The 288,358-nt window shown below is 38.6% G+C and overlaps 5 protein-coding genes across 7 annotated transcripts; 3 read left to right on the plus strand and 2 right to left on the minus strand.

Moving 5' to 3' along the window:
• Positions 1-947: 947 nt before the first annotated feature.
• Positions 948-5,426, minus strand: LOC113057229 (calmodulin). The gene is made up of 6 exons (XM_026224462.1): positions 5,296-5,426; positions 4,388-4,418; positions 2,483-2,626; positions 2,284-2,390; positions 2,080-2,215; positions 948-1,920 (listed from the first exon to the last, which is right to left on the minus strand). Exons 1-6 carry the CDS (start codon positions 5,296-5,298, stop codon positions 1,892-1,894), a joined length of 450 nt encoding a protein of 149 aa, XP_026080247.1. The 5' UTR covers positions 5,299-5,426; the 3' UTR covers positions 948-1,891.
• A 25,082-nt stretch (positions 5,427-30,508) lies between these two features.
• Positions 30,509-33,029, plus strand: LOC113057230 (epithelial cell adhesion molecule-like). Of its 2 annotated transcripts, XM_026224464.1 has the most exons (10): positions 30,509-30,647; positions 30,769-30,843; positions 31,111-31,212; positions 31,478-31,736; positions 31,871-31,936; positions 32,023-32,086; positions 32,165-32,263; positions 32,346-32,543; positions 32,631-32,675; positions 32,772-33,029. In XM_026224464.1, the coding sequence occupies exons 2-10, from the start codon at positions 30,786-30,788 to the stop codon at positions 32,796-32,798; spliced, it is 918 nt and encodes a 305-aa protein (XP_026080249.1). In that variant the 5' UTR covers positions 30,509-30,647; positions 30,769-30,785; the 3' UTR covers positions 32,799-33,029. The 2 variants fall into 2 exon arrangements, with proteins under 2 accessions (XP_026080249.1, XP_026080248.1); XM_026224463.1 differs by having other exon boundaries at positions 30,511-30,843.
• Positions 33,030-35,523: 2,494 nt separating this feature from the next.
• On the minus strand, positions 35,524-67,064 carry LOC113057231 (pleckstrin homology domain-containing family H member 2-like). The gene is made up of 30 exons (XM_026224465.1): positions 66,910-67,064; positions 64,017-64,160; positions 53,629-53,691; positions 52,552-52,701; positions 52,388-52,471; positions 52,237-52,318; positions 51,837-52,040; positions 50,094-50,848; positions 49,933-50,008; positions 49,314-49,408; positions 48,957-49,128; positions 47,491-47,627; positions 47,294-47,407; positions 47,099-47,185; positions 46,823-46,981; positions 45,753-45,833; positions 45,517-45,669; positions 44,852-44,960; positions 42,986-43,098; positions 42,721-42,903; positions 42,525-42,622; positions 42,268-42,445; positions 40,836-40,991; positions 40,656-40,753; positions 40,428-40,569; positions 39,072-39,214; positions 38,859-38,988; positions 38,684-38,767; positions 38,459-38,596; positions 35,524-37,719 (listed from the first exon to the last, which is right to left on the minus strand). Exons 2-30 carry the CDS (start codon positions 64,134-64,136, stop codon positions 37,531-37,533), a joined length of 4,293 nt encoding a protein of 1,430 aa, XP_026080250.1. The 5' UTR covers positions 64,137-64,160; positions 66,910-67,064; the 3' UTR covers positions 35,524-37,530.
• A 159-nt stretch (positions 67,065-67,223) lies between these two features.
• Positions 67,224-159,151, plus strand: thada (THADA armadillo repeat containing). 2 transcript variants are annotated; one of them, XM_026224467.1, is made up of 38 exons: positions 67,224-67,339; positions 67,579-67,659; positions 67,729-67,835; positions 67,910-68,043; positions 68,173-68,321; positions 69,647-69,679; positions 69,773-69,821; positions 69,955-70,148; positions 70,257-70,351; positions 70,448-70,671; positions 71,869-72,572; positions 73,929-74,083; positions 74,192-74,347; positions 74,436-74,531; positions 75,905-76,028; positions 76,324-76,466; positions 76,539-76,770; positions 78,327-78,462; positions 78,562-78,698; positions 80,660-80,821; positions 81,128-81,297; positions 90,706-90,815; positions 93,989-94,121; positions 96,237-96,359; positions 96,449-96,571; positions 98,793-98,884; positions 105,311-105,400; positions 109,559-109,690; positions 118,211-118,379; positions 126,930-127,042; positions 131,900-131,982; positions 140,863-141,260; positions 143,642-143,766; positions 147,427-147,499; positions 148,491-148,650; positions 148,724-148,846; positions 157,500-157,669; positions 158,700-159,151. In XM_026224467.1, the coding sequence occupies exons 2-38, from the start codon at positions 67,587-67,589 to the stop codon at positions 159,003-159,005; spliced, it is 5,796 nt and encodes a 1,931-aa protein (XP_026080252.1). In that variant the 5' UTR covers positions 67,224-67,339; positions 67,579-67,586; the 3' UTR covers positions 159,006-159,151. The 2 variants fall into 2 exon arrangements, with proteins under 2 accessions (XP_026080252.1, XP_026080253.1); XM_026224468.1 differs by having other exon boundaries at positions 148,494-148,650.
• A 1,381-nt stretch (positions 159,152-160,532) lies between these two features.
• On the plus strand, positions 160,533-163,780 carry LOC113057234 (mRNA decay activator protein ZFP36L2-like). Its single transcript, XM_026224469.1, has 2 exons — positions 160,533-160,859; positions 161,000-163,780. Exons 1-2 carry the CDS (start codon positions 160,767-160,769, stop codon positions 162,092-162,094), a joined length of 1,188 nt encoding a protein of 395 aa, XP_026080254.1. The 5' UTR covers positions 160,533-160,766; the 3' UTR covers positions 162,095-163,780.
• The last annotated feature ends 124,578 nt before the right edge of the window (positions 163,781-288,358 follow it).

Raw genomic sequence — 288,358 nt, forward strand, 5'->3', positions numbered from 1 at the left:
TTATTATTTCCTTTATGTCAAAAATCATTTGGATAATAAGATCATGTTCCTACTGCAAATATATCAAACAAAATTTTTGATTAGTAATATGCATTGCTAAAAACTTAATTTAGACCACTTTAAAGACAATTTCCTCTTTTTTTTTGCTTTTTTTTTTTTGCACACTCAAGATTCCAGATTTTTTTCTTGACCAAATATCCTTTCTATCCTATCCTAATATTGTCCTATCATAACAAACCATACATCAGTGGAAATCTTATTTATTCATGTATAAATCTGTATTAATGAATTGACCCTTATGACTGGTTTTATGGTCCAGGGTCACATATGTGTCTGTTTCAATTTCTCATAAAGAATCATAAATCAAACGTTGTATGCAAGAGGCGTGCGATGCATGTGTTTGTAAGGGTTTGTCACACATGAATATCAGCAGAGAAGGCAGCTCTCTCCGGGAGTTAAGGGCAGAATGTTCCGCTCTGTTGCTAGGTGATCAAGAACCCGTTTCCAACAAGCAGCCCAGTGTTTACTGTTTGTCAGCGCGGTCTCTCGTACCAGTGCACTTCAACACTGACATACTGAGAATAACCAAGCCACGCTTCACGGCCTACTGCTGTTATTGTAATGAGCCCACGAAAAAATAAACACATAAAATCAGTGTAACATTCTCATACTTTTTGTCTGTATTGCCCAAAATGCTCCTCTAGTGGTAATCTAGAAAAGTCTTTATACCGAATGCATGCGTGATGCTTTAAAAGTGTCTAATAACTTCGCTATTATGGTGTATAACACTAGGTTTTTGGTACAGCATAAACACTCCAAACATACATAAAAACAACTACCCCCTGATAAACACTAAATAGTAAGCTTCTAAATAGTATGTAGTTATACTCAATGGAAAAACGACTGGCAACAATTGTCATTCCAGAGTACTTTAATGAGCTTTTTTCTTTTTTACATGGAGGCCTCACCCCAATCCTATCCTGTGAATACACAGTCTTTTGTCCAGCTGACTCAGAGACGCATTGAATAGTGATTTACAAATGAATCATTTCAACCATTACAATAAATATTGTAAACATCTCGGTTAACATAGTGGTTTCAAACCACTAAAATCAGCTCTGGGATGCATAACGATTAACATTAGAGATTTTAATTAGAGGGCTAGAAGACGCATCGCAAAACAAAGAAACTTTTCAGTATGGGTAAATAGTAAATTTTATTGGAAAACAAATATACAACTTGGAATGGACTATCTGAGGCAAGACAATGCCATTAAGTGGCTTAAAAAAAAAAAAAAAAACAGATACAAAGTAAAGAAAGCAAAAGAAAACTAGTGTGGATAAGTGAATAAGACATTAAAAAGCATTGTAAGATTCAAATAAGTTCTTGGTATAGAACAGCAGATACAAAAAGAGTTTATGTATGAGTATCTTGTAGATACACCCGTGTCTTTTTTTCTTTTCCGCAGTAGTGCAATGCTGAGAAATCTCATATATATATTATATACTTTGTCCATAGTCCATGCAGAGTTACTCCTCTACATTGATGCCATGCCAGCGTCGCTGCCAAGAGACAACCAGCTGGCAGGTCTCCACTCTTGCTACGCATGAGGAGGGCAGACAGACGTGACGTGAGGATTTTTTTTGCACGTCACAACCCCCTCTTCGTGGCAACAAGCACCTGATCGTGTAACCGCATCGCCACTCCAAAAAACACGATGACAGCAAAAGAAAGGGACATGAGGACTGAAGATCCTATGCAGTTTACATGCAGTTCCTTTGGACAGCCGGGACGAGGAAGGGGAGGGGACTTAACGTTTTACAGATAAATTAAACAAAACAAAAAAAAAAGGCAAATTATTTATAGAAGAGAGAGGATCTGTACAAGGCCTTCATTTCGCCGTCATCATCTGTACAAATTCTGTGGAGACAGAGAACGTGTTATGAGTAAAGTTAAAGATGAGTAAAGTTAAACCCTGACAAGTGACATTCTGAGTGGCATCCCGCCCACAGTGGAACCCTATTGACCCAAAACCATGTTTTGTTCTGCTTTTATTGAGAACAAGTAGTCATAACTCACCTTCGTAGTTAACCTGTCCGTCTCCATCAATGTCTGCTTCTCTGATCATCTCATCAACCTCTTCATCGGTCAGCTTCTCTCCGAGGTTGGTCATGACGTGACGCAGTTCAGCCGCACTGATGTAACCATTCCCATCCTAAAGCACAGGAAATCCAGGTCAGCGACTGCACGGGACTTTATATTCTGGAACGGGACGAGCTTTACCTTATCAAAGACACGGAACGCTTCTCTGATCTCCTCCTCGCTGTCTGTGTCCTTCATCTTCCTCGCCATCATGGTCAGGAACTCGGGGAAGTCTATCGTCCCATTTCCTGTGCAGAAGGCAGAATCATTTCATTAGACAGGCCCCAGCTTTTAACATTCAACACTTGGGTCGAGGATGGATGCGTGCAGCGGTCCTCACCATCAGCATCCACTTCATTGATCATGTCCTGCAGCTCGGCCTCTGTTGGATTCTGTCCGAGCGAGCGCATGACCGTCCCCAGCTCTTTGGTCGTGATGGTGCCATCGCCGTCCTTGTCAAACAGTGAGAAAGCCTCTTTGAATTCTGCGACGGGAGACAGAAATATGAAACAGGAGCTTGTATTAACAGAATCTCACACCAATAAACAAACACTGACAGAACACAAAGCCACACGGAGGAACCAGTGGGGCCAGTTCTGAAGAAGGGATGCCCTTCTTTACACATTCACTTCCAAAACAAGCGCTTTCAGATATTAATGCAAAAGAAGCCATCGAGCATTTAAAGTCAACATGAAACATACGGACTTTGTTTGCATTAACAAATGTTCCTGGTCTTAATGAACGATTCATCAATGCCTGATGTTCAAAAGAAAACAAGCGTTTTAGTTTTTTGGCTGACATCATGAATCCAAAAGGCTTCATTCTCAAATAACAGCCATTTTTACAATCAAACCAACAACATTCAGATGTATAATTGCGTTCGTTGAAATTCATGCTGCTGCACTAAGAAAACCGGTGTAATTTTGGAAGCCAACAGGCTGCAAACCAAGTTTCACATTGGCTTGAAAATATATAATAAGTGACGCAACTAGAGAGAACAACAGCAAAGTTGTCCATACTCGTAAAGAACAAAACTCTGCATACACGCCCGCATTGCTACAATAGTTTGTAATTATCAGTTTGTTACGCAAGGCACGTGTAGAAAGAACATGTGTGCCACCCAAACTAGAACAGGCTTGAATGACTAAAATGGAAAACAAAAGTCAGACATCAGTTCCTCTTAAGAAAAAAGGGTGACGTATCTATGTAAAAATGCCGCTGGCTGCTACAACAGCGAACCTTACCCTGCTTCTATGCTAACCATCGACTACAAGGCACGGTTTCTATTGAGATCCAGCACCCAGTTCCAATGGAGACCCGCTGAACCATATGGAGATCCAATGCTGTGAACCCCATTGAGCTGATACAGGATCTAAGCTTCTAGAGCAGCATGGAAACACTGCCGTGACCTCACACGATCTCCAGAGAAACACACTTCTGTGACTACGTCTCGATGGATAAACCATCATGACCTCACTGTCACTATAGTGACCGACCACAATGACCGAAACGCTTTCACAGCCTTTCTGTTTGAGGCTCTCAACGGTAATCGCAAAACCACGATTAAAACACGAGTCAAAAAACAAAAGCCGCAATGCATGTGTCCTGGAAGCGGGACGTTTTCACATCCATTTTCTTCCAAAGCGTTTAGAATGGATTGGATGGCCTTTGCATGCAACACCAGAAACACAAACCCCAAAACATTTCGGTTGTCATAAACGAGCACACTAGGGTTCAGAGAAAAAAAGCTTTCACAAATGCACAAAAAACTAAACACTTGGGCACTAAAGTTACCTAAAACTGCATTATGATGAGAGTAAGAACATCATGTCCCACTCATACAAGTCCATCATGATACTAGAGCCTGCAGTATCAGGTCATAAATGACTCAAACTGAACCAGCGGCTGGTGAAACCTTAACTTCACGTCAAAGCCACAGAGATGTTCAGTCCAACAGGGGACACACCCTTGCAGTCACTAACCCTCTCCAACAGAGAAGAGGGAGTGTTCATCGAAAACTACACCTAGCCCCGGGAATTACTCGTTCACTTCGTCTTAAACGCTGCTGTTACAGGCTTCCCACCACAACAACCGGTCCATTCATTCAGGCAATGTGTCTCGCCGGAGTCTCAAGGCTCGCCATAAAAGGAAATAAGATAAATCCACGGAGGGAGGGGGGCGGAGAAGAGGGGGAAAATCCACACCACCGGACCACGTGCAAGTGGACAGGACGGGGATGTCTTACCGGCAATCTGCTCTTCTGTCAACTGGTCAGCCTGCAACGGAGAAAAAGAGAAGACATGCACTGAAAACAAGGATGACACCTCATCTAGTAATTTACAAATCAGCTCATCAGAAAACACATACTGATCCACTATTAACTGTTACATTGGTGGCTTAAAACACAGAAATCAAGAAAGATCTGATTCTCTTCTGTTAAAAAGGAACAATTCACCCCCAAATATGACAGGAAGGACAGTCTCAGTCACCATTTGCTTTCATTTATGTGAGGGGAAAAAGGCAATGTAAGTAAACGTCGACTGAGACTTTTATTAGACCCTTACATCTCCTTTTGTGCTCCAAATTAGGAAGTCGATCAGTCTTATGGATTTGTAGCAAGGTGAGAGTCAATAAATGACCGTTTTTCATTTTGGGGTGAACTGTCCCTTTAAGACCAACTGCAGAAGGTGGCGCAGTCCTTCTCCGCTGCTCGTTAAAAGTATCTGTACTGCTCTATTCATTTAAAGACCGTTGAATTAAATGACCACAGAAGTCAAATGCTTTCCATATGAGTGTTTGATAACGAGCATATATTCAAACTTGAGCTAGTGCGAGAGAAATACGCCATATTTGCAGCTGACGCGCCTGTATTCGCGATCAATGAAGCTTTTCCGAGCTGTTGCTTTGAATTATTTCACGTTACAGTAAGAACTGAATATTTATCTTAGTTAACTGATGTTTACATAAAAAATAAATGTCCACGCCTACACAAAACCAAGGCAGAAGACTCCAGATCACTCCCATACAAGACAATTACATACAGACATTCTATATCAAGGAACTGTATGCTGACAGTAACTACTTTAGATATGCTGACTATAACAGCTGCATTTTTTCACTATATAAACAATGACGTTATAAGTTTTTACTCACCATCTCGCTGTTTTAACAGATGTATCTCCACACAGAACAACAGTCCGCAGCTGGCAAACAAACAGGATGCACTCAAACAGAGCTTGACGCGCCTTTAATGGTCGCCTTTAAACTCCTCCCCCTGCTTTCTCTCCATCCGCCAGCACACTTCCTTCCCTATCAGAAACGATCGTCAAAATGTCACTATTGTGGTGCTTAAACGTTCAGTACAGATTACCGTGGATTTTGTACGATAGCGACGTGTTCAAATCGCGAAGATGTGCTATATGCAGAGAGGTGGACCTGTTTTGAGTGGAACTAACTAACCGGCGGACTCATACATTCTGCTAAAATGTGATGCGGCAGCAGCAGTACTGTACTCTGATTGGTCCATTCGCAGCCGCAATGCGTCACTCGCTAAGATCCCAGTAGAACTGCATTCCCAGCTAGACTCACTCACTACACATCAGGGTCAGAAATTAATCAGGGCTCGTGGCAGGAATGCAAAGGAAGTTGGCAAATTTGATCAACTATTTAAAATATTATGTGCGGAAATCTATGATTTAATATTTTAGATAATGTAGTAATATTTTTTTCTAGGCATATCACATTTATTATTGGTTGAATGAACATAAATTATGATGCAATGAAAATTGGCTTGAAAATGTTGCCCATTAATGATGATAATTAAAAAGTGAATGTTTGACACCTCAAGTCATCCACATGGAAATAAAGTAACATTTAAGCATCACGTGATCTAAGACACATGTAAAGGTTTTATTATTATTTTTTTGATGATATAAAGCAATCAAGTTAAAATACTGTTAAAATTGAGCAAATGATTCACTACTATCATTTCAAGTGGCAAGCACTGTGGAAAAGCCTATTAAAGATAAAAAACATAACGGTCAACCGAATATTGTGAATATTGTGGTGAACTTGTCGTTATCAATGCAACTTGAAGAAAAATTTGCTAAATGTAGAGGCCGGGCATATAGTAGGCTATAAAGCATTTCATGTAATACTATTATGCCTTTAATGTAATCAATAAAATAAAACATGGTTGAACCGATCCTGCTCTGTTAAAAGGATTTGAACATTAGTTATGGAGTGCAATCCACTTTATTTCTTTATCAGATTGATTTGGCAAGGTTGGCCCACTGCAAGCTTTGCACACAGTCAGCCTACAATGTTTTATATGGCATTAAGAATAAAACATTTAGAAGTATTGGAAATTAAAAGCCCCCTTGACGATTCATTTCCCATAATACTAAGCTACATATAAATCAACTGAAGTATAATCAAACTCAGCTTGATTGCAATTAATCTGTATGGTTATGGAGATATAAAACATCTCACTGTATTAGATCTATAGCTCCTCGTAACAGGTTTGTGCAAGTGACTGACGGTGACTGATGTTTGTATGCTGTCGGCGCGCATGCAGTCGAGTGTAACATCAGCTGAGACAGTCTGATCTAGCGATACGTCAGATGTGGCATAAGGAGCAGCAGGTTTGTGGGCACACGTACAGTACAGACGCTAGGCCTGCTTGTGCTCACTGAATGCATGGAGTATCTGATGGCCTGCTTCTCTATGCTTGACTGCCTGGCTCTCTCTCTCTCTCCCACTGGCCACCTGTCCCTGGACCAAACCCAGGGAAGCTGCAGGTGGGAGAGAGTGGAAACTCCAGGGTCAGTTTGAGAGTAACCAGGCCTTGTAGCAAAACATGAGGTTTTTATCCATGTGATGAAATTCAGGGACTAGAGTTGTCCTTGACACCACTGACTTTCACTACATGGGCAAAAACAGTTGAAACATTCTTCAAAATATCCCCTTTTGTGTTCTGCAGTGGAAAGAAAGCCTACATGCGTAAGTTTTCCCAAACAACAATAGCTTTCTGCTTAAGTACCGAAGTACAATGCAGTGTCAGAGAAACTAACTAGCAAGTCATGACTATTTCCTTAAAACAGGAAGAAACTTTGTCATAGATTGTAATTGAAATCATGTTGGATAGAACGTAATGACATCAAGCAGGTTGTGGAGTGAAAACTTCTGCTAAACAATCCATTCAAAATCAAATTGATATCAAATTGTCTTGTCTTGATCCTTAGCTGGGATTGTGCCGAAGGCGTCTTCGTAGCTCATACACTGCTGTTAGATCCAACAGACTTCCAGAATCTTTGGCAATTTGTTTCCATGCGAGCAATCGATGGATAGGGTCTTGGCATTCACGTGTGTGAGACGATGCCTTTTAAAGTTGTCTTCAACTTGTTCCGCCCAGGGCTTCTTTGGTGCACAGCAGTGTACCTTCCATGTTGGTGGTTGTCAGCACCAGAGTAGTTTATATGGCAGCCAGGTGCTGTCCATCAGTCACACGTGGCCAAACCACTGCAAGTGTCTTTTCTGTATCACCTCCTCGATTGTGGATTGGTCACTTCATTGTTGTCATACAGTTTAGTTTCGAAGTCGGTCAAGCCGAGTTAACCCCAAGAGACATTGCATTTGAAAGTCCTCAGGTTTCTTGATTTCCTTCTTCAGAAGAGTCCAAATCTCTGATCCATAGATTAGAATTGGAATGATCAGGGTGCGGAAAAGACTAATCTCAGTCACGATCGTGATATTGACCTTGTTCCACAAGCACCATTTAAGCAATGCAAACACTGCTGTTGCTTGACTGATACGACATTGAACTTTGGCAATCTTCTGTGATTCATCTGCTTGGACAGAGTGAAGTAATGCATTCAATGACTGGCATAGCAATCTGAGATTCTTCCTCGTCTATGTTACCCAGATTTACAAGTGCTACAAATTGGTTTGTAGACAGTTGTTGCTCCGGATCCCGTAAGTTGAAGTTTAGATAAAGCCACAGATGAGATCTTACATATCATCAAATTACAATCATGGCATCTGAGGAATGTTTTGCACTTCTCCGTGTTTGCGGGTTTCCTTATAGCAAGTATGCACATGTGCATTCTTCAAAAACAGGTTTTAATTCTCTTAATATACTGAAAGATGTAGATTAAAATTGATTATTCATGAAATAAATTCTAGATTGTACATGTTAACTTGCTTACTTTGCTCAAGTGCATGATCTATTTAAGTTTTATAATCACAGGTTGAGACCTGTAGTTCCAACCACACAACTTTGTGATGCGAATGTTCATTAGAACTATGGATTTTGGAAACACCTAATTATTGAACTGTGTTGGTAATGATGGAGCTTATGTCCAAAGTTGGTCATAACTATGTTTTTGAGAAATGCATCTCTGGTTTGGAACAAACATAAATGCAATTGAAGCATGACAGAATTTTCATTTTTAGGTGCACTGTCCCTTTAAACAGACAACACTCTTCACAGATTGCATAATTAACATGAAATTACTGATTCTTAAATATAAGCAAACATTCATACACAAACAGGAAGCTTACAGTCCACACCCAGCCATACCCATAAACACACACAAACACACACATAGAGTACACAAGCACACCATTTAGCGATCTTTCTAAGTAACTGCTTCAGTGTCCACTTGGCACTTGCCACCGTCTCTGCTGCCTAATCCTAACACAGTGGCGTCTATTCATTCAAATCTGCTTTTCTACACTCGGATTGCAACTCATAGAGAAGATTATGCAACAAAGAATGGATAAACATCATAAAGGGCCTTGCTATATTAATCACAAGGAGAAGATAAGCTGGATTCAGAATGAGCATGAATGCACAGTCTTAAAGAAGAAACAAACATATTTGTAACAATGGCTAAATGTTAACATGTTCTAAGCCTTTCTGTGTATTATAGCTTTGAATGAGATCCTCTTGTTTAATATGAAGATGTTTTTTTCTTTCTTTTATTAGTGGCAGTTCTTCACCTACTCCAACATACTGGGGATTTGTTTCAGGTCAGAGTTTAATGTGAAAATAACCAAATGGATGTATATAATTTGTCCTTGAAATATTTTATTACCATAGCAAAGCACTATGTACTCTAGAATGATGTTATTAAACTGATTCCCGATGCTGATGCTGGTATTGTCTGGCCAGAGGAGAACGTAACACTATTTTGACACACTGTTACCCTTTTTTTTAATACTGTAATGCTGCTTTGACCCAATCTGCATTGTAAAAAGTGCTACATAAATAACAATGACTTGACTTGATTGGTCATTACAGAATTCCAACCCTTAAAGTGTGTTCCAACAACATTCATTTAGAAAACAGAATGGAAAATGTCTACATGCCTACTTTAATTTGTAATATATATGAATATATTTACCTGTCGCTCTGCACCAACACCTATTCTCTGTGACTTCTACAGATAAATGAATATTTTATTCAATTCATATGCTTTTGAGAGCAATATTGTCATGAAGGCACCATTGTGGGTGTTAAGAATCTCAGTCCCGTGCTATTTTGAGTTAATGTGGCAGTATGCTTCGAGCATGTTTGAACGTAAACCTGCTTGCATGACGTGTTTGCCCTACGATAGTTTTGGGTGGTGCTCGAGCGATGGTACCATACGTGGGCTGGAGTGTGAAGTCGTTTATCTATATTCTTCTCTAAATGTGTTGTTCTCTTGAAATGACTCACTGTTACATGTTTTTTTCGAGCACATTTATCAGCTTGGTGCTTGGCTCGTCTCATGTGAAGCATGCAGAAATGTGCCACTTCAAGGAAGGCAGGCCTTATCTGCCACAGAACATTCCAGATCTTTACAGAGCTCTCATGCTTTGAGCGTTTCTAGGCAAGACAAGGCAAGTCTACTCTACACAGGGTCAGGCACTCAAAATCATAGCAGGACACATCTTTACAGGAAGCAGAATGCATATTTGTCCTCTTAATGGAAAACGTTGAGAACCGCGAGGTGCGCTCGGGTTCGTCTTCATCAAGAGGATTGTGGGAGTGGATACTGAGGCCAGAGCAGGTGTTTGGGTTTAGATGTCCGCTTGTGTAACTGGAGGTTGTGTCGTCTTTAATTTATGAAGCCTGACAATGAGTTGGTTCATTGAGGCAAAAGTCGTTTGTTAATAGTGAAAATTGAATCTTAAAATAAACTGAATACTCTCCCATAATTTGTTCCTTTGTTTTAGTTCAATCATAGTCACAGCGTGCAGTGACTTAATTAAAACAAGGGAATAAATTAGTACAATGTAGCCACATATTTAGCTCCTACAAACTATTTGTAACAAGGAGGTACAATGATAGTATCAGATGCTAATAACATGGAACTAAATGATTAAAATATTGATATAGCATGGTTTCTATACACTCAATAGTACTATACAATATTTAAAAAATACAGAGCTCTGCATATGGCATTGATATATGCATTTGGCAAGATATTGACCATGAATTAAGAATTTGTTCCCATGATTTATGTATTTGTTTCCTTGTTTTAGGTATCCTGTGGATACTTTGTAATAATTCATTCCCTTGTTTTAGTGAAATCATGGCAGTGATTTACAGTAACTAAATTAAGATGAGGGGAAAAAAATACAATGTGGCTATTTATTTACCATTTACAAGTGTTGGTAGCAGATGGTCATACTATAGTATTTTTGATTTGTACCATATTAATACTTAAAATATTTGTGTAGCATGGTATTTACATGCTGCTCCAAGAGTGGTCCAATGTCTCAAAAATACAGAGCGCCACAGATGACATACAGGCGACGAAAACAAGATATTGTGTCCATGAATTCAGAATTTGTTCCTTTGATTTATTAATTTGTTCCTTCGGTTTAAGGTACATTGTGGCCACATTATACTAATTTGTTCCCTTGTTTTACTGAAATCATAGACAAGACTTAGAATAAATAAAAATGAGGGAATATATTAGTACAATGCAGCCATGTTTTGAATAAAATGAGGGGATGAATTACTACAATATGGCCATTTATTTAACTCTTACTTCTATGAGAACAGTTGTGGTATCATACAGTAACAACATTGTGACAAATAATTAAAATATCATTGTTTTAGTTAAATTATGGCCACAAATTAAAATACCTAAATTGAATCAAGAGCACAAATTAGCACAACGTAGCCACAATTTATGGTAATACCATGGTATTTAAGTTTTTATGCGCTATATCTCTTCTTGTTTAAACAGTAGAGCATAGCGCTGCAACGCCAAGGTCATGGGTTCGATTCCCAGGCAAAACAAGAACTGATCAATCTTGAATGCATCTGATCTTGAATGCAAAGTAACTTTGGATAAAGCACCTGCTAAATGCATAAATGTTCCTGTTTATTTAAAACAAGGAACAAAAACTACAAAATCACTACAACGTGACCATGACTGAACTAAAACAAAGGAACAAATTATTACAACACGCCTGTGAATGAATAAGTGGTGGGAAATTAATTCATAATTTGTGTCTACAATATCTATTTTCCCATGCTGGTCTTCGTACAAAAACAAATCATTTTATTATCGATCCTTATGTCTGCTGAGTTGTGAGAGAGTATTAAAACCAATAAGCTCTTGTGCATCAAATAATGGACAACTACAACTAGTTTCACCCTCGAGTCCGGTAAAGATTTACAGCCAGATGTTGTTGCATTCATGCAGTTTCTTAACTGCTCTGTTACACTTAGATTGAAACGCTGTACTCAGCATTACTCAGAGCCCAACTCTGGATTAAATTGTTGGCAAAAAGCAAGTCGAGGGCTTGCAGAAATGACGTAAAGGGGAGATAAGGCTGGAGCATGAAAGAGCTTAGTTCACATCCCAAAGTTTATAGTTTTATGGCTGGGAGATAAATGCTTGCAAAGTGCAGAGTCCAATAGCAGGACCATAAGAGCAACCAATAGCTCTTTCTTTTAAAAGAGTTTACTGCTTCAAGTCTGGCAAACAATCAAGATTTAACGAAGCATCACTTTTGATCCCCAGGTTGTATAATGTCATGCCATTAAACAATACAAACAGAAGGAGAGAATGGGTGTCAACAAGACTTATTGAGTCTTATCTGAATGGAAAAAAAGGGTTGTGAATAGAAGCCAGTTGTTTCCTGTTAACATACCTAAAGTTTAACATACCTAGTGACAGTCGCCTCCCAGGTTACACCTCTCCAGTTATATAATACAATGACAGACTGACATGTAAACGATTACATGCTCTCAAAGATACTGCTCTCATGACATGTGAGAAGCTCATGTTGTTTTCGTGGACTCTAAGACCCAAAGATTTCATTAAAGGCTCAAATATGATACTTGAAATTGAAGAACCAGGCAGATAACTCAAATAACTCACTTCAAGCAACCTCCAAGGAAACATATTATTTTTTCATTTTTTTTTAAAAATATAAAATACGAAATAAATGCAAATGATTTGAATTCACATGGGATTCTACTTTATTTTTTTCAAAGAACTGTTCACTGAAAGGGAACCAAAAATGGTTCTTCGGTCACAGTTCTATTGACTATGAGTCTTGCCTCAATAGACTGCTAATTTGCTGCTTATTAATAGTTAGTAAGGTAGATGTTACGTTTAGTTATTGGGTAGGATTGGGGATGTAGAATATAGTCATGTGCTTTATAATAAACAGCCGATATGTTAATATTAGGTATGTTAATAAGCAACTAGATAATAGTGAGATTTGGTGTTAATGGTTTATCTGTTGAATCGCTACAAAAAGTGCATACTACACAGAAAACAGTTATGAAAAGTGCATGTCTGCTTTTTGACACACACACACACACAAAAAAAAAAACTGTACTATGCATAAACATCCAGAATTCATTCCTAAAGCCAGGAGTGTTTTACCTGAAGAAACAAGAGTAGGAAACAGAAAAAAATTCAAGTAGAGACTGCAGTAGGTGAGGGGCTGTTGGGGGAAAACAATTGAAAGGTTTATGACAATTACTGCGTGGGAAAGAATGGCGATAAGAATGACTGAGAGAAGGGGCGGGGTTTAAAAGAAGGGAGAAATGAAAGTGTATGTGTGGCTGCTGGCCTGCCCTTGACCCCATCTCCCTTTGTGGGTCTTCCTCTGCAGTGCAGGCCTGCAAACAATTCTGATGATCTCATCTTTGCACACACACACACACACACACGCACGCACGCACACACACACACACACACACACACACACACACACACACACACACACACACACACACACACACACACACACACTCCATATGTACATAGAAGTGCAGGTGTCTGCCTGGTGCCTCTTGTGATTGACTGTCTGCTCTCCACATCACAGAAAGATGCTGCTGCTGCCACCCAGGGGTAAAAAGTACACAGTACACTTTTTTTAAAAAACACATATGTACAAAAAGTCTTAGGCTTAGACCATGCATATAAAATGCAATTTATTCCAAAGCTGAATTTTCAGCATTATTATTTCAGTCTTCAGTGTCACATGATCCCTTAAAATCTTTCTAATGATGTTGATTTATTGCTCAAGAAACATTTCTTATGATCATCAATGCTGAAAACAGTTGTGCTGCTAATATTTTTGTGGAAACCCTGCAATAGCAGATTGAAAGACATTTACGCAAAATATAATTTACTCAAATTGTTATAGTAGTAATACAATTTGTTATAAAAAATACTAATAAAATTAGTAGAAAAGAATGAAAAATATATGTATACTCATTAGTTAGTTAACTCATATTTTCAGATCCCACTTTATTCAGTAAAATCATGTTTCCTCACACACTCAGATTTTAAAAGGAAACATCCAGTAGACTATTTAAAAAAAATGTATTTTGTTTGAGAAAAGAGTGATAGAGCGTGTAGGAATAATATCATAATCATTGCTAAGTATTTTAAGTGTTTGAGTGGGTTTGATGGTGCCTTACAGTATGTTTGCTTCTATACAACATACATACATTCAATTGCTTTGATTTCAACAGGAACATTTTGACCAGAGATATAAATTCCATAAAAGATTCCATGCACAATGCCATATTTCACCACCAAACTAAAGGGAAAATGTATTACAGAACCGTTTTAGTGGTATTTCATAGCATTAATGCACATTTGACCACAATTCTTATTACTAAAATGCATCCACACCATTGAAATTTAACCATTTTTCCAGAAATACCTGCCACTAATGTTCAGATGTTCAGACGGTAGCTTTGTTTTTTAAGGTCAGTGCTACAGAAAGTGCTACTAATGCATGTCAACTGATAATTTTGCTGAAATCTGATGACAGCACTGCATATATACATTATTTGCTTTAAAAGAGTTAATAATTCAGCAGAGCTTGTTGCTCACAGATCGCTCCATGTTTGTTTTGCCTGTGTTCTTTCACTTTCACACATGACGTAAAAATCAGCAATCTCTGTTTAATATAAATAATATCACACAGTGATTTCCTTTTAAACACAATTGTACATTTGCACGGTTGCTGCATGAGACACACAGGGCCTGTGTTATCGATACCGCCGCTTCTGTTGAGGCATGAGGTTATCAAGGTTAAGCGGGCTGACGTGGGTGATGTAGTGGAGAGTGGGGTTGTCAAAGTTGAATGGAGGGTTGAACTAATCCTGAATGTACTTTGGCAGCAGATGAGGAATGCTTGAGCAGCAACAGCAGCAATTAATAGGTGTTGACACACTGGGCTGATTTTGAACACAAAGCCTCTTTTGATGTACATTCATCAAGGTCTAAAGAAAACAAGTGATACAAGTCTAAAGACACAGTGGAATTAGAGGTTAATATCGTAAATGCAATTTAATTGCAGTACCTAAATATAATTGACTAAATAGTGCTCCAAGAGGGCTGATATTCAGTACAACAGCACTGTTTGCTTTCTGTTTATAGGATGTCTGTGTTCCAGATAAACTGTCAGTCTGTGTGTTAGTGGTGGGGATGTTTCACTTAGTCTTACTGTCTTTATTAGAGCGTCCAAAAGGATTTGTTCATAAACAAGGGACATTCTTTTATGAGTGGGTCACTGAATCGTTCCCTGAAGGATGAATTTTAAAACACTTCATTTAGGAACAAAAGGAGTGATCTTCTTTTCGATTCATTCAATGATTTGTTCAAAAACACAGTTTTATTCAGGTACTAAATGTGTGATTTTCTTCACGAGTGACTCACTGAATCATTCATTTAGTGATTCATTCAAAAACACAGATTCATTGAAAAATAAAAATGTCTTATTTTCTTTATAAATAAGTCATTGATTCGTTCACTCAATATGGTCACAAATACTGATTCATCCAAGAAAATTTTCTATGAATGAGTCACTGAACAAATGTTATGATAATAATAACATTAATCCAGGGACAAAATGATGATACTTGATGACAGAGTCATTAAATCAGTAAAACAATACGGATTCATTGTGAAACAAAACTACTATCAGCTGCTCTACTATCATATGCAGCAGCTGGTTTTGTTTTGAATAGTTTTCAAAGAGTACAAAGAGTAAATCATAATAATAATAATAATAATAATAATTTCAGGTTCATTTTTGTGAAGCGCTCCTGTTCAAGACAAATGGCAGAAAGCACATCATGTTTGTTTTCTTTATTTTATAAAAGCACAATGTTTTATTGATATTGTGAATGCACACAAAAAAGTAGACCCTTCACAGTTACGAATAATGTATTACTCGAGCCTTACCTTTATGAGCAAAAATGACGACATATCCACTGAAAATGATCGCGCTGGCACTTTTATGACCTGCAAAGCGTCTCCACACAAACTATTATAAATACAGTGTGTACGGAAAATAAAAAAACACAGAATTGTTGACATTTTTGCTTTTTGCTTGCCAAATTCTGCCGTGTAAATAGCAAATCCGTCATGATTATGGCCAGAAAATGATATGAGTGATTTTAAAATGTTACAGTACTGTAAAAAAAAAATAAAAATAAAAAATAATAAAATATATATATATATATATATATATATATATATATTTCAACTACTGTCAGAGCTGATCCAACTGTACCCTTGGCACTGGTCTAGTGGTCTCTTTGCCAAGTAAAGACTGAACACAGCACCACTGGAAGGGTAAAATAGACAGCATGGAAAAAATCGAATCAATAATCAGGTGATACATGATTACAACTTATAAAATCTCAGCAGACTTCACAAGAAGAAATGATGTTTGCAATGGCTTTAACTAAATGTTGTTGCACCATGTCCTCAGTAAAGTACTGTTCACTGTATCCAGCCAGTAGGGGGCCCTCTGGATCATACACACATCTCTTTCTTGCATTTTGTTTGTTATACAGGACAGACTGAAAGACACGCCCCCTGCTGCCACCCCACCTAAGAGCTCTCAGATCCCTCACTTGTGCCATCTGTTCTGATGGAAGAGTCTCGAGGCTAAAAGCCAGGTCCTCCTGCGCCTGAACATGAGTGCAGGGACATGGTGCCAGTCCTAATGCCCATTCTTTAGGATCTGGCTCATAGAAGGCCCATACCTGGCACTGCCTCTGAGGATCTGAGCTGGCTTCAGAAGAGCATGACAGGTCATACCCCAGTTGCCCCAGTTTGCCTGTGTTACCCATGGCAGTATTGGGTCGATTACGTCCTCCTAGGCCAAACAGGTTGTCTGGTGGCTTTGGAATCTCAAGTTATTCTTGCCATCAGTGTAGCCTATAAGAGCGTTATGATCAGTCCTCTGTCCTGGACCCCAGTTCATGTCACTGTAGCGGAGCAGAGCAAATTAACGTAGTCCTATGCATGGAAGGTGCATGGAAGGTGTTGGTCTGTGGAGAACGTTAGGATGATTATCATAAGACAAACAAACATTTAAAGCCCTTTAAAACAGGACCTTCTTGCCAGGATAAAATAATTTTAACTATGAAATATCAACTCAAACCGTCTGTAGGTCTTATAAAGGAAGTGAATGGGAATCATAACTTTGAGAGTAATTGACTCCTAATTGAGATTGTAGATAAAGTGTCAATGGTCCATTTGAGAGATAGGTGATGGTGATGCACTTATAAGTCTTTGATTCAGAAAGAAGCAGAAGAAGATGACTTGCACGCTGGCTGTGTCGAGGACGTGCTCAGGACAGTTTGGACATTGCGGTGAATCAGAGGTAAAAAAAAAAACTTTATAAATACTGTTCAGTTTCCTGCACAGACTGATTGTTTTGTGTCTTTACACATCAGTGTATCGTCATGGGTTTAATTTGGTTTTGTTTGTGTATGTTTTTTGACTCTAAAAACACTTCCATTATATGACTGTCAGACTGCAACAGTTTGAGTAAAAAATCATCACTGTGTGAGTCACTTACATCTTGGATGCCCTAAAGTCTCAGCAAACTCAGCAAACTTCACAAGAAGAAATGATATTTGTAATGGCTTTACCTATATATTGTTGCATCTTGTCCTCAGTAAAGTACTGTTCACTGTATCCAGCCAGCAGGATCATACACACATCTCAGAGTCACTTACATCTTGGATGCCCTGGGGGTAAGCAGATAAACATCTTTTTTTTTCATTTTTGGGTGAACTATCACTTTAAGAACCCCATGGTTTGTGTAGTTTTTCTTGAAAACAAGAATGCATCCTGCACAAACTGCCTCTTAATCATTGCTAAAAAACCATTCCCAGGATTTTTCTGACAATAAAAAATCTTTCCTCAACAAGCCATGCTATTTGTGTATCATTCGTCATCCATGTACGCAGTACAAATAGTGTACAATATATAGTACATTATTTATTGCAATGCTAACCTGGCATTGCGGTTTTCCATCCAAGGTCAGCATTGTCTCAGAACGCAGCCAGCATGGGATGGCCCTCATTACCATTGAAACCCTCTGGGAATGGAGAAGGGAGCAACAGTTTATCATTCTCACTGACCGACTGGAACTGAATCCAAGCCATTATCTGAAAACTGTTCATATATCATGAAACTGTTAACCTTTAAAATGTGAACTGAGGTAAGCCTAACTGTAGGTAGCCACTGTGTTTCCTATAACAGCTATGTATGGTATATTAGTTCATTTCAGGTATATTACGCTGCTCACCATTATATTGTTATTAAAACATGAACAGTTAATTGCGCATGCTTACAAACAGCTGCTTATTTTGCCCATATATTATTTACAGTAATATATATTTTGCCCATAAATGGAAAGCCTGCAGGAGAAATGATGTATGGAGATTTCCACCCAACACAGCATCACCAGCTTCCTTTCCAAATGGATACAGGTCACTTTCTGTGAAAATATTTAAAAATGCATCCCATGGGGTCAAAGGTTTGGCTGGTTTTCATGGGCATTTAGCCACTGCTGACTACACCATCTGGTCAAAAAACAAACATTGACCTGTACACAATATAACAGGTGGGCATTCTCTGCCTGGAAAATAAGTTTAAGGTAAGTTTCAGTTCATTAAGTTTAAGATATAACAGGAATCTCAAGTCATGTGAGTGTGCATCATTTACTTTGCACCAAAGTATATTAGTGCCAAAGTGCCAAAAATGAGAGAGAGATACCAAGAGACAGAGAGAGAATGAGAAAAAATATGTTTTTAATACCCCACCCATTGGCAGCAGCTGTGGGCAGTGGGTATCTCTTGTAAAGGAGACACAGCTGTAAGATCCTATGAAATTGGTTCATATTATGTTGCCCATAACACAAGTCAGGAGAGACACATTCATTCCGGTCTACGCATCCATCCATTCCATGCCCACTTCTGGCTGAGGCATCCCATCCATTGCTACTCTGGCACTGAAACCCACCTGTGGAGTTGTAGCATGTGGCAGCCGGATGGCATCCACCCCTATTGGACTGGCATTCATCTAGATCCACACAAAGAGACTCTTGTGCAATAAGACCTGGTGCACATAAGATCCAGGGGTATTGGTGCATTGGCTTGATTTGTGCCAAAGTAAGGGTGATTTGAAACACTCATCAATGTATTTACAGTATGTTCCATTTCCAGTGTAACTTAAACCACTCTGGCATGTATTAGAGCCCAATGTATGTCAGCATGGGGTGGTAGCTAGAGTTATTCGCACATTAATTATTTTTGATGCAGGTACCATTTTCCTCATGATGTCCTGGTGGACAAATGCACTGGTACGATCCAGGTTTATTGATGCATACCTGATCGGGATTGCAAATTCTGTCCAAAAGGCATTCATTTATATCTGTACATCTTTCGGCCCAGAGCTTCGAAACCAGTGGCGCATGGACACTGAAAAGACCTTGCTGTATTTACACATAGAGGGTTGGCAGTGCAGGGACTGGCAGACATTCATCAATGTCTTGACACTCGCTTCTGTTGAGATGTAACCCAAGTTGCAGTTACATTCATAAGACCTAGGGATACTGGCACGTCAAGTCAAGTTAAGTCTGCTTTATTGTCAATTGTTCCACATTGTTGTACAGTACATACATACATTGTAAGAATTGAAATTGAGTTACTCTCAGACCCATGGTGCATACAGATAACACTGTAGAGCCTTAAAATACAGATAAATACAGATAAAATCTAAAATGTAACATTCAACTATACAAATAAGGGAATGTAATAAATAAAAATAATAAAAATAAAAATAAAGTTAAATAAAGCAGTGCAAGGCACATGGCAGAGTACAAAACAATGAATTGAACAAATAGTGCAGATAAAGATTGTAGCGCAAAAAAAACAAAAACAAAACCTTATTCAGTCTGATTAAAGTGACAACGGGCTCAAGAGCAGTTCTTTTATTTAACTGACTGATGAAGTGGTAGAATGACATCAGTTCCATGCTGAATGAGGTAGTGAGCAGACCAAGGCTGCACAAAGTGACTGGTGCATGTTATCATATGTTAGTGGGGGGTGAGTGGAAGGACCTGGGGATGTGGAATCGGGGGGTTCATAGTTCCGTGGTGCCTGGGGCAGAAGAGGGATGGGTGGGCAAGTTCTGGAGCAAGTTCAGCATCCTGACAGCCTGATGTGTGAAACTGTACTTCAATCTGCTGGTCCTGGCCTGGAGACTCTGCAGTCTCATCCCTGATGGCAGCAGACTGAAGAAGCTGTGTGACGGATGTGTGGGATCACCTGTGATGCAGAGGGCTTTTTGAGTGAGACAGTTTCCGTAAATTTCCTGGAGGGAGGGGATAGAGACACCAATGATCTTCTCAGCTGCTCTCACTATGTGTTGCAGAGTCTTCCTGCAGGACGCCTTGTATGCGCCATACCACACATTGATGCAGCTCATCAGGATGCTCTCAATGGTGCCTCTGTAGAAGGTGTACGTGATGGAACACAGGTGACTGCCGATTGTGTGCACACACTATGCAAACGTGCTGCAGTTATTGACTCCAGATTCACATTCATTCACATTTAACGCAATAAGATAAGATTGAAACAATACTACATTCTCTGGCTAACTGAACCCAGGAACACATTTGTAAATATAAATGTGGTTTTATAAATGCAATTGTATTGCACATACCTATGCATTCTGTTCCACCAAAGCCCCTTTCTCACTGCCATTCCGGCAAATACACAGGTAAAGTGTTCCTGCAATTGTTCCCGGGTCGCTAGATTTTGCACTTTCACACTGCCAGTGATGACCCGGTATGTGTGCGTGCTTTCACACACAACCCTTGAAGATCCCTTAACGACACGTGACATCAGCGTGTGACGTGTAATGTACGAGTTGACAACGTAAGGCACTGTTCTCTGCTTCATTACAGTTTGCAAATATGTTTTAGTCGCGAACATTGATCTTCCTTCAAAACAGCCGGTAAAAGAGTCACGCGATAACATGCGTCATCACTTCGACACGGAATTAGATCTGGCTTTTGTTCACACAGCGCTCGTACCAGGTCAAACCCCGCAATGTTACTAGGTCCCCGACCCGGTTTCAATGCGGTAATCAATCCCGGGACGTGGTTGCTTTCACACAGAAGGCGACCTGGCAATGTTCCAGAAATATTGCGTGTCCGACGTGCAGTGTGAAAGGGGCTTAAGAGTGTAACCCACTTTGCAAATGCAATCAAAGGATCCTGGATTATTGACTCATTGTGACTCTTTCTTTGGGCACACATTCTCTTCACATTCATTTATTTCTGAGCAAGTGAGTCCATCCCCTTTGAATCCCACATCACACACACGCTGATACTCTGATGGTGAAGGATGACACAGTCCATGTGGATGGCAGGCAGGATCACATTCACAACTAGGGAAAACACAAGTGTTGTTGTATGCCACTGTGCTATTCAGACGAGAACAGATATATGCTTCGGGGTAATTGAAACACACAGAGATGTCTGGACAAGTATTATTTGAAAGGGCACATTCATCCACATCTGTACAGGTAGAGCCATCTCCTCTAAAGCCCTGGGGAAATATGCACAAAAAGTCACCAAGATAATTGTAGCAGTTGGCATATACAGGTCCTTCTAAAAAAATTAGCACATTGTGATAAAGTTCATTATTTTCCATAATGTAATGATAAAAATTAAACTTTCATATATTATAGATTCATTGCACACCAACTGAAATATTTCAGGTCTTTTATTGTTTTAATACTGATGATTTTGGCATACTGCTCATGAAAACTCAAAATTCCTATCTCAAAAAAAATTAGCATATCATGAAAATGTTCTCTAAACGAGATATTAACCTAATCATCTGAATCAACTAATTAACTCTAAACACCTACAAAAGATTCCTGAGGCTGGTTCATTACTCCAAACCGCAATCATGGGTAAGACTGCCGACCTGACTGCTGTCCAGAAGGCCATCATTGACACCCTCAAGTGAGAGGATAAGACACAGAAAGAAATTTCTGAACGAATAGGCTGTTCCCAGAGTGCTGTATCAAGGCACCTCAGTGGGAAGTCTGTGGGAAGGAAAAAGTGTGGCAAAAAACGCTGCACAACGAGAGGAGGTGACCGGACCCTGAGGAAGATTGTGGAGAAGGACCGATTCCAGACCTTGGGGGACCTGCAGAAGCAGTGGACTGAGTCTGGAGTAGAAACATCCAGAGCCACCGTGCAAAGGTGTGTGCAGGAAATGGGAACAGAGAAGCAGCACTGGACTGTTGCTCAGTGGTCCAAAGTACTTTTTTCGGATGAAAGCAAATTTTGCATGTCATTCGGAAATCAAGGTGCCAGAGTCTGGAGGAAGACTGGGGAGAAGGAAATGCCAAAATGCCTGAAGTCCAGTGTCAAGTACCCACCGTCAGTGATGGTCTGGGGTGCCATGTCAGCTGCTGGTGTTGGTCCACTGTGTTTTATCAAGGGCAGGTTCAATGCAGCTAGTTATCAGGAGATTTTGGAGCACTTCATGCTTCCATCTACTGAAAAGCTTTATGGAGATGAAGATTTCGTTTTTCAGCACGACCTGGCACCTGCTCATAGTGCCAAAACCACTGGTAAATGGTTTACTGACCATGGTATTACTTTGCTCAATTGGCCTGCCAACAGTTGGAGTGCAATGAATCTAAAATATATGAAAGTTTAATTTTTATCATTACATTATGGAAAATAATGAACTTTATCACAATATGCTAATTTTTTTGTGTGGACCTGTAGATGGCACATACCCTCAAATGAACATTAATTTATAACCTCACATGTAATGCCATTTCCTGAGAAGCTATGACTGCAGGCACATGAAAAGGAGCCTGCTAAATTCAAAAATGTGGCATTGTGTTGACAAGGTTTCTGCTGTTCACATTCATCAATAGCAGTCTGAATTATCAGAGATTCGACTGGGGCCTCTTTTACCCTGGCATGAATATGACCCTTCCATATTTGAGCCCTGCTCATTGATGCCACAAGCCTTTTCAGGTAGCTGGCATTCATCTGTGTCCTGGCAGGTGGTACGACTGACTAGCTGAAAGCCTGAGGGGCAAACGCAAGCGAAAGACTCCTTGCTTTTGACATATGAAGCACTGTTTCTGCAGTCACCGTTATCAACAAAACACTCATTTACATCTGTGCACTGCTATACACCATCCCCTACGTAGTCCACACTTGCAATTGTATTTCCCTGGTACATTAATGCAATGTGCATTAACATGGCACAGCTTTGTTTTACTCACTCATCCACATCCTCGCATAATAACCCATCACCTTCGAAACCAGCTACACATGCGCAGATGAATGAACCAGGTGAGTTTTCACAAGAGGCGTAAGCACTGCAATGTCCTGTGGCACATTCATCCACATACATACACTGGGTTTGACTAAAGCTGTAGCCTGGACCACAATCACAAAAGAATGAACCTGCCGTGTTGACACAGGGAGTGTTTGCTGGGCAAATTTTATTGGTGGCACATTCGTTGATGTCAGTACACTTTCTACCTGTCCCCAGGAACCCTGGGCAGCAAGAGCATTGATAGCTTCCTAGCGAATTGGTACATATTGTGTTGGGGTCACAGTTGTTCTTTCTGTCGCACTCATTTATGTCTACGCATTGCCAAGCCATTCCCCACAAATCCATCAAGACAAGTACAATGATATGAGCCTTGAAAATTTGTACAATCAGCAAATGTGCTGGAGATATTGATTTCACACTCATCAATGTCCTCACATGTCTTTTGTAGCCACTGTTGCAGAGGCAGGTGTAGGTTCCTGGCAGGTTCTTGCAACCTTTATACCCAAAAAAGCAGATCACACACTAGGAGTCTCTGAGCACGCATCAATGTCTAGGCAGAGATAATTTCCATTGCCTCTGTAGCCAGCATTGTATGTGCACACATAGGAGCCAGGGTTGTTGGTGCAAGTGGCAATGCAGTGGCAGATTCCCGGTCTTGTGCATTTATTATCATCAGTGCACTGAAATCCATTTCCAGTGAAACCAGACTTGCAACTACAGTCTCTTCCTCCATTGCTGTTGGTGCAAAGTGCATTAACATGGCTTCCACCATTATTAGTTTGACATTCATTGATATCTTGGCATTGGAAACCATCACCAAAATAACCATTTTGCCATGAACAGCTGTAACTGCCCAGAGTGTTACTGCAGACTGATTTTGCATGACAGCTGTGTAGACCAGTTCTGCACTCATCAATGTCCTGGCACTTCACTCCAGAGCACCTGTACCCCATTCGGCACATGCAAAGTAACATATTCTCACATGTTTTAAAGCAATCTGCATTTGCATGGCATAAGCTTCCTGCAGCTGCACATTCAATGAGATCTGCAGCTGTATAGACAGAATGGATAAGAGGTGGGTAAGTCTGGCAAAAAGTGACTGCATTCTGTACTGTGAGTTGATTAAAACAGAGGACTCTGATCTTGACCATGTTTCTCACCTGCAAATGTGTGCCTGAGCATAAAACACAGGCAAAGCAGATACAGCAGCAGACTCCTGCAAGTGAAAAGTCAACAAATATGAAGACAGTCAACAAAAATCATCACTAAAGCTGGTGTTTCAGTAGTTGATTTTCTGTGTAGGCCTAACGTAAAGAATTTTTTTTGGATTATGACTCCCTAAATGGGAAGACAACGTCTTGGTGTGAGTAATAGGTGAATTCCCAGTCCTATATGGATGTATATATTTACATCTATGGAGTTGCATGAACCAGTTTACAGAGGGATTGTGATTACTTTATTCTAAGCCTCAATTCATGAGCCCAAAAAACCTTTGACATACAGTTTGGATTTGTGTTACAACTAAAATTACCCATTAAAGCAAACTTGGGATAATTGTTGCCATATAATGAGGACATTGCTATATATATATATATATATATATATATATATATATATATATGTTTTTTTTTCTTTTTCCCCTGTTCTCTTTGCATCACAATCCTTTTTTCCACAGATATAAATACAACTTTTTTCATGCTCATCAATTCTTAAAATTTCCCCTTAACTTTCATGAACATTGTTTCAGTATGAAATTTGCCAGTTGCCCTGACCAAGGTTGTTTTACAGAACAGAAAACAGCACCGTGCACAGCAACATAAGTAGCTACTGTGTGGCCAAAAGTCTGCCACAGTTTTAAAAAAAATTGAAATAATGTTTCAGCATCACAAATACTTTGCTGTTTTTTTCTGGTGGAATATGTTGAACTACTTATGTAGTTAATCTTACAAAGGAAATATCAAAATATTTGTCCTGTTTCTGTTCAGTTAAGCATAATTTTAATAAACTACTGTAAATTTCAAAAATACAGATGAGCTTTACTAAACCATGTTTTTTAATTTTATTTTTGGTGAGAACAGTTAAATATGAAGCTGCTGCCAACAAAGAAACTGATACAGATTCAACATCAATTATGTGTAATATTAATAATAAAATACATTTTATGTTGCCATAGCTATTTATTCAGGAATAGTGCGAAAAAAAATAAAACTTAAATTAAAGTTGAATAAATAAGAGGATCAACCACATATTTTCATTCAAACACAATGAGGAAAGAACAAAACAATGTGTGACATCTAAAAATGTTTTTATGAAGAAGAGTGTGATAAACATTAATAAAATGGGTTTTATAATCATAAGCCTAAGTGAGTTTTAAGATCCATAAAGGTTCTGGCACATTAAAAACTTATGTTAGAGCCTAAAATAAAACGAACAACAAAACAAGCATTAATCCAGACATGCTACTGCTGTTAGTGATACTGCAGAGAATTTGCATCAGTTTCTATGTTTTCGTTGTATCTGTCAAGAAGGGTGTGTCCATTTGATAAATTGCTCAGTGGTGACGAGGCTGTTTTTCTCATGAGGTCATAATTCTGTGGGTTAATTCATGACCAAGATTTTCGACGGAGTCCAAAAGGTTCCCAAAGAAGCTTCCAGTTTTGTTTCAAATATAAACATCTATAGCATTCTATCAAAATGGCCTGCTTGTAAAATGCAAGCAGGCCATGAAATTCTGTCCGAACTTGTTCACCTTTTTTTCCGTTGCTTTCTGAGAAACACGTTCAGGGACAGAGTGTTAATGTCTATTTGAATGACTTCACCTATAATACACAATGAGCACGTTTAGAGAAAGAAAGAAAAAAAAAACGTGACATTTGCCAAGTATTGAAGCCAATTCTCGGAATTGGTGCCCTGCATTTAACCTATCCAAGTGTACACACACAGCAGTGAGTAGGAAACACACACACACACACACACACACACACACACACACACACAGCAATAGAGGGTTCAGTACTTTGCTCAAGGGCACTTCAGCCATGGGCACAGAGTGTGGAAGAGCACTGTTCATTCACACCCCTCACCTACAACTCCTGCCAGCAGCCTAGACTCAATCCTGCAACCTTCAGATTAAAAGTCCAACTCTCTAGGCAATCAACCTGTGGCACTGCTGAGACGTTATTGAAGCCCAGGTTGCTTTGATAGTGGTCTCTAGCTCCTCTGAATTGTTTGTCAGATGTTACTTATCTTCCTTTTCACAACTTGGATGTGGTTTTGACACTGTGGGCAGGTGCTAAAGTCCTGCAGCAAAATGAAATCAGCATCTCCATAAAGCTTGTCAGGACTCAGCAGATGAAGGCACAAAGTGCTGCAAAATCTCCTGGTAGATGGTGGCATTGACTTTGGACTTGATAAAACACAATGGACCAACACCAGCAGATGTCACAGCACCCAAATCATCTCCGACTTCAGAAACTTCACACTTGACCTATGATTCTGTGCCTCTCCAGGCTTCTTACAGACTCCAGACCTTGATTAGATGAAATTATAAATTTACTTTCATCTGAAAAGAGGACTGTGGACCACTGAGCAACAGTCCAGCTCTTTTTCTCCTTACCCCAGGTGAAATGCTTCAGACGTTTTTTCTGTTTCAGGAGTGGCTTGGTTCTAGGAACGGGACAGCTGTAGCCCTTTTCCTGAAGACGTCTGAGTGTGGTGACTCTTGATGCACTGACTCCAGCTTTAGTCCACTCCTTGTGAAGCTCTCCAAAGTTCTTGAATCTGCTTTTCCTGACAATCTTCCAAAGGCTGTGGTCATCCCTGTTGCTTGTGTACTTTTCCCTAGGATGCTTTTTCCTTCCAGTCAACTATAAATTGATCTTGATACAGCACTCTGTGAACAATCCAGCCCTTTCAGCAATGACCCTCTTTGTAATCATCAGAATTAAAACAAAACCTCTTGAAACATTTTAGTTTGTGTGCAATGAATCTCGAATATAAAAAAGTTAGCTTTTTTAAACAAAAAATAAAGACCTTTTCCATGGTATTCAAATTTTTTGAGATGCACCTGTACTCAGATTTCACATGGAATGTAAACTCAACTAACTTTCAGCTTATTGAAGTGCACATGTGTGATAAGTGCCAGGAACGCATCATTAGTGCAGATTTAAGCACATCTAAACCGAGCAAACATCTTGCAGTAAATAAAAAAAGGAAATATATCACAAAATACTTCTTCATGACTCAGAAAATTATACAAATGTGTTCGCAACTCATGCAGCAGAAGTAGAAGTGGTCTAAATACTACGATAATAACTGCATGAAAGGATAATAGAGGCTACGAGCTGTAAGTTTCCCGACATGTATCAAGCTTAATTTAACATCACAACTGACAAATGTATGGAATACTCTGAGTCAGATACGCAAATATTATATATTGACGTCACTACAAGGAAATAACCTGATTTATTAATGAGTTCATGTAATCCTAGCTTACTTTGTCAGGTTACTGATATGCATGTCAAAGGGGAAACCTGGTTATTGAAATAAGCTGATATTTGTGAGTTATCAGCTTACTGGTGTGCACGTGAACGTGCTCAATGTCATATTACTGAGTATTGTATGTGTCTCTGTTATTATGATTGCCATTCTATCAAATATCTTCTTTTGACAGACATTGTAGTGGCATGGCCTATATATTTATGTTGATAATACATATGTGTAAACAGTAATGGAAATCTAAGAGGTGTAACAAGTGTTCCTTTTTTTTTTTTGTTTTTTTTTTTTTTGCAGTGTGTGGCTCAAAATGTCATGTTATTCCCACATGTATCATCTTTTCCCAAATTATGCAAATTAAGAAATGGCCATTTTAGCTGTTGTGTTCGAATTTATTGTGGTAATCAAATAAAAACAGTATCACATGCCAACATCCACCCCAACCCTAATTTAATTTTAGCCATTTTAATTTAAAATGGTAAGCAGATAGAAAACATTCTAATTCAAACAAAAATAGGAAAACAAAAGCATAAAGCATCCCAACAATTATAAAAGATACACACAGGGCCGGATTAACCATACGGGCAACTTTGCAAATGCCCAGGGGCCCAAGACCTCTAAAGGGCCCAGGGCAGCAAGGGCACGAGCAAAATACTGTATCTGGTAATCTCCCGCTTTATATTAAACGAACTGTCAACACGGGCTTTTGCGCTGCACAGAGAGACGCTGCGCTGCCTATGACTTTGAACGTGAGTTGAGAGCGGTTGAGAGTCACTCTCATGCGGACTGACCAATGAGGAGAGGGCCTCAAGTTAAGACCCTCTCCTCATTGGTCAGTCCGTATGAGGCGGGTCAAATGAAAAAAATCTGAAATGGAGAAGCTAAGTGGGAGCGCAAAGCGGAAATTAAAAAAGGAAAGGACATCAGAAATGTAGAAAATTTAAAGTATATACCTAAAATAGGTAATTTCTTCACTCCTGTTAATGTTGCCGACAGATCTGTTAAGTCAGCTTCCGTCAAAGACGAGGACAACTCAGCTAGCCAGGACTTTTTTATACCGCCAGCTTACGTTTACAGCTCCGAGAGCGAAGAGCATTTCAAATTAAAACATGCACTTCGTCATTATTTAGGACTAAAAATGTGTGTTTTGCCAGATTATGTAGCATTTATTTTTGTCTTGTCTTCTTCAGAGAAATTGACAGATTTCTAAATGTTTATGTAGCACTAAAATGTTTAACTAGTTAATTGTGCTGTGATATGTTGTTGTTCTATTTTAAAACAAGTTAAAATGAGTTTAGGATAAAATGTTTATGAGCAGATAATCGTGATACTGCATTTTATTTATTTATTTTTTTCCTTGAGGTGCCAGCTTCATTAAAATGCTGTAAATTGTTGTGGAGGGATAACTGGCAGATTGTTTGTGTTGGACTAATAACTTGATTGCCTTGTTGAATTCTGAGGAAACAGGGTCACCCTGTCAGGGTGATTTCTGCTTAAAATGAGCTGAGAACCAAATTGTTTCTTGATGTGTTGTCTGTGGTCTTCTGTTATAGTTCTATCAATTCAATACATTTCTATTGGGAATAAATGTTGTTAAATAAACAATGGTTTGAAAGTGGATGCTTATTTATTCATTTTTGTGAAAATGGAGGATATTTTCCTCCCTCTCAATGTAGTGGGTCAATTTTACCAGATTATACAGATGCTGATGTGTTTTGTTTTCATAGCATCATATGTGAGTGAATGTCTTTGATAGGGGACATAGTAGTGCATTTGTAGTTCTATGAGCATTTAAATATTTGCAAATCAAAATACACCTGCTGACATTTAGAATTTGAAGTATTGAGTATATTTACTGTTCATTACAGTAATACATTCTGTATATGACCATATTATGGTGATCCTGGGGTCGTGATGATGGGGTCCTTGAATATTGTTGCCCAGGGTACAACAAAGTGTTAATCTGGCCCTGGATACACAACAGGCATGTTATTCACTTTCACAAATGTCTATAGGCTACACTTCAAAGCCCCATATGGTCAGACTCAGACATGATATTTATTGTTTTATTTTTAACTTGTAAACTAAAAGCTTTTATGTTTATTGCATATCAGACAGAAGAAGAGAAGATACTGTCATTTAAAATGTACTACCAATGATCAAATGGGATAAAAGCTACATTTAAATTACTTTATTTCCTTAAAACGCTTTGTTGTTTTGTATTATTTTAGCATAGTCTTATAAGTTCAGGTTTTTTTCTTTAAAGCTTTTATTCTTTATTCCTTAATAAGGCTTTTAGCATTTTATTGTATTTTTCTTTCCTTAACATTTTCTTCAATATTTACAACATCTACAATATTATTATGCATAAGACTATTTTAATCACTATTATGCATGAAATGCAAGTAGTATTATAGAAATTATAGAAATAGGCTGTTAGGCCTATATAAACTTGCCAAGTCCTAAATCTAATCTCGTTTCTAGTCTTTGTCATATACCTTGCAGCAAATAAGGTAGTTTCACCTGGCACCGAGTTTGCACCGAAAATCTTTACATTTCCAAAATCTTTTCCGACAGTTTTCCGTTCTTCCTCGATGCATCAAGTGGACATACATGGTCATGCGCGGAAAAAGAGGTGAGGTGTTTTAGAGTTAACTCCGCCCATTTGCACCTGACACCACGTGACTCAAACAGTTACAGACAATTTGACACCTGTTTCTCGTTTAGATCAACGTTGGCCAGGGAAGAGAGAGGATATCTGTGGGATCTATTCGTTATTAAACTAATAAATACTAAAAAAACGGAATAACTCTCTCTGGTTGGATTTCTAGGTTTTCTTAAAGCTTCGGTAAGAAGACGTGCACGTTTTGTTGTTTAGGCGCTGGTTGAATTGCGCGCAGGTTCTGGAGATTAACGCACGCATCGGTTCCTCGAGCGAGTGATTTATAACGAAACCGTTTTTTCCCCAGTTCTCTCTAAAACCAAGATGAAGTTTTTAGTCGCCTTGTTTGTTGCTGTGTTAGTGGAAGCGGTCGCCTCAGATTGTAAGTAAAAACTATTTTAACCGAAGTTAAAACAATATTTACGTGTAAATTGTTCAAAAGTAAACTAAATCGATTTAAACTGTGACAAACCGTTTAATCCTAGTCGATAATTTGATACTTGGGAGGCAAACAATACAATATGATTCAGGGTTTGGTATAGTCTTCTGTGAGGGTGGGGGAGCTTTATTTGGACTAGGTCATGCTGTTCAGCTTCAACCGAATAAAGTTTTAGTGGTTTAAAAAAAAAAAGGTTTCCCCCCCCAACAGGTTCTTGTACCAATATGAAATGGGCCACATGTGACGGAGACCCATGCCAGTGCACTCTTCAATTCAATAAGACAACCAAGCAACCGATTGATTGCACAAAATGTGAGTTACTTTTATGTTTGCTTTTTAAATTTGATCAATTGTTTTATTCGTAACTCTTGGCTCCCTTACTAAAATGTTATTCCAACTGTTTTTTTCTAAACTCCAAGCTGGTTTTCTAGCTTGTCTCCCAGTCTGGTTTTAGGGGAGTTTTGGTAATTCGACCTAAACTGGCTGAGTTTCAGATTTCTGAGCTCATAACAACAAACCAGGTGCTTTGTTCATCCTATCCAGTGTAGTGAACGTCTTCAATTCTCCCTACCCACAGTGATTCCCAAGTGTTTCCTCATGAAAGCGGAGATGTTTCTCGTCAGAAACAACAAGTCTGGAAAATTAATCGGTGGGAAGCCGGTAGAAACGGCTTTTGTGGACAATGATGGCATCTATGACCCAGACTGTGAGAATGATGGAAAGTTCAAGGCAGTCCAGTGTAACGGCACTGATGTGTGCTGGTGCGTCAACAGTGCCGGTGTGCGCAGAAGTGACAAGGGAGACAAGAACATCAAGTGTGAGCCCGTGGAGACCTAGTGAGTGCACTTGTTGTCAGCAGGATGTTCTTCTGATGGACACACCTAGCTTGAAGTGTGGCTAGAATAGCACTGCTGTTTGTGGAAGGAAGCAAGACTTGTAAATCCTGACAATGCCATGTTTTCTTCTCTAGTTGGGTTCGTCTGGAACTGAAGCATAAAGATGTGGCTGCGCCAGACGATGTTAACAAATGGAAGACGTATGTTACAATTGATTTCTAGGGTCCTGCTGGAACATGTGTAGCACAGATGTCTTGTTTTGCTGATGTTTCTCTATATTTTGCAGTGGGATTGAAAATGCATTACAGGAACGTTACAAGTTGGATAAGAAACTTTTGTCTGACGTTCAGGTAAGCATTTACCATTGTTATCCAACCACTTCATGATTGTGGTATACTGCCTATCAAAACCCGCTTTCTCTTTTCCAGTATGACCAAGCTGGCCGTCTCCTTGTCGTGGATGTGAAAAAGCCTATTGGATCCAGTGATCCAGACCTGTCCCTCATGACTTACTACATGGAGAAGGATGTGGGTCTCATTATGATTTCTCCGTTGTAATGCCTGATTTTTATATTCTGTAACTTGTGTGCAAAAATCCATGTCGTCACAGGTCAAAGTTCTGCCCCTCTTTCAAAACGGTCAACCATTTGAAGTCAGTGTTGAGGGATCCAAGGTGTCCATGGAGAACATCCTGGTGTACTATGTAGATGAAGTGGCACCCACCTTCACTATGCAGAAGCTGACTGGTGGGGTCATTGCTGTCATTGTGGTGGTCAGCCTGATTGTGATTGGTGGACTTCTGGTTATTGTAAGTGCCATTTATTTTTGGGGTTTCATTTAAGTTGGTGTGTGCTTGTCTTAACTGTTTCTCCCCTTGTGTATTTTTTTTTTTTAGTTCTTCGTCGCACGGCGACAGAAGGCCCAGTACAGCAAAGCACCGGTTGGTTAATTTACTTGTGTATGATCCAAACCGTGTGGTTCTTTCCCAAAAAAGGGGAGCTTCTGTGTTTTGACACATTTCCTTCTTTTCTCGCAGCCCAGAGAGATGGAGACCTTGTCTTAAAGCTACTGATGACGTCTGACACTGGGAGGTGCCTCGTGCTGAAGCATATACCTGCTCTACGTTTGCGTGTGACGTTTATTAGAAACTAAGTGTCTGTAACACGCGGAGTACAGTTTGATTTTTAATTGCTACACTTTGCTATTTAATGAGGGCTTATTTTCAATTTGATCAATGTTTTAACACTGTACAGTTTGTGACTTGTAAGTTTTAATAAAAAATTGTTAAACTTTTTTTTTCATGAAAGTCTTTAATATTCTGGGATGTGGCAGCTGAACTAGTTGTATGGTAGTCTTGATAAATCAATCCTTTCATGTATAGAGATGTATTGGTGTTAAATGAAAAGGATTATCCTAGCACAAAACAATTCCTAGCTTCTGTTTGCAAACACATGACTTGTCCTTTTCAGCCCAGGGCAAGCAGTTGAGCTGCACATATTCTCTGCCTTAGATTTTCCATAATTCAAATCTGATGGGAGCTTTGTTTTAATAGGACTAGTTTTAGTGTGACAACACTTGTCAACATTTAAGTGATGCAGTGTCTGCATTGACAAACTACTTCATGTGAACGTGAGAATTCTGGCTTTTGATTACAGGTAAAAAAAAAAAAAAAAATATATGCAGTAAATGATAAATGCTTCCACTAAAAACGGGTATGATTATGACAGCAAAATAACATGCTAGTTTGCATTATGCAGCATAACAGATTGGTTTTGTACAGTTAATAGTGGAAGCTTTGGGTAATGTAAGTTACAAATTGTGGCATGTGCATTATGCACTTTATCTTTTTTTTTTTTTTTTTTACTTCTAAAGCTTGTGTTTGAAGATACAGGGCCTGTAGGGTCTAATGATAGACCCCTGAAACCTGTGCATTTTTACAAACCTTTTTTGTTCTTCCAAAATGTGAAACAAAAAGGCTGTTCATTAACCCATAGCTGCTGACCATCCAAGTGCACAGAAAGACTAATAATTAAACCTATGTGAGATTGTTTTGAAATAGAGTTCAGACCTGTTCCTGAAGTTTCGGGCAATAAAGTTAATATATCATTGTGTTATGACTAATGCAGAGGTCTGACTAACAAAGACTGCCAACTCCTGTCATGAACCAGGAAGCTACAGTATGTTTTTACTCAAATTCTGTTTGAGTCTGTCAGGTTTTAACAGGCACATTAATTAATGACCAACGTATTTGTATTGAAAAGCTTTCCCACACTTGCTAATGGTACAAGTTACAATGTGTACAGCAAACACTCTGCCAAATGTTGAAAATATTCATTTTGTGTGACCTAATGACATTTGTCAAGCTTTTAAAGTGGCATAAGTCAACATTAAATCAGACTTCTTTCTTTTTCCAAGAGAAATCTCCAAACAATAGCACGGCTTTCATCTAGTTGCCCAGTTTATTTCCCAGAGGAGCCTTGAACGTTTGTTTCTCAGACTCGTAGAGACGGGGTTAAGTGGACCACACATTGCCCTCCCCCATCTGCAATTTGGAAGTCACACAGACTCGGTCTCTGTGTTTCCATGGCAGAAAAGGAGGGATTAAATGACAAAAGCCTATCAGATGAGTGTGGGTCACAGAGGAGGGACATTTTCACAAGGGTGGCTCACAGTCACCTGTTTCAGTTCACAGTCAACAGTGCTTATAAATGATTTAATAGCAGTAGGCTACACTCCCACAATACCTTTTAAACAAGTCAGTGTTTGGGTTTAGAATATATAAGTCATCATTTTAAGTAGTTTTGAAATTTAAGTTGTTTATGTAGATCACTAGATACTCTGCATTCATGCTGTAATAATAATATGTGTCCGGGCTGGTAAACACAAAAGGTAGAGAATGACTAAACTTGGTAGATTACAAAGGGTGAATGGCTCCACGTAACATACCAATGTAATCGATTTAATAGAGGTTAATCAGAGTAATGATGTGAGGCAGTCTGCCAGCAGAACAAAAAGAAATGTTCCTATAAAAGCAACTCTTGCCAAATGGGAGGTTATGAGATGTGGAGGATATCCGGTGTTTCATTTCAATGGATTACTGGGGAAATATCCATAAGTGAAGCAACTGAGGCAACACAACATAGTCATCTGAGTGATATGTCAATGAGTTTCATCATCAGAATACTGATGGCAAGAAACCAAACAATCATTCACATCCTGCACAGTTTACCCCCCCCCCCCCCCCAGTCTCTTATTGTTGAATAAATGATATAACATGGCATACACAGTCATAATTTGCCAAACTGTAGCTGTGTTGAATTGATGAGAAGTATATTTATTATAGGTAAACTGCTATTTAAGACGTTTAAACTGATCCAAAAGTGACATACAGGATATTAATAATGTTGAAAATAATGAAATGATTCCAATTGAAATAAATGCCTTTCAATTTAAATTTCTATTCTTCAAAGAATCATGCTTTGAAGCAGCATTAAATGTTTCCTGATCAGCAAATCAGCATTTTAGAATAATTTCATAAGGATCTTGACACTGAAGACTGAAAATTCAGCTTTGCATCACCGGAATAAATTATGTGTTAAAATGATTAAAAATAGAAAACTTCTATTCCATTTAATTTTGTAATAATATTTGACAATATTACCGCTTTTGATTAAATAAATGCAGCCTTGGTGAGCATAAGAGATTAATGACTCCAAACTTTTGAAAAGAAGAGTATTAACATAAACATAAAGATTTTTTTCTTTTTAAGTAAGGACATTTATTTAAAGCTGCATAATAGGTAATTATAGAAAAAAACACTTTAGAAATAAATAAATACAATTTGCTATGACATTATCTGTCACGGTGTCACATGTTCAATGATGTATAATGCGTCGCCATTCCAAAACAACACAACACAAAACAAAACATTCCAGTTTCTTTTTCCTGCAGTGAATCTTTTTATGAATCTCACACCCCATATTCATTACACCAGTACAATATGTCTTCTCAAAAACACCTCAGACACCCTACAGTATATGACTCCATGTTGGCTTTCAAAGACCACACGTATTTTTTGTAATGCACTTCCTGTTTTATCATAATCTGTGCATTCCTTCTACATGCTTTAACATGCTAACGTGAGATGAGATTTAATATAATGACGGAAGGAAATTTAGTGTTTTGCGTTTCTGTATTTCTTGTAGGATTGGGCGATTTTTCTGATTTTATTTTTTTTAAGTATTTTTCTTGTATTATTTCTGAATATATATAATATGTATTAGACACGTTTCTACAAGATGTAGTTTATGCATCTTTTCTACAAAGACATTTAAAGGTGCTGTATGTAAGTTTTTGACTCTAAGAAAGCATAAAAATACTATATGTTTGCAGATATTTAAGAAACATGCTAAGTTAAATGTGCGTTCAGGGCCAGAATGTCTGTCTTTGTTATGTTTTGTGAAACCCGTCCACTGCCAGTTTACCCAATTGTTTTTCAGCACCCGGGGTTGCCATTTGATAGAAATTACAAATTACAAATTTCATTTCATTCAACGCCAAGTACACGTTCCTGTTTGTGTCGTCAATCTGGCAACCTGCACATGCATCAAGTCTGAGGAGGAGGGGCCGGGTGAAAAAAACCCTCTCCAATATTTTGTACATTTGGACTGCAATACTTAGTTTAACCACTCAGTGTCAATCATACATACAGCACCTTCAAGTTATTTGATTAACATTTACATCATGTTGTCAGCTTCATGTGTGGTGCACTTGGAATAGAATTTTCTTTAACAAGAGGGTTTATAAAGAACAAGATACTTGAATCATGTTGCAGTTACATTTTCAATTTGACTAGTACAAATTGTAAAAAAAATTTAGAAGTGGTCAAATGTTCTGAATAATTGAATTTATTCTTGCCATATTTTCTTAAAAAAAAAAAAAGAAAAAAGATTGTTGGTAAAGCCAGAAAAATAAACTCCACTAAAATTAAAGTAGTCGGGTGAAAGAAAAGTGAATACAGCTCTGGCCATATTTCATTCCTAACTCAAATTATTATTATTATTATTATTCTTTTTTGGCTTAGGGAAAACTTAAGATCCTTTGAAATTTTCTTGACATTTATGCACATTCCAACCAAAACATTGCATTACCATAATTCATGGATCAAATTAAAAGACACCAATACAGTACAAACCTCTGTCTACTTGTAAAAGTCAGCATAAATTAATAAATTACACAGTTTTGTACAGCATTGTTGCTTTTTGAACACACACACACACACACACATACATACAATACATATGAGAACTGAGAATGTGCATTATAAAAACAATTTCAAAACATACAATGTCTGGACAAAACATGTTAATGACTATTTGGTGGAAAATGCCATAAAAATATGACACAGTGCAAACAAACAAAAACAAAAGTAGTACACTGCTATTTGCAAAGTACTATTTGTTTTGATTATGTTTTGGGGTGGAACATGACCTGGACGTTCATGAGAAATTTGAGAACTACTGTCAGTCATGTCGCACCTGCTCTGGGTGTGTGTTCACTGCTGTGTGTGTGTGCACTTTGGATGGGTTAAATGCAGAGCACAAATTCCGAGTATGGGTCACCATACTTGGCCACAATCACTTTCACTTTTTCACTTATTAGATCCCTGTGATGTGAAGTGGTGTATTGTAAATATGGTTTTGGACACTAGCCAGGGATTCTGAACTGGGATCAATTAGTGAACTAGGGAATGATCTGAGTTATTTCCTAATTGAACACCAACACATGGTGTATACTTAAAGCAGGGTGGGTGCTTTGCTGGGTCTGCAGGCGGCTGGAGGAGACTTGCTCCTCGATTCCTTGCTCTTCTTCATCTCTCCAGGTAGAGCCAGCAGCAGAGCCGGGGCGGACAGGTGGTGCGCTGTAGCTTTTCGTTGTTGTGTGCAGTTAATGTAGCTGGCTATAAGCAACGTCACGTCTCGAACCTAAACAACACAAGAATGCAGAGAAGTCTCGCTATTCATAGATTTCATGTGACGTCACAATAACCTAAACCTTTTCAACCTAAACTTTGACGAGCAATACTCTGTAAACAAACAGATGAGGAAGAGGAGGATGAAGGTCCAGCGCATACAAGGAGGAAGTTTTGTAGTTTTAGTTTCCACATTCTTCTTTTTATGAATGCAACTGAATGTAATTACGTCAAGGATGTAAGCGTGAAGAGGATTTGTTTGTATTACTGCTATTATAATTCTATAGAAGATCGTTCTTTTCAAATAATCTCAATTAACTAAATATATAAGGTAGTTGCAGTATTTTTTTATAATGTTAATGATAAATATAAATATATTTATGATGTGAACAGATGTGCTGCTTAACATCTTTCAGAAACCATGATATATATGTTTTATATGTTTTTCAGGATTCTTAAAGGGATGCTCCACTCAAAAATTGAAGTCGAGTCGTCAAGTCGAGGGTGAGTAAATGATAACAGAATTTTCATTTTCGGGCGAACTAGACCTGTAATTAAAAAGAAAGTCTAATCGATTGTAATGTGTCTTTGCTGCGTGAAAGTATTAATTTCTTACCGGCCCCAGACTTTAAACAGTAGTGTAAAACCTGAATATTTCATACCATTTTCACACTTATTACAACTGTCCTAACAGTTGGCATTTCCACAACAACAAAAACAAAAAGACTCATTTAAGAGAGCTAAATACCTACCTTTGACAGGGCCATGGCAAACAGATGCTTCTCTGCAGACTTCTCTTTGGATGTGTTTGTGCCAGAACTCAGCATGAAGTCCTGACCGCACGCTCCGAAGGTCACGATGCTTTTATAAGGGTAGGACGCAAGGACTTTCTAGACAACAAGTGGACAAAACTCAACTTAGCTCTTCACTAACAACATGAAGTGATTTGGCAATAATGTGAAACTGTGTTCGCTTACTACAGAGCTGAACTCTAGCATGCTGACTCCATCTTCATGTACCGCCAGCCAAACATGCACGTTCTTCTGTGATGGAGTCACGGACTGCAGGGAGAAAGAAATTATGCCCCAGGATTTACACTATTTTGAGTATTTGAACTGCACACATCGCCTTTAGCCTTAGAGGGACACTCACCTCAGCCTCAAATAGCTTGGCTCCAAAAAATGACCACTTGCGAGCCACGGTTAGATAAATTCGTATGCACTCTGATGAACTCCGACCCCTCAGAGATGCCCACCGGGCAGAGAGCCTCTGCAGCAACTGCCTGAGAAAATGTGTGTTTCAGTGCATACGAGGGCCAAACAGATTCTTCATGTTCATATTTGAGATAATGTCATGCACTGATACCTCATCTGTTCCTCAGTGCAGGAGTGTCGGTAGTGCTTCGGGTAGAAGCGCTCCAGAACCTGTTTCAGGGTCTGGTTAGATTTGGTCTGTGCAGCTCCTGAAGCACCTGGACTAAATGGACGCTCAAAGTCCCCAAACTCCACCTGTATAACACAAAATTGTATATATATATATATATATATATATATATATATATATATATAAGATATTATCTTTACTTAAGTAAAGGAAGTGTTTCTTTGGAAGGAGACATTATTTCTCTTACATTTAAGCACATTTCTTCTCAAATTATCATTACTGTAATGTGCAATTACACATTATAATTGCCATTACCATCTGTTAACAATTTGGTGGAGTATTTATTTATATGTCTTTGAATTACAAATTGTACAACAAATACTACTTTAATGTATAAATACTATTCATTTTATTGTTATATTTTATGGCATATAAAGATTAATAGTAATGATTTCTTTTGCATTATGGAAATTAAAATCATGTAGAAGTACAGACACACACACACATAAGTAATAATGCACAGGAGTTTCATTATGCTGTCATGGTTTATTTTCTGCTATTTTTCAGAAATGTCTTGTTTTTGTATAGATTGCATTGTTTTACAAAATTTCCAAATATAAAAATTCCATTCAACAATAATTATTATGCTTTAAACTATGATGGTCTAAACAAAATATGTTGTTTCATAATGTATCATGTGTAAATGATTTATATATTTGTTACACAAATTACTTTTTTTTTTTTTAAGTGGTTTTGAATTGACCCGGAAACTGTTAAAATAATAATAAAAAATTAATGGTACCTAAAATTGAGCTTGTTTTCTTCAGAGAGGCTGTAAGCTATTTATTGTAGACTGGAGTTGGATGGCAATCATACAGAATACACAGATTATGGTTCTAAAAGGATACTGTTAATATATTATGTTAGTATTTGCGCTTCTGACATTAACATTCAGTATATTAATTCAGAATTCATTAAAAAAAACTAGTTCATAACAATCATATCTTTGTGAATCAGATTGTGCCAGCTGCATTGCATGTTTGTTGATGCATGCAACCAACAAGGACAACAGAAAAATCTCTGAAGCCTCTACAACAGCCCTAGAGACATAGGATCCCCTCACAACTTTTAGCAAATGAAAAAAATAGCCAATCAGATTTTCTCCATTTGCGTTTGCTGAGATTGGGTTGGTCGATATGTCTTTGGAGGCGTGGTTTCAGACAGTGGGTGTGATTTTAAATGTAGTGAGCTGATAATTCATTGACAAAGAGAGGTCAGATATAACTTGAACAGGTTTGTTGAGACACATTAAATGTTCTCAGGAGCAGCACTGTGTACCTGAGCAAGCAGGGCGGCCATTTCTAAAGCAAGCTCTTTGTTGACAGGGAAGTGTCCAGCTGTAATTTCCAAATTAGTTTGGTACGCCAGAAGCAAACGCTCTCTCTCGGTCTCCCCTCTCATCTGCTGGGAGAAGTATAACCTAGGGGGAGCAAACTAGTGGTTAGTCACAAATTATGGCCTTTTGGAAATAGACATTTAGTTAATGTTTAAGAATCCGTACTCTACCGGTTCTTATAAGTGAGTTTCACCGTCCTGGCGTTCTCGGATTTGCCTGTGTGCTGCTCCTTCGAGGCCTGCTCCCATTTTGAAATAATGTCACAGATCTGAGGACACAGCACTTTTTTTAAAGATAAAGACACAAAGTACAGTTTCCCAAATAACAGGGTGTTCTTGTGTGAGTCTGACCTTTAGGTTTCCCTGAAGGCAGTGCTCAAGGTCTTTGCCCGTGGGGTCATCAGAATAAAGGCTGAAACCAGACTGAGCAGTTTTCCTCATGCCTGTGTCCTGGTTCAGCCGACTCTGAAACTCCTCCACTGTGGTTGAAGCATCAAAACTAACAACCTAACACACAGACAGAGAGATGGTCAATTTCCTGTTGTGTCCTGTTGACTTTTGACCAATGCATTTCCATGACTTTTCCAGTTTTTCATGGTTATTGGATCAGGATTTAATAATTTTACAGAGCGGTGTGGATGAGTTAGCTTTTCTTCTCTCTTAAAGGTGCTGTATGTATGTTTGACACCGAGTGGTTGAACTAGGTATTGCAGTCCAAATTCAAAATATTGGAGAGTTTTTTTAATCACCTGGTCCCTCCTCCTTAGACTTGATGCAAACGCAGGTTGCCAGAATGACAACACAAACAGGAACAAGCGCACTTGATGATGAATGAAATTAAATACGCTGTGTTTTCCTCCAACTGGCAACCCCAGGGTGCTGAAATACAGTTGGGTAAACTGGTAGTGGGCGGGTTTCACAAACCAAAACAAAGACCGACATTTCAGCCCGAAAACGCACATTTTTTTAAGTGATAATAACTCACTGTAGCATTGTTTTTCAGATAAACAAGTATGTTAATTTAGCATGTTTCTCAAATATTTGCAAACATATTATGGTAATGCTTTTACCATAAAAATTACATACAGCACCTTTAAAGAAATTAATACTTACAGTATATTTAACATATTAAGCATATCACACACACACACACATATTAATCATATTAAACTGATTTCTGAAAAATCATGTTACATTAAAGTAATGATCCTGGAAATTCAGCGCTGCCATTACAGCAATAACTTACATTTTAAAATGTATTCAAACAGAAAAAAAGTTATTTTGAATTGCAATGATACTTCACAGTATTGCAGTCTTTACTGTAATATTTTTTTTAGGATTTGTTGAGAGCCGAGCATAACAAAAAAAAATACTATAATTCATTCTCATTCAAATTAAAATTCAATGATACGTTTAACATGACCATGGGATTTTTGTTTTAGTTTTTTAGAAGAATCTTCATGCAGCTTTTTTCTATACATTTGACAGATATTGAAAAGCAACTAGCAAATAATCAGTTTTTGCATTGGGTATCAAACCCATCGTGCTTTTCCATTCAAGCTACCGAAAAATGATTCACAGTGACTACACTGGGATACAAAATGCACAATAAACAGTATTTTATAATATTAATTAATGGTTTTGAAAACTACTTTTATCATGCTTTCATAGTGTTTTTTTCTTCTTTTCTTTTCACTCCATAATTAAAAAAAAGAGCAGTATGAAGATGTAGAACAGATTGCTATTTCTAAATGAACTGTTGTTTTATCATGAGGCTGTGGACCTGGTAGGTGTTGTTAAGGAAGTGTACAGGGACGCTGAAAGGCAGAGAGTGATGATAAGGGTTCCTGAGTAAGATGGACAGGATCTCGGTTCGTGACGATCGGGCCTGGCGATCCCCCTTCTGCTGCGTCCACTCCAGTGAGCGCTGACAGTAAATGGCATACTTCCCTTCTTCCGTCCTGGGAAGAAAGCAGGGACTAAGTAACTGAGAGGATGTGCTTCCAGGATGCCTAAGAGTTAGTTTCTGTTTTGATTTACCTGGAATCTCCATGCCTTTTGAGATGAACCTGCAAAAACCGAAGAATAGGAGGTGTGGGCAGGAAAAGACCGACACACAGAGCCAGGAACTGCCATCCCTGTGTTACAGAACATGGAAACAAGTCAAGACATCTCCTGAGGAGAAACACAAAACAAAAGCAATCCCTCCCTCTAGTGTTGAGTGTTCAGATCTGACCTGCAGGGTTCCCGGCGGCGGTCCGTACGGCTGCGTCCTCTGTGTCTGTTTGATAAGCTGGCAGTAGATCTCGTTCTGCAGCTCTGGATGGGTGAGACACACTTGCAGAGCGCACTGGGCGAGACTCACGTGATAATCTATGGCTGGAGTGTCAATGGCCACGTTAATGAAGAGCTGACACGTCTGTAAAAAAGAGAAAAGGAGTGTTTCTCCCTCTCTTTTATGGGCTGTTTCCTCCAAATGTGTATTGAATGAAGAGTTTAACCTTAAAGAGCTTGATGGCTTCGGTTTGCAGAGCTTGTGAAGGAAGGGTGGTGAGTGGAGACGACAGTCCTTCATTAGTAAAGCAGAGAGTCGGGTGTCTCCAGAGCAGAGACCCTGAGAAACAACGGCACAAACACTGTTTTTATGTAGCTACAGTTTAAACAAGCTGAGAATAAACTGAATTTATGATTAAATGTTTGCCATGCTTATATTTAATCTAATATGTCAAATCAGTCTCAGCCTCAAGAAGCACACCCATACACCACAGTCCTGTTTTTACCACCGCACAAATGATTTGAGGAGCTCCCGCTGGCCCAAAGCAACTGAATAAACCACTTAGTTACTGCATTTTGTTTTTTTTTACATTACAGTCTTGTTGGCTTATAGAAAATGTAACCACATGAAAATGAAAACAGGAAAGAAATACACTTAAACTTAGTTCTTACTAGAATAGTTCACACAAAAATTACAATTCTGTCATTAAATGATCCCCTCATGTTGTTTAAAACCTGTAAGACAGCAAGGGAACCGTCACGTTCAAGGCCCAGAAAGGTAGTAAAGACATGGCTAAAATAGTCCATGTGTCATCAGTGTTATAACTGTCATGTTATGAAGCCACGATAGACTTTTTGTGTACAAAGAAAACTAAAAGAATTACTTTTTCCAACAGTTTCTTCTGTTTCGTGTTCAGGAGAGTATCATGACACATACGTGTGTGGCTCTGACTTAAAACACACATGCGCTATGGAACGGTCCTGAACGTGCGTCGAATTCGGACAAAGAAGAGAAGAAATTGTTGGATAAAGTTATTATTTGCTCATGAAAAGTATTCTCGTGGCTTCTTAACATGACGGTTGAACCACTGATGTCACATGGACTATTTTAACCATGTCTTTACTACCTTTCTGGTTCTTAAACATGGTAGTTGCCTATTGCAGGGTCAGAAAAATATCTTAATTTGTGTTCTTAAGATGAACAAAGGTCTAAGGGGTTTGGAAAGACATGAAGGTGAGTAATTAATGACAGAATTTTTAGGTGAACTATCTCTTTAATCTATTTGGCTCCAAGACCCCCAAATATTTATTACAATATTTGAAGGCCAAGCAAGAGCTGAATGCTCTTCAGGATTCCCATGCTTTTTTAACGTTTCCAGTTGTTCATTTTTTTACTGAATAAAGATTAAAGGTGCTGTAGGGAACTTTTGTTAAAAAATATTTTTTACATATTTGTTAAACCTGTCATTATGTCCTGACAGTAGAATATGAGACAGATGATCTGTGAAAAAATCAAGCTCCTCTGGCTCCTCCCAGTGTCCTATTGCCATTTGCAGAAACTCCATCGCTCCCGGTAAGAAAACAACCAATCAGAGCTGCGGTCCGTAACTTTGTTTGTGTTCAAAATGTAGAAAAATGTATATAATAAGCGAGTACACCATGAATCCATTTTCCAAACCGTGTTTTTAGCTTGTCCTGAATCACTAGGGTGCACCTATAATAAGTGTTTATATTCGGACTATTTTAGATTGCTTCGGGGGTACCGCGGTGGAGTAACCCAGTACCGCTGTGATTCTTCATAGACATAAACAGAGAGAAGTAGTTCCGGCTACAATGTTCTTCCACAAGACGCAAGCAGCTCTGTTTATTAACCGCTAGAGCGTCAAAAGTTACCTAACGCAGCTTTAAGAGGAACAATCCTGAATAATGTTTTTTATAGCAATTTCTACTCCAAATATTTTAGAGCGTAACATAACTAAACGGTATATCCATGATACACTGGGATTATTTTCCCATGGCTGGTGGTCTGTCTTCCCCTTCTACTTTCCACCACAGTTAAATATATGAAATGAATGCAGATATGAGACTTTTACCTGGATCTCCCTCTACGCTGAGCAGTTTACCAAGCAGCTGCTCGAACTCAGTCCCCACCGGCTCCACGGCGCGGCCCGCGGCCACAGACAGATGGTACAGCCAGGCCGTCTACACAGCATCATCATCAACCACACACACATTTAGGATCACCTTTGACTATATTCCTTTTCTGTGCTATGATGAAATTAGATCCTTTGTTAAACAGTACACATACTAAAATTAGGAGTACTATGTAAATCATTTACATTAAGGTAATATAAATAAATGCAAATGCAATGAAATGGTTTCAGACAGTTAATTGCTTGTAATTTATAATTAAACAAAAGTCATTAAAGTTTAAATTTCATAATTATTTTATTATTTTATTTGTGTTCATTTCTTTTGAAAAGCATGTTGTGTTTAATTTGTTCATAAACATATTAAAATGACACATTTTTTATGATAGAGTTACAATTTACAGTGAACTTACAAAGGAGACGTTTTAAAAGTGTATTTAATTTGGTCATGAAAATGTACTCACATTTTTACTGAATTTATTTTACATTGTAAGTACGGTTTTTAAAAATATACACATTCTGCACAATGAAGTGCACTTCTTTTTCACAAGGGATGTGCAACAGTTATTAGTGGCTCTATTTCAACTAAATTCATTAGACTTGCCTACCTTCTCATGAGGCGAGTCGATGAGCAGGTATGTGGGGTCCTGATTCACTGACTGAATGGAGAGTGTGTACTGAGCGGAGACTTCAGCTGCGTCACATGACTTCTGCACTTCCTCTACACGAGCCTCCCACAGTTTGATCTGACCCAGAGGAAACTGGGTGAGGAAATACAACATCAGTGCATGGACACATACAGAAGTCCTGTGCAGAATGACTGATATTTCATGAGACAGAAGACCTTGTCCTCTTGATTTCTGAAGTAGTAGAGAGTCTTCCCAAACAGCGCACACCACACATGCTTAGAGTAGCCATGCTTCACCTTCAAGAGTCAGAGACAAACATTTTATCAAGCTACAGCTTGCTATGCTATACCTGGGTTATGATTTCACACTTTGACCTCTCAAGGTTTTTTTTTATATACCAGTTTACATACTTTACATTATTTCCATAACTAAATAAAAAAAGAAAACAATTTTTTACAATTGTGAGTTTATATCTATATATTAACTCACACTTGCGAGAAAATAACTCAGAATTGCGAGTTTGTGAGTTATTTTCTCAAAATTGCAAGATATGAACTTGCAATTCTGAAAAAAATAAATAAATCTGAATTGTGAGCTAAAAAGTCGCAATTATCTTGTTTTATTTTTTATTAAGTGGTGTAAACAGGCTTCCACATTACAGAGATTTACCGGAAAAAAAATGTAAATATTATTTTTTTAACAAGTTGACCATATGTTATCACTGTACAAACCTGTTTTTGAATTGAAAGTAGAACATTTTAGTAGAACAACAACAGATTTTATTTTAAATAATTTAATATTATTTAAATAATATTAAGCAAGCGCAAGTTTGGGTGTTCGAATCCCCGGGAACACATGTTAGGTAAAAATTGTTCGCTTGCACTGTAAGTCACTTTGGATAAAAGTGTCTGCTAAATGCATACATTTAATTTAATTTAATATTTAGTATTATAGGCCATTCTTTCCAGTAATAATACAGTACACACAGTAAGCCATTATGAAAAGCATAATCCATAAAACAGCAGCAATGAAAAATGATTATCAAACAATTATTTTGGACAACAGAAAATAAATAAAAATAAAAAATGAGACTGGAGTAATGATGCTGAAAATTCAGCTCTGCATCCCAGAAATAAATTACATTTGAAAGCATATTCAAACAGAAAACAGCTATTTTTAATTATAGTTTTATTTCACAATATTACTGCTTTACTGTAATGCATCCTTGGTGAAAAAGAAATGTGCAAACTTTTGAACAGGTGCATGTTTAAAAAATCTAGTATACCTTTGTGAGATGTCCTTTCATAGCGGGCCGTGTGTCAGGGTGAGTGTAGAGCGGACTTGCAGCTTTGATCCTCAGGACGCTCTGCAGGACCCTCAGCCACTCCTCCAGCAGGTTTGGGGAGTCTGCCTTCAGATTACACACACTCTTACCCGTCACCACCTGAAGGGACACATCATCAGCGTGGACGCACGTGAAATAATCTGAGCTGAATGTGCAAACTCTCTCACACACACACACACACACACACACACACACACACACACACACACACTGTACCTGAAGCATCTGTTTGCCATCACCACGTGCTATGGTGCTGCATGCATTCAGCTCAATCTGACCTTGGGGTTTACGGATCACGTCACTCTATGAAACAAAATCAAAGATCCATAAGAAATGTAGGAAATAGTGGAAGAATGAATGAAATAAGGATTAAAACAGAACAACCATAATAAATGAGTCATTTAAACTGACTGGTGATTTGTAGTAGAGAAGCTCCCCGTCCTTCAGAACAAACCAGTGTCTCTTCCACGTTTTCTTCCACGTCTTGACCATCTTGAGCAGGTACCCAGACTTCTCCATAGACTCCTGGAACATGACACATTCTCATTTGGTCTGGGATATGTGTGTGTGTGTGTATGTATGTGTGTGTGTGTGTACACAGGTCTTACAGTCTTGCCGTTGTCCGTGCTGGAAGAGCAGGTCTTTGGGTGTTTGTTTTCAGGTTCAGAGCACTCCGTGTCAGTGGAGTAAGCATCAGGAGGGATGGCGTAGTCACTCTCAGAAGTCATAGAAGACAGCGACACAGCTGAGAAAAACACAGCACATTGAGTGACTGGGGGGAGGGGGGAGGGCTCCAGGAAATCCATTAGATTGTTCCCAAATTCTGTTTGTTCCATTTGAATATCCCTTTGAATTAACAGGTTAGTTTAATGAGCAAAAACGTGGTTAATTTACAAATCTTTAACTATTTAATCTTTAGAAATGAAATCATTTTCAAACAAAAATAAGGGTTACTCGTTAAAAACTAAAACTATGCAGTATACAAAAGAAAAATCTTACATGAAAGTTTTTTACTGAAATAAAATATACTAAAACAATAAACTTATTTTATTTCAGCTAGTTGTCGAGGCAAAATTTCTCATTTTTATCTAGTTGAACTTGAAGCACTAAAACTACAAGTAAAAAAAAAATTAATAAAAACTTTATAGACATTTAAAATGAATAAAATGGGAAAACACACGCACATAAAATTACTAAAATAACCCCCCCCCCCCTCAAAATATTATTATAAATATTATATACTCTCAATAATACTAAAACAACACGGATGAAAATATTTTTTGTGCTATTTTACAGAGATTTTCTTTTATTTTCTTTATTTTAATGCAATATTTACATAACTGAAGAATATTTGAAGGCTTATATGCCAATGTTTTAATGCATTATTTACATAATTATTAATAGCATAAATAATGAGCTAATATTATTTAGTTACAGGAATAGTTAACCCAAAAATGAAAATGTGATGTTTATCTTCTTACCCCTAATGCAACCAAGATGTAGGTGACTTTGTTTCTTCAGTAAAACACAAATCAAGATTTTTAACTCAAACTATTGCACTCTATCAGTCTTATAATGTAAGTGGATGGGAATCATTGCTAAAACATAAAAAAAAAAAAAAAAAAAAAAAATTTTTATTGAATCAGAGATTAAAAAAACAATATAAATACTGTTCAGTTTCTTGCACGGACCGATCGTTTTGTGTCTTTACACACCAATGTATCGTCACGAGGCGCAGGGTTTAATTTGGTTTCGTTTGTGTATATTATTTTTTGCTTTATTGTATGTTTTAGCCGTGATTCCCATCCACTAACATTATAAGACTGATAAACTGCAACGGTTTGAGTTAAAAATCTCAGTTTGTGTTCTACTGAAGAAACAAAGTCACCTGCATCTTAGATGCCCTGGGGGTAAGCAGATAAACATCACATTTTAATTTTGGGTGAACTATCCCTTTAATATTTTTATCTTCATATCAAAACAAAATACTTACAATTGTTTTTGCTATGCTACCAAAATTGGCATAGAGAATTGTGTAATTTTACTAGTTTCGTTACAATGAAAACACTTGTACCTCTCTTAAGTGAGCGGGGGCTTTCATGGCTACTGCTCTTGTGTGTCTCGGATCCAGAGGTCTGGGAGTGTTCCTCCTCTCCAGAGTTACACTGACACTCCTCCGAACTCTCCTCCTCCTCAGAACTAGATGACTCCTCCGAGAACTCACTGTTGCTTAACAAAGTCGCTTTCTATGAGAGTAAAAACACACATGGCATTCATGAAAACATCATTCAAATATTCCTTCTATTACTAATAGAAATGCTGACTCATATGCAAATAAACGGTCATTTAAGATTAATAGTTTTGCCAGTGAACGCTGCTGAGCATCATGGTCTGATGACACACAGACATGTAAAAACACACGGGTTCCTACCCCTTTGTGTGTGGCAAAGACAGGTGCGCTTGTGTTCCTGTAGATGAGGGATGTGTAGAGCATGTGGGCGGGGCATGAGGATGCGTGGGAGGAGTCTGGAAGAAGAGGATTGGACATTTTCACTAGCTGTGAGTAAATGCACAGTATGATTTAAGCAAGTAGAAATGTGTTTGAGTACTTTGTTGGTCCTGGAACGATATTTACATTTCTATGCAATCATTGTCCAAACTCAATCCCATAACCATAAACTAAAACTATAGCTCCTAAAATCAAGAGGATTAGAGTTAGGAATTAGGTTTATTATAAAATAATAAAGGTAAAATATACACAGTTCAAATTAAATTCATACCTGAATAATGTAATTTCATATTTTAATTTCAATTTCAGAATTTAATTTATGCAAATTGTAAAATTAATAAAAAAAATTTTTTTTTTGCATTTTGGTAAGAGGCATCTTAAAACATATAGGCACAATGCACAAATGATTTGCTGTATTCAAAATAGGATTGCTTTTTCTTACATTTTCAATAAATATAAACTAACTCTATTTATTAATTAAGGGTAGCTGGACTGAGATTATGTGCAAATGTACAAACAACAACAACAAAAAACAGCACACCTTTATTAGCTACATCTGCACACGATGTCTCTGACAGACGGATTCCAGATTTTGCCACAGCATATATTCTGCTCTCCTGCAGATATCATGAAACCACAGGTTTACCACATGAACCAGAATGACTAATTACTATTTGTTGTACTATTTGTGGCATGACTCACCCAAGAGGGCAGTCTGTGCAGCGGAGGGGTCGGAGGTTTACTCCCGGGCACGGTTTCTGGTTCCTCGGGTGGCACTTCGGCATGCTCTCGTTCTCCTGTCTCCATCTTTTTCTCCTGGTCCATGTCTGTTTCCTGAGGACGTAGAGGACGTAGCATGCTGAATGCGTTTCGTGTCCGCCCATGGGCAGCTTCACTGTACAGCGGAGGCTGACTCAGATGCTTTTTAGCCAATGCCAAACTAACATTAAACACATTTGGATTGCGCAGTCGGGGCTGTTTGGGGGAGGCTGGGGTGTCTTGGGAGTCCTGCGATGGGGTGGGCCGCTTTGGTGTGAGAGCTGGAGTTAATATGGGGCTGGGGGTGTTTGTCTCACTGGAGGATGACGAGGAATCAAGACATTGTGACTGGAAGCGTTTATTCAGCTCATCTGAGGATCCATCCTCAGTGTCCACCTTCTCGCTGTCTTTTTTTGAAGCGTTATTGGTGCCAGGAAGGCAAAGTCTGGAGCACTCCACGCGCTGCATGTCATCATCGAACAGCGAGCTGCTGTCGTCTGAGGCTGTGTGGTAGGTCTCACTCACGGGGCGACTGAAACGCAGACCTCCAAATAGACTCCTCTCCCCTTCAGAGGCAGCACTGGACAGGATCGAGGAGACACCACAGGTGCTGTCCCGCTCATCCTCGTCCTCTGATCCTGTCTCAGGGCAACGAGCAACACACTCTGTTTCTGGACAGTCTTCTTTCATCCTAGAATCTGGATCAGACCAAACACACAGACTGCGTGAATATGTGAATACATGTAGTAAGGACTTGATACATTAAAAGCATTAAGACTTCTCGGAGTTTAAAGTCAAATGTTGATAACTGGATCAATTGATTCATTCATTTGAATGAATCAGATTCAAGACGAATGACTCATTTGAGTGGTTCATTTAGTGAGTTAAAATGCATTCATCATAATGAACGCCATACAAAAGTCAGTTCTTCTGAAACAAATTTCTCTTTCTAGATATATGTTGGTGGTATTGATAAAGTAATGCAATTAGTGGATCAAAATGATAGCTATTCATTTGAAGTTGACACACACACACACACAAACACACAATATTATATACTATATGCAACTGCTAAAAGGTTTGGGTTTGGTACGTTTTTTTAAAGATGCTTACCAAGGCTGCACTTATTTTATCAAAAAATATTGTGAAATATTATTACAATTTGAAGTAATGTTTTCTATTTATAATATATTTTAAAATGCAATTTATTCCTGTGATGCAAAGCTGAATTTTCAGCATCACTACTCCAGTTTTCAGTGTCACATGATCCTTCAGAAATCATTCTAAAGCCCTATTCGCACGGGATTAGTATTACCTTGTTTGATTTAGGGGTGCGTGATAAATATCGTCCGATAATTAATGCGCGTCTTGTTAGTAAAGCCGGTTCTCTAAGCTAGGATAAGTGAAGCCTGTGATTTTACTCCAATTTACTGACTTCTCTCCTGGATTTGATGTCAAAGCTTTGCGTAACATTAAATATCACTAACAGAAGATTGTTCCTTACCGCATGGCTATTTTTTGTAACAATGTAGAAGTTTTTACTCTCAATTTTGATTTATTTAACATGTCCTTGCTGTATAATAGTTTGAATTTCTCCCCAGCCTTGTTGCATCCTAGTCAGACTCAACAGATTATGAACTGATACATTTAGTCAAACAGCTACAGATAACATTTCAGTCTTCTGACCAGTAGAGGTTCTCCTGCAGTCTGTGTGTGAGGGCTCACGATCTGGCAGGGTGCTGATGCTCTTCTGGGACGGCTCTGGGCCCGTCAGTACCTGAGGGCTCTTCCCTCTGATTTGAAAACAGCCAAAAGTCAGACTGCTGAGCCGCTGGGCCTCACCCGCACTGGGCTGCACTTGGCCCCCAGAACCCAAAGCCAGCTCCATGGCTAAAACACAACACAAAAGCATGACACTTAATAGCTCCTTTCCATCACTGGACATATGATGAAAAATTGCTTTGACAAGCCTAACACTGGACATACTGTACTGCAGAACTAGCAGGAATAATGTGGTAGGATGCTATTTTGATAACACAGTAGCCATGGGTTAACCTGATATGTATGTGAATACATGCATGAATACCTTGCAGTCGTGTTCTCAGGTCTTGTATCTCTGCCTCCTGCTGTTGGTTGATCTCTCTCAGAGAGGCATTCTCTATATCAAACTACAAGAGTCTAACATTTACACACCATTTATTCTACAACAAACACATCTACAAAAAGCATGGACCTACTTCGTTCAGCTTCCTCATGACCCATTCCTTGATCTTGGCTGCTTTTTCTTCAACTGTCTTGGCATCTTGGATTCGGTTCTGTTTCTGAAGGTGTAATGTAATGGATTTAAATAGGACTCTATGATGCAAACCTGATGGTTTTGGAGACTGGAGCTGGGACTGACCTGTTCCTCCAGCTGTTGCTTGAGCGTGGCAATAAACTCGTCTTTCTCCCGCAGTAGCTTTTGGAGATTTTGAAAGCGCCTGAACAGTGGCAGCTCTGAATCACTCGACTGGATATCTGATGTCTTTAGACGCTCTTCCATCCATTGCACCTGAAACACACACATTATTAGTAAAGGTCATATTATTATATAAAAAAAAAATCTAATATTACAGGGGTTGGACAAAATAATGAAATAATGTGAACTCCCATTATTATGGGTGTTAATATAAATTGTGGAACAGATTACAGTGAAAACTTATGGTTCTGTTGTGTCTCCTGCCTCCTACTTAGACATGACACTCTCGCCGGGTTGCCAGATTGAGAACACGCTACAGGAATGACCGCAATGGAAGATGACAACCCTTACACACTGTAAGCTGATGAACCGATTTACCGGTGTTTTAATATTAGACATCTTTTTAGATGGATCTCGAGTAGAATCTGTGATCTCGCTGCAACACGTTGTGTTTTCCACCACCTGGCAACCTGGCGAGTCTTAATACTATTGGGCAAATTGGCAGTGGGCGGAATCACACAGACCCAAACAAAAACAGACATGGAACCGCATTCCAAAACAGAATAACTGTAGCATGTTACCTAAATATTTGCAAACATATTTTGGTATTTTAATGCCTTAGTGCAGTCAGAAAATGTACATATGGCACCTTTAATAAAGGAATAGTGCCAATATCCAAGGTGTTCATATTATTTTGTCCAACCCCTGTGAATGAGTAATATAAATTATAATATAGTTTTTTTATTATTATCCTTTAAATGTAGTCACCTGACCATATTACTCCCAATAAAACATAATAATAATAATATTGCAAGATGATGAAAACTTTGACCAACCATAATAAAAGTATGGAAAAAAAATATTTACATATACATTTGTTACATTACAATAGTATTAATTGTAGCAAAATAATCAAGCCATTTAGGTAAAGAATCATAACTTTAATAAATCATTGTCAGAGCAAATTCTTAACATTCCTAATATGGATGAATTTTTTAAGAGAGTGTTATTAATATTTACCTGCTGGTTGGCCTCATATGCCCTCCGCTCTGCTTCCAGTACCTGTGTCTCCAGCTGCTGCATCTGAGAGAGAAATGAATGGGCAAATGAGCCATGCATGTGCATCAATATGTATATGTCAGGGTTTTGGCAAGGAGGAACTCAGGTGCAGACAGGGATTCTCAAACAAAGGGTTTATTACAAAAAGGGGAAAACAAAACCCACGAGGGGGAAAACAACAGCTAGGGCAGGAACTAAACAACTTAACAGGGCAGGATTGATAAGACAAACAAACTCTTGACACTAACTACAAACACTCACGGTAATACAAGGACTTCAGAGGGTACAGCACAATCTCACACACAATCACATAAGTAGAACACATCTGAGAAACACAATGAACCGACGCAGGACAGAGCACACTAGGAGATCTAAATAGGGGGAACAATTAAGACACGACAGGTGTTACAGATGGGACAATCACGACACGACTAGGATAACAAGGGGGGCGGGGCAAGGGAACGAGACAACACAAGCACATGGCCCAAAGACAAGGCCATGCGCTTGTACACAAAACACGGGTCTGTCATGATCCTGCCTCAAGACTAGGAAAAATCAAGGACACGAGGGCAGAATCATGACAGAACCCCTCCCTTAAGGAGCGGCTTCCAGACGCTCCTCAAGGGAACGTCAAACACGGGACACGACTGACATGACAGACTGGGACACAGACACAAACCAACAGGACATGACAAATAACAACAAAGGCAAACATGAGTACACAACGGCAGGGTTGGGGTGACAAATCAAAAAAAAACAGGGAAGGGGAGGGGGCGGGACCACAAAGTTCATGGGGGACAGACCAGGGCGGGTGGGTGGGGTAGGAATCCTAGGAGGACAGGACGAAGGCTGACGACGGGGGGTACGGGCAGGTCTGGGTGGTGAGGGGCGGGGAGGGTTCTCGGGATAACTGACAGGAGCAGACACAGGACGCGGGGCAACACTTACGGGACGCGGGGCAACATCAACAGGACGAGGGGCGACTACATCTACAGGACGAGGGGCGACTACATCTACAGGACGAGGGGCGACTACATCTACAGGGCACGGGGAGACAACATCTACAGGGCACGGGGAGACGACAGGACACGGGGATACAACATCTACTGGACACGGGGCCACATCAACAGGACACGGGGCCACATCAACAGGACACGGGGCGACAACGGCTGGACACTTAGGACTTCTGGGGACAGGGTCAGGGGACAAAACAGGACTGACGGGGACTTCCAAAATTTGGACAAGACGGGACAAATAATCAGAAAAAGCTTTAGCAGCTAGGATAATAGGCAGCTCCTTATGGGATGAGACCGACTGTACAAGAGTCTTTGCTGCAGAGTCGGCCGCGGCTCTCTCCTCCGCTCTCACGACTGCAGCTCTCTTCTTTGCCGGCTCGGGCACGCTCACCGTTGCTGGCTCGGGCACGCTCACCGCTGCTGGCTCGGGCACGCCCACCGCTGCTGGCTCGGGCACGCCCACCGCTGCTGGCTCGGGCACGCCCACCGCTGCTGGCTCGGGCACGCCAGCGCTCACCGCTGCTGGCACGGGCACGCCAGCTCTCTCCGCTGCTGGCACGGGCACGCCAGCGCTCACCGCTGCTGGCACGGGCACGCTCACCGCTGCTGGCTCGGGAGGAGACAGGGTCACAGGACCGGCAGGACCCTTCTTCTTCCTCTTCCTCCTCGGGCGCGGTGCAGAGGCTACAGCTGGGTCAGAGGCGGGTTGGGGGAGTTTGGTCTCGGACAGGGCAGACTCGGACGCCGAAGACTCTTAAGTTGACTCCCATGAAAACCTTCTCCCTCGTTTCATGGGGAGACTGCTGGCTGTGGAGGGCACCTCAGGACTCTGGGAGGGGCTTGCCTGATCCCCCAGGACACGACCCTCAGGGATCGTTGGCAGCTGGGTAGGTGGAGGGGACCTCTGTGGCTCCTCCTGGGAGATGCTTTCCCACAGCCGGGCATAATTACGGAGGATCCATTCCCCCTCAGGCGAGTATGGGAGGGTGACCCCCTTCCTGTCGGTGGGGGATGACGTCCAGCACAGCCTCCGGAACTCCGCCTGACGCTGAAGCTCAGAGGCCCTCCTGCCTGCTGAGTTCCTTGGGGGTCGGTTCATTCTGTCAGGGTTTTGGCAAGGAGGAACTCAGGTGCAGACAGGGATTCTCAAACAAAGGGTTTATTACAAAAAGGGGAAAACAAAACCCACGAGGGGGAAAACAACAGCTAGGGCAGGAACTAAACAACTTAACAGGGCAGGATTGATAAGACAAACAAACTCTTGACACTAACTACAAACACTCACGGTAATACAAGGACTTCAGAGGGTACAGCACAATCTCACACACAATCACATAAGTAGAACACATCTGAGAAACACAATGAACCGACGCAGGACAGAGCACACTAGGAGATCTAAATAGGGGGAACAATTAAGACACGACAGGTGTTACAGATGGGACAATCACGACACGACTAGGATAACAAGGGGGGCGGGGCAAGGGAACGAGACAACACAAGCACATGGCCCAAAGACAAGGCCATGCGCTTGTACACAAAACACGGGTCTGTCATGATCCTGCCTCAAGACTAGGAAAAATCAAGGACACGAGGGCAGAATCATGACAGTATAAACATGAGAATTATTAAAAAGTCTACATCCAAATTTTCCTCATGCATAACATTTTCCAAGCATCACAGGGAAGAATAAACCAGCTGGTTTTGTAAACAAATATCCTTCTTTTTTAAAGCATGTATTCTTCTCATAGCATGGACAGAATATCCATTTGCAAATCAGTTTTACCATAGTGTATGCAATGCTTTTTTACTGTTCATGTCATTCCTTTAAGCCTTTTATTTTATGATGATTTTTAATAAAGCTAATTAAACCATTCAAAATGAGTGAGATTTGCATACACCAAACATTCTGGTGTTAAATTGCTTGATCGGTGTTATGCGCTTGTTTCTGCTTTGGCAGGAGCTCCATCAGTAACCTGTTTCTATTCATACAGTTCCCAAAAAAGAGCAGACAGAAAAAGAGCGCTGCACTCATATTTTCCACTGAACACCATACAAAAGTGTTTTTATGCATCTGTGTGTGCATGCGACCCAATGATATTCTGATCTAACAGCCTCTTTTTCTTTGCAAGCCTCCATCATTAAAGATGTTTAATATGTTCCAACACACAAAAGCACTTTTGACAATTGACTAATGTTAATGGTGCATCAGTCAGATCTTGATGCATGACATATTTTACTGATTCGCAGGTGAAAGTCTAAAAGAAATTTCAAAGACTCAGGCTAATTTTGCTTGATAAAAGTCTATTGATGCTCAAGGTTTAGTAAGCCAACGCCTACCGGACTAAACCAAAGGGTGTTTCCACCAAAACACTGATGATCAGAAATACATCACACACTCATTATCTCTGTTGTCCACACACAGTCACCATCCCAACAGACTATTCATGCATACAGCTTAATGTGGAACTAACTATATATATGTGTTTATACAACCACACACACACACACACACTGTACACACACACTGTACACAAGGGTACACTGTACACACCCAACCCCATCTGTGGTCAAGCTGGTCCACCACTGCCCAAAAGTGTAATATAGAGAATAAAAAATAGCAGGGTAATTACAGACTGTTCTGAGAACAGCTGCACAAACCTAGATAGACTCTGAATGGTTCAGCCACAGGTTAGTGCTAGTGCTGTTTTCTAAAGGCCATCATTAAACCTGTCTTGCTGAAGACTTGGTGCTTGAATCGCCAATGAACACCTATGTGCTTAGTGGCCGTTTGATGCATCTGATTGCCTGGCACTACTTTCACTGACATTAAAACTTTTTTGAAAGAAATTAATGCTTTTATTCAACAAATATGCATTACACCAATCAAAAGGTACAGACATTTATAATGTGTTTTTTTTTTAAATACATTTCAAATAAACGCTGAGCAGTAAATCAGGATACTAGCATGTGACACTGAAGACTGATTGTAATGATGCTGAAAATTCAGCTTTGCATCACAGGCATAAATTGCATTTAATTGCACTTAAACAACAACAAAAACAGACAGACAAACACACACACACACACACACACACACACACCTAAACCATAAAAACCCTAAACTTTTGATAACTTCAGGTTGTCTGGGTAAATGACATTGTGATTAAAAGTTGTGAAAACGTTTTGTAAAAAAGATTTGGTACTCTGACACTTCAAACTATTCAGTACACAACTGAGCGGTCTAAACGATTCAGAATGAATCACAAACTGATTCAGTGATTTTGCTTACTTATTTTGACATTTATAAATGATAGAGCATGCTAGTCTTAATTTGTGGCCACAATATCTAGTTTTTCTTCCACATGTCATCTGCAGGGGTCCATACCAAAGCACATTGTTCTGTTTGACCAGGAGATGGTGCTCTGGGAGGACAACGGAGTGATTCGAAGCAACAGTGACCAGCATCATTCATTTTCAAAGATATGTGACCATTGACCACAAAACCAGTCATAAGGGTCAGTTATTTTACATTGAAATGTACACATTATCTGAAAGCTGAACGAATATGCTTTCCATTGATGTATAGTTTGTGAGGATCAGACAATATTAGTCCAAGCTACAACCATTTGAATATCTGAGGGTGCAAAAAAAAAAAAAAAATCTGAGAAAATCACCTTTAAAGTTTTCCAAATGAAGTTCTTAGCAATGCATATTATTTATAAAAAAAAAAAAAAAATGAAGTTTTTATATATTATGGTGGTACATTTACAAAAAAAAATCGTCATGGTACATAGGGGTGTCCCCGACTAAAGATTTTAATAGTCTAATCGGAATTTTCGAATCTTGCTGATATTCGACTGATGGTCGAATCATATGTTTGAGTCAAAATACATTGAGTCAATTCAGACATTCAACAGCCATAATTACTGATGTTAACAACACACAGGGAAAATGTTTAACAAATGCCTCGCGGATACAATTAGGGTACATAATGTTTTTTGTGTTTTGATTAAAAGATAGTTAACACTATATGTCAGCAAAACCCTAACAATTCACAATTTTTACAATAAGGCTCTCATTAAAGTAAGCCTATATGTGTCACGGTTTACGCTGCCAGAAGAAACACAGATAAATGAAATAAGGCTTTTAATATATCCAACAAATGGAGCACGGAAGTAGACACACGTAAATAGCCAGTGAGCATCAAGTAGACCCAACAAAACAGAACTGAAAGGACAAGGCATATGTACCTGGGATAATGGGGAAACACAGGTGGATGGGATCACTAAATTAACAGGGACATGGAACACATGAGGAATAGAATAGACACTTGGGAACTAATCAAACCAAACACGAAGACAAGACAGAAACTGGGTCACAGGGGCAAAAACACACTAAATGAGTCCAGGTATGTGACAGTACTCCCCCCTCCCGGTAGGTGCGTCCTCGCACCGTAGAAACAACCAAGGGAGGCGTGGGTGGGAACTTGGGAGGAGGTTCCGGTGGAGGACAGACTCCCAGGAGGGGGCCAGCAGACAGGGACAACGGAGGAAGGAGCCAGGGAGGAGACAGGAGCAGGAGGAGCCAGATGGTCCACCAGAGACCAGCCAGGATGGAGATCCAAGGTGGAGTCGACGGCGGGAGGAGCCATGGTGAAGGAGGGGTCGACGACACCAGGGGGCCGACAGGCGGAGACTGCACCGGTGGGTGAGGAGCCCAAGATGGAGCAGCACAGCCACAGAGCCAGGGTGACGTTGAGGGTCCGGAGGGCCTAGGTGGAGCAGAAGGCTCAGGCGACCAAGGCGGAGGCGGGGTCCTAGCAGACCGCTGTGGAGCCGGAGCGACCGAGGTGGAACCGGAGGGAAGGAGGAGCCTGACAGATGGAGTGACGAGGTGGAACCAGAGGAGTGGAGTCCCGAGGTGGCGGATGGTCGACGACTGACCAAGGTGGAGCCGGAGGGACGAGGGAGCCCGGTGGAGCAGGTGGGATGCCAGGCCACGGTGGAGACGAGGGAGCTAAGAGCCAAGGCGGAGCCGCTGGGTCGGAGGACCGAGGAGGAGTCCAGGGCTCGGAGGCGGAGACAGGGCCTTAACGCGCCAAGGCGGAGCTGGAGACTGGCAGTCCAGCGGCGAACCATTGCACCAGATGGTGCGGACTGAGGGTGAGCTGCGGGACTGACTGGCACCAGCAGGGATGACGAGGAACTGGCTGGTCTAGGAGGAGGAGGAGGAGGAGAGAGAGGAAGGATGGAAGGAAAGGCAAGAGGATCAGGGCTGGACGGAACCAGCGGAAGTGGAGCAGAGGGACCGGCAGGTCCTGGAGGAGGTGGGAGAGGGAGGCCGGGAGGGAACACAGGAGATACAGAAGATTCAGAGCTGGGCGAAACCAGCGGACACACAGAAGACTCAGGGCTGGGCGGAACCAGCGGAGAAACCGAAAACTCAGGGCTGGGCGGAACCAGCGGAGAAACCGAAAACTCAGGGCTGGGCGGAACCAGTGGAGAAACAGAAAACTCAGGGCTGGGCGGAACCAGCGGAACTGGAGCAGAGGAAATGACTGGAGGAGGTAGGAGTGGGAGACTGAGAGGGTAAACCGGGGAGTCAGGGCTGGACGGAACCAGCAGAGAAACAGGAAAATTAGGGATTACCTCCATAGACCAGTCCATCAGATCCAGAACTTGCTCCATATGATCTTCAGAGGCTGCATACAGCTCACCCTCAGTCGCAGGAGTGTGGGCAGGGCTTTCCTCCACGCCCTCGATCTCCACTAGGACTCACACGATGCACGGTATTGCCGGCTCACACACCTGGTCAGTCACGCTCTCGAGATCCTGTTCCCTGTCAGTGGATGGCTCAGGCTCTGCGGCTGCGGTGGGCTCTGGCTCCGTGCAGCGTGATGGTGGCTGGCTGGTCTCTGGGTCGGGAGTGGGGCTGGGTCCACGAATGCGGCGAATTCCTCCCGAGGACCATCTTCGGGCGACAACGCTCTGCACTTGGAGTTCAGGCTGGTGTTGTAGAAGGTGCAGAGCGCGTCGTCCGGGTAGCTGGTGGCATTAGCTAATAGAAGAAACCGTCTGGTATGGTGCTCGAGAGAACGTCCTTCCTGCTTCAGCAGGAGGATGAGGAATTCGGGGCGATAGAGGGAATCCATAGAAACTACAAAAAGAGGGAGGGAAAAACACGCATTTTTATACTTTCTTTTTTAGGTCGGGTCTTCTGTCACGGTTTACGCTGCCAGAAGAAACACGGAGCAGAGGATAAGTGAAATAAGGCTTTTAATATATCCAACAAATGGAGCACGGAGGTAGACACACGTAAATAGCCAGTAAGCATCAAGTAGACCTGTAGTTCCTGCTCTTGCTGCGCGGCTAAGAGTTATCACCGTAGTACTACATTGAAGTGCTTGACTCAAAACCAAATGCATCCAAAACCAAATGTTTTGAACTCACTTTTACCCTACCTGTTCGAAAAAATCCAGTCTCTGCCTGTGTCAGTTTGAGTCTTGGTGAAGTTTAAATCCCTGCTGCCAAGATGCTCCTCTGTCGGTCACAGATTATGGAACGTGAAACATAAATCTATAGAGGTGGTTGGATTTATTCACGCACTTTAAAATATAAATTTGAAGCTTCTTTCTTTTCTGGTTCTTATTCTCGGCTTTATCATAATAGGCTGCATATTAACTTATTGGGAGAAAACTAGTAGTTCTATGTGAAATGAGACATTTTGTCACGCTGTCAGTCTCTGTTTTCCTGGTTGTTCCCTAGTGAGCTCATTTCTCCTTAGGCACTTCACCATAGGCACTTTAATTCCTCTAGTCTGGTCCTGTCTTCACAGTAATTGCACTCCAATTAAATCGCACAGGTGCTGCAATCCTTTGTCATTAGTCTCCCTATATATTGCTGTCCTTCTCTGTTGTCTGTATGGAGTCCTTACCCTATGTGTATCGATGTTTCTCGTCTACCGAGACTTCTCCTTACCTTCTCGTTTTTCCGAGTTCCCGTTTCATCCGGTTCCCTATTTTGTTTTGTTGGTCTCCCAAGACTGTTTATTTTGTATTTCCCTTTTTTGTACAATAAACCATACCTGCAATTGGATCCACCCTCTCCTTGCGTTTGTCCCAACACACGATCGTCACACATTTGAGCTCCCCCATAGTCAAAATGGCATAATAACACCCCATGAATATTTGAATCGAAGGAACAAATCGTCAACTATTTGGGGTCACCCCTAATGGAACATTGTTTGGCATAAAATAAAATTGATAATTTTGATCCATGCAATGTATTTTTGCAAATATCCCCTTGCTACTTAAGACTGAAACAAGCCACAGAGACTGCTGATAATAATGCGACAAAGCTAAATAGAGCTCAACTTTATGTTAATGAGTGGTGACGTGGTGGTGACAGCCACCGGGAGTGCTGTAAACCAAAACAAATCAAAAGCCTTCAAGGATGCTTCCATCAGTTTGCACATTTCCATCAACAGCTCTTTGAATCTTCTACAATCCCCTCTCTTCGCTGCTCCATATACTCCTGGCTACACTCAGTCTTCCATTCCTTGCATTCCATCCTCTGCCTTCTGTGGCCGGCCCGCCCTGCACCCCTCATCCAGCCTCCCTCCACAGTCCAGCTCACAAAGCCTGTCTGTGTGACAGGCTTCACTACACCACGGCTCCAAATTCCCCAGCGTCCCCAAGCCTCTGATCCACACTGCACTCATCTGTGTCCTGCAGCAGCACACTGTATACTACACCAGAAGCTCGCGTTTTTCCATTCTAGTAGAATCTAATAAGAGTGCTAACAGATTCCTGATTCACACAAGGTGCTCTCAGTGTGAGAAAGTTCATGTGCATTTGACTGCACTTGAAACTTGGCCATATTTTTACCGTAATGGTTTAAAAGAAAGGTTTGCATCTGTTCATAAGCAGGGTGTAGCTTCTTTGCATGATGAGCAAATGCTGTCCAAGTCTGGCTGTTTCATTTTCGTAAACTTCACCAAACAGGATGTAAACCAGGGGAGAAAATGACCTACATTTCTCCCAACAAACCACACTTGGATTAGCATATATGTGTTTGTTTGTGTACGTATTTAGCATGCTAACTTCCTGTATAACACAAGGACAGGCATTTCCTCCCTTGGGAGTCTCAGTGATTAAAACAGTTCGTCTGTCTCTCTCCATCTCATTTTACTCCCTCTCTTTCCCTTTCACTCTTATACGTTCTGTCCCATCCTACAAGACGTGTAAAACTATAAAAACATTTTTTAAATGATAGTTTGAGACAACCCACTGATTAGGAGAGATAGAGTCCACTGTCCCAAATCAGATATGTTTCTTAGGGAATGGTGGCCTGAATCTGTACATGAAGCAATATAAAAATATGCAATTACAATAATATCTTTTGACAGATAAACAGGCTAAATATTTGTACAACACTTAGTTCCAAGATATAAGTAAGGAGTCAACTCTGAATCGCTTAAACGAGTCGTTATAGATTTCAAATCTTTTGCCCATCTCTATGTACATCACTAGGAACACTTTGCATAATATCCCCGTTTGGGGATCTCTGAGAATTGAGGTAATTTTAAAATGATATTTTGACAAAATGACAATGTTTTTTAAACTTGGATGTATTTAAACCTATTGTACAGGACTTATAAACAGTGATAGGAAGCTTAGAATTTTCATCTTACTTGCTCTTTAATGATAGAATTTCCATTTTTGGATAAACTATCCCTTTAAAACTGGAAGAGGTTCAATTACAAAATGCTTTAGGGCACCAATCATTAAAACTGCTCAAGAAAGAGCATCATCACAATAGCTGACTATACATTTCCTAAACTTGACCTCTCCCCAAGGGCAAGACATTTAAAGCACCCGGATACATCCTGAATCTGTAATTCAGAGAAGATTCTGCTATCCCAGAATGCAGCAGTCAGGATCCCTGTGGTCAGGCGTCTGTTTATATTAACCTCTAATCTGCTCTCCCTCGAGATAGGCCAAAAAAATAGGCCATGGCACGCACACACACACACACTCTTTCGTGGAAATGAAAACCAAACATGGAAATGAGCAAATACTTTAATAGGTGGCTTCTTTGCCTTTCCTAGAATTCCCTTCGACTGAGTATCTTGGCAATATGAATACAGACGGGAATTAGCAGGGTGGTGACAGTTACCAACAAATCATATGCCTGTTCTGTTATTACTTTAATAAAAGATGGTTGAGTTTTACTTGCTCAGCATGTCTGATGTAATGGTTTTTAAAGCTTCGAGAGCAGCCCAGCAAGCCGAGCGAAGGGACTCAGGGACCGAGATGTAGTGCGTTTGACTGACCTTTTCTGCCGTGAGCTCTCGGATCACACTCATCTGTCCACGAAACTTGAAGAGCAGGGCCTCGAGGGCCATGCATTTCTCTTTCCACTCCCTGCCTGCGTTTCCATCGCCCTCCGCCATGCCGTCACCCCTCAGGCCCTGCCACTACATGAGGCACACAGAGCTTGTAGTAGAAGACCACTCAAGAAGATATACTATGAATCTGATGTGATATACAGCAAAAAACAATTATCTTGATATTTTTCAGCCTCTTCATAATATTTGATATACTGCATTTTCTGGACTATAAGTAGCACTTTTTTTCATAGTTTGGCTGGTCCTGCGCCTTATAGTCAGGTGAGACTTACTTATGAAAATTAATTTGACATGAACCAAGAGAAATGAACCAAGAGAAAACATTATCGTCTACAGCCGTGAGAGGGCGCTCTATGATGCTCAGTGCTACTGTAGTCTACACTGAAGACATAGAGCGCCCTCTCGTGGCTGTAGACGGTACAGTTTTCTCTTGGTTCTTAGTTCTAAATAAATGCGACTTATCGTCCAGTGCGACTTATATATATATTTTTTCCTCATCATGACGTATTTTTGGACTGATGCGACTTATACTCAGGAACGACTTATACCGTATTTTTCGGACTATAAGTCACACCTGAGTATAAGTCCAAAAATACGTCATGACGAGGAAAAAAAAACATATATAAGTCACACCGGACTATAAGTCACATTTATTTAGACCCAAGAACCAAGAGAAAACATTACCGTCTACAGCCGCGAGAGGGCACTCTATGCTGCTCAGTGTAGGCTACAGGAGACTTGAGCAGCATCTCTGGCAGCACAGAGCGCCCTCTCGTGGCTGTAGACGGTAACGTTCTCTGTTAGTTCATTTCTGTGGGTTCATGTCAAATTAATTTTGATAAATAAGTCGCACCTGACTATAAATCGCAGGACCAGCCAAACTATGAAAAAAGTGCGACTTATAGTCCGGAAAATATGGTAGTCCGAAAAATACGGTACATCTGTGCTATAAGGAACAATGCTTTTGACCAACCAGTCATATTTTAACATTGAAATGTGGTTAAGATAATATTTTTTTTTCAGCACTGAAAAACATTGTTCTAAATGTGGTAAAAAAAAAAAAAGTTGATCAAAAAACAACAATCAATGAATGTTTGTTGGCTTATGTTGAAAGGGAAGATGTTTAAACAATCAATCAATCAATGCTGTTTCCTTTTTACATGCATTGCATTTTTACTGAAACATTGTAATACAAGAAAAATGTCTCGGAAAAGTTGATGTGTGACCAACCTTCAAATGTAAAAAAAATATCGTTTTTTGTTTCAATAGTGAAAAAGCATAAGAGCAATATTGAAACAATGTTAAATGGTACTTAGAAATCAAACAAATACTTATATAAATACTTGAAATACCAATAAATCAACATTGAAATTAATTCACATATCAAAAAGATGTTGAAACAACATTGCAATATCAACATTGATTGAATTTGCAATATCAAAATACAATTCAGCAGTGATTAATCGTAGACCCATGATAAATACAGACTGACACCTCAAAATAATCATCATCAAGAGTTGCGAAATTAAATACTTTTAACATTCGGACAAAATAATCTGTCTCCTTTCCGCAAAAACATGCTTCTTGCAAAGTGTGGGTTTTCACAGCTTCCCATGTTTCACAGGACTCAGAATGACATTTGTTTGGACATGCACAGATGTAAATGAACAGTCACTATTCTGAATATGATGTTTATCTGATACAGAATTCTGATAAAGTGTATGCCAGCTGTCAATATTAACTGAAATTTTCATATAGCAGTATGGCATCTCAGATAAATTTGAACTTTAATCAGTTGGAAAGAAACTGTATTGGTTAGAAAAAAGAGAGGCAGCGAAGCATTCTTGGTCTCGAAGAGCAAAGGTAAGTATTTGAGGGCCAGGCAGGCAGAGCCCTGGACAAACTGACCACCACTACAAAAACAAACCCCATCCGCCAGCACTGATGCACCGTCATCACACTTTTCCATCAGAAAATTTTAACTATGAAAAACATGTGTGCACTGATGTAAAGCAGGTGGGGGAAAATGCAACAGCAATACAAAATATGTGTATAGAAATACAAACCTGATTCCAAAAATTGACTGTACAAATTGTGAGTAAAAAAGGAATGGAAGGATTTACAAATCTCATGAACTTATATTTTATTCACAATAGAATATAGATAATATCAGTTTAATCATTTGATATTTTATCTGTTGTATTCTGAATAAAATATTGAAATTTGAAACTTCCACATCATTGCATTCTGTTTTTATTCACAATTTGTACAGTGTCCCAACTTTTTTGGAATCGGATTTGTATGCGTTAATATATTACACATATGATCCTGGTTCTGGCTTTATTTAATGTTCTGTGAGTTTCACTACATAAAACAGATCAAATATACATTGATTCATCATAACATTATATATAATAAATAAATAAAAATTACCTAACCAAAATCGGTCTATCAGTTACTGTATATGTTAACTGTTAGCTGCAGCTAGTGACAGAATGATGACGCAATATAGTTTTATTCGTGAAAATTAATAGAAGAGAACAGGTTATAATTATTTAAAATTAACTGAATTTCTATTATATCAAATCAATAAATAGTGTATTTCAAACGTATTCAATACATATTAAGCTCTTAATTTTCAAAATTACTTTTTAAACAATCAACAGGGTACATAATACAGGCTACATTTATTTTTATAATCTATTTTCATCTAAATATCTAATATAGAACTTTCCTACTTGAATAAGTAGAAATAGAAACTTCAACACTTTAATATCATATTCCCTTTTTTGTTAATAGTTAAAGATTTTATCCTTACCCGGCAATCAGTATTACAGTGCTGAAGATTGAACTGGTTTCATACCATAATAAAAATAATATCCCGTCTTGTCGTAGTCGTTTTTGCACAAATAATGACCTAATTATGATACAAAGAGCGACCGTTTTCTAGCTCAAAGTTTTCACTCCAGTATCGTCCTGTGGAAGTGGGCGGGATAGAGGGCGTGTTTTTTAACAATCAAACTATTGTATGTGTGGTTGGAAAATGGTGATGTCAATTCTGATTGACTTTGTTGTGGACCAATCACGCATCAGAAGTATTCTGCGTGAACCAATCATCTTTGTGATGGGCGGTCTTCCGGCGCGACCCCGGAATCGACGCGTCACACGTGTATGATATGTTGCTGTGGAAATACTTATTTCTTCATGCAGCGTTGAACTTTGGTACCGCTAACTGTTTTGTAACAAAGGTATGACGATATATTTTCATGTTTCAGAATGTTTTGATCGTGTTGCAGAACGGTCTGTGTGTAGGGGAATGTAATAAACACAAACTGACTAGCACTGGATAACGCTAGGCTGAGCCAGAGCTCTTATAACTTCCTTAACTTGATATTCAGCACTTGTTGTATGATCGTTGTAAGTTATTATTTATGTAATAATTAATGTATGACACACATCTGCAGTTGCTGTTGTTGTTATGTCTCAGATCTAGTCATGGTTGTGAAGAAGAAAACACCTAAAGTGGAGGTTGTAGCTTTGGATGATGTCCAGCTGAAGAGCCTGACAGGTGAGTGACAGAAATCAACTTTTAGTGATTGCGCATGAGTTATCTGTAATGTTTCTTGCTTTCTTTCAGATTCCCTGTCTGTGGAGGGAGACAGTAGCTCCTCGGAGCTCGCTCGGGCTCTGAAGGACAGTTTATCATCCTCTGAGCCGCTTGAGCAGATCCAGCTCATCTCGAAGGTAGGTCTGCATCACACTCATCACTGAGTTATACTGAGTTATACTGAATGCACTGTTATTGTGTCTGTATACAGGCAGGCGTCCTGTTGGAGCGGTTGAGAGAGGATGAGTGCACTATAGGTCCTCTACTGCAGGCTTGCCTGAGCACACTAGCGTTCCTGTTCACCAAACTGCCAGCCAAGAACCCACTGAAGAGAGCCGTAGCCAGGTAACACATTTCTCTGGCACTGGCACTGGAAAATCAATAACTCAATTAAAAATGATTGACTTCTGTGTGCTTTGCTTGCATATATGTATCTATTTAACACATTGGCATCAAGCATTTCTTCTGTGTCAGTGCACTAGGTAGTGTCCCGGACTGGCTGCAGGAGCAGACGGTTGGATGTCTGTCTGAGAGCCTGTCGTCCTGTCTCTCCTCTGCAAGCACCGATCACTGCTCACACTTAACAGATAGCATCACTTCCTGCCTGGATGGATTTAAAATCGGTATGTTAAAGTGATGTCATTTTATAAGATTGGAATCAGTAAGTTGTTTTCATTTTATTTTTTAAGAAATGAATGCTTTTATTCAGCAAGGCTGCATCAAAATTGATACTAAGTGCAGTTATAATGCTGCAAAAGATTTCTTCTTTAGATAAAAATAAAAGTTGTGATTTTTAAACTTTCTATTTATCAAATAAAATCAATTAAAATCCAGAAAAATATTAGGCAGCACTAGAGCTGAAGATCTTTGTCCGAACCCGACGGGACCCGATAGGACCCAACAGGTTCGGGCTGAATTTATATCATCCTTCCGGTTTGCAAGGTGAACGAGCGGTCATGTGATGTGTTTCGATTAGCGCGAGAAAGATGCGAAAATGGATCCTGAGTAGGTGAAACGGAGGCTTGCCTCTGGCGATTTTGGTTTCACCAGCAACTAAAGCAGAGTCTAAGGTTTGGAAAAGTTTTGACCATGTTGATTATGAAAATAATGAGTGAATAATGACGCACCATCAGTGATCATGAACACGCTGAAGCCATCTACAGTGGATAAAATCATTTTCCTCCACAAAAACATGTAGACCTAGCCTAATCTCTGTGAGTAAAGGTTTTTCAAGTGATAACTAAATATTCACTGAGTCTTAAATGCATAATTTGGACTGAGTATTTACGCTAATATCGCCATTATTCTTTTATTAAATGTCAGCTGCTAGTGGCGAAGCAAATCCGGAGCCTTTATCTTAATTTCGTTATTTCCAAATACCCATCTTAATTTAATTTAATTTGTTATAAAAGACTCGTTTTTACTGGTGCGTTGGTCTATTCATAGGCTAAATGAGCCTATGCCTATTTAGAGTGCTGAAATGTTACAAGTTACAGAGAGGACTTATTTTATTTCTTTATTCTAACTTCCAAGTGGTCTAGTCTACGTTAGATATGAATGAATTATGTTAAAACATGTATAAATGACTCATTCTTGACAAAAGGCAAAAGAACTGTATGTGTGCTTACATTTGAATAATGTCGGTCTGTAAACGGGTTCGGGCTTCAGTCCTGTCGGGCCTTACAGCTCTAGGTAGCACAACCGTTTTCAACATTGATAGTATAGTAGTTTTGATTTTGAAGACTGGAGTAATGATGCTGAAAATTCAGCACTGCATCACAGGAATAAATTAAATTTGAAAGTATATTCAAATACAAAACAGTTGGTTTACTGTTGTTTTTTTCAGATTAAATTTTTTTTTTGTATATAATATCACAGATTTTTTTTCCAACCCCAAGCAGTATTATGTGAAGTGCAGTGTGTTTAAATTGTTCTGTTTGTTTCACAGGTGAGAAATGTGTTCACCGTTTGCTAACACAAGGTTAGTTTACAAGTTAAATCATTTCTATCTTAGGTTTTCTCCGCTTTTTTTGCTCATTCTGTCACTGATTTATTTATTTCTTAAATCTCCTAGTGCTCCAGTTCTTCCAAAGGACGTTCAGTTATTATGTGGAGCAGAACAGGTAAAGTTTTCCCTATTGTACTGTATAATCTGCTGTATGCATGGATGAAATCTTGTTCCTGTTACCCAGAATTCTTGAAGACTGTCTTTAGCGTGGTTTGTTGTTGTGTGCTGACGTTTGATCTGTTGTCCAGGGCTTTGTCCGGTCGTCACGTGGCCCAGGCTCAGCTGATGCAGTCGTGTCTGGCCGCGGTCAAGGCCTCAATGCTGGTGGTTCAGAGGTCTCAGGAACCCATCTCTACTTCAGTGCTTTCAGCTTCGGATGACTCGGATCTACATCAGGCTCTCAGTGGACTGCTCGGCTGCTATTCATGTATCTTGACTGATGGTAAGAGAAAAAACACCCATATATTCTTCACATGCAACTCCACATTGAGTGCTTTTGTATTTATTCCTGTTGATTTTTGTAGTATACTGAAGTTCTTTTCCCATTTAGAGGAGTTTATTCAGTCGGTCCAGAGCACTGCTGGGATGGCCGTTGTTTTGCTCATTAGATCTGTTATTGGCAGTGGAGATGATGTACCTGTCATAGTAAGTGTGAAGCAAGCAGCTTAATGTGTACTCCGTCTCATCTTGAGATGCATTCCTGGCTGTGGAAGTGCTGTTAAGTGTGAAGTGTGTTTCCAGGTTGCGGGTCTTCTGCAGTGTTCAGTGGATGCAGGCAGCATCGCCCCCCAGTGTCTGAGACAGAGCTGCGCAGGACTGTATGAGAGACGCAGGCCTGCAGCTGTGGCTCTGTATCTGAGTCATGGAGCTCTGGCGATGCTCAGCTGGAGAGGAAAGACTCTCGGTCCACAGGACGAGAAACTGCTGCTGCTCATACCTGAAGTGCTGCTGTCTCTAGATACGAGGTACTGAAGGATACCAACTGCATTCACACAAAGGACGTGCAAAGCTGCCGATTTGAACAGTTACGGGAACGAGGGATTTGTTTGCAAAATTAAATAACTGCCACTTGCTATAGCCTAAATAAATATTATTTACTTTCTGTTAATTTGGCAGCATGTTAAGCATATTATTGGCAGCATATAATTTTTTTTCTTCCCACAGTTATATGTATAAACTAGATCATTTTCTATTCAATTTTATATGCACTACTTTTCAAAAGTTTGAAATTTGAATTTTTTTTGTTTTAGAAAAAAATTATCTTATGCTCACCAAGGCTGCATTTATTTGATCAAAATTCTGAAAAGAAAAAAACTTATATTGTGAAGTATTTTACTTAAACTTAAAATAGCTGTTTATATATATTTTATAATGTAATTTATTTCTGTGATGCAAAGTTGAATTTTCAGAATCATTCAGTTTTCAGTTTCACATGATCCTTCAGAAATCATTCCAAAATGAATAAATGAACTCTTATTATCAGTTGTTATCAACTGTTAAAACAGTTGTGCCGCTTAATATTTGCTGTGGAAATTGTTACATTTTCTTTTTGAAAAATACTATTTGATGAATTAAAAAGTTCAAAAGGAAAGTATTTATTTAAATAGAAATCTTTATTTTAACATGAGGAATAACTTAACTGTCCCTTTTCAATTTAAATAATCTATGATGAAAAAATTGTAAATAATAAAATAATTTAAAAAGTAGTGTATATTCATTATGTAGTTGCTCCGAGTTCTCCACAATTATATTTCTGAAGTTGCATTACAGTAAATATTGTGAATATTTAAACAGCAAGCAAAAAAAAAAAAAAAACAGGAAATGAGAACCCCCCTGGAAAGACGAAATAAAATAAAATAAACATTTTAAAAACTCTAAAAACTTTTTCTATTAACCATTTTTTGTTAAAAGGACAAAATATGATTTTTTTTATTTTTTATTTTTCACTTCACATTTGTTTTGGGTAAAAAATTATGTTAGTAGAAAATGATGATTAATCTTGTAATTTCAGTTTTGAGAACCCAAAATGTAAGGGTAATAAAAAAATTTGCATCACTAAATTCACAATGTACTGCTGAGCTTTCTGAGCTCTCTGCTGAGTTTATTATGAAGTTAATCAGCCTGGACTCTGTCACCAATCTCTCTCTCTCTCTCTCTCTCAGAGTGAAGGAGTCCAGTACGGTGATGGTAGTTGCTCGGGTCTTGACACTTTGGAGTGGAGCTGCGCTTGACTGCGTCCAGGTGGACACATGTCCCCCTCTCCTTCGCTCGTCTCTAATCGGAGGCTCTTCTCTGATCGCACGCCTCCACCAGCACATCTACGCCCACTGGGAGCACCCCCTGGATGGGGTTCGACACCAGACGCGCTCCATGTTCCAGAACCTCCTCAAGCTACACCAGCACTGCAGTGACCACACGTCCGATCCCACCGGAGACCCTTACATCACCCAGCTCACCCAGGACCTTCTAGCACTGGAGTGGCATATGAAAGGAAAGTACGGCACACTGGGCTGCCTGGTGGAGCACTTGGGAGCAGAGTATTTACTCAGGCTTGATGGTGGACTGCCATCCAGGCTGCTGGGTCTGATGGGGGATCAGACGATGGCACCATACGCCAGCGACCTTCTGGAGAAGCTGTTTGTCAGCCATAAGGCCCAGTTGTGTGCACGGTTTATGGATGGGGACGCCTGGATAGATGGGTGGCATGAAGTTTGGGTGAGGCCTCTGCTGCAGGTACTGTGCACAGCCCGATTGGATCAAACCACTTATATCCTGGACTACTTCCTGCCCAAACTGCTACGCTGCAACCCCTCCAGCCTTAGCCACATGGTACAAGCCCTGCAGGAGATGCCAGCCTGCACTGAGGGTAAGAGTCTTGTGTGTGTACAGTACAGAAAGATTGGGCTCAGTAAGAGTTGACTTTTTATTTATTTAGTTTTTATTCAGCAAGGACATTAAACTGATCAAAGTGACAGTTTAGTGACGTAAAAGGCTTATACACACAACTTGATTTCTGAACTTATTGGTTTCGTTTTCTTTGTTTCTATGGATTGCTTGGTTTGTTACCGACATCTGGTGAAAATTTGTCAACGGCACCTTTAGAAATCTATTTACTGAGAAAAATGGTGTGTTCAATACTTACTCTACCTGCTGTGCATACATACATACAAACAAATATATGTAATATTGTGATTTATTACAACTTATTCAGCATTATTACTCCAGCCTTCAGTGTCACATGTAACATCCAGTCAATCACATGATCATTTAGAAATCATTCTAATATTCTGATTTATTATGAGTGTTGGAAACAGTTCTGCTGTCTCATATATTTGATGAATAAAAGGTTAAAAAGAACTGCATTTATAAAAAATAAAAATAAAAAATAAATTCTAATAATATATTTTCTTTACTATCACTTTTTATCAATTTAACACATCCTTGCTGAATAAAAGTATTGATTTTATAAAAAAAAAAAAAGAAAGATTACTGACCAGTAGTGTATATTGTTATTACAAAATATTTATATTTTAAAAACATAGCTTCTTTTTTTCTTTTTTTTTTTTTTTACTTTTCATCAAAGTATTCTAAAAAAGTCTCACATGTTCTGAAAAAATATTAAGCAGCAGAACTGTTTCCAACTTTGATAATGAATCATCATATTAGAATGATTTCTAAAGGATCATGTGATAATGATCCTAAAAATTCAGCTTTGCATCACAGAAATAAATGATAATTTAAAGTATAATACATTTAAAAACAATTATTTTAAATTGTAATAATATATCACAATATTAAATTTTTTTCTGTATTTTTGATCAAATAAATGCAAGCTTGATGAGCAGAAGAAACTTCTTTCAAAAACATTTAAAATAGTAATGTTTCCAAACTTTTGGTCTGTACTGTATATATATATATACCGTGATTCCTCAAATAAAAACCGGTAATCAAATAAATGATGGGCCTCTTATAGTGACCCGGGGCGTGGTCAACATGGACAAATAAAGGCCGGTCTTAAATAAAGGCTGGGGGAAAATTTTATTTGAGGAATAATATATATATATATATATATATATATATATATATATATATATATATATATATATATATATATATATATTTTTTATGAACAGTGTTATTGAATTTAAATGAGGATTTTGAGGCATTAGGGGTATTGTACAGAACTTACTGCTGTTTGTAAGTGCTAGTGTTTGTTCCTCAGGGTCAGCCGGCAGCAGAGGTGCGTTGGGGGCTCTGATGACGTGTCTGCGTGCCGCCCGGTCTCAGGGTGTTCTCAAGTCTGTGGAGGAGGAATTGTTTGGTGGCCTGGTGCCGCTCCCACTAATGCGACAGGCTCTGGTGCACAAACACGATCAGGTAAACGGGAACTACATTACATTTTACTATACCTTTAATAGATTTTAATGTCTGACTGTGTCAATTCTATAACACAAAGACAAATGAAGACTGTTTATATGAATTCAGGTGCGAATGGATGCTCTGGGTTTGGTATGTGAGAGCCATCGCAGCACAGAAACTCTGTCCAGACAGGAAATAGAGCTGATCCGCCACTTCCTGCCCTTTAACCTAAACAGTCAGTCACCAGGAGCCAGACAGCAGACTGTCAGTCTGTTAAAGAAGGTAGGAAGCAATGATAGCTTAAGGTTTGATTGGCCAGAAGATATTGGAGGTATGTTTTGATTGGTTCGTGTCTGTTTGGTGTTGTCAGCTCCTGTGTAGGGTGAAGGACAGTGCTCAGCTGCTGCAAAAGAAACTGGACCAACATCACAACCACAAAGACCAGCAAGTCCTCGACATGTACCAGGTATAACTGTGAAACTAACTGAGCTGTAAGAGACACTTTGTGGATAGGAGATTCATTGGTTCTAAATCAATGCATGCATTATTTCACTCAATAGACATTTTTGCTTTTGAAACTGAATAGATAACTGACCAAACCAAAAAAGTTGCATGGAAAATCTATCTGAAGGAGTGAGTTTAAAAATCTAAATGATGAGAAGTGCCAAGGAACATCATGAACCGAGAGATAAGAGTCTTCTGAATACACAGACATTGAGTGATGTGTTAAACACATGAAGCTATAAAACATTATGATAACAGAAGAAAAATGTGTTTTTCCATTAGCAGGAGTTCTTTTAGTTGTGATGAATACATTGCTCAGTCCCTCCAGGATTTTGTTGAATTTATTGCAAAATCAAGCAAACGCCTTAATTTTCGCAAAAGCTCATACATTTACGTAATTGTGGTAAAATTAAGTGAACAAAGGACAAAGTTCTTACTGACGTGGTCTGGCTCTTCATTAAACAAAAAGTTAAAGGTGGGGTAAGTGATTTCTGGTAGCCAGTGTTGATATTTCAAATCCCCAAAACAAACACGCCCCTAGTTTGAGAACTCCACCCCACACATGCGTACACAACCCATGCTACGATTATGGTGGTATCTGCTGTACTAAACATGTTATCTTACTTTTCGGACACACTTTGGGATCTGATGTTTGAAAGAGACAGTGGAGGAGGTTTAGACGCTCCAGGCTTATAGGGTGTCTCTTTATCATAGCTGAAGGGAACGACAATACGATTGCAGGCGAACAAACAAGCAAAAGCCAGCATATATTAGTTCTGTGAAACAAGGCAAAAGGCAAGCCTTCCTGCTCCTTGACTTCTCTCCAGCGCCTGAAAGCTGATCCGAAAATGTATACGGGTGCTCTCTCCTCCATTTCATGAGTAGACACGCCCCTGCTGCTGATTGTCTACAAGTTTGTTTTGCTACTCGGCCCGTACCAAAAAAATACATACCCCAACATTAATTGTAAGAAGTGTATAGTTTGGTTTTTACTTAGACCTGCGTTTGCCCCTCTCTTTATTTACACTACGTGCGTGAATCAGTGGGTGGGGTTAAACAGGCAGCGATGTAGAAGCAGGTGTTGATCATCTTCTGCAGAGGCCGTGTTTAGCCACACTGTTATGTCATAAAGTATAACTTTGCACAAGCTGTCGTTTTGGCAGATTGGCTTCAATATAAGCTGTTTTTAGAGAAACTAGACCGTTTTGAGTTCTGATGAAATTTACATGATGTTTTTATAGCACACCGTCCTCTTATATATCAAAAGATCAAGGGGATTCGGAATTCGCAGTTCATGACCCCTTTAAACTGAAAACCAGTTTTCTGTCTTATCAGGAGTTTCTGCGCTGGTTCTGTGAGACTCTGTTCCAGGTGTTTCACCCAGGAGCCTCGTTCTCCAGGTGTCTGATGGCTCTACACCTGCTGGGGCTGATCGCTGAGCATTTCACCTTTAACACTGGTATTTATATAACCTTTTCTTGCACAAGGATGTCACCTTAAGTGGTCGAATAAATATTGCCAAGATTAATAACATTGGTTAAAATATTTTTTCCCCTAATTATTTATAATAATTTTAGTACATATTATGTAAGTTGTTATCCATGTGTTTTTTACTACCTTTACATAGCATGGTATCATAAAAGCCTCTGTCACCTTTATATCAGCCGTCAGCCAACCTGCTCTCGAAGACATTCACTAGTCACCTCAGTGTACTTCAAATCATCTGTTCAACTCTTTTATAAAAATTTTTTCAGGCTGTGGTTTTGCTCTTGGAGACTCGGTGAGCTTTTCTCATGCTCAAGCTGTGCTGTGCTGTCTTGCAAGCAACTTTCTTGAAGTCAAACAGCTCGCTTGCAACCTGTTACAAAAACTGCCACCCGCAGCAGTGCGACTCCAGGTCAGTGTGAAAGTACAGACTACTACTGAGCGATGTTCAAGTGAATATGAATGCATGTCCTCCTCTGTGTAGGAGCCGGAGAGGCTGCAGTCTTTGCTTCAGGTCGCTCTGGACCTCAGCACCAGCACCAAACCCTTCGACAGCGTCACTGCCGCTCATCTTCTCAACCTGCTGCTGCACCAGCCGGCTCTGCAGGACGCGTTACTACGCTGTATCCAGAAACAGCACAGCCCTGTCCAGCCACCAGCACTGATCCAGTCCCAGACGTCTGAGTCTTCCAGTCTGGAGCAGAACACCCTGACAGGTACGCTTGCGTTAGATGACCATCACCCAAGATGGATGAAAATATTGTTTTATGATCCAGGCTGCCATCTGAATGATTGTAGGTTTAAGCAGGATATCAATTTTCAAGACTTTTCATAATTTCTATGATTTAATTTGCAAACTTTAAGATTGCAAATTGCATGTACAAGACTTCACTAGGAGCACTTTGCATAATAATCTCCGCCTACCGTCTTGAGAGAAACAGAACTCTGACCTGTCCCACCCCCCACACACACACACAGACGCTCTGGTTGGTGTGAGAGCATCATGTCGAGGAGACCGTTTGTTTTATTTTCAATGCCAAGAAGAATGAAGATCAGAAAAACCAATGGCTAAAATTTGTCATGTACAAACACGTCATTAAAATAAAGTGTAACTCCCTGAATACTCAACGAAGAGACATGAGAGAGATATCTATAGAAAGCTTGACATGTCTACTTTAAAACTAAACAAGTGCTGCCGAAAACAGATATTCTGTGATAAAGTAATCCATATGATGTCCGATTTTCACGTCTCCCTTCATTATATCTAATGTGACCACGCCCCCGCGCTGAATGCGCTATTCAGATTCAAACTGAAGCGCGCGGCTTGAATACACCCACACAGAAGAAAAAGCAGCGAGACTGTTCAAGTTTTTTATTTTACTGTTTGCTTCATGATGAGAGGAATAAGACATAATTCACCCCAAACAGATGCTAACGCATAGTTTACCGTGGAGGTGTGTCCAGAACAACCAATCCAAACTGGCTATGTTAGTTGACCAATCAGAACGCAGTATGCTACCGAAAGGTGGGGTTTAAGGAAACTGAATCTTTTGAACAGCTTTGCGCGAACCGTTTGGGGATCTCTGAGAATTGAGGTAATTTTAAAATGATATTTTGACAAAATGACAATGTTTTTTTAACTTTGGATGGATTTAAACCTAATGTACAGGACTTATAAACAGTGATAGGAAGCTTAGAATTTTCATCTTACTGGCTCTTTAAAGGGATAGTTCATCTAAAAAATAAAACTGGCATCAGTTACACACCTTCACATCTTTCCGAACCAATAAGACTTTCATTTATCTTTAAAACAAAAAGGTACAAGATATTTATAATGAAAAACCTGACAGATTTCTGTCACAAAATATAATTTTTTTAAAATTATATAATGAAAATAATATATAAATTTAGAATTTATCACTACTTCTGCTATTAGCAATAATAATAATATTAATGATTTTTAAAGAGCCAGTAAGATGAAAATTCTAAGCTTCCTATCACTAGTAATACAGGTAATTTTTGATTTCCCATCTGTGTGGCTCTTTAATATACAGTTAATAATTTATTTTGATTTAATAATTTTTTGTACAAAACAAAGATTCAAACACAAACTAAACATTGCCAATTTGCATTGTTTTCAATGAGTGGGAATGACCAGTGAGACTTTTGCGGTTATTTTGACTTTATACATGAATCAAAGTTAAATCGTGTGTATATGTCTGTATCTGAAGAACGTATGTCTAAATTAGAGAGCATATATGTGCTGTTTCAGTGGTGCGGTGGCTGATGGTGTGTCTGAAGGAAGAGGTTTTGAAGGCCGAGGCGTCTCTTCTGCAGGCCGCTGCTTCCTATCCTTTATACGGCAGAGTTCACTGCATCACTGCAGTCCTGCAGCAGCTCAACACTGGGTACATCTACACACACTTGACCTTTAATCGTCTCGTACAGAGGTGTTTGCGTTCCTTTAGTCTTCTGTGTGTGTGGTTGATATGTTTCTGTGTGTTTAGGTCACTTGCTCTGCTGTCTGAGTGGAGGGCTGTTGTGTCAGAGCTCATAGGCCTGTGCTACAGGATGTCTGATGTCGTGTCCCCTGTGGTTCAGAGCTCTTCCCCTGAGGGCCTCATTCCTATGGATACAGAGTCAGGTAAATGCATCTTACTCTGTCTTGACCCGCTGGCAGCGTTTCCAGCAATGCACTAGTGGACATTTTGTCTGTTGTCTGTCCCTTTATTTGCGCAAGGTAGCCTCTGTGATGTGTGACAGTAGAAATGCGTCAAATGATTGCTATTCTGTTTCTACTGTATAGATTGTGATTGCTACACGTGAGAGGGATGTGTTAAAGAACATATAGTGATCTTAAAAATGGAAAGCGGGACATGTCCCAAGAAAGTTAAGGCGAGGAAGAGCATCTTAGTTTGTGTTGTTGAGGAAAAAGCCAAGTTTTATGTTCAGTTGTCCAGCAATATCAGATCTTGGCACTTTCATGCATAATTTAGACGATGTGCGAGTTACAGGAGTATTTTACAACAACTTCAAGCACGGTTCGACCAATTAGCATTCAGAGGCAGAACTGTGCTATTCATCATGTTAGTCTTTTGTGATCGTGTTGGTTTATGTCTATCAAGTCTTAAACAAAAGAGAAAATAATTAAATTAGATGAGAATTACATTTTTATTTATTTATTTTACAAATAAAAAGTACCTCTCTTTGTAATCATTTAATTGGAAGAGGAGTTAAATTTTTTTGTCTCCTAATACAGTACCCGCCAATATATTATCTTAATATTTCAGTAAATGCGTTCATAAGAATTAAAATGATTAACAAAATGCTATAATAATGATAATAAGACTGGAATATTGTTTGTAAATGTATAGTTGTAATGCACTGTAACATAATATAAAAAAATGCAATATTTGCAATACTGGTACGTTATGTCATAAATTGTCACTTTCAAACATTCAAAGCTACAGGATGTTTACATGTGAAATCCTCAAGCTTTTATTTTGGTGAAGCGCTATTATATTTGCTCTTTGCTAAATAACGTTGGCTGGTTTTTCCATGAAAATAGCCTAAGATGTAAACATGGCATTAAATAAAAATACTTCGGGTGACCATATGTGCCGTTCAATAATGCCTAAAATATCCAGGTTTTGGCTATTTGCACTGTGCAGGTTGATCATTTTGTAACATTCATAAGAGCAGAGCAGACTGCTCCCAATGCTTTCGAATCGCTTTCACGTGTTTGTTTGTTCACTTGAAGCATTGTGGCGCACTTAGTTTTTTTTGGATTTGTGCACAGCGACACTTCAAGTCAATCGAATGAACAAACACATGCGCATGTTTGCATCGCTTTGATCGTCCCCTCACACGCAGCCCCATGATTGGTCGATTATGTACAATACCTGCATATTATTGGTCAAACTGCTCTGGATGTTTTAGACATTATTAAAATCCTGGCCGGGACGTGCGCATATGGCCACCCTAAAAATACTACTACTACTACTACAATTGTTATGCAAATGTGAAAATAAAGTGAACAATAGCACATGTTCCTACATGCATGTTAGACGAATGTGAAATAGACTTGTGCCACTCTTCCCTCTAAAGCACATCGTGCACACTATATATAGTTATTTACTTCACAACGTATGCATGTGATCACACTAAACCATAATCGCAATTTGAACTTTATTTTGATTAATTGTGCAGAGTTAATTATTTCTGTGTTTGGGAGACTTTAGAGTATATATTTATTTATACTTGACAGCATATATTGTTTTATTTTTGTTTTATGAAGGTCACTTTAAATGGAATGCTAGCTATGAAATCAGCCATTTCCAACCCAGAATGCTATTAAACAAAATACATCATTAGAAAATTATTAGAAATGAAATTGGAATACAAATATTCACAATTTTCAGAAAAAAGGCAGTTTTCCAGTAATGCTGTTGGAAGTGTCTAGAAGTCTACAGGGTCATAACTATTTTAGCTCTATTCAATTTCAGTGTCGTGTTGTATGTGGTCAGGAGTCGGGACAGTATCTAGTTCCAATTTAGATCTGTCAGTTGCTTGTATATGATGATAATACATTTTTCTTCTCCACAGAGACCTCTGCTGGCCTCCAGAAGATCCTGCAGGAGATTCAACCTCGTGACACAAATGATTTCTTCACTAGTGCAAGAGAGCTGGACCCCAGTGAGAGCGACTGTGACAGTGAACGGAAAGAGCCGGAGAACACAGTTCATAAACCACAGTCCTGTAACCGCGGTACAAACACGATCGCCCTTCACTAAATACAGTTCAAGCACCTCTACCATAGCATCGGTATTAAAAAAAAACATATTTCAAACTCAAATTTCATTCATTGACATATCATAAATTCAGTAGTATTATGTCTAATATGAGTAACCACACTCATTTTTTACCATTCTACTTTAGTGAACCAACAGTTGATTTCAAACGAGGGCTGGGATCGCTGTAATACATGTTCTGTCCATGAGAGGCCAACATTTGATCAGCGTTTTGCGAGTGTTCATTTGGGTGTGTGTGTGTGTGTGTGTTTGTGTTGTCTAGGTGGTGGTGTTGATGGAGAGGCCTATCGAGTCACGGCTCAGATGGTGCTGGTGTGTTGCTGGAGGACCATGAAAGAGGTGTCGATGTTGCTGGGACATCTGTGTCAGAGCGTGCCGCTGTGCTGTCCTCTCACACACGCTGACGGCAGAGGAGTCGTCACAGAGGACCAGGTCAGACTCCGACACAGACACACACTCCACAGGTGTCACCTGATCTAGCATTCATTGTCTGACACACATGCACACGCTCATCTCAAAGAGACTGTGTCGATGGAAGCCACCGAGCCTCCCTCAAGCCAAGATCTCGGTTACATAAGTGAGTGAGATAGAATGGAGAACTGTACCTCATGCCGTTGAGTGGAGACTTTTTCCAGTAAGCTGATCTTTTTGAGCTCAGGGCCGAGAGATGAGACATCATGGTAATTGCTAATACAGGCTTAAATATGGTCTAGCGAACAGCCCCTGAAGAGGCGTCAGGAAATGTGATCACGGTGAATACAACTTCATCTGCCATAAAACTGAGCCTGGCGGCCATTAAAAAGAGAATGTCAAACGTATTTCCAGTACAGACTCAAAGACTCTAAACCCTGAAGAGTAGGCTTCCTTCTAAGGTAGCACCCTATCCACAATATGCCTTAACTTGAATGTGATAATGATAATAACTTTAAGGGGTAGTTCACCCAGAAATTGTAATTCCACTTGTTCCAAAAGTGCATAAGTTTCTTTTTTCAGTTGAACACACAAGTAAATATTTTGAAGAATGTTGGTAACTAAACAGTTGACCATAGCACATGACTTCCATCGTATTTTTTTCTGTATTATGGAAGTCAGTGGTTAATGTCATACAGTAAGGTCCATATTTGGACACTGACACAGTTTTCATAATTTAAGCTTTGTGTGTAATAAATAAATATAGACTGTAATCATTGAAAAAAAAAAAAAATCTAAAGACAATTATTTTTGTTCAGTAAAACCATTCAAGTAGAAGTTATATCATCATTTTAATAAAACATACAAAAGAAGTCAGATTCTATATACAGGTTCATAGGCAGAATTAAACTTTAGTGCATTTGTCCACTGTAGTGGATAGATATATATTTTCTGTTACAGAAAAAAAAAGATATAGAAAAATATTGATACAATCTGGATGAAAGTATTTCTGACATTCTATTTAGCTGAAAAATAGTTTTTTACCTGTCTAGATTAATGAGAATAAAAGGATTTAACACTTGAAGTACTTGGTGCATTTTTCCTTCGATTAAATTTTTTATTTTTTTTTACTCTCCTAGGGCTGGGCTTTAGGCTAATTTTTACATCATCATTCATATGTGAGCTGGGTCTCGGGCCTGTTTTAGTCTCCTCTTTAATTTCTTATTTAAGAAATCCATCAATTCGTGATGAAAACAATTTGACAGTGTTTAGTGTCCCGCAGCAGTATGGTGCGTGCCATCAGTGCAGCTGAAGAGTTCTGCATTCAGATGCATGCAATAGGCTAAAGCTTGCCGCAAAGTACCTGCAAAAGCAATTACTATGAATATGTTGGGGAAATAGTAAGGCGATATTAGAATTATTTACTAATAAACTAGTGTTTTCCGAGTTTGTGTCGCAAGGATGAAGTTACCAATCATGATTCATCATCTCCTCATTAGATCCGCCTTAAGATAGAAGTGCATCTTTACAGATTATGATTATAATGAAAGGTTTTGTTTTATTTCATTAAGTAGTCATTTAAAGGTTTCTATAGATATATTTTACATGTCTGTGAAGCATGTATTCGCTGACTTTCGATTTCATTTTTGTGAAGCGCTCCTGTTCAAGACGAGATGGCAGAAAGCGCATCATGTTTGTTTCTTTATTTTATAAAAGCACAACGTTTTGTTGAAATTGTAAATGCACGTGAAAGTAGAAGTAGACACTTTACATGATGTATTACTTTTGATGTATTACTCTTACCTTTATGAGTAAAAATGACAATGTATTTTAAGTTGTTTTCAATGAAAAAAATACGCAAATGATCGCGCTGGTGCCTCCATGTCCTGCAAAGTGAGCTTTAGCTTCCACTCTGCACAAACTATTGAATATAGCACACATTTATCTAGGTTTAATATTAAACATAATTATATGGTTGAACTGTTTTATATCTATACATTTTATTTTAGGAAAGTTGTAGTGATTTGAGAAGATAAAAATTGATCAAACATAGGCTATGATCATCTTAGGGGTGGGCGATATCTCGATATTTAAAATATATCGAGATATTTTTTAAACACGATATGGATTTTGACATGTCGTATATATCGATATATTGTTTATATTCTGATTCCGCCACTTTGCTTGTTTGCCTTCCCTGTGCTGTGCTCGCCCCCGCCTCCTTGCTTTTGTCCCCTCTCACCTCGCGTGTAGAGAACTAGTCAAAAAAAAAAAAGACAACTGGCTCCATTATATGGAGATACTTCAGTTTTAAGGCGTAGGGCCTTAAAACTGTTCGCAGGCAGATGTCTACTGTAGGGCCCAATGAAACGCGGACGGAATCGCGGAATCCAGTCATAAAAATGGAATTTACAGTTTAACGCGGAATGTCACGGAATTGGTCAAATTTTAAATGAATTAATCAAAAGTCGGTCATGCACTTACATCAAATCGCGAAATGGACTAATATCTGCAAATATTAACTCGGAAAAGTCTATTTAAATATGAATCCTGCATGTTCTGCGTGTCTGTGTCAACGAATGGAGCAGAAGCGCGTCTTCATTCATTAAACACGGAAGCTCGCATAACGCTCGCGCTGATTTCATTGTCTTTCCTCTCTCTAAATAAAGACGTGAACACATGAGGAACATCTCCAGAACTGCACTGAGAGTCACTTCATGAGCATCTGACCGTTTGATTTGAGTAAGACTAGCTCATATCACATCATAGACTGTGGTATCACATACACAGAACTGTAAAGGTAAACCCGTCAAAATAAAAGTATTTGACAGAAATCTATTACTGTTGTACAGCAGAATGTAGATAGCCCACTACTACTATTAAAATGAAACGAACATAATTTTATAAGGAATAATCACACATTTCTCCCATGTTTTATTTTTAATAGTAAATCCCCTTTGTTTACCAAAAAATAAAGTTTGCCTAATTTTAAATAATTAAAAGATAAATTTAATGAATGTTTTATGCCTTCATTTGATAATCAAAAAAATGTAAATACACAGAATTTCTGAAGGGAAAAAAACATTTCACATAAGGCTATTTTAAGAATTGTTTTTAAGTAATTAAGTTGTTTTCATGCATTTAAATAATTGCACATGCTAAAACACAGAATTAGGTAACAATAAAACATATGGTGAAGAAAAAAATAAAATGTTTCATAGGCCCCTTAACATGTAATATTTGCCATATTTGTTTTTGCAGTAGTTTTTTGGGGGTTATTTTTCCTGTAAAGATATCAAGATATATATCGTATATCGAGATATAGCAAAATATATTGAGATATATTTTTTGCTCCATATCGCCCAGCCCTAGATCATCTCACAGTCTACCCTGGCTTCTTGTATTTCATGAATAAACATTGCATCGCATGCAACATTTGCCATTGCATACAAAACATAAGTAATTTAATAGCTGAAACAGTAGTATAAGCTGTTTTGGGAGAAATGGGGGGGGAAAGACGGGCTCGGTTGGGTAATTCTGATAAACTGTCAGACACGGGCCGGGCTAGGGACTAAATTGTAGCATGATTATGCTCCATATGGTTCAAGACAGTGAAAATTACTAGCTTCCTGCGCTAAGGAGTGTAGATATTTTCCATCGGCAGTAGTTTAAACCACGTGAATATATATGTTGTCTCCAGCTGTGCCCTCTTAGCATAGCGCTTTCATTTCAGACCTGCCTGCTGTTTAATGGGCCGACTACCTTTCCTATCCTGCATTCTTTTCAAATGGCTTCCTTTTTCCCTGAAGAGCCGAACCACTTCACACAGAACTCATTCAGCAGCTTTTTACACCTGAGACACTGGCAGCATCTCTATCCTGTGAGCCAATACGATACATAAACATCAGCGTTTCCTACATCCTGGTATATGTTCAAAACCTCATGGGTGACTTGAAGCCACAAGCACTTAGAGTACAATGTAAACATGTGTTTGTAACGGTGTATGTTGAAAAGAGCTAAAAATCGCTTGATGTGTAAAGTGAAAATTCCCTCTCTCAGATGGGCTTGTCCTGAAACCTACTGCCCTTAAAGGAATAAATCGGCCAAAAATCATCTTTTACTCAATCTTGAGTTGTGACTAACACATAGGACTTTTGGAAAAGGAGGAAATATTAGTCAGATATTTTCCGTACAGTGAAAAATAATAGGAACAGATGCTGTTGAGCTTGAATGAATAGTTAATGTAACTTAATCTAAGTTTTTTTTTTCTATTTTCTTTTAGTTTTTAATTTATTTATTGGTTTTATAAAGTTTCATTTTATGTTTTTGTACTTTATCATCGTCTTTGTTTTCTACTTTTAGTTTTCTTATGTTAGAGTTGCCACAATTTGGTATCACTTAAAAATGAAAAATGTAGTGCTTTTACTATTTAGTAGCACTTCCATGTTTAATGGTTGTAGGTTTTTATAATATACAATGTATGAAATATGTGAATTATTTTGTGGACATTTTATTTTGGGTAGTTTTTGTATTTAGTGTAGTTTCAGTTAACAATTTATTTTCATTTCACAGTCTGAAGCCAAAATGTAAACCATTATTCGGGTAAAATCATAGGATTTTCTAACTGATGAAGTAAAAAAGCAAAAGTTCAAATACGATTTCAGAGGTACAGTAAAGGCTTTACAGACATTTTTAGTGAATAGCAGGTTAAATTTCAATTTCTTTCTCACACAAAACTAATGCATGACTTGAGAAGAATATATTGCGTACATGCTATGGACAGTGCGTGTCATTTTTGATCTCTGACTCTATTTTACGCGCTTTTGACCCAATATGATTCTAGGTTTCTTTTGTAGCACACTCTGTAGAGAGCAGATTGGAAGTTTTTCGGTTTAAGGGGCAGAAGGTTTAAACTCTTAAATTAGTTTTTGATGTCTTAAGCTAAGAGCATAGCTTCGGCCAAAACCAGACAGCTTGATCAAATGTTCCCACCGCTATAGTTTCCAAATCCAGAAATTAGCAAGGGAGTAAAGCAGACCTTGCAACATCTTTGCACATACAGAAAAATGAAGCAATAAATCATTCAAACTGTTACTTGATATCTGTGCGAAGGTTTCCGAATGGGAATCGGAGTCGGTCGGCGAGGTGCGATTGTTATTTTCACCGCTCTGTCCTGCTGCATGACCTCAGCGCTTTAACAGATGGAGTGGAGTTATTCAGTGATGTCACCATGGCATATTCGCGACTGTTATATAAAGGATGATCTAATGATGCTGCCGGGGTCCACATGGCTTGTGTTTGCGGTTTGTGTTCATGCCTCTACATCTTTTTCCAGACCGCATTTCTTCTGAGGGATCGGGCCGAGCGTGTGTTTATGACAGCGAAGGTTCTGTTTCCCAAACGTGTGTGTCCTGCATCCTGTTATGTCCTCCGTCTCTGTGGAAACGCGGCACATGTTTTCGGACTGCAGAGGAACCATGGCAACTGCAGTTAGTCACATCCCAGTGATGGATCATTTCTTGAGTTAGGAGTAAACAGCTTCTCGGTAGGGGATCGTTGTGGTACCCGGAGGAGTCATACTCTGGTCATTTGAATATAATATCTGACAGTTTCTGTTGCGTAGGTCGCCTTTTGAAAATAAAGTCCTGTTCATTTGTTTCAAGATCATGATTGGCTAGACGGATAGATGGGCTAATCTGGAGCTGAGAAAGCTGGGTCTGTCTGGCTCTCCCATAGCTTTGGTTAAGATGGGGGTCTCTCCGTCCTCTTTGGGCTGAGCTGAGAGAGTTTTGAGTAATTTGGATAATCTGAGGCCCTTATAAGCTTTAAGTGCTGCTGAAGCGCCTTGCTCGGTTTATAAGTTGGTTGCATTAGTTTGACTGTTCTGAGAGCTGATAGTGATTTGTAAATTAATACTTTTAGCACTTCTTTGCAATTTTTCATGGGTGCAATCCAGGTGTTTCAAAAGGGAGTCCACACGATTGGAAAATATTTCTTCATTCATGCTTCACAACAGGTTCACCAACTTTCTTGAACTGGTTTAAACTGTTTTTTTTTTTTTTTTTTTTTATAAACCATAACACTATTAAAATAAAATACTATACTAAAAAATATGCAAAGAAAAACTAACTTAACTAATCAGTCAAACTTATTTTTTTAAACTTTAAACTTATTTTTTTATTTTATTTATTATAAAAAAATTAAAGCTACAAGGAATTAAAAACAAAATAAATTAAAAATGACAATCACATAAAAATATTGAAACTTAAATTAAAATGCTGAAAAAATAAATAAAAAAATAAAAGCTTATTGAAAATATTTCAAATACTGTATTAGTATATCATTAACACTAAATAACACTGGTTTGAAATGACCTTTTTTTTGTAAGCTTTATACATCAATGCCCTGTTGAAGTGCCTTTATTTTCAAGGCACTTTTCTCCTTCATATAATCTTTATGTAAATACTGTTTTTCTCAACTGAAGACAGTGTGTTTGTCCAAAGACACTTGTCACTCGACTCTTGGTTTAGGTCTATGGTTCTCAATTGGATTTGCTATAAGATCCAGAGTTTATGTAGGACATCAGTTGGTGACTCAACAAAACTTGTACAAAAACCTGCTACTTTTTAGGAAATGAGGAACACCCTGTAGTTTCTAAATAATTAATCACGGTGTCATCAATGTTTACATATTGTCAGTATCAATACCATTTTACCACAAGCAAGCTTCAATGGGGTTGAGGTTTCTGACAGTTTATTGTAGCTATGGGTTTTTCCTGTTGTTTAGTACGTTTGACTTTTTTTCTTGAGTAGAACAAGGAAGATTTTCAGATGAAACAGTGGACTTTACTGATACATAAAATGCAAGTCAATGGCTGCTGGCACTCGAGAGCCCAAAAAAAAAAAAAAGAAGCATATAAAGGCAACACAAAATTAATAACCTTGTCTTCTGACACTAAACTGAGGTCCTTTGATGCAAAACTAACGGTCTGTGTCACTTTAAGACCATATTTTCTATGACCACCTAGTTAATGCTACTTAGACACTCTTCTCCATTCTTTAAATACATGAAACATTCAACCCCCCCCCCCCCCCATTTGTAAGTTGTGACCACAATTACTTGTTACTGGCTAATAATTTTCAACCTGTTAGTTCACTGCACTCTGCAAGTCTGCATCCATTCTTCAAACATTTGTAGATATTCTTCATCTGTGGTATCTGTTTGTATATTTCTCAATACCCATTTCACCAGAATATCCTAATCCACAGCAAGTTTGAGCTTTACTTGACTTGTGTTAACCCCTCTTAGTGCTAGACGTGCAGGAAAAGCTTCTATTTAGGTCACTGACCTGACGTGTAATTAGCCGGCTGTATTGGGAAATTTCTCTGCGCACGTGGAGCGTAAGCAAACTTTAGTGGCGGTGGTGTTGGTGGTGGCGGTGGGGGGTGTGGGTGAAATTGCAAAGAGGAAGTGATTAGCTAAATAAAGTCCTGCAGAAGCTGAAGCATTTGGAGGACGATGTAAATAGCTGCTCTGCTGCCATATGGACCTTAACCGCTGGCCGCCTGTGGAAGGAGCCGTTTGTTGAGTTCAGAGCCAGGCTGAACATCAGTCTGTTTTTCTAGGCATATTCATTAAAGGGGTAGTTCACCCAAAAATGAGTATTCTGTCATAAGTTACTCACCCTCGTGTCATTTCACAGATATTTTTGATGAATTCCTAGAGCTCTCTATCAGCAATGTCAAGCAAGCAAGCAAGCGCAAGGTTGTGGGTTCGATTCCCCGGGAACACATGATATGTAAAAATTGATAGCCTGAATGCACTGTAAGTCGCTTTGGATAAAAGCGTATGCTAAATGCATAAATTTAATTGTAATTTTAATTTAATCCATGTGACATCAGGGGCTCAACCATAATTTTACAGAGTTACGAGCATTGTTTGGATTGTTTACATGCGAGGAAAGTGCGTATACGCCGCGATACTCTCCAAAATGCCGCCAGAGATAATTGTATAACTAAAAATATTTTTGTAGCTTTGTAAAATTACGGTTTGAACCGTCACATGGATTATTTTAACAATCTAATTACTACGTTTCTGAGCCTTGATCATGGCGGGACCCTTGCTGTCTGTGGGAGGGACAGAGAGCTCTCGGATTTCATCTAAAAATTCTTTATTTGTGTTCCAAAAATGAACAAAGGTCTTACAGGTTTGAAATGACATGAGGGTGAATAAACAAAAAAAAAAAAAAAAAAATGAGGTAAATTTGATTTGAGGTTTCAAACCATTTTCATAATTTGAATTTAATTGGATAGTCCTTCCAAAATTCTAACACCGGTCATCATTTGCTCACCCTCATATCATTTAACGCTTTGTGGTGCATAAAAGGGGAGATTTTGAAGAATGATTCAGCTGTTCATACCATGCAAGTAAAAAAAAAAATATATATAAATAATAACATTTGAAAAATCCCCCAAATATTTTCAAATAAAATGAAAATAATTATTAAAAATCGAATTGAAATTGAAATCGATTCAAACACCCATGTGATCTAATTTCTAAATGACTACGATTCGCCCATGTCTAAAACTTTGAATAAAATCATTCAAGAACATTAAATTGTGAACTTTCTCTGTCAACTCAGGCTTGATCCTTGAACAGCCAATCATATGCCTTGAAACTGCGATTTCACTTCTTGCGAGAGTCACTACCAAAAATTAAAAGACTAAACAATAAAAATAATTTAAACACATTTATAAGATGAAACGATCGATCCATGATAGAGGGAAACTTAAAACATCATACAAAGTCATGTTTAAAGCTTTTGATTCTAAAACTTATTTAAACTGGATATTATCTAATTAATTCCTTACATTTATATAGCGCTTTTCTAGGCACTCAAAGCGCTTTACATAGACAGGGGGTATCTCCTCATCCACCACCAGTGTGCAGCATCCACCTGGATGATGCGACGGCAGCCATATTGCGCCAGAACGCCCACCACACACCAGCTTACTGGTGGAGAGGAGACAGAGTGATGAAGCCAATCAGCAGATATGGGGATTGTTAGGAGGCCATGATGGTCAGAGGCCAATGGGCAAATTTAGCCAGGATGCCGAGGTCACACCTCTACTCTTTTCGAAAGACATCCTGGGATTTTTAATGACCACAGAGAGTCAGGACCTCGGTTTAACGTCTCATCCGAAGGACGGTGCTCTATTCTAAATCAACATAATGTATGGTATAATAATATAAGTATTATTATTATTATTATTATTATTATTATAGACCTCAAAATAAATGCTCCATGTCTGGTTCAACATTTATACTTAAGGGTTCAAAAAACTTAGGCAGTATGTGCAAAATGATTTTAATGTGAGTGTCCAATTCCACAGGTCCATCGTGTTAACTCTGTGTCCATCTTTCTGTCAGGTGGAAGGTGTGGGGAAGTACTTTCGGGAGCAGCTGCTCCAGTCTCGTCACAGGGGGGCGTTTGAACTGGCCTACGTGGGTTTCGTTCGGCTCACGGAGATGCTCTGCAGGTGAGAGATCTAAGCCAATCAGTTTGCTCCATATCTCAGCGGCTCTATAATAATGATTAAAACACATGTCCAGACTCATCCGCTCGCTGCAGTCAAATAGGCCCCTTGTCATTACAAAATTCAAGATGTTTTCAACCCAAAGGCCTTAGTCAGAACAAGTGTGCATCTTTATTAATGAGGGAGTCATGAGGACTGCAGCACCAGAGCCCCTGATGTTGTGCTTGGCAATAATGCTTCCTACCTGAATGAGTCCAGTCCTCCTCTCAGCTGCTGGGCTGGAAACCAGCGCTGCTCCTGAAGGACAATCTTCAAATAATCAGGACGTTTGAAAACCGTTCACATCTGGAAACGTGAGATTTAATGAGTTTTGGAATGTGGACTCTGTGCAGAGGTTAAGGAAATGGATTTGCTCGCTGCCACGAGTGTGACATGAATGGGACATCAGATCGCTTCTGCTGCTGTAGAGCTACTGAGGGAGCATCTTTAATGATCTGACTCCATTCCTGCTCTCTGCTGAACTCTTCTGCTTTTAATCCACCTCTGCAGTTTCTACTTCGTTTTCATGAAACTCTTTTGAAATTTGAAAACAATCAATATCCAGTGTTATCATCATAAACTTATACTTATATCATATTAAACATGTTTTTGTTAATTGTTATAAAGCTAAAATTAAATGAATATTTATATAAAAAAGGTACTAAAATCAGGTTTTCGGGTTGTCCTAAAAGGTTGCAAAAAATCTTAAATTGAAGTAAAATAAATGTAATTATTCAATTCAAAAAGTAATAATGTTGCATGAATTGCAAAAAAAAAAAAATATATATATATATATATATATATATATATATATAATAATATTTATAATTTATCTATTTTTGTTTTCCGATACAAATATCTAATCATCCTTGCATCCAGATCCTCGAGATGCAAATGTAAAATTAAGTCTTAAAACTTAAAACAGATTTAAGAATGTTTATGCTTAAAACAACATAAATATATCAATGAAGTATGAAAACGTTTTTTTGGGGCAAATAATTATAATGAACTTCTTTTTTCATTTCATGTTGCTTCTCAAGCAAGCTTATCTTAAAAAACAAGACAAAAATACACCATAATAATTTTTCAGCAGAAATAGTTAAAATTTACTACCATATTCTTGTTCTTAGGAGCAGAGGTATTTAAAGGTTTTCTTTTTTCTTTTCTTTTTTTGTCTTAAAACATCTTTAAAAATCCTTACCTTAATAAAAGATGCAGAAAACCTACAAATTTGGAATAATATTGAAACCGAAATACTCCTAAATTGCAACGGTTTAAAAATATTTTAATACAAATAAAAATGACAAAAAAATAAAATAAATAATCAAACTGAAATAGGAAAAATAAAAACTAATTGGAAATAACACACAAATAACACTGGTCGTAGCTGTTGTCTAGTCTGTTAGGAGTGATAAATACAGTTGTGTTTGTACAAAGCATATACAATAACAGCAGAGACCCGCTAACATTATCAAGACTTACAAATGAAATTAGTGAGTTTGGTTAATGTTTGCTCTATAAATATCAACACAACCAGTTGTTTCTTCATTTACATCCATCCGACTTGAGACAAGCTCCACACGTTAATCGCAATGTTGGTGCTGCCAAACTGTCTCCGGTTATAAGAAATGGTGGAAAGTAGTTGTCTTGTGTGCTTTTAAGTGCTCGGGCAAAGACACACATTGAACTAGACTAAACTGGATCGTTATTGGACTGCGTATCTGAGAATAAAAGAAAAGTGGGCACTACATACCATAATGAAGCCAGACCTGTTCGTAAAGGTTTTTTTCTTTTTCTTTTTTTAATCCGTGTGTAGTACCGACTAGCCTTTGAGATTTTGTGCTTAAGTGGGTGGCTTTTTTTTTTACTCTCTTTTGCATTTTTCTAGCATCCCTAATTATAAAAAAAACGGCATGCAAACAAATGCTCAAACCTGAGATGGCAAACATTGAGGAAGTGTTTGCAGTTGTGTCCGAATGGGGTCTCAGAAGTGCTTCTGGAGGGAAAGCATTGCTGTGTGATTACACGGCTCCACTGGCAGCCACTAAACCTGTTACGAGGTGTTGACGCCTGCCTTTTAAAGCTTTCCCCTTGTGTTTGGTGGAGTGTATTACTGAGCGAGGTGTGTGTGGTTTAGATTGTTTGATCTGACCTGTTCGGTCCAGTGCGTCTGGTATAAGTTTATACATTTCATAACGAGAGCCTGGCATTTTTCTCCTCTCACAAAGAGGTCGTCTTGGGCAGCTCCTGCTATGTGTTTGTGTGTGTATTCAAGCAAGTTTACAGGGAAATTACAGTGCTTGCTTAGCCAAGCATCTCTATTATCATTGCTAATACTGGAATGGGGTTTTGAATAAACTTGACAAACATAAAAGTTTAATCGTTGTTGTGTAACTCCTTCTGAACTGTTTGTGCTACGAACATGAAGGATTGCTTCAATAGCGTGGCTTACAGAGATTGCTTTTATTATGGCATTCTCCTGTAGCATTTGCTAGGTTTGGGTTATTTAATGCTTTTGGTAAGAAGTTTATTTTTCTCACCGAGGCTGCTTTTATTTGACCAAAAATGCAGTAAAAAATTGTGTAATTTTATTTCCATTTCAAATAACTGTTTTCTATATGAATATATTTTTAAATGTAATTTATTCCCGTGACGCAAAGCTGAATTTTCAGCAGCATTACTCCAGTCTCCAGTGTCACGTGATCCTTCAGAAATGATTTTAATAAGCTGATCTGCTGCTCAAGAATATATCTAATTATTATCAAACCGTTGTGCAGCTTAATATTGTTGTTGGAAGCTGCGATGATTTCACAACGACTGTTTATAAAAACTGATGTTTATCTTCGCAGCTTTTCCTCTGTAGTGTAACTTGGCTCTAGTCTGACATTTTCCCCGAATGAGTGTTTAAATTCAATTAATTTTATAGTCTGTGCTTTGAGATCACATTTGGACGTGATTTAGATTTTTAGATCGCTTTGAAAACTGTGGATAATATCACATCAGAGAAAACATAAACAAAAAATGCCTGAGAGACACTGGGAACCACACAAACTTGGATACTATCAGTCCTGGGATAAAATGTCTTGTTCTGAATTCCACAACAAGGTCTTGTGTGTGTGTGTGTGTGTGTGTGTTAGGAGCGGGAGCGCTACGCTACAGCAGCTGCCAGCACACTGGCTGAAGGAGGTTCTTGAGGAAGTGAAATCCAGTGACCCGTCCTCGAAACTGTGTGCGACCCGCCGCAGTGCAGGAATACCCTTCTATATACAGGTTAGTAACTTGGGCCTCCTTTATGGACAGCACAGACCACTAGATCTCTTATCATCCCAGATGAATCATTCACACCTAAAGAAAATAGCACTTTCCTCTTGTATACATTTCTGAATTTAAAGATTACTAATTAGAAATCATCACTTCCTCTTCTAGTTTTAATGTAAAATAAACATGAATGAACACCTCATGCCTCATTCAGTCACTCAATCAGTGTTTCAATTGCGGAAAGATGTCATTAAAACAGCTTGTAAACAAAATGTCTTAGCATTTTATTTACTTGAGGCAAGTCATGAATGTCCACAACTTGTTAGTCCACTAGAGAAATGAAGTCACGAAATATTTGACTGTAACAAGTGAAGTAAAATATAGTGAGTATAGAGACATCTTACTTATTTAAATAAATCTTTTATGAAACATTTATGACAGCCCAAATTATTGTTTGACAGCCCAAATTATTGTTTCAACAACAAATACAAGTTGTAAAATGTAAAAGTTTAAGAACTGCATTGAGTGCAATATGCATGTTTGCATAGAATTTTTATTATAATGTTGATTTATTATAGTTAAAAATAAATTGTATACTAATTGAATATAAGTTTGGGCTCTGTTATCCTTCGTAGTATAAAAGGGCTCCCTAAAACTTGGCGCAGAAGCTGAGGTAGATTTTTATATATTGTTTATTTTAGTTTATGAAGTAGATTTATAGAACATTTGAATTATAATTTAATTTATTTACAGAAAGAGTTCAGAAATGTGTTCAGTAAACCATTGTTTAATTAAAAATAGGAAAATACAGTTTGTGTTTTTACCTCCTGCTGTACCGAAACCATACCCGAACCTTGGTGTCAAAACCGAGGTGCGTACCTAACCGTCATGTTTGTGTTCAATGGGGGGAAAAAAGTTGTAAATTCTCACTAGTGGCGTTTCTATCGATATGATCATGCACATCTAGTCAGTAAATCCGGTTCCATGATTACCGCTAAATCGACATCACCTGCTTTTAAATGGAGCGGAATTTGGCAAACAGAGCCGTTACCGTTGATCACTGACAAGCTACGCAATTTAACGTTCATTATCCCAGATGAATCACCTACGATAATAAACGCGATATTGCGTTGCTTGTCCGTGATCTGTGGCTCTGTCTATTAAACGCCGCTTCATTTAAAAGCAGGTGATGTCGATTTAGCGGTAATCACGGAACCGGATTTACTGACTAGATGTGCATGATCATATCGTTAGATAATTCGTCCAGCCCTAGTGGCTGTATACAAGTCACAGTATTAATAGGTAAATAGAGTATTTTACAGTGTATTTATAATGACAAATATATATAGAGTCACTTTAGTATAAGGACCAAATTTTCACTATTAACTAGTTGCTTGTTAGCATGCCTGGCTTTTTGGCTGTTTATTAGTGCTTATAAAACATTCTGCATGACTATATTGGACACGCTTTATTTCAAGGTCCAATTCTCGCTATTAACAAGCCATTAGCGATGACTTTTGCCTCACACTCCTAACTTAACTGTAAAATTCCCCACAACTGTATGTGATACATTAGTTGCATATTACCTCCAAAACAATCATACTTAAGTAATAACCTGACAATCTCGGAAGATTCCCACAGCCAGGAATCAGTTTCATTAGTGTTACTCGAACATCTGCGGATCGGTAATTGATTCCATATAGTTTTTATGACGGAGATCGTCCCTAGTGGACCGTCCTCTGAGAGGTCAGAACAGCTGAATGCTGAAGTCTAGGAAGAAAGGGGTTCGGATCTGAAGCGCAAGACAATGAGAGGGTTTTAGGGATGAATAAGACCGGGAGAGGATGGATAGTCTCAACACCTGGCATGAGCGCACATTCCTGCCGAATGTCCCGGAAAACATTCACACCCTTTGGCACGAGGACAAAAGAACAGAGGCCGTATTCGGTTCCACCCCCTGAGTCATTTTTCCTCTGTCATTCACTGTCCCTGTCTCAGAGGAATGTGCTTTCTGAAATAAAGCTTAAGGTTCACCTAAAATTGAAGCTTCTGTCATCATTTGCTCAGCCTCACGTCATTCCAAACCTTGTCAAATGTGTGATAACTTGCCTGTTAATCTTCTTGTAGGCTCTGCTGTCCTCCGAGCCCAAATCATCCAGCTGTGGACTCCTGAAGATGACCATGAGGTCTCTGACAGCATTGGCTATGCCCTCTAATGATGCAGACACTGAGAGCAGCTCTGTGCCACAGGTGGATACACACACACACTTCTTCTCTAAGAGGAAAATATTAGTAAAATCAGGCATGTTTAATGTGTCTTTGTTTTTATGTACGTACAGGTCCACGCTCTGAACATCCTGAGGGCTTTGTATCGAGACACACGTCTGGGGGAGAACATTGTGCCGTTTGTGTCCGATGGCATGCAAGCTGCTATCCTGGGTTTCACTTCTCCTGTATGGGCCGTGAGTATACCTTTTACTTTTTATACAATGTCTATGCAAGTTCCTTCAATAACATAACAATTATGGTTTTTCAGACATGGTTTGTCCACAGAATATTTATCTCAAAGTACCATCATGCCATGTTATTAGATATAGTGGTAACACATTAGTAAGGTATACATAATGTACAGTTTTAATAAATAATTCTAACCAAAATTAAAGGTTTGTTTGTTACACGTTTTAATTCATCATCATTTCTACAGGTGAAACCGTTAATATAACATTGTCTCAAAAGTAATTTTTAAATTGTTTCAAAAATGTAATTAATTTCAAATAAGTGTCGTTCTGACACTGAAGATTGGAGTAATGCCTGCTGAAAGATCAGCACAGGAATAATTTATTTTTTAAATTCAATACATTTGGACCCCACATTTTTGAAAGGTAGTGTATATACTCAAAAATGCCCACTGTTTAATATTATTATTAAATGGGTCATCGGACGCCGATTTTTCACAAGTTGATATGATTCTTTAGGGTCCTATGAAAAGTCTGTAACATACTTTGGTTAGAATTTCTCAATGGTAGTGTAAAACAACACCCTTTTTACCCTATCAAAAACAGTTGCAATATTGTTGCATGCCACTTTAAATGCTAATGAGCTCTGCTGGCCCCGCCCCTCTCTTCTGAGCTGCTCTCTGAGGGACTGTTTACCTTAACCACGCATTCGTCGTGAAACTTGCTAAATAGCATGTTATCCGGAAAGGCGAACCGTACATTCACATCTTCTGGAGGTCAAGCTGGACCACGAATGATTTGCGCGAACATAAACGCATTTAGATAGATCGAGGATCGCGCATTCTCTTCACAAACAAACGTAATCCACTTGTCTTCAGCGGCTCAGATGTCCGATGTTATTTTGTAAAAGGGACTTAAATTGTATATAATTCTCTCTCCAGTTTTCTCCGTCTCTTCATCCTTTCTCACACTCGTTTATTCACTGTTCTTCACATACATCCCCTGTCAGGCCATAGCTGTTGCTGAGGCACTGACAGGTTGATAATTAAAGTGAATGAGAACACTAGGGACAGGAGCGGACACACACACACACACACACACACACACACACACAGCTTTGCGGTAGTCCTGGCCGATTGCCCTCGATTGCTCTCTTTGATCACCTCAACATGGGCGACACGGCTCATACAGGTCACGCTGGTGACAACTCCAGGTCGCATTCCTGCGCTCTCCTCCCTCATACCTGTATATCTGCTTTACATGTCTTCCATACATCTCTCCTCACTTCATTTTCTTATCTGTTCATTCCTTTTGAGTACACCCCCCCCCCCCCCCACTCGTTCATTACTCTGGAGCTGTCAGAAGATCTGCTACTGTAGCGGTTTCCCTCTTTACTGCAGAGCTCCAGCCAGAAGTAGAGTACAGTAGGCCTAATCCTTCCCAGAATGCAGCAGTCAGGTAGTCACAGAGATCTCACACAGTCTTCTTGTAGTCTGTGAGGAATGTTTCTTAAGCTGACATCAAAATGTGATCAAAGTTATGAGGCAGTAACACTTTGAACATTACGTTTGGTGTGTTCAGCATTACTTTAGCCACATAAGATTTGGATTTGAAGGCATTTAACTGTTCCTGGAACAAGATGTCTTCAGACCCTGCAAATCCTGCATGACGTGGACTTTGTGAGTCTTGTACACCCTTGAGCTCCAAAACCAATTTTTGCATTGTAATCGTCTCGAGGGCCATCATCATGTGCTCTGACTCATGACTTTCTCATGTTAAAGAGCTCATATCATTATTTTTTTTTTTGTTACATTTTCCCAGTGGTCTATTTAAAGAAATAATCCACCCAAAAAATGAATGTTTTTCCTCTTTGCTCACCCCAAGTTGTTCCAAACATGTATGACTTCCTTTCTTCTGTGAAACATGGAGCTCATTGACTTCCATTGTATGAACACAAAACAACACTGACGCAATTCTCAAAAGGTTTTTTTAATGTGCCACAGAAGAAGTGACATAGCATCATACAGCATACAGCATCATACAGACCTGTTTGAGTAATTTTTTTGTTTTTTTAACTTTCCTGACATGTTTTAACCAACAAGCACCACTTTTTTAAGATTTGAAATGAAGTTAACCTCTATAATGTAATATTGTGCATGTTATGATTAATGTACATGGAGGGAAGGTTTGCTCTGATGTCAGTTTCTCCATGCTGTCCTCTTTTTAGGTGAGGAACTCCTCGACTCTCCTGTTCAGCACTCTGATCACGCGGATATTTGGGGTAAAGAAGGGAAAAGATGAGCACTCCAAAAAGAACAGGTGTGACTTCAGTAGTTCTATGTCCCTCTCCCAACTACACTGTAAAAAAACAGTAGTTGAGAGCACCCCGAAAATGAATGAATCATTTACTCACCTTCATGTTGTTTCAAACCTGTATGAGCTGCTTTCTTATGTTGAACATAAATTAAGATATTTTGAGGATTGCTGGTAAACAAACAGTTGGTGGCGCCCATTGACTTTCATAGTAGGAATAAAAATAGATAGATATTAATAGGGCACATTATTACGTAAAGCAATCTTATTTTGGCAGACCAATCCATTAAACAATTGAAGCTTGCTTATCATGTGTGAGTTAGTTGCCCAAAGCAAAAGGTCATAGTTGTTTCAATGCACCAACATAACTTTATAAAACTTGCCCTTTAAAATTAAAGAAACTTCACCAAAGCCATAACTACGTACCCTCATAATGAAACAAAACATTACTTTTTAAACAGAGCTTATTAAAAACACTAAACAGGTCAGCGCTGATAGCCTTGTATGGGCAGTGTGTCAACCTATAGTGCCTTTATACTGTCCTATAGTAATAATAATAATAAAAACACACACAAAAAAATGAAACGAAACCCTAAACAGGGCTCCAGACTGCGACCAAATGGTCACATTTTGTGACCATTTTTTCTGCCGGTGCGAGTAAATTTTGTGGCCGCTCACTCTAGCGCGACCATCAGCTCATGTTGCCATTTTTGTTGCATTTGAGAAACATCCAACTAAACAAAACTGAAACAAAATCCAGATACTCGTTTGAGCAGCTTTTGACCATGTCAAAAACAAAAAAAGTTGGGGCTCAGAACAGCTTTAGTCGGGAACCAAAGTTGATTTTGTGACACTGTTACAGCACAGCGCTGCGAGATCCAGAGAGAAGCCTTTGAATTCACTGCACAATGAATAAGGTTACTGCGAGATGAGAAAGATTCAGATTCTGCACAGAAATCTCGGTTATAAACCGATCAAACGGCTCTGACATAGAAAACCAGGAGCAGTAATGCTTACCGTAGCCATGGTGTTGTGGCAGAAATAGTGGAATGTTATTGCGTCATTCATTTCAGGGCTTGTACAGCCTTTTGGGAGAGAAATTCAAGCAATATGACTTACAAGCATTTCACATAACTGTTTCCAGCACTTTAAAAGCTCATAAATGATCTGATTTTAATGTTATTTTAAATGGGATGACCAAAATATACTTTGGTGAACAAACACTTATGTCAAATAAAAATACGTCAAATCACCGTTATAACTTGTAGATGTAAGCTGAAGAGTATTTATTGGCTTATTAGTAATTATTTTTTTTTTTTAATGTTTTGAAATGAAAAAATAAGTATAAAAACATATCAGATCATCAAGAAATCTGATTTTGTCCGAGTGTTGTTTTTTGTTTTTAAGTATGAAGTAAAAAACATCACAGAGTGCTTTGAAAAACAAAACCTTTCAATTTTGACTAAATCACACACTCGCTTGGTCAATTAGTCAAGTTGTTGGTCTGTTTCAAATAAGACTAGAAGAATAATGGTACATCTAGTAAGAGTACTATATATCTTTTCAACATAAAAATACATAATAAAATACATTTTGTAATGAACATGTAATATTATTAGTAACTGCATAGTAAATTTTATCATATACATACATTTTATCAAGTTGCTCATATTAAATGTCCTAAAGGTTTACTTTTAATATTTGAAATGTAATGCCCTCTTTTTTCCACAGTCTGTCTACTCTCAAAGTAGAGTTTTCTGGCAGAATGGAAGTTGCAGTTCTTAGTGTACTTGTCCTGTCATCCGTGACACAATGCCTTCACCGTGTGAAAATAATACCAAAATGCTATTGCAACCCATGACAGAACGTAATGTCATTCATTGGGAGTAGGAAAAATGTGGCTGTAACATTGAAAAAGGAGCCAGGTGGTTTGAGAGAAAAGGTTGTGAAGATGCATTCGTGATGTCAACAGAAAAGGAAGGGCGTTTCAGATGAAAAGCAGGTTTTAAGACTCGATGCAAGCATTCCATTAGAATGCATCGGCTTGCCACAGCTCACTTTAACCTGAATAGATTTTGAGGTGAGTTCTGTGTGATCCTGCTCTGTCAGGGGTTGTTCACAAGGGGGCACTGAAGTTCTGTGCTTTTCTCCTTCCAGTCCTCTATTCCAGTCATTAATCTCTGTCGAATGTTGGCCTACAGTGCATGGACACCTTCCAGCCCCTTAAATGTTCTGGATGTTCCTCCTAACTCCCTGATGGCCTTTGTTTGTTTGTGTTCTGCCTCTATCCTCATCCCACGTTTATCCACCCTCGCAAAGACTTACTCCTTTTGTTTCTGGTTTCAACTCTTGTACTGATCAAAACTCTTGACAGGCCTTGGAGCTGACGCACAGGGGTTAACGCGCTTCGACGCATGTTTATCTTTTCCGTAGTAGAGGGAATGCTAACAACATCTTGCCCAAGCACGCACAAACGTCGACACAATTCTTGCACACATTCACACCCTCTCCATTGCTCTCCGGTTGACCGTGACCTCTGATCCCTGGCCACCGCAGGATGGGGCGGGTGGGCCGTGATGGGACCTCCTGCTGCGGCGACGACTGCTCTGCATCAGCTCCCTAATCTCATCCAAACATGTGGAGCGCGAGCTGTTGCAAGAATGTCCTGATGCATTCTGGGATTGACTGCAGAGAGGTCACGGATGGAGTCAGGAATGACTAAACAGGAGTGGCACTGACCTCGTTGAAAAACAATAATGGCTCACTCATGAGATCATGGTTTGTTATGATTAATTGGTGCGCTGATTGGACTTAATTTGGAAAATCGAGCGGGCCGTAATGACACAATCCAGTATGTTGGACTACCTCACACTTCAAAGAGCCCATGTGATCCCAGGTCAGCTGACCGTGGCATTACCCTGGGATTTTCTAAAGGGACGCTGAATATTTAGAGGTCACTGAAACTCATTATAATCGCAATGAAATAACACTGACTCTTCGGTCTGGATATATTCCCCATAGTCAGGACCGTTTACTTTCTGCATAACCCTGCCGCCAGCTTGTCCGACATCACCATGTGTTTGTCTTTAGTTTTATGTGTTTTTATGGCAGGCATCTTCATCTTGCGGGTCACTCGGCTATTGCTTATTGTTGTTTTATTCAATTTCTCTTCCTGTGTGCAAGTGTTTTTGTGAGTCTTGTGATTTGTGCGCTGACATGTACTTGTCAAACATTTTGACAGGTCGTTCTCTGTTTTGACTTTTTGGGTCTTGTTGTTTACAATCTGTGTGTACTGTGGCTATGTTCTGAATAGCATACTACCTCACTATTTCTGCAGCATAGAATGGGTGTGCTGAATTTCTTTTTGCACGGAAGACTGACTGCATTCTCCAAAATGCAAGGTGCACCAATCTCACATACGTCTGCGCTATTTTTTGCTATGAATTCACGTGGCACTTTTCCACTGCGTGGTACGATTTGGCACGGCTTGACACTGTTTGGGTTTCCACTGCAGTTTAGTACTGCTTTAGAGTAGGCGGGATTATTCACATGTCGTTATTGTCGCACCACCTCTGCTGCCATAATCCTTCAGAAATCACTCTTATATTCACTTATATTTCGTATTATTATCACTGTTGAAAACAGTGCTGCTTTGAAAAGACTATTATCACTGTTTGAAAAGACTAGTTTATTTTCACAAATAATTAAAATGTGACTCATACACCACTTTTTTTGTGTGTGTACCTAAAACAATAAAGTTGTATAATCTTTCATTTGTTTATCGAACACACATTTGTTTATCAAATCTGAGTTTTAGTAGCTGTGAGTTCATTAATGTAAGTGGGGTTTGTTTGTGTTTCTTGGGTTGGATTGCTTTTCAAACATGTTTAATATTTCAATTTTAGTTTTTTTTTTGTTTTGCACAACTATAAAAAGTGAATTTATCTGCTTCTTGCCATTAAAACAATAATAACAGTCAACACGAAGCACTCAGAGTAATGTTTTCGTTGGTCTATTTGGACTAGATCAAAGGAGTCGAATCAGAGTTTGAAAAACGAATGATACACATCTTAGTTAAACACTGAAACGAAACCAAACAAAAGTCTTTAAACCATTGTATAAAACATATTTTGACAAAGTAATGACTTCAGTTGCACTCAAGTTTATAAACAAGTCCAGCATCTGATACCATCTTCTCGCATAGGTAATTTTGTTTGGACTGTTTAAACGCACTTTTTTTTCCCTCTCTTTTATTTTTGCAGTAACTTGTTTGACTGTTTTCCTACGCAAAGAAGATCGTTTGTTAGTTTGTGTTTGCTTGTGCTTATCAGAATATGATCTGAGAGTTTACTTGGACCTGAGACTTTTATTGGATGACCTCAGTCATCTAGTGAACAATACAGAGAAAATATGTTTGTTTCCTGTTCTCATGATCTGAATGTTATTTACGTTACACAAACAAATAAGCTGAAGAATTACTGTAGTGTGTTTGTGTGTGGTCTGTATTTGTGGTTCTGATGGCCCAATGCGACACACTCAAGCACATTACACGTAATATGCAAATTTATACATTCATTTGTGAATGTAAGTAATGACAATGGAGTGGTTAAAGATGGTGTGAGCTCGACAGGCTGCATTTATGGACATCTTGGAAGTGTTTTGCCTGGAAGACTCGAATCCATACTGAGGGTATGTAGGGTTGTGTTGAGCTTAGCTGTAACCACATCTGCCCACGTCAGAGCTTGTGTGTGTGTGTGTGTGTGTGTGTTGCTAGCATGCAGCATGTGGCCAGTCTGCAGATGTAGCTGACCCACCTTGTTACCATGACAGCGCCCTGGCCTAAGTTCAGACCAGACCGTGTGCATTAGCGGTTGAAACAGGATGTGGTGTGTTTATGTACGTGTGTATTTTACATAGCTGAAGTCACAACATGTGTGTTTGAAACATTGGCTCTGGAGCTAAAGTTAGCCTTGTATGGGCTGTTTCAGTTAGACATGAAGAGAAAAAATGTTTTATTAGATGGTCTATCTTAAACACAGAGGCTTAGCTAAATAAAGATATGTTTATGTGTGTCACACACACACACACATACACTTTCACTGTCTTTAACACATATGCGTTTGTCTCGAGTGAAATTCCCAGGGTTTATTCCAGCCGCGCTGCTTTCTAAGGAATAAACAAGCAGGGCCTGTGAGCCGCGTGTCCCTGCAGCGCTCCGTCAGAGGCTGCACTAATGAGAGCTTTATAGAGCTGTAAAGAGCGCAGACTTGAGGAAGTGGTTTACAAACCAGACCTTTAAAGGTTGCAGTCTCTTTCTCTCCTCTCCTCTCCTTGTGTGTGTGTCACTTAGGCTCTGTTCCAGAATCTAGTGAGCTGTCTACGTAGGCAGCATGTTCCTGACACAAAGGATGTTCCAAAAGGAAATACCTTCTTTTGGCAGAATTGCACCTATCCATAGCTGAGGAAACGATCCCATAATGCACGTGATGTGAAGTTACTCTTACAATAGTTTTTCGTTGTAATATAAAGCCTGATATGCAGTAGGTCAGAAAATTCACACTTTTGACTGAAATCTCAATGTATTTATTCTTGATGACTATATTTATACCAGACATTGTTATGACACACCTCTGCATGACTTGAACAACTGTTTTTAACTTGCACAAAGGTTTTACTCTTCTATAGTTCAGTGATGGTTCTGAATGTGTTGTGAGTCTTCTGTTGCTTTAGTAAGCAATGCAGCATTGATTAAAAGATAAACCGCACATCCTTGTTTCACTGTTGTTGTTGACATTGTGGTCAGGCAGACAGTTTGTTTCTTGCCTTCAGTTTAACGTAATTAACAACAGGTCAGAGAGGGCAAGCTTTCAGCTGAACTGCACACATGCATTTTAAACATTTTCATAATGCTCTTGATCCATCTATGTAAAAAAATGCACATTTTTGGAGGAGCAGGTTTTTCTAGCATATTTAATTCAACTTTTCTGGTAGTTATAATGATATGACCTATTTCAGGGCCAGAATTACACTTTAAAATCAATCAGAGCTACAATTAATTATGAGGATGCATATTTATGAAGATGCATATTAACACGCTTATAGCATGCAGATATTTCTGCCCTGTATTATTCATGTTAAAGTCAACCTTTCAGACTGAAGCTGCCATTTGGGTGTAATAACAGAACTTTGTTTTCAGCTACAAAAAAAATAAAAATACAGAGCTGTTAAACCCCATAAACTAAGAATAGGCTGTCTAGTCTGCAAAATACTGTTAAAACAAAAAGTCTCACTTATGATACTTATCAGCCAAACAGAAAAACTGATTACCAATTGATGCCAGATTAATGTCATTCATTCGTCATTTCTTATCTGATCTAATCTGCAATCCTACACACACTTTAACCTTCATTTCTCTCACTCTTCTCTTAACAGAATGACCGGCCGAGAGTTTTTCACTCGTTTTCCTGACCTCTATCCCTTCCTCCTCAGTCAGCTACAGGAAGCTGCTGACTCTGTGAACAGGTGAGCATTTCCCAACAAAAGGCCCCCCATAACATCACAGGACCCCGAAATGTGTATGCGATTTGCGTCGGATGTTGTTAAAGAGCTGAACGATCCCAGCGTTCGCTAAACGGACCCAGTTCTTCTTCTCACCCTTCTTTAATTTCTCCGAGGCCCTTGTTCAAGATCGTTTAAGTGCCCCATCAAGCCTCTTTAGACCAATTAAGCCTTTTTGACCACATTGATGGACAGATTCCTAGCTGAGATGGCTCGGATAAGTAAACCGCGTGTGGGAGTTTCGGCCATGTTGGCTCTAGACCTCGCTCTTCGGCGGCTGTGAAAACATGTTAAGTCTCTTATCTCCCTCAAATAATTTCTCCACAGACTGATGCGCCACTCTTCCAAATAGCACTCACGTTGTGCAAGAGGCCCTTGAGCCAATATTATCTTAATATGTATCAAATTATTTTAATGCGTTTTCAGTCTGCCGTTCTCTCCTTTTAGCTTAGAGTGGTCTGACTCTTTCCCACGGCCTAGTCTTTGCGTCCCGCTTGCCAAGCTAGGCTCTGCAACACTCGTATTTTATACCGCCTATAAATTATTTAGCATATAAATAAGGGTAGAAAGAAGTGTGAAGAGGTTTCCACCACCCACCTTTACCAAATATGAAAAGACCATCACGGGGTGTCTGGGGGGGGGGGCGTCATTTAGCGTGATTGAGAAGTTTTTCCTATTGAAGTTCAATCCAGAATGTTTCTTTTATCTGGAAAGTATATGTTTCTTTTATCTGGAAAGTATATGTTTCTTTTATCTGGAAAGTAGACTGTAAAGAGCATGTGGGAACGCTGGAATACGGTTCATCGCCCTCCTCGCAATTTGTAAACCGGTTTGCGATAGGAAGATTTCACGAGCACGGATGAAATCGTGATGAATGATTTGCCTCAGCTTGATGGGTTTCTAACAATTTTAAACGTTTAACATGGGAAATGAGTGCCGAGAGGGTTCGGTTGGACATGCACCAGAGATGAAATGAGATGAAAAGACCGGGGCAAGTAGAGCCAAGACTGAAAGTCGCTCTGCTAATCTCACATTCTCTTCCAGGCTTATCACCTCTTCACCCTCGCTGAACTTTTTCGCTCATTTTAACATCTTTTTCCATTCCTCTGGTTCATCATATTTCATTGGTTCGTTCTCGCACTCCCCTTCCAGCTTTTTATTGAATGTGCATGATGTTTAACACTTCAGTCTCCCTGGGCTTGGTGATGATCTCAAGTTCTTGGCTGTCCCACACTGTGCCTGACTGAAATCAGACTCTAAATGCATTATCCGGGCCCTGATTAGCAAAATAGCATTTCCTGCACTCTGGCCTGGGGTTTACTGGCTCCTGGGACCCCTCGGTGGTGGGGAGTTTGGCCATGTTTGATGTAATAATGACAAGCGTATCCACAGCTGGCAGCTGTGCCGTGGAAAGCGCATGGACTGCAGAGAACAGAACAGATTTTGGCCCTTTCACAGTAATAGAAAGATATGAGTAATTTACATCTGTGTGTTTTTCTGTCCATTTTTTTTTCATGTGTTTGCTCTGGCTTAAGTCTTGAGTTTCCACTGGACTGTCAGAGAAACATGTGCAGAAATGTAGTAAAAGAGAAAGGAAGTGAAGGGTCATTGGTTTAGTAATGGTGACCATGTGTACATGTGCTCATCTTGTCATTGTAACTGTTAGAAGCTGTATGTGTTTGGAATGGCTGGTTGCTAATTCTGAAACATCAGCTATAATATACAGGTAAGATAAATTATGTATGTTAGTAAGTGCAGTTAGTAAATGTTAGTTTAATAATTCGAGAAGTTACACTTGGGTAAGTTGTTTAGGTTAGCACTGTTGTATGCAAGTTAATGATGGACGTTTAAAGTTATAAAATCACATATAGTTCAGTAAGTAACTTATATTTGTGTATGGAGAAAGCCATTTTAAGCTATACTAGGTTAATAAGTTGGAGAAGTTATGAAGTCATATTTTGGTAAATTAGGTTAAGTTATTTATATATGTTAGTATGTGAAGAAAGTTATTTTCGTTAAATTAGACGGATGAAGTCACAGGTTTGTTCAGGTAGTTGCTTTAGTAAGTGGAGGAAGCTATGCTGGTAAAATAAGTAAGTTAATCTTAAAAGTCAAATAGAGGTAAATTAGGTTAATTCCATTAGTTATTTATATGAGTAAGTGATGGAAGTTAAGCAAATTTAACTTAGACAGATGAATTAGTCCCACGGGTTAGTTAGGTTAGTGGATTGAAGCTATGATAGTAAAATAAGATAATTTTTAAAGACACGTACAGATAAGTTAGGTTGATTGTATTAGTAAGTGATGGAAGTTACGCAAATTAAATTAGACAAATGATAAAGTTACACAGGTTAGTTCACTTAGGTTTGTAAGAGGATGAAGCTATGCTAGTTAAATGAGTAAGAGAAGTTATAAAGTCACATACAGGTAAGTTAGTTGGGTTAGTTAATTTTGTTATACGGTATATGTAGTAAGTGATAAATGTTATCCCAGTTTAGTAATTAGAGAAGATATGAAAACAAATCTAGATAAGTTAGTTTAAGGTTAGTTACATTGGTATGTAGAGGAAGTTATGTTAGCTAATGTGTTATACACGCTAAGTAATGTGTTATACACGCTAAGTAAGTTAAGAAGTTATGTAGTTACATACATATGGCTTATTTCTATTAGTTATGCGTGTTAGTAAGAGAAGGAAGCTATGGTAGTTTAGTAATTAGAGAAGTTATGAACAAATGTAAGCCAGGCTAGTTCAGTTAGTTTCTTACATTTAGTAAGTAAAGGAAGTCTAGTTGGAGTTGGAGACATTTATGAAGCCACATACAGGTAAGTTAGTTAGATTAGTTCAGTTAGTAATATACAGTAGCTTAGTGAGTGAATTAAGCTTTGCTAGTTTAAGCAAGTTATTTTCTGTTAGCAAAACCAATCTTTATTTGTGTTAGCCGTGGAAGTATCTTAAGTTTTGATAATTTAGTAGTTCACCTTAGTTGGTTACATTATTACATAAGACAAGGAAGTTAACTTGTTAGTTAAGGTAGTTACATAATAGAAGTGCAACTAAAAATTATTTTTTCTGTCGACTTATCTAACGATTATTTTTTCGATTAGTCGAGTAATCTAACGATTATTTTTATTACAATAAATAATTAATCTAATGTTATTTTTTAATTAGCTAATGAATCCTTTGGATAACTTTACAAAAAAAAATATAAGTACAACTTCTAATATAAAATTTCAACCTTTATTCATTTTCAACCTATGTGGTTGAAGCTTTTACTGTATAAAATAATAGAGGTAAAGAAAATTATTTTACTATGGTAAATATGAGCTTATGCTAGCGTTTATAATTAAACCACAGTAGCCATAAATTTACAGTTGTCTGAGACTTCATGAAATGTTCTTTAGCATCACAAACCATAAAATGTAGTCAGGGTTCTGCTATGGTTTAGCATGGTTTCCAGAGATCTGGAGCTGATTCTGGGTAGCTCGGTGGTCTGTGACTGTTGTCTCGCCACGCCCTGTCTTTTAAGGGGCAGTTCATAAATCACGTCTTTTGTGGGCTCAAGTTCATTATCTCCAATGTATGTGGTCTCATAATGGAAGCGACGCGTACGCGGTACGAAACGCTCGTTTTTCCAAGCGCGTCCGCACTGCATCGAGTTAAGAACATCTCAACTTTTCAGAATGCCGCAAGTGCAAGAATATCAGACCTGAAACAGGAAGTTGGTCACCAGATCACGCGGTAACTTAACCAGTTAAACCGTAACACCGGAGAGTGCCAAGATGTTTTCCTCTGAGGTGCTCGTGCATCGCAGTTGTGCTGCCGTGGTACACCATATCGGTTTTGCAAAGGGAACAAAGGGCCATTCTATTTGTCCTCTGTTTAAAGTATTCCCGTACTTTTGATGACAGTGGTCTCTGTTTTTGTGATAGAATGCAACTTTCTCCATTCGCAGTATGCCATTATGCGAGAAGTAAACAAACAGTTTGACGCTTCGACGCATTTCACGCATGACGACGTATTTTTGTAGTCGACGTAATCGATCGCGTCGTTGCAGCACTATTACATAAGTCAAGTATTTTAGGTGAGTAAATGTAATGTATTTCCCTTTGTCTCTCTTTCAGTGATTCAGGGCAGGTGAAGCTGCACCCCAGTCTTTTCTTGTTGCTATTGGTTTTGGGTCGTCTCTACCCATCTCCTATGGATGGTTCATCATCTCCTCTGGGATTAGCTCCCTTTATGCCCTTAATCATCAGGTAGGTTTAGACATTTAAATCATCTTTAAGTGCAATGCTGACCCAAAGATGAGCTGCACTGAATGTTTTAGTTTTGTGTTTTTCTATCTGTCAACTCTGCTCAGCTCTACTCAACAGCTACTGTTGCTGTTCCCATTTACACATTTTTTTCATTGTTTAGACAGTGGAGAAAAATATTTTTTGGAACACATTCTACAAGTACCTGTAGAGGCATCCAAACATAGAGTGAAGGATATGTCACGGTTGTGATGCCATAGCTAGGAGTAATCCTTTCCACTCCTGTTTATGTGTCACAGAACACTGTGTTCCTCCAGCCGGGGAGCAATAGATCTATTCTGATGAAAGAAACAATAGCAGGATGGTGTTTGTTTTGGATCAAAATAAGGGTGGAGAGGTCTTGCTCTCACTGCTGCTTCTGATAACAGCTCCTGACTTTGCATGCTGGCTGACACCATTTGAAATCTCATTGTATGTTGAATACTTTTTGCAATTTCATCAGTTTTCAGGTAAAGCTATAAAATAAGATGAAGGCTCTGTTGCAAAACCCTTTGAGCTGCCATCATAGGTGCATTCCAAAGCCTAAAGGGTTTTCTAAAAAGTTGGCCCATGCACTCCAAAAATGACAAAGAAAACCAAACGCAAAATAAAAAATCCACTGCTTTACTGAAAAAACGTTAGCGTTTTTAGTGGCCTCTTTTTGCGTTTGATTGTCTGGATTTTATTATTTTATATTTTTTATCTACATGCCTTTTTGGAGGTGCAATGAGTTTTTGGTTACTCTTAATAAAAAATAAAAAATAAATAAGCAGTTTGTGCCTCTCATTTTCATTCCAAGATGGCCAACAAGTCAGTTTGTAGTTTATAAACAGTTACAATTCCTTCAGTAACCAGATTTGTTTATTAAATATTTCCTTGTCAGTCATAAAAATATCCTTTGTACCTAATTTATGTGTATTTAAGGAAATCTGAGTATTTTGCTGTTAGCTTAGCAACATGCTAATGCGATACTCTTTAAATCGATTGCGATTCAAGTCCCATGGGTTACTACCTATGTTGTGTGTTCCAGTTAGGCACCTGCATGTGTAGATCGTAGACGCCAAGGCTATTGGATGATTTATTTTTATTTTTTAATAAGAGCAAGACCTTCTATGTAGCATTGAAAAAATAAAAATGTATGCTATATAAATGGGTCGTTCATAAATTTTCATGCATGAGCACATTAACTTGTGGTCGCCCGTGTTTACAAATCAACACCTGTTTAATATTAATAACGGCTTAGTGGAGTTGTTGTTACTCTAATTAACATGCAAAGTGTTTACCATATCACAACACAGAGGTTTCTTTCAGTGCTTCCTGTCAAAAATGTTGACCATTAAGTGTAAAAATGATTATCCTCGCCATCTGCTGTTTAGATTGATGTGAGGGTATAGTTGTTGTAAGCTTAGTCTTGATTTGAACTGTTATGAAGAACAACATCTTGTGGAAGAGAACTTCTGCTGAAACTGATGGTCCAGATAGTGACCCACTTCTGATCAGAACGGTGAGCTCAGCACGTTAGATAACAGTTACATGAGCATGTTTGGGCTTCTCGCTTCTGCAACAACTTTCTTTAGCTGTCTTTATATTTTAGCATGGAGTGTTCATTTGTTTTTGTTTGTTTTTAGTTCCTTGATAAGGAATCAAAATAATAAGTGCAATTAATTGACATAAATGATGTGTATATATATATATATATATATATATATATGGTTGGATATATGCATAAAAAGCATATATATATATGACAAAAGTAAATATATTTTTTTGTTTTTTTTATGAATCTTTACTTATATTTTATGAAGGTTTTTTTTAAGCCACTGAGTAACAATAAACAAAAGCAAATCCTAAATGTGAAGTTTCATATTGTTAAGAAAATAAATAAAATTAATATATATATATATATATTATATATATATATATATATATATATATATATATATATATATATATATATATATAAAAGGTAATGACATTTTAATTGTAATTTATGTTTTGCTTAGTTTTCAAAGTAAAATACATTTTACAAATCTTGAATGGTTTATTCATAGATATCATTAATTTATTAATTTATTTTTGTTGTTGTTTGTTTTTGTGGGGGTCAGGGTCATAAAATCTATTTAGAAAAAATAATGATAGATTTTTTTTCTGCATGCTTATTACATGTTATCCAAATTGCCTTTTCAAAAATGATATTTAACTTCTGTATCAGTTTTTATAATGATAAAAGATTTAGCTAAACAGCTTACAGTTTTTTTTTTTTTTCAAGAATTGACCAATTCTAATAAGATTTTATGATATCAGGACACTTGCAACACCCAGATATTTATGACCTTATGGCTTTAACACTGTTATACATATATTTAATTGCATTTTGAAAGCCCTGGATCATTGTTTGGGTGTCAGGGCCTGTATAATATCATAATTGTGTTATGAGCCCATGTGTGTGCTACAGACATCTGGAGTGGGGCAGAGGTGTGGAGGGGCTGGAGAAAGGGTTCAAGGCCTCATGTCTGGAACACTGATAACACAGAACAGAGAGAAACAGATCAAGCTCACGACTCTCATGCACTCTGAGTGATCAGTGCCACCATAAAAAAAAAAACTGACTAAAAACACATGGCCACATATCAGCAAATGTCTCAGCCCTTCTGACTCAAACGCAAGACCGTCTGATCATCCTCCCTCTCTTCAGTTAAACCATGTCACATTATGGATGGATTTTCCTAATAGTCAAGGAATGACAGGAGAGTCAGACCTTCGGATTAATAGAAGGATCCAAGTCAACAGAGTTCTGCCTTTCTCAGTTCAGGGACGCAAGGGTTAAGAGATTGGAGGATTGGGGTCTGCCTGCTTCTTGTCAGTGGAGGTATGTAGGCCCATTCACCCAAATGAAGCCCACATGTAGAAGATGTTAAATATAGCTTGGTTTTGGCTTCCACGGCCCGCTCCTCTCCCTTAGGCATGTATTTGTGAGCGTCTGGGTGTCCGGTGTTGATCCGGCTTCTCTTTACAACAACACAAGATTTCAGCAAAGCATTCGAGGAATCTGAGTTGGTAATTATTGTGCTGGTTGACATACGAGACAACCCATGATTAGTTACCTGAGCAGACTGTGATTTCATTCCACAATCAGTGTTGAATTCTTCTTGTGGAGTTGTTTTCATAAGATTAGGCCCACAGTGTTGCCTTCGCAGTTATAAATCCTAGAGATCTGATCTATTTGCTGGTCACACTGTGAATTTGTATTGTGTACATAAGCCTTCAAAGCCTCGTCTTCGTGTCAGAGTAGATCTGTTAAGCTCCACTCTGTGAAATATTTGAGAAATAAGGCTTTGTTGGGATTTACCACAACAAGCTCTTTTCTGTTATCCAGACTCTAAGAAAACATGAGTGCATTTAAATTCGCCCGAATCTTGCACTCGTGAAAATTCATTCGTTAATATTATCACACACTAGACAAACATGGGTTTACACTATGTGCATGAGAGCCGGGACAGGAAACCCTGACGATTTCCCATCAGAAATATTTTTCAGAAAAATATTATACAAAGGAGGCGTTACATTGATTCTCCTAACATTACTTTTTGCCACGGTGTGTTATTTTAGATTTTTTAATAGCTTTAATTTTAGTTTTTCCAAACTTTTAAGCCAGATAAACATGTTAAGTGAGGGAAAACTTCATTTTTATCCACAAGGAATTGGATTGGGTTGTGAGAAATAGGCATTGCATATCAAATTGTTGTTGAATTTAACCAAGTTGGTGGCTGAGAAATTTTGAGAAATCCCGATTCTACTTCTTCTTTTTGTCCTCCTTTCAAATCTTTTTATTGACTTTATGTATAGTGATGAATCAATTTTGAAAACAAGACAAGTGTGTCTTGCTAGCATGATGGTAATCTTATTTCCTTGCTGTAGCTGCCATTTCTGGTCTTGAGGAAATGCCCAACACGGTTTGGGGTCTCCATCGATGTTGAGGGCTTACATTAGTGTGTCAAATACCCTTGACTCCGTCAGCCACAGGCATGTCCAGAACATATGTAAGTGGTTGGTTTGAAACTGTTTACATCTATAGTAGAGTATGCCTTGTAGATGAGCTGTACAAGTCCAGAAAGTCACACCACTGGTCATTCAAGATGGAAATTTCTAGATCATATTCCAGTAGGACACAGTGAATCTCCATTTATGGTTCTAATTATGATTTTATGCTGTTGATGTGTCTGTTGAGTGAACTTTATTTACAGGGCTGAGAAAATCAAGAACCACATCCTAGTACAGATTAGGAACATTAGTTTTGAAGAGGGCCATTGAGTCAAATGCGGGATCGGGGAAATCTCTGTATGGTCAGACCATTGGTTCAGCCAATTATGAATGCATAGGGTGACAATGAATTTATTAAGAATTAACTGTGGTTACAGTTATTCATGAGTTTGTGCAACACATTATAAGGTGCATTACCAGTAGGGGTGCGCGATAAATATCGTCCGATAATTAATGCGCATCTCGTCAGTAAAGCCGGTTCTCTAATCAACGGTAAATTCCATCAGGTGCGTGACTTCACATAGAGCAGCTGTTACTACACAGAGCCGTTGTTAACTGACAAGCTGCGCAAATAAACGCTGATAATGAACGTGGATTTGCGCAGCTTGTCAGTTAACAACGGCTCTGTGTAGTAACAGCTGCTCTATGTGAAATCACGCACCTGATGGAATTTACCGCTGATTAGAAAACCGGCTTTACTGACGAGATGCGCATTAATTATCGGACGATATTTATCGCGCACCCCTAATTACCAGGAATAATTCATGGATCAAAACTACTTTTTTTATAATGCATTATATTATTCGTCAAATCTTGTGATCTTTTGATTTCATGTGGTGGACTTCAAACTTGTTTTAGGCAGATAGTCCAGCAACGTGCAGGTCGTAAAAAATCAAGTGTGTTTATACACTCGTGCGCTTTCTGGAGCGTGTGATGGAACTGTATGTACTCTCTCATTTCATTTCTCCAGTGCACCTCAAGAGCCAGACGAACTCGAATAAACAAGATGTGTTATGGTGCCCTCGCCAGGTGCTGTCCAACACCCCTCTCGGCCTGTTGTTTTCGAGCCATACTTAGATTAGGCTTGTTTGGTGCTTGCAGACTGTCGAGTCATACTTGGGGAAACTGTACCACCGTGCCTAATAAGAGCCAGATGGTCTTTGAGCCATAATGGCGGGTCGAGACTGAGAAAGCCCCCTGGAGATGACTCGCCTCAGACTGCTGTGTTTCTAAAATTACACCCTTCCAAATTGTCATTTCCTCTCAAAAGACTTTTAATGGGACATATTAGCACTGATAGTTAACATATGAGGCCAGAAAGGGGGAATAGTACAGACTTCGGCAGTCATTAGATCTAAATATGCGTTTCTGCCGATGTTTATGCATTTACTTGATTTACATTTAAAAGAGTTGTTCATCAAATCGCTATGAAGCATGGCATTTTAAAAGTCAAAACTATTGTGTGGCAATTATTACATTTCTTATTACTTTGCTTTACTACTTCCAGAGACGACAACAAATACTTTTTCTAAATAACAGTCTTAGTGTTGTGTTTCAGACTTGTTTGTAATTCCCACATTATGCTTAAAATATATATTTTTTTCCTGGATTTAATTTATATTTTTGTTACACCGTAACATGATTCAATATTTAATATATAAATATTTAACTGGTTTGCATTATTATTGTATCAGATTTTTTTTTTTTTTATCAGAGGTTTTATGCATGTATAGTTCCAGTTTCACATGGAAAGTATTGAAAATGTGATATACAGCTTGTACACTATATTCAAAGTCTTTTGAAGTCTCATAAGTCCTGTAAATCTTGACATCCACCAGATCTTCTTGGCATTTCATGAGTTAGAAGTATGTAATGTCTGATTCCTGAACAAATTTTCCTTTGAATTGTAACACAAAACTTGATTAATTTAGATGATTTATTCTCAAATTTGATTGATCCAGTTTTAAATTGTCCAATGATCTAGCACTGACGGCTCACTGTAGTGGAAGATCATAAAGACTTGGAATGACATCAGTTTAAGGTAATGATACTATGTAAAGGAATTGTGAACACAAAAGGTTAGGCTGGTTTTGTGTGTGCTGTGTCTTTGCAGCCACAAACAGCCCTGCATCATGTGACAGGTCGCGTCTGTGGACTGTTGTCATGCTGTGACTGCTGAAGGCAACATGTATGCCATGTGGGTAAATGTGGATGTCTGCATGTCATTTTAATAACACTTAATATTAACCATGCTAACCATGACCTATCACTGGCCCCAGGCGGTACAGTGGGACACTGCTTTTTTCCCCCACATGACTTAATTTGGTCTCTGTCACTTTCAAAAATATGTATTTTGATTGTGAATATCCATTTGTCAGAATTAGTTTTTAGATGCACACTTTGACATTTTGAGGTCTGGCCACAAACCAAATTCTGTGCTTGATTATAAAAAAAAAAAAAAAAATGTCATTACAAAACCGCCATTATGTAAATATCTTTATCTAAATGTAGTCATTGAGCCTGTCCCTTGACTCCTGCAGTCTGGCTGCTTAAGAGCACATGGTCACAACAGGAAGCATGCAAGACGAGACAAAAAATGCCATAGCTCAAAGTCCTTTTTGTTCATTTTGTTCATTTACCCACTATAGGAGAGTACAGTAAACTAGCTTTTTAGCTGAAAAAGTCAAAATCATATACAGGCAACACAAAATTAATACCCGTGACTCTTGATGATATATTGAAGTCTTATGAAGCGAAACGGTCTGTCTGTGCAAGAAACTTAACCTTTATTTACAATTTCATTACCTGTAATTCATCGACAATGTCGAATACATTTTTCGAAGCACTATTGAAACTAAACATATCCCATTATTCATCATGCTAAGGAACTCCCATTCCCCAAAATTGTGGGAATTTGAGGAAAACATTAAGGATAAGTTAAGCGGTTATAAAACACAAACTGTTGGTTTAGAAAGAGGTGATTGACTATTCTAGCTCCAGTCCCAAACATTTGATGGATGTCGTCGATAGAAGAGCATGATATCCCATAGTCAGTGTTGTACATTGTTTCTTTCCCAGAAACAGTAGTTACATGTAACTTAAAGTTTAATTTGTTATGACATAGGCTTAATTCGCCTCCGCAGAAGTTGTTATTGTACAGATTAACATGACCCCTTTAGAATCCATATGACATTCATGGTTTGAGGTCAGCAGATCTCTGTTCTCTAGTTGTGGTTAGGTTTGGTAAAGAATGCGAATGTTAACACGAACTCATACCTCCATGCTCGCTTCCATCTGCTGTCAGCAGATCCCAATCACGGCTTTGCTTGTTTCTATCTGTTCATCTGTCAAACTTCAATTCATTTATCTACAAACATGATGTCTACATCATTTTTAGTTTTCCCAATCCCCTTCTTTTTGATGGATATTCCCTATTTCATGTCTCTGGAGCTTCTTGGGGGAGTTTGGAGAGGCTTCTTTGATTTAATGCTTGTAAAGTAGTCCTCTCAGTAATCAGGGGGGTGCTCTGAAAATGAAATCACCAAGATCCCATCTCCAAACCTACTAACAGTCCAAAAAAGTGCAGTGAACCTTCCTGGAAATCTATAAAATTATGTTTTACATAAAATATAAATATATGTACATAAAAGATAGTACTGGGAAAAGTTTAAAGGCACTTAAATGAATTTGGAGGCAGCTATACATTTCCCTGTGTATCCATTTCTTTCCTAAACAATAAAATAAATAAATTCAGTACAAATTTTTTGGGAAATAAATTAAATTAATATTTTGTTTCAGCAAGGATATATCAAGTGTGTAACACAGCTTTAAGTGAATGAAAACATCCTGCATTTTTTTTTTTTTTTAAAGTGCACCATGTATAAAGTTATTGTCTCTCAAGAGTCTTCTCTGAATCATTTAAACAAGTCATTTTTAAAACAAACCCCAAGCCATTCCATGTTAATACTTTTGGAGTGGTAAAAAAAGCTGTTTCCACTGTAACGTTGAACACACAGCAGCACTGCTGCTCACAAACACTGCTTTATCAGGCATTACAGGCATGATGAAATAGAAATGAGACCAATCGCACCAATCACCGCAGATTGAGAGTGATTTGGAAGAATGAATCATTGAGCAAATTAGTTTGGAGTCATTGAGCAAGTAAAAAAAAAAAAAAATATGCATAATATGAGACAATTAAAGTGTTTTTTGACCTTGCATGCATGTCAGCCTGTTGTTAGGGACTCTTAAAACCAAAATATGAACCTTTCATTTCCCATAATAGGGGCACTTTAAATGTTCACAGCTTTAATCTCAAGAAGAGAGTTTAATTCCAAAAATACTTTTCAGTCCTTCACCAGAACCCCCTCAGAACCATGCAGTTACTCTGTTCAAGAGATCACGAAGTGACTGAAATAAAAATTTTAACCGGTTGTCTTGTAGATGTGGTCGCTCTGCAGTGTACCGCACACGTGAAATGGCTGCAAGAGCCCTGGTTCCGTTTGTCCTGGTGACCCAAGTTCCCTCCACCATCCAGACTCTCCTGGAGGAGCTGCCTCAAGAACCAGGACCAGGACTCCAGCAAAACCACATCCATGGCACACTGCTTCAGGTTTGTGAATACCCCCTAGTCCATTAACTTAACGTGTTACATGACATATAAGATGTGTACAATAGTGTAAAGTTATGCAGAAACCTTTAAATGTGTTATTCTATTGTCATTCTATGAAAGATGACGACACCTGAAGAATCATTCCTGTTTGAAAAATTAAAGTGTAGAAATGTTTAGTCAGAAACATGCAGGGTATGTTTATGTATCACTGGTACACTAAGCAAATGATTGGGACAAGGAATGACACACACACAATTGTACTCCGAAGGGAAATTCAAGTGCTCAACAAGCATCAATTTAAAACCTAGAAGCCTAGATAAATGTACATAGCAATAGAGAGTTGTTGTAATTTTGACACTGAAGCAGGTTTCTGGATCTGAAACTGGAATAATTTGCTAGCATGTGTGTGTGAGACGGACATAACTGTAGACTGCTGGGATGAAGATGTGCTTGGGAAGGAAAGAGCTGGATTTGGAGTTCTTTCCTGTCATGGCGGTCATATATCTGCTCAAAGCTCCTGCAGATGTGGAGGGAATTAGACTGCGGTGGGGAATTGCTGAGATCTGCGTGAGAGATGTTGTGTGGGTGGTGCTTTGGTGACAAGTAATGGCAGATTATGCAGCATTTTATTTAGAAATGAGAGAAATTATTCAAGTCTTTGTGAAATACCTGCAACCTGATGCTTCAGTTTGTTCAAAAGCTAGAAAGATCAATATTTTCCTCATTTTATATGTTTATTTTATGCATAAAATGCATAAACATTTATTACACTGCTCTGTGAACTACTTAATTCTGATTGGTCAGGTGATATCACTTTTGAGTCCATAAGTTCGCCTACCAATGGTATGAGAGGAACAGCTTTCACTCTCAACCAAACTAACATTTCTAGCCAATAAGAATGTATTGCTCTTATTAACACGAGTAGCGCATAATAGTATCCAATTGTGCAGTCGCAGTCTTCAGGTCAATCATATATTCATGAAAAAGAAAATCAGTTTGAATAAAGCAAGCAATAACTTTGTCGTAGTATCCTTTCAAATGTTAAAGTTGCCACAATCACTGCCCTTCATTGCCCCCGAAAAAAAGTTCAGGCTCAGGATTTTTATTTTCCAAGTCAGTGAAGTCAGTTCTGTACTCTTGCTAGGAACAGTTTTTCATGGTGGAAGCTTGGTGTTTGTTTAGCTAAAAAAAATACTATAGTTCTATTTTAAAATGGTGTACAATTATTTAATTATGTCATCCTGGTATTGCATACTCAGTCTCTCGTTTTATACAAACGCAGCGGCTGCCATTTTGCTACGATTGTTTTTTGTTTTTTTTTCTCGCTGTAATGGATTATAAGATAACTAATAAATGGGTAAGATTTAAAAAACTGTTCAGCTTAAATATGTATTGCCTTAATTCTTCATGAGGTAAGGTAATAAGTGGTTTGACTGCACCGTTTCCCTTAAATTTCTGTCTAGTTTGAACTTGCTGCTTGCTCGCAACTGTTTTGTTGATGGAAGCTTTGCATTTAAACATTTCAGCTCAAAACAATATTTCGTGTCTAATTATTTTCTTATGTGGCAAGTAGCTCTGCGTCGGGGTCCTAAACATCCTGTTGGGGTTTATTCTGAAATAACAACCGGCTGGATGTACATTATCCCTTACACACACACACACACACACACACACACACAGTGATGCTTTAGATTCATAAATGCATTCAGTGAGGGTTTGAAAAATTTCCATAACAAAACCAATAGGAGCTTTATTAGAAAGTTGTAACGTCACTAGAAATATTCACTAAGTAAAGGTGTCACAATTTCTAGACATATGACAAAAAGAACAAATAAATAAAAAATCCCAGTTTCCCAGTGTTTTTGCCGTGTGTTGATCATAAAGCTCATTGTAGCAGTTCCTCAGGTGTTGAAATAGATTTGTTGCACCAGGTTCACATGTACTCCATCTGCAGTGAATATACTGTATGTGTACGAGGTGCAGAAGCAGCATGGACTCATTTCGCTTTCCCACAGGACGTTTTTGCAGTCTGCTCTTGATCCGCGGCTGTTAACTCCAAACACAACATTTATCCATTTATTTTTATTACAAATCCAAACGTTGTCCCTAAAAATGCTTTTTCAGCTTTGTGATTCTATTTTATCACAGTACAGTAATTCAATCTTTTATAGACATTTATATTTTAACTCAGTAAATATAACTTTGTTTTTCCTACCTCCGCGTGTGTCATCTATTATTGCCTTATCTAATAGTACACTTTTTCTTGTTTTAAAGCTTTATAAGATAATTACATGAGAGAGACTACAAATGAAAGGGAAATTGAGAGTGAAAGGTCTCTTATTTTCCTGTTTGACTTTGACTATGTTTTTCTATTTTCTGTGTCACAGTGGCTCTCTAGACTCTTTGAATATGGAAATTATGGATGTTAGTGTGTACAACCAGATCAGGAACCGATAACAGACTTATGATACATAATCTTGTTTGTGTGTGTGTGGAGCTGATGGTGTGAAGTATGTTTAGATCAGCTGGAGATAAAGTCATGATGCTTTCAGTGGAGAACTGCCCTCATTTTGCTATCTTATGCGAATACCTGAGTTGCATGCAGGAGTGGTGTACGTGTGCATCACAGCATCAGCTAAGAGATGACACTGCCAATGCATGCCTTTTGTTTTAAATCTGTGTTCCTTAATTCTTAAAGAAACCGTTCCACCAGAGAGTAAAATTCTATCATTATTTACTAGCCCTTATATAGTTCCAAACCCATAAGCATTAGGGCTGTCAAAAAAATAAAATAAAAAATGTAACTTCAATTATTCGTAAAAAAAAAAAAAAAAAAATCCACATTAAAGGTACAGGTGATAGGACCTGCCACTAGAGGACACACTATCAAAACAATAACAATCGCATGGTTTGATGACGCTAAGAAGGAGCGTGGAATGATGGGATTTGTTGTCTACAAACACAATAATTGGGCATACATAGCAAACGTGAGTTCAACGATTTGCGCGAGTAGATTACATGCAATTCAATGCAAAGACGCGATCAGACTATGAATCAGATGCATCCTCGCGCGGGTCTAGAGACACGATGCCCCAAATACTAATCTTGTTGATCGTTATAATAGCATACATTTTCTATAAAGATATTAATCAAAACAGCTCACCTGTTGAGTAAAAAACAAGAGAGGTCGGCATCTCTTTCTAGTTTGTCGCGAAGCTCTCTCCATCTAAAAAATGCAACACCGATATTGATCCTTGCACTTTCTCTCCTCTTATCCCAAACTCTTCTCTGGTCGTTCGGTTGGCCCATATGCTTACGTTTACAGGAGCTGTCCTTGTCGACAGAACCAGCAGAAGACGGTGAACAGTAATTATGTTCCATAAATAAGAAACACAATACACCATAAAACGTGCAAGAAGTAGTAAAAAAGGAACTACATGAAGCAAGCTAGTGGTTTGCTGCATGCTAGACAATACTTCCGCATTGCATTGTACCTTTTAATTAGAATATTAGGTCTGTGTCAGCAGTCAGGCAGCCGTATCAGTGGCCCACGAAATGCTGCGACAATGTAAGGATCATTGCATTTTAATGCTTTTGTTAGCCTATCCAGTTAACCCACTGGATGTTGCACTGCTACATTGTTCATTCAATATATTGCAAAAAACTATAGCATTGATGTGGAGAAGATGAGTTAATGTCAACTAAAAATGTTCTTAATTCTACTATATCTTATATTTTTAAATGAAGAGTGTACCCTACATTGTTGACTGGTTTTCGGTCCTTTGTATTAAACTATACATACATGCATGGTGCTGTTTTTTTTTTTTTCTTCTAATTGCTTAAGCAACTTTATTAATTATGGTTTATAAACATTATTTTAAACTATGCAGTTTAGATAGTCGTGTTATTTTATAAACCTTGAAGAAACGTGCATAATATTTTGCTCAATGTGCCCTCTTGTGGCCACAGGTATGTGTTACTCCGCAGCATTATTTACTTTATTTAAATTTTTGCAAATTTTGAACACAGAAAAGTTACATAGTGTTGCTTTAAATTTGAATATAATTTGAATTCGGATATTTAAGTAGAACATTCTAATTTAGTTTTTCAGTCATTTTGACAGCCCTAATAAGAATTAATGTTCATATTTAAAACGCAGTTCTTTTTAACGATACCGAAATGATTTCTGACCCTGATATATGTACTGAACCTGATATATATCCAAAAGAATCAATATTGAAGCGAACCAAATTGAATTGGTAATCAAATCGAATCGCAAGCTTGTGAATGAGAATCAAATCGAATCATGAAATTTGTGTCAAAACCCAGCCCTGCTAGATACGTCTCTGGAGTTTTGTTTCATCTGGCAAAAAATGTTCAATCACTTAGAAAAATAATATAATTTGAGGTTTTAATCAACTCTGTAGTACAAACAATCATCTCAGTAGTTCACAATTCATCCTTCTAACATTCCTTTGGACGTTACTGACCGTAAGCAAATGATACAGTGTGCTTTTGTTTAAACGGATATGGCAAGAGAAAGTGAAATACAAAAAAAAAAACCGAAAGAGCAGGGGTGGGAGGAAAACAGGTTGCAGATGTTGTTGTATCAGGTCTGAAGTAAAGCCTTTTTGTTCTTTGTTTGAATTGGATACCTATAAAAATAGCTTTACTGTATGTACACCTTCCTTAACACAACACCCACAACCCTCAATTTGCATTACAGAGTTCTGATACCAGGATGAAATGAAGAAGTGTGTCACCACAGTGTTTCAAAGAGCCATTTTGATTACAAAACCAGCTTTGCTGAGTAAACGCCTGAACCCTGCTGAGTTCACCTAAAAATCCCTGTTGACACAACTCGCTGGTTCCCTTTAGGAGCCGGCTAACGAGGGAACCAGATTGAGCAGCACTAACCTAACCTGACGCCTCGGCCCCTGCCCCGAGTGCTCTACAACACTGCTGCTTACCCACAATGCAACAGTTTCTTTTTAAAAATCCTGGGTAACATCCAAGTCCCACTGGGAAATTAATCCACTGTGTGTTTTGAAAACAGTAAATCAGATCAGCAGACAGACTCTGCTCAATGGGGGTCTTACACACCCACACTAGTGCACGCACATTTGAGTCTAAAGTACTGTGTGCTGCTTCAACTCATGACTGCGTCAATATATTTTCTGTTTTTGTTTGTCTGTGTGTGTGTGTGTGTGTGTGTGTGTGATTTTATTTATTTGTGAGAGCAGATAAAAGTCAGAGTGGTCCTTTGTTTATTTAAGGAATATCAACTATTTAAAGATCAGCTGTATTTTATTTTTGTGTTTTGTTTTTGTTTTGTGTGTGCTTTTGTTTTGTTTTGAGAACAGACAAATTATTTATTTTATATTCATGTTTTTTTTTCTGTCTGTTTGTTTTTATTTGCTTTGTTTTATAAATGGAGAACAGTTTTTCTTTTTCTTTTGTTTTACTTCAATCCATTGTTTTTCTTTTGTTATCGTTCTGTGTATTTTTCTTTTTTTTTTTTTTAAATGTAGAATTTAGATTATTATTATTATTATTATTATTATTATTATTATATTTATTTTTTTGTCAACAGCCAGATTAAGTGTTCGTGAATATAGACATATTGGTGAAACACTGTCATATTGTGCTGAGTTTCCAAGATTCCTCTCATTATAACAAAACTTGCTGAGATTGCGATGAACTAAAACAAGGAACAGCTTTTTCAGCTACATAGGCCTACGCGCTGCCAAGTTTCGGGAATGACACCAGCATATTAATGCAGAATTCACTCTTGAAAGAGCAATAGACAAAACAAAAAATCTACATGAAAATGTATGTGCATTGAGGCTAGAGCAAACTCACAAATTTATTTTAATTCTGGACCTGGATGAAACTCTGTTTGAGCAGTTGTCATTATAAGAAGCTCCTATTTAGGCGATCGCACTGAGTTTTATCTGGCAGTGCTTCAAAGATGGAAACATTTGCAGAATATTTGTTAATTTCCTTCTTGAAAATCTCTATACAGTTGAAGTACACCATATGCACGTGAGCTTTGTTGTCCTTCCAAAACTTAACCATGGTTTTACTGCAAATGATTACTATTGTTAAACCATGGTGACCACAAATTAACCATGGTTTTGCTACACTAACCATAGTTTAACCATGGTATTTGTAATAAAACTGTGGTTATGCTATTGGTAATCAATACACCAAGAAAAGCCTGGTTACTACACTTTTACTGTAGTAAAAGGCACCCACCGGCAGAAACATAAATCGGCATCTACGGACAGGGTGTTTGTGTAATGGTGCTTTTTTTCTTGTCTTATTATGAAGTAAGACTGTATTTCCCTGACTGCATCATAGTGGATGTATCTGCAAATTATTATATTAATTTTCCTTAATTTCTTTTTTTTTTTTTTTTTTTTTTTTTTGTACTTCGTTCAACCCACAAGTGAAATCTCATTGGTCTAAAATCCCACTCTGCATAACTGCATAGTAAACATTTTAAATGTGTACTAATTTGTATTACTTATTGCCTGATTTTTGTTTTCACTATTAACCAAACTATTTGTCACAAGAAACATCAGTGTCTCATCATCCCTTTTTAAAAAAAATGCCTTTCCTCCTTGTTGTGCATTGCTGCCAAAGGTCTGGTTTTAGTGACCGCTTCAATAGGCCTTGAAACACCCACTCATACAAGCTTTGTCTATGCTTTAAGGAAAATCCTGTAAAAAATGTCAAACTGATGAGACAAATAAGCTTAATTAGATTCAGATTGTGTCCAGGCTGTCCAAATCTACTCATAAAAGCATCCACCCACAGATTGGCTTTTAAAACGTTTCCACAGTCTTATTTAATGGCCGGCCCAAGGTCTTAGTGTGTCAAAGGTCAGTATTCAGCCAGAGTGCTGGGGGTTTTCTTGTGTGTGTTTCTTTTCTAAATATGTGCAAGGCTCTCTGTACATTTTACTGAATTATGGACCTCTACAGGGTGTTTATTTTTGCCTTCAACCACTGCCTTTGGTTTGTGGTCAGTCACAAGTTGTGTAGTTTGTCAATATAAATACACACACTTTCATCCGAGGGCACAGAAGAGGCCGGCCGTCATGGGCCTTCCCATTTTGGGCCTGGGTTGGATGTGTGAGATACAGGGTGTGGGCTGCTAGTGTCGGGGTGTCCTCAGCTGGAAGACCAGGCAAAGTATTTCATGGTCAAACTTGTTTTGCCCTGTGCCTCTCCTGCCTGAGGCATAATGAGTGGCTTCCACATTGCGGCTATAACCCAGTAAAGAGACTATTTCAGCCTGTTGTACACTCTCTAACCTTGCATTCATAGAGTTATCTTATATCAATTTACTTCATTTTATTTCCCTCTTTAGACTGTTTAAAATAGGCTCTCTCTTTTTGAGATTTCTGTCTCTTTTTGATTAAGAAAGATGAACTAATGAAGAATCTGATCCGTCTTTCTAGTTTCTCTTTCTGATTGCGGTGTCTGATCTCTGTCTGTGTGAGCCCTCTCTTTGACTCATCTGTCTGATCTGATTTCTCTCTTTAATGTCTCTATCTGATCCCTCTTCAATTTATATGTCCAGTCTCTGGTTTGTAGATCTGATCTCTCTCTCTCTTTAAAATCAATCAGATGTTTCTGTCTGATTTCTCAGAGTTATCTGTCTGATCTTTGTGATTTCTCTCTTTGATTTCTCTCCTTGATCTGACTTTGTCTGATCTATGTCTTGAATTCTCTGATCTCTCTCTGATTTATCGAAGTGATCTGATTTCTATATTTAAAATCTATGTCTGATCCCTTTCTTATCTATTTGTCTGATATCTGAAATCTGTTTATCAATCTGACATCTCTGTCTGATCTGTTATTTATCTCCCTGATTTCTCTCTTTGATCTCTGGTGCGACTCTGTTTGATCTATCTGCCTTTGATCTTTGTCTGATGTCTGATCTATCTTTGATTTATCTAATGGATCTGATTTCTATATTTAATCTCTATATCTAACCCCTCTCTTATTTTTGTCCATCTCTGATTTATGCGTCTGAAATCCCTCCATGATATTTCATGTTTCTGTCTGATCTATCTGATTTATTTATTTGGTCTGATCTCTTGTTATTTATCTGTCTGATTTCGGTCTTTGGTGTCTCTGTGTGATCCCTCACTCTTTCTCTGTTTTCCCTGATATCTCTGATTTAAATCTGATGATCACTTGATCTTTGATCTGTGGTCACAATTAAAAGAAAAAAGTAAATAACAGAGTACTTGGCAAGAATAATAGCAAAATTGTGATTAGTACATAGACTTTGTTTTCTGTCTCTGATCGGTCTAAAACTTTTCTGCCTAATCTTGGTTGGTTTCATATTAGTAGTTTGTTTGCACTGATCTCTCTGTATGCTTTTTATTTGTGATCTCTCTCTCTCTCTCTATCTCTCTCTCTCTATCTCTCTCTCTCTCTCTCTCTCTCTCTCTCTCTCTCTCAATCTCTGAACTCTCGATTTCTGTCTCTCCAGCTTATTTTCATAGTAAAAGGTGTGTCATCATCTTCACAGGTGCTGTCGCTGTTACGTTCCTACCTGGCGGACACACACAGACCCCAGTCAGGAAATGAGCAGGACTGTGACCTCTCCAGTGGCCTTTTTCCACATCTGTGGCTTGCCACAAGGTAGGCACTGTCATTCTGATACACTAACCACTACTGTCATTATTTGCATAAACACTCACCTAAAGGATTATTAGGAACACCTGTTCAATTTCTCATTAATGCAATTATCTAATCAACCAATCACATGGCGGTTGGTTCAATGCATTTAGGCGTGTGGTCATGGTCAAGACGATCTCCTGAACTCCAAACTGAATGTCAGAAAGGGAAAGAAAGGTGATTTAAGCAATTTTGAGCATGGCACGGTTGTTGGTGACAGACGGGCCGGTCTTAGTATTTCACAATCTGCTCAGTTACTGGGATTTTCACTCACAATAATTTCTAGTTTACAAAGAATGGTGTGAAAAGGGAAAAACATCCAGTATGTGGTAGTCCTGTGGGCGAAAATGCCTTGTTGATGCCAGAGGTCAGAGGAGAATGGGCTGACTGATTCAAGCTGATAGAAGAGCAACTTTGACTGAAATAACCATTTGTTACAACCGAGGTATGCAGCAAAGCATTTGTGAAGCCACCACACACACAACCTTGAGGCAGATGGGCTACAACAGCAGAAGACCCCACCGTGTACCACTCATCTCCACTACAAATAGGAAAAAGAGGCTACAATTTGCACGAGCTCACCAAAATTGGACAGTTGAAGACTGGAAAAATGTTCCCTGGTCTGATGAGTCTCATTTTCTGTTGAGACATTCAGATGGTAGAGTCAGAATTTGGCATAAACAGAATGAGAACATGGATCCATCATGCCTTGTTACCACTGTGCAGGCAGCTGGTGCTGGTGGTGTAATGGTGTGGGGGATGTTTTCTTGGCACACTTTAGGCCCCTTAGTTTCAATTAGTCATTGTTTAAATGCCACGGCCTACCTGAGCATTGTTTCTGACCATGTCCATCCCTTTATGATCACCATGTACCCATCCTCCGATGGCTACTTCCAGCAGGATAATGCACCATGTCACAAAGCTCGAATCATGACAATGAGTCCACAGTACTAAAATGGCCCCCACAGTCACCAGATCTCAACCCAATAGAGCATCTTTGGGATGTGGTGGAACGGGAGCTTCGTGCCCTGGATGTGCATCCCACAAATCTCCATCAACTGCAAGATGCTATCCTATCAATATGGGCCAACATTTCTAAAGAATGCTTTCAGCACCTTGTTGAATCAATGCTGCGTAGAATTAAGGCAGTTCTGAAGGCGAAAGGGGGTCAAACACAGTATGGTGTTCTTAATAATTCTTTAGGTGAGTCTATATCAGCAAATATAGTGTGCATGCCAGCATCACTTTGGTTAAGCATTTGCAAATAATATTATTTTACAAAAAAGATGGCTGCTCTGTTCGCACATCAGCTTACTGGTTTGTAAAGTGAGCTCTGTGTTCTGAGCTCCTGTTTCAAAGGCGGCTCTCTGCTCAGTGACCCAGCACACAGACAGCAGCGCTGCAGGACGAGTGTCACGGCTACGTGCCCTTTGACCACTCTCACTCATCCATACTGATGCTTTATAACAAACGCCCCACTGAGACAGAGGGGGAGAGTTTGGGAAAGTTAATGAAGGCGCACATGGCAGTGCATTCAGGATAGAATATTGTGCATGCTGAGCAAGATCTAGTGTATATGTCCTACTAGAAAAAGTATATGAAACAGCATGCAATGATTAATGTTTCAAACAATTGTATGCTACATTGTTTTAAGATGCTATAGGGTTATTATAGTTTCCAAAAACTAAAACCATAAAAAGTATGTACAATAAATGCTAATTGTAAAATAAATTAATAAAATAAATCAATGTAAATTAATGAATATATATATATATATATATATATATATATATATATATATATATATATATATATATATATATATATATATAATGTATGCATAAAAAGTAGCGAATAAAAATGACAAAAAACACACAACCAACTTTAACTAAAATGAAAATGAAAACTTACTCCAATGCACTTGTCCAATTACTCCATAACTAGCCAGTGTTCAAAACTATCGCCTTACTTTAGCCTGATCCACAACAGTTAATTTATAATAATGTTTTCTAATTTGAGTGGTTTGGGTAGGTTTTTGCGGGAACATCGAGCATGGCACCGCGTCATTACGTCACGTCTGTAAACGTAAAGTTGTTGTCTCGGCTACTAAGCTATCGCACGTGAGGATCCTGCAGGTGGCGGATTGTTCAATTATAGCCTATTCCCACAGCAGCTGGAATAATTAAATGTCAAAATAATTTTGTTGGCTGAGTGTAATCAAGAAAGTTTATATGAAACACCTGAATTAAATTCCAGTTTTAAATGTGCTTCTGATCACAGACAGCCTGGGTTTAAACAAGTCAAAGTATTTTAAAGACAACCAGTTCGAAGGAAGCATAGTTTGCTTTTTCGGTAAGGTTGGGTATAGTTTGAATTTCATTAATTTTGATTCTGATTCTGCTTGTCGATTCCAATTAGATAAAAAAATCCAACATAGTCAAACATTTAGATGTCAAACATGTATTCTTTTTTTATTTTTTTTTATTTTTTTTTACAAAGCTTTGTGTTGCAGCTGAATAACATTTTCAGGTACAGAAACTAATTAAAAGTTTAAAAACACTGCATAATTTGGTTTTCTTTTGTTGTTAACATTGAGAAGCAGCGTGTTTAGTAGGCTGTTGTCTCTTTAAGCTAAAATTTTGTACATGTGTTTTTCTTATGTTTTTTGATTACGAAGTAAGACAAAAACGGCTATGTTTATGAAGATATACTGATGTAGTTTTCTGTATATTGGTTGACAAAAATGAAAAGTCAGTTTTGGCTCAGAATAACCTATTCTACAGTTGGAAATACACAAACCGGGAACCCGCAGCGCAACCACCGACTGCTGCTCTCTGTGCACGCGCTTGTGCTGCACACAAACAGGGCACAAATTCTTTCTGTTCCTGGACTTATTAATCGTTTTTAATCAAATTGAAATGCAAATGGAGAATCGTTGAGCAGAATCGGAATGCATCCGTCTTATCGAATACCCGGTTCTAGGAAATTTGGAACCGGTTCTAAAATGGAAAAATTATTAGTATGAAATTCAAATGATGTGACAATTAGAGATTAGACTGTACAGAAACTGAAATCTACATGCTAATACACACTTTACTCATAGCCACACAATGCTGATGTCGTTAAAATTAATAATTTGAGAATGTTAAACAATAATAATTTGCAGGGTTTGATATGATATGAGCTAATCGATGGTTAGATTAAATTTTTCTCCTCAGTTGGTCAGAACAAAGCGTGGCGGACTTGTTACTTGTTCAGATGACAATATATGGTGAAAATGTTTATTTGGGTCATATATTCCAAGACGTAGGCTAGAATCTGTGATTACTAAGTACAGTGAATATCCACAGCGGTAGGGTGACTGACTTCACCCACGCTGGATCACAACCCACACATGGAATATAATTCTGCAAGAAACTGCAATTCCAGGTTTTCAAACATAGATGGCGACAACGAGGCAAAACTTACGGACTGCAGCTATAAAAAACAATGGTCCTAAATAATTAATTGTAGTTAATTATCATTTTAAATCCAGTTTTGTGTGAAATGACTGACCTTTTAACAGTCCAATCAAATGAGTCAAGGAGAAGAATGAAGTTGTTTCTAATTCATTCCTATTACTGTAAAGTAAATGTCAAGTTGAGTGGTTTGTATTTAGGGATACTGTGCTATTTTTGTATATTGCACAATTTGCAAATGTAGTCGAGAACATGTTCACACTGTGCATAGTATACGTACCCCATATGTCATTCCAAATTTCGGGAACATATAGAAAGTTGGAAAATTCCAGAGGAATTAGAGAAGATCTGAAGGTGGAGGGATAAAGATGATATGAGCGTTCCCAAACATTGGCCTAAATTTCCTCATTTTCTTCAGCTTTATAATTTGTTGAACTCTGAGCAATATTATGTGTTTTAAGTGCAACAGAGTGACACAAAAAGATGAAGCCAGACATTCAAAGAGAAGGAGAGCGTTTGTGTTATTAATATCTCAGTGATGAAATACTGACGTCAGCCCTGAACACTGGCACTTTTGTTCTCGCCCATGTCCACACACATATCCCCCCCCCCCCCACGTACGTAATTGATTTACTCTTCCACATACCCTCTCCTGTCTCTATCCACACACGTCCACCCTCTCCAACAACTGTTACCCCTGCAGTTGGTCGGAGATACAGGGCCCAGAATTCCCTTTGTGCCCATGGACAGCTCATGTGATGCTTTATCCTCAGCACCCACAGTCACTGTGGACTCTATTTTACTGCTCTCAACTGCAGGACAGAAATCAGTTATGATGACTATAATACAGTGACCCAAAAAAAAGTGTTTTTACACAAATTCCAAATAAATAAATGATTATTTTCTTTAATTTTGCAGAAGTAAAAAAGCAAAAAGCTCTTTGTTGTTACTGGATGCGACGCATGCTGCAAATGTTTGGTTAAGGGATAAAAACGTGAATCTGGCAACCCGTCTTTGACTATAAGCGATTCATAGGAACAAATAGAACCTGTGTTAAATGCACTGTTTGTTTGTTTTTTTTACTGAGATTGCATTTTTTTTAATGCATTGACATTGACAGCTAATTATTGACTGATACATTGGTGCATCTCTTATAATTTTTAATTGTATTGATACATTTTTCCCAGTAGAATTTCAATCAAAAATCCCACCTCAGTTTTTCTTTTTTCTCACACTTTGCTACACTTAAAATGTGTCATTTCTGTACAACCAATGGAGGAAATTCGCTGAAATACTATGACCTATATAATTATCATTAACGTAATATCTCTGTCTCTCTGTCTCTCTCACACACACAAATCAGGCAGAATCCATGTCTGGTGACACGTGGTGCATTTCTAGACCTTCTGGGCTGTCTTTGTGGTTGTCTTCCTGTTCCTGTATCAGGTAAGAGATTAAAAACAAACTGTAGTGACATAAACACCAGTGTTATGTGCTTGTTTCCAAATCTCTAACATCCAGTCTAGTTTTTATTCCAAGGGAATATGGTGTCTGCTTTGAGTGTGGGCTATTTTGAGTGTGCTGGAGGCCTGTGGGTCTTTGATATAAGAAAAACTGTCTCTGACAGATGGTACAATTGTGCCCGTGTGACCCAGTTAAATGGGGCGGCCCCTGCATGTTTGCGGGCCCCATGTGTCGCACACATGTGGGCATAGTGGCTGTGTTTATCACTTTAAGACAAGCATATTCTTACAGTCCCACCCGCCTGCCATCACTTACATAACAAACGGTGGGTGCACACACATACACACACACACACACACACACACACACACTTGTGCTGTTCAGAGATTTATTTATACACTCTGCCCTGTACTCTCAGTCTTAACACCCTCTTAATCTCTGTCTACCTTTCCTTTCGTTTCTCTTTACATAAATTTAACTCAATCTATCTCAATATTTCACAATCTGTCTGGCAGTGTTGCAGTGTTTTCCTGCCTCAGTTTAAGGAATCACACTAAATTAAAATTGTCAGCAAACTTTGTTAAAGTCTGTCAAAGTTGTATGACTTACTCTGTAACACAAAAAAAAAATGTCAGGCCAAATGTTCACACTTTTTCATACAGTGAAAGATGATAAAAAGGGGTTGTCAAGTTAAAAATGACGAAGAATACATTTATTAATTAATTATATTTATACAGTATTATATTTCTATTCCTCTATTCCAAGTTTCTGAAGTCATATGTCATGCACGAAACAATGCAATTAGTTTTATTGGCATCAGACAAAATGTAGGAGTTGAAATACAGCACTCAAGCAAACACTTTTTTTTTTTGCAGCGTGACTGACCCTGGTCAATGTTTGCTTTCATTGCATGGGAACATATTTCTGTGAAACATCTCCTTTTGTGTTGCATAAAAGAAAGTTAGTCATATGGTTCTGGCTGAATATTTTGTTTATTTATTGACTGATTGCTTGGAACTTTTCTTTTAAAAACAATCCTTTTCCTGTCATAAAATCTGAACATGTCCAGGTCACATTTTACACCTGAAAGACAAATTAAATGATATCATATTTTGGAATAATAAAATTAAATCTTTAAAAAGTAAGACAAAAGACAAATTAATGTTTAGATTAAAAAAAAAAAAAAGAATAATTAAATTAATTACTTAATAAACTTAAAAAAAAAAAATTCTGTCAGAGAATCACCTTTGAAAATAATGGGAAGTACAAAAAACTTAAAATAAATGTGGCTAATAAACATAATTTATTTAAAAAATCTAATAAAAATATTATTGTTTAAATAAAGAAGAATGAAATATACAAATCATAATTTTCATATAAAATATGTAAAACATATAAAATATTTTGGTAATACTTTTTCATAATGTACTCTTGTTACATTTATACCAATTATAAGCAACCAGCCTTAAACCAAACCCAACTTCTAACCCTAACACAGTTGTAAACAAGGTAAATGTTATTAATTAATTAATAGTACTCAGTACTTATTTGTGTAATTCCACACTAATGGACACCATAAAATAAAGTGTAAGCAATATCCGAACCCCCCGTTTTTATTTTAGGATAATATATGCGATTCATCTTTCCATAGTTTTTATTTCTTCTTCTGTCTGTTTATATCTTTCTCACTCAGCCAGTCACTCTCTCTTTCCTAAAGTGCACTCTTCACAGGTAACCTCAGTGAAGAAATGAACATTTTAATTTGTCACTAACACTTGAAGCTGGTCAGAAAGACAATCTGCTTTTTCATTCGTCTTGGAACTATTAAGTAGGAGTTGAAATTTTCTGGGCAGTTCTTGCATGCATTCCCATTCTGATGTACTCCTCACTGGAACAGGACAAGTGTGTGTGTGTGTGTGTGTGTGAGGCAGAGAGCTCTAAGTAGTTTGGCTCTGAGATTCTGAGCAGAGTTTGTGATGGGGGTTTTTACTGGCGATGTTTAGCTGGGCATGAGACGTACGGGTTTATGAGCCTGTGTGGATCAAACACTGTACCGCCTGAGAAATGCTCCCTTAACATACACCACCGCACAAGTTCTCTGATGGCCATTCAAACCATCATTTTTGCACAAGCGGTACTGTATTTCCCATATTTCTCTCTCTCAGGTGAATAAATCGTGGATACCGCGCACACACACTCTTAGCAGTAGGTGGTTGGCAGCGTAGGGATCACATCTGCTCTGCACGTTCCTCCCTCGTCTGGGTTTTGTTTTTCACAGTTTGGGTAATGATGGCAGGGCATGATGTAAAATCCATGTGTGCCTGCACGTTGCCGCATGTGTGTGTTTACTACTGTAGTGAGTACAGACGGCTCACTGTTTCCCTGCACCATAAACTCTAGCTGAACACTTAGAAACACAAAGATCACAACTGCTAGCGTGTCGTAAAGCTGCTTGGGCCGTGATACTGTATTTCACAGAATTATTGAGTGTTCAACCTTATATAAAGTGAGAAACTGTTATGAATAGCTTAAGGGAGTCGAAATGACCTCATCGTTTACTAGGGCTGTGTTGCAAATATCAGTGATTTTTAATTTAGATAAACTGATATGGGTTCTTAAATGTCAAAAGTCTTTTTGCATGTTCCGTGTGGAAAGCATTTTAGAAGAAACGTTCAAATTCTGGCAAAAATTCGAATTCAAATTTTGAAATTCTAAAACCAACCAATTTTATGGTTTTGATGCTTTTTAATGTGGAGTTACAGCTATATCATAGCTGCCTCTGTTTAAGTAGCAGCAATCATCTCTTCCCTTTTTACTACTATTTCTTTAAGAAAATAAACAAGAATGAACATCAGTAGGTGTGTTGAAAGAAACTATTATTTATTGCAATGTATCAAGTGCAACTCAATCAATAAAACCGCTTGTGTACAATGTCACGTACAGTGTAGGGTGTAGCGTGTTACTAAGTAACGCGTTACTGTAATTGAATTACTTATCGACTGAAAAACTAAAGTGAGGGATCACTGCTCATTTGTAGGTAACTTAATTAGTTACTTATTAAGCACTTGCGTTACATACAGTAAATAATTTCAACAGTTCTAAAATTAATATTGAATTTGAAATCTAAATTTACTGTCTAAAGATAAAATTGAATACAGCGTCTTTAACCCTCTGCATGCCAGCGCGTTTACTTTCAGTTTATCCTGATTCACAAAGAAACCTTAAATACTCGGATACAGATAAGACTAAAATTAATCAAATCTATAAGGGGCCTACTTTATTTGTTTACACTGGCAATACCAACAAAACATTGTGCTTTTGTGAAATAAACAAAACAAACAGGATGAACTTTCTGCCGTCTCGGTCTCCGTGAGCAACTTTCTACACGTAACAAACTGAGCGAATATTTGACACACAGACATGAGAAATGTGTCTATAGAAAGTTTGTCTACTTTTAAATGAACTAATTCAAATCAAAACAAATAGTTGCTGATTATGTAATCCGTATGAAACTAAAGCGAGGTACAGTCTTTCCCGTATCTGAGCTCATTATATGCAGTCGCCTGCGCGCAAACACCCTCATCTAGATAAAAAAAAAAAGAAACACAGATTTGTCTAATTTTCATAGTTGTTGAACGAAATCCTGCTATGAGGAATTTAAACATTTACACGGAACAGCGCAACCTGACACTGCTTTATTCAGCAGAGAAGATCAGTCATGTAAATGTAATTGCATTAGTTAACGTGTCATTTTTCCATAAACCTGTACTGATTGTAATAGTTAGGCTTTTCCTGAACATCTTTCCAAACTAAAATGTATAGTTTAACTTTTCTTAAGCTTTTTTTTTATTCATATGTTGTTATTCAGAGTATTTCTATTTATGTAAAAGAAGGTTCTTTTTTATATAAAAATATATAAGTATTACAGTTGTTTAAATGCTAAAAGGCTAAACTATTCTATGTTTGACTCAAATTGAAAGAATACTTTAATTTCTATTAAGGTTTATAGGGATTTTAAGATGTAGCCTAATTAGCGATTTGAATAATTAAGTTACTTTTCAGACAGAGTAATTAGTAAAATAACTTAAATAATATTGATGGTGTGATTTAGTAATTGTATTTAATAACTTTTTGAATAGTGTTATGCAAATGATGGGTTTGTATGATAAGCTAAAATTTGCATGAATATTCTTGAAAACATCTAATTCTGTGCAAAATTTAAAATGTTAAGTGTTCAGAACAGCGTGAGGGTGACTAAAACCCGTTTTTGGGTTAAATGTACTTTTAAAATGTATCTCTTTTTGCTGTTTTCATTTCTCTCCTTTTTTTTTTTTTTTGCTGAGATGTTTAAAAGAAAACTGCCTCTCCAGGTTCCGAGTGTTTTGCCAGTGTTTGATTTCACTGCCCTGGGCTTTATTTTCTATTGCCAGTGACTGTAATATTGCTATTTTTATGAGAGAGCAAAATTTGGTCATTGAGACTTGGTGGTCGTGGCATTGATGAAACCACAGCTTTCTCTGAGTCAAGCCGGGACGACGGCTGTGTTTGTGTGTAACGCTCTGAATGTCTCACTGGGCTGTTTAGGTTTTCATAAAGATTCCAGCACATCCCCAGAACTACTGTCTCCAAACTCACACACATGTTGTCTGCCATGGACTGTCCTGCTGAGAAATGCCTTTCATTTCCGAGATTAATCTTTACCGTGCTCCTCCGTCCCTCCAGAGGGCCAGAGATATTAATAAATGCCATAGCGAATAGTTCTTTCTGTCCACCGCACTCCCCATTTACTCTTGTTTCCACTTTCTTCCCCTCTTCTGTGTTTCTGCCTCTGCGTATGTTGGAGGAAAACAGAGATAGAGAGAGTTTAAAAGAGAAGTAAATCAGATTTGTTAACCCAAGTCTGTCTCATGACTGACTAGTTCTCGTCTGCCTCCCTCTGTTAATGATGTTTTTCTCCCAGTGTGTTGTTTTGTGGTAATGAGTACTTGGCTTGAGTTTAAAGACTTGAGAATGGTTACCATCGCTCCTTTTATGACCCGTTACGGTTTCGCTTTGACTTCATTTCACTTTTCTCTCGCTCTGAGTAATTGCGGCATTCTTGGTTTATTTATTGGAACCTGCAGGAGAGCCGTTCTGTGGAACTTGGCCTTCTGTATTGAGGGAAAATGTTTGTTAAAGTACTTTTTTTCTGTATGGTTTTAAACATCTAGCAGAAATCTGTAATAGTTGTTCTATTGTGTTATAGTTTTGTTTTACGTAATGTATGTGTGTGTGCGCTGTATTTATTATTTATATATAAAATGTATATATAAATATTAAATTATATGTAAATAATAAATGAAATATTTATGTGCATGTGTGTGTATTTATATTATAAATACACACACATGCACATAAATATTTAAGAGAAATGTTTTTTATATATTAAATATATTTATATATAATATGAATTCCATGAATATGAATATATACATGCAATTACAAATAAATATTTTTATAATATATACTGTATATGTGTGTTTTTATACAGTATATACATAATAAATATACACCGTACACTAGGGGTGTAATGGTACACAAAAATCACGGTTCGGTACGTACCTCTGTTTTAAAGCCACAATTTAGTTCATTTTCGGTACAGTAAGGGAAAGAAATGCAAACATTAAACTGCAAGTTGTTTATTACTGTAAACTTTTTTTTAAACAATTTGTTTACACGTTTTAGTAAAATATATAACGTTATATAATAAAAAAAAGAATAGGAAATAAAATACTGCTGCAAAGTTCTCCACTAAATAAAATACTCACAGTCTCAAACCAATATCATATAATAAAATATAATGAAAAATATAAATAGATAACTATAATTACAGTGCAGCATTACCAATCCGAGCTTGTAGGCCTGCAAATATTTAAAATATATACCGGTACATAACTTTTCCAAAGTGTAAAGTGCAGCATCAACAGTTTCAGTTTTTAGACCTGCTCAGATTTCGTTATAGCGTTGGCCCGATCGGAATTAATGGCAAAGGTCTGTTTAAATGCCAACGGCAGCTGCGTTTGAATTACGGCCATTTTTTTCCTAGTTGTATAGATGTTCACACTCGCATGATGCCTTTTGAAAACCATAGAATCAGCTGCAGGGTGGGATTTGCGCTGAACACAGAGACTTTCGCCACTTAACATGTTTGTGTGGAAACACGAAAATGTACCTATGTTCCGCGCACAAAATATTGCATTCGGTCATTCGGTGCACACATGAACCGTACCGAAAGCCTTGTACTGAAACGGTCCGGTACAAATCCATGTACCGCTACACCTCTACAGTACACACATACATTCACGGCCAAAAATATTGGCACCCTTGGTAAATATGATCAAAGAAGGCTTTCATCTGCATTGTTAATCCTTTTGAGCTTTTATTTAAAACATTCAGAAACATTTATCCTTTCATTGGATAATAAGAATTTAAAATGCGGGGGAAATATCATTATGAAATAAAGGTTTTTCTCAAATACTCATTGGACACAATTGTTGGCACCCCTAGAAATTATTATGTGTAAAATATGTGATTATAAAATAGAAATTATCCAGCCATGGCTTCCTGTTTCACAGAAATATAGAAAGAAGGAGAGCTTGAGTGGCTAAAGACTCTCCAAGGATCACAGCTGGAGAATGGCAGAAAATAGTTGAGTCTCGGGTTCAGAAAAGAAATTGTCAAACAGCACCTACATCACCACATGTTGTTTGGGAGGGTTACAAGAAATATTCTCCTAGCTCATTCAAAAACTAAAACATATTCAGTTATCAGACATGACTGGAACTTCAAATGGGGCTGGCTTCTATGGTCAGATGAAACAAAAAAATGAGCTTTTTAGCAGCAAACACTCAAAATGGGTTTGGTGAACACAGAGATAAAAAGTACCCCATGTGTACAATTAAATATACTGCTGTATTTTTGATGTAATGAGCCTATTTTTCTGCTGAAGTTCCTGGACATCTTGTTTAGACACATGGCATCTTTGATTCTATCAAATACCTACAGATAAAAGATCAGTAAATGACTGACTCTGTTAGAAATCTTATAATGGACCATTTGGGATGGGATCTTCCAACCGTACAGTAATCCAAACACAATCCTTTAAAAACAACACTGAAACGGGTCACTGAGCACAAGACCAAGCTTCTGCTATAGCCATTCCAGTCCTCTGACCTGAACCCTACGGAACATGAGAGGAGTGAACTGAAGAGGAGAAGCACCAACATGGAGCTGTGAATCTGAAGGGTCTGGAGTGATTCTGGATGAAGGAACGGTCTCTGATCTCTTGTCAGGTGTTCTCTAACCTCATCAGGGAATTTTGGAGAAAATTTAGACCTGTTAAACTGGCAAATGGAGGTTTCAAAAAGTATTGAATAAAAGGGTGCCGTTAATTGTGGCCAATGTATATTAGAGAAAAACATTTATTTCATAATGGCTTTCCGTCCCCTTTTAAATTCTTATTATCCAATGAAAGGCTACATTTTTTTTTTTTTTTTTTTTAATAAAAGATCAAAAGGATTACCAATGCAGATGACTTTTCACAGCCACCTTTGATCTTATTAACCAAGGGTGCCGATATTTTTGGCCATGACTGTATATATAATGTAAAAAAACTAAAACTTTTATTTTGATTGAGATTAGACAGCGCTAAAAGTATCACTTTCTACAAAATAGGAAGCAGCACAACGGTTTTAAAAAATTTATAACATTAAATGCTTCTTGAGCAGCAAATCAAATATTACATTGATTTCTGAAGGATCATGTGACACTTACGACTGAAAATTCAGTTTTTCATCACATGAATAAATTATATTTAAAATATTTGACATATAATTACAAAACACATACATGCATACAAAACCGTTATTGTAAATTGTAATTATTTATTACATTTGTTGATCAAAAATAATAGCAGCCTTGGTGAGCATAAGACATATGTGAGTATATGCAAGAATTTTAATGGAATGTTTAAAATTCTTATGGGTTAAGAGTAAAGCAAGAAAACAAAAACATGTGACTGTGACTGTGATCTGTATTTATGATAAATTCAAAGTCTGTTTCTTGGGTTGACATTGCTTTGGCGATGTCTGTGTCAGGGATCTGGTGAAGAGGTATTTTCCACATTAGATTAGATGTTCCAGTTCTCATCACTGCAAATGTTTGTCAACATCTCCACCCTGATTTTAAACATGCCTTCCCATCACCCCATCTTATAATAACGGGTCGGGGTCTGTGTGAACATGTCAACAATTGATGTCATTGAAACAGGTGTTGAGCAATGTCCATGCCCTAAAGAGACATGCAAGTACGCACACATACAGAATCCCTTCTCATACTTGGACACACTAGCTGCTTTAGGTCATTCTGAGCATGCTTTCAGAGGCGTACAAGAGCTCTTTTGATGCTCGGGTGTCAGGGTAAACAGGGCTGTCTTTTGCGGGGCCATCCCGCTCTCTGGTCCACTCCTTGTTGAATAATGTACAAGGTTGTATTTGTGGGAGTTTGGTTGGAGTATGGGCCTTTGGTTGGAAAAGTGGGCTTTATTTTAGCTTTCAGTAGAATATTGTCTTCATAATAATTCTATAATGGGAAAAGGAAGCTCTTGTAATTCCCAGGATGCTTTTCAGCAGTGATGTCATAGTGAATCTGAATCAATATTTAGCAGTGAAAGTTCAAAGTGTGATCATCTTTCACTAATATGCACCACTTGATGTAGTTCTCTCATTGCGTTGTACACTTTGATTAGTCAACTAATATAAATTATGCTTTCATTTTGTTTTGTTTTTGTCACTTGTAATGGGGTGCATTTGTTTTCTGCACTAGGGTCACAGCTGAAGAAACTGCGTGAGGAAACTCTGCAGATTCTTATGGCCTCTGAACTCGTGGCTCCTCAGGGGCCCGATGACATGAACCTCTCAGGCCCTGGAGCCGCACAGTATCTACAGAGTCTGGCTCACATAGCCGTGAGCGTCTGTGTGGAATCACCTCATCTGTGGGATTGTCCAGAGTCTGCCGGGTTTCAGAGAGACCTTCTGGAGCGACTGCTGCGGTGCCCGCACTATGAGGTTCGGCTGTTTGCCCTGGATCAGCTCCTCGGGAGACTTCAGAAGACAGAGGAAGAGTCTCAGCCTCATGGTCAGGAACCCTTGCCCTTTGACCTGAGTGTGTCTAGCCTGACCTCCCTGGCCCTTCGTGAGACTTACCCTGGGTGTCAAGCCAAGGTGAGCAAATCACGCTTTTGCATCGCAATACTGTACACAGCTTTATAAAACACTACAAAAACTAAAAATAAATTAATACAGCACAACAAAACTTGCAAAGTCTGCAACTTTACAGAACTTTAAACACTTTACAAAAACTAAACCACATCTCGCACTCTTCACAAAATTACTTGCATAGCTTCAACTTTAAACACTCTTCTAAGCCTAACAAAACACAATACAAAAGCTCCAGAAATATAAAGCTACAAAAATATCTCTCTGAAAAACACTACAAAAACCAAATGCTACAAAAAACACTGCCACAAACTATTTAACAAAACTTGAAACACTCTACAAAAGCACACTACAAAAAGTTAAACCACTTCACAAAATGATGTTACAACTACAAAACAATCTATTGAACTTTAAAGAACACAATTCAGACAATTTACAAATAACTGTGAAAACTTGATACAACTTCACAAAATGCAGTGCAAAAGTTTACAAAACGTTAAAATTAAAAATGCTCCACAAAACCCCAAAAGCCTTACAACAAACACTACAAAATATTTACAAAAAACAACACACACAAAAACTGTTTTTAAAATTGTGACTTAAAACTTTAAACACTCAAAACAAAACTTCACAAAATGATTTGCATCACAACTTCAATTAAGTTGTGATGCAAATACACTCAATTAAGCTTTAAATCACAAAAATAAATAAATAATTAAAATATATAATTTCAAGCTTAACAAAACAATACAAAAACAGTGACTTGGAATACTTCACAAAATGCAGTGCAACACTTTACAAAATATCAAACACTGAAAAACACCACAATCAACAACCTACAACTTTACATAAAAATTATAAAAACAGAAATGTGAGGCACTGAATTTGCTTTGGATGATATGAGTACTAGGAGAAAAATAATCTTTGCCGGTCTTAATGCAGGCCAGCAGCCAAAACCCTTGGATTTCTCCAAGTCGAAATTCACCGTAAGCCTGATCACAGATCCGGTCCTGAGATTAGTGAATTCAGCCGTCTAAATAACACATGGCTTCATATGGGGATTCTTTCTGATTAGCTGAATAAACATCTGCACTGTAAAAACCTGCTGGACAAGTGCTACTCACAGCTGTGTCTCTGAATGAAACCGGCTGAATGTCATTTAATTTCCATTCACAGACTCAATACACACAAACGCAGTTTCAGCTCAGAGCTTTAGCCCTGCAAAGTGAAATGGCAGGCGATTTCCTGTTTAGAAAAAGGGGTCGCGTTTCAATTCCTCATAAACACTCAACCAACCATCAATTACCCTGCTGTTTTGCCTTTTCTCTCATTAAGCTATGTTCAAGCTGACGGGAATCAGCTTTTCTGGAAGGACGTGTGTGTTTGTGTCTGGAGATGCATGTTTTTCTGTGTATCTGTTGCAGTGATTTTGGCTGACTGGGAGTGTGTGTGTTCTTAAAAGCTGTTTTATTGGCCAACTGTTAATGTTTAAAGTGCTGCCGTTAGGCTCTAGACTCTCGATATGGCCTGGTTTCCATGGTAAGTCTACTGTTCCACTAAACCATTCTGGGAAGTGATGAGGAAAGTTAGGATAATTTGCTCTGTGGGCTCAAATGGCGGCGCTAATAAGAAAATATACCTCAAACTGCAATTGCACTAAAGCCTAGTGCCTAAATCCATTCTAAAAAATATTCATTTTCGTCTTAAAACTAAATCCACATCGGTTACGTCATGCGCTTAAATATAATATAATGCACTGTAGTTTATAAGACTGAAATGGCCATTTAAAAAGATGGCTTAAATGCCCTTATTTAAGGCTCTTGTGCACTCCAGGAAATAATAATCAACCAAATAAGCTTAAATAATGTCAACAAACCGCTGTAAGGTACCTGGCCTGTCACGGGAAAGGAAAGGAAAGACGGTGGGGGTCTGAGGAGAAGAAAAACAAGTCTTCCGTTAACTCCCTCGCTCTGAGGGGGAAACCCGAGGGCCAGAGCTGAACCATATGTTTTATGTGCAGGGGGATGGAGGGATGGATGAATGGGGAGGGAGGAATGTTACTGACAGACAGGAGGGTGGAATAAGGGAATGTTCATATGGATGAAAGGAATATGGGTTAAGAGGTGTGGCTGGCTAATGAAAGCATTGAAAATATTCACAAAACATCCTGGACAGACTTCAGCACATTTTCTGTCTCATGCTCCTTGTGTATCATTAGTCAGGGTAGATGCCATATGTATTTAGATGTGAATGAAAACAAGGATGTGTAGGATAGATGTACAGTCTGTTATACTGTTGGAAAGCCTTTGATCGCTCACACGGTGCAACACTGAAAATTTGACTCAAACTAGCCTGAATAAAGTCTCCATTTTTCTGGTGTTCAACAGGTCTTGCAGGTTCTCGCTGTCCTCCCTCTTTCTTGGCTGCTGCCCTGGAGAGATGGGATGACGTCTTTGAGCTGTCTGGAGGTTCTAGAGCATCTCCTCACACTGCTGGAAACCTCTACACACAGGTGAGCCATGCTGATGAAACTATATCATCTGTTTTGTTTTGTTTTTTTCCATGGACTGTTGAATTATTCCAGAAAATGAGTTTTGTGAGCAACAAAAGTTTGATTCTTACATGTTTTCTTCATCATGATAATCTCTACAAATAAACACTGTATGAATTTTGAAGCATAAATACAATCGGCAAAAGTAAAAAGCTATACACTATAAACAAAACAAACTAGTGCTGCAACGACGCATTACATCTCGCGTAATGGCATACTGGGAATGGAGAAAGTTGCATTCTATCACAAAAACAGAGACCACTGTTATCAAAAGTATGGGAATACTTCAAACAGAGGCCAAATTAAATGGCCATTTGTTCCCTTTGAAAAATCGATATGGTGTACCACGGTAGCACAACTGCGATGCACGAGCACCTCAGAGGAAAACATCCTGGCCCTCTCAGGTGTTACGGTTTAAGTGGTTACCGTGTGATCTGGTGACCAACTCCCTGGTTCAGGTCTCTGCTGCTGATGTGACGGAACAAACTGATGTGATATTATTAAGTGTCTAATAAATGCAGACTTGCTCATTGCATGATTCTGATATTCTCGTAAAGATGACAAGTTATTGGTATGATCACCCGTAGCGGCTGAAGTAAGGATAAAATAAAAAATAAAGTAAGTCTGTGGTGGCGCGGGTTTCGAAAACGCGTTAGGGACTGTTCACATATCGCGCCTAAAAACGCTTGTAAAACGCTAGTCGCGCCGCTTCTTTCCAAAGTGCTCGGGCAATTGCGCCCCTGGGGCATCTGCCGTTGCTTAGCAACCATGACATGCTCTCTCCATGAAGATGCGGAAATTTCAGCAAAGGATGAATGGATTGGCAGCTCTAAAAATCGCTCGCAGTAGCTCTGCTACTAGATTTATTTCAAAATGGCAATCCATATACAGCTATGATCAGCAGTTCCTTCATCTTAGCTGAGCTTTCAGCGTTGTTACGGGAAAGGATGAAGCTGATTGGTTAGTTCTTGTCACATGACCCGCGGTGCGCTTGTGGCATTGTGAAAAGTTGAGATGTTTTTAACTCAATGCGGTGCAGACGTGCCTGTTTTCGTGACCGCGTCGATTCTAAAATGAGCTGCACATACCGCGCGCCTACATTGGAAATAATTAACTTGAGCGTGCAAAAGACGAGATTCTGTGAACGGCCCCTTAAAAGACAGCGTGCCACGAGACAACAGTCACAAACCACCGAGCTACCCAGAATCAGCTCCAGATCTCTGGAAACCATGCTAAACCATAGCATAACCCTGACTACATTTTATGGTTTGTGATGCTAAAGAACATTTCATGACGTCCCAGACAACTGTAAATTTGTGGCTACTGTGGTTTAATTATAAGGTTTAAAAATGTAGGGGATATTGTCAATGGTGCAGATATAGAAATCACAGCTTACTCCGAAGTCATTTTCAAACCAAGAAGCTTTCTGTTTGACAAAGTGGCGAATCCGTGTGACCAGGTTGAACCTGTTAAAAATCTGCATGGATAAACCTTTCAGTATTCCCAGGAGCTTGATTTCCCATTGGAAAAACTGGATTTCGCCTTTAAAATTTCATCAGACATGATGACCATTAATTTTCCATTCACATCCAGTTTTACACCAGATTTATAGGATTTATATTGTATACTAAATCGCACCAGCTCCCTAAAAACATAGCATGCTCTCAGCAGCTGTGGACCCAACAGACCTCTTCATTGTTGAGGCAGTGGTTTGAGGTGGTGAAGATCCCTCTTGGGAGGCGAGAGGTACTCTGTTTGAGCGGCTAGCGCTGTTAGCGGGAAGTGTAATGGCTTCAGATGTGGGCTCTGACTACAAAAGAAACCACACATACCTGTGGTCGCCAGCCGGCCCGTGTACATCAATCACCCTTTCATACCTACGGCAGAGCGGGAGAGAGATTGATTTACACATTAAAGGGTCACAGCTACCTGTGCTTTCAATTGAGAGAGTGATCGGATACCTTTACATAGGGCTATTCCCTATAATTTGTGGGTATGTACATGCTAGGAGGTTGTGTGCATGTCTTAATGTGTGTTTATGTGGCAGCAGGTGTAGTTGGACTGTTGTTTTTGGCTCCTAGGTGCCTGAAGGGGCCTCGGAATAACAGACACCTTCACATCCCAATGTGCACTGAACACAGTCCGTCGGTATTACATTACAAAGGCTCCCACTCCCTGCAACGCTCACACGCTTTCAATCTCTCCCATTAAGTTCAGTGTTGTGAAACGCTTCGTGGCGTATAGTTATTTGTACAGTGTGACATGATACATGTTTTTTTGTAGCAGTTGACCTGGATTAAGCAACACCGTAGTACTTACGGTTAGCTGTATGTGTCTGTGATTGTGTAACACACTTGGACACTTGCAGTGTTGTGTAATGGCACATTTGCGGAGTGTATTTTGGTAGCCATGTTCTGTTGGACAACACATGCTGGATTACACCTGTTCTTGAGATTGAGTTAGTAACACAGCCCCTGGATTCGGCCTGGGGGTCGTGTTCAAGTGTATGCCAGTGATCAGGGTTCAGATGGTCGTGGACAAATCTGGAAATTTACATTTTAAAATTAAAATGGTTATTTACAGAACTGGAAAGTTCCAGAGTGAAAGTAGATACAGTAGCTTTAAATAATAATAATAATCCTGAAAATGTCTGTTATGAATATGTATAAAATAATTAATTGGCTTCATATTTTGAATCATTGTACTAAAAATGCTAATATATTTCAGTTGGTTACAAATAAATAGCAAGTGTTACACTAAATAAAAAAAAAATGATTTTTTTTTTTCCTTGTAAAACATACTCAAATTATCTTTTATGATTTTTAATTTAGAACCTTGTAACGCTAGATTAGACTTTATTTACTAATTTGTTTATTCATTCATTCATTTTCTTATGTCTATGAAACTCAAATTGTAAAACTTGTGTATTAAATAAATTCAATGCACACAGGCTAAATTAGTTTAAGTCTTTGTTTTTTTTATTTGTGATGATTTTGCCTCACATTTAACAAAAACCGACCAATTCACTATCTCATCAAATTAGAAAATGGTGACATGCCAATCAGCTGATCAACTCAAAACACCTGCAAATGTTTCCGGAGACTTCAAAATGGTCTCTTAGTTTGGTTCACTAGGCTACACAATCATGGGGAAGACTGCTGATCTGACAGTTGTCTAGAAGACAATCATTGACACCTTTCACAAGGAAGGTAAGCCACAAACATCCATTGCCAAAGAAGCTGGTTGTTCACAGAGTGCTGTATCCAAGCATGTTAACAGAAAGTTGAGTGGAAGAAAAAAGTGCGGAAGGAAAAAGATGCACAACCAACAGAATACCACAGCCTTATGAGGATTGTCAAGAACAATCGATTCAAGAATTTGAAGTGAACTTCACAAGGAATGGACTGAGGCTGGGGTCAAGAAATACAGACGTGTCAAGGAATTTGGCGATAGTTGTCATATTCCTCTTGTTAAGCCACTTCTGAACCACAGACAATGTCAGAGGTGTCTTACCAGGGCCAAGGAGAAGAAGAACTGGACTGATTTGATGTACTGTATTTTTGTTCCTCACTTTCCCAGTTAATAAAGTGAAGTATGCAGATGTTGTTGTGTGTGTTTCAGCGTGGAGCTCTACTGTGCCGCTCTCTCCCTGACATCTCAGCTGGTGCTGCACCTGGCCGAGTCAACGCCGCAGGTAAGGAAGAAGAAAAGAAACAAGAGACCGAGGAAGAGAAAGAGTGTAGCATTGTGTTGGAAGTTTCCAGATAGACTTAAGCAAGTTAAACTGGACACTCTATCACTCTCTATCTAGACTGGAGCAGATTACAGATACTTAACCTTAAAACGGCTTAACATTCCGCCTCATCTCACGACAAATATGAAAATCCCTGGGAAAAAAGAAAGAGCATATGTGATTTAGCTTAACCACAGGCTCCGGAAGATTAACCTGTTTGATTTCTCGCAAGTTTTTAAGTGTTGTTAACATTGTTTGTAGTTTACTGAATTGTTTGTGAATGGTTGTTAGGCGATTAGCCGCTAGGTGTGATGAGAGGGAGGGAGTCTGAGCTTTATGCCTTCCAAAATATTTTTTTTGTAGTCGACTGTGTGATTTTAGTGACTACAGTTCAAAAGTTGTTGGTCTTTTTTTAAGGAACTAATACATTAGAATGATTTATTTTAATGTTAAATAAACACTGAAAAGAAAGAATATTCACATTTTCTACAGAAATACTAACCAGCACTACTATTTTAAGAATGCTTATGATAAGAAATGTTTCTTGAGCATGAAATCAGCATATTAGAATGATTTTTGATATGACACAGAAGACCGGAGAATCGCAGTAGTAAATTACATTTTATGTAATTTTACATTTTACGAATAACAAGTAAATAGCAGATAAATAGTCAAACTAATATAAAAAAATGGATTGTGCCAGTTGTGATTCGATTAATCACTTTCTGAAACACAAGCTGTTGTTGCTGTAAAAATAATAACATGCATTGTAGTATCTAATAATAGTCATTTTTTAACATAATATATAATACAATACAAACATACAGCACTGTTGTATATATCAACTTTCCGAGGCATTACGGTCTTATGCATCACTGGACCATGGTCTATCACCAGCGTAGTTTTTTCCCTGAGAGACTGCTGTTCTGTCAGTAATGTGTTTGTCTCACAGCAGGGTCTCAGTGAGGCTGCAGTGGTCTGTCTGAGCAGATGGGGGGCGCTGGTCACGCAGGGCTGCGCTGAGGATCAACCTGCAGAAGTCAAGCTCATGTCAGCAGAGGTGCTGGTGAAGGCCGTCCCCACCTTACTGACGGCTCCAGCCCTGCCTCTGGGTGAGTGGACGTCTGGACAAGAACACTATGCATGAATCGGACCTAAAGCTCACACTGTGTGTGTATTTTCCAGGTATCACACACACTGTGGCCCTCTGGAAGAGCCTGTTTACATTATTACAGGATGAAGATCAGGACGTCAGAGATGGAGCAGCTGACTTCACCTGCTACATACCAGCCCGTTTACACAACACAGGTACACACACACACACACACACTAAAAAAAACACTCTGGGTTCAGTGCTAGGGATTCCCAATATTTATTTTTACTCTTTTGCCAGCCAAACACTTTTGTCCTTAAATATTCACTTGAGGTGAATAATACTATATTTTAAGTATACTAATCCTATATTTCATTAATTTCACAAAACAATTACTTGTTGACCGTTGGCTGATGTTGGTTAATGGTCACATGAAATGCGGGTAAACAAATAAAATATGAATATTATAATATAAACTTTCTAGTATTTTAAGTATTTATTTTGGGTGGGTTTTATTTCAAAATTAGTTTATTAGCAAACAAACAAACATATTTTGTGTGTTAGGCTGAAACCAGTATGCTAAAATCACTTGCAAACCTGGTGTGTGCAAAGTCATATTCAGTATTTCATTTTCATGATTTGTATCTGATTTAATTAATTAGCTTATCATTATTAGCTTTCTTGAACTCATGAATCCCAGTTTAGGAAATCCTACTACAGATACTTGTTAAAAATATATACACACACACACACACATACATACACACACACACACACACACACACACACACACATATATATATATATATATATATATATATATATATATATATATATATATATATATATATATATAGTTACAGTAGTACAAAACAAGTACATGGTCAATAAACATTAAAATATACACATTTTATGAAATATAGGCACAAAACTTAAACTTTGTAAGTGTAAGCATAAAACTAGCATGGCAAAGTCACTTGCTACCCTTGTCTGTGCAAATAAAAAAAATTATAATTCAGTAAATAATCAGTATTTTATTTAATAAATAATCAAGTTTCCTGGCCATGTAAAACCAATCATACTAGAAAGGGACAGTTTGCATAAGCACAAGCTCACTCATTTTCAGGACTGACGTCTGTAACACATACCAAACGTTCCTCAAAGTAGTTTCACCACTTAAAGAATGATTTAGTTTAACAGCTCAAACAAAACAGATTTTGCATCTTCTAATCAATATGAGTACTTCAAAGAAAATGCAAGCTCCATATTTTTTAACACTTTCACTGAACCCAGAAGTTTGATTGAAATCAATGGAGACACGGCTATACAGGACAGATACTCACTCGGGCGATCAGATGAGCGAGGTGTTTCTGAGGGATGGGGGGAGGTCAGGTCAGTGTCGTTTACGAGCTCGTCTGACTGAGCGACAGAGGAGAGGCGGTGAACGGCAGCCCTGCGCCTTTGAAATGGAGGTGTGTGGGTCAACGATGCAGAGAGGAGCAGCACCTCTGTCCCATAAATCAGTCACATCAAAACCACATCATTACCACATTCTCTGACACGCTGATATCCTGCTTCACGGGGCAAGAAAAACAAGAGCAGGGCGGGGGAAGAGTGAGAGAAAACCTGGTCTCACAATTCTTCGTGCATTTTCTTGCTGCCAAACCCACAATAAGTTACTGGGTTTGGGAAGCTGACATGAAGTTTCAAGCAGTGACAGCTGCTGCAGTTTATCTAAATGAGATGTAAAATTGTTATGCATGCAGTTTCTATGTTCTCATATACATGGCTGGCTGGAATCCTTGACTCTGATTGGTCAGTCACTGCCTTCTGAAAAAATTTTTTGTACAATGATCGTTGAACTGTATAATTATTACATTGGGTGATAATTATTGTCTCAACTTTCATCAGCCAGTCATTATCACAAAATATTGGGCTTATTTTGTGTTTAGTGAATGGCTTGCAGCAAATGATCCCAAACAGCAATGGCATATTTGTTCTTTAAAAATGTATTTGTCACGCCACACAAGTGTATAACTTTATATTTTATAATTTTGCATATTTTATTTAGGCCTGTTGAATTAATGTGATAATTTGGTGCAGTTAAATTTGGAAAAAATAATGTATTTATTAATGCATTGTTATATTATATTATAATTTATTATTATTAATTTATTATAATAATTTATTTATTATTTTATATTACATTATAAAACACTGCTATCTGAATGTTTGGGGTCAATAAGGTTTTTTAGGGCACTTTAAATTGGTCAACAGTATAAACTTGTACATTGTTGCAAAAGTTTAATACATATAAAAAAATAATAAGTTAATTAGTTTACAAAAATATTTAAAATTATCTTTTCTCTTTTCAATAATGATAATAATAGGAAATATTTACAAATATATGCAGATCAGAAAATTCTAATTCAGCTTTCCATCACAGGAATAAATACCAATTTCAAATATTTTAAATTGTAATAATTTATCTCAATATTGTGGTTTTTACTGTATTTTTTATCAGATAAATGCAGCCTTAGTGAACATGAGAGACTATTTTCAAAAACATTAAATTAAAATTTTTCCAGCCCCAAACTTTTGAACCGTAACGTATATGTAAATTTTATCCTAAAATGTTGATGGTGAAAAAAATAGTTTACAGGTATGTTTCTAGTTTATATATATATATATATATATATATATATATATATATATATGAAGTAACTAACATGATCTCCCATGCACTGTAATCACATTTCTGGCTTTGTACTAGGCCCTCTTTCTTTTCGCCAACACAGTGAAGTCTTTGTGCAGTACACAAAACCGAATTCAGTTAGGTACTTTTATTCCTCCGCTATCTCAATACAAATTAGGTTGGAAATCAGAACCTCTGGCATCACTTGACAAGGCTTTTAGGAGGGTGAGAGGTACATCTGATAACAGCATTAAGACTGAATAGGGCCATATTCTCACGGGGGGAGCTGGGGAGTGTTCAAGCATTTCAAATGTAATTACTGTCCCGAATGCTCAGTGCTTTTTACTTGTGTTTGCAAGATTCTTTTTTTTTTTTTTTTGAGACTGGTTTGTCTTGGTTACAGAGACGAGTTTTGAACAAGTGTAAATATTTGGTGAGGAGTACTTGCTAAGGTGTTTCTTACTGGCCCAAGTCAAAAAAACTAAACAAAAAAACTCTTTAATATGCAAGTCTACAGCATTACTAAGGGACTTTTTTTTGCCCCTCTTTTTCCTCTGCCAGGCAAAAATTACATTTTGAAATGACTTCTAGTCAACAAAACGCGTGATTTGAGGCATTACTCATGTTAGAAGTTCAAACGGTGTGGGACGCATAGTTTATTGCTTAGGGTTAAAGGTTTGTTCGGATCCCTAAACCAAGAGCCATCAATTATGCTGCCTTGGTGTATTATTGTTGTCGTCATAATGTGAATCACCATAATAATGCTCCTTCTTGTTCCACTACCGAATCGTGTTTTTACTTGCCATATTTAAATATAAAGCATTATTACTGTTATTACATGTAAATTGCGAAGCTTTTTCCCCCATGTTATATCCAAGTACAACATCAATTCAACCCTTTTGAAAAACCTTAAACATTTGTTGCTTGCATTACTTTGGGCGGTATTGTTCTTGGCGCCTCTGGTTTCGTTTTGAGGATGTTCTCACCAGTCAGCTAATGTCCAACTCCAGTGCTGTGCGTGTAATGTCTTTAGCAGTAGATGCCCTGTAGTCATTCATGTAATGGATTACAAGACAAGGTCTGAAGTGATCCGTGGATCATCCATCCATTAAACCTGTAGTGTAGCTCAAAGGTGCTCAATCATTAAAGCAGAGCTCTTTGGCACTAATAGTTTAGGCATATTGGCCCCGTCATTCACTTTAGCTTGTACGTAGAGCTTAAACAGGTTCTGGAACTAAAATCCTGGTTTCTCCATGAATTAACGGATTTTTAATTATATAAGTCATAGAAACAGAATCTGTATTAGATCCATGGAAATTATTGGATTATTGAGTACTTTCTTTACTTAGTACCAAAGTTTATGGAAACACTTTAGAATAGGATAATAAACTCCTTATCCGCTGCTTATTTATAGCTAGTAAGGTAGTAACTTCAGGTTTGGGTTGTGTTGAAGAATCTAGAACCTAATTATGCAGAATAAGGCATTAATACGTGTCTAATAAGTACTAATAAACAGCCAATATGCTAGTTATATGCATGCTACAAAGCAGCTGGTTTGTAGTGAAAGCTGGACCTTAAAATAAAGTGTTACCAAGATGTTATCCAACTCTGAGATTTTTGGCCCTTACCAAATTTTATAAAACCCCATGAAGAAAATTAATAGGATAAATGTTTCCTAAACCAAGGCATCTGAAAAAATGGGCAGCCATTGTCTATTGACACAATTATGACAAATTTTATGATTCTGAGGTACCACAGAGGTTACAGAGTCTTTTTCCCATCAGTCTTAGGGTCATGTGACTGTGTGCCAGGCCTTTTAAGCAGCAGACACCTGGGTGATACTGTAACACTCCCCTTAGACAGGTTAGGCTGATGTAAGGGACACTAAAGAACTCTAGCAGACGTCTTAGTTTTGGCATAAATGTGTCAGATGATATCCGTCTCCAGTGCTTCACCTGATTCTACTGGCCTGCTGAATATCCAGGGCCATGATCATAAAAGTAAGCCGCACTGAAAATCAAATGTAGGTTTCAAGGTATGCATTTAATGGTATCTTGCTCTCCCAATGGGAGCTGACAGATTGAGGTTTTTTTTTTTTTTTCAGCTGATATCAGTTTAAGCTTATGTTTTTGAACAAAAAAGGAAAAAAAGGCAGTATAGTCAAACAGTATAATTTGAAATAATAGATCATAGAAATTGCACAAATATAATGGTATAATAATATACTTTAGTCTATCATGATTGTTACATTAATTAAAAACAAAGATTGTTGTCATTTAAATATATTGGAACTGATATACAATGGTATAAATACTATGAAAGAAGTTGATATTAACATTTATCGAATTGTCGGTCAGTCTAGTTTGTGTGTGCGAGAATGCTTGCATGTTTACGTGTGTTTGAGCCACCTCTAGTTCCTTGGTTCTCATATATCTCTGAAGGAAGTTAGAGCTGTAAAAGTGTGTGTGTTTTCGCACCTTGACACCACTTCAGCCCACACCAACACTTCCTGCCCGCAGACTTCTTGCACCTTGTTCTGGGTGTGGGTCCAAATATGCATGCATGTATGTCAGAGAGCGTGCAATGATGCACATGTGGTCATTCCCACATGCACTGAAATCTCAAGCCGCATACAAGCCCTGTGCCTTCGATTTAACATTTGATTTACCTTGATAAGTAAAACCGTGTATGTATACAGAATTAAAATTCCTCTATGTATTTCTTTCCAAACCTGTATGACTTTCTTCTGTGGAACACAAAAGGTTATCACAGGGCTTCCAAGGACTTGCCATTATGTGAGTAGTTTTATGGTGCTTTTTTAGTTCTTCTGGAGCTAAGCAACACTTTCATTATAGTAAGAAATGCAGTCAAGATATTCTTCAGAAAGTATTATTTTGTGTCCCACTGAAGAAAGTATGTCATCATACAGGTTTGGAACAACATGAGAGTGAGTAAATAATGACAGAATTCTATTTTTAGGTCTGTTTAGTCTAGTTTATTGGGATGAAATGGTCAAATACACTGACACCCTTGTTGCATCATGGGTAGGCTTGATAAAGAAGAATTTTGAGTCGTCTCATTTATCCAGGCCGTCTTCCTGCTTGCCCTCCCTCCCTCACGCCCGACACCCGACACTCGCCCAGCTGCGCTCACTCACATCCCAGATTTGCCACACACTAAAGCTCTTCTTGCTCTCATTATTCAGAAAGTTTTTTAATTAGTTCCAGTTCCACGACTCCCACAGATCGATTACGGGAATGAAACTTCCCTCCTCTTCCTTCTGGAATCTCTGCACAACTGTGTGCATCTAGACGCAAACCGGCTGGGCGAAGTGCCCCGAAACCCCTCGCAAACATTTCTGCTTGTCACATCTACAGCCAAGATCTAGAAGCTTCTTCACTTTAACTCAAAGGGATAGTTGAGCCAAAAGTCTGTTGTTATTATATACTCGTTTCAAACCCGTGTCATTTTTTTTTCTTCTGTGGGACGGAAAAGAAGATATTGAGGAATGTCGCAGTAGCTATGTTTCTATCACCATGTTTTTTTGCGCATTTTGAAGTATTTTATAAGATACAAGTGATTGAAACAGAAATTTCAAATAAGAATCACTTAATTTGCTAAAAACTAGTGATGTAATTATTAACCATGAGCCGGTTGAAATTGATTCTAATATGTGACAATTCAAATCGGTTGAGATGTTAAACAAATCGCGATTCAATTAGGGTAGGAGTTATTATGAATACCTGTCTTGAGGCGAACTTATTGTCTTTAGAAAAGTTTAGCTGGTATTTTGTCTTTTCATCTTGCCTCTGTATAATGCATGTTAAAGTTCATTAGTGCAACTTTGCTTTGTTTACAGCGAAAACCAAGGAAACGATTTAAGCGCCACGTGCTGGCAGGGAGCTTCATGCAGATATTTTTTATGTATGGTTACATTATAGTGTTATATTTCAATTTCACAAAGGGCAGTGTTAATTTATAATGTGTCTTACATTTTTTGTTAAAAAAAAAATTGTGAATCCAGTCGAATCGTGTAATCAAAATCAAGAAATGAATCGTGAGTTGTGAATCGTTACATTCCTAGGAAAAGGTTTTTACGCTCACTTGAGGTGGCTTTTGACTTATGCAAATAATGGGAGATGGAAACTTTATGCCGTATAAATTCCTCATTGCGCATCAAAAAAGTTATGCAACTTTGCGCTATGGGATGGCAAAACCTGACCCATCTAGTTCCACATTATCTGAAATGTTCTGTCTGTAATTAAAATATTACTGTATAATTTCCTCCCAGAACTGTCTTACATGACGGCTTTCTCAAACACCAATGACCGCCTTTGTTTCGTCTGCTCGCTCTGAGATGCAAGTTATTTATTATACTGAATATAAAAATTATATTCAGTGGCTTCTTATACTTAGTGATATATGCTAGTTTATCAGGAAATGACTCGTTGGATGGAAACAGTGCTTATTCGTAAATGTTTTATGCAAATTTCCAATTATGCGCACAATTTAAATTCACAACTTTGGATGGAAGCCCAACTAATGTGTTCATGTCCATGCAATACAAGCCACTGGTCACCAAAACAACTTGGTTACCACCATTTTCAAAATATCCAGAGAAGAAAAAAAAAAAAAACTTCAGCCAGGTTTGAAGAACAAGAACTTCAGTGGTGACAGAATTTTAGTTTTTGGGTAAACCATCCCATCAAGAGCAGCAAGCACAAGGACACCCTGCTGTGTACACAGTTAGAAACTTTATAAAAATACAGAAGTTGTAAAAGCACAACTTTGTACCTTATCTACCCATAAAAGGTCCATGTTAGTACCTTGGAGTAGTAATATGTACCCTTGAGGTGCTCGTTTTATCGATAGTTTTAGGCATAAAAAAGATACAAAGTTGTCCTTTTAAGGGTACTGCACAAGTGACAAGCAGAAGTCACAATTTTTTTATGATGGCATACATTTTCAGCCATTACATTTGGAATTTATACAGATGTGATATGTTATATGAATGTTCTGAAACACAAAAACAACACCGAAAACACTCGTTTACAGATGAAAATACAAAACATCCTGTTGAGTGAGCGCTTAAGAGATTGAGAAATCCTATTATTGAAGTGCTAAACCACAGAAAAGGGAATGGAAAGAGCTTGAGTTTCCTATTATTTCTTAATGTCTGGGTGCCGTTATTTGCTCGGGCTTGGATGGCGTCCAGCACGGGGATGAAAAGCACCTCTGATATCAGACTCTGGTAAAGCAAGAGCTGGGGCGTCCCAACGTATCGCACAGAGAAAGGACCAGGTCACCATCTGAGTCTACACAATGGACATCTTTCCATGTTCTTGTAACATCTGCCTGTGGCCTTCTACTTAAGTTTGCCTTGGAAAGCCGATCTGTGTAGAGATTGCTTTCCCAGAGTTTCTTTTGGGGGAGGGGTGAATGGTGCCTTTAAGGTGTTGCTCTGCTCTTGTTCTGTCTTTTGGTTTTGACTGGCAAATCCTGGCGACTTTTGAAGTCGCCTTAGTAATTTGCATGTCAGATTCTGGTTAGGAAGGAGGTGATGGAGGGAGACCAGAGTTCAAAACAAACTGCATCAGATCTCTCACGTTACTGCTTTGATGCATGAACAACTGGGGTCGTTAAAGCCAAAGGGAGGTCGATGGGCGTCAGTGTTGTTGTGTCTTCTTATGCGTAGATCTTTTCTCACTTCCCTTATCTCACGTCTAAATCTATTCTTAGACCCAACTTCCCGACCGTTGAGTCAAAAACAACCCATCTCGACTGCATGCGCGCGTGCATATGGCACGTTGTGGTTTCCATTGTGCGCGTTTTGCTTCTGAGTTATAGTTTTGTTTCTCTCAAATGGGTTCCATGCCAGGCGAAGATGGAAACGCGCTGTCTAGAGAACAAAAAGAGAGCGAGGCATCAATCTCAGGCTGTTGCCTTACATCCAACGCTCTGGCAAGTCTCAGATTGGGAGCAGATTGCATTGTGGCAAAGCACCACCTCTGTTGCCTGAACCCAGTAATGCCTTGGAGCCTCAGATTGACGTGGCTCATTAAATTGATCTATTTAAACTTTCCATACGTGTGTTCCAGAATCCTTCGTTTCACTGAACTCTGTTACATCAGGGAATATTGGTCAGATTTCTAAGTGTTCTACCGCATTTCTAGGTGTTTCCACGGGTGCCGTCTCTCCTCCGGTTGCCCTGGAGATGGGGGTGGGTCTTTTGTGCCAGCTGTTCCAGATGTGGGGCCAGGTGGCTGCTGGAATGGTGAGCCTGATTCAGTGGCTCCTGGGAGATGAACAATTGGACACAAGATGTGAAGAGTCACTGGACTTGGTAAGGAGAACTTTTGCTTCTTTCTTGTGTAACTTGTTTTTAATGTGTCACTGCTTTTGCTCGTGTTTGGGAGCTTTTTTAAACTTTGGCACTAAATTCGTCCCTCACTTGTTCTACAGCCACACATGACATCAGAATCATGACACAAAAATTTGGCAACTTGTTGCAAAGAGGTGTGCTATTACTTTTCAAAACTGTGAAATGTCTAAGTTTCGCACAGCGGGTGATAAAATTGTGTGGAAAACCCCATAGACTGACTTTGATGGACCTATAGCCACCTTGACTCTGGAAATATTTTCCCCATTCATTTTTCCATAGGAATTAAAAAAAAAGGCTTTGATGAGTTGCTATGAACCAAACCAACCAGTCACAAGGTGAATCAAAACATTGCAAACTTTGATTTGATGAAGCTAAAAATATAGTTAGAAATTGGATTCTTAACCGCTTCAATAAGGAAATGGCTAAAATCCCATAAAGCACTGAGAATGACAAACAAAACTATATATTTACTTTATTGCAAACTATTCTTTAATATACAAATACTGAAGTAGTTGGAGAGCATGTGGAGACTGCTTGCCCGGGATTCTCTGATCGGTGGAGATTTTTATGCATGGGAATCATGGGTAATGTAGTTTTTAAACCAGGAAACCCTCAATTCAATATGATTATTTTTAGAATAAGTTGAAATGAGGGACTGACAGCTTCTACAAAAGCATATACCACTTATTTACAACCTCACAAGTGATTCTGTCTTTAAAGGTTTATAAGTTACAGTTTAAAATCTATAAATGGGATTTTTAGTTCCAGAACCCAACTGTCTATTAAAATAGGCCACTATGCATTCACTTATTAACCCCCTAGAACACCCTACTGCATATCAAAGAACTAAAAATCACTCAAAAACACTTTAGCAACTGCATAGCAGTTCCTTGGAAGCACCCATTGTCTCCATTGTCAATGCTCTGCTCCCTCTGTCTTCAGAAAGTCTAGTTTAAATATGTAGGTTCTTCTTATTCTCTTCCTTTTCTAGGATGAGGAGTTCCTCTTTGAGAAGGGAGATCTGAACCTGTGGGCAGAGCCTTTGTTATGGGCACAGATGTTGCACAGACACCTCTCTGCCCTCATAAGTGTGACACATTCACCGGATGTAAGCATCACAGAACTGGACCGACTATCAGCCATCGCAAAGAGCAATGCCCTGGCGGCTCAGCGTTCGATGGACGCCCTCCCCGCACTGCCCCAGTTTTCAGCCACCATCGAGTATGCCAAGATATCGCTGCTGAAAGAGAGAACGTCACTCGCTCTGAATCTTCTAGATACACTTAGATCTTCTTAGATGACTGTGAAAGATCGAGAAAGTGAAAGGTTGACATGTATCACAAACCTATTTTAATCTCACAGTGGTTTTCCTGTTTAGGAGCCGAATTGCATGCAGGCATGACCACATACTTTTTTAAATTCAAATAAAGTTTATTACATTCATTCAGCTGTGGGATTACTTTTGTACAAGAATGTGTGTTTGCAATACTGAGAATGTGAGAGGTTTTTATTCTCCTCAGCTGTGTTTTCAATATCACACCTTGTGGTATTTGAGCAAGCTGTTGCATTTTTATCCATAGCTTAACTGTTTTTAGTTAAAGAAATAGTTTGGTTGCTCCTCCTGTGTATGTTATGCAATCTGAGCGAAACAGTCTGGTGTCCGTTTGCTAAGTAGACAGCTGGGCTGCCTTCAGGGGCTGTAGTAGCAATGTTCCCCCTTTACTGTAAAATGATGTAATGTTTTGGAATGTCAGCGGCCTATTCCTCTCTCTCTCACACACACACACACAGGGTGGGTAAAATAATACATACTGTTCTTTTCACCAGAACCAGATTTTTTTGTGTGTGTGTGTGTAAATGTGCTTCACTAAAACCATAAAAAGGGAATTGTAAAACAAGAATACTTGTGAAATATGCAATGGGAAAGTGGGAATGTGAAGTGAAATATATATTCTGCCTGTAGGTGGCACACAAGCCCTTTTCTTTTTTCAAAGATAGGCATTGAGACCGTTAGGGGGCAGTATTGTATCGTTTTTATTAGAGTTTGAGTTTCTTCAAGGATTAGATTTTAACTTTTTGTTGCAGCTTGTCAAAACATTTAGGTTCCACATGTCTATATTTTTTAAATTAATGATACAGTGCAAACAATAAGTGTGTGTGTGTGTGTGTGTGTGTGTATATATATATATATATATATATATATATATATATATATATATATATATATATATATATAACACATATGTATATATATAAACACATGTATATGTGTATTTATTATTAATGCATTTCTAGGCTAAAATGCACTTTTATTTATACAGGGAAAGATAAGCAGAGGAAAAGGTAACATGCAGATAAGTGTCAAAGTTTCTCATCCTGTGTATTAGATCTGGCACAACTTCAAAGCTTGGCCTCTCGGTCTCGATTATGCAATCGCACTTACCCACTAAACATTTCCTGATATCAGAGCGACCAGCTCGACCCGCATGAATCACACGCGCGTGCACGCACACGCACACTAGTCTGTGGATCAAACTCTTTGATCAAAGTTTTCCTAAAACCAAAATGTGTGAAAATACAATGTATTCGTATCTATATATTATTTTGAGACATTGGTTGACTTTTCTTGTTTTAGAAATGCATGTTGACTGCACTGAGTTCTTGTAAGTTGCTGGGTGTTGGAGAGCTGGTGTGAGTGAGAGCGCGCGCCGCAGGAGGGGTGCAGAAAGCGACCAATCAAATCCAGGGTCCCGGTGACACTCTGAGGCAGGGCGTAACTTTGAAGCAACTTTTGCAGTAAGTTCCTCCCTCTCCTCTTTACGCGCTGTCCTGAAGCTTATATGTGCGCGAGAGTAACGCAGACTCTTTACTGTTCTGGCTCGGCACTGCGCGGAGGGAGAAGACCAACAACAAAAGCACGCAACGAGGAACCCAGCTTTCCTTCTCTCTGAGTTTCAGAGCACATCTGAGACCAGCCTTTTCCGTATCTTTTGCACAAACTCTAAGCCAGGGGCAAACTAAAAGCCTTCGCATCCAAAGGCTCCAGGTCGGTCCTCAAATGAGAAATCATCTGCTACTGTCTTCTTCTGAAGAAACAGAAATGTCTGCGACTATCCTGTCCGCTTTCTACGACATCGACATGCTGTACAAGGTACTTTGCTGATTTAACAAACAAGCTTGCTTCTTATCTTTGCTGGGACTTTACAAAATTAATGCATGGCTGAAACGAGTGCATTAATAGTTTTGCAACTATGCATTGATTGTAACACTTTTTTTCTCCCCTCTGTACAGCAGGAGAAGAGCCTCAACATGAACGCCATACACATTAACAGCATGCTGGATAAGAAAGCAGTCGGGGCCCCGGTAACAACCTCCAGCAGCAGCGCCAACAACTGCAACTCGTACGCGTCAGGATTCTTCCGCAGAAACTCCACCAGCAACATGGAGTCCATGACAAACGGCAACAAGTACCCCGGCAGCTCCTACAGCAGCATGAAGGAGAACGCCATCATGAACAAGGAGAACAAGTTCCGCGACCGCGCCTACAGCGAGAACGCCCAGCAGCTGCAGCAGAAGCCGGGCTCGCAGATCAACTCCACCCGCTACAAGACGGAGCTCTGCAGGCCCTTCGAGGAAAACGGCGCTTGCAAGTACGGCGAGAAGTGCCAGTTCGCGCACGGCTACCACGAGCTGAGAAGCCTGTCCCGCCACCCCAAGTACAAAACCGAGCCCTGTCGCACTTTCCACACCATCGGCTTCTGCCCATACGGTCCGCGGTGCCACTTCATCCACAACGCCGACGAGCGCAGACCTGCGCCGAGCAACGCCAACAGCGTGCAGGGAGAATCCCCCAAGTCCGCCCGGGGAGAGCCGATGAGCGGCTACGGACAGCAGCAGCACCAGCACCGACCGAAACTCCACCACAGCCTCAGCTTCTCGGGTTTCTCCAGCCAGCACCACCACGGACTCGACTCGCCCCTTCTCGAGAGCCCCACGTCGCGCACTCCGCCTCCCTCCAGCGGCTCCTCCTGCGCCGCGAGCTTCTACGAAGACGCTCGGTGCCTCGGAAACAGTGCCTTCTCTTTCACCGGCCAAGACCTTAAAGCCCTGCTCGCGCCGCTGGCCGTGCACACGCACAACGGTTATTACGCAAACCTTCAGGTCAACATGGGCGACGGCCTCGGCCACTTGCAGTCCCTCCAGCGCCTGTCCGAGTCGCCGGTGTTCGACTCGCCCCCCAGCCCGCCTGACAGCATCTCTGACCGGGAGAGCTACGCCAGCGGCTCGCTCAGCTCCTCCGGAAGTCTCAGCGGCTCCGAGTCTCCCACTCTGGACGGCGGGAGGCGTTTGCCAATCTTCAGCAGGCTGTCGATTTCCGATGATTAATCTGCTTTTGTTGTTGTTGTAGTGGACTCGATAGCAGAGGAGTCTCCCGTTTAGATATGTAGTTAAGCAATAGACTTTTAAATATCGAGGGAGATGGATTTGTTTTTTTAGACGCTCGACATGGCATTAGTCTTGTTTGAACTGCTTTGAAGGCATTCCACCGGTGCAGTTTGTTGCATTCTCTTGGTCTTTTTGGACCACCTACTTTCCAGATTTTTGTACAAAAGACTTGTGAACGTGAAAGACAGAGCGGTTTCAGATTTTCCTTCATCCTTGCCAAGAATATGCCTTGACAAAAAGTATACTAGTTTTCAAAGTATGTGCATCCATTCCAAAAGTTATCCAGTTTCGCAGCGCCACCAAGTGGTTCTGCCGGTTTGTGCAGTTTGAAGCTCTCTCGTTTGGCTTGTTGGGAAATCACTGCTGATGGTTGAATATATCTATTTCTTCTTTTTTTTTTTTCTTTTTTTTTTTCGCTGATACGAGTGATTACATAGCAGTGCTTGACTGGCTATGAACTATTTAACTTATTTATTTTATCTTGTGAAAAGTATAGGCTACATTGTTAATTGTCCATACTGTATTTATCGAGTATGATGAAGCAATAGATCTATATTCTTTTATTATGTTTAAATTATGATCGCCATTATTAATCTACATAAAGTGGAGTGTATGTTCTTTTCACAGTAATATATATTTTTGTTTGGTCTCTTTTTGTAACTTCACTTTATTTTATTGTAAATGAGTTAAAAAAACAAAAAACAAAAAAAAAAACATCTTAATTTAAGAGATTGTATGTGATATTTATTTCATTAATTTTGTTTCCTTGTTTACGTTCATTAAAAAAAAAACAGTTTGTGTGATTTGCTGTTTGTTGGGATCTTACTTTTCAGAAGGGTTCTTTTTTTTTTTTTGTCATTTTGGAGAATCGTCAGACACGGTTTGTCTGTAGAATGTATAAACTGTGGTTGGCAGAGGACCGTCCGAACATTTACTAGCCTTAAATTTTCATAGAAATCATATTTCAAAGATCCCAAGTAAATCAATTAACCAAAAAGTATTTTTTTTTTATAAGTATATATATCTATACAATGCACGGCAGCCACGTGCATGAGAATGTAGCAGACCAGAGCCCCAGTGTATTACTGCCTAGTGCCTGTGGGGATTCACCATCTTACATTGCCTTATGATTAACCAAATAAAGTATTTTCATACATGTTATTGTTTTACAACAAAAGGAAATGAATGTAGTTTGCCATTTAAACTTCTTGGAAGGTTGTTACCACTTATCAAAGGAGAGAAATAGAGACTTAGAGCAACCGTTTGAGTTGTATTTTTTTCTATTACTCCCTATTCCTTGCATTGTTTTGCCTTCTTGTTTGTTCTCTTGCTTTCCTATGATACGGTAATGGTCTGAATCTTCCAAACTTGCTGGACGGGGAAGAGTTTGAACACATTTAGTTTGTACATAGTAGGTACAGGGGATTGGCACTATGTACCTTTTTTTGACTACTTTATCAGAAGTAAAGCTTTTTGAATGTAATAAAAAAAAAGACAAAAAGAACAGGATTTGTAACATATTTGTTTTTCGCGGAGTCAGTTCACTACAAATTGCGTGTGAGACTGTTAACTTTGTACTGTACATTTTTGTAGTTCTCCCAATAAAATAATTGTGGAAAAAAAAAAGTTTGGAATGTAGTTCGTGTGGTTTTCATTGAGAAAAAAATAAAAAATGAGCCATTATGCAACAAACTTATGCATTAGCTCTTAAAGTCACACACACAAGCCACCATCTATTCTTGTAGTTTTTCCCTGAAAACAATCTCGCTCTCGACTCACATGAACCCTGAGGGCTTCTGCATGCTGAGGTCGAGTCTAACCGCAGTGGTCTGCATTCTGTCTGCATGCTTAGCTGCCCGTCAAAGACGTTATAGGGGTAGTCCCAACCTGCTAGTTTTGTTTTCTGTGGCTTACTAAGACTGAGCTAATCTGTATGCAGTGTCAAAACTTGTTTGGTGCATATAAATGCATATTTCAAACAATGCGTGATTCATGACAGTTCGCTTGCTTTGGTTATTTGACAGTACTTGCATAACAAAGCCTTCCCTAAAATAAACAGAATAAAATGAGCGTTCACTCAAGAAAGGTTGAGAGCATTTAGCGCACTGCCATTCACGTATTGCTCACCATTCATAAATGACCATGATTCACATGTGGCTCAGACGTGTGCCTGTCGTACACAACAGATACTGCAGGGCACACAAGCAAACTTGACTCTGTTTAGTCATTCAAAGCCATTTTTGCCAGCGTTTTAAAGCACTTTGGTGACTATTTAAGCTATCACCACCACTGAAGTCACATATTAAATAATAAAGAACGATAACAGCAGGCAAATATTCATATAGCCCCATTCTATTTATTATAAAGTGTTTATCAAGACCCAAGGCAAGCAGCTCAGTGCCAAATGGGCCGTGATGTATTTCTTTTATGTGCTAACATTTGTCCGTCAGGGATGTGTTGTAAATCTGAACGCCGTGTCTTGTATGTGTGACTGCAAGCGCTCGAGTGTGCTATATGTTTGTGTGTCAGTGTGGTAAATGGCCCTGGAGCTCCTACAATGACAGGAAACGCTCAGACTTCTGATTATGGCAGGAAAGACCCGGTTCCTCACCGCCTCCCATTTCCAGCCTCTCTCCTGGCTTTGTCATCTTTATTGGTATCGTCGGTCAGGCCTTCTGAAAGTTTCTATTTGTGTTGCACTGTGTTTAACAGGAATTGCTGGGGAAGGAGGGGTGCCAGATTCATGAAACACTGCTGTCATGTCCAGTAAATAAAGGGGCTTACTGATATTCTATTTAAAGTTTTAGTTCTATCTATCTATCTATCTATCTATCTATCTATCTATCTATCTATCTATCTGTCCGTCTGTATCTGTCTGTCTCTCTGTCTGTCTGTTTCTATCTGTCTGTCTGTCTGTCGGTCTGCCTGTCTGTATCTGTCTGTCTGTCTGCCTGTCTGTATCTCTCTATCTATCTGTCTATCTGTCTGTCTGTCTGTCTGTCTGTCTGTATCTCTCTATCTGTCTGTCTGTCTGTATCTGTCTGTCTGTCTGTCTGTCTGTCTGCCTGTCTGTATCTCTCTATCTGTTTGTCTGTCTGTCTGTCTGTATCTCTCTATCTGTCTGTCTGTCTGCCTGCCTGTCTGTATCTCTCTGTCTGTCTGTCTGTATCTCTCTATCTGTCTGTCTGTCAGTCTGTCTGTATCTCTATCTGTCTGTCTGTCTGTCTGCCTGTCTGTATCTCTCTATCTGTCTGTCTGTCTGTATCTGTCTGTCTGTCTGTATCTCTCTATCTGTCTGTCTGTCTGTCTGCCTGTCTGTATCTCTCTATCTGTCTGTCTGTCTCTATCTATCTGTCTGTCTGTCTGTATCTCTCTATCTGTCTGTCTGTCTGTCTGCCTGTCTGTATCTCTCTATCTGTCTGTCTGTCTCTATCTATCTGTCTGTCTGTCTCTATCTGTCTGTCTGTCTGTCTGTCTCTATCTATCTGTCTGTCTGTCTGTCTGTCTCTATCTGTCTGTCTGTTTGTCTGTCTGTCTCTATCTATCTGTCTGTCTATCTGTCTGTCTGTCTCTATCTGTCTGTCTGTCTGTCTGTCTGTCTGTCTGTCTGTCTCTATCTATCTGTCTGTCTATCTGTCTGTCTGTCTGTCTGTCTCTATCTATCTATCTGTCTGTCTGTCTGTCTGTCTCTATCTATCTGTCTGTCTGTCTGTCTCTATCTATCTGTCTGTCTGTCTGTCTGTCCGTCTACGAGAAAAACTTCAAAGAAATCCAGCTGGCTCTGCATGAGAGATGCAGCTTTGGCTCTAACTCTAGAATATTTCACCAAATTGCAAATATTTACTCATGATGTGCGGAGGTCACTGTTTACAGGCCGACAGACGGTGGCCCGGCGGCGACAGTATCCATAAAGGGCAGGATAAGTCCAGTAGAGTGTGTTTCCCTGCTTGAGTCAGTTTCCTGACCCTGGACACATCCTCAGCTCAGTGAAGAGTGTCATATATTATATTACTGCTAATATCATTATAAGAGAACTTCCTAAATGGGTTGATCTGTGTTTACACGTTACTGCTGCTAACAATGGGTGATGCCCTTACGAAAAAAAAAAAAAATATATATATAGATATATATAGGCCTAATAAATACATTTCCATATATTAATAAATGTAATGCGTTATATTATATATTATATTTCCATATATTTGACACTAGTGCTTATATTTCTTTTCAGTATACAGCAATATATGCATCTACGAAATATAGCTATATATTGACACAAACACATACATTTAGAAAAGAAGACAAAATTAAATACTCATTGTTCTATCCTTTATTGAGTATGTATTGGAAATAGATGTTCCCATATAAATGTGAATGTATGGACACGCATACATACAGTACACACATTCATGGGATGACTTACTGCAGATTTCACTTTCAATCTTTTTTTTTTTTTTTTTGTCTCAAGTAAGACACTGTAAGAAATTCACGTTGCATGATATTATTGATTTTTATCTAAAAAGGGCGACAGCGCACCGCATTAAAATAAATGATATAAGCGGTTTTCATAACCGCTGGCCAATTTAAAAAACAAAACTAAAATTAAATCATCATTGAGAGCAGAGGGCCCCACGCAGCTTGCGTACTTTGTGTAAAGGGAGGATCGGCCCTGATACTGTGATGCTGTCTCCCATGTCTGCATTTGTGATCAGAGAAAGGACGAACAACAAGCGCTGCTCCACACTGCTCAAAACTCACGTTTGAATCATCACTGGCAAATTCTTTAAATATGTAAACGTACTTACAGGCTGTGAGTCAGAAGCGCCAGACTGTCCTTACAAAGTTGGAATTGGCCCACTTTATAGAAACAGCCTGTCTATGTACACAGCCTTCCCAGCAACAGTCCTCCATAAAATGTGCAGACAGTTGATCTGTCCTAACAGTGTTGTAAATACAACTTTTCTAGAGTGTCCTCTTCTGGAAGGTCAAACTAAGTAGTCTCAATTTCACAATGAAACACATAGTCTCCAAAAAAACAGTAAAAATACTGTAAAATATTACTACAATAAAAAAAAACACATCTATTTGAAAGGATATTTAAAATGCAATTTATTCCTGTGATGAAAGCTGAATTGCAGTCCAGTCTTCAGTGTCACATGATCCTTCAGAAATCACTCTAATGTGTTTTTGATGAATAGAAAGTTGGAAAGAACAGCTTTTATTTGGAAATAAAGATCTATTTGTAACACTTTAAAAAAAAAATATTTTTGTAACTTTTTAGCAAATGTGTTTATGTTGAATAAAAATATAAAATATTAAATTCTTAATAATATTAATAAATGCTGTGTATTATGGGTTTCAAAACAATATAAGGCAGCAAACAAATTTTCAACATTTTAATCAGAAATGTATCTTGAGCAGCAAATCAGCGTATGAGAGTGATTTCTGAAGGATCATGTGACACTGAAGACTGGAGGAACGATGCTGGAAATTCAGCTCTGCATCACAGGAAGAAACTGTATTTTAAATATGCATTCAAATAGTTTTTTTTTTTTTTTACTGTAGTAATAATAGTAATATTTTAACTGTTTTTGATTAGTTGAATAAATGAAACATTGGAGTTGTAGAACATTAGTAGATCAGGCTGGTGGTTATTCTGCTGGACACCTGTGTGAACGACACTATACATCCACTCAAAAACACCAGCTGATTAAAACTCATCTGTATTTGTTTGCTCTAGCCACTTGCTTTGATATTTCATTCAGTGGCATTTACTGAAATTACTTACAATACTGAATTTACAAATACTTTTTGGGACACTGTTTCTAAAGCATTTTGATGACTTAAAATAACATTTATATACAGTATAGACCAAAAGTTTGGACACACCTTCTCATTCAAAGAGTTTTCTTTATTTTCATGACTATGTAAATTGCAGAGTCACACTGAAGGCATCAAGGGCTATTTGACCAAGAAGGAGAGTGATGGGGTGCTGCTCCAGATGACCTGGCCTCCACAGTCACCGGACCTGAACCCATTTGAGATGGTTTAGGGGTGAGCTGGACCGCAGACAGAAGGCAAAAGGGCCAACAAGTGCTAAGCATCTCTCGGGGAACTCCTTCAAGACTGTTGAAGACCATTTCAGGTGACTACCTCTTGAAGCTCATCAAGAGTGTGCAAAGCAGTAATCAAAGCAAAAGATGGCTACTTTGAAGAACCTACAATATGACATATTTTCAGTTGCTTCACACTTTTTTGTTATGTATATAATTCCACATGTGTTCATTCATAATTTTGATGCCTTCAGTGTGAATCTACAATTTTCACAGTCATGAAAATAAAGAAAACTCTTTGAATGAGAAGGTGTGTCCAAACTTTTGGTCTGTACTTTTTATATATAAAATAAAAAAAATCATCCATTGAGCTTGACCCAGTAATTCCCCTCTACACCGGATCCCTCCCTTGTTGTTTGGCCAGGCTTCCCCAAGACTCTTCATTGTCTTTTTCATTGTCTCAAGTTTACATTTGCCGGTCAAGATGTTCCCTCTGAGGTCGAGACAAACAGACCCTGGACAACTGTAAATGGAGCTCCAAAATAGACCAAATCCGCAGTTCTGATCTAATTTGTTTTGAGGCAGTGCTGCTTGTGCTTTAAGACTGCAAGGAACTTTTATTTGTGCTTCGAATGGACAGTAAGAAAGATATGAGTATTTACTTAACTTGCAGTACTTTATTCTCACACAGAAACTAATAGCCTGCGTTACCTTATGGAGCGTGTGCGGTGGCTGTGAAGTATTACAGTGCATGTATTGTGTAGTTGTTTTGTTAGATTGGGTGGAGCTCAGCTTTGTGATAAGGAAGTACTCAAGCTGTAATAAAAGAGGTGACAAATGTGTGTTTGATCCTGAGAAATGTACTGTACAGTATGACATTCATGTATGAATCACAGTTACGTATTCGCTTAGTCACAGTTACAATTTCAGTGTTGTTTTCAGACACTAACTTCATTAAGTTTATTCTTTGGAGATTGTCAGGCAGAAATGTGTGCTTGGTCATATTGAATGTGCCCTTGTAGTATATTTCAAATCATAAAAGTACATAAAAAAACTGTACTTGCAGAAAACATGAACTAAATTTGTACTTAACAAGAGTAGACTTTCACAACTATGTTTCTGAACACTTAAAGTGATAGTTCCCTCAAAAATGAAAATTCTGTTATGATTTACTCACCCACATGTCATTCCAAAACTGTATGAGTTTCTTTCTTTTGTTCAGCACAAAAGAAGATATTTTGAAGAATGTTAGTAACCAAACAGCTGACGGTAGCCATTGACTTTTTTCCATATCATAGAATATTTTTCAAAATATCTTCTTTTGTGTTTAGCAAAAGGGAGAAAAATTACTTATGCAGGACGGGACAACTTGAAGGTGAGTAAATCTTGACAGAATTTTCATTTTTGGGTAAACCACGCCTCAAAGTACAGTTTTAAGAAGTAATTTTCAATGCACTTAATTGCAATTTAATCATTATAGATGTGAAATTACAAATATATTTTCAATAGAAATTACATTAAGGAAAATATTTGAGTTCAGGCAATACACTTAATGTATTTTAATATAAAATGAGATATAAAGATCTATTTAAGCCCTTAAACTATAATAAATTTTCACTTAATTGCAATTAACATGAATTTAAGTGTCTGAAAAAATTTCATTCAGTTTGCACTTAACTATATATTTTTAATATATTATTTAAAAGTATTACTTAAGTGTACTTTTCACAAAGGTAGTACTCTCAGCCAAACACATTTTACACAGTTTAAAAGATAACGTGTCCATTCCAGAGAATGTCCCAAAATCAGCACAAAAAAAAGAAAAGAAAAAGGAAAAAAAAGTTTAAGACTCTGTACGGCCAGGTGATCAGTGCAAATCTGATTTGAGTAACATTCGCTTATATAAACTATTTACAATATCAAAACAGTAAAGTTTACGGCCAGAAATGTGGAAAACATGCTTCAGTGTGGTGGTCTAATAGTTTGCAAGTAAACACACACTCCCGCTCTTTGCTCTGTATACACAAATTCAGTGGATCGTAAAAGTGGAAGCCTTATTTGAAGACGTTTAATTGGCACACACCCTCCAGAAATTTCTTGGCAATGTGACGTGGGTAACTGTACTCATTTGCGTTATTACTGAGTAAACATTTGGTTCGGCTCCCCAACAGAAACCCTTGAGATCTCTTGGTTTATGATGGAGGAGCGTCTGTCTGTGTGTGAATGAATATGTGTTTATGGACCACAAAGTAATTGCACAAAATCCTCCGAAGTGTTTATGTACCGTTACTGTAGCTACGCTGAAGGCGTGTGAGCTCGGCCGTTATCTGCTGTGTTACTGCTGACACTGGTTTGCAGCTGGCAAGAGCGTCACTCTGGAACATTTGTGAGAAAGAGCGACAAGGTCTTCAGGTTTCAAAGGGTCAGAGGTGAGCTCTTTACGGATATTAGGGGAAGTTGAGTCTGAGGGGAAAGTAGGGTGGAGGACACCGAAGCGGAAGGTGCGTGGTCACGTTGAGATTTCATATCGACCGCTTTTCAGACAAAGACACCGTTGATAAGGTCTCCAAGGGAAATGAGTGTTTGTGCATGTCAGGAAGTTTATTATCCCTCTCTTTTCACCTTTTCCCTCTTTCTTTCCCCACACAGGTTCTTCAGAATATTCTAATGTCTTATTTGTTTTTGAGATTGATGCTTTACAATCATTGACAAGTTGTTATAGTAATTATAAAGCACATATTAATGCATTATTTTGCATGACCATATTATAGATCCCTTTACCCTACCCCATACCTAAACATAACTACTACAACAGCCACCTTACTAACTAAACAGCAAATTAAGAGTTCACTGAAGGAAAACTGTGAGTACTGTATGCGTTCCATAATCTACAGTATTACCGTATTATTACTTAAAGGGGGGGTGAAATGCTATTTCATGCATACTGAGTTTTTTACACTGTTAAAGAGTTGGTTTCCCATGCTAAACATGGACAAAGTTTCCAAAAATACTCCTTCCGGTTTGTCACAAGTTTCGGAAAGTTTTTTTCGAGTATGGCTCTGTGTGACGTTAGATGGAGCGGAATTTCCTTATATGGGTCCTACGGCACTTCTGCCGGAAGAGCGCGCGCTCCCGTATAGCAGAGCACTGAAATGTCACAAAAGGAGTGTTTTTGGTTGCCAGGGCAAGACAACCCTGCACAGATTACCAAAAAAAAAAAAAAAAACAGCATTAAGGGACCAGTGGATGGAGTTTATTTTTACAGAGCATCAACGGAGTTGTGCAAGTGTTTTTATTTGTTCCCCTGCATTTCGAAGATGCTTGTTTTACAAACAAGGCCCAGTTTGACGCTGGATTTGCACATAGTTTATTTCTTAAGGATAATGCAATCCCAACGAAAAAGGGTCACGATCGTGTGTTGGAACCGCAGGCGGTGAGTAAAACTGCTTCAAATATCTCTGTGTTGTTAACTTAGCAATCGGCGCGTAAGCACATCAAGTAAACAACATGCGATGTTGTCATCAAACTGCACTTTCCACATGTACACCTTAAAAAAAAAACAAACAACAAAAAAAAAAAAGACGACATAAAGTGGAACTTAGTCATTTTCCAAACCCGCTAAGCAAATATATACAGTTTCAGTGCATACCACATAGAGACGTCGTTGCTGATGCTGCTCTTGTTAAATTTCAGCCTCTGGATCTGATTCTGGATCATAAATAAACGACTGAATCTGACTGTTAGCCATGGTTTGTTTTGGATGTTTTTTTCCTTCACAGTAATGTCACAGCTTCCAAACGCTCTCAACGCAAAAGCTTACGCACTCTAGTGATTTTTTAGCTCCGCCCACACGTCACGCCTCCGGGCGCTCGTGTTTTTCCGGGAAAAATCGGTACAGACTATCTTTCTCTTATGAATATAATAAAACTAAAGACTTTTTGGAGTTATGAAGGATGCAGTACTACTCTATAGGTACTCAAGATTAACAGGAGATTGAGTGAAAACGAGCATTTCACCCCCCTTTAATCAGTTAATCCAGTTTACAAAATTGTGAACATTTTTATGCTGCTCCTCACAGACAGCTATCATATGATGTTAGAAGCCTTTATATATTGCGCATGAATCATGATAATTATGATTGTGTCTTTTTGTTTTAAAGCTGCAGGTCTTAGTCCCAAAACTGTATGGAAAACAGCACTTGGGTGCCTTATTCAGAAACAATAAAACCATATAAGTCTGTAAAGATGGTGAGCAGATTTCTTTATTTTTTGTCTTCTTCACGTGCATACTGTACATCTACAAGTTGTTGTGAAATGACTGTGTAGTTCTAAAAAAAAAAATGCCCCATGCTTTTGAAGTGGGGGGTTGGGACGCTGCCCTCTGCCCGATATTGCCCTTGAGAGCCAAGATCAGACCCTTAAACAGACCCTGAGCCAAAGAGAGTTACACCACGAAAGGGATCCTATTGGAAGAATGTCTTTAAATAAACCATGTCCTATCTCCATGCACACTACACGCTCATGCTCACGCCCACTCAAACACGCCATAAATAAACTTCTATCAGCCGGTCCGCACACACACACCTCATGTACTGACACAGAATCAGCCCATAACTAATCCAGCTATCGTACACATGTCCTCGGACACACATGAAAAGCACAAACAGTCAATGTCAGCCTTGTATCTGTGCTATTTAGATTTGTTAAACATGCAGCAATAGCATAACAGGTCTATATCCTAATACGACATAAACAGAAAATAGCGATTTCATACTGTAAACAGCATGCATTCCTTACTGAGTTAAAAATAGCTCAGGTAAACATGTACTTATATGTGCTAACATTTATATTTTGGCTGTATGCACTCGGTTCATTGCATTCAGTTGTTGAGGCCTGTTCACATCAGCGCAAATGCTTGGTGCAAAACTTCCACTGTTCAGACCAATGGGTAAAAAATTCGAGATTTACTTTCTGATAGTAGGTGGCGTAGTAAGTTCTTGTATTTGCAATGGTAATTGCGCATACCGAAGACGTCACTCACCTCACTATTTTTGTTTGTTTGAATGTGTGTGGTACGAATTAAATCTAGACAATCTTCATCTGCCATGCTGGCCTTGTCATGAGTTGCGTCGCTTCACTGTCATTCATGGATCCTGTCCTGTGGCTTCGTGACGTAGTAAAGTCTACATTGATGTGCACTTCTCAACTTTTAGCCTACTTTGAATTTTGGACTCTTTTCACTTACACTTTTTCGCCTACTATATAACAAGGAAGCAAGCAACCTGGACACAGAGATATCTTGAAGGTAGTGTAGGCAATATCAGACAGGCTAGCATTAGCAAGCTAGTTTTGAAAGCATAAGACCCCACCCTCCCTGCAAAGCACTTCATCTGGCTTCAACAGGCCTTAAGCCATACTAAACTGAGGGTAATAAACATGCCCGTCAGTCTATAAAAATGCTGGCAATAAAGTCATTTATGAGTTCTAAAGTTTTTAGTTTTTGTTTTGTATATTAACATGCATAAGCTATAAGAAATACACACTGATCTCTCCAAAATCCCACTTTTCTGCTTTTCATATTCAAAATATTTGACAGGCAGAGAGAAGGTTACTCTTTTCTGATTGGCTAAATTTTTTTGATATATATTCTTAATCTAAAAAAAAAAAATAATAATCTCATTATTGGATTGTAAGGACATTTTTTTTTTTACAATAAATATTATTGATACTGTTTAGTGTAAAAGTTCAGGTCCCTTTTCCACATCGTGACATACATATGTACTTGGTTCTATTCCTCAGTTGTTAATTGGATTTTGGGATGTGGAAATTGCACTCAAAAATGATCGCAAGCTTGCAGGCGAAAAAAAAGGGGGGTGGGATTTAACTGGACTATATATGTATAAGACTTATACAGTACATGGATGAATCTTTCACAACAAGATCTATGGCCATTTTAGTTTCATGTCAACTTTAAGCAAAATCAGTTCAGAATTATGAAGCTGCCTGTTTACAGATTCTGTACCATCACACACACAGGTGTGTCATCTCACTACACCAATTTGATTGAGATCCGTCTGATAACGGGACATTTCCTGCATGCAGTTCCACAAAGAAAGCCTTACAACGCCTTTAGGAAAGCATATACAGGCAGGGATGTGGGTCACCTAAATATTGACAGTGTGGGTGTGCACAGAGCTATGCTATGCTAACTATAGTGCTGATTTATCACTGTTATGTGTGGCGTAGCATCCAAGTAACCCACTTTTAAATAGCAGTGGCTGTTCATTTCCCTCCCCGGTTTTCCCCGGTACTGTAGCTCATGCCATCGAGCAGAGCTCTATCCTGTAGCACTGTCATCAATGACTCCTTCACAGGTCACGTGACCCGGCAGGCCAGGCGATCTGTCTCATAGATCGTCTTTATGCGGAGACTGAGGCAGGTCATTCATGGAGAGGGACTGAGAGAGCTCTCTGCCATGTGTGTGTGTTTGTAAGCATCCTCCTCGCTCCTCAGGCCGAGCAAAGAGATCCTTCTACGTCTGCCAACAGTACACACACACTAAAACACACAAACGTCTGTTTCTCTCGCTCACTTGCTAGAAAGTAAATAAGTAAACACTGATTATACATATCTGTGCCCAATCGCTTTTTTTTTAAAAGGGCTCGTGATAGAGTCCTAATAGTGTGTGGTACACAGAAAAGTGGACCGAAACGCTCACCTGACCTTGACAGGCTTTTTTAGAACGCACCTCCTTTGTTTAACCAATAAACTCCACACAGAAACCAGAAAATAAAGCTTAATCGTTAACTAGAATTAGTCACTTACACAACAAGCGTTTAAGCAACATGACTGCCGCACATGTGCCGAGTCTATTTTCAATTGTGAGGTTAGGAAGCCCACTGACCTGAGTCCACAGATCTGGAAGTCATGCAAAAATCACGGTCAGTTAGGTTTTAACCTAATAAAGGAGCTTGCGTAAGATCCTAAATCCCTTTTCAGATAACCTAATTAAAAAGCCTGCAGCCCTTAATGAGGCAAAATGTTGCAACAAGCTGTTACACGCCAGTATATTTGGTTTTAGGGGGATCTGTAATCACCGTGCTTTATGCTTTTAGAGCTGGTTAAAGTCTTCTCGAGAGCAGATACTGCGATTGGGCTGTTTGTTTGTGGCTGTAAAACTGAGACGGTGATAAGGAAAGCTCACCTAGAGAGATTGTACGTAGTGTAAAGATTTATACTCAAGATTTTGAAGGCCTAATAAGCCTGAAGTTAAATGGAAACAGAAAATTATATTTTAGTCTATTAACTCTCAGGGTAGACTGTTAGGGTAGGTTTAAGGGTTAGTATAATAAGTTGGCATGCTTGTAAAGTTTCTCATAGTCAGTATGTTGTATGTTGTGGACCGAACAAATAAAGTGTTAGACGTTATTAAGAAGACAGTCTACTAATGCTCTAATGACTGCTAGTCGCCATGTAGTTACAAAGTTAGTAGTCTCGCGTAGCCAAACTTCAGGCTGAAGGCCTGGAATTCATGGCAGCTTTCATTGTCCAAGGCCCACCCATGAGGTCATTTGACTGACATGTCCAACAGCCAATCACAGTTCATTTAGAGCAATAGCTGAGGGGAAGACCAGTCATTTATTACGTTTTGATCTAGGCTATTGTATAAACATACATTTTGATAACACTTCGGTTTAAACTATTAACTGCTAACATGCATATTAGCTAGCATATTGGCTGTTTATAAGTGCTTCTAAAGCATGTAGAATACTATAGAATAGTAATCATTTAATGCTATGAAGACGATAGAATACCCAAGACATGTCACTCGTATAGTTTTAAAAATACATCAATCAGTATGGCCGCTCAATCGACAAAGCCCCGCCTTCTGAGCAAAAGAGCCAATCGCTAATCATGAGACAGGTGTTGTCAGATTTCATTGGTGATTTCAAATATAAAATTTCATCGTAAGCTTAGTCAACAGGTTTGAAGAATTTGATGCTTCCCCACTTCAAAAATGGCCGCCGGGACTTTGCTATTTATAAGCAGCAGATTAGGAGTTTATTGAGGAAAAAATTATAGTTAATAGTGAGAATTGGTCCCCAAACTAAAGTGTGACCAACATGTCAGCTAATTGAAAAATAATAGCTGTAATAAAATAAAATATTAAGATTAGAAAAAAACAAAACAATAAAAATGATTAAACCTAAATTAGAAATGTTGCCTTACCAACTTAATGAAATAGAAAAGTTTAATTTTAAATAAATGACTAATACCACTTAAAAAAATCTAATATTTTTAAAAAGAAGAAAAAAAACAAACTAATAAAAATGACAAAAGCACATCAAATGACTAAAAACCTAAAAATAAAAGATAATTCATAACCTTAATAAAACTAATACAAACTGCTAAAATAACACTGTACTTCAGTGGCACTTTTTGGATTTGACTGCTCGGCTGTTCGGCTAAACGAGATCCTACAGGTTTGGAAGGACATTTGGAGCACGAGTAACACAATCTAAACTTAAATCACATATCTAGAGAACTGTATGAAGTAATAATACTAAAACCCCCTCACCTTAAGCCTCTGTTCTCCTGCAGTGGTTTAGTTCAGAGTGAAACCAGAGCGCTGAGCGGAAATGAAATGTGGAGATTTGTCCCCCCGTACAGACCCCTCCAGCCTGGCGATAACTGTTTTCATAACTGTTTATTACTTGGTGACCCTGGGCCAAGCTCAGCGCTGCTGCCGTGTCTCAGATGACTTCCATTTTAAGGCTTTATCTTCTCGTTCCTGTCCGCTTTTCTTGCAGATGTGGTGTTCATGTGTGAGGTGCTGGGTAAACTGTTTATGAAAATGCCTCCGGTTTCAATTGAGGAAAAAAATATACGGGGTACTTTACGACTGGCAGTGTTTGGCGAGACTCTCTGTACTCTAATCCCAGATAGAAAGTCATATTCATAAAGCATGTTTTAACTAACCAGAACCTGAGGCACCATCTGTGACATAGGAAAAATGTCAGCTCTTACTTATATAGGTCTGCTTAGCAGAAGAATTGGTGTGTTCAAGTAATGTCAGAAAGTTCAACGCACATGAATACCAACATAATGTCGTAATTATGAGTAGGAAACTCATAAGTTTCCTTAAGCTTGAGTTTCAGAGTGAAACTTGATAGTTGATAATACCTATTGTGTGAGTTGTTGCTTGCCCACCTCATTCAACCTAGTTTCTGTCATTTCCTTCTGTCAATATGTGTGTCAGTATTGCTGAGCTGTCATCACACACTGACCTACATTCTGTACGTGGACAGCTGGGCTGGATGAGACATATGCTTCTGGGCTACTTACATTAACAGGAAGCATAGTGCACAATAAGCATGTACTCGTAAATGATGTAGGCTTTTATATGCAACAGGTTTCATTTGACACTGCATATATGAATAAGAGGTTTTGAATAGTTTTCGATAGTCATGCAACAAAAATGCATTGTAACCAATTTGCTTTTCAATATTTTAAAATATAATATAATATAATATAATATAATATAATATAATATAATATAATGATAAAACAATATAATATATCATATTATGAATTAATAAATGAATATCATTCAAAAGTTTGGGGTCAGTGGAATTTTTTTTTTTTAAGTTATTATTTAAGTTATTATTAAGTTATTATTTTGAAAGTAACAGTAAAGACATTTATAATGCTAAAATTAAAATACAATAATATAATATAAAACTCAATCTATATCTATTGAAATTTATAGTCATAAAAGGAAGAAAATGTATCATGATTGCCAGAATAAATAAATAAATGCATAAATGAAAAGGAAAATGAAACGGCATAACTGTTTTCGACACTGATGAACAGAAATGTTTCTTGAGCAGCAAATCATGATTTTAGAATGATGTTTGAAGGATCACGTGACAGTCTGGAGTAATGACTGCTAAATATTACAATATTATTGTTTTTACTGTATTTTGATCAAATAAATGCAGCTTGGTGACGCCACCGACCCCAGTCTTTTGAATGGTAGGGTATTTTGCATTGTAACATTATTTTCTTTTTGCAAAATGGAGTGATTTTGAGGCGAGCTATGACTGGGGGATATTCTAAAACAATGTTTCTGTGAGATTTATCTAAGTGTGAACTGAGAGCAGAAATGTCAGCGAGGGCTATTGGTGCACTATGTACTTTTGTTCTGTGTGAAATCGATGGATGAGCCCATTAACCACACCGTATTTGTACACATCCTGATGCTGGAGCCAGCATCATAATTAATAATAATAATAAGAAAGTTTTAAAAAGTTACTTTTAGGTTTTTGTTGATTCAAAGCCTTGGCCTTCTGAATTCATCCAATTGAATCTTCATTTTTCATGTTGTCTCAGAAAGTAAGGGGTTAAAATGTACACCATTGTCACGCAGAGGATGTTGCAAAACATGTACAATCTGAATCCCACTGTTCTGTTCCTGTACCACGAGCTCTGGAGAACAGCTTGTGTGTAACTCCTCATCACACAATGTTCAATGGAGGGATGTAAACAACAGCTGAACTCAAACCTGCTGCTGGAGTGTGTCGTCACACACGTTGAGGGCTTCTCCTTGTCCTGATTACAGACCTTCCCCGAATGCACGTGTCCAGATCCCGACGATGCATGGCAAATCAAGCCCTTCTCTGGAATCAGGCACCAACTGGGGCCAACAATTGTTCTTGGGTCTTATTTTGGCCGCTGTGAGCTCCATGCAGGAAGTATGTAGTATATGGCCAGAAAGAAGATAGAGACCTTGGCTCTAATCCTACATGGATTCATCCTGTTTATGCACAAAGACAAATCTTACAGGCTCTATTCCAACACACAGTGAGCTGCATTGCTGTCTGCTACCTATAAAGGCAGCATCTGGTCTCAAATGAACCCTTATAAGTGAACAACTTCCCAGGTAACCATATTTAGGTTATAAACAATCACCGAAATGTCCAGTTACTTGTTATTTAAAGGTTACAATTTTTTAAAATAGCATTCTACTAACTTTATTTTCACCCAGTATTAAACAATATTTTATTAGTTATTTTTTAATATTCTAATAATGTTAAAAGTCCAGTTTTCTTGTCATGATTAGAGCATTATTTAAAGGTTGGCATCTTATAGAACGTTCATCAAGGACACATAGCATCTTTATGGATTTCAGAGAAAACGTTTTCTCCCACGTTATGAGAACGTGTATCAAAAATGTATATTAATAGTGCTCCTCGTGTATAATGCATGGGAGACTAGACTCATTTTGGTTTGATGCAATTTGGCATTGGCTATGCCAGAACTGGGATACTTGAAAAAGTGTAAAACTATATTGAATGCAAATACTGAGTATAGTTTTCCTTTTTCCTTTTCTACCTTGAATTAAAGCTCAATGTACTGTTTATATGAACTTGTCTGAAAGATAATATCTTAAAAGGCATCACATAAGCTTCCTACTCTTTGGAATAGTCTTCATATTGAATACCGATGATGCTGCCTACATCTTTTGTTCTCCCCCTTGCTTTTCATTATTCGCTCTCTTATTCCTCAATAGTGTTTGGTTTTACTGGGTTATTTTCCTTCTTTGTTTCTTCATTGTGAGCATTCAGGTGTTTTGTGTCATGTTTTCTCCATTGGTTTCCTTCTTTCAGACCTGGAACAGACTGTACCTAACATCTGACACCTCAGTATGTGAGAGCAGACCTTTTACAATCGTCTAGTGTCTATATACACATACTGAACCAAAACCCCTCACATATCACGCACTAAGGATATTGGACATTAGGAAGGACTTGGTCTTGTATCTCAGAATCTTTTATTGTGCTATTTAGTGGCATGATAGTATAAGAGACTATAAAAGTCTTTACTTCATTGGGAATTGTGAATCATTTAGGACAGAGGTCGACCTTAATTGACTTATTTGTCTGGGCATTACCCTTGGAAATGCCCTTGGATGAGACACGCACACACACATATCCTGTCTTTAAATGTTGGTAAATGTTTTGCCTTGGAATAAAATGCCACGCTATTATAAGATGCAGTTTGAATGTGAATGTGAAGACTGGAAAGAAAAGGACATGGACTGTAATGAATATAAAAAGGGGAAAAGATTTAGTCATTGAGACTAATGTGTTGATCTGATGTATGGGGCTCATCAGAGTAAGACGAAGGGCTTGTTCTCAGCTGTTGTCAGTTAATCATTAGCCTCCAGTATTATTGTATGTCTGTGAGCTGTAATAAACTATCCCACACATATGCCAGTAAAATGCTGAATCACCCTTATAGACGCGATGGCACAGTTACAGCGGGGTTCGACATGGAGGGAATTATTTTCAATCACAGCTTTATAACACACCTACTCAATCTTTATTTAACATCCTCTCAAAAAACTTCAGGAGGTCCGTGCTGAGATCTTTTTAAACAGTATTGAAAAACTTCACATACAGTATGTGCTGAACATCTGTTGGCTGCTTTTTATTTGCAAACTCCTCTATTAAAACAAATATATATATATATATATATATATATATATATATATATATAGAGAGAGAGAGAGAGAGAGAGAGAGAGAGAGAGAGAGGAAGAGAGAGAGAGAGAGGTGCAATGGTGTTATATGATTATAGGCCAGAAGTGATCTTGAAGTTATCATTATCATGGTTAGGATTTTTTCATTTGGCGTTATTGCAGAAAACAAGATCTGTGACCAGCAAAACGTTATGATTGTTACATGGTTTGTCCATCAAGATAATCTCAACAAATAAACATAACTTTATGAATTTTATAGCCTGATTACACTGGAGGAATAAAAAGCTAAATGGAGCTCATAAACTTCGCCACATATGGCATCAGTGTCATCATCTTTAATAACTCTTGGTCACACTTTAATTTAGTCTCACTATTAATTATGTGTTTTGCCTCAATAAACTCCTAATTTGCTGTTTATTAATAATAAGGAAGTCATTACGTTTAGGTATGGGGTAGGGTTAAGGGGTCTAACATATGGTCATGCAGAATTAGACATTAATATGTGTTTTATAAGTGTTAATAAACAGTTAATATGCTATTAATGTGCATGCTAATAAACAACTATGGTGAGAACTGGTCCCCAAACTTAAATGAAAATTCTGGGATTAATTACTCACCCTCGTGCCGTTCAAAACTGGTAAGACCTTTATTCATCTTTGGAACACTTTTTATTTTTGAAGAAATCTTTCTGACCCTCTATTGACGGCAAGAGAACTGACACATTCACGGCCCAGAAAGGTAGTAAGGACACTGATTAAATATGTATTCATTAATTCATTCGCATTTCAATTTAAATGTAAAACATTTCCCCTGGAATATTAATTTAATTAATTTTAATTTAAATATTGCCATTTGATGGCTATAATAGATTCAAACTTTTTACGTTTGGAGTTCAAAACTAAAAAAGTACATTTAAGTGTAAATCCCCTAATCTTTTCCATACTATAGTAATTATCTTCCGTCATCACTCCACCACCCCAACTCCACCTCCATATGGAGAAATAATCAGGTCTGGGCTGTGGTTTAATGTTTAAATGTTTAATGCATGTGTTCTGACACATACAGGAGGCTCAGCTCCCTCCTTTAATGCAGTCTTCATTGTTTTATCATCTAGAAGGCAATAATCACTCATCTGAACACCCAGAGAAGTAACAGAACACCTCATCACGGCTGTAACACAAACAATGTGTGATGTTGAGTATTAAGTGGGTATTGTAACATTTCAAATTAGGCAATACTGTTTACTATTAACTAGTATTACTAGCATATTACTAGCATATTGTTTGTTTATTAGTAGTTGTAAAGCACATATTATTGTCTTATTCTTTATCCCTTAACTATACCTAATACCTAAAAATTATTAGTTTATTGAGGGAAAACTGTTAGTTAACAGTGAATATGTGTTCCTTAATCTAAAATAGTTGCTAACCCTAAATATGAACAATGGTAAAAGTAAGCAACAGAAAGCTAAAAGAGTTTACTTTCACCACTCTTAAGTCATGTGTTTAAAGTTGATCTGATTATATTCTTGGTAAATTCTTTCCACAATGAAGTGTATTACTAATCAAATGCCAGTAGTCCCATTGAATTCAGCAGAGGATGAACAAAACAACCGGATCTCGATCTTGTTTCTGAGTATTCATCACAGTCATACAATTCAAAGAAAGAAAAAGGGCCAAAAATATGTGTTCTGTCACGCTGAGGAGAGGGATGATGTATCATCCTCCGGTCACAGGAATTTGATAACGATTAAAGCTGCTCACCAGAAATAAAAAGGTTACTAGTAGAGCTTTCACTCTGTAACTCTGTTATCTCTTGATGTTTTATGTAGGCTGTCAAGTTGCCAAGTGCCTCGATTGTCTTTGTGAAGTTAGTGGGTTCATGCACTGTAAAAAATCTAATTAACAATATGTTGGAAGGGCAAAACTGTTTAAAAGTATCATAGAATGCAAAATAAAATCACTTTTATAAGCTGTTTGAACACGGTTATGTGGCTGCAGTGTGTAAAAACAACCATCATATAATGGTAAAAATCCACCCACTCATTTTTTTTGTATAATCCCAATGAATCATAAACAGTCTCTCCAAAACAAGTGGTTCCAGATTCTTCCTGTTGTGACGTCATACTCAGAAAAGTCCTGTCCAAAGTCTCTGCGCTATTAGCATACACATCATCATGAGTGAGAAGCAACAGTCCGCAATTACTTTTTATTGCTGTAACTGCTGGAGATACAATGTCAGCGCATAAGAGGCATTACAAGTGTTGTTATTTTTCGAGATGCACCAACAAACATAGGAGTCTCCATAGACTGCTGAGGACACGGTGGTTACATTTCATTTTTGAAAGGAAATATCCTGGAAAAGTCCTATATGTTTGTGCTGATCATTTTACTCCGGTCTGCCTGAAACTAGGGTCAGTTCAGTGCTGGGGTTGTGCAAAGGTTGCTTCCGAAAGAGGGAAACGATACCAACGCTTCGTGTGCAAACATGCAGACAAAATAAGCATCACACATAATATTTTGTTTTTCAAAAGAGCTTCTTAGCTCTCTATAAGGCTAAAGTTGCTAAAGCTACCATTGTTTCTGTCTGTTTTCACTGATTCTGTCTTCACATGCTACCAGAATGATCGTAAATAGGAATTTGGTAGTTAAAAATTGCATTTGGAAGCAATGTGAAGTTTGTAACAGTCACCACCAGTTAAACCAGAACACCAGTATGCCGGAGCATGAGCTCTTGAAGTTGTGCTCTCTTCTGAAAAGGGAGGTGGGAGCAGCAGCTCATTTGTATTTAAAGGGACAAACACAAAAACGATGTGTTTTAGCTCATACCCTAAAAGTGGCAATTTCAACAAATTATAAAAAAATTCATTTCATTTATTATTCTTTTTTAAACGAGCAAACTCCAAACGCCGTTTCTGTTCTCGTGAATGGTGCTTCGGAGAGGAGTTTGTCGTTGTGGGGGTGAATCACATCATTGCAAATGTAATGTTTGGCAACTAGGTAACTTTAAAGGGATAGTTCATCCAAAAATGGAAATTTACTGTTATTTTACTGACCCTCAGGGCATCCCAGATATTTGTGACTTTTTTTCTTCAGTAGAACAGTAAAGAAGATTTTAATCTGAAACCTTGGCAATTCATACACTTATTTGGTAACTAATTTTTGGTAAATTGGTCTTGTCTGTACATGTTTGTTTTTTTTATTCTTAAAAGCCAGCAGCCAGAGACATGCACTTTATGAATTGCCACAGACGGTGATGGTTTCACCTAAAAATCCCCTTTACTGTTCAATTGAAGAAAAAAGTTAACTAAATCTTCGATGGCCTAAAGGTGATTCAAGTAACAGCATATAAAAATGTTTGGGTGAACTATTCCTTTAAGCCAGGATGTTTAGTTGGTATGACAAATGTTATAAATGCAGAGTCTTATTAAATAAAGGCTATAATGTGTGTGTTTATAATTTTCTTAAACTCACTATAAAGCATAAAAACTAATTCCACAGCAATTTCTTATGATGCCTAAATAATAAATCTTATTTGAGTTAACATATGAAACACACTGAGTAAATGGTTAAACTTTAATTGACACAATTTGCTGTCGTTTTCTAAATGTTTGGCCAATTAAAAAATTTGGTTGAACGGTCTATAAAACTATTTCAGTAAAGGTTGAGCCAACTAAAAAAATAACAGTTCAGGCAACACTAAGAAGACAGAAATTGACTGAACGTAAAATTTCTGTGGAACTAGTTATAAAACAATCATTAGTTTTTAATGTTTTACTGTGTGTGTATGTGTGTGTGTGTGTGTGTGTGTGTGTGTGTGTGTGTGTGTGTGTGGAGGCAGTTTGTCTTGTCCACCTTGAAATTCTTCACACATCAATTAGCGCAGATACACACCACACCTTCACATACACACATAACACTCCATCTTCAGCAACTGTGGAGGACTCAGACACAAACAGCATGAGACAACAAACTTAGTGGAGCACAAACAGCGAGAGAGGCCTGTTTTAAGTGATTTATAGCTGACTGTAGACTTGTTTATGACTGTTTTATGACTAATTGGGTCAAGTCCCTTCTCTTGTTATATGATTAGTAAAATGTTGTATGACCACACACATCTATCTATCTATCTAAATAAATAAATAGCAAAGAGTGATAAGAAATGACAGGAAAAACTACAAGGTAAACATATAGTAACCATAAGATATAATAATAAAATATTGCAGCTTGTAGTAAAATACAATGGGAATGGATTTATAAAGGATGGTCTATGCCACGTATTAATTTACTCTGTCTAACTGTACTCTTCTAAACTGAGGTGAGCTGAGCTCCAGAAAAACAATTCTTCTACCAAGCAATATAGTGTATCAGTTAAGGGGGTGTGTTTTTGCTTTTCACAATGCTTTTTTATTTTTTATTATTTATTTTTTTTCTATGCAAACATGACCTACATGGATGTATTTGATGATTGTATCACGTCTTTCCTTTTTCAGCAAGTTGACAGGACATTTTAAGTCGGTTCAACTTTTCAAAAATGTGCTATGAGACCCTCTTCTTCCATTTTGGTGTGACATGTATTGGGTTTTACTGCTGCCAGGAAATTTGGTGTAGCATTTACATGATATATATATGAATATGGTTTTGCATGTTCAGCATGTTTAATCAGAATTGAAGGTGCGATCTGCAGTAGCAAAACATTTTAAGCAAAAATGCCACTGTCTATTGTCAATAGTGATGTTGGTCAAAGTGGTAAATTTGTGAGACCAACATGAACCCATGATCAATCTGCATTCAGAAATCTTTTGCCCTTATACAAGAAATTCCCAGTTGTGTTGATACCAATTTAAATGGCTGGATTTTGCCTTTAAAAAAATACCAAACAACAATTAATGTGACCATACCCTTAAACACTTAACTTGGCTTTTCATACATGAAATAGTATTTTTTTTTTTTTTTTTTACTGTAATCTTAAACCCTGGGTTAATGTTCTTTTTTTGCATATTTGCAGTGTCAGTGCCATTGATAAATCCGACGATGTATTATCAAGTCTTTTCCGAATGGATTTTCAGAGTTTTCTTTCACTATTCGACTGTTTTCCCCTCAAGCGCTGAAATGACTGTTTATACATAGCACAGTGTTTCTGTAACTATCTATAAACCCCACTTCTAAATTACAAGTGTGAAAAAAATGTTTCTGTACCAGGATTTAAAAGCAGTGTTTTGAGCAAAGATAATCAAGGGTTAAGCACAGCGTGAAAAGCCCTACTGATTTTCCCATTCATGTTTCAAAGGATACCATTGTCTTTGCCTGCGACAGTATATGTCCCTCAACATGCCATTACTATTGTAAATGTTTCAACTCAATGACTTATCATTCTCAAAAAAGAAAAAGAGAGGGATAATATATATACTATATACTTTTGGGGGTCTTATTTGTCATTGATAACTGACAGTATATAGGCCTAAAGTTTATATTTCCAGACTGTCAGACTGATCTATTTGCTATTTACTTAATAATCCAGTTGAAAGTATTTCTCACATTTTATATATTCACTGATATTCAATTCACATTGCAAACAATTGTGCAACAGTATAGAATCAGGGTAAGCAGACACACAAGCAAAACATGAAAATGAAAACAGGATGATGTAAAAGTGGAACACGTAACACTTTCTGTAAGACTGCTTAACCCATCAGCTTCCTGTATGCTGGGTGTGGTTGCATATGTGTGAGAGCTTTATTCTCAGGTGCATTAGAGTCAATTTACTTTTGCAGCACTGCACAGTCACAAGACAGTGGCCCGTCTCAGTAACACACACCCTTGCAAACACACAGACGGTAAATCAAACAAGCATGACGAACCACAGCAGAGATACCGCACCATTTGCTGATTCTGCTCCTTTGCACCTGTGACCAGGGCAGAGGCTTGCATGTCAGAATGATGTGGTTTGCGTGTGATACGGGCCGAGTGTGTCGTTAAAACTATGTAGCTTATGTCCTTGAAACTTTGGACATGGTCTCAGTCACAGACCAGCACCTTTGAAGTCTCTAATCGCTTTTATAGTGGGCGGACTGGCTAGAGGTATGAGTAAGAGTCTGTGAAAGTGTGAGACACCGTCTAGAGCGAGTGGCTAACATGCTACCAAAAGCAGTCTGGGTCATTTTTGAGTTTACCTTTCGTAGGTTTAGTCACGGTTTCATTTGGCCTGATGCAGACTCTCTCATGCTTTCCTGACACAATGATCTGTTCACACAAAAACCCATTAGCTGCGATAAATTCCAGGATTGGAGGACAGCATGTACCGTATATCAGCTGAAAAGGCATACGGTGCGTCTCAAATTTGGCTTGAACTATATACAGGCTTTGTGCTTATAAAGGATTTTGGTGACACATATGTTGGACAACATCAAGGTTTTATGGTTGATAAAAAAGAGGAAATGTTATTTTCTTCAGGGTGTGTGGTTATGTTAATGCGGTTGTTTGACTAACCTTTATTCTAATTCCCAGCCTCCTGTTTACGTATATATGTTTCACTAGTTCACGCTTACATATAATTAGCTGAGGTATGGTATGCGTATTTGGCGTGCTGTCCGGGGAAGGGCTCCGAGCTCGGGAATTGCCCGAAGCTAGAGTACCCCCCCTTCCCCGTATATTGTAAAGTGAACTTGAAGTGAGGAGATGGGGTGGAGGAGGGATGCTGATAAACCGTCAGTGGATAGAGGTAAGTCAGCGATATTTATACTGTGGGATTGATTACTTGATTGTGGTCCACCTGTGATGATTAGGCTAAGTATCTGACGCGCTCCTCCCGAATCTTCATAGATAATTACATTTCACTAGTTCACGCTTACATATAATTAGCTGAGGTATGGTATGCGTATTTGGCGTGCTGTCCGGGGAAGGGCTCCGAGCTCGGGAATTGCCCGAAGCTAGAGTACCCCCCAAAAAGGCAAATGTACAGGAGGACAGCCGCCAGTTTAAAGAATGCCCCCCAAAAAGCAGAGTACTGGCGGGGGCTGATTTGGTTTCTGAGAAGTTATCTCGTTGGCAGGCTGGAAGGACCTACGTACTCCGGAGGGAGCGACTTGGGCGTTGAGAGAGTAGGCCCTACCAGCTGCAGCTAGTGAACTACGTGGTTGTTGGCGCCCGGTCGGTAGGGCTCGGGCCGATGCTCAACTGGAGTTTTTTGGCGTTGGATCGGTGAGCCCTGCCGGCCGATGAGGAGGAGCGGCGTGGTTGTGGTGCCCGACCGGGAGGACCCGAGTTGCCTCGACCGGAATAGGTCACGGTGTCGGCGTACGGGCCCTACTGGCTGATAGCCCCTGCTATTCAGTGGGTGAAGGGCCTAACGCTGACCGAGAGGGCCCATGAAGCCTCCGACAGGAGATTGAGACTCAGGATGACGGACGTCTGGGTCCTCTCGGTTAGGCAGATAAAAAGCTTTTGGGCCAGCCGACAAGGAGGACTCTGGCAACATCCGAAGGGAGATCCCGACTCACGGCATCGGCTGGATGAGATTCACTTGCGGCTGGCAAGCATAGGCCCGTCCGGGAGACTCTCGCCAGACGTCTGAAGGGAGCGCACGCGACAGACGGGTAAGCCTCGGCGGACGGGGAGGGTTGGAAAGGAAAACCCGACTGGGAGGACTCTCGCAGCATCCGATGGGGCCTCAAACTCAGAACATCGAACGGGTAAGCCTCGCCAGACGGGGTTAAAAGATGTGAGAGTAGCTGAGGGTAGCTTTTTTTTTTTTTTTTTTTTTTTTTTTTTTTTTTTTTTTTTTTTTTTTTTTTTTTGCAGGATTTGGCGAGAGGACGAGACTCGTGGCGTCGGACGGTTAAGCCTCGCCTACCGTCAAATGGAAAGGTAAGTTGTGTGGCCGAGAGACTGTTGCCGACATTCGAAGGGAGCACACACATCGAACGGGTAAGCCTCGCCGACCGTAGGGTGGAAACGTAAAGCAAGTCTGACCAGGAGGCTCTCGCCAGCGTCCGAAGGGAGCACACGCATCGAACGGGTAAGCCTCGCTGACCATAGAAAAGGAAAAGGTAAGGTTGTCTAACCGGGAGGCTCTCGCCGGCGTCCGAAGGGAGCACGCGCATCGAACGGGTAAGCCTCTCCGGATGGCGGACAGAAAAGGTAACGATAGGTGGCCAGGAGGCTCTTGCCAGCGTCCGGCGGGGACAAACTGGGTGATCCTCGCAGGCCGTAGGTTTAGAAAAGGTAAGTTTGCGTGGTCGTTAGGCTGTCGTCGGCGTTTAAGGGAGTTTGCTACTCCTGGCAAGAGACGGTTTAGCCTTGGTGACCGTAGGGAGGAAAGAGAGTTATTGTGTGTTAGGTACTTGTAGCATTTAAGCAGCTTGCTTGTAGGTTAGTAACCTGAAACACACAGTAGGGTCGTGGTTGGCTGGCCAGGAGGCTGTCGCCGGCGTCCGATGGGAGCACTCACATCGGACGGGTAAGCCTCGCTGGCCAAGGGTGGAAAAGGTCAGTTTGTCTAGCCAGGAGGCTCGGACCGACGTCCGATAGGAGCTTAGCTCCAGGAATCGAACGGGTAAACCTCTCTGGCTGAAGGACGGAAAAGGTTGTCCGGCCGGGAGGCTCTTACCTTCGTCCGACAGGAGCTTAGCTCCCGGATAGAACGGTTAAGCCTCGCTGGCCAAAGGACGGAAAAGGTAAGGTTGTCTAGCCGGGAAGCTCTCGCCTACGTTCAATGGGAGCCTTAACTTTGGGCGGGTAAACTTCTCCGTACGAAAGACAGAAATGGAAAAGCAGGTAGCCGGGGGCTTTCACCTACGTCCGAAGGGAGTGTGAGCTCCTGGCAACGAACGGGTAAGCCTTGTTGGCCGCAGAATGGAAAAGGTGAGGTTGTCTGGCCGGGAGGCTCTCGTCGGCATCCGAAGGGAGCTTGTGCTCCTGTCATCGAAGAGAGAAGCCTCGCTGGTCATAGGATAGAAAAGGTTTAGGTTATTTGGCCGGGAGTGTGCGGCTGGAGTCGGCGGTATAATAGGATTTTTTTTTTTTTTTTTTTTTTTTTTTTTTTTTTTTTTTTTTTTTTTTTTTTTTTTTTTTTTTTTTTTTTTTTTTTTTTTATATATGGCCGATGAGGGTTTGGTGGGCTTTCTTAATGTGAAACTGATTTATTCTGATGTAGCTTTGGTATGCTTCTGAGGACCATCTTCCTAGAGTTTGGATTTGTTGGTTGGAGAGGCCTTTTTGTGCAGCTGAAGTTGCTGCCCCGATGCGGAATGAATGGGTGGAGAAATTGTTCGCTGGGATGCCTGATAATTGCAGGACGCATTTGAGGTGTTTTTGGAACCAGAAACGAGTGACTGGTTTTTTGGACTCGTCGGTGAATAGGGGTTCGTGTGGGGATTTTGCCTGGGAATTTCTAAGGTGTAAAAAAGCGAGGACAGATTGGTAAGGCTGGATTGGGGAGGGGAGATTGAAGATGTATATGAAATGGCCTTTGTTGGTTTGGTCTGTTTTGCTTTGTTTGATTAAATAAGCGATTGTTTCGTCATCTAGTATGGTTAGGTCTGACACGGTGGGGTTGATTTTAGGATTGAATTTGGAAGAGATCGTAAGCTCCGAGCACCTGAGAAAACCGAAAAAAGCAAGGATGAACATGGCGTCGAGCGTGCGGGCAATGCTGAGGGGTTGGTAATTTGTGCGGAGGGTGTGGATACATTTTGTGAGGATATCTAGCGTTATGGGTTTTCTGGTGTCTGGATGGGTGGGCTGGGATCGCTGGATCCCTTTGATTAGGAGGGAGGTTTGTGAATTATTTATTTCGGGTGAAGGAGCGCCGGTCATTAGTTTGTGAAAAAACTGGACTCCGCTCAGGTAGCTTTTAATAGATCCGACTTGGAGACCCTTGGAGCCGTTGAGGAACGAAATGAAAGAGGTGATGGAGAGTAGAGAAAAATCTGGGAAAGGGATGTTATAGGTGAGGTGAAATGACTTAAAGCACCTCCATGCAGTCACGTATGACTGGAGGGTTCTGGGAGAGACTGCTTGGAGAATATAGTCCAGTGATGCTTCGAGGAGTGGTTTTAGGGGGTGAGTTACGGAAATATTAATTCTGAATAGTGAGGAACCGGAGTGGGGAATTGGTCCGCCTCTGGAGCCAGCGTCCTGAATTTCTGAAACAGAAAACGAGACAGGGAGTCAGCGATTTGATTTTCTGTACCTGGGACGTGCTTTGCGCTAATTATGAATTGGTCGCATGCTGCGATCCATATAAGGCGTCTAAGGAGAGGCATGAGGGCGGGGGAGTGAGAACGGCCTTTGTTTATGCACTGAACTACGGCTTCGTTGTCGCAGTGCACTAAAATGCTTTTAGTTGTCCATTCATTGCCCCATAGGAAGGCTGCTACTACGAGGGGATAGAGCTCGAAAAGAGCTGAGGACTGGGTCGAGTCCTGCATCTGGGGGGGCCATGTGGACGCGAACCAACGGCCTTGGTAGAAACCTCCGAAACCAATTGAGGGAGCCGCGTCTGTAAACAGCTGCAAGTCGATGGGAGACGAGATTAAATTGTTGTAAAAAAAAGAAAGCCCGTTCCATTGTCTAAGGAACAGGATCCATAATTTAAGTTCGTCGCGGCATGCTTGGGTTAGGGGAATGAGGTCCTCGAGCGCGTGAACTGATGATGCGAGTGTTAGAAGGTGCGCGATGAATGGGCGTCCTTGTGGAATTATGCGCATGGCGAAATTTAAATGCCCGAGCAGGGAAAGAAGTTCGCGTTTAGAACAACAAGGGCTGTCGAGGAGGGTGGATGAGACGAGAATTATTCTATCAATCTTTTCCTTTGGCAGAGAGAGCTGAAATTTAGCTGAGTCGAGGTAGATGCCGAGGAACTCTATGGTTGTGGCAGGACCCATGGTTTTTTCCTGAGCGATGGGAATCCCGAGCTCGGAAAAGACTTTTTGGACGGTGAGGATATGGGCGGCTGGGATAGCCTTAGGCGATGAAATGACCAGGAAGTCATCTAAGAGATGGATAATATGTGGGATTGCGTAATTGTTGGAAAGGATCCAGCAAACGGCTTCTGATAGCATATCAAAAATTTTGGGGCTGCTTTTGCATCCGAAGGTTAACCGGACGGCGAAATAGTATTTCTCGAGCCATCGTATCCCGAACAGGTGCCAAAAATCCGGATGGATGGGCATCACTTTGAAAGCAGAAGTGATGTCTATTTTTGCTAACCAGGCTCCTCGGCCCGCGATTTTAATCAGTTCGACTGCCTGATCTATGTCTTGGTATTTGAGTGAAAATTCGTCGAGGGGTATCAAGCTATTGATGCTCGGGACTGTAGAATTATGCGGAGATGACAGGTCTACTATTAGGCGTTTCTTACCAGAAAATTTTCTCGTAGCCACTCCGATTGGGCTGACTCTGAACGTTTTGAAGGGGGGGGTATTGAAGGGCCCGATCATGAAGCCTGAATCGACTTCTTTTTTGATGAGGTTAGCTACTATATCGGGCTCTGCGAGGGCGGATTGGAGATTACGGCAGACGGTGTTTTGGGTAAGCTCGCAAACGACGCCCGGGTTAAAACCGTGTTTGAGACCAGACAGGAGATAATTAGTAAATTCTTTGTCGGGATGGTGTGCTAGTTCGATGGTCATGCGAAAAATATTCACAGGAGTCGATAGGTAATTTTTAGATTTTTTATTTACGGCTTTATGCACGGGGCAAACTATGCGTGCATGAGCACCGCCACAGAACTTGCAGGAGTGTAGATAGCGGCAATGCTGTCTGATGCATTTCCCGTTGTTGAAGGCGATACATAGCTGGGTGCTTTCTTCTCCTGGTTGGGCTAGGCGTGAGTTTGCTGCGGTAACTGATTTTGGGACATAGCTGGTGGATTTTGCCGGGGGAGTAAGAGAGTGTTGAGTTGCGTCCGGGTTTATTTGTGGGCAGGTTGTGGTGGAGTGAGCCACAGACCTGCAGATTGCGCACGAAATGCTCCTACAGCCTAGGAATACGCGACTGTGCAAGTCGGAGTCGATCGCTCCCCAGTAAGGGCACTGGTTCCACTGAGCTATTCGGATGGCACATTTAGCGGAAAAAAGCTTGTGGTAGGTGTAGAAGTGCCCCCCTCCGTAGGACAGCGCGAGTTCGGCTATTATAGACAGATAATCGTTTAGTTCGCGTCGCCTGTGGGGGAAGGCTGAGCAGATAATCTCGGTGTAGCGGTTGAATGCGATGGTGAATTCGGAGAAGGAGAGAAGTCGAGATGAAAGGGGATTTGAATTTTTTAGCGTGACTGAGAAGTCCCCGCAGTCTATTTGGCGGTTTGAATCGGATGTGGGCAGGAGAGAAAGGAGAGACGAGAGATCTACATCCGCACCTGCTAATATCTGTGCCCGAATGCTGTGGGTCACTTGGGGAGGTTCGAGGGCGACAGCGTTTGATGGGATGGGCATTGGAGTAGCAGTGAAGAGTGAATGGGGGGATTTCGCTTGGAGGAGGGTGGTGGCGACAACTGGGGGCGGAGCTGTGTTTGGCAGCGATTGCGGCCAAGCGCTTGCTTGAGCCGCGGGCCCGGAGTTTGAGGCCGCGGGTTGCGGGGCTGGGTTGGGCGGCCAGTATGGCCAGGCAGTTGCTTGGGCCGCGGGCCCGAAGCTGGGGTGGGCTAAAGTCGAGGCTGTGAAAGGCGGCCAGTTCGGCCAAGCGTTAGCGTGAGCGGCGGGCTCGGAGCTCGGTAGAGCGGGAGGCGGGGCATTGTGTGACAGCCAGTTCGACCAGGCGCTAGCTTGGACCGCGGGCGCGAAGCTGGAGGAAGCGGGAGGCGGCGCTGTATGTGGCGAACTGTTCGGCCAAGCGCTTGCCTGGGCTGCGGTGTTGGTATAGGAAGTTCCGTATGGAGGGGCTGCGATGGGTGGAGGAGGCGGCCAGGAGCCTCCTTGGGCTTCGGCGCCCTGAGCTGTTGGAATTGGAGCCGCGGACGGAGGCTGAGCTCCGGGCGACGTAGCGAGCGCCCTTGCGGTTGGAACCGGGGCGCGGCCTAGGCTTGCTGAAGGCCTCTTGCTACGGCTTGATGGCCGCTGCGAGCTAGGCCTAGCGGCGGAGGATGGTGGAGTGCTTTGAGGCGAATTCTGAGGTACTCCTTTCTTTTGCCGTTTCTTTGGTACGGGGGTAGACTGGGGAGAAATGTTATTATTTAGATTTTTTGTATACAAGTCATACAGTTCGGATTTGTTTAACTTGCTTGATGGTGTGATGTCGTTTTTGGACAGGGCCTGCCTCAGACTCGACACCGTCCATTTGTCGATTGGCGGAATCGTATGCCTGGCCGAGCGGTAGGAGGACGCAGGGGAGTCGGCCGCGGTTCTCGCCGGAGGCGGCGAAGGTAGGCCTAGGCGTCTTGGGAGGCGAGTAGCTGCTCGCGCCGTACCGCGCCCGCGGGTTGGAGCCTGGGGCTCGATTTGGTTGCCATGCCGGGAAGGGGTGGCTTTGGAGCCGGCTGGCTGCAGTGATGGGCCTGGGGAAGAGCTGGATGAGTCTTCTGACGAGGAATCTCGATTTTGGGACATGGTGCATGCGGACCAAAATGCTGATAAACCGTCAGTGGATAGAGGTAAGTCAGCGATATTTATACTGTGGGATTGATTACTTGATTGTGGTCCACCTGTGATGATTAGGCTAAGTATCTGACGCGCTCCTCCCGAATCTTCATAGATAATTACATGTAATGGGGGCTAATGTTGGTATTTCATCTGTTATACTGAAAAAAGACTAAAGTGACAAAACGCTGGCGCTGTCAACCTTTACAGTGCATACGTCAGTGCTGAGTCAAAACTGTCCTGCATTCATAATATCTGAATCTCAGAGAAATACCCCAGCTGGCCGCACATACACACACTAAACCTCCAGTAAACACTACTGCTTGCTCACCGTAATGTAAACATTCAGTTATTCCTTTGTTTACTTTCTGTGCAACACCATGAGATCATCAGTACATCGTGAGTGCATCAATAAATTTTCCAAATCACATGAGCAACGAGAACCGCACCTCGTGGCTATAGGTAGCGTATCATAACTTTTTTCAACCATTTGACTTGTCATCATTTTTTTTTTCTGTATTTATTGGCAGATTTCTCTCCAAAAGCAAACTAGAAAATATGTTAAGTCAGTACGGCGATGCAGAATATTTGCTTTATAAGTACTAATAAACAGCCAATATGTTAATGGCATGCTAGTAAACAACTAGTTAATAGTGAGAACAGGTAAGTGTTACCAAATATGGTTTATTAATACTGATATACAGCCAATGTGCTAGCTAACTAATTATTACTAAGAATTGGTTCTTTTACTGAAATTTAACCAACGCTCAAATGAAGGAATGTCACAATGACTATTGTGTGGGGGTAAATATGACACAGAGAATAACAAAACAACACGCAAGCACAGTGGGGGGCAAATACGTCAATTTGACATCATTTAAATGCCGCCTAGTCTAGTTTTCCCACAGCTAGACTTGACAGTCGCTGGTCAATACGTAGCCCATGTGTTTCGTGAAAAAACTTTTAACCCTGTCATGTCTGACTCATAGTGTCTCATGATGCACCCACTGGCAGTAAACCAACTCTTTCAGTTTCAGTCATTCACTGCTAATACTGCGATACCCTTCTCAGAAGAGGTTTGAATATGCAGTCGCTGCATATCAAACACGTGGACATCACGGAGGTGTTTTCAAAGAGACATCAGACTCCTGTTTCACCCACATACCATGTCAAATCACAACTGCTGATATAACTGGATGGAAATGTAAAAAATATTTTAACCAAAAAGTCCTACATTTAAAGTAAATGCCTCCTCTTCTTTCTAAATAACAATTTGTCAAGAAAGAAATCCCATCATGTATTAATATCTAAATTAGCCTTGTCATGCTAAGCTAATAATTTTTCACACTTATAACTATACAACTGGATTAGCACCACTGCTAACTTTTGATAATAAAGCCCTATTTTACAACAGGTTTATCATCCCAGGAAACAAATTTAGGTTATTAAAAACCATTGTGGGATCAGAAATGTTTCTAAAACAGTTCTTATTTTGATTAGAACGTTACTTAAAGGTTACAAAAACGTTTCTTGCAGTGTTCTGCTAACTTTATTTTCACATCAAACACTGTTATTTGAACGATCATTATTTTTATTTTTTTTCATTAAAACGTTTTCTTGTCATGATTTTAACGTTATTTAAAAGTTGCAAAAATGTTGCTTCGAATGTTCCAGTAGTCTACAAATAACATCATGAAGACGTTTTGAGAATGTTGTTCAGAATGTTTATGAGAAAACACTGTCTGAAGAACGTTTGTCCTAACATTCGGATAACTTTTATAAAACGTTAGTGAAAGTTGTAAGAACGCTAGCTGAGATAGCTTTTTGCTATGCTAACACCGAACTGCTGTGCCACAGATTTACAATGGGAAACTAGTATGTGTACTAAAATGTAATTATAGTGGTTTAGCAAACAGACAAAGAATAATAAACACAATGTTTGCGTTTTATTGAACTTTCTCAGGCTTTTCACATTTATTACACTCTAGCTGAGTATGAAATACTGCATACTGATACTGTTTACTTGTGCCTGATTAGTTATCTATTTGTTTTTGGGTTTTTTTGTGCAAATTTATACACATCCATAATGAATTCTAACAATAATAAGCATGCATGTAGCTCATCTTGAGATATTTCTGATGTTTGATGGCTTCCTGATCAGTTATTCAATCTCTTGTCTGTTAGATTACATGACATCTGCATGTTTGTTGACCCTAATGTATGAGTCTTAATTTTGAAAAAACACACACATTTCAGTCTGTCACTGTCTCTGAGAGCTTCCCAGAAGCTGTCTGTGACAATGAGGAAGCTTTGAAGATGTTGTGGTCACAGCAGACAGACAAGAGCATACAAAAACAAAGCCAAGAACATCTTTAGCCAAGGGCTAGACTGCACTGACTGCACACACTTTTATCTGCTCCTCCGACCGTGAAGAAGTAACTCAGAGCAGATACGAACACAAACAAATAGAAGTAATTTTCCTGTCAGCTCATAACTCACTCTGAGTCAGTCCTTTGAGAGATGGAACTGTTTTTGTACATGGAACGTTCTCAATCTCAGGTTGTGTAAAACAGGAAATAATTAAGATCTCACGTTACAGTAAACAGCAAGACATATTTTCCTCCATTTATTCACACTTAATTTCCATTATTGTGAACTGATGAACTGATAAAGTAATAGTGTGTGTTCTTTCCTCTGTAATCTGCATTTCAATGACTGTTCTGGTAGACTTTTGTCACTTTGACTTTATGAAACATTGTGGCAGCATTGTGTCTAAAACATGAAAATGTCCAGTTTTCTTCTCATGATTAGAATGTTATTATATTATTCTGCTAGCTTTATTTTCACCCAAAATGTAACGTTATTAATTAATTAAAACGTTTTTTTTTTATATATATTCTAAGTAAGTTAAATTGTCCGTTGTTCTTATCATAATTAAAACATTATTTCACGTTTTATGTCCAGAATTTACAATTGAAAAATCATTTCAGCTTCAAAGAAATATTCCTTATATGGGGCAAAATTGTTTAGTACAGCATGATGGAAATTATGTAAAAACAGCCATAATTTTCATAAAAAACAGTTTATGGATTGTTTTTTTACTCTGTAATGAGTTCTACAAATGTACTTCAAATTGATATATACTGTGTATATATATATATTAGGGGTGTAACGGTTCACAAAATTCACGGTTCGGTTTGATACGATACACTGATGTCACGGTTCGGTTCGGTTCGGTTCGATACGTTTTAGATACAGCAAAATGTAAAAACATCTCAACTTTTCAGAATGCCGCAAGCGCACCGCGGGTCATGTGACAAGAACCAACCAATCAGCTTCATCCTTTCCCGTAACAACGTTGAGAGCTCAGCCAAGATGAAGGATCAGCTGATCATAGTTGTATATGGATTGCAATTTTGAAATAAATTTAGTAGCAGAGCTACTGCAAGCGATTTTTAGAGCTGCAAATCCATTTATCCTTCGCTGAAATTTCCGCGTCTCATGGAGAGAGCACGTCATTGTTGCTTAGCAAAGACAGACGCCTTCATGAGCGCTTCTGCCCGAGCGCTTTGGAAAGGAGGAGAAAGACGCGCTTAGCGTTTTCCATGCGTTTTTAGGCACGATATGTGAACGGCCCCTAAGGCGCTCGCTCACTCAGCACGCGCTGAAGGCTCGTTGCAAAATGTCGAATGCATTTAACAGACCAGAAATATAAGATCCTAAAATAACCAACAGGTCTGGTGTTTGGGTTGGATTCCCTGTAAGCTATAGTGTCTAAATGCTGCAGGGATAGTTTGCTGCGTGCATGTTTCTCCTTTTTTTTCGTCTTTTCCCAGATAGTACTGACGCATATATCCCAGATATTCCCGCTGGTGTTTTTTTTTTTTTTGTATTCCCGTTGGTGTACCCTGTCATGTTGCAGATGCGACATACCGTTGTTTTTTTATCCACCACTCTCTTGCCATCACCATTATAGCTTAAAGGGAATCCAAAGTGCACCCAAACACCAGACCTGTTGGTTATTGGAGGATCTTCTCATTTCTAGTCTGTTAAACGCATTGGCTATTTTGCAACGAGCCTTCAGCGCGTACTGAGTGAGCGAGCGCCTGCTGAGTAGCCTAACATAAACATATAAGATGGTGTTTTTTTCTTCTTCGGGAGTGTCAGGGGCGTTGCCTGTTACGTTGTTTGGGTTATTGGGCTACCTTGTTGAACGCATATCATTATATTTCTCTCTCTCTTTTTTTTTTTTTTTTCAAATATAATTAAATACTCCAACGAACCGTTCGGTATACATAATGCGTACCGCGTACCGAACCGAAAGCGTCGTACCGAACGGTTCAATACGAATACGCGTATCGTTACACCCCTAATATATATATATATATATATATATATATATATATATATATATATATAAAAAGCAGAGGAATTATCAGTTTTTGGTTAAACACACACACTAGTGGAAGATTTATGTGTAATAACCACAAACACACAGACACACACACACACAGACACACATAACTTCACTGAACGCACTGCAGCTGCAAGGCATGCTGCAAATCTGAACCGATACCCACCACAGTCACGTGAGTAACTGGACATGATCAAAGCTCCAACAAATTCAGAAGAGAACAAAATGTTTTGCTCTCTATCACACCCCACAGCAGTTAAGGTCTGTTTAGGCAGTCAGAGTTTGAGTCCTTATTTATTTTTCAGGTTTTATTTGTTGATCCTCTCTTTCTTTTAACAGATGTGTTGTGAGTTCACCGTTGACTCATTTGGTCGCATGTGATCGCAATATTCTTGTGTGGCATTTTCCTGTGCATGATGAAAACAAGAGTGATGCTTGCCTTTGCCTACAGTGCTAATGTGATGGGATGGTTGCCAGGGTGTTGATGTGTGGTTGCTAAGTTGCACAAAGTAGTTTTAACCATGTTGCTAATCCTTTTCTGTAGTCTTCTAATGATGGATTCTTATTTGCCTAAATCACGTAACTATGACATTCTGGCTTCTCTATTTGGTTCAGATTTCTTCTGTCCATCTAAAAGTGTGACCACATTAGTTAACATTAGTTAAAAAACAAAGCACCAGAAATACTGAAAGAAAAAAAAAAAGAAAAGAAAAATGTAAATATGTATATCATCTTCAGAATGTCTTCCTTTATGTTGAGCAGAAGAAAGAAACTAATATAGGTTTGGAACAGAATGATGAACTATTCCTTTAAATCAATTCGATTTTTCACCCATTGCATCATCTGCCAGGGAAGCAACAATCATAATTCAGATCACTTAGAAAAGTGTGCAGGGTTTGAAGTACCATCCAGTTTGGATGTAACACTAAATGTGCTGGATGAGTTCAAACCCCTAACACGAAGTCAGCACCAGAACGATCGAAGGGACTTTTACAGATAAACCGAGATCCTCACAAGCATCCTGGCCCAAAGTGAGACAGGAAATGACACGGGAGAGACTCCTATCCATTCAGTCTGGTGGCCAGGGGCCAGGCCACAGCAGGCAGACGTGGGAAACAGGAGACAGGGTGATTGACAAGCACAAAAGGCCATAACATAACAGGTTTGGATTTTAAAGTGTGTGTGAGTGTGTGAAAGAGAGGAAAGGGTGAGGGAAAAAGTGCTTGTTGTGTCTGTCCTTGATTATGCATGGTTGTATAACCACTTATGTTGGTATGTGCATGTGGGGGGTGTAGAGTGTTTTTTTTTTATGCATGTCTCAATGCGGCTGAAGCATAGGTGTGTGTGTGTGTGTGTGTGTGTTATTGCTGACAGCAGTGCTCTGCTCTGATTGCTGGATGACTGCTAGGTGTTGACAGGTATCTGTTATATCATGACCCCAAAGCAAATGAGCATGATAGAACGGGTTGTGTGTGTTTTGTGAGTCTGCATGTGTGTGGTTGTGAGTGAGAGATCCGCTGGCAGTGGATGTTGGGTGAATATCTGCATTTGGGACGGGCTGGCAAGTCAGCGCAGTTCGGAAAAGCGCTTCATTCACATAAACACTATCCCATTAATGGAAAATTCCATTCAGAACATGACTTAACTGGGTTCAGGGATAAATTGTGGAAACGCGCAAAGAATATCGTTTGTGACTGGGATTTTTTCCCAATTGTTTTAGCTGTAGCATAACATTTTGTGGTACAATGTACTTTCTTTCAGTTCAGTCATTAAATAAAGTATAAGTCAAATATGTACACTTTATGAAGAAAATTTTAGTTGAACTTGCATTCTTCTATGTCTGATTCTTAAACGCTAAATTGTGAGTGTTGCCACCTACTGGACACACAATCATTTACATTTACAGTTATGCATTTGGCAGACACTTTTATCCAAAGCGACTTACAGTGCATTCAGGCTATAATTTTTTTTTTAATCAGTATGTTTACAAGCACAATTACAAGCACATGTTACAAATTCAGATGCATAAATGTACACAAGTCTACAAAAATTGAGCCGCACGTCTTTCTGATGACGACATATGCTTTATATTCGTTGTGCATGAGATATAAATGTAAGTGGACATTCTAGCTGGCAGGGGCTGTTTACACGAACTCCACCACAACCATTGTCTTTCTGAGCCAGACAAAATTTCAAAAGAAACCAAGGCAGTAATTGGGACTTGTTGCGCAACCACAACCATTTGACTCCACTATTTTCCCATCCCATTATTCTCCCTTTTTGCATATCAACCCATAGATGAATTTATTTTAAATGTGATACAAAGAAAATATTTGGAAAGTAGTATTTAATAGTGGGAATAAAGTGCCTAATGGGTATTTAATAGTTGATGTGATGTTTTGGGTTGATCAAACAGCACATTATATACCAGCTCATGTAACTCATACTGTTATTGTGCTCAAAACTGTGACTTCCTTCCTGGAACATGATTGTAATAAATATACCCAAATTATGTTGTTATTATTGCATACTGTTATAATGTACTACGATACATCAATGACCAAATAGCATCTTCCAGTATTTGCACTAAGTATAAATAGCATCTGATTTTTCACACTTCATGTAGCCTTTTTTTTTAATCTGTTATGAGTCTGTCCTTCTCTTTTTATATACAAGATGGGAAATGATGCAAAGACAGAACAACCTAATGACTCGTTAGTGTAACAGACCTTGGAAAAGCAATACTTTCGTTCTTGCTGGTCATGATATAAATTTGCAGAAGGGCTGACGAGTCGCTTAGCCACCAGCGGTCATTTTATTGCCTTTTTCGGCCCAACTTGTAATTCCATTGAAATGTATCATCCGCTTCTGAGAATTTAATGACAGAAGACAAACACACACACATGCTTTAAAGAAGCGTGAAGGCGGCTCTCCACACCAGTGTCTCCACCACCCTTACAGATTTGGCCTCTCATGATAAGTGATAGTCTCTAAATATAGACTGCTATCAAGGCCAGCGGCTATTTTCTTCTTCTAACGTAGGGTGCAGAATGGAGGCCGTATTTAAGAATGTTCTATCAGTAAACAGTTACTCTGCATTTCAGGATCAAATCAACAGATAATGCTGGTATCTGAAGTTTTATCAAGGTCAGTTGAAACTGTAAGAACAAAGGCTAACAGTGTGTGTATGTTTAGTTCTGTTATACTAGATTATATCTGGTTCTGTTCCTGCCACCACACATTTTCAACAGCCTACAGTTAGGCTAAAAAACTAAATATTATGTAGCAGAATAACTGTTCTTTGTTTTGATAAATTTGAACTGTTTATTGAGTATTGGTGATCATGTTGCTGTTGTCGCAGTTTTATAAAAGGCCCCAATATATTTCACAGAATTGTTTGCTAACTGGTCTAATATTGCGAACATAAGTAGGCCAAAACAAAGTTTGTTTCAAGTTTGAAACAAAACCAAAGCCAAATTTCTGGGAAAGTTCACTCCAGCTAGTAAACGCTGTCAAACTATCATTGGCCTGCAGTGATTATGTATTAGGTGGGTGTGTCTCTGGAACTCCGCCTTTTTTGACATTTAAATCTTCTCAAGTTCATTTCTTCTGTTCGGTTCGATGGAAGTAAAAACGTGAACCCACTAGAGATCTGCTTTATTATAGAAACTAAATTTTTATTGTAACTGAAATCGCATCGAAGATGTAACTGTATATGGAAGCGACACTGAAATTATATTTGTTGAAATTCAATGCTGTAAAGCAATATTTTTAAAGGCATCGAAGATTGTAGACTTGGAAATAAATAACCATTTCTATGATTGGCTTACACTTATTTTTGACAGGCTACATACTTCACAGATGGACGCTGCTGTGATTTAGGTTAAAAATGCATACATACTCAGTACATATCAAATGAAGCAATTGTAACCATGTAATAAAAACATTTCCTCAAACTTGTGTGTTGCATTATTACTGTCAAATTCAATACAGTACTCGGCACAGCATCATCTTTTTGTTTCAGTCTTTCTGAAAACCCCTCATCAAACTATACCTTGTTTGTAAACAATCCATGGTCAAATAAAGTGAATGAGTTTAATTTCACTTCATTTTGAGTTCTGAAACTTAAAGGATGTTTTTAAAGAATGATTACCTTATGAATGTCAAAAGATCAAGGGAATTATGATTTCTCAGTTCATGATCATCCCTTTAAAGCAATCTATTGCAGCCTATAAATAGCTGCATAAATAACGTGATATGATATGACTTGGCTGGAGTGGCTGAAGTGTCAATATTACTATGATCAAATGCTTTCTTAACTGCTGTTTTCTCATTGCTGTCATTTGTGTGTGTGTGTGTGTATTTATTTTGTTATGACAGGAATGTGTGCAACACATATTTACATACATCTAAACGCCAATCCTAGCAGTGTGGGTGGCGTAAGGAAGTTCACCAACAAGTAACTGCTGCTTGGGTATTTCCAACTTCTTACTCCTAAGCAAAGAATAAAAAAGAAATTTGCAGTGAGATTACAGGGACCTTAAAACACCTCATTCTGTTGTAAAATCTCTATAACATGAAGCCTCTTTTGGCTTATGCTACTGAATCTGAAGCTGTTTGGGTATCACCTCAATATGGACTGTTGGTGAGCCTGTGAAGACAGCTTGTCCGATAACCTCCGAACCCACAAACCTTAAAGCAACATTCCCATTCTTCATCCAACCTTCACCGTCTGCTACAGACGAGACAACACATGCCTTCTTCTCCAAGCAACATCTGCTTGTCGAGAAATGACACATTGCCATGTCTTTATTATTTGCGAATGATGTCCAGGCCGCTGAAAATGAAGGTGCTCGTTTGTGTGTGTGTGTGTGTGTGTAAATGAATGCTCTTGGCTCCCCGAGCGTTGCGCACACCCTCCTGAGGTTTGGATAAGTTTATCCATCATCACTCTCCAAGCTAAATCAACAAAGTTTTCTGAAGGAACAGGGTGGGTCAAAGCTTCAACAGAAATATGATGAAGAATGAAAGAGAAAGCAAGGAATAGACATACTAAACGAAGATGGAGACCTACATGACCAACAATGTGACCACAATGAGATGGCAAGAAAAAAAGAGTGAGTAAATTGGCTTGAAAGATGTAAGACAGTTACTGTTTCAGGAATGCAAACATGCACTGGGGTTTCACAGACTCCCCTCAGACTGCACACTTTGAGGTCAGAAGTGTCGGTGTCAGGTCAGAGTCCTCCATCACATAACACTGTCCTCCAGGACACTAAGATCTGTGGGAAGAAACAAAATGGCCATCCCTTGGGCCTGGAACAGATGAATCCGCTCTTTCACTGACCGTTAAACTCAAATGCCAAATTTGGCGTCCTTGGATAGGAGTGACTTTTTGTATTGTGGTGTTAACAAAAAACATTAGTGCCTATAGGGATCATTCATTAAACTACTATGCAAAAAATTACAAGCAAGGCTGATGAACCATGCTCAAAAATAGAAATAGACTGTGCATAATTCATTGCAGTTCTTTGGAGTATTAATTGAGTGATGCTTCAAGTATCTCAGATGTTTCTCCTTGAATTCCGTAGGAGGAATAAAAATAGACACTAATTAAAAAATTGTTGACAAACAGAACAGAGCTTTAAATGAAAGTGGGTAGCAGCTCAGATGGGAAATCAGAGAAATATTTCAGACTTTGGATAATTGGAAACCGTAATTCCTCAAATAAAAGCCGGGGCTGCACAAATTCCCCCCCAGCCTTTATTTAAGACCGGCCTTTATTTGTCCGTGTTGACCACGCCCCCGGCCACTAGAAGAGGCCCGCCGTTTATTTGACTACCGGTTTTTATTTGAGGAATTACGGTATATCAAAAAAGTGTCGCTAAATAACTGCTAAAATAAACTACAATAAACATGTTCTAAAGTTTGACAGCTAGAAAGTGTAAAGCGTTTTTGTCAGCATTTAAAACTTTTTATTTATTTATTTGTTTCTGAAAAGTGTGTTTGTTCTGTATTAACACACTCTCAGAACAAAATGTATAAAAGCTGTCAGAAAGAACCCTTTGAAAAGGTAACTTTGTATTTAAATAAAATAATTGGTGCATTTAAGTAACTCAAAGTTAAATATTACTACATAAGTGGTACATAATAGTACCTTCTGAAAGAGTACAGCCTCATTGACAGCTTTACCTTTTTTTCTGATTGTGCATGTTTTGTTTATTAAAGGGGTCTGCGTAGACCTGCGTGTGCATCTTTCTCATAAAACTATATGTGTAAATCAGTGGCAGTGATGTAGAAGCAGGTGTTGATAACTGCGGAGGCAGTGCTTATCCACACTATTATATAATAGAGTAGAACATTCCATAAGCTGTCATTCTGGCAGACTGGCTTCAATAAAAGCTGTTTTTAGACTAACAAGAACGTTCTGAAACTTAAAGGATGTTTTTATAATACAATAAACTCTTACATGTCAAAGATCAAGGATTTTGGTTTCTCAGTTCATGACCCATTTAATGCAATTATTTTTATATATTTTTAAATGTGGTAGTTGTGTCCAAATACTTGTTTGGGGCAACTTTATATAATATGTAAGCCTAAATGAGGTTTTTATGTATATGTATGCCAATAAATAACATCAACTTTTGAATCAGATTTAGCATGTTCTTGATGCACACACAGTATGTCACCACAGAATGTTCAGAAACACAAACGACTGATATAAAAATCCAGATATGAAGCATACAGTCATTAGCCAACACTTTTTTTTATTTATTTTTTTATCCAATGCAACTACAGGGACAGTATTAAGATGGCCATTTATGTGTGTTCTCCTGGAAAATGAGCCCAAAGTGGCCATGATCTTGAAATCAGTGCTAAGTCTTAATACTTTTAAGCAATGTGTTCATATTTAAAAGTGGAGAGCAATGTGTCAGTTGTTTTCATCTCTCCATCTGCAGTCGTCCATCAGCAGGACTGTCACTCGGGATGGCTGGGATGGCCAGAGGATGTGAGTAATCCTCTAAAGTGACTCCACAGAACGACTTGGCTGAACTTTCGTACAGCAGTCACCCTGAACCTTGCACACGCTGCCAATACCACAGTCAGGCTGCCATTATTGGTTAGGCTCTACCTGACTGAGTGGAAGGAAATAGGACAAGGATAAAAGGCTTTTGACTCAGTGTAGTGAGGAGGGCCAGGTGCATTCTGGGAACTGTGGTGCCCTAAGGGGGCCCCTGAAGGAGAGCCGAAGGGCGTGGCCCCTCCTGCTGTGGTTTACAGCTCACTTCTCATTTCTGCAGACACGTTGGCAGGGCAACCGGCACTTTCCCTCCGGGCTGGTGTTCGCGCCGAACATAATCCTGGCGGAGGCTGTCATTTCGTCTTTTTTAAGCACTTTTTTTAAGTTGTCATTTGGGCTGTTTGTGTGACTTTATGCATGCCTGTTCAGTTTCAAGGGCAGCCCAAAAACCGTAGCGTCTTTATTTAGCCCATAGCGTTTGTGTGTGTGCGTGTATGTGCGTCTGCTCAGCTATACACACACACACGTTACCCTCTGGTGTGTCCTTGGGAGTTTGAAAAGTCTTTGGTCTGGCCTGATTTGCTCTCTCTGCCAGAGGCCTATAATGAATCAGTCGGAAAGAGGATTCCACAGTGTTTTTCTCCGGCTCGGATAAACACATGTTTTTTCCATTCGCCCCTCTCAAGGAAGCACAGAGCTTGTGAGTAACTTGACCTGCATTTCTAAGACCCTGTTCATCATATTGTAGATGGCTGTCAGTCGGCTTGGAAAGTATGGCTAAACTTCCTCGGGCAACCTCAGAGCTATTGAAGAGATAACAAGAGGGGAGAATGTTTGGAGCAATAAATCCTGACACGATAATAAATGGTAATCAAGTGAGAAACTTTTCTGAATCTCTTGTGCCAGCAGCCACAGATGTTTGCTGATGTCTGTCTCGATGCTTTCATCAGTGTTATATAAGGACATGGCTTCGTGAACATGAATTGTGCCCGACATTCTCAGTGCCGATGGCTATTAAGTAATGCAATGTGTGCATGCCAGAATGGTAGTGCTGCAGTCTGCGTTAACCTTTTTACAGTTATGTTCAAGAATGGCCTCAGCTATGCACAGTGGCTATTTCTTCAGTGTTTGAATGTATTTGGACCTAACATAGAAATGTAATGGATATATGAAAAAATTAAAAAAAAAAAAATTCTAAAATTAGCATTTTATCAGGCTCCTATGTGTAGATTCAATAGTTTCACTTTAATGGCACTGAATGTGTCATTTGAATTTCCATTAACATGAAATAACTGAACATAAACATAGGAGCCTGAGAAAAATGCTCATTTTTGAAGAAGTTTCACTTTTGCATCTGAGCTCTTATTATATACAGTATACGTATGTTTAAATGTAAACTTAAATCATTAAATTATTTAGGTATACTCAGCTTCAGAAATATTAAAATATTTACAAATCCTTTATTGATAGTTATTATAATTATGTGTATTAATATAGTTCCTTTTTACTACTGTCCCATGCAAAATAAAAACATAAATGGTTAAGAAATGACATAAGTTTCATTCATTTTATCATTTTAAAGTTTAGTGTTACAAAGTGGGAATTCTTTGAAATTAGCTGAACAGAATATCAGAAATCAAATTAGGTAAATGTGTTAAATAACTATGATGGGATAAAAACCATTGGAATTTACTCACTAATTAAATTAATTTAGATTAATACATTTATTATCTATTATTACTTTCATCAGTGTAGTATTCAATGAACTTAAAATGATTTAGTCAGTATACATTTTTTTATTATTATATATTTATTTATTTTTTGTCACTAAACCATATAATTTCAAGTCTTACGTTAAGTGAGGGAACTTAAAAAAACAAAACACTTACAAAACAAAAAAAAACTAAACAAATTAAAGCAAAATAGAAATATAAAAATGTGAAGAGTAATAAAAAATGACACAAATATATAACACAACATATAACTAAATATTAAAAACTCAAATAAAAAAAAAAATTAAAAACTGAAAATATAAAAAGTAAAGCTAAATCAAAAACTGAATAATCACTGCAATAGTATATAAATAATACTAAAATAATTTTGAACTGGAAATGTTATATTAATTGCCCTGTTATTTTATTTATTTATTCATAATTATTATTATTATTATTATTATTATTATTATTATTATTATTTTTTTTTTTTAAATTTTTTTTTTTATTTTTTTTGTGGACATCAAGTCCAAATGTGATGAAACTTTCTTTTCACATAGATCCATATATTCTGAGGATGCATGCCAAATTGTGACGCATTGTATTTTAATAACTATTTTAAACTTGAAGGAGAATTCCATTTTGCATCGGTCAGAGACAAGAAGAAGAAGAAGAAGAAGAAGAAGAAGAAGAAGAAGAAGAAGAAGAAGAAGAAGAAGAAGAAGAAGAAGAAGAAGAAGATGAAGAGCCGTGTATGATATTCATTGTGAAACTAATATATTAGGTGACATGAATAATGGAATGCACTCACACTTATACGCTCAACATTTGAAGTACAGCTAGATGCAATTCCCTCACGTACTGAAGAGTGTCTGCGCTGTGCACCACGGCCTGCACTCTGAGCTTCCTCATTATGTGAAGTAAATCAGTTCCTCCCTAGTGGAGAGGAGACAGTAGGCAGTTTCTGTTGATTCAAGGTTTGTTTGCTCTGGCTGAAGTTATGAGCGTCTAAGCGCTCCGTGCCATTCAGAGTGGATGCCAGTGCACTCATGTAGAGAGCTACCTTCAGATTCCTGCAGGCCTTCCAAATCACAGCCCTGTCTTGATTAATGCTCGCTCTCTGACTAATGGGACGGTCTACACATCAGTCATAGACAGAAACTCCACAGTCGAGAGCTCTCGTTACCTCCGGTCATGGACCAGATACCTCCAGAAGTGCTCTTTGGACTAATGGATGGTGATGGATTGGAAGTTAATTCCAAGACACTGCTGTCTCTTGAATACTGTGTAATATTTCTGTCTCTTTCATGAAAGCACGCAAGCCACAAACAAAAACACGCTGCTCATTGTTCCTGCTCAGCGCTCCATGCCAGCGGGGACAATAGAGGACATTTGGAGCCGTATGAATGGCCACTTCTGCTGTTGATGACATAAGCAGGTGCAGCAGTGAGCTATCAGATTTCCTCAGTAATCATTAACCACCAAGAGCTGCCTCATGCCAGTGACTGACTCGGCCAGACAAATCTTTCTCCCATTCTCTGATCGGCCGGTAGTCACACCTTACATAACACAGGCTTCTTTTGTTGCTTTTGAGAAATGATTCTGTCATAGCTGACAGCTATGTTGCACACCTATGAATAGTGATGTCACTCTGCAGGTGTCCGAGTGTGTGTGTGTGTGTGTGTGTGTCTGGTATTCAGTATGTTATGGGGACCAAACGTCAAGTAATACAAGTAAATTTTGGGCTTGTGGGGACATTTTTGGTCCCCTTATAAATACAGAATGAAGTGTTTTGAAAAGTTTTGGGATAGGCTTTGGTGTAGAGTTAGTGTAAGGGGATAGAGAATAGGAATTCTACATAATAAAAACAATTACACCTATAGATGTCCCCACAAAAATGGAAACCAGTACTGTATGTGCTTAGTCATTCGAATGTGAAATTGGTGGTCACACTTTATTTTAAGTTCCAGTTCTCACTATTAACAAACCATTAACTATGACTTTTGCCACAATAAACTATTAATTTACTGCTTCTTCATAGTTAGTAAGATAGTTGTTAATTTTATGCATTGTGTAGGATTAGGGATGTAGAATATGGTCATGCAGAATATGTGGTTTATAAGTACTAATAAACAGCCAATATGTCATTGATAGTCATGCTAATAAGCAACTACTTAATGCTGGAAATTGGTCCCTACTTTATACTAAAGTGTTACCAAATTGGTTGTAAAATAAAGAATCTAATATCTAAGATCCATAAAAGCAGATTTAAATTAATAGTCTTTGTGTTCAAGAACATGGATATAACTTGGGACATGAATACATGGTCATTTACAACCTAGTTGCCTCCTGTATTTTATTTTATTTTATTTTCACATATGTACTCCTATCCCCGCTTAGACAAGTTAGCTATTCAAGAGTTGAATCTCTTGAAAAGTGTAAATTCATCAATATGCTTATACATGTGAAGTTCTAATCAAGTGTTCATTGTTTTTGCACAGTCAAGCTCCTAGTTTGCAGAATTTGGTGAGACTGAAATCATAGCAAAGATATCTCTGTTTTAGTCTGACTGAAATCAAACTGTTAAAGTGAATGTAAACTGTACTATGTAATGTAGCACTAAACACAGCTCATCAACATTTGCTCAACCAATGGTGTAGGTTTGGGCGCAGGCCAAATTTTCCAACCCATGTAAAAAAAGGGGACATTTTGGAACCCTGTTTGAAAACAGTTGTAGTTTTTGTAATAAGTGTTGGGTCACAGAAATCACAGACTTCGCCCTCAACATTACTGATTTATGGTTTTCTGTGTAAATATATAACTGAAATAATGTTTAGTGTAAACTGGGTTTAAGGGGTTGTTTCCTTGCATATCTTCAGGGCAAACATTGAAACAAGGTTTTTAGTATTCCCCACAGCGTCCAAGGCACTTTAGCTTAATGCATTGAGAGTGAGTCAATAAGGAAGGGCTCTTACTTACTCTTCCCCTGCCACTTAGCCCTTTACTAAACCAGCTTTAAGCTGCCAAACCATTCCTATCAAATTGAACAAAATTGGTAATTACCTGTGACAAGCACCTTCCCGCATCTCTCTCCCTTTCTTTATCTTCTCTCATTCCACTCTTTGATGGATGTTTGGCCTCCTCTGGAGGGTTATGTAAGAGAGAGAAGCAGAGAACAAGCAGCTTGTGCAAACAGGCATGTACGCCGCAGCAGATATGACCTGCAGTCTGACCAGAGCCAAACCACACTTCACTTGAACTCAGCAGGATGGGGGAACTGACCTGGAGTTTGCCCTAAAATGCTTGTGTCATGTTTGAGGTCCAACCCCATGATTGATTACCAACTCTGCACTCAAGAGAACCAGAGATAAGGAGGTGGTTTGAGCGGTAAAGAAAGAGAAGTTACAGAGTAATGAAAGAGTTCTTAGTTTTATCAAGATTTAAGACTTTACACAAGATGAATTGATCTTTGATTATTCTAATCTATATACAACAATTTTTCACCTGGAATAGAGACTTAATAAACTTGTTATTAAATCCTTATCTTAAACCAGCATGAAGATAAGGTTTAAATACTTGGATTTCAGTAACATTCCAAAATATGTGCATATGTATTTTCAAGGTTCTGAGATTTCATTTCTGTGAGTCATTTGTTGGACGGGATGTAATCTGCAGGGAGCTTTGGATTTTGAATGGAATTTAACCAGATAAAATTAGACAAAAGAAGCTGATTGGTAATCATTAGTAAAAGAAACTGATTGGTTGACCAATAAGGGCCACTAGTCAGGATGCTGTATGTATTTCAAAATGTATTTCCCAAATATATATATATATATATATATATATATATATATATATATATATATATATATATATATTTTTTTTTATTTATTTATTTATTTATTTTTTTTTTGTAAAAATATGTTTCAAAATATATTTATGAAAATGTTATATATTTATTAATTACATATTTATGAAAATTGGCATTTCTTTTGTTTTGTATTTAAATATATATATATATATATATATATATATATATATATATATAATACACTTTTCTCTCTCTACATTTCATTCCAAGAAAGTACATTTACATGTGTCACATTTAAAGAAAACCATTTGTTGTCTATAAACACATTTGCGTAAACTTTAGCAAGGAACATAAACAAACAAACAAACAAACAAAATTAATAAATAAAATGCAGTGTTGCCATATTTACAAATATTAAAGAAAATTAAATTTGTATAAATCTAGTTTTGATTTCAAGTAGGCCAACCACATTTGTATTTAGCCTAAATTAAGTATATTTCTATATATATGAAGTTTATTTTCTATGTCAAAATATATTTAATTGTGCTTTACTGTTATTTACTGTAACATATATTTAGCATACATTTTAAATATATTTTAGCAGCAAAAATGTCATTTCTTGCCACATGCGGTAGATGCCATATTGAATTTTATGAAGATGAAAATGAGGCTGTGACTTAAATGTTTTGTGATTTAATATCTTAGATAACGTGATCTGTTTCCATTTTGCTAGTTCATCTATCCACACTAGCTCTATAGATTCCTAGAAAGGGACCCTCAGCAGCAAGCAGTCCCCTTGACTGTTGGGACATGATGCACACATTGGACAAATTCAATACCCAATCAATACCCCTCCTCTCACTATACAGGCACCTTGTACCCATCAGCATATCCACAGCAACACATTGGTGAACACTGTGCACTCCAAAGAAATAACATCAATCACATGTACAGGTCTACCCAACATGGCAGGATGGCTGTTTATGCTTGAAACTCTTGCACACAGACACACTCCCCAAATTCATGTGAATTGGCCCATATTTAGTTGTCTGTGTGACACTGGGCCAAGTGTTGAAAAAAAAAAAATTATAATAATTTTGCCTATTAATTGCATTGAATATTCCATTCTTAGTTAGTTTCTACACACGAGTGTAAAAACACAACGGCAGGAGAAGAGTGTGACAATGTCAGGGATGGGTGCAGCACACCATCAACAGATGCTGTCCATGGCCTGTGTCTACGTGTGAACATGCAAATGTGAAGAAGATGTGAATGTGTGAAGGGTGAATAATATATTTTCAATTCTGATAAATGTCTGGGGAATCACAAAGTTTATATCTGATCATAATGAATTCTAATTTTTAGCCAGTGACTGATTCAGTATTCACTTTCTGTGACCTGCACAAACTGTCATTTTAAACTTCTCTTTCAGTCTGTGGTGTGTTCTTCAGCGTTCAGTGGAGCTGTCAGTGTTTTTTGGGAAAGAATGACTCAAAAGGCTGGTGTTTCACACCCCAGACCACAGCAAAACCTCAGAACATCATCACCAATCTACAGACTGACTCATTGACCTTCATTGTTATTCAGCCGTCTTCCTCTCAAACCCTCACCTTTGCCTTGCTTTCCCTTCATGACTCAAAATGGGAGTCTCCAAGAAGATCTTAAGGCGTCCTAAGAGACGTTGTCCACTTTTATCTTTGTGTCTGCTCTTTCCTGTGCTGACCTTTGAGGCACAATAGAAGGAACCACAGTCAGAGGCCATCCAAAACAACCCTTGACCTGCTCTCTGGAGAGGGTTGAGGAGGCCAGCGGACAGCAGGAAGAGCAGGTTCCTGTTCGGAGTGGCTTCTACATGCAGACCCTTCAGAGAAAAGAGGAGCTTTTGCGTTTCCTTCAAACACTGGCGGTTTTTGAAAGCAGTCTGTTCCCAGTCATAATGACTTTGCAAGTTTGATTGCTCTCAGACTGTGAGATGGCATTCGCTATGATGAGAAAGAGGTGGTTTCTGTCTTGGTGAAGAGTAGATCTCAGCTGACCCTTCGTGGGGAGTTTAATTGACAGGCGAACTGACCATTCGTAGCGCTGAATCTGACTTTTTGTCCGACAATCAAACCAGACTGGAGAATAGATTGACGTCAGTGGACTTGAACTTGAAAAAAAATAGTGCGTATTGATGTCTTTCCGCAGTTAAAACAAGACACCTTCTGATATTCATTTATGTATATTTCATGCTAGTACTACTAATGAGGAAGAGATGATCGGTTCAGGTGCCACTTCAACTGAAGCATTTCATCTGTCACGACACATTAAAGAGCCACAAAATGGGATTTATTGTTTGAATTTCTTAAAGAATTACACAATTTGAATTTGAGTATTTTGCGAGTCAGTTGAACAGAATTGGCTTTGGAGCTGGTGTAGCTGACTGATTTTAACTAATGCTTGTTGACCAGGAAAGAACCATCCAAAAGACTGAATCACAGTGCATGCTGGAAAACAGTAACGCTAGTTTTTTTAGTCGGACTGTCTACACAGAGGAAAGACTGCAAAGTGTGAGAAAAAGTTTTCAGATACTCTGCCGACCTCAGCTGGACAGCACTCCAAATCCCCCCCTCACTCTTTTCTTTTACACGCACGCACTGGCAAACCAAGAATTCATTTTAAATTTGACAACAAAACGACTTTGACGAGCAGACGTGGGACGCAAGCCTCGACTCTGCGGGCAGCTCACAGGAGATCTGATGAGTGACAGGCCTTTTAAACAGCCCAGATTAACTCTAATCTCTAAGAGCCCTACCTGGAGCTCCATCTCAACCCCCCATAACCCTGCATGCTCAATACTAAACCATTCATATGCTGTGCATCCTTTGAATAAAACCCAGATGCTCCAGAATGACCAAATCAGCACCCCGCCAGACTCTGAAAACCAAAATGTCCCCCCCCCCCCCATGGCTACTTCTGAAATGCAACCGTCTCTTTGCCGATGAAGACATTCACCCCCCCCCCCCCCCAATAGACAGGCAGTGGAATTTCAGAGTATTGCTTCTCATGTCTTTCTGAAAGGCTCGGGACAGGCCTCAAAGGGAAAGCACCCTGGAAAGAGCTCTTGAGGCTTTTCACTAAAGGAGGACCCAGAGAGGGAACAGGGGTTCCTCTTGCACTTGCTCTCGCTGGGCACATTGAGAGGCTCACAATGCCGGGAGCCAGTGCATTACAGTAAAAGGGGGGCCGCCTTCACTGGGCTCCTCTGAAATAGAGGGGCCGAGAGGGAGGGCTGCTTTCTCTGGACTCCAATAGAGGCATCTGCAATCTGCCACCCTACAGTCAGCCTCCACTCCATCTTGCCATTGACAGCTAACTGCTCCATAAACAAGTTCAAATGCAGCATGAATTCCACTGCGCCTGGCAGACGTTGCCTTCTCTCTGGTCTTTTCATGATTTCGCTTTCTCTCTCTCTCTGTCTCGCTCTCCCTGCCTTCACTTTTGTCTTTTGTTGCAGGGATCCCTGAAAGGCTGTTTTTCCCTCGTTTTTTTTTTTTCTCTTTCAATGGCCTTCTGTCCATCTTTCAATCATCTCCTCTCTCTGATCTCTGATCTCTGTCATTCCAGGAAAGGGAACAGAACTCAATGGGCGCACGCTAACGAACAGCATTCCAATAAAGGCTCTTTAGCACGGCTGCTGAATGAAACTCTGGGATTACAGCCATCCTTTGGGCCCCTGAAACACACAACCTGTTCTCTTCCACGAAACAACGCACAGATCCACACTTTCGCCTTGATTTAGTGACCTTTTCTAATAGAACACATGAGCACAGAAGAGGAGTTAGTGTGGGCAGCTGCAAGGCTGAGCTACAGGGTTTAAATCCCCACAACAGAGAGATACCACCCAACCTCACAAATCCATTTCGGTTAGCAACAGATGCTAGCCGTTATTGGGCCCAGTGTGACGTCAGGTGCTGATCATTGGTGAAAATCTGGATTTTGAATGCACTTGGAGTTCAGAGCATACTTTATTCTGAAGTGTGATGCTACACATCATGATGAAATTCCCCAAATCACCATTCACATGGTTGTAGTACTGGTAGTTACAGGATACAAATCATTGTGGCGTCAAATATAAAGGGCAGTTAGATACAAATTTGGGTTAGTTCTTCTAATTTAGTGGTTGAATTTTGGTTTAGAATTGTATAGACATAAGGCATAAAATATACCTCAACACCAGAGTTTTGCATGGATCCATTTTGCCAGTATGTCAATGTCTCTAAGTAGAATGGTTGATGTATTATATTTTTTTGTATATAATGTAATCACATCTATTCCAACATGGTTAAAAGCAAAATAACTTTAGAAGCTATAGTTGAATAATTTTCCAACTATAAGCTACAGTATGAAAATAACATAAAAAAATTGTTCGCATTAACGTAATTAAAAGGTCCAAGTGAAAAATCGAAACATGCAAAAGTACTAAGTGAAAAATGTTTTGGAAATGTCCCTTTATTAGGGAAATGTAGCAGCACAGCTGTAACCATTCATAGTATAATCATGTTTTGCAAATATTCTAATATTTTACAGTGTATGTCATATATTTTTGTCATATATCTCACAAATATATCCCAGTATGTAAAATATCAGATGGTATTCTTTATCAATATTATGATTCTATAAGAATTTGATATATTTATTAAGAACAGTATTTAAAATATTATTATATACTGTAGTCTATAAAATTTTGATGACACTTTATTTTAAGGTCCAATTCTTGCTATTAACAAACCATTAATTACAACGTTTGCCTCAATAAACTACTAATTTGTTGCTTATTAATAGTGTTAAGTTTAGGTATAGGGTAGTATTAGAGAATTGAGCCTGTAGAATACGGTCATGCAGAATATGTGCAGAATATAAGTACTAGTAAACAGCCATTATGTTAATAATAACCCTAACCGTAATAGTTAGGGCCTAATAGTGAAGGTATTGCCAAAATTGTATATAATTTTTCCTTGGTTACTTAAAATTACTCGCCATTATTTTTCCAGACCTAGAAATGTTAACATGTTCAGGTGTTTCATGCAGATGCTTCAGATAACTGCAATAATGTTTTCATTTTGTATAAAAGTGATTTATTACAGCTGGACCTCTAAAGATCAAGTTCACTCGTGCTTTCACATGTTTTATTTCAAAAGTAAACTTTTCAATCTTTTATCAAAAGCTTTTAGAATTGAACAAGACAGCATAGAAAATGTAACATACTGTACAACAAACTGAGTGGAGCGTCATTATGAACCACCTGTTTTCTGTATCGCCCACTCACCCTTTTTTCTCTCTCTCCCTAAGTGTGTTTGGGGCTGCTTTGGAAACAGCTAAGGAGTCAGATCACAGACTTTGGTTACACAATGTCGTTCCAAGGGCACCATGGGCCACTGTCACAAACACACACTGGCCCCCTTAAACCCAGGCAATCACTCATGCAAGACCAGGGCGCTCTCATGTACACATCTGCCATGCTGGGCAGTGTGGGCAGAGAGACACAGAGAGAGAGAATAGGAGAGGGCACTGGCTTTAGGAGGCCAGGCAGATGCCTGCTAATACTGCCATGGCTGCCATGGTAATAGCCTTACAGTGTTTACTGCCCCCCAGTAGAGTGCTCGGGACCCCCATCCCCTCCTCCGTGTCATTCTCTGTCTTCCTCTCCTTCTAATGTAAATGACTTGCCGTGTTAAAAAAGGAGGGAGGTGTTTTGTGCTTGCTGTTTTTTCTCTTTCTCTCTAGATGTGTGTAGGTTGGGTTCTGTGTGTGTAGGGTCAGGTTTATGGTGACAGTCTTTTGGAAATAGCCTTTGGCGGTGAGGGTTCTGGCGGGCTCATTTCGATGCCTATAGAACTCATTAAAGCCAGAATCAAACGCTACGGTATTATGCAAATGCAGGTCAACGAACTCCAAGTACGTGGTCCCATTATGAAGTGTGCAGTTTCTTTGCTGTAGTGTCACCAAACATAATTACAAAAATAATGACTGTATCAAACTGGTTTCTTGAACAATCCCCCCATCTGCTATTGGTTCGTTGAGTTCTGTCCTGTGCTTGATTAAAGGGATAGTTCACCTAAAAATGAAAAATAATTTACTCACTCTTAAGCAGTGTTGGGTAAGCTACTCAAAAAGTAATTAGTTACTAGTTAATAATTACATCTTCAAGTGCAATTAGATTACTGTACAAATGACTCTTTCCAAAAAGTATTTAATTACTTATTACTTTCTAAATCCTATGTATATCAACCACGGCAAGTTAATGAATGATACATGGACAGACCTGAATTTTTATTTTATTTTATTATTATTCTTTCAAATAAATAATACATAACTTCATAAATTATTCTGGTCACACGTTTAGATAAGGGTGCAATTTTCACTATTAACAAACTATCAACTATAAACTAGCTATACTTGTAATAACTGCTTATTAATACTTACTGTAGTAAAGTTGTTTTGTTTTAAAGTATGATTTATTTCTGCTGTTGGAAACAAAAGAAGATGTTCTGAAGAACGCTGGTAAGGAAACAGTTGACAGTATCCACTGACTTCCAAAAATTGACTGGCAAAAAAAAAAAAAAAAAAAAAAAAAAACAATACTATAGATGCCAATGGGTACCTTAAGTTATTTGGTTACCAACATTCTTCAGAATATTCAATCAATATTTGGGTGAACTTTAATATCAGATTTTTCATGATTCAAAATCTGGGATTCTGGATACAAATCTTGCACAAAACCACAAGCACAAGCGACTGATATCCAATGATACCAAATTTGTGTCAAGATATTTTTTTTTAATTTATAATTTTTTTTTTTTTTTTTTTTTATCTAAACCTAGTAGGTGGTAGTTAGTTTCTTGCTGACCCAAGATGGCAAGGCTCAGCTACCACAAACCAGCTGGTCCTACAAGTTCTGGTTTTCGGAAAATGGTAGGCAGCTGGTCAAACAGCCAATTACAGATTTGGCTAACTGGTTTGGACCAGCTATAAACCAGTTACCAGGGTTCAGGATTGGAGTTTTTCGAGTTTGCTGACCTGTTTTTGGAAAGCAAGAGAGCTATTTGGTGGTTACATCTGGTGGATATTAGCAAATCTTCAGCTGACAGCTTTTTTAACTCTACAAAAATATCATATGTGTTGCATAAGCTATAACAGGATGGTCCATGGTCACATCACAGTACTCCATTGTAAGTATGAGATGGAATTGCATGTGTGTGCATGTATGTCAGCATTTGAGGGGATGTGTGCCTAAAAAGAATATGCCTTGGTCTATAAAAAAGCAGGTGTAAGGTCCACGTAAAGAGGGGTTCAGTGCACCCATCTGCCCAGCTGTGCCTCTCTTTATCTCCACTTCCGGACCCAGTCAACCAGCTTTTCCATGGTCTTCACTCTTTAGCTGGCCCTAAATCCTCAACCCCAGCCCATATACTATAGGCCCATTTCCTCTGCCCACTGCTGCATCAAAGCCACACACACTACACCAGACGATCCTTCACTTTAAGACAGGAGGAAGCTTAGTGCCGGACCTTTTGTTGTGTCACTTTTCTCTTTAAAGAGCCATTCTGGAGAGCGCCTACCTATCCCATTCATTTAAGACTCGTAAAGGGAGATTGTTGAGTTTATAAAGGGCTGCTTAGGCAAGGAAGCATTGTGTGGAAGGGACCGTAAATATCGATATCCCTGCTGGACAGGACAATAGAGGGCTGTATGGGTGCTTGGCAGGGAATAACGGGGAGGACAGGGAACAAAGGTTTTTGGGTGAGAGGGAAAGTGATTGTGTGTTACAGGCAGAGGATTGTGATGGATGGGGGTTGAAGGTGTTTGCATGAGAGGAAAAGGGATTGTGTGTGTGTATGCCAGTTCAAGATTTGATCGAACAGAATGACAGGAAACACAAAAGTTCCAATGCTTACAATAACAAGTATCAAGATTAATGTTGTTCTTACTTATAAGGTAAAGAATTTGAAGATACTTTGAAGTATTGATATCCCAGGCATCACCTAGTGTTTATGCTAATCTATGCTCGTGCCATTTATGTAGAATTATTAGGCTGCAATACACTCAGTTTTCATCGCTCCTAAGTCCCCAAACATACAGTTTATACAGCTGCGAATACTGGCCAGTCAGAGTTGACTTTATTTTTTTAGCTTCAGATTATGATTTCATTTATTTGGAGATATTAACATGTTTTGTAGCATTTGTCATGCATTTCCAATCATTGAGACACATGGTTCTCTGAGAATTTGTGTGTTCGGCTCAACTTGAACATATGGTAGTGAGTAATGTGAGAATCAGCTGTTTATTGTATGATGCCCAATTTTTTTTTTCTGTAACCTTTTACAAAGTTGGCAAGTGTCTGATTCTTAGTGTCTTAAAGTCTGAACAAATGTGTAGTGTAGTGTATTCCAGCATCGTAGCAGCAAGTTCTGTTATCAATTTAGCAAATAACCTAAACCAGCCTAAGCTAAATTTATTGGTGGACAAAATGCTTTGTTTCATAAGAGCATGCAGAAATGTTGTGTCATAAAGGCAATCGAAATTTCTTATAAGCTTTAAGGAGCGACGGAAGAACCATCCTTTTCAAAACAAGCAGAAACCTCTTCAAAGCATAATGCTGCACAGCTTTTTCTGTGAACCACATGCTACATTCTGACAGACATTTGAAGAGTGAGCAAACCACAGATCCGATCCCAGACACAATGATAGCATCAGAACACCTTGCTCTCATTTGTTCCCTGTTAAACGTCACACATCAGGTTCAGTCAACCGCACCGGTGACAGTTGTTTTGTCACTGTCCTTGCTCTGAATGTGTGATCGTGCTCATTAGAATATAACATTTGCAATGTTGCAAAAGCTAGCATCGCGGAAGCATAGGTTAGATCCAATGCACCGACTATTTGCTAAAAATATTTTATTTACCAAATGCTTCAGTATATTTAGATTTAAGTCAGTATGTTTGACAGTAACCATATTTTCAAGACAATAGAAGTAATTATGAACTAAAGATGCTCTTAAGTAAGTCCAATAAGCACTCTAAAGTTCAAATGCATTTAATATAAACTATATATATATATATATATATATATATATATATATATATATATATATATATATATATATTTTTTTTTTTATTTTTTTTTTTTTTTTTTTATTGCAAATAACAATCAATTAAGTGTCTGAAGCATTACTTTGAGTTTGCACTTAAGCATATTCTTCCAAAGTATATTATTCCAATAATAACCACGCTTTTTAAAAGCATGCCAAAGTGTGCACAAAGGTATATAATAGCAAGTGTGTTTGGTATCTTGGTGTATTTAAAAAAAAAGGCCTGGTATTTGTGTGTGCTTTGAATTTTTTTTTTAGAGTAAGATTATGGCACAGTTAGCTTAGCAACATGCTAATGCCAAAGGTAACACTAGTAGTTTTGAAATGCTGTTTGAATGTCAGGGCCTATTTACAGCATTCTAGTCAGTTCTAGGATGCTGCCTGAGAACTGAGCTATCTTTGTAGACACCACTAGTCCCCAGTTGCAAGAGAGATTGTGTGTTTCTGTGTGAACATGGCACAGTCATCTGAAGATTTCTGTTACTCAGTTAATACATGTTGTTGAGAGCACGTGTGAATTCAGGGACGAATGCATTTGTTTAAGTTAGCAAATTCACAGACTGTCTACACCAGGATGACAAATACCTGTGTTTGTTTGAATGTAAAGTTTCCTTTTGACCTTTTGTATAAAGAAACAAACCATGAACAATAGCATACTTCTGTCAGAGAGAGTGTGTGTGCAGGCAAACAGCATTGTGGGTGCTGGACTAGGATGAAACCTGCAGCCCCACTTACGCATGTGAGGTTAACCCTTGACCCTGAAACATAGGCCAGCAGATAGCACAAAGCAGGTCTGTGTACTAACTTGTCAAGTGCACCATCCAGGACATGACATTGTGCAAACAGAGCAGAGAGCGAGGAAGAAAATGCAACACACACACATACACGTGCGTACACTTTTTGATTACTTCAATCTTACAATTGTCAGCACCAACAATAAAACTGCTAATGCTTTAAGAACACTTAACTGTAAAACGTTTTTTTTTTTTTGTGTGTGTGTGTCCAAGTGAGCTAAAGTTTGAGATAAATTTATGGTTAGCTCTTTATTCACATATAAATGCACTAGCCACATGTGTGCATGCTAAAGTGAGTATTTGCTGGCATACATGTGTTTTTTCACAAAAGGAAGTCAGTGCGGTAAAATGAAGTGAGTTGCTATGTTGCCACATGTGTTGCTGAGCCGAGAAACCTCAATGTGCGTAATTGATATCAGGTGCACACCAAACTTCACTGGTGTGTACAGATGAGAATGCAGATTAACTACCAGCTGCACACACACAACAACACATTCTGTGGGTGTGCATGCTTTCTGCAGTGGATGGAGAAAAAGGTTTAGTGTGTAAGAACTTCCTGTACTCACAGGTCTCTCTGAAGTGCAGCAAGGAAGCTCTGAGCTTCACCAATGTCCAAAATTAAAAGCGAGATGCAGAAGTTGCTTCTAGAACATCATGTTCTGAATGACTGCATGTGTTGGCATATGATTGGTGGAGAAAGGAAGCACATGTAATGTACGTGGCACACGTACCTCATGCAGGGAGCATGCCCACACTTTGTTTGTACAAGTGATGTGTAATTAATAAATAAATAATAATAATAATATAAAAATATTAATGAATGAATGGATTTATTTTGTTGGGGCAGATAAATGTAAAAAAAGAAGCCCCACCAGAATTAATGTGAGATATAATGAGAAATTATGAGAAATAAAGTTGCAATTCTGTGATATAAAGTCAAATCAAAGTTTTGTAACACTAGTTGCTGACATTGTTTACAGTGGATATGAGCTGTATGATGCAAAATAAATAAATTATTTGATAAAAAAAGGAACCATTATAATGATGGATATATTGCATAAACTTTCTCCTCTTGTACTTCAGAGTATATGCCATCCAGGCTTCCTGGGATGTTTTGCATGCTGTATTATGAATACTGTGTATTTCGACATAATACGTTCACATTGTTTTCCTTATGCAATATAATAAGGAAGTATGTGATTTCGGATGCAGCCAGCATTTTTGCACCCTTTAAGGGAACTTTGGGAACTATTTCAGCCAACTATTGTCATGTCATTATGCGTATAGTTAAATTAGTTGCATTTCCTGAAACCATAGTTACAGTGAAGCTTTACAAAGTTATAAGGTTGCAGCTACAGCATAGAAGTACACTTTGGGATCGCTCTTCAGCGTGACCGGCTCTGAATCATGAGTGTAATCAGTCCAATGGAGGGGCGAGATGTCACTGGCGGGGTGATGTAGCGACCAGGATGCTTAAAAGCATGTGCGGTGAAACTGGCGTCAGCTTTCTGTCATTCAGCAAGCGCTCTGTGTGTGTCAGTCGCTATCATGTTTGGGAATTGTATTTAATATTGCTCAATATTAAATTAGTCAAGAGAAGTTTTGAGGGAAAGCAGGCAGCATTCAGGCTGTATCAGAAATGCAGCAGTAGTAAGAGGCTTGCTACCTCTACAGAAGTCTCTAGAGCAGCTAGTACGGTCATCTCCTGCAGGTCCACCACTTCAGGGCACCGAGCTAGCAGCTATAGGCACATCAGAGGCCAGTCTCGCGAGACTGGTTCCCTTAGGAGGTCACATAGCGGTGTGGGAGCCCCTGCCAAGTGTGCTTCATTGGGTCCTGCCCCGAGCAGGCTCTGGTCTAGTCTTCCTAGCAGATGATGTGGATCTGAGGGCCATCATTTTTAATAGGACACCTCAGCTATGAGCGTCCTGATGCTGTGACTCACTCATGTCGTTCCAAACATGATGATTTAAATGATGAACAATGAACAATTGTTTTGTGAACAGCTGTGATTTAGCTTTCTCTAACAGTGCATAAGTAAAGTGTTACCGTTAACAACAATCACTTTTAACAGCGCACCGAACAGAACCGGTTATACTCTGTGTGTAGTTCCAGAATCTACCATTAGTGCATTGCTAACATGTCAAAGCTAGCCAGCCAAACCTTGACCGCTTGACTTAAATAGAGTAATGTTTTAATAGCACCACAGAACCACAGTGTTTACCCTTTTAAAAGAGATCAGTTTATGAATGACTTATTTATAGTTGTCTGTGAATATTAAGCTCTGATAGGAGATTTTAACAGAAAATATTGCATCACCTTTCAGTAATCTATCAATTGATGATTTGGTTATGTAGCTTAGCATAAAAAACACTTCATATGTATCCATTTTACATTCACATTCCATTATTTTAATATAAAAATGAATCAATTTTATTTTTTATTTTTATTTATTGCACAAAATTGCAAACCCTTAAAATGAAAATCATCTTTCCATGACCTAATGGCCCAGCATCTGAACTCCGAAACCACAGACACTCAGAGCGGGTGGGGGGCTTCAGCAGTGGTTTTGGAGGGGGTGGGGGTATTGCTGGCATGAGAATGCACCTGTCCCACAGAGAGGGAAATGCTGTTGCGCTTAACCAGAGTTGGCAGTACTTCAGCTCGATCTGCTTTCGGTTAACGCTATAGTGGCCCGATGATCCCATTAGCGGCTGGACCGTGTTAGAAAGAGTAGGAGGGGCCCCACATCCTTAATACAGCACTGACAGACATCTCTGATTCAACTTTACCCGACACAGCTGACTAACGCTTAAAGATGGTATCACACATACACACACACACTATAGAGATGAGTCTACAGGGGTTCAGTTCAATAGAAGTATTACAGAATATGCAAAAACAAGCCTGAAAACATGCTAAAGAAACATTAAGTGTTAAATGAAACACTCTTTTGACAGGCCTCCAGCTAAGAGGGCCGCAGGGGGCCAGACACATGGAAACAAGCCACTGCTGACGTAAAATAGAGATAGACAAAAAATAGAGCTCAAAAATGAATCATTGACTGCCACATTGAGAAAAGAACTGTCAACACTATCAGTGGCTCTGAACGCCTTATTGCAGCTTTAAAGTATAGTTTGGGGCCAGTAAGCATTTTTTTTAAATGTATTTTTTAATGTATTTGTTTTTGATATAAATTAATACTTTTTCCAGAAAGGATGCATTCAATTGATCAAAAGTCCAGACTAAAAATCTAAACTTCAAACTCAAAAAAAAAAAAAAAAAAAAAAGTCTGTCAAAATGTCCATTTATCAAAGAATTCTGGAAAAAAAGTATAATGGTTTCCGCAGCAAAATATGAAGCAGGACAACTGTTTTCAACATTCATAATAAGAAATGCTTCTTGAGCTATATTTCACACTTTTCATTTTGGTTAATATCACCAAGACCATTTACTTTTTCCAATCACCTGGTGCTGGTATGCCACACCCACATCATTTTATGATCCATCAATTAACAATATAGGCACAATTCCATGTTTGTTTGTTTTTCTTCCTGTTTCAATTTGAGATGCATGAAACGATGGAAGTAAAAAGGGTTTTTAAGTGGCAGACATACACAGGAATGCACTATCCAATTGCGTCACACAAACAGTGTGTCAAGTCAGTTGTAATAGCACATCTTGGTTTGAGTGACAACCCCATGATCTTGTGCATGAGTGTGTGTTTGCAAGCCAGCTGTTTCGTACTGATGTGCATGTACATGTAGTATAAGCATGTACTGTATGTGTGTGTGTGTGGACAGGGTGCCGATCGACCTCGAGGATCAGAACCACAGCTGCAGACACAGTAACCCAAGATCCGTCTGGAGGCACCAGTCATCCAATCCACAATCCATCCATCTCTCTCATTCCCTCGCTTTCACCCCCCTCAATCTCTCTGACAGGCCATGACCTGCATCCGTCCCACGCAGCACTCCTCACCCCCGGGTCACCATCCACCCCCCTTATGGAACACTTCATTCTTACGGTAACAAAACATGCTGTAGCCTGTAATGAACTCCATGACACACTCACACACACACACACACACATGCACACATGCACACACACATACACAATAATTTCAAGAACACTAGTGCTGTACAACTATTTGCAGACTGGCAGGAATAAACTGGGATTATAAACAAATGAACCAATGGAAATGATTATATTTACCTAATTAGCAAGTCCTCATGTAAAGTGTCTGCAGAACTCCAGAAAACACTTTCCAGAAACGGAACGCCGATCCTTTGCAAAGTTCTGTTTCGCTGCATGTTTGTTTCTGAAATATTTTGGACCTCAGCAGATTTTCTTTCTAAAATCAGCTCAGCAAATTCTGAATATTTGACACATTCTGTCTGTGCCTCAAGATGAGAGGAGGAAATCTAAAGTATTTTTGTGCAGTTGACTTTACCTCCTCCAACAGGCCATCTTATACCTTCACATTCTGATTTCTGTGGCCAGTTGCATAAAACATATATAAAACATATTCAGTTTGTCCAGAAAATGCATGCCTGTGTGTGTGTGTGTGTGTGTGTGTATGTGTGTGTGTGTGTGTGTGCTCAAAACGGGTCTATATGATTGATGTTCAATTTTGCTAGACATCACTTTGAAATCTGACCCATTTGTTCAGACAATATAGTGTCTAGTTAATATTGTTTGCTCTTATGCTCATTAATGCTGCATTTATTTGATAAAAATAAAGCAATATTGTGAAATATTATTACATTTTTAAATATCTGTTTTATGTTTTAATATATATTTAAAATGTAATTTATTCCTGTGATGCAGGGCTGAATTTCCAGCATCATTACTCCAGTCTTAGTGTCACATGATCCTTCAGAAATCATTCTAATATGATGATTTGCTGCACAAGACATATTTCTGACTATTCTTAATGTTTTTAAAAAGTTGAGCTGTTTCATATTTTTTGCTGAATCTATGATATGTTTTATTCTTTGATGTATAGAACACATTATACTGCCACTTGATCAATCAGAACCTTACTGAATAAAAGGGTTAATTTCTTTTTTAATAATCTTTATAAAAAGCAAAGTCTTTCTCAAAGTTGTTGTCTGAAAGAAACCAAGAGTTTTGATGGAAATCTGGAAACTTTGCCTTAGCTCATGCTCATCGTGCCACATCGCTGTCTTGAACTTGAGTTGCATGAGACAATCAGATGATTTATTATTAGTTTTCAATTTCAAACCATCTACTGTACTAGAAAATGCAGAATATCTATTTTTTCCTGAGTGGCTGAGACTAAAGAAAGCGTTTGGACACTTTAGCAGAGCTGTGTGTGGCTTCTATTTCATTCCTCAGAGTTTATTTTAGCGTCCGTCGCTCTAAAACAGGCCTACTGGTCTATGTGGCTTCAGTGACTATTGCCATGACCCTAGTTATGACTGTGTGTGTGTGTGTGTGTGTGTGTGTGTGTGTATGACCCCTAGGTTGTCTGGCAGGCTGACTCAGTGTGAGTCTATGCTGTCTTCTGTTTCAACACCTGTCCATCTGCACTGCTGTCTAAAAACAGAAACAGTGTGCATGGATGTGTGTTTGTGATGACTGCCTCTCACCTAGCTAGGCTAGTATACAGTCACTCAAGGAATCTGTTGTGTGGACAAACAGTGTGGCCAAGGCCATAGTTACACACGCACACACATTACTCGAACCAAAACGCTATTAGCACAGAGATGCCTTCCTGTTTCCATGGTCTCGACAAAGAGTCCGTAAAGGTCAGAGTCTGTGCTGGTTTAGAAAGATGAGTGAAGACAGTGTGTTTGTCTTAAACCTTGTTCTGTGTGGGCCAAGAAAAGCTTTCCAAGTAAAACAGATGCATCACAAGAAAAACTGGCCCAGTTACTTTACGAATACAAAAGCCTAAACCACACCAAACTAACAGTGCATTGGTCTGACTATAAAAGTAAGAGATAGACAGATAAGATAGAGAGAAAGAAGGGCAGAGAGAGTAGAATACTGTGACAGAATTTCCATGGCCCACTTTCACACACAGATGACCACAGCGCCCCCTAGTGACAGTAAAGCCACACAACGTTACAGGTCATCCAACAAATATGGCCTCTTCAATATCTCAATACAGTTGTTTTTCCTAGACAGCACTGAGATTACATAAAGAGAAAATTATCTTGCTTATATATATATATATTTTTTTTTTCAGAAGTTTAAGGTCAGCGACAAAATTTTGTAAGGAAATGTTTTCCAATTTAAGGGATTCTTTTCATTCTACTAAAATCAATTATGTGTGAAAACTTCAAAGTCCTTTGATAAAGTGACTGTTGGAAAACAGTAGCTCAGTACAGTAGAGTTAGTGTGAGGAAATAGCAACGTTTGTGAAAAAGCTCTCTGAATGGTCAATGACGGGATACTGGCTTGGCAGGAGGTGCTGTCGCAAAGATTACTGTCGGCCCACTGGACCATTTGAAAAAGCAGCCCCCTTCAGACAGACAGACAGACACACACACACACACACACACACACACACACTGCTTCACTGGGCAGGCAGCCTGGTGTGGCTGAAACTCAACTCAACTCTGTCAAGATTATTCACTCTGCACTCATTCATTCTATCTCTTTTCATCGTTTTGTCTATCCGTCTGTCTGCTTTCCCCCTTTTGTCTCTGTTTTTTGTCTGTTGCATTAATCTTACAACCAAAAACTTGCTCTCCAAAAGTACAAATCACTAGCATGGGGATTGGCCGTATGAATCTAATGAAACCCACATATCAATAGCTCATCTTGATCATTTACTTTGAATTTGCCTCAGTGACATCAAAAGACAAAACCGTCCCTCTAAAAACTCTTGATATCAATAACAATCACAGCTTCCCAGCAACCTCTCCTCAACTCTCCCTGTTCCTTCACTCTCAGAGGAAATGAGAGGGGTCCTACTGTGAGTCCAGTTAACTTTGTGGCTACGACCGCCAGCTTGATGAGTTTTATTCAGTTCACCTCCTCCTCCCCATCCTCCTCCTCCTTCTCCTCCCTCTCACTCTCACTTTCTCTTCTCTTTTTCTCTGTCATTCTTTTTGAGCTCTTCTAATCCAATTTGGTAGGCACAGGGCCGTTTTTAGGCCATGGCGTCTCTTGCCCCCGCTGGGCCTGAGTTTCCCTCGCTTACCCAGCTGTCAGGAGTTATGGAGGGGGCAACAATGTGGCCCGAGGAGCCCTTCCCTACGACACTGAAAGGGCCTCATTGTCCAGAATCTCCATCAGAGCCATTAATTCTGGGCCGGAGAACATGTCTCTGACTTAGAAATGAGTTCTCTCTCTCTCACACACACACAAGCCAGTCTGACCACTAGCCAGAATCTTCACACTTCAGAACACCTCTACACACTACCTCAGCACAAACAAGGATTGTGGACTTCATTAAAGTCTTTTTTAAGTTTTTTTGCATTTAATCAGCTAGCAAAGTAGTGAAGTGACAGGAAATGTTAAGGAGGATAGCATCATGAATCACGCTCAGGTCACTTGCACATACAAGCTTCTAACTGAATTCTCCATTCTTAGAGTAAATATTTTCAGATGTATTCTGTTTACATGGGCATATTCACTAAACAACTCACACAAAACACAATGGGAGGCCTGATACTGTGATAAGTCATGAATAAACAGCTTGGCATCTGGAAATAATGCAGGACAGAGATGTGACTAAATTCGCCTGGCAACAGGCGCAGCATCATTTTTTTTTTACTCGGTCCGTGAAATGCAACAGCGGTTAAAAGTCATCCAAAACAATTTCTCTCCAAAATCTAACGTACATTACAAATAATATGCAGCGTTTTTAGCACAAATGATCTGAACGGTTCACTGGCATATTAAAACCATGGGAAAGCAGGCTAGCATAAATTAATTTCATTTTCACATAGTGAAGAATCTGAATGATAGAGAAGTTGTGTAAAAGTTTATCGCAGTGGTACTTTGATTATAAAAAATATGTAAATGAGGTGCTTTTGTGTCCGTTACTTCTGGATTTGGATCCAAGACCTCATAGTAAAAATGTTAAACAAAAAGCAGCAATGCAGTTTTGTGCTAAATATGTCACCCCGAAATTAACATTTACTCTCTCATTACTCTCTCCGGCCAAGTTGAAGATTAATTTGTTTCTTCTTGGGAAAAGATTTGGATACATTTATTGTTACATCACTTGCTCAGCAATTAATCCTCTGCAGTGAATGGGTGCGATCAGAATGAGAATCCAAACAGCTGATAAAAACATCACAATAATCCACAAGTTATCCACACCACTCAAGTCCATCAATTACATCTTGTGAAGATAAAAGTTGCATGCTTGTAATAAACAAATTCATCACTAAGGTGGTAACTTCAAACTGCTGCTTCTTTCTAAAGTATAATTCAGTTATTCAAAATGATGCTTACAAGAGACTGAACGTGATTCAGGTCCCCAACATTTTTTTTCATTCTTCTTGAAAAAAAAAAAACCAACAAAAAAAACATGATTACTATAGTGAGAACCATAATTTAACCATTGTATACACTTCGGTTATACAGAGGGTAATTAATACGACAAAAAACATGCTTATACACTTTTGCTATAATAAAACGTCTCAGGTTACGAATGTAACCATGGTTCCCTGAGAGGGAACGAGACACTGCGTCCTCTGAAGGGACACTATGGGGAACACATCGTCGTGACCCGTGTCTGAAGCATACTTTGAAAAACGCCAACGTGTTGGCCAGCGACAGCCTCTGACGTCGCTACAGAAGCGACTATAAATACGCGCCCGTAGGACCCGTCACTTATCTTCTTCATGAAGCTTGCGTCCGAAGCATGGCAGGGAGCTAGAGGACGCAGTGTCTCGTTCCCTCTCAGGGAACCATGGTTACATTCGTAACCTGAGATGTTCCCTGTCAAGGGAACTTCGAAGTGCGTCCTCTGAAGGGACACTATGGGGAACAGTATACCCATGCCGCTATGCTGAGGGGAGTGCAGGCCAGAATCATGGCAAACACTTAGTACCAACTCTACCATTTCACCGTGAGTCGCCCCTGGGACGGTTCGACGGCTGTCCATGACATTATCCCTTATGGACAAAGGCCTAAGCTACATACCCAACTTACCTGAAGGGCCTCGGCCCGGGGTAGAGCTGAAGGCTTGGAATCACGAAAGATTCCTTTAAAGGGATACGGCTAAGAACCTAGCACTGTTTATTACCAAGTCTTGCCTGTCACAAAGGAGGGGCTCTCGTGGCACTCTGATAGAGCAGCTCGTAGATGGAATGTCCCGGGAGCAGAGCAAATGGAGGAAGGAACGTAAAGATTAAGCCTCGGTCACGCCTGTACCATGGCGTCCAGCCCCAATGGAGCTGGATGAGTCAGAGGAAGCCAGAGGGGATAGTGCGACGCTCTCTTGAGCCGCAAAACCGATCCACCCAGGTCTGGCCAACCTCTCTAACTCTGCTTCAACACCTTGGTGCGAAGGCGCCATTCCCCGAGCCTCAGCCCCTGCCTCAGCAGGATGTCTGCTCTCACAGTGCGTCTCAAAACAGTATGTAGTACTGGAGCGCTCTGATGAAAAAAACGAGAATTCAGTCTCCCATGAGAGGAGGACTCCGAGCTCCGAGCAGCATGCTCATAGGCGACCCTTTTTGAAAAGGGGAGCGCTGCTAAACAACCGCGAGAATTGCCCACACAGCCCCCATGTTGAGGGGCTGTGCTTGAGGTGTATAACAAATACATTGGATGAAGCCCAAGGAACCCCGGGGCTAATCATCTTAAGAAAGGGAATGAAGCGCAGCGCACAACCCTTACCGTACAGGATTCCAGAGAGTGCGCAGAGCCTTGCGTGCACACTTACCACTTATGTGGATTTTAGACGGGGCACAAAGCGTTAACGTGCACACTGACCACCATGTGGTTTTGAGAAAGTACACAGGCTTAGCGTGTGTACAGAAAAGTTACCTGACAACCACTGTATGTGGGAGCTCACCTTCAGAGAGACCTGTGAAACCTACTATCTGATAACCACAATATGTGGGAGTTCACCTACAGAGAGGCCTAGAGAGGCCTACTACCTGTTACCAGATAACCACCTCAGTGGAAGGTAATATGGAACTCGATTCCAGGGAGGCCTGGTGAGGCCTACTACTTGACAACCACAAACCGTGGGAGCTCGTTTTTTTAGTGGAAACGCACAGCATGTGGGAGCTAAATCTCCAGGGAGGCCAGGTGAGGCCTACTACCTGACAACCACAGTATGTGGGAGCTCGCATTCAGAGAGACCTTGTGAAGCCTACTATCTGAAAAAACCACAATATGTGGGGGGTCCACACAGCCCCTCATGTTGAGGGAAGCGATGCTTGGGGTGTATAACAAATACACACTGGTTAAATGAAGCCCAAGGAACCTCGGGGCTAATCATCTTAAGAAAGGGAACGAAGCGGAGCGCGTAACCCTTACCGTACAGGATTTTAGAAAGTGTGCAGAGCCTTGCGTGCACACTTACCACTTACGTGGATTTGAGACAGTGCGCAAAGTGTTCACGTGCACACTGACCACCATGTGGTTTTGAGACAGTACACAGGCTTAGCGTGTGTACAGAAAGGTTCCTAAGCATCGCAGAGGAACTGGATTGTACAGGAGAGGCAAGCTCCAACCCTCAAACGAGGGGAGCATCACCCGAGGCAGTACATACAGAAGGACTCCGTAACTACCACCCCGCCGAATGCGCCAAGCGGCCAGGCGGCCCCTCAGGGTGACCTGGCCGGATATCCATGAAATTCCCTGCAGTGCTGTGCCAGTTCTGACGATCAGCCAGGCTCCTCGGGAGGGGTGCACAAGGCTGGAACTGAGCACTGTAAAGCAAACTCACAGAGTTTGTTAGTAGACATATAACCACCAGCAACATAACACCCATAAGCAGAAAGGGTTACATACTCACCCACCCTCCTGTACTGGAGTCCCGCTTTACGGGGCGCCCCCTTTTGGTCCGGACCGTCAGTACGGTGGTCACAATGAAAATAGGACCAACCAAAAACATAACAGGTCCAGGATAGGAGACTGTTATGTTACAAACTTTCCACATCCAAAAGGAAGTGACTAACTCCTAGGTATCGCTCCGGTCCGGACGAGAATGGTGCCTCGTCTGAATCACATCCCTCAGACCCTGCTTACCTCTTCGTGACCCGCAATTCCTCTTGCCCCTGCCCTCAGGCGGGGGAGGAGCGCAAGCCACGACACTACTCTTCTGCGCCCATTTTCGATCCTCAGGTCGAGATGGGCCAGGACCCCTTTGTTGTTCGGGCTCTGCTGCTGCGTATGGTTCACCATTTAAGCGGGATGTATCCTGGAAGGGCTTAGATGGCAAAGAGGGAGATTTTAGAGAGAATGTTCCCCCACTGAGAGATAGCTAGCCAGCATCTCTTCTATAGGGGGCATCCTCTCATAGCCGTTCTCGTGCATGCCATCGATATCAGCATAACTCGTATGCTGAAACCGATGGATGCGAGAGAAAAACGGCCTCTTCCATTCCTTTTCGACTTCTGCATGTAAGTTGGGCAAGAATGGGAGGCTCACCTGGGCTGGCGGGCTATGGTTAGATAAATAACGCTCATCGAGGCTACCTTGCGACGTTACCTTTCTGGCATGCTTCCATGGCAAGTTTATTATCATTATTTTTTTTATTATTATTTGTTTTTTTATTTTGCCGCGGCGTAAACCTGTAACAGCTCCTCATACGCAGAGCAGGAGAAATGAGCGGCTCAGCCTCAGCTTCTTCGCCACTCTCAAATATCTCCTGCTCTTTCTGGGTAGAACCCAGAAGAGCACTAACTTCAGTGTCAGAAAGGTTTAATGACAACGCATCTTCCACCCAAAGTTCGCTCTCGTTTGCCGCCAGAGAACGTGAGAGGAAAAGTCCCTCTCTACACTCCTCAGCGAGATCCACCTGTGATCCCCACAAGCTCATTCTCCTCCGTGCCTCGGCAACGGCGGGTCCTGAGTGGCGAGATCCAGATGACAAACGAGAGCGGAGCTTTTTCATAGAAAAACGCTCGCAGTGCGCACAGATTGCCCCCTCAAGGACATCGCGCGCGTGCTCATCGCTCAAACAAGAGACGCAAAGACTGTGTGTGTCATCAGGTGTCGAATAACGCTGACATGGATGCACACACTGTTTAAACGCCTTGCTGGTGGATGCCATGATAACAATAATAGATCGTTTCTCAGATGCACGCTTCAAACAAAACAGTCAATGAAGATGAAGAAGATAAGTGACAGGTCCTACGGGCGTGTATTTATAGTCGCGCCGGTATCGACGTCTGAGGCTGTCGCCGGCCAACACGTTGGCGTTTTTCAAAGTATGCTTCAGACACAGGTCACCACAAGGTGTTCCCCATTGTGTCCCTTCAGAGGACGCAGTTCGAAGTTCCCTTGACAGGGAACCACGGTTAATTTTTGTAAAGGTTGGCTGAGAAGTGAAGAGAAACTAGAAAAAACTTTTCAGTTACGAACAGTTAATAAACATACAGACCCTCATCCACACTAGTGAGAGTGACATTTTTGTGACTATGTAAATATATTAAGAACAAAATAAACACAAAACAAAAATGACAGTGGTGAGAAAACAGAAGTTAAGAAAGCATCTGATCATGGCGATACGGATATTTGCACCAGCTCTGCAATCTTGTTAACAGCTGCGGTAATCAAATTTTCATTGTTATTACAGTTTGATTATTAAATATATTTGAGACTATTTAGATAAAGCTAGGGAGCTGATTGAGATGCACCCTTACTTTAAATGTAATACTGAATAGCACACTAAATTTAGAATTATTATCTAGTACTTTCCATGTGATTTTAAAGTATACATAAAATAAGTGCATGTGTTTAAAGCATGACAAAAGATTATAAAAATGCACTTAAATGTAAAACTCTGAATTTGACAATATTACAAAGTGTAATTATTTTTGCTTATTATTGTGTAGTATAGACAGCTTTGTTGATATTAATGTGAGTGATGTAGTTTGTAGTGTCACACTGTTGTATGTGACCTATTGCAAACACTTATCTGTTTTGCAGCATGCAAGTTTGTCACATAAAGTGACATAAATGTATAGTAAACATAAACATAAAAAAATAGCTATGGAAGAGAAAGAGAAACAAAAAAAAGATGTAGAAAGGGAAAAAATCTCTACTTGATTACAGGAAACTTTTCTTTCCCTCGTTTTTCCCCTTGCTTTCTTTCTCCCTCTTTCTCTAATTCTGGTGTTGGCCGTCCTTCCCCTCTGAGAGTTTGTTACATAACTTATTTCCACCTCTCTCCCTGGTCTGGCCATCAGTGTGGCCCTCCCTCCCTCCTTTTTCCCTCAGCCTTCAACAGCTCATCAGCTGTGAAATATTTTCAGCCTCGGATCTGCGCTGAAGAGCCCAGAACGGGTCTCTTAACTGAGCATGGCCTGGTTTTCCTCGGCCTGGTTCTTTTTCTCATCTTTCACCTCTTTCCTTTCATCTCCGTCGCCAACAGGCCAATGCATTAATCAGGTCACTCTGTCAGTGTGACAATGCTCTGGTTTACATCACTGATTGAGATGCCCCCCTCCCCTGCCCCCCATTCCCACTTGGTGGTGAACTGGAGGGGGGTGCAGGGGAAGGGCTCCTCACCCCTGGCATGTATGCAGGGTAGGACTCAGGGCAGTTATGTCAGCTTGGTGCTCTCATGGACAAAACATCTTTTAAAGGACAGAGAGAAAAGAGGCACCAGAGGGCACAGTGATATAATGAGGAATTAATGCATTATTCATGTGGCAAAGTCACTTTTGAATTTCAATAATTCTAATCACGGACGTAACTATTGATTCAGAATTTAGGAACAAATGTTATAATTATAGACCACTGAAAAACCCATATTGGTTGAATATTGAGAGGTTTTTTTTTTTAAAGAAAGAACAGCACTTATTAGAAATATAAATATTTTGTAAAATTATGTTTTTACTGCAATGTTTGGTAAATTTAACACAACCTTTAATACATTTAATTAATTTTTTGCTAATCATGAATAGTACATTTCTTAACAAATATATAACAATAATACCATATCTCACAATGCATTTGATTTGTCCATCTATTTAAAGTGCAATAAATTTACAAAAATGCTGAACAGGTGGTTACATTTTTTGAAATGTGAAAAAAAATGGTGATATCCCAAATTGTCAGTGTAGTAAGTTCATAGGAGGAAAGGAAGAGGACAAGGGGTCGAATGGACTGCTGACAAGTTTTTAATAATAAAACAAAAAGTAATCTTTACAAACACCAATGGTGACTTTTATTCTAACACTAGCGCACATACTATCGCCAAACGATTCTGGGTAACTCCTTCCGGTTCCAGTCAGCAGTCTGTCTCTCTCTTCTTTCCTCCTACGAACTTACTACACTGGTGCCGAAACCCGGGAAAGGAAGAAGGAGCCCGTTCAGAGCCCGTTCTCCACGCCATTTGCAGATGTCATCTCATCCCTCACGGCCCTGCATCTAGAGCAACATTAGGCCCTGCTGGACTTAAGAACTGTTCAGGAGCGACGGTTCCACGCCATCCTACAAGCCCAGCAGGAGGACCGCGAGAAGTTCCGTAGCTGGATCAACCAGGAGGTTTCATGCAGAGGCCAAGGGACCGCCCGCGGCTGGCCCCGCGACCAATGGCCAGTACAGCTGATCCCCCTGCTCTCGGGCGAGTCCCAGGTGGTCGCACAACAGCTACCGGTGGCGAACTTCCTGGTCGTCGACGACCTAAAGAGGGCCATCATTCAGCGAGTCGGCTGGACCCCAGAGAACACCCGAGTGGGTCCAGTGCCACCGTCCCACGTCGCTGGACTCGGCCATCCATCTAACGGAGGGCCACATTGTGCTGTGCCCAGGGGTTGGCGAACCCACAACCTCAGTCTCTCTCTCCCCCTCTCTCCCCTCTCCTTCTCTCTCTCGACCTGTCCCTCTCCCTAGGTCCCGTCCACCCGGCCCTCCTCGGTTCGACCAAGGGCATCACGTGAGTCCAAGGGCCCCTCCCATGACAGCACTTCGGTTTCTCTACTCTCTCCGCGCCAATTCTCCAATCCACTCCCTGCCATTGGGGCGGCGGGAAGGTCTGGGCTGGCCTGTTGCCGTTGCGGGGACCCGGAGCATTTTGTGGACAGGTGTCCAGTGATGGAGGTGGGAACAATGATCCGGGTCCCAGATGTCCCACAGGCCATCCCCCGGTCAGGCAGGAGAGTACCAAATACCCGTGAGTATCAAGGGGGGTATATATCCGGCCTTGGTGGATTCAGGATGTAACCAAACCTCAATCCATCAAAGCCTGATTCACCTGGGGGCATTGGATACAAGCCGTGTGGTTAAGGTGCGGTGCGTACACGGGGATGTGGTGGAGTATCCGGTTGTCCCAATTATTATTCAGTTCAGGGGTCAAAAGCATAGTGTGGAGGTAGTGGTTAGTCCCCACCTCCGGCATCCAATAATTTTGGGAACGAATTGGCCCACGTTCACTGTTTTATTGGGGTCGTTATGTGTGGATGCCTCTTGGGGAAATAAGGCACAGAAGGGGGCCCTGCGGGTGCAGGTGGGAGAAACTGAGCCAGGACCGCTGGGTTCTGCTTCAGGGGAACCGAGCGAAATCGGGAGACTTATTCTCTCGGAGCGTGATGACTTTCCTCTGGAGCAGTCTCAGGACGAGACATTAAAACATGCTTTTCAGCAGATCCGCTCCATGGATGGCCAGCCTCTCCAACCTGCCCACCCGCTCACCTATTCGTATTTTGCCATTTTAAGAGATCGCTTGTATCAAGTGACCCAAGACGCTCGGACAAAAGTAAATACAACCCAGTTGTTGATTCCGAAGAGAATCATTCTAATCCTATGGTGGGCCATTTGGGACAGGCAGCAACACTGAATCGCCTCATGACCCATTTCTTTTGGCTGGGCATTCACGACAATGTGCGCAGGTGGTGGTCCGGAATGTCAGTTGGTGAATCCACCGGCTGCCCCAAAAGCACCTTTGTTCCCCCTTCCCTTAATGCAGGTCTCCTTCGAGAGAATTGGTATGGACCTCATCAGGCCATTAGAGAGATCTGCATGGGGACATCTCTTTGCATTAGTCATAATCAGGGCACGGCGTTTATGTCACGTACGCTACGTGAACTGTATGGATTATTGGGCATTAAATTGATTCGAACTAGCGTCTATCACCCACAGACCGACGGCCTGGTAGAACGATTTAATCGCACGCTTAAACTCCATGATCATGGGAAGAAGGAAGCGGGAACCGGCGGACAATCAAATAGAAACTTTAATGACAAAATAAAGACAAAACAGTGTGTCAGCCCCTCACGGACAACTGACGCGCACAAATAAAAACCGAACACAACTAAAAGCCAGGCCTGGTCCTCTCTCGTACTTCACTGTCGTCGCTTCTCTTTTATATCGTTTCATCTCCTCCGTGGGACTCGAGACCAGTGGGTCGAGCAGGTGTCGCTCGTTTCCAATCACTCCACCGGCCTCGCTCCTGTTCCCACGGCTCTCGGCCCCGCCCCACTCGTCACAGTCAGAGTAATGTGAGAACATTAAAACATATGAGAACATTTCAAACACAAGAAAAACATTGTTCTCATGCTCCTGCATGTCTTTTTAATTCTAACAAAATATTATTCTATGATCTTAACAAATCACTCTGGTCAGATCAAGGAAGATCCCTTTATCTTTGAAATTTTTGGTTCAATTCTGCTTCTTTTGTGTCAACTGTATGGCGTACATACCTGATTTCAAGCCACTATTCAGTGTGTGTTGTGTTTGTCGATGTCATGTCATAAGGTCACACTGTAGGGGAGGTGTGAAATACTGAATGATGATTTTAATGTGGCTCTGAATTCTCACGCAGCTATTTTAATAGCATGAGAGGATTTATGATATGAGTTACTGCGTCATTGGCAGGTTATTAAATTTAATTACAAAATAATATTTACATAACACAGTGTTTTATTATCATTCATGACCTGGAGGTTGTGGAAATCACTCAGTTGACTTGCAGAGGTGCAGTTTGGGATGGAAAGCTATGTGAAAGTTCATTGGGAGGTTTCTTTGGGACTTTTTTATGTCTTTCTTCCTGTCTTTCTCCCTCTCTCAGAAAAAAAAAGTAACAATGCAATAAATGTTGCAACCATATACAACTCCCACACAAATGCTGATAATTGAAATCATGTTTAAGCAGTAAATGAGTTCACAGTCTTACAGAAAACAAGAAATTAAATCCTGCAAGTGCGGATGTGGAACAGATGGAGTTTGTGTGAGACATCAAACTGAGAACTCAAACAGACAAAATACGTCAGACAGTCTAAAGACATTAAAGTTGGTTGAAAAGTCACAAATCTGGATTTAGTTTGGACAAAGCTTTGGGTTCACCTAGACCGGTCCTTATAAGTAGGCCCAAACAGAACATGCAGCTTCTTTCCACATTTTCAGCGATGTGATTTAATGGAAAAACTCAATGAAATGGATTTCAACACTGTAAAACTGAGCTGAGATGACAAGGTTGGATTTAGCATAGCGGTGAGGTGGATTGTATTTGATTGTATAATGGGTTTTATAGCACTATCCAGTTTATGTGTCAGGGAAGAGCTGCTGGACTTGTAGCATTAAAGGAGGATTTCAATTGTATAAAATTTTGCATTTTAAAAGAGCAGTACAAAAGCGAAGCGTCCTCTCTCCTGCCTGACCCTTTAATACATGGCAGGACTAAATCCACAGCCCAATGCAAATGAATGCATGCAATGTTAGTGCTAGCAAACAGACACAGGCGCTGACTGCTAATGAGATGAGTATGCTTCCCACTGCTGCCTGTTTTGGGAGGTTTGAGCCTCGGAATGAATGACTGCCACATTCCTACAGGCAGGGTGCAGGCAGCTATGGAAAAGACAAAGTGAGCAGAGCGACACACTAATTCACCCTCGGGTAGAAGGGGTAGAGGAGCCTTTTCAGCTTCAGAGAGTTCTGGAAATCTTTTGTGTGCATCTAAATGCTGTGTGTTTGTCTGTCATATCCATTCTGGTGCATAGTGGGATATTTCAAAGTGCCATGAATATCCAACTAGAAGACATCTATGATATATACTTTTAGGCTGTTTGTCATATATTTACATCCATTTTACCACAGCACAAAATAACTGAATCTACATAAACGGTCCTATTAAAAACACGTTATATTAAATTATATTATGAATCTATTGTCCTAATCAAATTCTGTTCATTATTGATGAATTTTGCAACATTGACACTGAACTGACTTGAGGTTAATAGGATAATAAGATACCATTGCCCTCTGTATCACTGCTTATTTATGAAACAAACCCATATCATATCTGATGAACTTTATACAGTTATTGTATTTGACTGAGCCAACACCGAACTGACTTTAATTGCATAATGACACAATAATGACAACTTTTCAGAGTTGCTTTACAGCAAAATTTGAATTTGTTTCATAGTTGAAGACATTTGCATTACTATTTTTGTTATTTTCCTATGTATTACTATGAAGCTGCTTTGCTTTCCCAGCATGCTCTGCACATTGAACTTCTTAACCACAGTGGTTTAGTGATGTTGATTGTTTTATGCATGTCAGCTGTTCAGGAATTAAATATGAGTTGTGCTAAAAAGTTTAAAGATTATATACTATCAGCTACACTGAACTATATGCTAAACCTAACCAACAGAGTTTAGAAAAAGTCATTTCCTGAAGCAAATTGATTAGACAAGTGTTTGAGTTTCTTTATCAAGTTTTTACTCGTTTCATGGGACTCAAACAACTAATGATCTTGCTAATGAGCAAGTTTACAACATAAGAAAATCCATATATATGGAGCTGTAAAAAAAAAAAAAAAAAAGACAATATGATTTATAGGAGCTCTCTAAAATGAAAAAAAAAGTTCTACAATTATCTATGTAAACTTATGAGAAAAGGGGTATGTAAACTCATGAGCACAACTGTATGTGGTTTGTGAGATTGTTTCTAGGAGTTGATGTGGGACTGTTTGAAATAGGAAAGGGGCTCTTTATGAAACCAAATGCAAAAGCACACTGAATCATTTGGCATGATGAATGTGAAAATCACTGAGACCAGCGGCCTGAAAAACAAATCTCTCCCTGAGGAATGGGGAGTGCTTCCAGATTGACTTGTCTCAGGTGTTTCCATGTGGTTTGTGTTGACCCATTTCCCTGTCTCTGCACTGAAAAATGTCATGGTTTGGGGGGACAAGTGAGGTTGTGACTAACGGGTGTCATACTCCCAGAAAAGAAAGTTATAGTCCACCTACAGTATATGCTCACACAAAACATTTGTTACCCATCTTTAAATCCGTATTTCTCATAGATGAATGAATACACTATGTGGAAACCCCCTTTTACTCCACTGTTTCAGTAATTCCAGTGAAAACTAATTTTGCACTTACAATTTTGTTGCAACAGTTTGGGGTGTCCCTGTGCACATGGAAAACAAAAAAAGAGCCATGATTTACAGAGTCTGGTGTAAAAGAACTTAACATGCCTACAAAACCCAGACTTGAAAACACTGAACACATTTAACAAGACTAAAACATTGCAGGTTTAGTTAAAAAGTTACAAATCCTGGTGGAGACATCCGCAAACTAGCATTCAAAACACACCAGTTTTTGTTTGTCTTTGTATTGTTTGCATGCATCTGTAAGAAGATTAATTTCTATAATGCTGTGTTCATCATTTCTGTGTTGATTTTGGTAAAAATGTCTGATGTCTAAATAAATAAATGTTCATTAATAGTTAATTATTTCCTTATAGATAACATACAGTGTCAGTAATGGCTAATAAGCATGAAGCAAGCTAAACAGGCAGTTGGCTAACTGATTATATTGCGTTAAAAGAGCTAGTTGATTAGATTAAATAGTCATGCGCATTAACCTTTATTAAAAGTAGTGAAGGGTACAAATTTTCACAGTGGCAAGGTTTTAGTGTTGCTGTTTTTTAATGTGACTTTCAGTTAAATAGTTTTCATTAATATAGTGAGGGTTGTGAAATGCTACCATGTTAAATTTTCTTGATGAGTTTAAGGAACAAAGACTTGTATGTGTATTGTTCTTTCATCTGTTAAGAATCAGACCCAAATCTCTCTGATTGGTCTCTTTGCAACCAGTCTCAAACATCAAAGTCCCATTATCATTTTGACTTCGAACCACTTTCCCATTAAACCCTACCAATTTAATGAAAATGAGAACAGGTTGAATTCTCCACATCTGTGGAGTACCGCAGAACAAAAGGGCTATATTATAAAACAAATGAGAGAGAAAGAAAGAAGACTTTTTAAAGGTCAGCAGCAAAATCCATCCAAAGCCTGACTCAGTTGAAGTATATCCAGTGGGTCGGTCCAGATTGCTGACAGGGTGCCTGATTAAAAAAAAAAAAAAAAAAAAAAAATCCCATAATTACACTCTCCAAGCAGCATTTGTACAAGTCTCACTATCATGAACAGTGGTTCTAGTGTGTGGGAGATGCATGTGAGTGTGCATCTGATACTCCCCAGTCAATAAGGAGATTTGATCTTTACTAAAGCCAGTCAGTGCCTCGGGTGTTTGTCTCAACATCTACAACATCTTTGTGTGTGTGTGCATTCAGAATTGAACTAGTTAGCCATGTCCGCTCTCATCAACAGAAAAAAAGATCAACACATGTCATCATCAAACCAAACAGTCATCATCAAAAACTGAACCTTTTATACGATACTGAAGCCCACCCCAATGAAGACTTTGTGCATTGTGAGCCTAATTCATGAAACATGAGCAGAACAAATTTCTCTGTAAATTGTTTGCAAAATAATTCCTACCAAAATTATTGTGCTCAATTGAATCCAGCAATTTCTGTAAGAATGGATTTACAATTGACTTACAATTCGCTCTGCTTGAGTTTTATGAATGAGGTCCAGTCTTGTGTAGTTCTCCAAGTTTTGTCTTGCCTTTTAGTGTGTGGCACAAACACAATTTTACTGATGCATCAAGACATTGAGGAGGCCTGCTTTTGGCAATATGGGATCCGAGCCTAAAATGAACGTTCCCCGAAAGGACTTTATGGATGTTTTAGATTGATTTGAAGCTCAAGTGGAAGATTTTCAAATGGGTGTAGACTGGCAGTCATCTCAGATTTATGTCCTCTGAGAACAAAAACACTGCATTTATTATTAATCCTTACGGTTACACAATGACTGAAGCAAAGAACGCTTCTTTTAGAGGGTTATTTGGTTAAGGTGTGGAACATGGTTTGGCCTGTTTAGGTATAAGTTAATGAGATGACAGCTTCCCATACTGAGCCAAATTAAGAACTGATCATAGCCAAGGCTCATGCTCAATGTTCAGTCACTTTATGGACTGAGTAGCAAAGCATTAGATTGCTCCATTCATCATCGCCATATTCAGTGTTTGTGGATTCTTCAGGTGCCACTGAATTCCTGGCCTCCGGCTGAGAACAGCTCGTTTCTATTTAGAAATAATCTACCCACAATGTCTGGCAGGGTGTGAAAGGCCAGCACGCATTTAGTTCCTCTCTGCACTATTTGGAAATTGCAAACTACAAGTATCCATGCTAATATTTTACAATCAGTTCGCACTTAAAGGGATAGTTCACCCCAAAAATGAAAATGCTGTCGTTAATTACTCACCCTCATGTCGTCCCAAACCCGTGCGACATTCGTTCAATTCCGTAAAACAAGATTTAAGATGTTTTTGTTGAAATCAGAGCGTTTTATGACCTTGTATAGACAGCAACAGAACTGAAATGTTTTATGGCACAGAAACATATTAACAACATTCGATAAAATAGTCCATGTGGCATTAGTGGTTCAACAAGAATACTTTTTGTGCGCAAATGAGTAATTAATGACAACATTTTCTTTAAGCATATTGTTAAGTATATTATAGCCATAATAAGTACAAAATGTATGTTAAAGTGTACTTCTACCAGAAAGACTCGGGAGGTGAGATATGAAGACCGCAGAGCGGTTAAAAAATGTTTGTTCCTAACTTCGAGCAAACCTTGCCAGAACATTCTGAAAAGCTCTGAGAACATTCCCTGTTAGCTGGGACATTTCTGTTTTCATGTCACATGTTGTTTGTATTCTGATAATTACAAGACTGTTCTCTAAAGATCTCTGTCATTTTCTCTCTTAATGGACTCAGTATGTTTACAAGTATGTTTATAATTGAGCTAGAATTTATTTTTTTGCCATCACCATGACTGCCCATAACACAATGTGTATATGAAGGATTAAAAACACATAATCATGGATGTATTTTCAAGCAAGCACACAACGCTGAGGCCAATAATAGTTCCTTTAGTGTGTATACATGCTGTTCAAAGCAGAGTTACTGTACAATCACATTATCTATAGCATCATTGGATTTGTTCAGTTTTGCATTGCACACAGTCAATATATATATATATATATACATGTTTAGTCTGACTGAAATGAAAGTTTGTAAAGTTAACATTTTGTAAACATGTATAATGAAACCTGTTCAAGGCTAACTGAAACCACCAAACATTAGCTCGGCCTGAGTTTCTTTGGGTCTTCATTCTATTGCCCCATTTTTGGTATAAAAGAGACTAATGACTGAAACCATAAATACTATTTTCATTTTGAAGTTTATGTGTAAACCATGCACATCTCACATGACATTATCATAACCAACAGGATTCGTTCTTAAAGGTTATTTAGAAGTTCAAGTTCATGCCAAACCGTGTGCATAAAAAATCAAAACAATCCTGCAGTGCCATCTCCGTTTTCTCACAGTAATACAACGGCAAGTATCCGGACTCTTCGAAACGGGCCAGTTTTACTACAGGTTTCGTGGGAGCCAAAACCGGGCAGGCTGCGAGCACAAATATATCACCAAAACACATTTCTTCAGTGTGGTTGAAATAAATACATAGGGGCTCTGAACAGAGTTCAACTACTGATTTGAGCTTGTGGCCTTGACTCTTTCTTTCCACGGTCACAATTCTCTAGTGGCATACTCATCAAAACATTGGTGAAATATGACTGTGTGCCGGGGTTATTAAAACTGTTATTATCATGGGTGATTGGGGTTTAACAGGACCTGACTGTCACTGTAATAACAGGGTGGTTCAGTCCTAGGATCGTTGGACTGAAAGAGTGACCAGAAGCGGTCATGAAGCCCCTCTATGCAGTGTGTCAATAGTTCCCCTACTCCTTCTGCATGCACAGAAATACCCACATCTTCCTGCATGCATGTGAATTCTCATGCAAAAAGCCATGACTGGATATAGACATGCACAAATGAACGCTTTCTGTGTCTTAGATACCTGAAGACTCAAGTACACTGTATTAACCCAACTGACCGACCCGAAATTTCCATCACTAAAACGTTTATTTTAGGCTTAGTCAGTGTGGTGTGGCTAAAGAGGCCTTATTCTCCCAAACATCATTTCAATATATCTGCCCTATCGTTACTCCAAAAAGCCTGTCAAAGAAGTTTTAAAAAAGAGATTTTCCACCTAAACTCCTGGTGCAGATCAGCACCGCCAGAGTGGTCTGTACCAACAAACAAGGAGTCTGACCCGTGAAATACGAGTATAAAAACAAAGGTTTCCCTTCACGAGTCACCCCTTAGCCTGGTCCCTGCCCCCCGACTTCTTCATTAATCACCCCCGCGTGCAAAAAAACATGTCCAGCCAGAGTGAATTGTGACTCTTTTGGTCACTGAAGGGCTTGTGTGTGTCCCTGAGCTACCCACAAGCCCTTGCTGTTCTTGGTGGCCTGTTTATTTGGCCTCTGTAATGGTCTCTGTCACAGGCGATTGACGAGAGGAGACCCTGATTTACTCCAGGTGCCTGCTTACTTATTGTCCGGTCGCTAGCGCTGCCCTGACCTCTGACCCCTGGCTCTGAGGTTGACCCATGAGAGGGTCAGTGTTTGTGCTCCAGAGTGGGGCGGCATGGGGATTTAGGGTGGACTGTGTGAGATTGTGTTTGTGTTTGAAGAAACAGATAGTAACAGATAGTAACTTTCCACACCCACTTTTGTCACGAGAGCACATGCATTTGTAACAATCAAACACGCTACAATCACATTGATCGGAATGTTCGTCAGAATGAACAGAATGAAATGACAAGTTCTCTTTCTGCATTCCCTGCAAGGAACATTATGTCTGAGAAAGTTTGTCCTAAGCCTCTAAGTCGGTACATGTTCGCAATAGAATAAAGTGCCACTCTGTTGCACTTTCCCTTTAAGACCTGGAACTAACATGTACTATATTTCATATGATGACAATATATGGATCTTTTTATAGCTGCATTTCATGTTTAACTTCATTCCAACACATCTTCAGTGTGATCCAGTCGCAATTACCTATGTAAATCAGCACCTGCATACTTTATAAGAAGATTGCAATAAATGGAAATATTTCAATATATACCTGAAATATTAAATGTTACATTAAATTCATTAGGGTAAAGGGTGTTATCATTGTTTAAAAGTTAAAAAAAGGGGAAAGGACGTTTTAATAAAATTAAATAAAGTAAAGTAAAGTAAAATAAAGTAAAATAAAATGGTGATTAAAATAAAAAAAATAAAAAGCTGAAATAAAATATAAATATTAAATGAAAAATGTACATAAATGAAAATTTAAATTAGAAATATTTGTCTGAATAATTAACTGAAATAAATACATTTTGGGCTGAAGTACAAACATGTCTAAAACTGAAGTAAAAATTACTTAAAGATATATAGAAATATTAAACCGAAACAAATTAAAATGACAAAAGCAAATACAATTACAATTAACAAACTAAAATAAAAAAATTATAAGTAAAAGCTTATTCAAGGTATAAATAATTACAGTGATAGAACATTAATAACACTGTAATAACAATGAAGCATTTTAAAGTACTTTCTACAGAGAGAGAAATTACAGAAATAATAAAGTGTAATTTAGTGAGATGATTTGATAAATATCTTTAAGGCTTTTGCATATTTTAACTTCCACATATTTTCCCTCCAAATCAAAACAGGAAATGTGAAAAACTCTGCTGATTCAAATCACCTGTGGCACAGGAAAGCAATGTTTGCTAATGGCTTGCTCTACACTGACTGTGGCAGTTGATGCTGTCTTGACTTGCTCTATATGACTCTCCATGCTAATCCTGTTTTCCCCGCACTCTGAATACACACTTATGGGTAAACAAAGCCACCCACATCACTACCTAAAATATGCATGCATGTTTAAATATAGCATGACTGGATACATGCTAATACCCTGCATACGCTAGCAGGGCTCTGTTCTCATTCCCTGACGTTGGCTTCCATGCTAGAACATGCTCACCAAACTCTGATTATGTTGAGAAAGAGAAGGTGGGCGGCAGTTGCCTGTCATTGCTTTGTCCATAGACTTGTTCATGTTAGCTAAGCTTAAACTTTCACTAAAGGTAAAACTAGCTGCAACAGCTCCTTTACTTCTGCACCAGCCTGTTCATACAATGTAGGCCTTTGTGGTTGAGGCTTACAATACAATACAGTATATTTCTGTTTACTCTACACTGAGCTTGTAGATTTCCTTTGGAGTTCAGTGAAAGATTTGCTTAATATCAGTCATGCAGACGAATATCTTACTTATGGCTGTATGTATGTTTGTATATCTATATAAGTAATAGAAAGTAAATAACAGAAAAAGGATAAATGATTTGTAAAGAATGTGAATTATATAAAGAATTTCATAAAAAAATAATATACTACCGTTCAACAATTTAGGGTCAGCATTAGTAAAGATCAAAAGGTACAGTAAACACATTAACGATGTTACAATATATATATATATATATATATATATATATATATATATATATATATATATGTAAATGTAAAATAGCTATATAAAATAACTTTTTATTAAAAAAGAATCGTGGAAAAAAAGAATGACAGTTTCCACAAATTAAAATAAAAATAAAATAAAGAAATAAATATAAAGCAGCACAAGTGTACTAATTTTAAAAGACCTTAACAATGGAAGAAAAGAAAGAATGTGTGAACTTGGTGGTTCCTTAAGAATGCATATGTGGAATGTGATTGCTCAATTGCCAGAAAAAAGATAATGATTAACTGTCTATTAATTTCTGGAATCTCTCCCGTTTTTTTGCAACTGGACACAAAACCCTAGTATTTTCACACTGGGGAATGCTATATAGCATTCAAGCACGAACAGTGATCCACTTCATCTTCAAACCACTAAAGAGTGAAGAAAAAGAGAGCCAGAGAACATTGTGACCCCAGCAGTTGACATTTGAGGGTCAAAAAGGGAAGATGGGCACAAGGTTAAAAGTCAGAGGGTACAATATACCAACACTGGGAGAAGATTCCTGACCATTTGGGCAATTCAGTTCCAAAGAAACTTTCTTCCAGCTGTTTTTTCTAAGCATCAGTCAACATCTTGTGCAGATTTCAATGTCTCTGTGTCCTTGTTATATGGCTTTTTACTACAGCTGACCAAGAAAATAAAGTTCACAGACAAGAATTATAGTTTAGAAACTGTTAGTTAGGTAAATCCATAAAATCAGAGGCTGATAGTACAAAAGAGGAGTCATCTGATTCATGTTACCACCAGTGACTGCATATTGCACTGACTAGTGGCTTGCATCATCAATCTTTCAAGATCCAGAACTTTCTGTGCCTGTTTTTAAATCCTCATCTGAAGGCTGAAGTGAAGTCATGGAACTTTAGGTCAATGTGAAAAAGATGAGCTATAAATTTTTCGCTCTTTGTCCGCAGTGGAGCACACCCCAGGGACCTCCGGAGGGGGCCGAGAGAACTGCTTTATTTAGAGGAATGAGGTGCAATTGCAGTGATGTCATCCTCTTGACATCTGCACAGGGCTAACAGACACACTCTGTCAGTAACTAGAAGTTTCGCTGAACGCGGATGTTCTTGTTCCCAAGGGTGTTGCATGTGGAGTCAGAAATGAGATGTTAAAAAAGACTGAGAAAGACCAAAGGAAGCCCAGTGGAATGCAACAGAATGTCAGAGAGGGGCAAGAGAGCTTCTGAAGGGTCCTGGTCCAACCTCATCTAATTTCCTTTCCCTTTGCTGGTATGCAGTCTTAAGGACCCTGCTCTGGCCGCAGTGACATGTTTATTCTGATTCCGATTGGTTCTGATCTTCTTTTGGACCCTTGGGTATGTTGTGTAAGATCTGACCATGCGGTAATCAGGACGTTAGCATCTGTTCCTTGTGAAAGCGTCCTTTGAACATCAGCCTGAAAGACTTGCGTTATGCACCTAGGGTCCTTTGATAAACTCTTACACCTGTTATAATCAAAACGCAACTCTGAGTATTACGAAATAACCAGAACAATGTGATATATCTGACACGTCTTTGTTCTAACAGGATTAGGCCCTCCCTCTATTAATAATGACGCTAAAGTGTTCCAGATGTCACTTGCTGCTAGTTAATAATCTGTTCTGTGGACAAAAAGAGAAAAGTTCTGAGGAGCTCCTCATACAGTTCACAAATCGTCTGAGAGAACTGCTAATTTCTCTGAATAGCTTTTGTGGTGAGTAATACATTCATTATGTGGGTTTCTGCTGTCTGGCAAGCTGGGACTTCAGATCGCTTATGAGCTGATACTCTACGAGCTGAAGTTTCTCAGGCCTTTCGGTGTTAGCTAAAGGAGTCTCAATGATGGCACATCAAACAATCTAGAAGAAACGTGAATCAACAGATGATTGTTTTATCGTGAATGTTGAAAGCACTGGGAACTTTCTGATCTCCCTCTCGCTGTATCCCTCCTTTAAGCTAATCCATCTAATTAAAATGTGTTGGCCTTCAGGGTGACAGAAAAACTGAGCCCCCCTGCCCAATCTGTTCGCCCACTGGTTTCTCACACAGAACAGAGGCCGGATAGAGAAACCCTCTCTTTTTTTTTTAACTCCACACACAGAGACTTGATTCATCAGATGGGCGCTTATCAGCTGTACTCTGTTTGAATGGAGCTCTTCAACGTGGCCAGACTCCACGATACCCGATACACTGAAGCATCTTAGCTGCTGCTACACACACATACTTCTGTCATACGTGTGCAATGAAGAGCATTGCATTACTGAAATTGCTGAAGACCCCCATGAATTATCCTGGGAACACACGTAGATGGATAATAATACTCAAAGTTAGCTTGAAAGTCAACGTTGAATCAAACTGAACTCTATTTACTTTCTTAATGCAGATGTCTGGTCTTATTGTGAGTGATTCATCAGTGCATGTTATTCTAAAGGGAAAATGTTTGTCTTTGCAATCTTCAAATCAAAATGTAATAGGACATAATAGGAGCTTCCTCTAAAACAACTTTGCTTTTCCAGATGACTTTACTTAGACAGCAATGCTCTAGGATCTTATTACATTAACCTGTAGTAGAATTTAATCATTGTTGCAGCAGATTCACATTTGTTTTTCAGAACTTGATGACTTGTTACTAGCAAATTGATCAAAATGTCCTTTTAATGCAACACTGCATGAGTAGTTGTTAAAAATAATAAATATAGAATTTTTAGATATATTCTTGCTTGTTTTTAACTTGCTTGCATATACTTAAAACAATTAAAAAATATATGCTCGTAAAACATACATTTAGTAATTTCATTAAGTTTTTCTTATAAAGTAAAAGTATTATTATTAATATAAATTTTTGTTATTGTTGATTTATTATTTATTATTATTATTTTATGTTTCATGTCAAAATGCATCATAACAGATGTAAAAATCAGTGTTGGGGAAAGTTATCTTTAAAAGTAATGCATTACAATGTTGCATTATTACAAAAAAAATAATTGCATTATTAATTGCATTACTTTGTTACTTTTTGGAAAGTAATGCATTGCATATAAAGTAATGCATTGCTTTACTAGTTAGTTGAAAAAGAATAATATGATTACGTAGCATTACGTTAACACTGGTAAAAAGGTTTTTTTTTTTTTTTTTTTTTTTTTTTTGAGGACAAGGGACAAAAGGTCATCATGGGTGATACTATGTCAAGACAATACAATTTCCATAAATTTTTTGGAGTATATTAGTAACAGTGTGTGTGTGTACACAATCCATTTATCCCAGTACTTAATATTTTTTTCCAAATTAAGGCTAACAGTAAATGTAAGTCTCTCCATACAGTATATTTTGTTTACAATTTCCAACCACTGGTCCCTTGTTGGAGGGTCAACATGAAACCATTTATGTGTTATGGCTTGCCTACTGCTTGCTAAAAGTATTTTTAATAAGTATTTGTCACTCTCTAGAACTGCTTTAGGAATTTTTCCTAGGTACAGCATAATGAATGAAAAATCCAACTCCTCCCCAAATATTTTCCCAATTCCAGCTGCAATTTCATGCCGGTAAGACGCCCAGAAAATATGAAAATGATTAGCCACTGAGGTTCCATATTGCCTCCAACAAAGGCCCAGACTCTGTCCATCTGTGCGCATTGCTGTTAATTTGGGAGTTATAAATTCGCATTGTTTTTAAGCTGTGTGGTCCCAAAAGGTGAATTATTCTTATGCCATGTAATAATTCACGTCTAATATATCACATCATTACCAGCCCTTGATGAATGCATAATCATGCACATTTGTCTTCGCACACAAACACATGTGCAAGCACCACTATACATGCTGGTTAACAAAAGCTGACTTCAATGCTGTTGCTCCTGATACATCAAAACAAACCGTCATGATTCTTTTCCATGGCAATGCCGCCTTGCTGTCTATATAAACAAAACCTCACAACTATGACATAACTCACATTCCAGTTACCCTGAAAACACCCAGTACAACTTTATTAGCCCATGGAGGGAGCTGTAAAACTAAACTGCAATCATTTGGGCCTTGTTATGGAGAATGCAGTGGCAGCTACCCGCACGGTTGATTTTCGATGAAATTTCTCGCAAGCCCGTATTTAGCGGGCAGAGGGGAGTTGATGTGAGTAGTTAGACAGCTATGTGCTGGTCTGAGCGCACATTAAGGGAGGGGGATATTAGGTATCCTCTGTTATTAGTGGCAGGGACAGAATCCCTCTGTCTCAGCCCCTTTGAGGGCATGCAAAGGGGATATATTATGGGATATTAAAGCATAATGACGGGGCTGTGTTTGCCGGGCCATGGGAAAGTGGTTAGCGCGTCTCACTGCGGCCCTCTAGCCCCAAGGCAGAACCGGGTCAATCCACCACATATAGTCATTAGGGTGCAGGGGTAGAGGGGCGAGGGGGTGGGCAAGGATATGGGGTCTCGTTTCAACCCAAACCACTTCACTCGGCCAAACAATCACCCACCTCTCTCTTCCCATGCCAGCCAGAACGACCAACCGATAGACAGAGACTGCGGTAGTCAGTATGGGTGCATGGTTGTTGCCATGCCAATGGAGCATCCCAGTCCAGAGCCACAGAGGGATGAGGCATACAGGAAGCCACAGCACCACCAAAACAACTGGAAGAACCAGGCATGTGGCTTGTGCCTCAGAGCACATAGTGAAATTGCATACTTTTGCACTTTAGTATTTATACGTCACAAAAAAAAAGAAAAAAAAGGGGGAAAAAAAACACAACAACATTGCGGTTCTCTTTTAAACTTGATTTCTTTGCTTTTCTTTAGCTATTAAACTAAAGTTTATAGGGAGCATGTGAAATAATCAGTATTTGGGAGAATAGCAAGAGACTTAGTAGTTTATAATGTTCAATTATTTGGGCAATTTTTTATTCAATTACATTTCAAATACACTGGTTACCAGTGTGGTGAAGAGTAATGGTTTTGCTTTGGCTGATTTACTCAAGGAGTTATTCATACTTGGCTTTTACAGTTGCAAACTAATATGAGCTATTATTAGATAAAACTGTTAGTGGTGAATAACTCATATAAGTATGCTAAATGCCAAGTATTAAATGCTCATACTCGCACAATCATGATGCAACAAAAATATATAAAAACCCTTGATTGTAATTTTAAGCTATCAGGCTAATTATGTGATAAGTAAGAACACGAGAGAGAGAGAGAGAGAGAGAGAGAGAGAGAGAGAGAGAGAGAAAGAGAGTTAATCCCAGTCAAGACCCATTTATTCATGACATAACAAATAATGTTTGTTTACATTTTTTTGTGACCATAACAGCAGTATTTCGTCAAATGAAACTATGAAAATTTGAGAAAAGCAATCAATTCTTAGTGAACTCCACCCTAAAAGTTAATCTCCTGATGTGGAGCAAAATACTCTTTCCCTCATTCTTAGATACACACACACACACGCACACACGCACACACACACACACACACACACACACGCACACACACACACACACACACACACACACACAAATCCCTTTCCAGGTCTTCTGATCAGAGCCATGAGCTCTTGTTTCACTGCATTCCTAAGAACAAACCATGCACAGATAACTGACTTTTTAATGAGACACTCCCACTGCATGCATATACATGCTTGCGTGCTCACATGTGTGTGATGTGGTGACATATTTTTATACATAGCACATGCATGAGAACGTACATGTACTGTATTCTGGGAGAGCCGAATCAGTCAGAAGGCTACTATTATTTTAAAGCAACATGAAAAGTGAGACAATATGTTGCAGTGTTTTTTATTTTTATTTTATTTTATGATCAATAGGCAGTGTTTCATTGCAACTTATTGTGTCAACATCGAATGTGCGGTCACAGATGTGCATTTTTGAGCGTTTTATAACAGCTTTGAATCCACCTCATGCCGTCAGAATTTAGAGTTGGACCAATCTGTTTTGTAATAAATGTTGGTTTGAATTAACTAATGGCATGTGAATCAGTAAAAGAAAGCGTGCAGCTAATGTAGAAAGTATGGACGTGTGTTTGGAGGGTGTTGTTCTTTGAAAACATTTGATTAAGTACATGAATCAGAGGAAAGATGACTAAGGCATGTTTGTATTTAATATTAAGGCAAATTTCTTGCTAGAGTGCTTGGCGTGACTCAGGTCAGAATAATCTGGCAGTGAACGGCTCCTGATAAATAGCTCACATTCTCTTCTACTCTGCCCTCAGTCCATCAATCTAATGATGCTTCAGGAAGTGCAAATGGAACTTCTGGAACACTTTTAGGCGACTGCTCCACTAAACATCATTTTATTAAGCTGAATGCACCCTCTCTGATCCAATAGATTTAAGCCAGGATTACTCATATTATTCCATCAGATTCATAACATATTATTCTTTGCATTTTAACTAATAATTGTCTGTCTATCAAACATTGAAAGTACTTTCCCATCCATCTGTCTGTCCTTCTATCATCTCTCTAAAATTTTCAGTGAGTTTTAAACTATCAGACAAGATCTGTCTGTTTTGAAAAACTTTATTTTTTCGGTCCCACTTTATATAGGTGGCCTTAACTACTATGTACTTACATCAAAAAATAAGTACAATGTACTTATTGTGTTCATATTGTATTGTAAAACACTTTTGCTGCTATTGAGGTGGGATAGGGGTAAGGTTAGGGAGAGGGTTGGAGGTATGGGTAAGTTTAAGGGTGGGTTAAGGTGTAAAGTATGGGTCAACAGTGTAATTATAAATGTAATTACTGAAATTAAATACAGATGTAATTGCATGTCGTTTTTTTTAATATACGTACAATGTAAAAACGTATGTACACAATAAGTACATTGTACTAAATTATTAATTAAAATGTAAGCACATAGTAGTTAAGGCCACTTAATATAAAGTGGGTCCTTTTTTTCTATTTATATCTCATATGTGAATTCTTTTAGAGACCATTTTTTTAGGTTCAGAGTCAATATAGAGTCATATATCCAGGCACTCAAATATGAGTAAAAACACTGTTCAGCATATCTAATTTCATCATTGTTATTTGTTTATGATCTAGGTAAGTAGTTTCAAAAGTGGGATTCCGCTGAAAAGAACTGAAAAGAGTTTCCACCTGAAGTGATTCCCAAATGCTGCGTCTCTGCCCGAGTCCAGTTTCCTCTGCCGAACTGTGAGAAAACTCTGCTCCCTGCGGCTCATGCATATTCATGGCTGCAGGGTCCTGTTATAGGCTGAAAGAGCTTGGCGAGGCTTGACGCTCGCATTGAGGAGCTCTGCAGAGTAGCTTACTGGCAGCAATGGAAGCGCCTACCAAATGGATTCACATGCAAATACAAGTCTGAGTAAAAGACAAATCTTAATTTAGCCGGTTCTTCATGTGACAGAGACGTGCACGTCTACATAATGCACCAAACGCAGATTAAAACATAAAACAGGCGAGAATTGAGCTTGTTATTGGGCAAAAAGATGGTGTGAATGTGTGACTGAGCATATGTGGACTGTCTTTCTGCACCCCCCTTGTCTCATCCCCGCCGTGATCCCGCCTCCTCTGGACTGCGCCCACATTTAAACCTGAACTGATTGAGAGTCAAAAGCAGTTGCTGGGGCAGGTTTAGTGGGGCAGAAGCGGTTGCTGGGGCAGCAGCGGTTGTCAGGGGCAGACAGATTACTAATCGAGGGCAGGGGAGAAGGAGAAGAGTGGTTTAACATATGAAAAGCAAGAGACAAGGGCTGAGGACCAGTAAGGATGAGTCCAGGCAGGATGGCCTCTCTCCCTGTCAAAGAGGGGGGTTAATGGCGGAGCAGGGGCTGAAGAGGCAAGGGGGCAACAAAAGACCCATTGAGTATGAATGAGACCCCCACACAGCCAGAGACAGGGGGGATTCCTGTAACTCCCCACTGTGCTGGAATGACATGAAAAGATTACCATGCCAGTGGAAGTTCCACACTCTCCATGTAGCTGTGGATATCCATAGGCGAGGAACTTGACCCTTGTGATTTATATGATATGGGGAAACGCCTTTACAGCCATGTGAAAGTCTCATTTGTTAGTTTTGAAAATCTGCCTGTGAAGTATTCTGAATGGTAGAAGATTGGATAGAGCTATTGAGGAAACTGAAGAAGACATACTTTCATAATTGTGTGTGAGTGTGTTCACAAATAATTGAACCTTTGTGACTTCGTTTAAGGGTGTTTCTCAGATGGGCGCTTTAAAAATAAGGGATAATTTTCAGGCAAACAGAATTATTATTATTATTATTATTATTATTATTATTATTATTATTTTTTTTTTTAAGTAATGTATTTTCGCCACAATGTCATTTCCACCATCTTGTATTGTGTGTTCTGTGGTGGAAATTGCATTTAAGATATCATACAAAAAAATGTACAACTTCTTCGCACTCCTTGCGGACAGTTAGAATGTTTTTAACAAATCATGTTTTCATCTTTTGAATATAAATATATGGTCACACGTTATTTTAAGGTCCAATTCTTGGTATTAACTAACTATTAACTAACACTTTTGCCTCAATAAAATCCTAATTCTACTGCTCATAAATAGTAAGTAAGGTGGTTAAGTTTAGGTATTGGTTAGGTTTAGGGATTTAAAATATGGTCATGCAATAATATGTGCTTTATAAGAACTAATAATCTGTCAATATGATATAGTAATATGAATGCTAATAAGCAACTAGTTAATAGTGAAAATTGGTCGCTAAACTAAAGTGTTACCATAAATATAGACTTTGATGTGATGAGTGAATCAAATAGAAGACTCAGATTTTGCTGACTACTTGTCCACAGTTAAAAAATAATAATAATATATATATATATATATATATATATATATATATATATATATATATATATATATATATATATATATATATATATATATATTTTTTTTTTTAACTGTGGACAAGGAGTCAGCAAAATCAGAGTCTTCTATTTGATTCACTTTTACAATTATTAAAATTGCGTAAAATTTGCGAGATTGCCAGAATTTTACCGTAAAAAATTATGGAAACAACATTTTGAGTTTTATGGATTTAACTTAAATTTACATTTTAAAAATGTGTTTCTGATATAATGTTAATATAAAAACCTATTGAAGCACTGAAATCTGTTTACCTTTGTAATACACTGTTAACCAACAAGAAAAAGTCACATGTTGAACCAAAGCTCATCACAAGCAGTTTTTCCACAAGCTGAGAGGTAAAATGAGGTGCACAGTGTCATTCACACAAACAGTAAACACCATCCTGGTAACACATGAATCTGATACAATGCAATAAGCATTCACTTAACACTAGTACAACCCTAATGTTCACAACTGATAAGAAAAAAAAAAAAAAAAGAAACATAGTAAATTAAAGGGAAAATACATTAAATTTGAAATGTTAGAATTCTGGGGATGTCAGTTTACAGTTTTTCACTTTAAATTATATAAAAAAATTTCACTTCCAAACTGTACTTACTGTAACATTTTTACCATATGTTAAATATTTTACAATTAAAATCACAGTCATTTTATTAGATCAATTTTGTATAATACAACTGGCCATAATATTTAAAATATTGAACGTAACAATGTAATTATAATTTAATAATTGGCATTTGCATGGTGAATTAAAAGACTAAATCTTATCTATACATAAAATGCTTTTGAAAATGCAAGAAAAGTTAATGCAATCTTCGTATTCTACAATATAAAACTAATCGTATCATTTTAATCTAGAAAATCAACCCTTGGGACAAGAAGTTGAAAACAACCCTGTGAATATGTGTGTGTTTGTGTGTCATTTCAGCTGTAAACCTAAGACTCTATATCCTGTCTTTGCAGGCATAATGACTTGGATTTAGTGCACTTATTCTATGATTGCACCAATTAGTGGTTTTACTGGTTGCCCCCAACCCCACACCAGCAGGCTTACTATGTCTGTCCATCTGCAAGAGGTCTAATCCGGTTCAGCCCAGCAAATGTGTGTGTTTCAATTGCATCTGTGTTTTTGTTGTGGTTCTGTTGCCTGGAAGACTTCAGGTCATTCGATGCAAATCACTATTTGACTATAATAGGTGACAGTTACGTATAAGTACAGTAAATATATGTAAATCATTCCAAAACCACATGCTGTTATTCTTCAATAAAATCCAAAAGATGAATTTCTGAAGAAGGCACACACATTTCAGTATGATTCACATCGTTCAAACTCGTAAAAAAATGGCCGCCTAGTAAAACAGAGAATGATGTTGGTGTTTCTGTGTATGTGTGTGTTTAATTTAGAGTTACGTGATCACACTGTAGACCATTTGCATGTTGCGTGTCATATGACTTGTGTTATTTGATATTTTTGTGAAGCTTAGTTCTTAAATAGTCATTTCTGTCCTTGATATTTTTGAAGATTTGTTGGCTCTTAGTGATGGGTTATGTAAACCTCTCTGGTCCTCACCTCATGACACATCATGTCCCGACTCGAGAGGATGCAGAGCAGACTGAAACAATTCTGTCCAGCACTGGGACACACACGCACACACAGTGGTGAGCTGGAGGCGATTAGTCACAGGGTCGGATTCCCTCCCTGTTTTTATCAATTAACACTCAAGACGTGGGAAAGAGAAGAGGAAAAATGCAGGGATTAAAGAAGAGACGGACAGCAGCATATGCCACTAAAGTGTTTCCTCTTGTGCTTTCCTTCTCTATCTAACACACACACACACACACCGTATCTCTGTCTGCCCTGGCCACGTTTTTCTCCCTCAATTTCAAACGTCTCGACAAAATTCCTTATCCTAGAGTCTCTTTTCTTAACTTGCCTAGTGAAATACAAACCGCATATTCACATAATTCAGATACTTGACTTAAGTAGGACGTCCCTGCTGAAAAGACCAGGATATATTGTAACCCCAGCATGCTTATTAACCATCTTGTTCTGCTGGGATTTACCAGAGACCCCAATTATTCACGTTTAAAAATAATAATAGTAATTTAGAAACTTACCTCTTACTTTACTTTTGGTTTCTTTAAAAAGCGTTCCCCTGGCCTCATGGAAACCCTTTTGACAGATATTATTGAAGCTTCATCGCTGTGTTTTTAGATTTGTCATGCATTTATTTAGAAAAGTGACTCATATCTATTCTTGTAATGTATCATTTTCATATCTGTATGGTACTATTTGTTTATGCAGGGCTCTAAACTAGTATTTTAAGCAGGGAGTTTTCCCATTATTTTAGTCCAATAAATAATGAATATTTTAAAATAACTTCTGCACTCTCCTCCAGGTCATGGGCCATAAGAGCAGTTTTAATGAGAGGATAGCATGAGAAACGTTTCTCTTAGTGTGGAGACACCAGGCAGTGGCCTTGGCCTCTAGTGAGACTGTGGCATGCTCATGCATACTAATGATATTTAACCGTTTCTTAAAGTCATTGTCAATGCAAATCTCTGTGTGTCGGGGCTAATCAGCATTAATCTAATGAAAATGCAAAGTGACCCTTTCAACATGCACACACTTTCCAGCCCCTTGATTTTGGGGATGGGGTGTTTGGCACCCCGTGATGAATTCAGACAGTGGTTATACAGAAGAGCTTATAGTATGAGCACACTGTGTGTGTGTGTGTGTGTGTGTGTGTGTGCTCGCACAAAGCATTTTGCATTTCTATTAGATTAAACTGATTGATTGCTTGACCTTTATACACAGTCATGTTCAAGTAAAAGACAATAGTTGCACGTTCACATTTGTATGATTCTTGTCACATTCAAATTAACGTAAATTTATTGTTTTGCTCAAATCATATTGATTTCAGTTAAATTTTGTTCTGCTCAGCTAATCTAACTTTAGTTCAGCCCAGCAGTTCATTCAATTCAGTTAAAACCATTTTACTACAGTCCAGCTCAGTTAAGCTCAGTTCAGTTCAAAACTATTCAACTCAGTTAAGTTCAAAACAGTCAATTTATTTTTTTTATTTAAAAACTATTCAAAGGTCAAAACAGTTTGACTCATCTCAGTTAAATGTAGTTCAGTTCAGTTTGGTTTAGTTCATACAGTTTAATTCAGTTTGGTGTAGTTTGGTTCAATACAGGTAAACTCAGTTCATATCAATACAGCTCTGTTCAGAACAGTTTAATATTTTAGTTTTGTTCAGTTCAATTATGTTCAATTCCATAATTTAGTTTAGTTCAAAACATTTCAAGTCAGTTCAGATCAGTTCTGTTCAATATAGTTTAGTTCAGCTGAATAGTTAAACTCAACTCAAAACAGTTCAGATCAGTCCAGTTCAGTTTGGTCCAGTTCAGCACAGTTTAATTCAGTTTGGTCCAGTTCAGTTCAGTGCATTTATGCTCATTACTGTCTAATATTTTAGTTGAATTCAGTTCAGTTCAGTAGTTTTGTTCAGTTAAGCAATTTATGCCGCGTTTCCACCGAAATTACCCGGAACATTTTTACCAGGAACTTTTTTCCCAGGAACTTTTTTCCCCCTAGACCTGTTGCTTTCTGCGTTTCCACCGCGGTGTAAAGTACCGGGAAGATTAGGCAAATGACTGGTGACGTAGGTCCGCGCGCGTTTCTCAATACAAAGTACCGCTGATTAAAAAAAAATCAGCACTACCGTGCATCATCGGTAGTTAGTTCAGACTTTGTGCATTCGACTGGGGAGTGTGATGTCCGCGACGACGCAAGTCCGGTAAATCTATAAACAGCAGCGTACTTGATAACTTCAGTCAGCTCGTCTTGGCTACTGCCATTTTCCTTACTGTATATTTACAATAACACGAAATAGGATATCAAATACCACTGCCTCCTTTCGTTTTCATTTAAACATAATAACAGCTGCAGAAATGTACTTAGTTCAGGGATATGTGTATATATACAGCCATTACAATGAAACGAAATATTATATAAATTTGCCTTTTTTATTTTCATTTTAACATATAGATAAATTGAATTCAGACCAAAGAAAACCTGTTAGACTTACCCCGCAGCTGAATTATATTTATGTTTAACCACTAAAGAGACATCAGAGCCAGCGGCACATATCAGAAGGTCTATCCAAGGAGAGGCTGCTTCTCGGCGGATACATGAGGACTGAGCTCCCGCTGATCGTGTGGAGCTCACCGTCTCAGAGATCGGCGAAACACATTTTTAAATAGGTGCTGTCTTTATAAATAAACAGCAGATTTGAGTTTTGAACAACTACATTCTCACCTGAAATACTTTTAAAATTACATTTCATGACATAATAACAGTAATATTTTGAAAATGTTGATCCGAATCAATGGTGGTTGAACTCAACCAATCAGAATGTTTAGCGCCAAAGAAGCCTCCGAAAGTTCCGGAACTTTGAAAAAGTACCACCTCACCAGCAGGGTCTTTCTGAGGGGCATTTTTTTACCCAGAACTTTATTTAGTTCCTGGTTCCTGCGGTGGAAACACACCAAGTACCAGGCCAAAGTCCCTAGTTCCTGGGTAAAGTTCCTGCGGTGGAAACGCGGCTTTAGTCCAGTTAAATAAATTTCAAGTCAGTACAGATCAGTTCTGTTCAATAAAGTTCAGTTCAGCTGAGTAGTTTAATTCAGTTCAGTACTGTTCAGCCCAACTCAGTTTAATAGTTTAGTTTAATTAAGTTTAACTAAGTTCAGTTAAGGTCAGTTTGGTTCAGTTTAAAGCAGTTCAGTAGTTTAGTCCAGGTATATTCACTTCAATTCAGCACTATTGAATTCCATCTTTAAACACATCCACATTTTCTTTGAAAGTCTAAATAAAACATTTGTGTTTGTGCCCATGCATATGCACAACAGATATATCAGTTCATAGGGTAGTTCAGACATATTTTAAATGTCCCAGCATTCACCCTGCCAGACACACAGCTGCCGACGCCATCTCAGTTTCCCTTGAAATGCTATTCCCCCCCGATCTCCTCCAAAATGACAACATCCTCCTGCTGTCCTCTCAGCCCTTGTTCCGGAGGGAGTTACATCAACAACAGGCCTGCGTTGCTTTGAAGAACAGAGGAATAATAACTATTCCATGGCTGAACATTCAGACATTGCACAACCGGTGGAAATCTTTAAGAGTAAATGTGGGCCTGATGTGAGTGAAGAGAGACACTAGAGAAACAGTCTCGTCCCCCACCGACACAGAAAAACAGAGATAAGGCATGGGCTTTCCTCTCTTCCTGAGCACCGCAGGGATAAGAGAGATTAGAGAAAGACGGATGAATGAGATGTTGAGAGAGATGCAAACAGTATGTGCTTGGGGTCCATTGTGTTGATAAGCACCTGAGGGAGATGGACACAAGACCGAAGCGTCTCAACACCTCTCTTGTCTGGCTGTGGTGATGACCTCTGCAGGACTGCCGTGGTTTATCCTGGATGGGTTTCTAGGTGACAAGCAACAAACAGGAGGAAGAAAATCATTAGTTTTTTTTTTCTCTCTCGTTCCTTAAGAGGTTTTATTGGGCTGATTAAACTCAGACATGAATTTATAAAGACATTGTGAGCCACAGGCACTGACTCAGCCTGCTAATATTTCAGTGTCAGTCTTAAAAACAGGAAACTTACACATGACATGTTTTGGTTTTGTAATATGCTCAACTAAGATGGTTTTAATAGAGTTGATGTTGAGGCTGTCGTGTTTCAGATCAAAAAAGATCAAAAAGAGACCCAGTTTGTTGTTGGATTCTAACTTGTTTATTATTGTATAACAGAAGCATCTGGGATATTGAAAATTACAGGAGAAAAAGTGCAATAATTAGACAGTCTGAATGATTTTTTTTTTATATATATAAGATTTTCATGACCATAATAAATCATTAACAAAACTATTTATTTTAAAATCATCATCATCATCATCATCATCATCATCAATAATAATAATATTAATAATAATAATCATCATGATCATCATCATTGTTATTGTTGTTGGTTTTATTATTAAAATATCATTATTAGTTTTAAAAATATTATTGTTGTTTTGGTTAATGTTGTTATTATTATTATTACATTAATGATTAGTATAATAATACTATTTTATTAATTGTTATTATTTAGTGCTGTCAAATTATTAATGATTATAATTTTTGTTTACATAATATATATGTGTGTGATGTGTGTATTTTTTATGTATATAAATACACACACGTAAAGTATATATTTAAACAAATATTTACATGTAATTATTTATGTTAAAATAATTTATATAATATATAAACATAACATATTTTCTTAAATGTATACAGTACATGCATGTGTGTATTTATGTATTATGTATATTCTTAATAAATATACACAGTACGTACACATGTTATAATTGTGATTAATCGTTTGACAGCACATTTTATACTTTAACAATAATACTCTGTTTAGCCCATTGATTTGATATTCTCATTTTCTATAATGTATCCTTTAAACTATATTAAAGTGCACTATTATATATATTAGTTATATATACTTTCCCAGCATCCTCTCTGAGGGAGCGAATCAAGGGTTCAGGGTGGTTTTCTGGAGGCTTGTAAATTACAACACTCTTCCTCGTGGTTTATAGAAAGCAGACTCTCTTTATCCCCTCCATGTGTTTTTGACGCCCCCTGAACTCTGACCTCTACACCCCTGACCCTCTTATCTCAGTCCCTGGGCTCTGTCATCTCTCTCTCTCTGGTGACCTGTTCTCCTGTCCAGCATTTCACAGACCATAAAGCAGACGGTGGCGGGCCTGCTCAGGTCCAGGTGGAGCTTCTCTCTGAACGCTGGGCTGACCTCGACGATTTCACAGATATCTAACACTCTATTCTCTCTGCTCTCATTCTTTCCTTTAGATCTTTAGCTATGGAAAGACAAACAAGCACAAACACACACACACAAAGAGCAACTAAACAATAGTAACCCATGACAAACAGCTGTGTAGTTAAAATAACAATTAATTTAAGTTAACTAGTTATCTATTAGACACCCCCAGTCAAATAAGCCAAAGATGTACCATGGTAATACTACGGTACCACAGTATTCTTTGAGCTACCTTGAAAAATATGGTACATGGAGTGTACTTCAACCAGGTTATTAACAGAGCACTCTCATCTTGTTTAAAACATTTTTTTTAATTTTTTGTTATTTTATTTTTTACATGTATAGTGTGTGAAAATGTAGTGTACTACACAAAAACATAGTATCCTTCAAATCCTAAAACTATATTTGGTTATACTGCACTTTAATTGTTACAATGTAATTACACTTACTGTACATATAATTAGCATAGCATGCATATTTAAATGCAATAACTGAGTAATATGAACGAAGGACACCATGAAATAAACTGTTACTGTATATTTCAAATAAATAATAATAATTAAGAGAGTACACATTCAAGACTATGTGTTTTACCACACTTAAGTGCACGTTGTAGTCACGTCAAATTAAAAGTTTTACTTTAAAGTGCATTGATTATAAAGTACTAGGTTATAATTTTAAAGAAGTGTGTCATTTAATACCATAAATTTAAAATAAATATTTGAAATATGCTAAACTGCAACACCGTTATAAACGTGTAATTACAAATATATTTAAATGCATGATATAAAAAAGTATTTGCTTAATTAGTGTGCCTATTAATAACATACCGGCTGTTTATTAGTGCTTATAAAGCACATATTCTGCATGACCATATTCTACATCCCCAATCCACCCTATACCTTACTAACTATTATAAGCACCAAATTAGGAGTTTATTGAGGCAAAAGTTATAGTTAATGGTTTGTTAATTGTGAGAATTGGACCTTAAAATCAAGTGTGTCCACCATTTTATTTTAATTTCACGAATGGATGCTGTTGTTATGTCTTGACAGACCCTTCTGAGGGTGAATGAGGTCCATATTGAGTAATGTATTGAAAGTTTATTGGTGATAGCAACTGTTTAACAACCTGAAACTGAAAGATATGTGTTTACCTCCCCACATAGATAACATCTTGCACTGCTGTCTTATTTACTTTAACTCGTAAAACGTTCTAAACATATCAGAAGGTTCCTATTGCCAACGTATAAAAAGGTGTGTGTGTGCTGACTATTAGTAATACTTTCAACATCAGCGAGCCAATAAAACCCTCAGGTTAGCTGATAAAACACTGAGAAGACTTGCGCTGCTTTGTGTCAACAGTGAACATTTACGAGCGGAGATATCTTCTTTCTCGTTCTCTTCATTTCCACCTTCGTGCGACATATCGTCTGGTCTCCGCGGGATGTCTGAATGTGGATCTAACAAGGCCTCTTTTATAGAGGCTTCCAGAACCCGAAGGTCAAAGTTTAAAAGTCACGGGTCAGCTTTAAAGGACCTGGCCTGTGCTTCTAATTGGCTTTTAATCAAGATTATTAAGTTAATGAAGTGTTCACATGGATCCCGTTTGGCTAATCATCTTCTCTGTTAGCCTTTTGGCGAACTAGCGGAAGAGTGCTTTTAGAGCTACTGAGAATGCCAAATCGAAATGAAGAACAGATGCCGCTGTTGTAGGGTGTTGTATTAGTGCCCGAGCTTAATTAATGAAACTTATTTGGAATGAGGGAGGAGCTCTGTGACTTTTGACCAGTGATTTAGCATGACTGGCTAAGCTGACTAGCATCAAAGAGAGCCGCAGGGTGAAACTCAGGTTGACTGGATGAATGCTGCACCTGGCCGTGATGGGATAATTGACCTGAAGATTTATGATAACCACAATTGTGTATAACAGACATTTGAGGAGGCAAAAAAAAAAAAAAAAAAAAAAAAAAAAAAAAAAAACTGTTTGATGCTTTGCCTGAATGAACATTCACACATACACTGATTTGCAGCAACAAACAGACTGGAAGTCATTTGTTGTGCATAGAAATTGTCAATTTCTGGTGACAGCGGTGATCATAATATTACTTGTAAAATGTGGAGGTGTCCAGGGATGTGACAAAGTTGAGAACTGTATTTCTTGTTAATATATATAAAAAACAATTATGTTGTGAACCCTGTTTCCTTGTGTTGCAGTTGGAAAATTCTTCGAAATATGTTCTTTCGTGTTCCATAGAAGAATTAAAGTCTGTAAATGACAGCAAAATAGCAAAATATTCCTTTGAATTAGCACTGTGCAATTTTACTAAGATTTATTTCTGATGCAGGGATATATTCCATAAACAACTGCCATGTTGAGTGATTGCAATGATGTATTACAAATGCTATCATTCAGAATGAACATTTTTAGTAGCAAGAAAATGTCAGTTTACTGTAAAGTGCACTTTCAAGAGCATTTCAACAAATGTAACTGTTTATAGATCACTTTTGTTGTGCTTTAAAGAATTATACTTATTTTACTGTCGTGCCTTACAAACTAAAGCACATTTAAAGTATTTATGAATTTAACTGTAACATGTAATTTTATATTACTTTTACATATCACTTATACAAGTTAGTATATTTAGAATTTACTAATTGCAACTTCATCAAATGTGTGATTCCAAATATTTAAATACATCCCATACTAGTTTCTATAGAACTGAATTAAAGAATATTTTAGTTTATCATCAGTGATTGTCAATACATTCGGCTGTACACTTAAACTAAAATTCACAGACAAAAGAAGTAATAATGAAATTACATCTAAACTTTAATTTAACTATAATACATTTTAATTTAATTGTAAATAACATGCATTTAAGTGTCTGAAAACATTACATCCAGTTCACACTTAAGAAATCAAAAATGTTAAAGTATATTATTTCCATAATAAGTACTCTTTTATGTATGCTGAACATTAGACTGACATTTCATTCTATTTGCCACATATTTTCTTATCCTTGGTCAGATTTTCATAAGTTATATTCAGTTGTGCAGCCCATCAATATCAAAATCATAAATCACTGTATGTGTGAGGTCACTTCCTCTGCTGTGTTATATTTTGAGTATTTATACCATAACCTTATATAAAACATTTCCAGAAATCATTATCATGGTCTGGAATCATTTAGCATTGATTGAGCCGGTATGCATGTGTCATGTGGGAGCGGAAGAAAAATGGATGGGATCATAAGGGGTGAAGTGAATGGTTAGAAAGACAAACTTTGTCCTACAGCCATTTCTGTGCAAGCCATTTCTCTCTCTCTCTCTCTCTCTCTCTCTCTCTCTCTCACACACACACACACACACACACGTACACATGTTTGTTTTTGTGAAAAGTGGGGACATCCCACAGGCGTAATGGTTTTTATTCTGTACAAACGGTGTATTCTATGGTCCTACACCGACCCTACACCTAACCCTAACCCAACTTTGTGCATTTTTACTTTCTCAAAAAAAAAAAAAAAAAAAAATTCTTATGAGCATTTTGAAAAATGGGGACATGGGTTATGTCCTCATAAGTCACCCTCTCCTTGTAGTACCTGTGTCATACCCATGTCATTATACAGAGTTGTGTCCTGATATGTCACAAAAAACATGCACAGACACACACACACACACACACACACACACACACACACACACACACACACACACACTAAACTCACTCTCTAAAGTGGATTATACAACATGCACCCAGTATTCAGTATCATTAATCCTTCATTGATTCAAATCTAATTTTCTCTAACACACGGTTTCCTGTTCAATTAAATAGTTTGCCATGAGTTCAGGAGGTTTGAAAATGTTGCCATTTCTTCGGATTCTTACTCGTTTTGTCTGTACCGCAACTGACAAGAAAAGCAAGGAACTAAAATAGAAAATAGTTTTGTTAAGCATGTACTACTGAAAAGAACTGGTCCCCAAGTTGGTCCCCAAACTAAAGTGTGACGGTATGTGACATAGGACACAATACTATATCAGTGACACATCTGAAAGCTGAATTAATAGACTTTCCACTGATGTATGGTTTGTTAGGACAGGACAGTATTTGGCCGAGATACAACTATTTGAATATTTGGAATCTGAAGGTGCAAAATAAATCAATCAATCAAATAAAAAACACCTTTAAAGCTGTCCAAATAAAGTTCTTAACAATGCACATTAATTACAAATGAAGTTTTTGTGTTTACAGAAGGACATTTAGAAAATATCTTCACAGAACATGATCTTTACAACCTGTTAACCTGCACCTGGACGCGGGCGCACTGAACTCTCTATGTTTGCACGCGTCAATGTTTACGAATAGATTAAATGAATTTGGACAAAATAACCTGGTTACACTTTATTTTGATAGTCCACTTTAGACATTCTACTGACTATAAGTAACTTTGTAACTACATATCAACTAAATCTCAGAAATTTGCAACTACATGTCTACTAACTCTCAGAGTAGACGGTTAGGGTAGGTTTAGGGTTAGTGTTAGGGGTAGGTTTAGGCTTAGTTTAAGTTGACAAAGAAAGTGTTAGAAGATGTTTAGCAGACAGTCTACTAATCCTCTTTTAACTGCTAGTTGACATGTAGTTGCAAAGTTACTTACTGCTAGTAGAGTGTCTAAAGTGGACTATCAAAATAAAGTGTTACCAATTACCCTAATGATTCTTGGCATGAAATATATATTTTTTTTACATTTTGGCCCATATAATGTATTGTTGGCTATTGCTACGAATATACCCATTATGATAGGTTTTGTGGTCTAGAGTCACATATAATCTCTTTTGCTTGTTTCTTTGATTTCTAACAAACTAAAATGACCACAGAAGGGTATTATTTTATCCTAGATGTTTAGGCGTCCCAAATCCTATTTTAACCCCTGAGCATTGGTCACATGGGGTGAAGTGAAGTAAAATGATGGATGAGTTTCAAAACACATCCAAGAAAGAGACAGATAGAGCAGGCCGCCCAACAGAAACAAGAACAGGGTCAGAGGACAAATGTCAAAGGGCGGCAAAGATACAAGTTGTCAATGAAGAGGTTTGCTGCATGCGTTGGCAAATATTATTTTATGCAAAACATCTGGAAAGCACATCATGGATTAATAATGATACAGCAAACATCAACCACTGATTTTCCATGGCTTACTTTTCACATTAGTCACAATCTATCATCTTACCACCAAAGCAGTTATTTACTCAAGCCTGTACAGGATAACTGCTCCTCTGTTACTGAGAGGGGTTGCAAACATCAGAGTACTGTATGGATTGGTGCCTGAAGCAAAGTCAAGCTCCTTTTAAAAGCAGAGCCATACAGCAGCAGAGCTACAAGCCCTAACAGCAGATTTAACAAAGATTGCAGCATTTACTAATCCTTAAACCAAAAGATTAAAGTGTCAATCAATCACAAGACACAGCAGTAAATAAAGCCCTTAAGGTTTAGCTCATTCATTCACTCATTCATCAATGTTTATGGGCAGTTTTGAAAGACTACTTTCAAGTATGATGACCAATAGATGCTAAGCTATAATGGATAATGAATGCTGTGTTATAATAATTTAATATTTGCACGATTAACATGTCAATCAAAATAATTATTACAAAACATGCACTGTACATGCAAACAGCTTACACTGATTTCTTTTTGCTAATTATTTATATAATCAAATGCACTATCCGGTCACACTTTATTTTAGGGTCCAATTCTCACTATTAACTAACCATTAACTATGACTTTTGCCTCAATTAACCCCTTATTTGCTGCTTATTAATATATTATAAGGTAGTTGTTAAGTTTAGGGTATTGGGTAGGATTATGGATGTCATGCATTATATGTACTTTATAAGCACTAATAAACAGCCAATATGTTAATAATAGACATGCTAATAAGTAAGTAGTTATAAGTGTGAATAGGATCTTATACTAAAGTGTTACCCACTACTCTATATAATTAGTAGTATATATTTTATACAGTAGAGAATAAATACTTTTATGTAGCAATGATGTATTAATTTAATCAAGAGTGACAGTTAAGACTTTTACATTGTTCTCTATTTCAATTAAATGCTGCTATTTTGAACATTCTACTCGGCAAATAATAATAATAAAAAAAATCGCAAACATAATAATAACAAAAAATTATGATACGAAATGTTACTTAAGCAGCAAATCATCATATTAGAGTGATTTCTGAAGGACCGTATGACACTTAAGACTGGAATAATGGTGCTGAAAACTCATATTACATTATATATATATACATATATTTATTATAAACATTCATATTACAACTATAATAAAAAAGCAATATTTTTTAATCAAATAAATTCAGCATAAATGAGAATATATATGAATGAATGATCATAAGAGACTTTTTTTCTGTCTGTGTGAAAGCGTGCAATGAGACCATGCTATGAATCAAAAGAATAGCACAGTGACTCAGCTTGCAGTTTGTGTGATGTGAGATTGCCTAATTCTTTGTGAGTAATTCTGTGCAAGTTAAACATTGCATAATGGTAGACGAGTGCAGACATGCATGCATGCATACCAGTTCTGTACAGACTAAATCATGTGTAGTCAATTCACAACTGACGGAGCAGAAAAGCAAGGCCCACAGCTGACAGGACGTAGTGTTTCCTCATCCTGAGCCCCCAAATAAGAAAGAATGCGTGGCCATCTGCACTGTAGAGGCCCCCCATACTTGTGTCTGACCCTGAAATCCACCGCTATGCCCAAGGCTTGTGTCTTTGTAAACCGCTGTTGTCCCATAACATACTTGACAGGTCACCAATGCGAGCCTGTGTATTTTGTTATCCGGTGCCAATTCAAGATGGCTTCTGGGTAAAGAACAGTGTTGTACAAGGTACTTGGAAAATGTAGCTTAAAGAGATTAAAAAAAAAAAAATACATAATAATAATAATTGAAAATGTTATTTACTATCATGAAGAAACATATTTTGAAAAATGTTTTTTTTTTTGTAAGTAAGGAACCTCTTTCCAGCCACATAATATATATATATATATAATAAAATTTAGAAAAGTCATGATCGAGAAATGTACTCTTGGAATTAAATCTGAGACATAAAGTAGCAATCCTGAAGAGAAAAGTCAGAACAGCGAGAAGAATTATGAGTAATTTCTGTGGCAGAAACAGGCTTCCACAATTTGGACCCCACTGACATTCATAGTATAGTCAAAAACAATTACTTACATGCAAGCTTTGAATGAAATTATGGTGGGTAAATGATGGTAGAATTTTATTTTTTACAACTTAAAGGCTAATTCAAAGTAGTTAACATATGCATATGTAACTGACACAGACATACAGACTCACAAAATCCATTACACAGTTCATAATAGCTGAAGCCTGACGGTCCCATTGTTGAGGAATAAGGGTACTGGGCCCGTTCTAGGGACCCGGGTGTATTGTACAGGAGATGAACGCTTGCATGGATCATTGCATGACCCCAAGGCACCATTCAAAAGCAATTTTCTCAACCATCACATTCCAGCAGAGCTACCATGGCTGTCACTGCATATTCTAAACAACAGCCTTTTAAGTCAGAGCAATTGAGAGTGGGGTTAGAGAAACACAGAGGACTGTTTGAGTTTCCCCTCACAGTTCCGGGCCTGACCCACACAAACAGAGCCAGGAGAGAAAACGAAGAGGAGAAAACCTCCACGTGGGGTGCAAGACGGGCTAAATATAGCTGCAACAGTCAGTCCTAATTTACTGATATTATGAAACACACGCATGTGTGCCTGTGCACGCACATGGAAACGGACACTCACACGTAAGTCTGCAGAAAGCCCGTTGGTTTTACTTATTAAACTCAATGAAGTGAGATTACATTACCAGCGCTGGTGGGAACAGGCGGCTTTCATTAAACTTGGGCACATGAAGGGCAAAATAAAGAAATTCAAACCAGAGGGGCAAATAAAAGCTAAGTGTAAGTTTTCAATTTGCTGTATAAGAAATGCAAGAATGCAAAGTACATGAAAACAATACAAATAAGCAATAAGTAACACTTTAACAGGGCAAAAAAATACAATAAAATAATGCTGCCAAACGCCGCATGAGGTTGTGATCGGACTGCTGGAATCACTTTGACATGACAGATTTCAGTGAAGTAGGATGAAGGGAAATAAGAAAACGCTGCGCTCGGCTAGGCCTGTCCAACCTGTGCAACTTCTTATTACAAAAACAGGTTCTTTGAAAAGCAGTGGGGTGATATCCAGCTTGACAAAATTGCTTTTCTTGCTTGTGTTTCGTGACCGACTCGAGTTAGAATCCACCTTAAGTCAAACTCTTTGTTCTCTCTTCTCCCATCACATATCAGATCGGAAAAAATAAAAAAGGAAATATTTAAAAAAACTCATTTAAATAAAATGCCTTGTGGGTATTCAATAATAATCAGGTAGTGTCAATCAGGTAGGGTTAGGGGTGCAGTAGGTCTAAGGAAGACTTCACTGTCACAATATAAGGAAGCATCCATTTAGTAATTTGAAGAAATATGATAATTTACACTCAACATGTTATTACTGCATGCTATTTTATATGCAGTACAATAATGAGGTACAAATATCTGGCTTTTTTCTTTTGCACTAAGTATAAAACATCATCTACTATTTACACTTATTGCAAAGAAAATACTGCTATTTTATATTGTTATTTGAGCTTAGTGTAATAAGATACGAATATGCTAATAAAATGCTGCTTTTGTACCTAGAATGCATTTCTATTTGCATTTAATGTTTCATCTGAAGACATCCAATAAACCACTCAATTCATATGGCTTTCCTTTATGATGACTTTATGAACTTTTTGGAAGCGTCAAAGTTTTGGTTGTGTGAACTTTAAATGGAATCTCAGGTTTTATTAAAATGAAGCATTCTGATTATGTTTTATTCTTCAATGGTAACTTGTGTTGTTTAGATCCATGTTTCCTAGTGTGACCTGCAATGATCTTATAGGATTGCTAAAATAGTTTACTGTAAATGACTGACATTATAAATTGTTCAGTTCTTCCGCTCCAGACTGGGCTCAATTTTAGCTCCAGTTTTCATTGTATAAAATAAAGTCATCATTCTCATTGAATATCCTGTTTGACTCAGAAGTACATCAGATAACAGAAATAAAAAATGTACTTTATGGCACCATAGATGCATAGATGATTTTCTAAGGAGCTGAAAAAAAGTTGTTTGTGGTTCTCCAAAAGCAGGACAATTAGTCCTTTTTGGACACTTTTCTTTGCAAGATACATTTAAAAATGTAATCATAATGTTATACATAAATGTAAGACTGCATGTAAGGTGGCCAAATGTCTCACATCCTGAGAGATGACCTAGTCTTTTCCACCTGTTCCCCTTCAACTCTTTCTCCATCTCTCTATCATCACCCCTCCACCTCACCCTGTTTTTCACAGTATTAACAATCAGCACATGGCCTGCAGTGTAATTGGGGCTGAACCTGGAGCTGATTGTGATAGATGGAGAGGATCAACAAGACCAAGATGGCTTCTTTCATCTCTTCTATTTCTTTCTCTCGGTTCCCTCACTTTCCTGAGTATGTTCCCGTGGCATGGTCCTAATGCATGTGCTGGAGATGTGTGCTGTCGCAGCTTTTTCCTTCAGAAAACAGAGCAGCAGCGCTACTTTAGTTTATACAAGTTGATGACAAGAGTTTCCGGACACCATAACAATGACTTGCTTGCGGACAGACCAAGCTTCAACATATTACAACACATTTAACCCCCAAACACAATATTGGACACTGAATAAAGCGGATAAATATAGTGTATGGATAAAATATGTGTCTTAACATGTTTTCACTATTCATCAAATAATCTCAAAAAAAAAAAAAAAAAAAAAAAAAAATATATATATATATATATATATATATATATATATATATATATAACAGTACGTTAAAGAGAATGTTTACTCAAAAATGAAAATTCTGTCATAATGTACAAAAAGTATGATGAAGCAGCATAAAAGCATAATGGAAGTGTTCCATATGAATCATGTACTGTACTATATACAGTATAAGTCATATGATAGTTTGTCATTATTCTCTGGTAACTTAAGCATTGCAAATGGATAACTGAGTAATGGGTTTCAACTCAAGAACCAGAGTATAATATAATTCATTGAAATACCGTCTCAAAAAAAAAAAAAAAAAATTCACAAACTGAAAGATTTTTTTTTGTTGTGAATAACAGCTTTTAATCACATCTAAACTTAAATGTTTATATATGTTAAATATATATATACAAGGCTTCAGAAGACCTGTGGATGACTTGAATGGAAAAAAAATTTATTAACATTTTATTTAGATTTTTGGTAAAACTTGACAACTCCAGTCCTCATTCACTTTCATTGTATTGAAAATGTCTAGGATGTTGCGGGGACTGGAGCAACATGAGGGCCTGTAAAGGATGACAGATCCTAGTTTTTTTGTACTAATAAAGCTGCATTGTTTCATTAGAGAATTTCTGATCTAGACCCGCATGCAGGTTCCGTGAACTCTACTGCTGTGACACAATGATTAATCAGGACAATTCAAACCAGGCCATGACCACATGTGTTTAAACACACACACATTTTTCTCTCAGTGAGATAAGCAAATGCTCCTCTGACCACAGAATGACTGAAGTGCTCCACCATCCTGGAGAGCCTGCAACTGACCTCACTATACACAAACTGCACCAGCAGAAACATTTCAACTTGCGCAAAAGACACACTTGAGCTGAATATTGTGCGTTTGCGGCAAACTTTGCATTGACTTTGTATTTAATCTACTCATGCAAATAATTAGATTCGCTTTTGATGTGCAGGCTTTCAGAGATGTTTATTAATAGTTCCTGATTTCAGATGTCTCTACCCCTTTCAAACGCAATCAAAAGTGCATCCGTTTGCTCAGGATTATTGAAATGTTTATGCAGTTCAACTCTTTCTTGTGACTGCAATCAACAATTCCATTTTTCCCCTTGTGTCCTTGTTTGTCACGTAGTTTGTCTTTTCTGTATTTCCTAATGGTTTCATTTCTATGCACAGTAAAAGACACTACAGAAGAAAAATATCTATTGATTCATTCATTCATTCTGCTGTTGTTGAATAATTCTGCAGAGATGGTGCCAGATATCGGGTATTACCATGATATTTTCATGGTATGCCAAGGTACTTAAAAGAATACTAAGGTATATCATGGTAATTGTCAACAACCTTTTTGGGGGGTTGTAGAACACCTATATTAACATGGCATAATGTTATCAAGTAAAGCACATTAGACTCCTCCTCAGTATAGTCTTTATTTATTCAAAATGATCTCCTGTGATAAGATTGGACACCAGACCCTTCTCGCAAGATGGCAGTGATACAGCAGGGATGTGTGCGGCCCATATTTAGCTGTACCTTTCGTCATTAGCTGTAAGCGTTTATGTCGTCTAGAGTAAGTTTAGCAGGCCTTTGTCCTTTCGTTGCACGGCTACGTGCCGAATGTGATGACTCTATCCCTGTTGCCCGGTCCAGAGCGCTTTGTTAACAGAGGGGGCCGGCATAAATCAGGAGTAGATTTCAAGCAGACAGCGATATGATTCAGCCATAAAATCACAGCGGGCCAGGAGAGAGAACGATGAGGACATCAAAGAGCGGGGCAGTAGATAAGCTCTGACCTGCTGTGGGTTAGAATTTAATCTAGAGAGAGTCGGGCTCTAGAACAGACCACAGTATGCATACTAAAGCTGTGTGGGTGTGGTTGTGTGTGTTATGTAAAGGAAGAAGTAGGTCGGAGACTTCATGACTAATTATGTTTACAGAAGTTTCTGTCACAGGCTGATGTGTCATTGATAGTATCGATATTTGTACAGATATGTACTCCGGCTAGCATTTGCTTTGTTTACAGTTTTTTCCTGTTGGTCAGGACTTGGATAAATGTTAAGACACATGCCAAGTATGCTAAGTAACTCTATTTAACTTGCAAAAGCCGTTGGTATGTGAATAGTTGACATGAAGTTTCAACCACTTGAAAGCTGTTTTAAACATTGTTTCCCCAATTAGAGTTTTTAAGAGCTCATCGTAACTGAGATATAGGGATATCTATACTTTTACAGATCTACTTATCACACCACAGGACTATTTACAATGAACTAATGCTAGATTATTTCAGTATTCAGACTGATCTTCTTCATTTAAACTTTACCTCACAATTACAGGTTTCAGACAGGCGGCCATACATGAAAAGAAAAGTCCACTGACTACATACAGTGACTCATGTGAGCATGTGACTGTGATGTCACCAAAGATAAAGCTCATTCAGATAATGACCGACATCAACACCTCTTCTGTAAATGTGTTTCGGGAATTGAAGTGTGCTCATATTTGTTAAATGTCATGCTGACAAAGCCCTAATTAACCACAGAAAAAAAAACAACAACAACAAAAAAGAGAAGGAAATAAAGATCACGACATCATACTGAAAGCTGATATCATATGATAACAAAGCTCGGGTTATTTTGAGAGAGCAGGATTATTTACATATGTGAAAACATCCGCTGGTTTCAGTTAGGTTGATAAGATCAAGAGAGATCATTTTAGGAGTTTGGTTGGGGGAGCCTCTTCCTCGTAACACTATTTTTTCCCTTTTGCAAACAAACCAATCTCCTAATTGTTAGGACTTGCAGTCTGTTACAACAATAAACGCCCTTGAACAACAAATAAGGCTCCAAAGACTTCCATGGTAACTCCACCAAAATGTTTTGAACCGCTGCGCCAATGTGTGAGATTCAGATGGTGCTGATGCCGTCTTTCTTAATTGTTGCAGGTGCTGTTCACTTGAAATTTATTCACATCTTTCCAAATCTATATTTTGTTCTAGTTTATGCAAATAAGTTTAGTAGAAAGTCCAATGTAATGAATATCAAGCTTTCAAGCAACGTGAGCATGATTTTCTGACCGCAAAATGATTGAAGGGCCAAACATTAGATTTGTTTGAAAAACATTGACATTTACATTGCATTTCAATGAAAATATTTAGTCTGATTTCAGTATTTTTATGATCATTCAGTTGCTTGGGAGAATATACTGTATGGCCCAAAATAATAATAATAAAAAATAACAATAATATTTATTTATTTTTTCTAAATGAATTGTATTTTTTTTATATATAAATATATTTTTAATTGCACTTAAATTATATTTTGGCCTTCATAAATCCAAGAAAAATTAGTACATATGCCACATTTTAAGAAATATCTTTATTTGGTGTCTATAACATGTGTGAAACATATAATACATAAAAATGGACCCACTTTATATTAAGTGGGCTTTGTACTTACATTTTAATTAATAATTTAGTACAATGTACTTATTGTGTACATACATGTTTTTACATTGTACTTATTTAAATATTTAAAAAAAAAACGACATGTAATTATATCTGTATTTAATTTCTGTAATTACATTTATAATTACACATAATTACCCATACTTTACACCTTATCCCACCCTTAAACTTACCCATACCTCCAACCCTCTCCCTAACCTTACCCCATCCCACCTCAATAGCAGCAAAAGTGTTTTATAATACAATATGAACACAATAAATACAGTGTACTTATTTTTTTATGTAAGTACATAGTAGTTAAGGCCACCTAATATAAAGTGGGACCAAAAAAAAAAAAAAAAAACTTTGGTCCCTAGTGGCCTATTCCATCAATAACTGTATTTAGCCTATATGTCGCTACTTGAATACCGATTGGAAATTTATTTTCTTGCCCCTGAAATACATTTTGAAATATATTTTGGTATATGAAGGTTAAAACTGACTATATTTTACATTTCACAAATATATTTAATTCAGCTTTCCTCTTTACAGGGTATTTGTGTTGGCCAGGATGAATGAATGATGTGTGGGATTGTAAAATAAAAATGAGCAATTGTGTAATATTTGTGTGAAAGTGGCAATTACATGAAAGAGCTTGTGAAAGAAGTCATAAATATGCGATATCAAGTGAAGTATAAAGCCACAGTTGTGGTGGAAATTGGCATTCACACCTTCTGTGCTCAAAGAAAGAAAGTAAGGTTTCTTTAAGTTTCCTTTAAGTGAAGTGGAGGCATAAACAAATTGCATAAATGTCAGTTTGTGACAGTTTACCACAGACAGCTGCTGTCTATTTTGCATTTTAAACACCAGCAGCGCAGCATGGATTACCGTACACAGTCCTGACACTCTCCCAACTTCTGGGAACATTTCCCACATTGAGAGTGTGCTGGAAATTCCCTCCAGAGACAAGCACAAACACACGCTTATACACTTAATTCAAGCACGCCCTCCTCTTAAGATCTCTGGGTTTCTCTCTCGGCACCTTGGGCGCATGGACTTGTTTTCAGCATATGGAAAAAAAGCATGGATGCAGAGCGTAATGTCTTGTAATTATCATAATTAAAAGGACTGGATTACAAGTGAAGACATCTTGCTTTATTTGTCAATCTCTTTATGCTGGGGTTCCTCTTTTTCGGTCAGAGGAGACACCAGGCCTGCTGGAATATGAGAAGTTGTTTTTCATGCTTAGTCAAAGTTCATTTCAGGCTGTTTGAGATACAGTTGAGTACAGTACCTTCAAGACCTCTGATCACAGAGGCTTAAATACTGTTATTAGTCTTGAGAACAGCAACACACACATACACACACACACACACCTCATGGCTTTCGGAAAAAGAGATTGCCCGAAATAAAGGGGTACCTCCTGCTTGAGGTGCTGCCAGGCCTGTAATGGAGTGTTTGTGGCTAAGGGATGTTTTCCAGCCACTTCAGATCGTAGTTTACAAAAGGAACGTCTGTCACTAAGCAGAGCTAAGCTGTACAATCACAAGGTACCTTACTGACTCAACATGTTGTTTATATACCAGGCACGTCCACACAAACAGGACACCATGCAAGTTAGGCATGATCTAAGAAAGACCACACATACTGACCTCAAAACCACACATTACTCTAGTTTAACCTTCCGAATTAAGTCCTATTTTGGTTTAAACATGCATACCTATGACTCTGCATCTCTGATTGAAATTCTTTGCAGCCCTAATAATGCAACTTTTGTGATAAAGCAAGTCAAAATTACTTGTATAACACATATTTCAAAGAGCCTGTCCTCCAACAAAAAACGACCATATAGTTCGTTTGTGCAAGCATTTATTATGACCTATATTTACGTTTTAAAGTTAAGCGCCCTCTAGCGGGCGTAAAAATAATGACAGTATCGCGTTGCGTATGTCGTCATGAATTGACGTATAACGTCATTACCAATCAAAAACGCACGTTTATTTAAATGCAATGTGTGGGGGTTTTACACCGATCTCACAGTATTTCCTACATATTTTACTACTGTAGGTGGCTTATTCGTTCGAATGACCACACCTAACCCCACCCCTAAACCTAACCCTCACAGAAATCATGCTAAATCATGCTAAATTATGATTTATTGAGCATATACATTTTCGTGCACATCTGTTCCCTGGGATCGAACCCATGATAGCATGATTACATATCAAGGTATAACGCAATAATCTACTAACTGAGCTACACGAAACGCAAACCAGAGGGCAAATAAAAGAGTACAAAACATTTATATGAAAACGACCTTTTGCCGATAGGGGCGCAATTGTAGTATACGCTCTGATTGAACGTATTTCAGGGATTTGGACACACGACCTACAAGCGTATTGGTTGGAGGACAGGTTGTAATGTTTATATCTTAATGTGCTCATATCTTATTATATCTTCAATATAACATCTTATTGTCACATTTAGGAATGATACAACTACAACGACAACAATTCAGTTGACATTTTTCAATGATCTGCCATATAGTACGATGAAAAAAACACGTCAGTTTCAAAATTCTGAATAATAATAATAATAAAAGTATCTTTAAATAATAAACTTTAATTAACTAACAACTCAAAAACTATTCTTTTAAAACCTCCTGAGAGAACCCATGGTGTATTAAGCCTTCCAGCTCAGCCGACAAACTGACATCGTGACATCAGCTCTATGAGCTCAGATTTCAGACGCACTGTGCAAGAATTTCAACTAGTATCAGCTGAATGTATGTTTCACAGCTTGTCCAAAATACAGGTTAGCACATTTTGTCTTTACATAGTCTACATCTGACCTTGAGTGGAGGAAAGACGCCAAGGTGACTGACCCTGAGTTCCCACGAACACTAAATACAGACTGCGGGAGAAAATGAGAAACTTTAGCAGAGACCCAAACGGGAGCTGTGATTGGTGGTGCTGGGAGGATATGGTTAGCAATTGGTAGGCTCTAATTTCACAGTGGAAGCGTTCAGAGGTTTGTGCAGATGGAGACAAATGACCACATCACCCTCCACGAGTTAACTGCTGATACTGGATCAGGTGTCTGTGGGCCAAATCTACACCGACAAAAATCATTTTAATAAAAAAGAGAGAACGAGAAATAGAGAGACTATGCGAACAAAATAAATATAAAAGACCAAATGGCCACAATTGCTTCTCAGATGTTTCTCTTGATAAACATCCCTAAGAAATTAAATGCATCTTAACATTACTTTCAAAAGAAATCCGAACAATCTTATAACTTCGAACCATCAATAGTTAATCAGAACAGCCAAACATATTCATAGTTGAGACCTCCATTAACTAAGAAAGAGCTAAAATCCATGTGTTTGGAATATTCCTAAAGTTATATATAATAATAGAAGGGTTATGTGTGACTCCGCATTGCTCTTGTAGTCCTGAAAGTGCATCTTAGGGTTTGACGGTGTGTATGGAGAGTGTGACAAATAACAGACACGGTCAAAGTTGACACAGAGTGTTAGTGAGTCATGAATCTGTTTGAGCTGTGAGGTTATCAATATCACTGCACTGCACTCCATCCATTCCACACAGTAAAATGTGCTCATGGCAAGCTTTGTATACATCACCATGCAAATGAGTATTCTTTTTGTGACAGTAAAGACATTCATAAAGTCACAAATAGATTTTAAATACATGCCGTTTTCTTTTAAAAATTTTCTCTTGAACAAATCCTTAATAGCTGATAACAGTTTCTACAAAAATATTATGAGCACAATTATTATTAACACTGATAATAATAATAATAATAATACATGTGTCTTGAGCAGAAAATCAGCATATTAGAATGATTTCTGAAGAATTATGTGGCACTGAAGACTGAAACACAGTACAGTAAGGACACTGATGCTGAAACATTGTAATTACATTGTAATAAAATAAAAAAAAATATTTTATATTGTAATATTTTACAATATTACTGGGTTACACTTTATTTGAAGGTGTCCTTTTTACACTAATTACACATTTAGGTACTGAGTAATATTAATTAACTACATCTACTTACTGTATGGTTAGGGTTTGGCTTAGGGTTACTTGCATATAATTATGCATAATTATTATTATTATTACAATAGTACCGCAAGTATATGTAACATGTAACAAGGACAACTTAAAGTGAAGAGTAACCTATTACTATTTTATTTTCTATCTATCTTTTTTTGAATGAAACCTAGGGGAACATAAGAGGCCTCTTTCAAATATATTTGAATACAATATTATAATCTATTATATATATATATATATATATATATATATATATATATATATATATATATATATATATATATATATGTGTGTGTGTGTGTGTGTGTGTGTGTTTGTGTGTGGATATTTTGAATGGCAGTGCATATAAATGCTTGTTGGTATCTCTTTGTTTTTGAATGTCAGTTATACTTTCTTGCATTCTCATTCATCTCAATGACAGCTGCTTGGTTGGCACGGGAGCCCCGGAAGCACCCAATCCCTCATAAAGGTGTAGTTATGACATCTACTGTGCCAGCAAAGTCTAAGTGCCCATGAAAAGCAATCAAACCTTGACCTGCTGGTTTTGATAGGTAGCTCCACAGCAGTACGATCCCCTGCCTGTTTCCCAGCAGCTGTCTTCCTCCCACGATGGACAGCAGGAGGAGGGGGTGTCAGGAGGGCACTGTGCCCAGGGGAGAGATGGCTGGCAGGACTGCTTTGATCCCTGAATGCTGTGAAGAGTCTGACCTCACATGCTCCCGACTGAGCCTGATCTCTGACAACAGGTGAAACCAGGGAGAGAGAGTGAAAAACTAAACAGATCAGGGGTTAAAAAAGCTGCATATATGTGCCTTAACACGTGTAGATGAGTGAATCTCACGAAACTAGTTCAGAACATGTCCGGGTAATAATTCACCATGAAAATATAAATAAAAAATTAAGCACATATGTTTCTGAAAATGAAGCATATTTAACTAAAAATCTCATTATCATACATCAATAAATAAATAAATAAATATAAATACAATAATAATAATAATAATAATAATAATAATAATAATAATAATAATAAATAATTATAACAAAAAATAAATAACATTATTAATATACACTTTACATATTTAAGATTATAAATAATATATAATTTATGCAATGCAAATTACACATCTTGGTAGTATTTGTTTTACTATTACTACTACTATTATATAATATATAATAAATATACAAATTCTATTATTCAAAAATATTGAAATGTCTCCATGAGACATACGGATAAACAATAATGTATAACCTGAATGCACTTTAAGTCCCTTTTGATAAAAGCGACTGCTAAATGCATAAATGTAAATGTAAGATACAGATGCAGGTTAAACACACCACAAAACTACTCGGACAGCATGTAAACTGAGGGATAATTTTGCGTGCTGTATGACTTGTCAAAGTAAGTTATTAAAGTGGAGGATCGGTCCCTACACATGTACACACTCTTCAAACATCCCACATGTGTCCAGGTTAGCATCAATCAGATCAGTCACACTTCACGTCTTGCACAGCTGAAATATTCCTGTGGGGCAGCATTGCAATAACCATGCATTGACGTCCCAACATGACCAAAATGACCATGGGAAAGAATGACTTTGAGAGAGGCAATGAAAGAGAGAGAGAGGGCTAGGACAGCAGAGGAACACTGTTGCTATTGTGCGCTTGACCTGATTTACTGTCTGCAAACTGTCACTTTCTCCATCCCCTCAATCATTCTAGGGGAGAACACTTGCTGATGAAGGTTTAGGAGAATGTGTTTCAGCAGACGGGGATGAAGTTCAGGGCTGAAAGAACACACATGAAGACAAACTTTTCAAAGACAAATAATGAGACAATTCAACCAGTGAACATCCGCCATAGGTCATTCACCAATTACAGCACAACAAGGACTGTGCATGCGGTTAGGTTTCCACCTCAGGCTCAGTGAAGTGCATAAAACAATATGTTTATTGATATTGTTTATAAGTTTGTTAAATAATTCTAAAAGCACAGGGAAACCACTTTGATTATGTGTTATGCAGTTCTTTTTTGTAAGTGGCCTTCATGAGTGATTTTTACTTCCAAAATATCATTGCTGCACTCTATTTCATGCATACCTAAATTATTATTGATTTGAAAATTGTTTTGAATAAAAAGTTGTTAATGTAAATGCAAATTCTCCCACACAGCTATCCATGATAGCTATGGCCAATGCATGATCTAAAAAAAAAAAAAATAATAATAAAAAAAATATATATATAATTCTCATCATTATGACTACAGTGCTATTAAATATATTTGATTATATCAATATGACTAAATATTACAAAAACATTTTTTTAAATAATAATTTTTTATTTATTAAAATGAATACAACATATAATGTATATTTGTAATATGAATATTATTTATGCATCTTAGCAAGTTTATGCATATTTAATGGAGTGCATTAATTTTTACAATGAATAATATTTCTAATTTATAAAATGCATCTGCTAAATGAATCAACTAAATACAAATAATCTCACACATGTATACAGGCAAGATCTAACAACACCTATCCCACCCTAACCACACCCATTATGTCCTAACCACGCCCACCATAGCTGTGGCCCACTGCATGTTCTCAGAAATACAGTACAAATAGATGACAGCTCACACATAGCCCACATTCACATGCACCCTCATACAAACACAATCACATAAACATTAAAGACATTCCACTTACCACATGGAAACTGACATGGAAATATAACTCCACTCAAAACAAATGTTCAAAAGTAGCACAGACAACACTTCAAGAATCCTGCACATGCTTAGACTGAGATCCTAATATGACACCAGACAGCTCCAGAAAACTGACAGGAAATCGCACACAAATTACACTGTCATATGTTTTTAACGGCTAAAATCTTTCGCCTGAGCCATCTGTTACAACACTGTTGCAATGCTTGTTATGAACTTATGTAACGGATCTGTTATATGATGATGATCTGTTATATGCTTTATTACAAGGAGTCACTAAGAAAGGTGCAATGTTGTTTGCATAAACAGAACAAATTGTCTGTTATCAGTGTTGATGTAATGAGTTTGAACAGTTACACTAAAAATATGATTTGACTTTATTAAATTGTGGGTCTTTTATGAAATAAAAGTTGCATTTTGTGTGTTCATCATGTGTTTAACATTCCATACAATCCATGTAAAAAACATAATTGGATGATGTTGCATACATTACATTGCCATCCCATATAATTAAGCCTGCATTAAATTAAATTAAATAAAATAAAATAAAATTAAATTAAATTAAATTAAATTAAATTAAATTAAATTAAATTAAATTAAATTAAATTAAATTAAATTAAATAATTTAATTTAATTTAATTTAATTTAATTTAATTTAATTTAATTTAATTTAACCTTGTTTTATAATGAAGTTTAATGATAAATGCATAAATAGACACTAAAAATAATTAAATAAAATTTATAATTAATAAATAATTTTATAATAGTATAATAAATAATCACATACTATTCAATGTATCCAGATGCCATACTTTTTTATTTTCTCATAAATGAAATGAAATGAAATGAAATGAAATTAAATCATTCATTCATTTAAAACTCAAGGTAAATTATTTTGGTGTAAGTTTAGAGGAGTCTGCCCAGAAAATGTTTGGAAAACCGGTCTGGAAACAGTTATTGAGGCAGTTCCATTTAGCGTCACTAGGAGTGCAGAACTGGAGCCATTTATTTCACTGGTTTTATTTATGATATTTAAAAAAAAAAAAAAAAAAAAATATACCCATCCCAAATATATATATTTTTTTTTAATATTTTTTTTCACCCAATGTGATATCTATATTGCTTCAAACTGGCTTGATTTGTTTGGCCGTACCTGTAGACTATACTCAAAGCTTGCTGCTTTGAGCACCCTTCGTTAGATGATGGCCATGAGGATGGCCACCTCACCTCTGCTGACCTCCTGATACACTCCATTCCCTCTTCACACCACCGAAGACCTCCTAGTCAATAAACAAACCCTGCTGATTGATAACACACACACGCTCACTCAGATAATGTCTGACTGTATCTAACCTCCCTTTGTCTTGGCACTCTAGTCATTCTCACTACAGACAAACACAAACACACAAAAGATCTTTGTATCATGACTGCTGTCATGGATTCCTGCGGAGGTACACATAATTACTCTTGTCTTAATCACACTCTTTTGTCTCCAAAGCGCATTTCCCTGATGGGTAATGAGAGAGGGCTGATCCCTGAGTCACCCTCTCTGAGAGAGGCCTGTAAACTTATATAACTAATAAAGGGCGACTCAAGAAAACAGTCGTTGCTCTTAAGGACTCGCTGTGGCTGAGTGCTGATGGACAACTTTATACTAAAAGGGTATTGTGTGCATTTTTGGCCACAATGCAAAACGCTCGCAGAGCTCTGGAGGTATAAATACAATCACTTTATGCCATGGTTTATTACAGCCCACATGCACTGAGGAGCAGATGGAAAGGCCTGTGAGCCACCAAGAGCGCAAGGAAGACAAGAAGACGAATGGATAAACCGTGGTTCCCCTCTCATACACACATGCTTGTGTTTCTGCCCTGGCACCTGAGAGCATTTAAAAATTACTATGATTTGTGTGTGACTGCTTAATGTCTTCACCAGCTGTGTGAGCTTCCCAGGGGGTTGTGGGATATTGTGCTCCGCTCTACATTCCTGCAGTGTGAACCTACACTGATATAATGGCACTTACACATTCACAGGGGATATAATATTGCACATGACTATTCAGAAGAACAAACAAAGCTTGATTTTACAGAAAGAGACTGTGATATAGACATGGTTAAGTAGCTCAAAAGTTGTGTGAATGGCAGGAAGGTCGCTGCTTTCTTTCTTTCTCGTGAGACAGAAAGCTGTGGAGTGACGAGCACATGGAGGTGTAACTGAGAACATTTTATATCATACTGAAAAGTATGTTCAGTTGCATGTGTCTGTTTGAGAGAAAACTACCTTTACAGAAATCTTGATACTATTGGATATTTACAATATAGTCACACTAATATGCAGTCATGCATTTTTGAGCAAATAAGCAAAAGCGATTTTTCTAAGAATTAGAAAAGAAGTTTCCAAAGATTATTATAAGGTTATTATAATAAATGAATATTAATATATTGCATATTAATACTGTGTAATAATTTTGGTTGTTAAGGAAATAAATAAATAAATAAATAAATAAATCAGTTGAAAACAACGTTTACAGGAGACTTTCAAAAATGTTGGAAAAAATAAATAAATGAATAAATCACCAACACAATTTTTGTAATACTATTGCATGTTTGTATTATTATTAATATTATTATGAATTATGTACTGATGCATATAAATAATAATAAAAAAATAATGATTAAAAAGTATTAATTGTGTTAATTTTGTGAAAATACACATACTGGTAAAAAAATAATAATAAAAATAATTATATATATAATTATATATATAAATATATATATAAATATATATATATATATATATATAAATATATATATATATATATATATATATATATATATATATATATATATATATATATATAGATAGATAGATAGATAGATAGATAGATAGATAGATAGATAGATAGATAGATAGATTTTTGTGTGTGTGTGTGAAGTAAAGAATATATCCACACATAATCACAATGCGTGACTGCATTTTAGCGTGGTAAAGACTTTACAGAACCGTGTTTTAATCCAGGAAATATCTGTCAAAAAAACAAAACAAAAAAACAAAAAAAACAAACAAACAACAGAAAGAAAGAAAACATCACTTTTGTGGCTGCTTATAAACAAATGGGAAACTTTACAGCACTGACATTCAGACAAACCTTTGCCCTGTGACCCCGTCCTCTTTCCAGTTATTTCCCTGGGCGTCTACCCCACCCCCAAAGTCCAATTAAGATTTCCAAAATCCTCACGAAGGCTCACGAAGGCTCACGTTACCTCACGACAACAGGACAGTGCTTGAAAACAGGCAGACAGGCAGGGCTGAGAGCACAGGGATGTGATGCATTTGAAGATTGGTAACTGGAGAAGCAGTAATGTTTTCTGACCCTGAGCAGAGCCGCTCTGCAGAGTCATGCCCAGCCAGCACTGTTAAACTGAGGATGAGTAAAGGTGATGAAGATGAGCGGCTGACATGACATGTCAAACAGTGACAGCAGTGTTATGCACTCTATACATCTTTTAAGCAAATTATTATAGATTTAAAGGTGACAGAGACTGCTAGTAACCTTATATTAATACTTCATGCATGCAAAAACACAATGAAACCATTAAAGACATGCATTTAGTATAGCAATGAATCAATGGTTGTATAATGCACATCAGAGATGAAAGCTCACAATGTGCTGCTGAAATAAGATTAGCATACGGTGTGCGAGCTCAAGTGGTTTGCATGCGTAAAGGAACTGAAGGGCACTTGTGTCTCTGATTCCCATTACAAGATTCAAAGCAGCCATATCCTGGCAATCTTGTGGTCAGGGACACCATTCCTCTTTTCCCCACTTCAAGTGAACAGAATTCCAGTCCAACGGCCTTCAGCCCCAGCAACAGAATGGCTCATTTCCAGTTAGGAGAAGAAATCCCACCGCACACACAATTTCCAGCGCCACTACACAGAATTCACCACCGCAAGCAACAGACGAAGAAGAGCGAATGGTTTTAATGGAGGTTGGAGAGATGCATCAGTGTGCCAGTCAGCAGTCAGGTCGAAAAAGATTATTATCACTGCCAAGATAATAACATGTAGGTTTTCTGCTGGAGTTTTGTCCTTTTGGAAGAGATTATTCTAAATTGCAATTAAAGAAAGAAAGAAAGCAGTCAAATCTTAGCATGCTACACTTAGCATTCAATGCTACGCTGCTACGCTGTCGCTCACTGCTCTAATTGCTTAACAGCAGGCAGCTGAGGGCTATAATTGGCCTAAATGACTAAATGTTGAAATAGCCCATTAAAGATTGATTATTTGCTAAACAATGTGACTGACAGTGTTCTGTATCTCCACTGACAATGGCCTGCGTCTCAGAGTTTGTCCTCCTGCTATTGAGTGAGATCCACAAAAGTGAACTAAACGTCCAGAAGAACTGTTTGTTCCTGACCTCGCCATTCTAGGAGCACCGAACTGTGTTTGTGCAACAAGCTGAGAGCTCATCGCTCAATCCTCATGTCAAGTTTCAATGCTAAAGAGTTTAGAAATAGCAACAGCTTTCTAGAGGAGTCGTATAGTGTCAGAGTGCCATCTAGTGGTGGTTTGACCTGTCAAATCCACTCATCCAGTGCTTAATCAACAGAATAGCAGTAGTAGTCCAAAAAGCATTCTTCAGAAATCTGAAAGTACACATCAAACCCTCTTTGGAGTCATTTAGGGGGCTCTGTTATGTATCGTGAGGCAAAAGAAGGAGACAAATCAACAGTTGACGCAACTCTAAACGAGAAGGCGCAATGGGGCTGGTGTCTAGATACAGATATTTGAGTAATACATGTCCTAAGTGAACCTGGAAAGCATCAACGCGATGTGTTGAGGAACTTATGCAAGCAAGATATGTCACCCCTATGAACCATTAATCAGTAAACCATACACAAACATGAGTGATAGGATGCATTAGTCAAACTGAGACATTTGGAGCATTGCTATTTCATTGTTGCTGTGTGTGTGTATGTGAGGCGGAGGAACGACTTGTATAAATCCTTCCATTGTAGCTATATTTGTTTATGTCACACATACAGAACAGGGTTTGCCACCTTGACCTCATTAACACACAGCAATCAGCAACCGCAGCAGCAATGATTGCTGAACACACTGAACACCAAAACAAATAAACCCGTTGATAGAGACAGACAGAGGTGAAATATGTGCAGGGTCAAACAGGGCTAGGAGTAAAGATGGGTCTGACCCACAAACTCTTGGAACACTGAACTATATGTGATCTTAAACTCCAGGCAAACCCTTACTGTG

Source organism: Carassius auratus, chromosome 38, assembly GCF_003368295.1.
Source record: "Carassius auratus strain Wakin chromosome 38, ASM336829v1, whole genome shotgun sequence".
In the NCBI taxonomy this organism is placed as follows: domain Eukaryota; kingdom Metazoa; phylum Chordata; class Actinopteri; order Cypriniformes; family Cyprinidae; genus Carassius; species Carassius auratus.

Bases quoted from the DNA above. Each gene is read 5' to 3' on its own strand.
- LOC113057231 (XM_026224465.1), bottom strand. From the start codon at position 64,136: ATGGCGGAGGGCGATGGAAACGCAGGCAGGGAGTGGAAAGAGAAATGC. The intron at 52,041-52,236 runs GTATTCATGCAT...GTTGTGTTTTAG, and splicing joins CCTGAGAACACGACTGCAAG to CCATGGAGCTGGCTTTGGGT. The intron at 50,009-50,093 runs GTGAGTCATGCC...TGATATCTGCAG, and splicing joins TGCACAGACTGCCCTCTTGG to GAGAGCAGAATATATGCTGT.
- LOC113057234 (XM_026224469.1), top strand. From the start codon at position 160,767: ATGAGAAATCATCTGCTACTGTCTTCTTCTGAAGAAACAGAAATGTCT. The intron at 160,860-160,999 runs GTACTTTGCTGA...CCCTCTGTACAG, and splicing joins ACATCGACATGCTGTACAAG to CAGGAGAAGAGCCTCAACAT.
- thada (XM_026224467.1), top strand. From the start codon at position 67,587: ATGGTTGTGAAGAAGAAAACACCTAAAGTGGAGGTTGTAGCTTTGGAT. The intron at 74,084-74,191 runs GTAAACGGGAAC...ATATGAATTCAG, and splicing joins TGGTGCACAAACACGATCAG to GTGCGAATGGATGCTCTGGG. The intron at 109,691-118,210 runs GTAGGTTTAGAC...GTTGTCTTGTAG, and splicing joins TTTATGCCCTTAATCATCAG to ATGTGGTCGCTCTGCAGTGT.
- LOC113057230 (XM_026224464.1), top strand. From the start codon at position 30,786: ATGAAGTTTTTAGTCGCCTTGTTTGTTGCTGTGTTAGTGGAAGCGGTC. The intron at 30,844-31,110 runs GTAAGTAAAAAC...CCCCCCCAACAG, and splicing joins GGAAGCGGTCGCCTCAGATT to GTTCTTGTACCAATATGAAA. The intron at 31,937-32,022 runs GTATGTTACAAT...TATATTTTGCAG, and splicing joins GATGTTAACAAATGGAAGAC to TGGGATTGAAAATGCATTAC.
- LOC113057229 (XM_026224462.1), bottom strand. The intron at 2,627-4,387 runs GTAAGACATCCC...CTCCCGTCGCAG, and splicing joins GACAGAAGAGCAGATTGCCG to AATTCAAAGAGGCTTTCTCA. The intron at 2,391-2,482 runs GTGAGGACCGCT...CCTTCTGCACAG, and splicing joins CAATGAAGTGGATGCTGATG to GAAATGGGACGATAGACTTC.